Genomic DNA, 288,358 nt, shown 5'->3' with positions numbered 1-288,358 from the left:
GGGCAGCTGGTTCCAGAGGGTCGGGGCTGCCACAGAGAAGGCTTTTCCCCTGGGTCCCACCAGACAACATTGTTTAGTTGACGGGACCCGAAGAAGACCGACTCTGTGGGACCTAACCGGTCACTGGGATTCGTGCGGCAGAAGGCAGACCCGGATGTATTCTGGTCCGATGCCATGAAGGGCTTTATAGGTCATAACCAACACTTTGAATTGTGACCGGAAAATGATCGGCAACCAATGCAGACTGCGGAGTGTGTAACATGGGCATACCTGGGGAAGCCCATGATTGCTCTCACAGCTGCAAAGAGTCCTTGTAGAATCCTGATGTAAAGTACACATCTCTCTTTCACCAAACGGATAAACTTCCATGGCCAGATGCAAGAACGCTGGCAATTTAACAGCAGCCCCATTAGCCTAATTACCCCCAGCCACAGGTGACCTCCCTTATTTCCTATAGTATTTATGCAGTTGTCTTTCCGTGACATTGCCCTGCATCTGCGCACATCTATGAATGTCTCCCCTTCCGAATCCAATGATGATAATGATGACGAATCACTCACAGGGCAATTATCTAATGGGCTGCCTGTAATTACCTCCTCTGTGGATCCCACTTCACTTTCACTATCTTCTACAGACGCTTTGCTGTCGGAAGCAGTTGGGCAGCAAAACTGACCTCTGATAATGGGAGGATTCTCTCACATCAACCCCCACAGTCCTTGGAGCAGGAGCTGGCCCAGAGCCAACCACAACACAAATTGTATTTTATTTGCATGGAGAAATAAAAAATTCTCCATAATAGTTCATTGATTTCATAAATGAAATACATTATATAGTTTTTTAATACATAGCATAAAGATTTAAAAACAATATATGCAGTGTTATCTTCATTTTAGATGTCAAAATGTTTTGTGGCTCCCGGTGTTTTTTAACAATCAGTTCTTTGCCCTAATGAATGGCTGGGTAGTTGTGGCTAGGGGGCCATGTAACTGGGCGGGATTGAGTGACATGGAGTTGGCCACACCCACCCAGGTTTTGTGGTTCCTGATACAGTGTTACCTCGTCTTACAAATGCCTCGTCATACAAACTTTTTGAGATACAAACCCGGGGTTTAAGATTTTTTCCCCTTTTCTTACAAACTATTTTCACCTTACAAACCCACCGCCGCCTCTGAGATGCCCCGCCTTCAGACTTCCATTGCCAGCGAAGCACCCATTTTTTCACTGCTGGGATTCCTCTGAGGCTCCCCTCCATGGGAAACCCCATCTCTGGACTTCCGTGTTTTTGTGATGCTGCAGGGGAATCCCAGGAGGGGAATCCCAGCAGTGCAAAAACGGGTGCTTTGCTGGCAACAGAAGTCCAGAGCTGGGGTTTCCCAGTGAACGGAGCATCAGTAAAATCGCAGCATCGCAAAAACACCAAAGTCCTCAAAACCTCACCTCCGGACCTCTGTGTTTTTGCGATGCTGCAATCAGGGGAATCTCAGCAGCGCTTCGGCTGGCAAAAGGGGTGAATTTTGGGCTTGCACGCATTAATCGCTTTTCCATTGATTCCTATGGGAAACATTGTTTCATCTTACAAACTTTTCACCTTAAGAACCTCGTCCCGGAACCAATTAAGTTTGTAAGACAAGGTATCACTGTATTTTCTTCCAAATGGCTCTTTGAGTATTTAAGATTGGAGATCCCTGACCTAGACAAAATGTAAGACAATTGTCTTTGGAATGCAAATTCAGCAAGGGTGATTTTTTTTCCCTCTATGAAATCAGTGACAAAAACCAACATGACAGAAATGTTCAGAAACAGCATTTATCTTTAGTGGGGCACATTTATTACTCATTAGTCACAGCTGTTTATTAGTCATTAAGAAAAATGGATAGGGAAATACTATAAGTAAGTACATCCACCTAAACAAAATGCATGGGAAAATCAAATTGAGATGCCAACCCAAATGGGATTTCCCTATTCCCTAATATAGTTCATTCCCTAGAAAACCAATGACAAAAATCAATGTTACCGTAATGTTCAGAGTGTCTATTTATGATTAGTGGAACTTGTATATTTCTGTTATGATACTTATTATTCATTGGGAGAACGTATTTATTTATTTATCTATCTATCTATCTATCTATCTATCTATCTATCTATCTATCTATCTATCTATCTATCTATCTATCTATCTATCTATCCATCCATTCATTCATTCATTCATTCATTCATTCATTCATTTATTTATTTATTGGATTTGTATGCCGCCCCTCTCCATACAGTCGGGGCAGCTAACAACAGTGGTAAAAACAACATGCGACAATCCAATACTAAAACAGCTAAAAACCCTTATTTTAAAAACCAATCATACATTCAAACTTACCATACATAAATTGTAGAAGCCTAGGGGGAAAGAATATCTCAGTTCCCCCATGCCTGACGACAGAGGTGGGTTTTAAGGAGCTTGCGAAAGGCAAGAAAGGTGGGGGCTATTCTAATCTCTGGGGGGGGAGTTGGTTCCAGAGGGCCGGGGCCGCCACAGAGAAGGCTCTTTCCCTGGGTCCCGCTAAATGACATTGTTTAGTTGACGGGACCCAGAGAACTTGCTGGTATAATCCCATTGGCAAGCAAATCCACCTGGGAAATCAATGAAACCAGTCACGAAATTAGTGACAAAACTCAGTATGACCGAAATATTTGCAGAAGCTATTTATGTTTAGCAGGACGCAAAGAATTCTGTTTGCCTATTAACTAATTATTAGGAAAGATGCACAGGAAAATCACATCGGAATGAAAATCCACCTAGGATTATGGCGTGGCCCTCATAAAATTGGTGACAAAAGTCAATTTGGCAGAAATTTTTAGGGAGGCCATGTATGTTTGTGCGACTAATACATTTCCATTTGGCTGTTTATTGGTTTCGTCCAATAGCAAATATGTAGCCAGTCAGAAATTAATGAATCCCACTAATTGCAAATAGTTTAGCCTAACCTTTCTGCCACATTAATTTTTGTCACTGATTTCATGAGGGACTAATTCTAAAAACTATAGATGGATTTGCATTTTAATGGGATTTTCCGATGCATTTTGCCTAAAGACTAATATATTGCACAACAGAAATGTATATGTCCCACTAAACATCCAAACATTTCTGTTTAGTTGATTTTTCACTTATTATATTGGGGAATCTAACCCTAACTGAAGATTTGCATCCCAATGGGATTTCTCTATGCATTTTGTTTATTCATCTGTTTCTGCCACTGAGTACGTACAGCTTGTTAGAATACCATTAGAGCCCAGGTACATCAGTGGTTGTCCTAAGAGAGCTTTCGAAAGGCAACTGGACTTCCTTTGTTTTCCTTGGAGACATTTTGGTTCTCATCCAAGAAGCTCCTTGATCAATCTTCTTGGATGGGAACCAAAATGTCTTCAAGGAAAACAAAGTAAGCCCTGTTACCTTTTGAAAAAGCACTTTTGGATCTCCACCAGGAATGTTTTACATTTTTTAAAGCTAGCAAACCTCTGAAAGACTTCGTCCTGTTTGGAGGTTCAGAAATGAAAGAGAAAAGATGTAATTCTTGACTTACATCTTGTTACTTCTGAAGAATCCATTTATCTCAATAAAACTAAAGATTTCCCTGTCAATTATGTCTGATTTTGGGCACATTGCTCATCTCCATTTCTTGGCTGAGGGAACCAGCATTGTTTGAAAATGATTTATTTAGTCATGAGGACAGCACGACTATACAGTGGTACCTCTTCTTACAAACTTAATTTGTTCCGTGTCCAGGTTCGTAAGTAGAAAAGTTCATAAGAAGAAACAAATTTCCCCTTAGGAATCAATGTAAAAGCAAATAATGTGTGCAAACCCATTCGGAAAATCCAAAACTTTAAGGCTTAAAAAAAAAGTCGCGAGCTGAGGAAGCGGCGAGTGAGATGGGATTACCCCCATATCGCTGCCAAAATGTGTCCGTGGGAGCCATGGCCATCCATCCCCCGCTGCCCCTCCTGCCAGAAGCTCACGTGGGCCAAAGCTGGGTGTGGGGAAGGGCAGAACCTTTGGCTCCTGGAGAAGGCAGGAGAGCCCAGAGCCGCTGCCTTCCCACCCAGCTGCCTTGCCCGTCTCTCCCCCCCAACACCCTCGGCCAATTGTGCCCATCCCACCCGCTCCAAAAGCCATGCCAAGGCCGCCCAGGAGCCCCCACTCCAGGACAGATTGGCAGGGCGAGGCAGGAGTTCGAGCTGCTGCCAGGACAGGTTGGTGGGGTGGGGTACGGGTTTGAGCCACTGCCAGGACAGGTTGGGGGGCAGGGTGGGGTGGGGGTTCGAGCCACTGCCAGGATGGGTTGGCGGGGTGGGATGGGGGTTTGAGCCATTGCCAGGACGGGTTGTCAGGTGGGGTCTCAGCCTCCAGCTGCCTCCCCCATGCAGCCCGGGTCCTCCAGAGAGAGCTTTGCCTAGGCCGTTTCTTCCGAAGCTGGCCTGCTGTCTTCTTTCCTGGGTGCGAAGATGACGCCCCCCCCACCTCCTCCTCTGTGCTGGGCTCTCCTGGCTTTCCTCCCATCCAAACCCACCCTCATTCAAAGGAGATGAGGTGAGATTTGATGGAACGTCTGGCAGCTTTATTTCAATTCTTCCATCCCGGAAGATCCCAGGTGTTTCTTTCAAAAAGATTAAAAAGCTTTCTGGGTTTTGAGATAAAGTCCCCTATCAAAGGGGAACAGCGGCCAGGTGGAGGGAAAAAACCCTTTTGGCATTGCAGACTCGAAAGGAGTTTTTTGAACAAAGATAGACAGTCAAAAAAATAGAAAATTTTGGGAAGGGAAGGCCGTGTGTTGAAGGATGGAGTTTATTGCTGCATTTGACTTATAGTGAAGAGTCATATTAAACCACCATCCAGCAAGTTCGTGGCACTGAAACCTCAGGATCTGCAGCGGGGAAGAGCCCATTGAAGTTTGGGCTCCTCCCCTTTCCTTTTTCTCTTCCACCTCCTCTCCTTTCCTTCTTCTTCTTCTCCCCCTCCCCCTTCTTTCTCCTACTCATTCCCCTTTTTTCTATCCTGCATTTATCCCCTCTTCCTCCTCCTTCCTCCTCTCTTTCCTTCTCTCCTTCCTCTTCCTCCCTTCCCTTCTTTCCCTCCCCCTTCCCACTCCTCTTCTCTTTTTCTCCTCTTCCTTTCCTTCCTCTTCCCCCTTCTTTCTATCCTGCCTCTCTCTCCTCTTCCCTCTTTCTCCTCTTTCCTCCTCTTTCCTCCTCTTTCCTCTTTCTCCCTTCCCTTCTTCCTCCTCCCTTTCCACGCAAGAACACCCTCCCTCCCTGCTGAGGGCCAAGCTGGGGGTTGCCGGGCAATGCCTGGACCATGCTCTGCACTCATCGTGGCAAGAGGCTCAGATGGGTGGTGATGCAGTGAAAGAGCGGAGGGTCCGACAAGGGTCTGTTTCTTCAAATCTGTTCCCTCCTCTTGTCTCCTCTTCCCTCTTTCTCTTCCTCCTCCTCCTCCCTCCTCCTCCTCCTCTCTTTTTATCCTCTTTCTTTCTCCTTCTCCCTGTCTTCCTTCCTCTGAGTGGAGGAATCGGCGGGCGAGAGGGGAAACTCACACCGAGGTGGGGAGGCTGCAGAGAGCTCCTCGGACGCCACCTTCATGCTTTGCTGTGACAGTAGCAGAAGGGCTGGGAGGTAGAGACCCCCACACAGCAAAGCCTGGCTCCAGTTCCCTTGCGTATCTTAAAAAGTTTGTATGTAGAGGTGTTCGTAAGTAGAGGTAGCCCTGTACACAAAAGGTATACAGAACACTGTAAGTGGTGATAGGTACCACTTCAATGGGAAAGTAACAGAACACTGTTATTTTCCCACTGAAGTGGTACCTATTAAACTACTTACATTTGCATGCTTTCAAAGTGCTAGGTAGGCAGGAGCTGAAGCAAGTAATGGGAGGTCTCTCTGTTGTGTGGAGCTTGAATCCCGAACCGGGCTGTGAACTCTCCAGTAGACAAATCAGCATCTTTAACTGCTGAATCATCACTCTTCCAATTTACCTCAATGGGACCAGATTACCTCAGGGACCGCCTTCTGCTGCATGAATCCCAGCAGCCAGTTAGGTCCCACAGAGTGGGTCTTCTCCGGGTCCCATCAACTAAACAATGCCACTTGGTGGGACCCAGGGGAAGAGCCTTCTCTGTGGCGGCCCCGGCCCTCTGGAACCAACTCCCCCCAGAGATTAGAATTGCCCCCACCCTCCTTGCCTTTCGTAAGCTACTAAAACCCACCTCTGCCACCAGGCATGGGGGAATTAAGACTTCTTCTCCCCCTAGGCCGTTACAACTGTATGCATGGTATGTTTGTATGTATGTTTGGTTTTATATATTAAGGGGTTTTAATTTGCTTTTAGTATTGGATTTTATTGTATATTGTTCATGATTGTTGTTAGCCGCCCCGAGTTTTCGGAGAGGGGCGGCATATAAATACAATAAACTTGAAACTTGAAACTTGTTTAAAGGAAAATGAGTGACTAGACTAGATTTTTCCACAGCTTTTATCAACAGTTGGGCAAAACAACAATAATAAAAAGCAATGATCAAAAGATTTTGTTTGTTTTGCCTCATTCCCTCAGCATCCCCCAGCTAAGCAGGTTGGCTAATGTATTGCCTGGAGACACCAGCTTTTCAATGTCTATGGTCTTTCAGCCAGTCCTCCAATAAGAATGCATATCAAGTTAAAGTATAATGATCTGGTTTCCAAATACTTTCAGAAATTGTTTCATTTGGGATTCCTTCCCTTTGGGTTAGGAAAACCTGTGAGACATAATGCTTTAGTTTTACAAGATGGTTTAAATAACTGTATAGTATTATGTATAGATTAGCTAAAGTCTATAAATCTGCTGAAGTCACACTGCACTAAGTTAGATTTTCTTTAACCACGGTATGGTGAATAAATTGCCAGTGGCAGCATTTGCACAACATATTAAACCATAAAGCATGGATGACAAACCAACATGGCTGGCTTCATATAAGAGGCTAGGCTAAAAATAAAATTACATTTTGGCATACCATAAACTCAGCCAATTAAATGCTAAGTACGGAAAAAGATAGCTCTTTCTTCCCATTACACAGAACGCTATTAGACAAACATTGTTTGAAACCTGATTAGTCAGAATGGAAGAAAATAGATAATAGCTTTACTAAGGAAGATGAAAAATGTGATCTTATTTATATCAGTGTCTTGGAAAATATCCAATAACAAAGGCTCCAATATCTGACAGGAAGAAGTAGTAAAATATGCATGTTATACCAGCCCAATGATTTTAGTGCAGCAGTGAGTAAATATGCTCTTTGGGAGTAGTCTAACAGCATGGCTCCAAATGTTAATTTTAAAGGATGCCACTTCCTCGAATGCACAGACTGTCTTTTAGCATTTAGATGCTACAGAACAGATGCCTGCTCTGGGATTTAGAGGAAAGATACTGTACCTCTGTTGCAGTTGTAAGGTTCCAAGCAGTCGTATCGTCATTTCAATTGAGCAGGAATTTCCTAAATAAAAAAGGGTGCCTCCTTTCACTTGTTTGTCTTCTGTAATTTGTACATTTCAGCAAGGATCAGTATTCTACAACAATAAAGATTATTTGTATTTGTATTTGTATTATTTATTTTCTGCCTAGCTCACCATGGTGGCTTAAAACAATAAAATGAAAGAAATCAAGAGTGTAAACTATTCTGAGAAGAAAAATAATATATATAGTGTAAGCAGGAAGGGGTGCTGCTATTGCCACTACCAGTGCACTGTGTGTGCATGCATGTGCCTCCCAGTGACATTTTGTTTCTGCGCATGTGCAGGAAGAAAAATCTTGCGAGAGGATGCAGACAAGAGAAAGATTTCGCCAATTTTTTTGCTTCTGCACATGCGCAGAAGCAAAACAAATCGGTGAAATCTCACACACGCATGTGTCTCCTCATGAGATTTTGCTTTTTGCACATGCGCAGACTAAAGACTCAAAGCTGCACGCACAGCTCCAATTTTACTACCGATGAGGCGTCCTCATCTGTACCAGTAGAAACCTGCTACTGAATGTAAGAACTGGAAACGCCAGTATGTGTTGTGGTTAGCTATGGCCCAGCTCCTGCCCCAAGGACTGTGGATGTGGGGGAGACATCCACATGCTGCAGGCCTGTTTTGCCCCCCGGTGGAATCTGATGATGAAGTCTCCTCTGACCAAGAAGACATGAGTGACAGGGAGAAGGAGAGTGTGGCAGACAGCTCAGAAGGAGATCAATTATCTAGTTCCTCCTTGGATTCAGAACAAGAGTTAATGATACAGCCACGCATGCGGAGAGCGATGCATAGGCAACAAAAACCGAGAGATTATTATCAAAGAAAATGAGGCCACCTGTGGTTGGGTGGGGCTGTGGTAATCAGTGAGGCTGCTATAAATAGCAGCCTGTGGGTTTGGCCATTGTGGAGGATTATCTGATCGTTGTGTTTCATTATTGTGTTTATTATTTTACTGAAAGAGTAGTAGATCCTTGGAACAAACTTCCAGCAGATGTGGTAGATAAATCCACAGTAACTGAATTTAAACATGCCTGGGATAAACATATATCCATCCTAAGATAAAATACAGAAAATAGTATAAGGGCAGACTAGATGGACCATGAGGTCTTTTTCTGCCGTCAGACTTCTATGTTTCTATGTTTCTATGTTCATGACTGCTTTGCTGACTTTGATCTTTGGTGTGCTGATTTTCCCCCGCTTTGAAACTAAACCACGGCAAAGTGGGTTTCACTTTGTGAAAGAATAAGGACTGTGAATTGCCTCACAGCTGCAAGCTAAGTATCACAGAACTGATAAGGGACTTGTACAAATTACCAATTTGTTTGGAGATAAGTGCTCTTTGCTATACAAAAAGAGTGCTTCGTTTATTTGCATTTTTCTGTATAAAGAACATTGTTTTGAATTTTCAAACGTATGTGTGTCTGAAATTGTATCTGGGCATTTTTGGGAGGATTCTACCAGAGAGCTCGACAGAACAGTATGTAGAACAGACAAGCAGAAGATCAGTGGACACGTCTATTAACACCATCACCTCAGAAGACATAATGAAATTTCTCTAATCTCACAACACATGGACACACTCATGTACAGGTTCAACTGGGAAAGAGTAAGCAACCTAGACCAAGCGAAATCCAAAAACACTAGGGAATTTCTGGAAGTTTGGCAAATAGATAAATCAGACACATAAAAACAAGCCATATTAACACTAGGGATTAACACTAGACAAATAATTGAACAGAAAACAACCCCCTAACCAATGAATTACAAAGGAGAAAACCAGATCATAATCATTCACACCTACTGTACTTGAGCAATGAAACATCTATGAGCAAACAACCACCTCAGAAAGCATCCACAGATTAGTGTGCCTTTCGTCCTCTGTCCAATTATCTTTCCTTTATCTCATGTATTATATATATTTTCTTCATTTCATATAACATCTCCCCCTTGCCCATGTAGTTTCTGTGTATGATTCGACTGTGTGCTTGTTTTTTATATATTGGGGTTTCTTTTGGATTTTTTAACCTAAAACTGTAATTTAGATTGCTAAATATTAGATTTGTTACTATGTATTGTTTTTTACCATTGTTGTGAGCCGCCCGAGTTTACGGAGAGGGGCGGCATATAAATCCAATAAATCTAATCTAATCTAGTCTTCTATTTTCACTTTTATCCTTATATATATTACTTCATGTTTATTTTCTTCCTATGTATTTGTGTATTGGACAAATGAATAAATTAAATAAATAAATAAATACTTATAATTGAATATTGGAGAGTACGACCATGCAATAATTTTCAACGTCAAATAGATTAAAAAAACATCTTGTTTTAACTTCTTATGAGAATGTTAGACTTTCTAACATATAAAACTAAAATGTGACCATCTAAGATGCAATTCATACTAACTGCAATATCAGATGATAAAGTCTTCCTAAGTAGTATCATTTTAGATTGCAGTGATATCGACATAGGGAGATGTCAATGCATGAATATTCTCCATTTAATAATTAGGTCATTAGAAAGAAGAATGGAGCCTCATTTTATTCATGTGATGAGCTTTTTTTTATGAACAAAGGTCTTACCTTAGGCACAACCACTTGCCAAATTAGCTTTCAAACTCAATAGGTCATACATACCTAATCACATTTCTAATTGGAATGTTTGTCAATTGCCTCAAGGTTTTAAAATCTACGTGTGGTAAAAATGTTAAACATTGAGAGAAAGTGTGAGGACCAATGGAGAAAGTGCAGGTATTCCTTTAATATCCTTGCAAATTCTATAGCATTCTAAGCTCAGCTCATGAGTCTTTTTTTTGACAAACAGAAAAAATTACTGGAAAGTTTACTAGACCTTCTCATTGAATTAAACCGAATATTAGTCAAGGCAGTAGATTACAGTGGAATAGATTACAGTTCATTCTGTTGCTGTAATGTATTTAAACTAAAAGTAGAAAAAATATTTAGCTTAGACCTAATACAACCCGGTGGCTAAAGCAAGTAAAAACAATTCTCTACCTAAATAATTGGTTCAAATATTATTCACTGAATAAAAACCATCCAACAGGGACTAGTCCAACTTAAAACAAACATAACAGGTCCAACAAAAGCAATTATTTACTGGAAGACGGATATAATAAAAGCAATTTAGAGGCACAATATTATGAACTGAGACAATCTTTAACCTGATGGTGAGCCATAAAAAAGACGGACACAGAAGGAAGCCCTTATGAACTGAACATCTATCCTCTTATGCTATCAATTCTCTGGTTAATTATCTGGTAATCATCAGTTATGTTGGTCTGCAAAATGAATACCCCATGCAAATTTAAATCTGCATGTAAATAGAGTCAGAGTTAATTAACATAACAGTAAACCACTCAGCCATCTGAGTATTCCAGAGACTATACTCACCATTAACAAGAAGATTCCATTAGTATTCAGTACTCTCTGATTGAAATATCCTAGTCTAATGCATTTGTAGCAAATGGAAATTATCGCCACCATGAGCCCAGGAGTAAGTGGGTCAATTATCAAGTAACTCAGGCAAAAATATAGGTCTTCCATTAATGAAACGTGAGTATACTCTTATCTAAACATTTAAACACTTAATTTTAAAATAACTGCAGTTACCGCAGTCATATTTAAGGATATTCTTAAATGTTTCACAAATAATGCACTTTTAATGCACTTTGCTAAGGCAGTAAAAGTTTCTCCTTGCCCTGGTTTTCTTATGTGGGTCTCTATAGAATTGGAAGTTCTTAACTAAGAAATAGCAGCTGAAGGCTTCATGGCTAAACTTAGGTTTTCCCTAAAGAACATTAGCTGGCTTCAGATTGCCATTCAAAAGATGAAAGTTATCTTAGAGGCAAGGGAATCAATCAGTAAAAAAAAATATCTTAACATATCATATTTTGATAAATATAAAATTCCATAAGATACCATATTCTGCCTAAAATTGACCAAAGCTGTGAGGAATAAACAACATTCTTCTTAACTTTCCTCCATCAAAACCTTATCTTATACATTGTTGTTTTTTTATTGGGAAATGATTGGTTAAAAACTATTTTAGTGTTCTTTACCCAGAAATCATTAGAATCAGATTCTGGCAGCAAGAAAAGTTTCAGATTTGCTGTCTAAATCCATGAGATAAAAAAAATGAAACATTTTTTGCTTAATTGAATAGAGCAACAGTCAGAAAAGCTTTCACTTGTCCTTTTTTCTACAAAACTAATGGAAATGCTCTAGGAAAGAAATACAATCGCAGAAAGAAGGACCTGCCAAACAACTTCAGAAGACCATATGATCTTCTTTCAATCACCTTTTCAGCAATGAATTTGGAATGTGAAATGAAACCCAATTTTTTATTCATCCAGAAAAGAAATATCATATTTTCAGAGTATAAAATGCACCTATCCCCCCCCCTAAAATAGGCTAAAAGTTTGGATGTATCTTATACTCTGAATGTAGCTTTTGCAAAGCTTTTTTCACACCCCAACAAAAAGCTAATAATCTTCCCTGGCTTGCAGGATTTTTCATTCCTATTCCCTCGGAAGAAATTTTTTTCCAGCCCTAAGTCTTTGCAGGCTTGTTTTCATTGCTACTCCTTACGAAAAAGTTTTTTTCAGCCCTAACCAGTGTTCTGCCAGCATGTGCTAACCGCCCTTAATTACAGGTTAATTAGTCCAAGCAAACACACACACACGACAGAATGAAAATAAATGTTCTTTATCAACAGAAGAGAAGAAAAAACTCCCTTTTAAACTTCAAAGGGATTTCTTGTAGCAACAAGGCACAGTTGAAATACAATACACGAACGAAGTCCAATTATTAACTCAGTAACTGTGAAATTGGGTCACAGATACTGTTGTCCAAACAGTGATAAACACTCACAATGAAGTATTATCCAAAGTCCAGGAATCCAAACACAGTCTTGAATACTATCAGGAAACAATTCACCTTGACAAACTACGATCAGATAATCTTCCACAATGGCCAAGCCAGCTCGCTGCTATTTTTATCAGCAGCTCTAATTACTGGAGCCCCACCCAAACACAGGTGGCCTCGCTTATCTCCTGTAATATTTCTTAAGTTGTTCTCTCCTATGCATAACTCTGCGCATGCGTGGGTCTGTCATACATTCCTGATCTGAATCCAGCGAAGATAAAGATGATTGATCTCTTCCTGAGTTGTCTGCCAAACCCGCCTTTTAAATGTCACACACACTTCCTTCGTCAGAGGATAATTCGCTGGCAGACTCTGCTGGGAGCAAAACAGGCCTGTGGCCTGTGGATGTTTCCCCCACATCCACCTCCACATTCCTTGGGGCAGGAGCTGGGCCAGAGATAACCACAACAACCAGGGGATAAAATAATGTGCTGAAGCTGACCAGACAAAGGACACTAGCCAGATGAATACCTGGTAGATAGATTTTCCCCCCTATTTTTCTCCCCCAAAACTAAGTTGCATCTTTTTTTTCCAAAAAGTTTTTTATTTTTTCTTCACCATGAAAAACATGTTTACAATATCATATGCCTTCAATATAATTTAAACATCTATCTTCTTAAGTACAATTTTGATAATTAAAAAAAGGAATCAAATACCAATTTCATTACCTTTTAACCCACTGTATATATAGCTTAACTCCTCCTGTCAATATAATTGCATCATCTGCAAATAAGTTTAATTTCATGAAACTTAATAAAATATTTCTAACATCTTAAATATAAGCTGTAGTGCCTCTTTGACCTCCTTATTCCTTATTCTAATACACAGAAAACTATTATCCAATAGTGAATATACATTAACTTATATTTAATGTTCCAATTTTTAAATTCTTTGTATTTAATTTCTATTTAATAACTTATCTCAACACAAATTTCAAACTTTTCCCATCTTCATCTGAATTTCTCTCTTGATAGTACAATATGTGTTCACTAATTCTAGATTTAAATCCAAATCCAATTAATAATCATTCAAATTCCCTATATTCATAACCTTATAACCTTATGACATTTACTTTAATCATGATAATCAACTGTATTTAACAAGTTTAATTCTCATATTATTAAAAAACAATAACAAAAAAGAAAAAAGAAAAGGTTAATACATCTTATAACCATTACTTTAGTTAATATCAATGTTGGTAATCAAATTCCAGTCATCCTTGTTTTTTAAAATTCCATACATTTTCTTTAAAATGCTTATGTTACTTCGTAGGTTCATATATGTATTATCAAATTTAACAATTTCCATACCTCTAATACTATTAAAAAACAAATATGAAAAAGAAAAAAAATCATTATATAGTAAAAAAAAAAAAACCACTCTTATATCCTGTTCATATATTTCATTAATTTTTAAAAAAGGAAAAAAACTATTATGAAGTTATCAAATTCCGATCACCTATTTTCAAGCTCCCATTCTTCTTGACTAAACCCACCAGCTTTCTTTCTTGTTCTTTTGTACCATCATCCACATTCACCAACTTTCTTTCTTGTCTTTTTATACCATATTTTTATTTCATTTTCATTTTCTCCTTCTTCTCTTCAAATGACCTATATTTCCAAACCTCATCCCTCTGTATTTCTTAATTTTAATTTCTTTTTTAATTTGCCAAGTCCGGTGCCTCTACCCCCTCCTTCTCAATTTTTTATTATTAATCCCAATATAATCATAGCATAAAATGTGACCATTAGCCAGTCCATTTTCAACATCTTCTTTTGTTCTATCTCTGTAAATTTCCTATTCTTCCACATTACTACTTAATTCTGTAGAATCAGCATAATAAGTAGCGTGTCCATTAAATCTATCCATTAATCTACCCATCATTACTTTTATATCCATAATTCCCTATATTCTCCTCCATCTGTTCCTCTTGTTCTGCATCATCTTCATTTCCAATTCTTTGTTTAATATCTTTGTTACAATCGTTACTAACAGTTTCCTTTGCATCCGAAGCTCCTGGTGTTTTCCCTCTAATTCCAGCTAAAAATTCAATAAGGTCTCTTGTTACATCTTTACATTCCTTAAGATTTCTCCGAAGGTCATTATAGAGATACATCAACTCCTGAATATCCATCTCATTCTGTCTCTTCTCCATCTCCTCCATATCTGAAAAAACAACTTTTTATAATCAATCCATCTGTTTTAGAATATCTTCCCAACAGCCTAAGAAACATTACTTTCATCTGTTCCAGATGCAGAAGTAATTTTTAATATTTAGTGTAACTTCCTTTTTTGGGGGGGAGTTCAATTTAGGTTCAAACATCCAACAGATGGTCCTTTCTTTTTATCATGCTTGTAGCAGATAAAACCCTTTTTCAAAGTTTAACATTAACAACAATATAGTTGTTTCTTCTTTATTACATTTTGTGAGAAGAATCCTCAGCAGCCTGCTTAAACCAAATAAATTCTTGCTTCAAGGTCACAGCTGAACAAACAGACACTAGTAAACAATCCATATGCAATCTCACACCAACAAATCTTCCACCAGCAGATAGCACCACTCAACAATCCTAAAATTTCTTTTAAGTTTCTTTTAAATCTAGAAAATTAAAGCTTTAAGCTTTAAAGTTTCTCTTCAGTCAAAATTTAAAATCCCAAAAAAATTCCATTAACATGGATTTTAGTTATAGCTTTCCAAAACCTCAATTAAATGTAAATAGAACACTTCTGATCACTAAATAGCTGCTTCAGTGATGTCTCTCTGTATCTTTTCTTTGATAGGGTAAAAAGTAAAAATGTAGGGTTTTTTCTCCCCAGAAGAATAGCTCATCAAATTCATAGGCTATTTTTGCTCCAATCTCCAGCAGTTTGCTTAAGTTTCCTTCCTTCCTTTGAAATCCAATCATTGTTTAATGCAGTTGTTGTGACGAGGACAGCTAAAGAGCCGATTTCACACCGTTGCCAGTGGAGGCTCCAAGCCAACTCTCTGTGGGGTAAGTTGACCCCAAAACAGATTGCTGGTGATGTCCCCTTCTTCATCTCCCCTCCAGGGAAGATCCAGGAGGGAGGATCAGGTCTGATTCTGCTAGAATTAATAGTGATTCGGTGTTCCCCTGCGGAGTGTAGGGAACTTGGTGTCGCCGTAGCATTTGACCAGACCCTCCTTAACTAAGTTGCATCTTATATTCTGGTGAGTCTTATATTCCAAAAAAATATGGTAACTCGTTCAGCTAAGCTGAATTGATTTTAGTTGGAACTTGACAACCCATTATTGTTCAATTTCCTTCCCTAACCAGAGAAACAGAATGATTACAGGCAGATAGAAATTAAGTGAGAGCAGGACAGCTTCCAAATGGCTGTCAGCTTTCCTGTTAAGTTTCCCAGTGGAAATCTGTTAAGGAAGCATTGGAAATCCTTCCTTCATTCCTTCATTACTCACTCAGTCACTTCTTCTTATTTGTTTTGGAAGAAATAGCCATCTGATTCAGTTACAAGTGGGGGAGGGGCATTGGAAACATGGAGGCTGATTGGAAAGCTGGTTTATTGATGAACAAGACGACATAAGTTTGAGGTCCTGGGGTAGCGGACCACATAGAGTGGAGAGTAAGCCTTGCTCTTGGGCTTCCTGTTCCTGTGGCAAGAGCATGTATTCTATTGTTTGCTGTAGTCAGACTCCCATGTGGAAAGTTTGTCTGAATCAAGATTGAAGCCTGCTGGGTGATGCAATGAAGAGACCTCTGTTCTGAAAGGGTGTTGGGCCATTCATATTGTGTCTTAATGGCTTTCCTGATTTTGATCTTGAGTGAGGACATATTTTTACAATCCAACCTGCAGATGCCGCAAAGTCCCTGTGGGGAACAGGGTCTTCAGAGGGACTAAGGGCAACCCAGACGCGTGGGGTCACTCACGAAACCGAATCCTAGAAAGAAAACCTGGACACATTTCTTTCCGGGTGAAATGACACAGTATAGAGCTGTGCACGCCCTTTTATTGGGGGGAATATGCAAATTGGGTAAGGTTATATGTATATGTCAAGTGGTATACAAACATCCAATAACATAACTCTAAGATATGACACAACTTCTGAGCCTTTCCTATCTACATATGGCACGTAACTAGCTTCTACTGAACAAATGTCTCTTATGGCCAATTTCCTGGGGCCTTTGTTGTGAATAGGGTTATCTTCCTGTTTACCACAAAGCAAGGTCTTTTATTGCTGCTTTCGTCCGGTGTACCCCAGGAAATGTAAATATGCATCCTTTTATCACAGTTCTCATCCTGCTGACGCATTCTTGTTATTCGAGGAGAGCTGCCTTGAACTGCTTTATGGCCAGTCACTTCCAAGCAGATCTCACCAGAAATGCAGACTCACTTTGTGACCTACGTGCAGTCCTGTTCCTGGCTAATGGAATAAAAGTATATAAGACATTTATGTTAGAAGTCCAGATATTAAATACTATCCTAACATGATATGGCAGCCACACCAACCAATTGGGCATTTAGTGTGAGGGTGTCCCTCTGAACTTCATGATAGCAGTGTACCAATATTTGAGGGGCTCCTACAAAGATGAGAGGATCAAAATATTTTCCAAAGCACTAGAAGTCAAGACTAACCCAGAGGAGAACTAAGAACTAAGAACTAAAAAAAAATCCTAACAGTGGGAGCAATAAACCAATGGAACAGCTTTCCTCCAGAAATTGTGGGTGTTCCATCACTGAAGGTTTTTAAAAAGATAACTGGACAGGCATTTGTCTGAAATGTTATAGGGAAGTGATGGCGAAACCTTTTTCATTTGGGTGCCAAAGGATGCATGTGCATTCCATAGCCCATGTGCAAGTGCCCACACCCATAATGCATTGCCCTACCCCCACATATGTGCATACATCCCCTCCAGAATAAACTTGTTCTGGAGGGCAGCAAAAACCAGTTTATTTATTTATTTAATCAGATTTGTACACCGCCCCTCTCCGCAGACTCGGGGCGGCTCACAGCAATAATAATACAATGTAAACAAATCTAATATTTAAGTTAATTTTAAAAAAAACCCAGTTTAGAAACCAACCATACATACTAGCATACCATACATAAATTTTATAAGCCTAGGGGGAGGGAAAATGTCAATTCCCCCATGCCTGAGGACAGGCATGGGGGGCAACTCTGATATCTGGGGGGAGTTGGTTCCAAAGGGTCGGGGCCGCCACAGAGAAGGCTCTTCCCCTGGGTCCCGCCAAACGACATTGTTTAGTTGACGGGACCCGGAGAAGGCCAACTCTGTGGGACCTAACTGGTCGCTGGGATTCGTGCGGCAGAAGGCATATTTAGGAAAGCCCATGATAGCTGTCGCAGCTGCATTCTGCACAATCTGAAGTTTCCGAACACTTCCGAACACAGTTACCAGTCAAGAGACCACAAGGAGATTGAGTAACTCAGGTTTATTGATGCGTGCATCAGGTTCAGAAGCTATAAAAGCAATGTCTGAACATTGGCTGATAGCTAAACAAATAGTTTTAAACCTTTCATAAGGGTACGGGGGCAAGGCATGTCATTGCTTCATCCAATTATAGTTAATACAGAATATGTCCTTACAAGGAAAAAGGAGAAATTGATTCAGGGAAAACAGAAGTTTGATAATACATATTCCATCAGCTTGAGTAAATTGAATAATGCAGCTGTATTCATATCTTTATACCATCTGCATGTTTCAGTTCCCATATTCTTGTGCTTATGAATTTTTTCATAAGCAATATCTTTTCCACCAGCAAATAGATTATAGGAAAGAGGAAATTAAAAGTACAAAGTTTGCATAGTTTACAATCCGGAGCTAATGATTATATTTTTATATTACCATATTTTTCAGAGTATAAGATGCACCAGAGTATAAGACATACCTTAGTTTGGGGGGAGGAAAATAGGGAAAAGAATCTGCTTACCAGATATTCATCTGGCTAGTGTCCTTAGTCTGGTCACCTTAAGCACATTATTTTATCCCCAGATTAAGGCTTTAAAAAAAAACTTTATTTGGAGACAGTAACAATGAAAAAGCTTGCAAGCCAGTAAGAGCTAGGGACATAATTAGCACCTGTAAGGAAACATTTGTCACAAGTAGAGCAATGAAAAGAAAACCTGCAAAGATTTAGGATTTGGAAAACATTCTTTACAGAGAGTAACAATGAAAAAGCTTGCAAGCCAGTAAGAGCTGGGAACATCATTAGCACCTGGTTAGGGCTGAAAAGAAACATTTGGAGTAAGTTAGATCAATGGGGGGGGAAACTGGCAAAGAATTAGGACTTGAAAAACATTCTTTGCAGAGAGTAACAATGAAAGAGCTTGTAAGCCAGTAAGAGCTGTGAACTCCTGGTTAGAGCTGAGAAAAAACAGTTAGAGCAATGAAAAAACCCCCTGAAAAAAGGCCTAGGGCTTGGAAAACATTATTTGCAGAAGGAAACAATGAAAGAGCCTGCAAGGTAATAGCTAAGAAGATCAGTAGCAGCTAGTTAGGGCTGGAAAAAAAGAGCTACATTCAGAGTATGAGACACACCCAAATTATCACCCTCTTTTAGGGAGGAAAAGGGTGTGTCTTATATACCGAAAAATATGGAAACTTTTAAAACTCAAAGGGATATGAATAAAATCATTATAGAAGCATGTAAGGATTTAATAAGGTATATAGTAAAATTGCGGTGTCTCCCTCATTTAAAGTAAATGCAGCTGATATCACTTGTCCAAAATCAATAACTTAAAGAGTATAAAGAGTACAAATATTACTTAGGTCAATGATTAGAAACATTGAAACTGCATGGCTGGAAGTGAAAGTTAATTTTTTTCCAGTTCAGTACAACTTAAATCATAGTGCAAAAGTTCTATTTGGTTTGTAAAAGAAAGGAATTCAAGTTACACCACCTAAAGTTGTTTTTATTGTTATTCCTGGATGGAGAAATGAATTGTGACTTTCTCACATCTTGTTTCATCCTTATATATCATAAATTTCAGCTAAACTTACAGAGTAGACAAACTACTGCTCTAAATAATTTATTGATGCAAATATAAGAAGGGGGTAATTTTAGGAATTTATAGAGAACAATTGGTGGATAAGAAAGAGAGATGTTTATATTTTTGTTTAGGAGTGTGAAGAATGTTTCCGTTATCAAGGACATGCACAGAGGAAAAACGTGGGATTCCAGCAGATATCCAGGAGATATGAGTAATTATTCAGTCATTTAAAAACAGATACATTAAAGTTCAATTAGTGTTTACTTTAGAAATAGCACAGTCAAGTTACACAGTCCAGTCATACACATTCAAATCAATCAATATCTTTCAATACAATGATACCATTAAAGCTTCTTTTTGTCTTACATATCAGACATACATTACAGCTTACCAATACATCAAAATAACACAAATAACTACATCAGTCACAGTGAATCAGCAGAAAGAGCAGAGAGAGAGGATCATGCTTTCTGGCTCCCTCTTATAGCAATTTGTAACACTACTGTACCTCTTAAAATTATAGTATTTCAATACGTACAAACATTCATTGTTAGATTGTTTATATATTGCAAACCCAACTGTTTTGTACATAGTACTAACAATTTTACAGATAGTCCTCAATTTTCAACCAATTGCAAAGTGATTATTTGAAGTTATAACTGTATCCCTAAAAATTAATTTTAACCAGGTTTCAAAGTTTCAATGTCCAACCCATCTATGGTCACATGACTACATTTTGGGCTTTAAGCAATGGACCTACATTTACTGCACAGTCTCACGTGTGACTACAATTTACAATGTTTCTGCCAGTTTGCTTCTGGTTTCCAGAAAAAAAGCTCCATAGAAAATGGCTCCATTTAATGAACCACAACAGTCACTTAATGACTGCTGGGTTTCTTTTACAACTTCCACAAAAAAAGGCTCTAAAATAAGGTTCGGTCACACAATGACTTCACAACTCAACCCGGATAAGACGGAGTGGCTGTGGGTTTTGCCACCCAAGGACAATTCCACCTGTCCGTCCATCACCCTGGGGGGAGAATTATTGACCCCTTCAGAGAGGGTCTGCAACTTGGGCATCCTCCTCAATCCACAGCTCACATTAGAGAACCATCTTTCAGCTGTGGCGAGGGGGGCATTTGCCCAGGTTTGCCTGGTGCACCAGTTGCAGCCCTATCTGGACCGAGACTCACTGCTCACAGTCACTCATGCCCTCATCACCTCGAGGTTCAACTACTGTAACGCTCTCTACATGGGGCTACCTTTGAAAAGTGTTCGGAAACTTCAGATCGTGCAGAATGCAGCTGCGAGAGCAGTCATGGGCTTTCCCAAAAATGCCCATGTTACACAAACACTCCGCAGTCTGCATTGGTTGCCGATCAATTTCCGGTCACAATTCAAAGTGTTGGTTATGACCTATAAAACCCTTCATGGCATTGGACCAGAATATCTCCGAGACCGCCTTCTACTGCACGAATCCCAGCGACCAATTAAGTCCCACAGAGTCGGCCTTCTCCGGGTCCCATCAACTAAACAATGTCGGTTGGCCGGCCCCAGGGGATGAGCCTTCTCTGTGGCAGCCCCGACTCTCTGGAACCAGCTCCCCCCAGAGATTAGAACTGCCCCTACCCTCCTTGCCTTTCGTAAACTCCTCAAAACCCACCTTTGTCGTCAAGCATAGGGGAATTGAGATATCTCCCCCGGGCCTATATAATTTATGTATGGTATGTTTGTAGGTATGTCTGTTTAAAATGGGGTTTCTTAACTATTTTAAATTTTAAATTGTAAATTATTAGATTTGTCATGAACTGTTTTATTGTGTTGTGAGCCATCCTGAGTCTACGGAAAGGGGCGGCATACAAATCTAATAAATAAATAAATAAATAAATAAATAAATGAATGAATGAATGAATGAATGAATGAATGAATGAATGAATGAATAAATAATCTTATGACAGTAATTGCAGAGCTCAAGTAAAGTCATAACTCTAGGACTGCTTCTATAATGATTTCTCAGTCTTATTCAACAACTGTTTTGTAAATGGCTATTCCCTTATAGGTAATATCTACACCTCTTACATTAAATTACTGTTAGTTGCCATCTCGGTACTCCCCTAATATGTTTTGAGAACTTCTTTCGATGCTAATCTGCCATGAACTCTGGGGGTTCATTCAGGGGAATGAAAATTCACCATTCCTTTCCAAGCACAGACTCAAGGCTTGGGAACAGAAAACAGCTGAATTCCTCAGGAGACCATTGTAAAAACATCCATTTTAAATTTGATTTAACATAGGGAACCAACTTGGGGGGGGGGGGGGGGACACCATTAGATGGAAAAAGTTTCCCTTGAGATTTTGGCAAGCAAATTTCAGTTCTAGCTCTGCAATATTGGATTTCACTTGGCTTCTAGTATACTATACCTTTCTCAACCTAATGGTGTTAAGTAGAGGTCTCCAACTTTAAGATGTGGACTTTATTTTACCTACCTACGTACTTACCTACCTACCTATCTATCTAGTCAAGCATGTACAATATAGTAGGTAGTGGTATAAACATAAACATTAGCAAAGTAGGTACAGTAAATTAGGCAATAGGACAGTATGACAGGGATGATAGGCACAATGGTGCACTTATGCATGCCCCTTACAGACTTATTAAGAATGGGGTGAAGTTGACTGTAGATAGTCTAAGGTTAAAGTTTTTGGGGTTTGGAAAAGAAACCACAGAGTCAGGTAGTACATTCCACGCATCCTGGCTGAGAATTCTGGGCATTGAAGTCCACAAGTCTTAGTCTTAAAGCTATGCTAGCTGGAGAATTCTGATAGTTGAAATCCACAAGTCTTAAAGCTGCCAAGTTTGAAGACCTCTGGTGTTAAGGATCATTCTGACTTAGAAGCTCAACAAAGGCAGGACTGTCAATTGTTCTCTAATGATTTCTTTTTAAAGGTATTCCCTAGTTCCATCATTTTATAATCTAATATTCTGAAAAGAACTCCGTAATCTGCAATAACTGATTCTATGATATATTACCTGCTGTTTAAGGCAGAGATTGGTAATGATTGGCAAGAACGTGAAATAAATATTTTTAAAGGCCAGACAGTCTGGGAGTTCAGCAAATGCCCAGCCGGCAGTTTGTAAAGCTGCCGGCTGAAATTCCCTACAGGGCGGGGGGCGACGCTGAGCTAGCTCTTTTCAGAGCTCAGCACTTCCGGGTTCATTCGGAACCCGGAAGTTCGGCTTCTGGCAGCGCGCCAATGAGAGCGCGCTGCCGGCTTGCCCTGCCGGGTCCCAGATCGCCCTATTTAAAGGGCGATCTGGAAGGGACCCCCCATTGCCTTGCCAGCGAACAGCAGGAGAGCGTCCAGAGGCTGGCTGCTCGATCTTCGGACCACGTGGTGGGGGCCTATCGAGGCCTCCTTTTCAGGCTTGTCTGGGTTAGGGGCTTGCGGGCCTCTGACTCTTTTCTACTACTTATTTCTTTTACTTTGGGAACGAGAGGGTAGGGCAGCCTACTCTCTCGACGGGTGTGGGGGTGTAGATCGTAGCGGGGCCTAAGAGGCCTCGCCCGATAGGCGTTTTGGGGAGTCAGAGGCCTTTTGGCCTCTGATTCTTTAATTTATTCATTTATTGTGTAATTAATTTAATTTAAAAAATTTCATTGAGGAACGGGATTTTGTTTGCGTCAGGGGTTAGTAAGACAGCCCCCCCACGCGTTTAGGGGGAGTTTAACACCCCCCTCACTTTCCCAAAGGTATAGGGTATAGCGAGGCCCAAGGGGCTTCACCCAGTAGGCATTTTGTTGAGTTAATTATTTAATTAATCAATTAATTATTTAATTAATATTTAATTAATAATTGATATTTAATATTTAATATTAATATTAATTTGGGACATTTTGTGGAGTTAATTCTCAATTGATTAATTATTTAATTAATATTTAATTAATAATTAATATTTAATTAAGTCTTTAATTGATTAGCTCAGCTAAATTAAATTAGCTAAATTAGCTAAATTAGCTCAGCTAAATTAACCCCCCGTTCGGGTGTCTTGGCCTGGGTTGTTGGGGCATCCAGGTTTTTTCCCTGTTAACAGTGTCCCAGGGTTTCCTGAACCCCAATACCTCCCTTCCGGGTGGCTGGGGGTGAGCAGGCCTGGTTTGGGCCTACGATCTTAACTTTACCCCTGGGATTTTAGAGGGATTGTCTACATGGCTCCCAAGAGGCATGCCCCTACCCAGGGCCCCCTGGGTCCTCGCCCTTGGAGGGTGAGGGTCCCTTCATTACGGGCTAGGGAGGCGGGGGAGATAGTTCCTACCACTCGTGCGCAACCCTCTCCTGTCAGCCAAGCCACCCCAGGCCCCGAACCCATTATCTCGGCTTAATCTTTTTCCGCTTTACTAGATCGCCTGGACCGGATGGACGCCCGCTGGGAAGCCACCTTCGGGGCACACAGCGATCCAGGCCCTCGGCAGCATTGGGAGCCCCTCCTGTCAGCAGGGATGCGCAAGATCCAGCACCGGACCAGAGCGACCCGAGGGTACAGGATGCCAGTTCGGCGGCCGGGGCCCTCGGGGCCCCATTGGATGGCAGGGGTGAGTCAGTATCCATTGCACCCACACCGGTTGTATGGGGGTTATCCACCGTAACCCCCCTGGCGGGGCCAGCCGGCATGGCTTCCCCTTTGGGGTCCAGCACACCTACGGTATGCTCCCAAGTTTGGGGTGCGACCGTGCAACCGGCTTTAGTCCCGGCCGGAGCACCAATGGTAAACACGGGGTCCACCGCGGGGGGGAGCCAGGGTAGTATTTCTAATACACAGTGGCTCCAACCATTGCCCGGATCTTCGGGGCCAACCGTGTCATCGCTCAACATGATTGGCAGTGGAGGGCCCCAGGTAGCTCCTGTTGGGGTAGCTGGGTCGGTGACAGTGCCGGGTTTTTCTTCCCTTGCGGCGGCATTTTCTGTGGCAGGGGCGGCCAGTAATAGTGTGGCCACCTCGACCGACCCCATGGCTGCTGCCATGGGGGTGGTGCCTGTAGGCCTTCCATCAACCCCCTTGGGATATCATTTGCACCCCTCGATTAGGGATAAGATTTGGAGAGGAGAATATATCGACCTCTATACCCTGTTAAATAGGGAGGTTCCCAAGAAGGAGAGGGATGAGGAAGCTCGGACCGATCGGGCCAAAAAGGTCAAGGTCCCCAGAAGTTTCAGGTCTTGGCTGTACGCCTTTTTGACCTATGCCACCATTATAATACAAAAGGAACCGGGTAGGGCTACAGCGCTACTTAAATACATCGACCTCATTGCCATGGCATACTTCAAGGTCAAGGGGGATGCCTGGCAGAACTATGATGAGGCATTCCGGATGAGGGTGGCTTTTGACCCTTCTCTCCCCTGGGATCGGGAAGTGCCCGACCTATGGTTTCAGGCGACCCGTAAGAGCGGGTCGGGTCAGCGGACCGATAGCGGTCATCTAATGGAAGAGGAGCCGGCTGCACCCCGCGCTGCTGCGGGGCAGGGTGTTCGGACCACCCAGCTTTGTTTTGAGTACAGTGCCAAGGGCTCTTGTGCACACTCCTCTTGTAAGTTCCGGCATGCTTGCGGTAAGTGTGGGGGTTCCCATGCCACCCACATGTGCACACGTCCCGGTGGAAACAGGGACAAAAGTAAGGCAGCCGTTCCTGCGACGCAAGGGCCCCAGTCCGGTCAAGCTTGAGCGCTTGGCCGAACTCCTGTAAGGGTACCACCCGCCAGAGAGGGCGGCTGCTATCCTTTGGGGCTTTTGTGAAGGCTTTAGTATCCCTTATCGGGGTCCACATAAGGCCTTTATGTCAAAGAATTTGAAGTCAGTTTTGGGTAATGACGATTTAGTTAGAGCTAAGATTAAGAAAGAGGTAGACGAAGGCAGGGTCCTGGGCCCCTTCCCCCCCCATGCCTAATAGGAGGGTCCCCCCTTGGGTGGTGCCCAAGAAAGCCCTAGGGGAATATCGGCCTATTCACCCCATAAAAAGGTAACCCTCAAACAGCTTCAGGAGCTCACAGGGCTGCTTAACTTCGCATGCCGGGTAATTGCTCCCGGTAGGGCGTTTTTACGCAGACTGTATTCCTCCACGCAGGGATTAAGCTCACCCCATCATCGTGTGCAGCTCAATGCAGGGGCCAGAGAAGACTTGCGGGTATGGCAGACATTCCTGGACCGATTTAACAGGATTTCCTTCTGGCAGGAAAATAAGACTTCTCCAAGCAGACTTGCCATTGCACTCCGATGCCTCGGGTTTCCTTGGCTTTCGGGTGATGCTAGGAGGAAGGTGGCGCCATTCACCGTGGCCAGCCGAATGGGAGGCAGCAGGAATTTGTAAGGATCTTAGGGAGCCTGGCGGGGCTACAGTAACAGGGAGGCAGGAGACAGATTGGGCCATTAGACTGTCAATGGCTCCAAGCAACCGGGCTGCATACCGCAGGACAGGTAAGGAATTTGGGAGTTCAGGGCTAGCAAGGGTTACAGGCAGGCTTGGCCATACCAGTCGACCAGTTGTTGGAGCACTGGGTGCCATACGGTAGGCTTCCCCGATAGGGACCCGGGTATTGGCCGTTTTAATTGTTTGTTTTGTTTTTTCAGCCGTTGCTGTTTTCCGGCCCGTGGTTTGGCTTTTGGGCCAGCTGTTTTGCTGCGAGGTCTCCTGTCGGATCGCAGCTTTCCCTGGGCGCCAGGATGGACGTTGTCTGGATGGGCCGCAGGGGAATGCGCTGGGAGGGGCTCGGCCCCCTGTTTTTGTGAGCAGTGTCAGTCCGGGAGAGCCCCCGAGTTGCTGGTGATCCACCTCGGGCGCAATGACCTCGGTGTTTTGAGTAGCTTGGCGGCGAGCATCCAGGCTCGCGAAGATCTGCAGGCCATCACCACTGCATATCCAGGCACAGGCATAGTGTGGTCTGAGATTCTCCCCAGACTGGTCTGGCAGAATGCTATCTCACCTAAAGCTGTGAACAAGGCCAGGTTAAGGGTCAACCAGGCCATTGGAAGGGTGGTGGGGGAGTTGGGTGTGTGTGTGTGTAGTGAAGCATCCCCTGATAAAATTTGGAACCCCTGGCTCTACCGGGCCGACGGCGTTCACCTCTCAGATGAGGGGAATGCCATTTTCCTGTTGGACCTGGAGAGGCGCCTCCAGGAACTAGTTTAGGAGGCTGGGTGGGGGTTGGGGGGGCAAAATTGAGATCTGACCCCCCCCCTCCGTGGCAGGTTGGGGGCGGAAATGGGCAATTAGAAGCAACTGCGCATGCTCCTTTCGGGCATTCTTTAAGGGTGATGGACCGCCTCTCTCCAGGAACTAGAGGTTTGAGCAACGGCGGGGATTGGAGAGAGGATGTCCATGGGAATCACCGGATCCAATCTCCCCCGGGGATTGGAGGGTGAATTCCTCCCACACAACGAAGGGGCGTGGTTTGATCCAGGTGAAGGTGGTACCTCCACCTGGTTCAGCAAGGAGTTCTTGCCCAATGTTGCCAAGGAATGTTATGGTAGGAATTTCCGCCCCGTTAGTTTGTCTCTGCCGGTCCTTAGTCTGTTTTGGAATTAAATATTCAAAGTTACGTATTTAAATTTATTTAAAGTCATTTAAATTTATGATAATTAATAAATGACCCTTAATCCACAATATATGTCTCAGCGTCTTTACTCCGCCTCTGGGGGGCAAATACATGTAAGAGCATATGTGTGTGTATTCCCAGATTCATACATAAATGAGCACCCATAGTAGAATACTGCAGGCACGTTATACAACCTTACTACAAAGGAAAACATGAACACTTAGAAAAATTTCCCTCTTGCAGCAGCCTGAGGACTAACGGGGGACAGATCTTTCACCACTCCTCATTTTATTGAGATTTTAACTGATGCTCCATCTAGATAAATAAACCTTCTTATCAGTCTGGAACATCTGCTTTCTCAGCTAATATGAAGGCTGATGCAATCTCTCTAGCGTTGTTCCCATCTTTGCCCTTGCATCAACCCTCCTGCTATGCTGCTTATTCCTTCAGACCTTCGGTAATCCTCTCTCTCAATTCCTGCCTCTGGTAACATTATCTAACTCAATTGCATGCCCCACTTCATTAAGCCTGTAATCCAGTGGTTGGATGGTTTCTTACTTGTATCTGTTTGCAATTTAAAATAGGCACTCGCCTTAGATCAAAGCAGTGGCGGCAGCAGCGGGAGGAGAAATTAGAATCTCATGGCATTTCCATTTGATTTCATTGCCACTGCGTGTCTCATTTATTAGCAAGAGAAGGAAATCTCCTACATTCAGGCAGTCTCTGTCTTTTATCCTGTGGCCTCTGCACGACACATTTTTGCCATATTTAACACAGATTGGTCATGGCCCTTGTCTTCTAAATTGGACAAAACTCCCTATGCCAGTATTAAAGCTCCATCAGAAGGACACTGTGCAGCCCCCTCCCCAACTCGCCTCCCCCCCAGCACCTCTTTAGTGTCTTTCCATCTGACTGGGTGTTATTACCAGTTCATTCCCATGTGCTTTTAAACAAAATAACAACCCTTTTTTTCCGACTGAATTTTCATGCTCAACTGTCAGCCTTAGAGACCCTAGCTCTCGCTGTCTTCCTTTTATTCTTTTTATCTGCATAAATACAGCAGCGTATCTGTCAGCCGGCTTTGTTGTTCCGTCTTGCTGTTGACCTGCAGGAATCCCTTTTGAACAGAGGCAGACTGAATCGCTCACAGCATGCAGTCTGTTTCTTCGATCTAGCTCAGTGCAGCCAACATAAGAGACCTAATTTTATTGTGCTAGCCCTGGCATTAGGGGGAGCAAGACGATTACCCTCCAACAGTTTAAACTTGTAACGTGAAGAGATAGTAAATTGCTATTTGATAAATGATTATTATTGCAGAAGACCAAGGAAGTTATTTGCGATATAGCCTCCCATGTACCATAAATCAAATCTTTATTCTGCCGTAGACTAGCGTATCCCCGATAAATGACATGAAGAATAAATTCCAGATTAAAATTACAAAATAGAATCTGGCCTACTAATATAAAACTATCTGCAGGAAACTGAAAGAAATTTACAACTTTTTTTAAAAAATTATGCCTGGAGTATATTTGTCCTGAAAAATACATCTTTGTACAATATAACAGACATAACAAAATGAGTGCAGAAACTGCTTTGGTTGCGCTGATGGATGATCTCTGGAAGGCCCGGGACAGGGGGCACTCCTCTATCCTGGTGCTACTTGACTTTTCAACAGCTTTCAATACCATTGGCCATGGTATCCTTCTGTGATGACTGGAGGGGTTGGGAGTGGGAGGCACTGTTTTATGATGGTTCTCCTCCTACCTCTCTGGCAGATCGCAGTGGGTGTTAGTGGGAGGACAGAGGTCAACCCCTAGGCCCCTCCTTTGTGGGTGCCTCACGGGTCGGTCCTCTCTCCTCTCCTATTCAATATCAACATGAAACAACTGGTGAGATCATCCAACGACATGGGGTGAGTTACCAACAATACGCTGATGATACTCAGTTGTATTTCTCCACCCCATGTCAGTTCAGTGAAGTGGTGGAAGTGATGTGCCGGTGTCTTGAAGCTGTTAGAGTCTGAATGGAGATTACAGGTTAAAACTCAACCCTGACAAGACTGAGTGGCTGTGGGTCCTTCCTTCTAAAGATGCTTCTATCTTTCCATGTTTGGTCTTGGGGGGAGAAATAACTTGGGTGTCCTTCTAGACCCACAGCTGAGGCTAGAGCAACATATCAGCTGTGGCTAGGGGGGGCTTTCGCACAGGTTCGACTTGTGCGAAAGTTGTGGCCCTACCTTGACCAGGAGGTGCTCAAGTTTGAGATTCAATATTTCAGAAGTGTATATTTTTTGGAAGTTTTTCTTTTACATGGTAGTTGACAGCTGGATGAAGAAAATTGATTTTTTTTAATACATTATTTACAGCGAAAAACAATTTGCTTAGCAGCAGTGGGTTGCTCCCAGTTCAACTGGTAGCAGCAGCATGGAAGCAGTGATGGGCTAGTAAAATTTTTACTACCACACCGTGGACGTGGCTTATGCATTTTGTTTCAACATCTTTCAGTGCAAATTGGATGCTCAGGGGTGGAGCTCCAAATTTTGCTATCGGAACTGCATTCCTGACCATTCCCGTAGAAGCCTATCACTGCATGGGAGGCTCTGCCCACAACATAGAAACATAGAAACATAGAAGACTGACAGCAGAAAAAGACCTCATGGTCCATCTAGTCTGCCCTTATACTATTTCCTGTATTTTATCTTACAATGGATATATGTTTATCCCAGGCATGTTTAAATTCAGTTACTGTGGATTTACCAACCACATCTGCTGGAAGTTTGTTCCAAGGATCTACTACTCTTTCAGTAAAATAATATTTTCTCATGTTGCCTTTGATCTTTCCCCCAACTAGCTTCAGATTGTGTCCCCTTGTTCTTGTGTTCATTTTCCTATTAAAAACACTTCCCTCCTGAACCTTATTTAACCCTTTAACATATTTAAATGTTTCGATCATGTCCCCCCTTTTCCTTCTGTCCTCCAGACTATACAGATTGAGTTCATTAAGTCTTTCCTGATACGTTTTATGCTTAAGACCTTCCACCATTCTTGTAGCCTGTCTTTGGACCCGTTCAATTTTGTCAATATCTTTTTGTAGGTGAGGTCTCCAGAACTGAACACAGTATTCCAAATGTGGTCTCACCAGTGCTCTATATAAGGGGATCACAATCTCCCTCTTCCTGCTTGTTATACCTCTAGCTATGCAGCCAAGCATCCTACTTGCTTTTCCTACCACCCGACCACACTGCTCACCCATTTTGAGACTGTCAGAAATCACTACCCCTAAATCCTTCTCTTCTGAAGTTTTTGCTAACACAGAACTGCCAATGCAATACTCAGATTGAGGATTCCTTTTCCCCAACCCTGGGACTTTTCTGTGCATGCGCAGAAGTGTTGCACATGTGGATAAGCACAAATCTGTAGCATCAGGTTTTGGAACGCACTACTTTTGCTTAGTATTGAAAACTTAAACGCATGGATTGAATGATCCAGAGGGATACAGAACTGATCAGCACAGATTAGCTATGGGTGACTGAAATAAATTATGTTTTCCTTTCATGGAAATGTTTATTTTATATAATTTGGTATATTTTTCTTTTTTTAATTTAATAATCTTGGAAACAAAGAACATAAAACTACTACCAAGGAAGGAAAAATTTTGAAAGAATGGAAAATATAAAAGTTGAAGGATTCTCATTATAGGTGAAAATCACATACAAAATGGGGAAAAGAAACATTTTGTACAGGGTAAGCATTGCAGAAAGAAATCTGAGATGTGTCATAAACTCCACATAAGAGGCAACAAACAAAAGTACAATAAGGTAAAACAAAAATCATATAAATGGCTTCTTGCCCAAGGCTCTTGTAGGAATCTTCTTGATGGTTTGTGATGCAGCCAGTCAGATCTGGCTTCCTGACATTTCAAAGCCAATCAAGTTTTCTTACCTAGCCAGAATCAAAATCAATTCAGAATAAGTGGACATTTTTGTTCTATTTTTCAACATGCCCTTGATAAGCAATGATATTTTTCAGGAGATAATAGCTCAATAGGAACAGAGATGAAAATATCAAAGCTGTTGGTGATATATATATGTTCTGCCGGCGTGTTTCAACCACCCGTAATTACAGGGTAATTAGTCCAGGAAGACACACACCACGCGATAAAAGGAAAACCCAAAAGTTTTTATAAACAGGAAAACAGAAACAGCTCCCTTTTTAAATGTCAAAGGAATTTTCTGGTACACACAAGGCACAGCTTAAATGCAATCCAATTGCTCACCCAATAACAGGGAAATTGAGTCCAATTCTAAAGTCCAGAGAGTCCACACACAATCTTGAACAGCACAAAACCCACAATCTTGATGAAACAATGCATCAGATAAACTGCCATGAGGCTAAAACACCAGGTTGCACTTTTATCTGTAGCACTAATTACAGCAGCCCCACCCAACCACAGGTGGCCTCATTTTCTCTTGTAATAATCCTTCAGTTGTTGTCTCCTATGCATCACTCTACGCATGCGTGGATGTGTCATTAATTCTTGTTCAGAATCCAAGGATGATACAGATGATTGATCTCCTCCTGGGCTGTCTGCCAAACTCCCCTCTTCCCTGTCACTCACTCACGCTTCCTTGGTCAGAGGAGGCTCCTGTCGGCAGATTCCATCGGGAGCAAAACAGACCTGCGGCATGTGGATGTTTCCCCCACATCCACCTGCACATTCCTTGGGGCAGGAGCTTGGCCAGAGCTAACCACAACATATATATATATATAAATTGACAGAGGTGCTTATAATATTCCTGCAGATATTGCATTCTAGATATAACTATCAGAAAGCAGTTAGTTGATAAATTCAGTATCACCACACATAGCTTCATATAAAAACTTCTGAACAGGTCTAATTTTTCATGAAAATGATCCCTGCTGTTTTGATTTAACCTAGCTTACTGTTGACTGAGTAAATAATCATTAATAAGCCAGAAGGCAAAACGAAAATTAACAAATCTTGTAATTTAAGATACGTACATTTTAGGGTAAAAGTATCATTGCATTAAATGGGACTTCTACTTGTTTTGGTAGAAAAAAAGCAATTACTTTTTAAATGATGCAGAATTCAAGAGTTCAGTAATAAGTTGAACTTTTATATAGCATAAAAACTGCCAATGTGTTACTTTCATTGCCTGTTAGTGGGATTATGCATCCCACAGAAGAAAATAAAATTTGAAAAGTTTGAAATGTGTACAACATTGAATGGCCTCATTCATCAGTCCATTCCTTTAGATCAGGGCTTGTCAACCTGTGGCTCTGGAGCCACATGCTTTGGGCCGCCTGCCATGGCTCCCTTTCATCCTGACTGTTTGAAATTACAATGGCACTAAAAAAAGTGACTTATTCTTCAATGATGACATAGTCTATAAATTCTTACCTGTATTACATGCCAGGATTGTATGGGAAAATATCAAGTAAACACATCCATGTGACTGACAGGCAATGGGCAGTAGAAATCACTAAGCAGCTACATTAAGACAGAAAGGTGGAGGCACTGGGGTGCAAAAAGCAGAGGACCTCAGGGATAAGAGACCTGAGACATCCCCCTTCCATCATGAAACTACCCAACTTAGTCAACTACAAAAAGGTAGGAAAATCATCCATGTATTTCTTATGTGTTCTTTCCATTGGAACTTTTGAGATTGTTTCAAACTGACATTTCAAAAATTGCCTCAGCTCAACAATACTTTTTAATGATCTTTCACTTTTTATCTGAAGAAGTGCTAGCAGGATTTAAAAAGCAAATTCAACCAGGCCCTTTCCCCCCATTTAATCAATTTTGCCAAACATTTCCCCAACTGACAATAAAGTAGTGCTCACAACTTACAATAAAAAGCCAACCACAACACCTTAATACCTATTATAATGAAAATGTTTGCAATCCTGTCCTTCTTTCTGAAGGGAAGAGGTTAGCCGCTTCCATAGATGGGCCAATGATGGGTTTCCTGGGTGTTTCCCTGCCCTAATTTTGTCAGTTTATTCTGTCAGTGAATAAAATTGTGTATTCAAAGCTTGTGCCAGTTGCATTCCTGTGGCTGTTCTGCCTGATGGGGCTCATGTGGCAATTAAGGGTCCAGGAAAGAAGGTCAGACACACACGGTCAGTGATAAACAGCACAGTTGTATTAAACACAAAAGGAAAAACTAAACAAAATGTCCTTATTATTCAGGAGTAGAACACAGTTCTAAGCGAAAGTTCTGATAGATACAAAGTGCATGTGGAACGAAAAGACAACCAAATACAAAGTTCATGTAACAAGAAAGTTCCAGGAGTTCTCCAAATTCACGAGGCATGATAGAAGCAGTGATTCACAGGTTTCCCAATGCCCACTTGCCTGAAAATGCTGGGTTGAATCCAAAAGCACAGAGCGAAGATCTCAAAGCAGAGAATAGCAAAGCCACACAAACCACACAGATAAACGTCCACGGTTTGCCTCTGCCTCTGTTCCCTTTTGTAACTGTAGCCCTCATTATGGGGACCACACCCAGCCCTCATTCTGTGGACCACACCCAAACACAGGTGACACCATAATCACCATTGATAATCCCGTAATTGAGCCCTACGTTGCATTGCTCTATGGCTACGCATATTGATTATCTGTTCGGCATTCGAATCCAGAGAAGAGAGGCTATCGGATGGGCTGCCTGCCAAGTCCCCTGGGCTGTCTGCCAGTTCCTCTGGGCTGTCTGCCAACTCCTCTGAGCTATCTGCCAAATCCTCTGGGCTGTCGGCCAAGTTTTCCTGGCTGTCAGCCAGGCTTTCACAATTGCTCTGTGACGCATCTCTCACATACGTGGGAGCAGCAGCTGGCCCAGGCCCAAACACAACAGTGGCTTTGTTATCACAACTAAGTATTTGCCTGTTAAGTGGTTCTTGGCTATCGGTCCAGAGCTATTGACTAAAGGAAGAGAGAAGAGGGGAAAAAACCTCTCTTGCAATTTATTTTCAGCTGGTTCACTGAACTGCACAAAAACTTAGCTATGTGTTTTGGCTGAACTGGTGTGAACCATCTAAATCCCACCATTGCTTATGACCATTTTCCACACTTATGCATCCCCATGATTACATGATTTACATTTGGATGCTTGATAACTGATTCACATTTATGATGGTTGCATTGTCCAGGGGTCATGTGACCATCTTTTGCAAACATTTGACAAGCAAAGTCAATGGGGAAGCCAGATTCACTTACATCTAATCTAACAACTGTGGTGATTCACTTAACAAATGTGGCTCATAGAATGGGACAAAACCCATTTAATTTCTCACTTGGCAACATAGATTCTGGGCTCAATTGAGGTCATTAGCCAAGGACTACCTGTATTCACTGTACATAGGAAGAGAGTGAGAATATGTATTTTGAGATATAAATATAACCCATTCATTAAAATATAGGCCACTCTATTGTTCAAATTTGTTGCTGTTGTTTAGTTAGAACTTTCACAATGTCGTCTTCCATTCCTTGTTATATTATTGTAGATAGTCCAATAATTCCTGTCACTTTCCTGTCAGAAACTATAATGAAATGCGCCGATGACCTTGGGGAAGTACAAAAGAGATGCTGCCTTGGAAACAATCAGACAAAAGAGGCAGGAACCCCCAGTGGCTTAAAGGTGTGAGAAAGAAAATTAGGAAGGATCTACTGTAATAGATAAAGCAGTTAAAAGTGGCAGGTAGAAAGTTTACACTTTCAGATTTGCTAGATTCTGTTAATGTAACTTTACACCAAGTTCAACTTGTCATGTTTCCTGTCTGGTTTACCTGGGAGGGCTGACAGAAACTAGTAACTTATTCTCCTGCTTCAGTTTGCTTTCTGACATCACATAATTATATTTCTTCTTTCTTGTTTCCAATAGTAGCATTCCAGTCTCCAATTACATACAACATACTGTATCTTACTTGCATGTTCTGTCAATTAAAGATTGACTTTAATCATAACATTTGTCAATTTAACATTTGTCAATTTATATTGTAGCACAGCGGTGTCAAACTTGTGGTCCGTGGACTGGATGCGTTGTATGCTGCCCATGCCCACGCTTGGTTTAGCAAAGAGGGGAAAAGTCGAGATGTCACATGACGCCGCCATGGTGACACAGGTTTGGCACCCCTATTGTAGCATAAATTTGAATAGCTTTCTGTTCTGCTGGGCTCTCAGATAGGAGCCTCCCGAAAATTCAAGGGTACAAATTTCAGACACATACACGTTTGAAAATTCAAAACTATGTTCTTTATCACAAAATTCAAAATAAACAAAGCACTCTTTTTGTATTGCAAAGAGCACTCTTCCCAAAACAACCGGGTAGTCTGTACAATTTCCCTTAAGCAGTCATTAAGTACTTAGCTAGCAGCTGTGAAGAAACTTCATACCCCTTCTTCTTCCAACGAAGTGAGACACACACAATGCTCTGCTTTGGTTTCAAAGGTGTGAAAAAGCAACAAAGTCCAGCAACACAAGATTCCTGATGAACTCCGATCAGATATTCTTCCACAACGGCCAGATCCACATATTGCTATTTATAGCAGCAGCCCTAATTACTGGAGCCCCACCCAAACACAGGTGGCCTCCCTTATTTCCTGTAATATGTTCTTACTTGGTCTCTTCTGAGCATAGTTCTGCGCTTACGTGGGTCCAAAACATCATCATCTGAATCAAAGGAAGATAATGGAGATTGACTGCCTGGGCTGTGTGCCAAGCCCTCCTCTGCCGAGTCACTCCCACCTTCTTCTTCATCCGAAACTAAACTCTGAACTGATTCTGTCGGCAATAACACAGGCCTGTGACATGTTGAATTTCCCCCTGCATCCACCTCCCCATTCCCTGGGGGAGGAGCTGGGCCAGAGCCAACCAAAACATCTTTCATATTAAAGAGTTTCCTCTAAATTTTAATTGATATGATTAGCATTTGACTGCCTTATATCCAAATATATGCTTCCTGACTTTTAAAGCAATTGTTTATGTTTTATTTTCATGTCTTGAATAGGTCTATTTCAATTTTTTTGATATTCAGTTGCATTGCTTGCTCTAGACTGGAAAGAAGATGTGAACAAGTGAACATATTGTAACATCCGCATAAAAGTTCCTTCAAATATATCAAACCTCCTGTATATACAATTGGGGTGTGTGTATTTAGATGTATATGATTAGAATTATAGCCTTGATCTGACCAATTAACCAACTAATATATCAACATTTTTGTCAGGCCTTGTTTTCTTTTTTAAATTGCCTCATCTGCTTTTGGTTCACATTTTCTAACGAAACTCCCTTTCCTGGAGGGCGAAAGAGCATCTTTCACAGCACAGAAAAGTTTACCTTTGGGTTCAACTTTACTCCTATTGGAAAGTGCTGCAGGCAGCAGAGAAAAGGTCTGCTGCCCACAGCATTTTCCAGGTTAGGAGGACCCAAAGCAGAAACACCTGGCTGCCAGTATAAATTTTGCTGTGCACTTTCTCAGGGCTCTGAGGCCCACCCTCCCAGAGCACCACTGCCTCCACTTTAAAATTCTCCTTCCACTGCCGCCACCGTGGCTGGAGCTTGCCAAGTTTTCCTGAAGCCTGGAAACGGTGGAAAATGGCCCTATACTGTACTGTCTCCAGAGACAGAGATAGTTGGACTGTATTTAGGCATGTTTCTTTAAGATATTGCATTAGGGGAAATGTAGTGAAATTGCACTCTGGATAATGTAGTTTTACATGTGATCACATTTGTGTATTCCTATTGGCTCTGACTCGGGATGAGGGGTAATTGGAGAGAACATTCCAGAGGGTCTTTGTCTTCACTCTCTCACTAAACCAGCCAGCATGTAGATGCTACACCTAGAGGCTGGGTCAATTCAACTACTTTTTACCTGCACAATGGGAAAGATTATACTGCAGAAGAATCGCATCATAACTGTGAGTTATTGTGAGAATTCCTGTAATAAAATGATCTATGATACCTTATTGTGCTGAGTTATCTGACTGGGAAAAGTTGAGCTTATACCAGAACAGGCCCAATGGGACTACCAGAAGTCCAGAGGCTTCAGTGAGGCCTGTGAGACCTGTGTGCCTGCAAGTCAATGTCAAGTTGGCTTCCACCCAGCCACAGGACCTACACACACCTAGTCACATGACACCAAGCCACACCCACCAAGTCACAAGACCACCCAGCTACACCTCTGCATTCACATGACTATCTATCTATGCCATCCAGTTACGTGACCATCAAGCCACACGCATGCCAAGCCATGCCCACAGAACCAGTAGTAAAAAAATTGAATCCACCACTGCACTCAACCTGAAGTGCTCTGCACTCTGCCCGCCCATTCGGTCATCTCCTGGACACCCATGATGAGTTGTCCATGTGGTGAGTTAGCCATGTGGGGTTATTGTGTAGTGAACTGGTGGTAGTGAGTTCCCCCATTCTAAATGGCAAAGTTCCCTATCTCTACTATATTAATATAAAAGGGGTGTTTCCACCAATGTTTGAATGTTTAACAAATAACACTGGTTTTTGTTTTGCTGGTTATGAATATTTGGATGTGGCATTGTAATCTAAAGAATGTTTACAGCTCTCGATTATATTAAATTGCTTGTGAATCATTTGTAAAATGATTTATTTTGAGGTCTACCTGACAATTTGTGTATAACTTAATCCTGACAGTATTGAGGGAAGTAAAAAAAAACATAAATAAATATGATATACTTGGTGGAAAACTTCCTAGAAAAACATTCATATTTTTCTTCCACTCAGTCGTTTTAAAATCTCAAGCTGGGAGTGATTACAAATGAGGCCTTTGCAGAATAGCTTTCACAGGGAAAAAAAATGTCATACTTGCTCTCTAAGCAGTGAATAGAAACTAAAATAACTTCAGCAATCTTTGCAACAGGAATAAATTTTATCTAACTCTAGGCACATATAAAATTATATGTAAATTTACATTGTAGCCTATTTCTTTTTTTGCTAACCGTCTTATGTTTTAAATTTAATGATCTAAAATGCATTGATTCTTGTGGATTAACCAGACTTTTTTTGTAATGGTGATGAAGCTGACAGATTTAGAATGCCATGGATAGTTGGTGAGATATTTGATCGGCAATTGGTCAGATGTTTGGGAGTTGGGAGTTGTGATGGCCTGTAGCACCTCTAGGATCTGGACTGTTGGGTGGCTTGAAGGAGTTATTTTATTTGTTGATTTATTTATTATTTTATTTGTCAATCAAGTATAGGATAGTAGTTTATATAAACATAACATAGACAATTGTTGTGGTTCAACCTGAGCCAGATCAAAGACCAGCTGCATGTCTGCTGGCTCCATGCCCGGAGGAGGCTGAGAGCGGAGAGGAGAGTGGTTTACAGTCAGACAGTGCAGACAGCAGTCACGAATGTGACGCTGATGCAAGGCCTGGGAGCCCTGGGGAAGGGATCTCTCAAGCCAGTAGCTGTGAGTCTCTGGAGTCCCTGGATGACGACGCACAAGCTATCATTAGTATGCGGCAGAGACGCATAGCTCAAAGGAGATCTCAATTGCGTAGATATTATCAGCGGTGAATGAGGAACACCAGGGGGTTGGGTGTGGTCCTCATTAGCAGGGAAGGGTTTATAAGGCATGAGAACCATTCCGGCAGCATGGAGTGTTATCAAAGGGGAGTTGGTGTTATCTGCATTTTCTCTCAGTGTTTTTGTTCCTGGCTCGTGGCCCAGCAGCCTTGAAGACTGGTGGGAGGTGTGTGTCTGTTAGCTGAACAGCCTCGTCTGGCATCAAGGATCCTGTGTTTCTGTATGAGCAATTGCCTTCGTGTATCTATTTGGAGTTCCAGTGTTTTCCTGATTTGTAAGGACATTTTCTGTTGGCTTCTTTTCTCTTTACCATTATAAAACTGTGTTTGGATTCAACCGGTGTGTCTGGCTTATCTTTTTGGGTTGTTCATAGCTTCCGGAGTGACCCAGACAGAACAGACAATAGGACAGGAAAGGTAGGCACAGTGGCGCGTTTATGCACCAGACTTCCCTTACAGACCTCTTAGAAAAGGGGAAAGGTCAACTGTAGACAATCTAAGTTTCTGGGATTTGAAGAAACTGATAGAGGCAGGAAGGATACAGGAATAATTGGGGAAGCTGTGTTTGCAGCTACAATGCTTACCAGCTGTTTAGTAGTGTCTAGGCTCCATTGCTTATCTCTTGGAGTTTGTTTTGTTAGAAGGCAGCACTAACAGTGGATTTGGTACTTCTTCCCCAGATAGCAGCAGAGAAATTAACAGTTTGCTGGATGAGGATTGATTTGATTTTCTGGTGACCTTTGATATATGAGATTTAGCATAAGATGGCGGGGGGTGGGGGGAGTGTAGATTTACCATCTGAAGCTGGGATTTTGTCAGTTTCATCTATTCCCACGTTTTTTTTCTTTGAGTAAGAGACAGGTTGCAGGAATACAAAATAGATTATTTCTGCCATGTAGGTTGAGGTGGTTTCTAAGCTCATCCCAAGCAACAGTATAGCAATAGCACTTAGACTGATATACTGCTTCACAGTGCTTTACAGCCTCTCTAAGCAGTTTACAGAGTCAGCATATTGCCCCCAGCAATCTGGGTCCTCATTTTATCTACCTCGGAAGGATGGAAGGCTGAGTCAACCTTGAGCCTGGTGAGATTTGAATTGGTGAACTACAGCCAAACATAAGCAGAAGCAGCTTGCTGTACTGCTCTCTAACCACTGTGCCACCAAGGCTCATTATGAGTGTGTGTATGTATGTGTGTGTGATGTGGTGGTAAAGTGGATTAGTCTGGTTGATATGCTATTGGAATAATATGGAGCCACATTATACTGGTAGCCTAAGCCATGTTTAGTACCAGACAGAAGCATTTAAGCCATGATGGTAAAATCAAGGTAATTTGTTGGGGCACTTGCTTTAAGTGAGGAGCAGATAGGATTGGGGAAAACTGGGAAAGAAAGCAGGCACGACCATTGTTATAGTAATGAGTAGAAGGAGTGATGATGTGATAGACTGGGATAGGTGGGTGCATTTCGAGATAAACATTTAGTACCAATGCCTATAGAGATTTCTTAATCATCCAGGTCATAGTTGTCCCAAAGATGCTTTTTTCAAGAGGCAACTGGACTTTCTTGTTTTTCTTTGAAGATGATTCACTTCTCATCCAAGAAGCTTCTTCAGGTTCTTGGGATATTTAGAGCCAATGTCGTCTTCCAGCTCCCAGAACTGTGCTTGAAAACGTAATAACTAATGCTACTTATTTCTGACTGCTGTTATTTAATCTCTCTGTAATTAAGCTTACAACACCCATGACTTAATTGTGAATGAGAAACAGATTATTTCAGGGGTGGGTTCCACTTACCTTCATCACCGGTTTGCATCACAATGTTTTGCGTGCATGCGATCCAGAGGTGAGTTCCTCTTTCCTTCTTACTGGTGCACTGTGTACACATCACAATGTTTCACTTGTGCTCACATCCCCTAGCACGATTTTGCTTCCATGGAAGCGCGGAGGGATGTTTTTTACTTCTGCACATGGTCAGAAAGCTGAAAAATCACCCAAAATTAGAAGAAAAAATGGCGGCGCACACAGACCAGCAAAGACAGCACCAGAGCCATTGTGTCAAAATTGTGCAATCAGCGGGCTACTACCTTAGCAGTGCATTGGACTGCACCAGTAGGAATCCACCTCTGATGCGATCGCTGCTCTCGTGTGCATGTGTGTGTCTTCTCATGCAATTCTGCATCCGTGCATGCTCCGTAGCTTGAAACAGCCTGAAACACAGCTGAGATGCTGATCAGCTGTGCTTCAGGCAAAGAAATAAACATCAGTATAGGCCTGGGGATGGGTAGGAGGACCCTTTTACAAGCAGCAGAAAAGGGAAATACAGTGATACCTTGTCTTACAAACGCCTCATCATACAAACTTTTCGAGATACAAACCCGGGGTTTAAGATTTTTTTGCCTCTTCTTACAAACTATTTTCACTTTACAAACCCACCGCCACCGCTGGGATGCCCTGCCTCCAGACCTTCCATTGCCAGCGAAGCACCTGTTTTTGCGCTGCTGGGATTTCCCTGAGACTCTCCTCCATGGGAAACCCCACCTCCAGACTTCTGTGTTTTTGTGATGCTGCAGGGGAATCCCAGCAGGGGAATCCCAACAGCGCAAAAATGGGCACTTCGCTGGTAACGGAAGTCCGGAGGTGGGGTTTCCCAGCAAAGGGAGCCTCAGTGAAATCGCAGCATTACAAAAACACAGAGGTCTGGAGGTAGGGTTTCGAGGACTTCAGTGTTTTTGCAATTCTGCGATTTCACTGATGCTCCCTTCTCTGGGAAACCCCACCTCCGGACTTCCGTTGCCGGCAAAGCACTCGTTTTTGTGATGCTGGAATTTCCCTGCAGCATCACAAAAACACAGAAGTCCGGAGGTGAGGTTTCCCATGGAGGGGAGCCTCAGGGGAATCCCAGCAGTGCAAAAATGGGCGCTTCGGCTGGCAAAAGGGGTGAATTTTGGGCTTGCACACATTAATCACTTTTCCATTGATTCCTATGGGAAACATTGTTTCATCTTACAAACGTTTCACCTTAAGAACCTCGTCCCGGAACCAATTAAGTTTGTAAGACAAGGTATCACTGTACTTCAAAACAGTAAAATGATTTGTAAACTCAATTATCAGAGATTTGTACACATTCATGATTTAGCATGATGTGTGACCGGTTTAAACTAAACTATGACTTACGTCTTGTAGAAATACCCAAATATGTAAGCAGAGATCCTAGATCCTGGCTCTAATTTCCCTGGAGATTATTCCTGATTGAATTCTCAGAACCTGGAATAGCATTACCCAAATAATTCTTTAGTTGTTTAGAAGCCCTCCCCCTCTCCGCTAAATCCCCCCCCCCACAATTGCCTCTTTTAGGTTTTTTTAGTCATCTGATGTAAAGAAATGACAAAACTCGAAAAATTAAAAACCCACAAGTTAATGAACTGCATACAGTTGTCAAATTTCCCCTTTGTTTTGTACAAGACTTGCTGAAATACCCAAAGAAGCGAGCAGCTGTTCCATATTGCATGCACGGTCTGCCGGTGTACAGCTCTGCAAAACCCACTACCTACCCTCAGTAAAGCTAAAGTTATGGGATGAGTCACTTCAATACTGGTAACAGTTTTGTTCATTGCAGCCAGCTCTTTGTTTCTGCACCCACAGGGTCAGTTTTCAAAGTTGAGTGTAAAGAAGTATATTTACCAATGGGTTTTTTTTGTTAAAACGTTTCATGCAACATGTTTCCATGCAATCTCAAAATGCAATTGATACAAGGAAATATTTCTCATGATCATTTCTAATCTTAATATTCTGAAGAAGATATTATTGTATTCTTCCCATTTTCAGTATTGCATAGTAGAATTCATGTCGTCATCATCATCATCATTATTATTATTATTATTATTATTATTATTATTATTTTGTAAACTTAGGTCATTGTCATGCTGCCTCATTATTTATTAGATTTATTTTCTATTTATTAGATTTGTATGCCGCCCCTCTCCACAGACTTATGGTATTTAAAGTTACAAGTTGGCATAAATATGAAATTTCTAGATTTTTTTTACTCTTTTTACAAAGTTTTATTTATTTAATTAATTAATTAATTAGACTTGTATGCCGCCTCTCTCCAAAGACTCGGGGAAGCTCACAACAGCAACAGTTTTGGTATACAAGAATAAGTGCATTGAACCCAATATCTCAGGTACATAACTGTCCAGCATAAAAAGGTAGTGCTACGCCTATGGTACATGGTGCTCATATTGTGAGAATATTTTTATGGGTTTCAGTTTCTCATACATTGAACACAAATATTAGCACTGGATTGGGCTGACCCTTGTACTTTTTTACCTCCTTAGGAAGATACGGCTCAAAGCTCAGCCTTAGCTGCTGAGGTCTCCATTAAAGTTACCTAAAATCTTTTGCAAGTGTTTTATGATATATCTGGAATATAACTACTGGAAGTTAGCTTTGTATCCCATTTGTGATGCATTTCTTTTTATTATTTAGATTACTTTTCAATTAAGGGCTCAATTGGCACAGAGATGAGTATCAATAATAAGTCTTCGATATTGAATAAATATTGCTCTGAGTCTTCGGAGAGGGCAGCATACAAGTCTAATAAATTATTATTATTAATTAAATGAACAAGTGATTAAAATACATAAGTCGCCATGCATTTCTGTCAGAGATCTGCCAAAATGATGCACCAGACATTACCTTTGCAGAAGATCATTTGTTTTTTTATGAATGAATGAATTAATTAATTGTATCTCATTAAATCAGAGTTGTTCCCATGAAAATTATATCACAAACGTTTACCATCTACATGTTTATTGTAGTCTTTCATCTTGTTTATTTATTTTATCCATTGTCATTTTTATCTCCCTAAACCTTACCAAGATTTTTAACAGAACCATCCACTTACATCATATATCCAAACTATGTCATTTCCATTTGCTGACTATCACTTCAAGGAAATTATTTGGTTCAGGATGGGTTCTTTTTTCTTAATCAATAGTCTTCCTGTTATTTTCAGCAAGAATCTGTGCATTCATAGTTTGAAGATGAGTACTTCTATTGTTCTTTCTCAATGTCCTGTTTTCACAACCATGCATGCTTTTAAGTATTCAAAATAGTTGCCATTTTAAAAATATACATAGTCTTCAGGTTCTTATCTAAATTTATTACTAGCTTGCTTTCTAGAATTAATCTATTATCCTGAAAAGTAATGCTAGCTAGCATGCTTAAGTTCACTAAACTGCTGGTTAGGAGTACAGTGGAATCTCTACTTATGAACTTAATTCGTTCCGTGATCAGGTTCTTAAGTCGAAAAGTTTGTAAGAAGAAGCAATTTTTCCCATAGGAATTAATGTAAAAGCAAATAATGTGTGCGATTGGGGAAACCACAGGGGGGGTGGAGGCCCTGTTTCCTCCCAGAAGATTCCTAGAGAGGCCTCACAGAGGCTTCTCCCCATCTTTTCCGGCCCCGTTTCCTCCCAGGATATTCCTAGAGAGGCCCCATGGAGGCTTCTCCCTGCCTTTTCCGGTTACAGTTTTGGAGGCTCAGGTTTGTTAGTGGAAAATGATTCTTGAGAAGAGGCAAAAAAAATCTTGAACACCCGATTCTTATCTAGAAAAGATTGTAAATAGAGACACCTGTAGATAGAGGTACCACTGTACTTTTATTTTCTTAATATTTAACATTAACCAGGATTTTTCATTTTTACTTTCCTAATGAAGCCTTATTGTGGTTTTATCATCATGTCTTAAATTGTTAGTGTGCCCTATTTTGATTTCAGCCACAATGTATTCAAATCCTGCAGACTGATAATATATTGTTGTATACTTTATACAGGTAATTGAAAGAGAAAAGATTACCCAGAACACAATTTATGAGTGAAGACTATGCAATCTTCTTGAGCTGAAGTTTATTTGTAGCATTCAGACAAATCAATCATCATCAGGTAGCTAGAGATGAACAATATCTATATATCATTTGAACGAGACAATAAAAAACCCCAAAAGAAAACAAAAAACCCCAAACATCTCCTCACCACTCAACACTCAGATAAGCAGGGATTAACTTTAGGTTTAATACCAGATCCATAATCAAGCAGTGACAATATCCCAATCAAAGAACTACCAACTCAGGCAAACAATCAAACAACGAAGAAGTTACCTAGTTGGGTAATGAAGAGAAGAAGAAGAAGGATGAGAAGGAGAAGGAGAGGAAGAGGGAGAAGGAGGTCAGAAAATACCAAGGACTTCAAGTTTATTTAAACAGCGGTTCATTTTGTCCACTTAAGGATTATCTCTATATGTTTGTATGATAAATGCTAACAATAATGATGTTGAATGCCAATCATCTTGATATTTTGCAATATATTTTCTACTTATCGTGAGAATACTCTATTAACAAAATGGAGTTTGACAAGAGACAACTCTTGTGCTTAATTGCTACTAGTTCTCCATTAAAATAGAAGTGATAGATAATTTGTGAGCCCACATCTGAAATTACTTAAGGAGACTTCTTACATGTTCAGAGGTTTCCCGGAGTTCAAGCAACTCAGTAGTTTGGCCATCTTTATTCAAGAATCTGTTTTACACCTTCATAAACATGAATCTTTGTTTTACTTCCTTTCTAACTGCCAGTCATACAATTTTTTCAAATTGAACTTTTCATAAATTATTATTCATTTTTTAAAAAGAATGAGAGAATAATAAATTATTCTGGTGTGTTTGTTAACTTGTTTGTTAATAGATTCCACATTGGTATGATTTGCATAATTAAAGGCTTTTCTATAGCCAATAAAATAAAAATAATTTTCATTTTTTCACTTTCTTTCAATTATCTTTCATAAGTTGGCTGTGTGATCCCACTACATACGTCTGCATTTTCTGAAAGCTGCCTTCTGTGCAATTTTAAACAAAAATATGTTTGCATGAAAAATTAGAAATTAGTTTGATAAATATCTCTTTTTATCACCTTTTCTTCTCCCTATAGACACTTAATATTACGTTTGTCCTTTTTCAGTCTTTGTTTAAAGGTGTGTGGGTTTGTTTTCACTTAGCATATTTCTCAACACTTTGCTTAAGTGTATATACTTATTTTTTAATTTATATTTATATGTCAAAGTTTATGTGCGTATAAAAGTACGGGCACCCTGCAGAAATGGAAAGTTCCAACGAATACCTAAGTGAGCAAGCTGAAATCAAATGCAAGGCCTGCGGGCCAAATCTAGCCCATGATGTGGTTAGATCAGAGGGGCTACCCAGGAGATAGCAAAGGACTGGACCGCAGCACCTCGGCCACCCCAGGCTGGCCGGGCACTCATCTACAACCTAGTGGCAGCCATCCTTGCTGGAACACAGTTGGCCTTAGATCTGTGGGGTCACCCTGAAGCCAGCAAGGGGCTGCCCTCGCCCTTCCCCCTGGGTGTGCACAGAGGAGGAAGTGAGAGTGTGGGAGGTCTGGCATCCTTGAGAACTGTGTTCTAAGCACTTCCTTTTAATTATCTAGGACAGTGTTTCCCAACCTTGGCAACTTGAAGATATCTGGACTTCAACTCCCAGAATTCCCCAAACAGCATTCACTGGCTGGGGAATTCTGGGAGTTGAAGTCCAAATATCTTCAAGTTGCCAAGGTTGGGAAACACTGATCTAGGATGCCATTGCTCAACTCTCTTTTATCTACCACCAGGGAGCAGGGCTGAGGTGGGAAGGTGGTCTCTTGCTGGTTCCAGGGCGGCCACATGGGTCAAATCTAAGGCTGATCATGCTCTGGCCCAGATAGCCAGTAGATCAGCACTGCACCTGCACTAGAGCCTCCATGCCTTGCTTGCCAGCCTAGCCTCACAGTGCATGAGGCTCCCCTTTTACTGGGATACTACCCACCATGTTGGAAAGTCATGGCTGCTTCCATCAATGCCAGTCTCTCTTCTTCTCCTTGTCCCTTTCTGAGTGTGGAGGAAGGAAGGAAATGGGAAAGGGAGGGAAAGAGCGTGGGAGGGAGGGAGGGACAAAGGAGGAAGTTGAAGCTGGGCAACAGCAGAGCAACATCGGCCAGTTACTCTTCCAGCCACCATGTTCCAAGGGCTTGAGTCCCACGGGTGAGGCAGCAGCAGGGATAGTTTCTCTCCCTCTCAGGACTGGGTCAGCCTGCTGTTGGGAGGGGCTCCAAGTCCCAGCATACTCAGCCTTGAGACAAACTGACCTATGTGCCTCTGCCGGGCATGATGAGGAACACATAGAGGCCACCTGAAAGGATGAGGAGGTGACAGCTCTGCTCCATCCCCTGCTTGGCAAAACCCTCAGGTTGTGTTCACACAACACGTCAAAACCAGGCAGGGAGGATTATCTTCCTCCCATTTCTACACAAGCTACCCATGGACCAGATTTCATAGGCCACAGTTTGTCTCAGAATACCTGGTTGGTGTCTGGGGGTGAATCCCATCTCAGGTGTCACCAGGGATGTTATGAGGGGACGCTGCCTCCTTGATGCCAACAGCAGAGTGGCGATTTCTTCTTGTCTGCAGTCGATCAGCCAGCTAGGTCTCCGATCGTGTTGGTGGGATGGGATGAGATGGGGGAGTCTGTCCTTTGTGGTGATGCTCAAGAGAACCCAGACAGGGGTCATCTCCCTTCTTCCCAAAAAAGGAACCCTTGCCTGCCCTGCAACATGAGGGCTAAGTTGGCTGGCACGTATTGGGTCTTCCTTGCTCAGAGCCCCAAAATGTTGGGGTGATTATAATGCCATTGGTAAAACCACACTTGAAATATTGTATCTGTTTTGGTCGCCACAATATAAAAAAAGATGTTGAGAGTGCACACAATAGCAACAAAGAGGGTGAGGGAGTCTGGAGCATAAAACATATATAGAATGGCTGTTGGAATTGGGTTTTTCTAGTTTAGTGAGAAGAAGGACCAGGGGTAACATGTTAGCAGTATTCTAATATCTGAGGGGCTTCCCCAAAGAAGGGAGGGTCATCCTATTCTGCAAACCACCTGAAGGCAGGACAAGCAGAGTGGATGTAAACTAATCCAAGAGAGAACCAACCTAGCACTAAGGAGAAATTTCCGGACAGACAGTCAGATGGTGGGCAGGCAGCAGATGGACAGACTGAAGGAAGGAAGTTCTCCATCAATGTTGGATCCATTGAGATTCCCCCCAGCCCCACCTGAGCCACCCACCATAGGCATTCCTGGATGCAAGTGATGTTGAGCTGTCCACACTTACCCTATTCATGCTACTCCAGGTCAACCACAATTTATGGCCCTCAAGGAGATCAAGTTTGACACCCCTTGTTTAAATTGTGATATTCAGAAGTCGTGTGGGTGTGGGTCTGTGTGTGGGGGGGGGGGGTTCTTTCCTTATTATAAAGCCCATAATCCATTATTTTAGGATACCTGCTAATATTTTATTTTATGTCATCTGCTTTATTTTTTTCCTCCTTTTTTATTTCATTCATTTTATATTTTTATATGCCACACCAATCTCACAATTCTCAAATACCCAAAACTTCTGGTAATGACTTCACCTGCAGAACTGAAAAATTCTGAACAAATACATTTGCCCTATATAACAGAAAAGCTACTATCTATCAGTTCTGAGAAAAAACAGCATTTTATAAGTCAGCACAGCTTTGATTTATGTTTGATTGACCTTGAGACTTCACATTTGTACTGATGCCAGATGAATTGTTCTTGTATAATGATAAATTAACCTAGAAGTGTTTTCTATTTCAGAAATCTTACAGCTTTATATACCTTTGTCTATCAGTTCCACTTGACTTATCATAAGGATATGCTTGTCACTGCTTTGCTGCTGCACTGGAAGATTTTTCAGACTAGGTCTTGCTTCACTGTCATTTGGACAGACGAGGTCCAGTAATGATCAGTACCAACCACCACCCCATCATGATGGAGGAAAACCATACAGAAACATGGAGATTCTGGGCTAGCTTTTCTTTTCCATTCCGAGTTGACTGTTTGACAGCAGCGTTATCTGTAGAAATAAAAATGAATACGCATAGTGAACATACAAGATGAAGTGACTGAACCATGAAGCTGAATGAAGAAGTTGTCTCAGATCACAGGCAATTCTGCATCATGCTGGAATGTTATTAAATTGGACCTAAGTTGTTTTGTTTATGTGGTATTATTTTTTTCTCTCTCTGGTAGGTATGGGGAGAAGTATCTGTTGGTTTTCTCACTGTGGTACCCCAAGATAATGCAGATGATTTTAAGTTCCATGAAGCATGAGTTGTATCTTGAGGAACAACTATATTCTATTTTGCCTTAGGAAAATATATAACTATGTTTTTTAATCTAATGAGAAGACAATTACAAGCATCATCAGTATGGATGGGCTAAGAGAAATGAAAAAGATTAAAATCTTTGTGAAAAATTGATCCAACAAGATGAGTGTTTGTTCACTGTCACTAAAAGCATTATTCCCATGCCACCCTATCTTTTACCCTAATCCCTCCCAAAATTCCATTAAAATAATTATTCTAGTGCAAAGTGGGATTTAGTGGGATCCTCAGGTAAGGTGGGGCTGTAGCTCTCAAATTACTCATGCCATGCCTACTAAGACTCATAGGAATGAATTTAAGTATAACTGGGCAACTGATGAAGTTGTGTATATATGTATATATAGAGAGAGCCGGTTGCATTTATTGGTGAAGGTATCAGACTAGGAAGCAAGAAACCATGAATTCAAGTTCCACCTTGGCCATGAAAGTCAACTAGGTGACTTTGGGCCAGTCACTCTCAGTCTCTTTCAGTCCAACCCAGCTCACAGTGTTGTTGTGCTACATGGATGTCATAATTTTATTGCAGAAGTCAATTGGGAGAACTCATATTCCCACTACTACAGAATAAAATTATTTTTAAAAGATATTTGTTTTGGCTTGGTCTCCTTTTACCGTGGTGTAAAATTTGATCTAGAAGTCAGAAATATGTAGAAGCCATTGTATGGTTATGGATTTCATAACCATCATGGGTTGAAATTTGATATCATTTTCCCTTCTATAATATCACAGCAAAACTAACTAAAAGCAAAAGGAGGCAAGGCATTCTCTTCGCCTTTCCTTTCGCTTTTCCTTCCACTGCCTCAACAATAATAAATAATAAAATAAATTAATTAATAAAATAAACTTCTCTTTCACTCAGGATCACATGGAATATCTCAGCTCTAGCAAATTGAACAATGAAATAATAGTTAACAATGAAATATGCATTATTTTTCCATTATGTCAATCACTGCTTGAGTGATATGAATATGCTTCAGACATACCCATTCCCCAGTCTTTCTAAACTTTTTTAAAAAATCTGTTCTTTGAGAAAAACAATGAACTTTTAAGGTTTACCTTTCTTTAAGGTTTATTTTTCTGAATTTGATAGGACAGCACCAGAGAGCAATAAAATTTTTCAAATATGTTTATTACTTTTTAAGAAAAAAACCCAAATCAAATCCCACTGAGTAGCTGATCATGTAGAGCAGGAGTGTCAATCTCAAGGCCATGAGATGCTTAGATCAGGCCTGTGGGGCCAACTTATAAACAGTAAAGGACTGCCCTGAGGTGCCTCTGCCCATGAAAATGAAGCTCAAGAGGGCTACCAGTTTCCATTTTCACTGGCAGAGGCTTTCAGGAGTTTGTCACAGCTGAAAATGCAGGCCAGGAGCCCGTTTCACTGGCAGAGCACTTGAGCCACTACAGGCATCCCAACATGAGTGACTTCAAGCTTGCCACACATAGCCTGGCCAACTCCCAAGGTCAAACACAACCCCAATGTGGCCCTATTAACTGCTCCAAACTTGACTGTAAAAAATATAACTTTAACAATCGAGTTGTCGAAGCATGGAACTCATTGCCGGACTCAGTGGTGTCAGCCCCCAGCCCCCAACATTTCTCCCTAAGACTCTCCACGATTGACCTCTCCAGGTTCCTAAGAGGCCAGTAAGGGGCGTACATAAGTGCACTGATGTGTCGTCCCCTGTCCAATTGTCTTTCCTTATCTCATATATCATATATTTTCTCTCCTTTCCTTCTACTTCTCTTCTTTGTTACTTTTAATCTTTATATATATTACTTAAGGTCTATTCTCTTTCATATGTATTGTATATTGGACAAAGAATAAAATAAATAAATAAAAAATAAATATAGAGAGATCTGATGAATAGAATGTTAATTCATACCTAAGTTTTTAAAAATATGGTTATGGAAAACTCGGAACCATAAAATAAACTAACAATGTTTGTGGCACACATAAACAGTTGTCCCACAGTGTCTTTACCAGCTACTATATGTTGTTTATAAAATGCCACACACATGAGTTGAGAAGAGCTTACCAAGACGTTTAATGGTCAGTGATGTTGTATTTGTCTGTTTCCAGACAATATCTTCCCATTTTCCATCAGGGTCTTGAATCCACTCCACTGCTTCACAATACAATTTACCTTGATCTGAATATTTAAGTTTGGTGATGGAAAATTTATATTTCATATGGCCAATTTTCACTAGCCTGATGTCTCCTGTGTTGAACCGCTCAGTGTAGGAAGGGCCTGGAAGCAGAATGTTATCTTTGGACATGGAAATAATATTCTGGGCAATACTGTCCTTTCCTTCTGGTATTACTTTCCAATCAACAGAAATGTGAGTGTGTTGTGCTGTTGCTGTCGATACTTGACAAATGAGATCCAAAGAATCGCCTTCATTTCGCATGAGAATCTGCGACTTCATGGTGACAGAGAGTGTGTCTGGAATTACTAAACAAAAAGAAAAGACCAATTGCAGTTTTAAATTCTTCAGACAGAAATCTCTTTTTGTAGAGGGATTGTGGTGTAATAGCCAGAGTAAGATAACAATATACTGAATTTGAAGGGTTTGTGAACTTGGATTCAAACAATTAAGACTACAATGAATAATGATAAAATGCTAGCATGCTAATATCATTCATGATGCTTCTGGCCTTCATGTTTTCTGAAAGGACGCATGGAAAAACAACCAAGAGTTATTGTTTAATGAGAAAAGGAAGAAGAAGCAAAACAAACTTTATGAGGTATATGATTGGAAGTTTGTTTTTAAGTACAAGAGTGAATGGGGATAAAAACCCAAGTGACCATTCCATGCAACCTCTCATTGCCCAATTGTAGGGTGCAAATTTACATTTCAAACTCTGCCATTTGCCAGTACTGATTAAACTATGTTTTTCGAGCTCAGAAAATGGCTGCTGCTTTTACCTTGGAAGCTTTCTCTAAATTATATTTTTACCTCTTCCTTTTTGTAGTTTCCTTAGCCTCTGTTCTGTTTAAAAAATTTCAAATCTCTTTCAATTCTCTTACATTTCCCCAACTAATTCTAATTCAAGAGCACTAAAGGTAAAAACATATCCTTATATTTTTATTTCAGATTTCCAATAATGGGTCAGAATTTCTATCTCTAAACATAAACTCATGTGACTTAGCAACAGAAATCCCAGAAGTCCTCATTGGCATTGTTAATTGAATGACCCTGATCATTAGGAAGACATACGGAGAGGGGCGGCATAAAAATTTAATTAATTAATTAATTAATTATTATTAATAATAACAATAATAACAATAATAACAATAACAATAACAATAACATAATAATAATAATAATAATAATAATAATAATAATAATAATAATAATAATAATAATAATAATGTGAAAACCCACCCCTATCCAATACATTCCTTGCTTGATCACTCCCAGGCTTGAGCTTTGTTAAAGTAAGGAATTGCCTACTCTTGAACTATCCCACCCTGTTATCTCACTCCCATCTTTGTCCGTTTGGCTCCCTGAACATCAGCATTCTTCAACAGCAATGGCAATGGCACTGAGGCTAAAGTAGAGGGCCAGAGCCTTCAGCAGTTTTAGCTACCTGACTCTGTTTTAGCCCTAGCATTGCTGGCATCCCCACCATCACTGAGGAGTGCCGCCTCAAACTCCACTTTTCAGCTGTAGTACTGGGGCTGATATAGGGGCTGGGAGTCGTGGCAGCTACCTGAGATTTTATTTATTTATTTATTTATTTATTTTTATTTATTGGATTTGTATGCCGCCCCTCTCCGTAGACTTGGGGCGGCTAACAACAACGAAAAAAACAGCATGTAACAATCCAATACTAAAACAACTAAAAACCCTTGTTATAAAACCAAACATACATACAAATATACCATGCATAAATTGCAAAGGCCTAGAGGGAAAGAATATCTCAGTTCCCCCATGCCTGACAGCAGAGGTGGGTTTTCAGGAGCTTATGAAAAGCGAGGAGGGTGGGGACAATTCTAATCTCTGGGGGGAGCTGATTCCAGTAGGCCGGGGCTGCCACAGAGAAGGCTCTTCCCCTGGGTCCCACCAAATAACATTGTTTAGTTGACGGGACTCGGAGAAGGCCCACTCTGTGGGACCTAACTGGTCACTGGGATTTGTGCGGCAGAAGGCAGTCCCGGAGATAATCTGGTCCGGTGCCATGAAGGACTTTATAGATCATAACCAACACTTTGAATTGTGACCGAATCGGCAACCAATGCAGACTGTGGAGTGTTGGTGTAACATAGGCATATTTGGAAAAGCCCATGATTGCTCTTGCAGCTGCATTCTGCATGATCTGAACACTTTTCAAAGGCAGCCCCATGTAGAGAGCATTACAGTAGTCGAGCCTCGAGGTGATGAGGGCATGAGTGACTGTGAGCAGTGACTCCTGGTCCAGATAGGGCCGCAACTGGTGCACCAGGCGAACCTGGGCAAATGACCCCCCTCCCTCGCCACAGTTGAAAGATGGCTGAAAGACACGATTCTTTACTTTAGCTCCAGTGTCACAATGCTGCTACTGCCAAGAGTTCCACTATGCAGGATGGCCAAAGGGATAGAAATGGTGTCACATACACAGGTGATAGAACTGAACCGCTCCTGCGGTAATAAATGTAGACAGGATGCCAAAACTAAATTATTTATAACCCCCTTTTATTATTTTTAAACTAACTCAAGGCAGTGAACATATCCAACATACCTTCCTCCTATTTTCCTCATAACCACAACCCTGTGAATGTGGGTTGGACTGGCCCAAGGACACTCATCTGGCTTTCATGACTATGGGAGGATTTGAATTCACAGTCTTCTGCAGGAAGACTGCAAAGGCCATGATTTCAGGAACAAAATGTAACAACCTTTTGTCAGCATTGCTGTAACTAGGAATGGTCACTGTACAAATGGTTGTTCGGTGAGGTCAAGCAGGGGGTTGCTCCAGGTTCAGACCGATTCTTAGAGCTGGTAGCGGCAGTAGTGGGAGGCTCCACTCATCTGCCTGGGATGCTCCTGCGCATGCACAGAAGCGTAGCACGAGCAAGCGAATCAGTAGCAAATTAATTAAGAACTCACTACTGGTGAGAACTGCATCTACTATCACCAAAATATATAGTACAATATATTGCTTATGTATGCTGCAATTTTCAAATGCTATTTATCTTTGGGACATCTGCAAATGAAGCCGCTTTCATGAATTACTGAGCTCTTCTGATATTGTGTAGTTGCGATTATTTTTTTACCCTTCCATTCAATCATATTTGATTGGGGTTATGAATGGAATGACTGGTATGATTGCATGGGTGGGGGTGGGGGGGTTATGGTATGGATGAATTCATTGATAGTAGTGTGAACGAGAGGTTTGGCCCACCTGACGCTCGGGAGGCGGGAGAGGAAGGGGCACCGATCTCTGGGGGGGCAGGGGGTCGGAATATCCCTGTGTTGCTGGGGAGAGGCAGATATGGCGGGGGCCACAGAGTTAGCCGTTCCAGGGGAACGAGGGATCGTTGCTTAATAACGATCCCTTGTTCTGGCTCTGTGAGCCCAATCTTGGGTACTGGTGGTGAGTGTAACTCTGGCCCTGGGCTCAGGTTGTTGCTGCTGAATGCCAGGTCGGTGGTAAATAAAGCTCTCCTCATCCGGGATTTGATCCTGGATGAGGAGGCCGACCTGGCATGCATTACTGAAACCTGGCTGGGCCCAGAGGGAGGTGTTCCTCTCTCGGAAATTTGCCCAGCCGGGTTTCAGATATGGCATCAACCGCGACCCCAGGGAAGGGGGGGAGGAGTGGCCATTGTAGCCAGGGAGAGCCTTTGCCTGCGTAGACTCATTGCTCCGGAAATTGCGGGTTGCGAGTCTCTCTTGATGAAGTTGGACTTAGGGGTTCAGGTGGGCTTATTTCTCACGTACCTGCCTCCCAGCTGCGTGTCAAAAGCCCTGCCTGTGCTACTCGAGGAGGTAGCCGGGTTGGCGGTGGAGTTCCCCGGACTTATTGTCTTGGGGGACTTCAACCTGCCGTCACTCGGCGAAACCTCTGGGTTGGCACAGGAGTTCATGGCCACCATGACAGCCGTGGACCTGACTCAAGTAGTACAGGGTCCGACTCACGAGGGAGGGCACGCACCTGACATGGTATTCCTTTCCGAGCAACTGAGTAATGGTCTGAGACTAAGGGGCTTAGAAGCACTGCCTTTGTCATGGTCAGACCATTTTCTACTACGGCTTGACTTCCTGGCTCCAATCCTCCCCCGCAGGGAGGCGGAACCAATGAAGATGTTCCACCCCAGACGCCTGATGGACCCAGAGGGCTTTCAGACGGCGCTTGGGGTTATCCCAGAGGCACTCGTCCACAGTTCGGCGGAGTCTCTTGCGGAGGCCTGTAACACGGCTGCTGCGGAGGCTCTCGACCGGATTGTGCCTTTGCGACCTCTCCGAGGCGTTAGACCCCGTAGAGCCCCATGGTTCAACGAGGAGCTCCGGGAGTTGAAGCGCCAAAAGAGACGTCTAGAGAAGCGATGGAGGAAGAGTAGGTCTGAATCCGACCGAACACTTGTAAGAGCTTTTATTAAGACTTACAAAGTGGCGCTCAAGGCGGCAAGATGCGTGTACCATGCCGCCTTGATTGCATCAGCGGAATCCCGCCCGGCCGCTCTGTTTAGGGTGACCCGCTCCCTTCTTAAACAGGGGGGAGTTGGGGAGCCCTTGCAGAGTAGTGCCGAGGATTTTAACACGTTTTTCGCTGATAAAGTCGCTCGGATTCGGGCCGACCTCGACTCCAATTGTAAAACAGAGTCGACTGACAACGAGTCAGTCGAGGTGACTGTGGCACGTACTTGTCCACCTGTCTGGGAAGAGTTTGATCTGGTGACACCTGATGAAGTGGACAAGGCCATTGGAGCTGTGAGTTCCGCCACCTGTTTACTGGATCCGTGTCCCTCCTGGTTGGTTTCAGCCAGCAGGGAGGTGACACCGAGCTGGGCCCAGGAGATTACCAACGCTTCCTTGGGGAGGGGAGTTTTTCCATCACTCTATAAAGAAGCGCTTGTGCGCCCCCTCCTCAAGAAGCCCTCCCTGGACCCAGCTGTGCTTAATAACTATCGTCCAGTCTCCAACCTTCCCTTTATGGGGAAGGTTGTTGAGAAGGTGGTGGCACTCCAGCTCCAATGGTCCTTGGAAGAAGCCGATTATCTAGGTCCCCAGGAGTCGGGTTTCAGGCCCGGTTACAGCACGGAAACCGCTTTGGTCGCGTTGATGGATGATCTCTGGCGGGCCCGGGACAGGGGTTTATCCTCTGTCCTGGTGCTCCTTGACCTCTCAGCGGCTTTCGATACCATCGACCATGGTATCCTTCTGCACCGGCTGGAGGGGCTGGGGGTGGGAGGCACTGTTCTTCAGTGGTTCTCCTCCTACCTCTCTGGCCGGTTGCAGTCGGTGTTAGTGGGGGGACAGAGGTCGACTCCTAGGTTTCTCCCTTGTGGGGTGCCTCAGGGGTCGGTCCTCTCCCCCCTGCTATTTAACATCTACATGAAACCGCTGGGCGAGATCATCCAAGGACATGGGGTGAGGTATCATCAATATGCGGATGATACCCAGCTTTACATCTCCACCCCATGCCCAGTCAATGAAGCGGTGGAAGTGATGTGCCGGTGCCTGGAGGCTGTTGGGGCCTGGATGGGTGTCAACAGACTCAAGCTCAACCCGGATAAGACGGAGTGGCTGTGGGTTTTGCCTCCCAAGGACAATTCCATCTGTCTGTCCATTACCCTGGGGGGGGAATTATTGACCCCCTCAGAGAGGGTCCGCAACTTGGGCGTCCTCCTCGATCCACAGCTCACATTAGAACAACACCTTTCAGCTGTGGCGAGGGGGGCGTTTGCCCAGGTTCGCCTGGTGCACCAGTTGCGGCCCTATCTGGACCGGGACTCATTGCTCACAGTCACTCATGCCCTCATCACCTCGAGGTTCGACTACTGTAATGCTCTCTACATGGGGCTACCTTTGAAAAGTGTTCGGAAACTTCAGATCGTGCAAAATGCAGCTGCGAGAGCAGTCATGGGCCTACCTAGGTATGCCCATGTTTCACCATCACTCCGCAGTCTGCATTGGCTGCCGATCAATTTCCGGTCACAATTCAAGGTGTTGGTTATGACCTTTAAAGCCCTTCATGGCATCGGACCAGAATATCTCCGAGACCGCCTCCTGCCGCACGAATCCCAGCGACCGATTAGGTCCCACAGAGTGGGCCTTCTCCGGGTCCCGTCAACTAAACAATGTCGGCTGGCGGGCCCCAGGGGAAGAGCCTTCTCTGTGGCGGCACCGGCCCTCTGGAACCAACTCCCCCCGGAGATTAGAACTGCCCCTACTCTTCCTGCCTTCCGTAAACTCCTTAAAACCCACCTTTGCCGTCAGGCATGGGGGAACTGAACATCTCCCCCTGGGCACGTTTAATTTATGCATGGTATGTCTGTGTGTGTGTCTGCTAGCATATGGGGTTTTTAAATATTTAAATATTTTAAATTTGTCTGATTGCTTATGATTTGTTTTTACATGTTGTGAGCCGCCCCGAGTCTTCGGAGAGGGGCGGCATACAAATCTAAGTAATAAATAATAAATAAATTCTTGGAGACTACCTGGATAAGTCCTTGCAGTTTTCTTACCATGGTTTTTCAAAAGGGGTTGACCACTGCCTTTTTTTCTATGACCGAGACAAAATAGTGATTAGCCCAATCACCCAGTTGACTTTGTGCCCAAGGTGGCAATAAATCTCACAGTCTCCTGGTTTCTATTTTGATCCCTTAACCAAACAAACTATCTCTGGCAAAGGTATTAGGCCTGTATCAATAATAATAATAATAATAATAATAATAATAATAATAATAATAATAATCACATCCAAATTCCAATACAAATTCTAAATAAGCATGGAGGAAATTTTGGGATAACGCTTCCACCCTATGTGTGGCTATGGCTTCTTGGGAAAAGGGTAAGATTGAAGTCCTTGATAATTACTATGAAGCACAATCAATCATTCCAAATTTATAAACACACATTTTTTTTCTTTTCCCAAGTAAAGTTAAACCAGAATTAATTATTTTGTTGTGTCAGAAAGTTACAGGATCTAATTAAAGGCTGACTAAATTATTGTTATTGTGATTGTGATTGTTATTATTAGATTTGTAGGCCGCCCCTCTCCGTAGACTCGGGGCGGCTTACAGGAATGATAAAAACAATATATAAATGACAAATCTAATAGTTAGAATCTAAAATAACAATAATACATTTAAAAAGTCTAAAAAACAAAAAAACCCAATATATAAAAACATACATACAGTCATATCATACACAAAAAACTACATAGTGTTCTGTCTGGGTGCCCCCAGACTTCAACACCAACTGGAAAAAGCAGCCAGACACGCTGGTAAAAGCAAAAGCACTTTATAGTTTGAAAAATAAACACAGAGAAAAAAATGTTCTTCCCAACAGGCAGGCTATGAGGCTTCACAGCAGAGTCATGACGGCCAGACAATACAGCAGACTTCTTGCTGGCACACACACCACTGTAGAGAATAAGACCCATGCCTTTCCCCCCAAGGTTTCAGCCTTCAAGGCCACAAGCCAGAATCAGAGACGCCAAAGATCACAGCCAGGTCCCAGGACTCCCAAAGATAATACTCCACAATACAAGAAGGGTGGGTCTGCCTTTTCAGCCTTTCTGGGGAGAACCACACCCAAACCCAGCTGTTGCCTATTTAGGGCTGGAAATACCTGGCTAATTGTCCCCTTCGTTGTGCTGCTCTTCTCTGCCTGAGATCGATGATGGCTTGTGCATTTTCATCTAAGGACTCCAGGCTGCTTGCTGGGGAGAGCTCCACCCCGGGGGACTCAGGCTGTTCTCCCTCTCCCTCGGCCTGATATTCCTCCTCCCCGTCTGCCTGGGCCTCCTCCTCCTCCTCCTGTTCCTCATCCTCCCCCTCTGAGCATGGAGCCGGCAGAGGTTCAGCCGTTCCCTGAGGAGCCTCAGACGGAATCACAACACATAGGCAGGGGGAGATGTTTCAGTTCCCCCACGCTTGACGACAGAGGTGGGTTTTAAGGAGTTTACAAAAGGCAAGGAGGGTGGGGGCAGTTCTAATCTCTGGAGGGAGCTGATTCCAGAGGGTCGGAGCCACCACAGAGAAAGTTCTTCCCCTGGGTCCCACCAAATGACATTGTTTAGTTGACGGGACCCGGAGGAGACCAACTTTGTGGGACCTAACCGGTTGCTGGGATTTGTGCGGCAGAAGGCGGTCTCGTAGATACCCTGGTCCGGTGCCGTGAAGGGCTTTATAGGTGATGACCAACACTTTGAATTGTGACCGGAAACTGATCGGCAACCAATGCAGACTGCGGAGTGTTGGAGTAACATGGGCATATTTGGGAAAGCCCATGATTGCTCTCGCAGCTGCATTCTGCACGATCTGAATTTTCCGACTGTTGATCATTAAGAAGATTGTAATCTAGCCAGATAGCTATTGGATCTCACAAACAGTATTATAATGGATATAGAAATTATTAATAGTGCCCCACGTATAAAGTGGACACTGAAGTGGAATTAATTATTTAATTTGTTCTGAAAATTTACAATTAGTTATTGTTATGAAGTATGAACAACTTATGATCATTAAGTTGAACTTAGATAAGCAGACACAGACAGTGTCTCACAAGTAGTTTTGTACATTTCACTCTCCATGGCGAGTAGAAAAAAATCTAATAAAGTAAATCATACATCCAACATAAAAATTTGTATGGGCTTGGAAGTGAATAGGCAGCCCATATTTTATCATACCTGATATATTTGTTTTAGCATTGTAATTCCCAAGATAATCATATTCTGTGTTGGGTGTGTGGCATTCATATATACCAGCGTCTTTATCCTTGAGCTCTGTGATGTGCAGAAGAACCGAATCTTCCTTAATCTTTTCAATGTAGATTTCCCCACTTTTAATTCGCTCAGAGTATTTCCTATAAGAGAAATCGCTGCTTCCAGTGCTGATGACCTTCATCTCCTTCTGGGGATTTGATAGTAGATAAGCGTACCACTCAAAATTCTGCTCCCCCGATTTTGGGTAGCCACTGACATTACACTGGATAGTGATGTGTGACCCTGTAACTCGATAAAGAGGTCCTTTCTGAATAGACACCATTTGCTCTCCCACACAGGGGTCTATGAACAAATTATTAAAATATAGTAGAATCAGTCAAATTTATTACATTAAAATACTCAAAAAAGTCATTGCATTACATTACCACCATGCTCTGTGGTAGATGAGAGCAAGACAATTGAAACTTTGCAACAACTATTGTTAGACCGTGGTAATGTAATGCAAATTAGAACATTTGTGACATTCAAAAAACTTGCATTAGAATTCACAAACACTATAAATTCTGCTTTAGTTTTATTATTTTGATAAACCTATATTGAGTTTTAATTTTGTCTTTTTTTTCCTGTGCATCGTCAGGCAACATTTTAGCTTTTGAAATATGATGTTAATCATATTTATAACCAGTAGTAAGATACACTGAAATGATTTAAAAATTAATCTTTATAATAATTTAATAAAAGCTAATATATAAACTTTTAATTATTATGAAAGGCAACATGCATAGTTATCTTTCTATAATCCAGCCAAGTACTTCTCCACATTAATTGATTTTGTAAAAGATTCATTTTAATCAGAATAAAAGAAAGTGAATTAAAACAAAATAATGTGTATCATTTAGGAGAGTTATATATAATGTTGAATAAGAAATGTGACATTCTCATTAATATTGATGATAATGTTGGTGTTATTAAAAAAAATAAGAAGGAACAATTGGCTCATTTTCATAGGACCTGAAACTTATTAATTACCAAAAAAGTCAAAAGCTATTTTGCACACATATACACACGTGTGTGAGAGAAAGTATGTATGTACATGTGCATGCATGTATGTATAATTAACCAAAATTATGTTAATTGTTTCTGGCTTTTAATAGGATGAAAAGATGGAATTCTTTATCATGTTATATTGTTTAAACCAGAGCTCAAAACTGTTTCAAGATCAAGGGCTTAACTCTATAACATAGATGAACTTAATCATCAACGTTTGAGCATTTGATTTGTTTAATATTGAATCATGGCTATCACAATTGGCATTTTGAGATACGTTATGGAACCAGCTACACATCTTGTGTAGTCTGATATCTTGAGAACAACAGATGTTTTAACCTATGGAAAGTGATTCCTTTGGCAGCCAGAAGGTATGTAGATACAACAAAATACCATAGTATGTCCTGAGTGTTTGGACAATTCTTTATTTAGTCCCCTTCTATTATCAGTTTTTACAGGGAACTCAAAAGAGCCTTGTTACTCTGCTTTTGAATAATATTATAGGACTTACAACCCAACAATAAACACAGTTCCCATAATTTGATACCACAATTCAATTAGTGTGGTGGCATATAATAAGGCCCATAGTAACTAAAAGTAGCTGAAGCCACTTTCTTTTAATTCACTGTATAGGCTTTATTCTTTTATCTAGGTTGATTGACTAATTTTTTATTAGTCAATGGTTATTGTATTTTCACTTAAGCTTTTTAAAATGTATATTATTTCTTTTGACTTTCTCTCTTATTTAATATTTTTGGTTTTATATTTAGGATTATTGTTATGTTTGTTCTGTTGTCTTATTAAGCATTATTAAATCATCCGAGTAACTTGTATAAGTTCCTAGAAATGGCTCTCACATTATATAAATTCAATTTATCTCACTTTTTTAAATAATTGCAATAATACAATTTAATTTAAGTATTGGAAAAGTATATATCTTCTGTGAAATATTATAAATGATTTGAGCATCTGTAGGCCCTGAACCAGTGTATGCGTTTCAAGAATTTATTCTAATCGTGCCACTAAGTATACATGTGGTTTTTGTTTATATCAATGTAGAAAACATGAAAAACTATAGTCCTAAAGCCCTAAAGTAAAAGAACATCCTTCCTATCTTTAATAAAAAAAGTAAAAAACCCAGTTTGATCCCACCTTCATGTATTATGCCATTAATCCGATCACGAGGATCAGCATCTTCAAAACCTTGTTTGGTTAGTATTAATTTAAGAGATGACACAAGAGCAATATTCAGCAAAGAACAGAATTCATTAAATCTTTACAGCATGGACTCATCCTGTTAACATACATACTTAAGCCACTACAAATAGGATACGGAGATAATGAATAGTGGTGCCTGCAGTTTTCCTAAAATTGTGAAATAATTAAAAATAGCTCTTCAAATGATGTACAACTGGTCCTAAATTGAAGTACATTGCAATTCTTAGGATCATTAAATGGAATTTTTGTGGATAGATGTGATATTCCCCGAAAATAAGACACTGGAGATTTGGTAACATATAGGTGAACATCTATCCCATATCACATCTCAGACATCAACACCCTTGAAAATGTCCAAAGATATTTCACCAGAAGAGCCCTTCACTCCTCCACTCGAAACAGAATATCCTATGAAAATAGACTAACAATCCTGGGCCTTGAAAGCCTTGAACTACGGCGCCTAAAACACGATTTGAGTATTACCCACAAGATCATATGCTGCAACATCCTACCAGTCAATGACTACTTCAGCTTCAACCGCAATAATACAAGAGCACACAACAGATTCAAACTTAACACGAACCGCGCCAAACTTGACTGTAAAAAATATGATTTCAACAATCGAGTTATCGAAGCGTGGAACTCATTACCAGACTCAATTGTGTCAACCCCTAACCCCCAACACTTCTCCCTTAGACTCTCCACGATTGACCTCTCCAGGTTCCTAAGAGGCCAGTAAGGGGTGTATATAAGTTCACTAATGTGCCTTTCGTCCCCTGTCCAATTGTCTTTCCTTTCTTTCATCTATCTTATATATTCTCTTCCTTTCATATATCCTCTCCTCTAAGTTCACTTTCACCCTCTTTTATATTATCACTTGTCTATTTTCTTCCTATGTATTTATTTGTATATTGGACAAATGAATAAATAAAAAATAATAATCATCTAGTTGGCTAATACTGGAATATACTGACAAGAAATGGTAAACCTGAACTTAGATTTCTATAAAAAGAAACCACATTACATGAAACTCACCAAGCAGCAACAAAAGCACAGCTGACAAATACAGAAGGGGCCCCATTAATACTAAGGTCAGTCTTCCTTCTTCTACAAGAAACATAATGTGTATTTAATTGCTGAGACTTGGCAATGAGCTTTGCCTCATAGTGATGATGAAACTGACACTTCTTCTTTTTTGTGGTTTCTAAGTTTCACAGTGGAAAAAATTATGAAAAATTTCTCAGAAATTCTGAGGCCACAGATAACAACCTGCAGACAATACAATAGTGGTTTATTAAGTCAGCTCTGTTGAATCTCCATCTTCCTGTGTCCGCATTATCGCTGGTGGGATCTACCTCACACAAATACTTTTCATTTGATTGATATGTCTGGATCCATCCATCATTCCCACAGTGTGACTCATGTGCACTACCATAGTTATTACTCAAGGCTTTGCAAGCGTCAAATGTGAATATCACGGGGGCCAAAGTTCTATCAACCACAGGATGACAAGTGAGGTATTCCCTAAACTCATCAGATGGTCGTCCTACCCACAACGTGAAATTCAGACGTATTGGAGTACTAGGATCATAACATTTAATATTCCCTTTCTGCGTGCAAAGACTATACATTGTACCATTTGCGATACAATTCTGCCCTGTTGGGGCACATTCCTTAGGTCTTATAGTGTGGTATACTATAGTGTGAACAGTTCGGATCCCTACTTTAGCCTTCGTAATGCATGGCGTACATTCATCCAATGAAGGAGGGGTAATTGATCCTTGTGCTATATGGGCCGACCTACTCGTCACGGGGATGGGGGTATGAGTAGGAGTAGGTGGGCGCCTATAACACATAATACCCTGTGTACCATTACACCTGCTATATTCCTTTCCAGAATAATGACATGGAGTGAAGTCAAATTGTATACATGACGAGGGGATCCCAAGTGTTGACGTAAAGACATCCTGGTATACGAAACAACCTATGCAAGTACCCCGATTCCCCCCTTGTCGAAGGTCAACACTCCAAGACACCCTCCTATTCTTTTTACCCCTTTGTCTCTTGCGTGTATTTTGTCCCCGACGACGCCCAGACGCTACCGGCGGGAAATGTACGATACAAGTGCCTCTCCAGCCTGGTTTTAGCTGGTCCACCGCAGTAATTGTATCCCACCCCCAAAACATTGGGGGACCGCAATCCAGTGTTATATAATCACTAATACTCTGTGGCCCTATCGGTTGGGTGTCTGCACACATCCCTCTCCTCAAAATGTATCCTACATGATAACAAGCATCCGGATTGGTATGTTGCCTGACCAAGCATACTTCTGTCATTATTGTGTCAAAAGCCTGAGCATACTGACACGGGTGAGGCATAATACCAACCCAACAGCTGGGAGTTATCTTAATTGGAGGATACCCATCACATTCGCCAGACCCCACCGCATATGACCGGGTAATTCTAGGTTCCTCGCCAGGCAGACTCCATTGTCCTAAATTATGAATACATACATGATTAGCACGTGCAAAGCCCAAAAGCGTAATTAATATATGTACCCCAAAACCCCTTGACCTCTTCATCCTAGCTTCTCCCGTGCGTTGAAAACCAGCTTCCGGTGTGGTTTAGCAGGGGGTTGTTTCTTCACCACTGTGCGTTGAAGACCTATTGCCGGTAAGGTCTCTGCAGAGTGGCCTTCCCTTATCACGCAGCCTTTATTGGTTTGTAATATATATACTAAAAGCAAAGCTCGCAGCAATTAATATACCTAAAGCAAAGCAGAAGAGGATACTATTCAAGATCACTTTCGCCTAAGCTTCAATTTCATTGGATCAGCAGTCGGTTGTACTCTCCATTCCTCATCTGCCGCTTTCTTCACTCGAGACCAATGTATCCAAGATTTGGACTCGGCTATCTTAATAGCAAGGGGAGATGACATGATTACAGCATACGGCCCCTTCCATCTCCCCTGTAATGGTTCTTTCTTCCAATGCTTCACCCACACCCTGTCCCCCGGCTGAAAGGCATGGCACTTGGTTACAAGCCTTGGGGGGGATTGTTCTAATACATATTGTCTGAGTTTTTCAACTTGCTTATTTAATTCTTGTACCATTTCCATAGTCCACACTCCCCCCTTATGGCCCAATTCAGGCCATCCAGCCAGATTCCTCCGAAGAAGAGTGGGTGGACGCCCAAACATCAGCTCATAAGGTGAAAGTCGATGCTGCATCCTCGGAGCACTCCTTATGGAATAAAGGGCCAATGGCAAAGCGTCCGGCCACTTCAGATGCGATTCCGTACAAATCTTAGTAATCTTCTCCTTCAAAGTGCGATTCATCCTCTCAACAGGAGCCCCTGATTGAGGGTGAAATGCACTGTGGAATCGCCATCTGATACCCACCGCCTCCGCCAATTCTTGATTCACTTGATGAACAAATTCCGGCCCGTTATCGCTAGAGATAAATGAAGGACTCCCAAACCGCGGAATAATTTCCTTAAGTAAAATCCGAGCCACTTCCCTAGCCTTTTTGGTTTTTGTAGGAAAAGCCTCGGGCCACCCAGTGTATCTATCTACAACCACCAACATCGCCTTATAAAATCCACAACGCGGCATATCAGTGAAATCAATCATTACTGTGTCCATGGGAAAATAAGAAACCGGTATAGCCCCAGGCGGTAGGACCGGTCCCTGCCTAGGGTTAACCTTGGCACATGTGTCACACTGGCTCACCACTTTATTAGCTATTCCAGCCAACCTATCTATATAATAGTCCCGACTTAAAGCCGTTTCCAAAGCAGTCTTGCCCATGTGGGTGGCGTCATGTGAAAGTTGAACCAATTGCCAAGTCATTGACGCCGGTACATATATTCGACCATCCGGTAAAACATACCAACCATCCCTAACAACCGCCTTCAAATCATTTACCGCCCTCACACATTCAGTGATTGTGTAAGACGGAGTGAGAGTAGGCGGTATCACTCCCAAATCCTGGGCTATATGTATGGATAGGTCGGGTCTCGGGCCATCCCGGAGGGCAGCCGCCCGAGCCTCCGCATCTGCTGCCCGATTCCCAAGCACTACCAGATCATCTCCCCTTTGATGCCCTTTACAATGCATCACCGCCACCCTCTTAGGTCGTTGGACTGCTGCAATCAACCGCTGAATCAAAAATTTCCCAGCGGAATCCCGAAAACCTCACTCCTTATATACAGCTCCATGGGCATGCAATGTCAAAAATGCATATTTGCTATCCGTCCAAACATTCAATGTTTCACCTGCAGCTCTCTCTAAGGCACGGATTAGAGCCCATAATTCCGCCACTTGTGCACTATACCCCCCTCCCAGTAGTGCACTCTCGATGACGCGTTCATCATCCACAATTGCATAACCTGCCACACGATTTCCCTCATGCATATAACTAGAACCATCCGTATACCAATTACGATCTGCCATTTGTAAAGGGACATCAGATAGATCAGGCCGTGTGGAATATACTTTTTCCAGTACTTGCACACAATCATGCTCTATCCCTTCTTCAGTTTCCACCGGCAACAAAGTAGCTGGGTTCAAGGTATTTGATATCGTCAACCTCACATGAGGATTTTCAATCATCATTGCCTGATACTTCACCAACCTCTGACTACTTATCCACAAATGACCCTTTTGGTCCAGAATAGACTGCACAGCATGTGGGGTATGGACACAAATTGTACTGGAAAAGGTCAGCTTATTACAATCTTGTACCAATTCGGCAATAGCTGCCAAAACCTTCAAACAATGCGGCCACCCTTGTGCCACCCCATCAAGTTGTTTTGACAAATAAGCCACCGGTTGCTGCCAACTACCCAACTGTTGAGTCAAAACCCCCAAAGCTATATTCTTCCTAGTATCCACGTACAAGTTGAAAGGCTTATTCAAGTTAGGCAATGCCAATGCCGGAGCACTGGCTAACGCCTTTTTAATTTCCTCAAAGGCTTTTCTCTGTTCATCCCCCCAAACAAACGGGTCATTATTGCCCCCCTTTGTGGAGGTATAGAGAGGTGCAGCCATGAGGGCATAATTCGGGATCCAGATCCGACAAAAGCCTGCCAAACCCAAGAAGCCTCTCAACTGTCTCCGATTCAATGGGGGCACAATAGACAATACTGCTTGCTTCCTTTCTGGCCCTAGTGCCCTTTGCCCCTGCTCAATGTCATATCCAAGATACCTCACTTTTTCCTGCACTAATTGTGCCTTTTTGCGGGATACCCTATAACCACATTGCAACAATAATACAAGCAAAGCATTAGTGTTATCCCAACACAAATCCTCTGATTGTCCTGTAACCAAAACATCATCTACATATTGCAATATTGTATCCCCTTGCTGTCTAGGTACATAATATACCAAATCCTTAGCCAAAGCTGTCCCAAACAACGTCGGTGAATTTTTAAAACCTTGAGGTAAACGAGTCCATGCATACTGTCTCTTAGCCCCCATCGCTGGATTTTCCCATTCAAAAGCAAACAACGGCTGGCTAATTGGATGTATTGGAATCGTGAAGAACGCATCCTTCAAATCTATCACAGAAAACCACTTTGCCCTTGGTGGAATCAAGCTCAACAGTGTATAAGGGTTGGGCACTGCCGGGTGAATGGTAACTGTCATACTATTCACCACTCTCAAATCCTGCACGGGCCTATAAGATCCATCTGGTTTCCGTATTGGCAAAATCAGGGTATTCCACGGGGATTGAATAGGGACTAAAATTCCAGCCTTTAAATACTTTTGGATACAATCATAAATTGCTGCTATTGCTTCCCTAGAACAAGGGCGCTGCCTAATATTCACAGGAGTGGCAAGCGGTTTCACTTCCACTACAATGGGGGGGTGATGCGAGGCAAAGCCGGGGGGGTTATCTTCAGCCCACAGACCAGGCACCGCAAACCCCCTCCACTTTTCTGACACCGCTTGCTCCACTTCCTTATTCACCATTAATCTCCACATCGTCTCAGGGCGATGACTAAGCGTTAAAGATTGTCTTCCCTCATTGAACGAAATAGTAGCTCCTAATTTATTCAATAAATCCCTGCCCAACAATGGCACAGGGCATTCCGGAATATACACAAACTCATGACTGAGCTCGGAACCATTGAATTCACAGGTGACTGGATTCAAAACTTGTCGCCCGACTACCCGTCCAGACACCCCCTGAACTTGTATTTCATGGGGCCCGGGAGGGGCAATCTGCTTATTCACCACTGACCGACCAGCCCCTGTGTCCACCAAAAATGTAGTCTGATGACCCCCAATATTCATTGTAACCATAGGCTCAGGGGGGGTCTGCTCTAAGCCAGGTCCCCGTCACGCAGCCCATCCAGTGCCCGCCAAGCCAATTCCTTCAACCTGAGCGGCATTCTCTGGGGCTACCCCGGCTAATCCTGTAGCTCCCCCGCCTATGGGATTTCCTTGTGCATTTCCTCCTCTATAGGGGAACCGAGGGGGGCCTCCGCGGCCCATTCCTTGCCCTCGCCCCCCAAAAGGTCGTCCGAACGGCCGTCTCCACTCACTTTGTCCCCACCGTGCCCCCTGTGGGCATTCCCATTTCCAATGTCCTTCCAACTTGCATATCGCACATTGATTCGGTCCCAAACCTACCCTGCCTGGAAAACCAGCTCTGCCCTGAAACCCAGCCCTTCCTGTAAACCCTGCCCTTCCTTGTAACGCCACCGCCAACAACTCAGCCTTCTTATGCATCCGCGCATCCTTTTCCTTCTTTTCCACCTTATCCCTATTCACAAACACCTTACGTGCCACTTCTAACAACTCTGTAGTATTCTTTCCCAAAGCTCCTTCTAACTTTTGCAGCTTCTTCCTTATATCTTCATAGCTCTGAGCTATAAACCTCTCATTCAACATTCTTACATTATCCTCTGATCTTGGGTTCACTTGCGTATACATTTCATATGCTTCAATCAAACGCTGAAGGAAGCTTTCCGGGCTGTCCTCTGGCCCCTGCATCACCAGGGAGGGCTTAGACATATTCACTGGCGGCTTCCCTGCCTTCCTCAAAGCAATCACTGTCACATTCTGGTATTCCCTAAGAGCTGTTCTATGAGCCGGGTCAGTTGGGTCCCACCCCGGATTCTGTTCTGGTGCAAATTCCGCCATCCGTGGCCCTAGATCCTGCTCATTTGGAAACCTTTCCTTAATATGAGTCCGCACTGCAGCTCTCCATTTCTCCCTTTCCTCCGGGGTCAATAATGTACTTAACAACTGTTGTATATCCTGCCAATTAGGGTTATGAGTCTGCATAATAGCTTGAAACAAATCAGCCAACTCAGTTGGTTTAACCGACAACGGCCCATAGTGCTGCTTCCAATTGAGCAAATCAGTTGTCGAGAAGGGGACGTACTGAAAGCACGGTCTATATTCCAAATCCCCAGTCTGAGCATTCACCACTTGCTGATCCATTTGACGCAACGGGGCCATGAAATCTCTCTGCGTCTCCTCCAGTTTTGCCGCCTCCTCCCTGGCTGCCTCAGCCCTCGCAGTTACAGCCCTTGTTTGTATTCGATCAATCGCTCCAACGCCCCTCTCACGACCTGCCCCGTATGCCACTCCTTCGCCACCCCCTTCCCTTTTGGCTGGACCCGCAGCCTCTTCTTCCTCATCATCTGATGGTGCAGCAGCCGCTGCCATCTGTGCGTTATCTACCGGGGGTGACACTTGTGCATATGGCGGGGGCCTGATTATTTCCTCCTCAACCTGTCCCAACACCTTCTTCTTGGGGTCTGACACCTTCGGTTCTTGCCTTTTCACAATTACCTCCGCAGTCCCTCCTCTACTCAGCGTATTCTTAACCTTTCCCTTCCGTGGTCTAGCCACACACAAACGTACCATTTCCGCCTGACATTGCAAAAGCTCCCCTGGCTTTTCTGCCACCGCGTTTTCCCATGCCTCTATATATTGCAACTGATTGGGGTACTGCTCCTCATTTACAACTATCTTTCCCCACACATCATCTATTATTTGGTCTTGAAACGTTCCCTCCAGCGGCCACCCCACCCCCAAATGAGGCCATTGTTGTTGGCATAAAAAGCGCAACCTCTCCTTAGTTGCCCTAGGATGGGGGGGCGTATAATCAATATGATTGAAATAAGTATCAAAACCCTTCAGCATGCATTCCAGTGGGGTACTGGGAACGCTTCCTCCACCACCCATTCTACCCTAACCACACTACCTTCGGCCCACAGTGCTGGACTTTCCAACAGTCACTGAAGGGAACCGCGAAGGTTTAACCACCCACACAGCCTACACGGACTTCGTTAGGACAATCGCCCCGAGTCCAGGGGGGTGATCAGACCCCCTCTTCGATCTTCAAATGAGACCGGTACCACTTAAATTTACAAATACTCGCCTGCAGACGTCTTCCCAAACCTTCCTGGCCAGGATACCAATCCGTTCAGACCTCCTTTCCTTCCCTCAAGGGATCTTGGGCTCACCGTCAGCTCCGTCGGTCCCAGCGGGGTGTCACTGCAGTCTCCCGGAGGCTCGCTCCCCCGTGGCGCCTGGAGAATATTCAGCAGTGGCCTCCGGATGGGCCCGAGGGGTCAGGCTACCCTCAGCGAAATATCGCCTCGCTTACTGTCCCATCTGGGTCGCCAGAAAATGTTGTAGAATTGACGAGACAGAAGCCAGCACTTCAACGAAGGAAAGTTTTATTGCGCAGGTTCAAAGCACAAAATAACAGAATAAATGGCCTGAACCCCGAATGGGTGTCAGGATCTTCCTTATATACCCTTGGGCTACACATTATATTGGGGGAGCATAAGTTGCCATATATGGTTATAACAGTTTGTGGAAAATAACAGTTTTCGATATATATCATCAGTTGGCATGTGTACATGGGAACATCCTGTTTCTCCTAACATAAAAGAGGATCTAAAACTCTTACAATGGCACATTTCCAGTAAGCAAGCCCCCTACACAATTTCCCTACTTCCTTATCGTAGCTGCAGCTGCTGATTATACAGAAAGCAATAATAGCCAAGGTTACAGTGACCTGAGCCCAAAGCCTTGGGCCTTCATCCAAGTTAACTTTGGTTCACCCAGCCACTTTAATAGTGTCCGGATTTTTGTATGCTCACTATAGGAAGTCCTTGACGTACAACCAGAATTGAGCCCAAAATTTATGTTGCAAAGTGAGACATTTGTTAAGTGAATTTTGCTTCGTGTTATGACCCTTTTTGTCACAGTTGTTAAGTGAATCACCATATTTGTTAATTAATAACACAGTTGTTAAGTGACTGGCTTCCCCATTGATTTTGCTTCTCAAAAGACTGGGAAAAGTGATCACATGGCCCTGGGACTTGCAATTGTCATCAATATAAACTTCCTAGAAATATAAGTTCCTAGAAATGGCTCTCACATTATATATACTGTATTCAATTTATCCCACTTTTTTAATTAATTGCAATAATACAATTTAATTTAAGTATTGGAAAAGTATATATCTTCTGTGAAATATTATAAATGATTTGAGCATCTGTAGGCCCTGAACCAGAGTATGCGTTTCAAGAATTTATTCTAATCGTGACACTAAGTAAACGTGTTTTTTGCTTATATCAATTTAGAAAACATGAAAAACTATAGTCCTAAAGCCCTAAAGTAAAAGAACATCCTTCCTATCTTTAATAAAAAAGTAAAAAAAACCAGTTTGATCCCACCTTCCCCATTGATTTTGCTTCTCAAAAGACTGGGAAAAGTGATCACGTGGCCCTGGGACATTGCAATTGTCATCAATATAAACCAATTGCTAAGCATCTGAATTTTTGATAGTGACTGGGATGCTGCAATAGACTTCAATGTCAAAGTCAGTCTTAAGCAGGGGTGAGTTCTACTTACCTTACCTACCAGTTTGCATCACATCAAAAGTTCGTATTTTGCATCACAACGTGAAAATGATGTGCAGAAGGATGGTTCTTTGCCAGCCTCATTCTAAGACCGGCTACCAGAGAACTGGTTTGGGGCATGGCCAGTCAGACATCACTATCAGTTCAGGGAGCGGTGGCAAATTCCTGACACTGGAATGGGTGAACTGGTCCAAACTGGCAGCAACGCACCACTGGTCATAAGTCACTTTTTCCAATGCTGTTGTAACTTTAAATTGTCACTGAATGAACTGTTGTAAGTCGAAGACTACTTATAATCTTAAGATTTTTTTCCTCCACACAGTGTTGTATTATAATTGCTCATATAGGTGACATGAAAACTAAATATTAAAACTTCACAGGCAAATAGTTTTTCAGAATAGAAGCTGTTAAAAATGTTTGTGTTTATTTCTTATGATCAATAAGTCCAGGGAAATTACAAGTATGATCAAGACATCACCAGTTTTAATCCTGATTTAGTCAAGATTCTAGAACAATTTTTATAGACTAGGCAAATGATGGCGAACCTTTTTTAGCTTGCGTGCCAAAAGGGGGGTCATGCGGGGGACGTTGCACATGTGCATTCCACACTCATAATTCCATGTGGCCTCTGTGCATGCATGCATGACCCCTGACCCGGCATGCAATGGCACACCCATTTTTCACTCTCCCCAGACTTCAGAACCTTTCTAGGAACCCGGGGAAGGCTGAAAAGGCCTTTCCCAATCCATGGAGGCCCTGTGGAGCCAGAAATGGCCCATTTCAAGTTGGGAAATGGGCAATTTCTGGCTCCAGAAGACCTCCAAGGGGTCTTAGACCTCCTGGAAAGATTCTAGAACTTAGGAAGAACAAAACACAGGCCTTCGCCATCCTCTCCAGAGGCTGGAAACAGCCTGCTTCCCGATTCCAAGTGGGCCCAGAAAGCCCGAAAATCAGATGGCCAGCAAATGCGCTGGACCTGAGCTCACGTAGCCATTAATATGGTTCCAGATGCCACTTGTGACATGTGTGCCATAGGTTTGCCATCATGGGGCATAGGCTATTCCACTGTTCTTCTCCACCTACACAGAAACAAAACTACACAGAGAGTCCTTTAGTCAAGCTGTTGTAGAATTGACGAGACAGAAGCCAGCACTTTAGATGAAGGAAAGGTTTATTGCGCAGGTTCAAGCACAAGATAACAAAATAAATGGCCTGAACCCCGAATGGGTGTCAGAATCTTTCTTATATACCCTTGGAATACACAGTAGCTTGGGGGAGCATAAGTTGCCATATATGGTTATAACAGTTTGTGGAAAATAACAGTTTTCGATATATATCATCAGTTGGCATGTGTACATGGGAACATCCTGTTTCTCCTAACATAAAAAGAGGATCTTATACCAGCACAAAAGCACAAAAGCACATTTCCAGTAAACAAGTCCCCCCTACACATTTTCCCTACTTCCTTATCGTAGCTGCAGCTGCTGATTATACAGAAAGCAATAATAGCCAAGGTTATAGTGACCTGAACCAAAGCCTTGGGCCTTCATCCAAGTTAACTTTGGTTCACCCATTTACTTTAAAGCAAGGAGTCTTAACAGAGAAGCGGAGAGCCTCTGCTGTAGTATCTATTATCTCATTAGAATCCATGTTCCACAAATAGACTGTGTATTCAATTAACTTTTATGGCTATGCTACCTACATTTCTCAACTACTGGCCTCTTATTTGATAAGCTTTTGGGACTCTTGCTGAAATAACAGTAACATCAAAGGGTAGAATAGCATAAGGGGGTCCTTTGCATATATGTATGTGTGTGTGTGTATGTGTGTACATATATATACATATTTATATTCAGAATATACATACATATTTATATTCAGAATACAGTGATACTTTGTCTTACAAACTTAATTGGTTCCGGGACGAGGTTCTTAAGGTGAAAAGTTTGTAAGACGAAACAATGTTTCCCATAGGAATCAATGGAAAAGCGATTAATGCGTGCAAGCCCAAAATTCACCCCTTTTGCCAGCCGAAGCACCCGTTTTTGCACTGCTGGGATTCCCCTGAGGCTCCCCTCCATGGGAAACCCCACCTCTGAACTTCCGTTGCCAGTGAAGTGCCCGTTTTTGCGCTGCTGGGATTCTCCTGCTGAGATTCCCTTGCAGCATCACAAAAACACAGAAGTCCGGAGGTGGGGTTTCCCATGGAGGGGAGCCTCAGGGGAATCCCAGTGGCGCAAAAATGGGTGCTTTGCTGGCAACGGAAGTCCGGAGGTGGGCCATCCCAGCGGCGGCGGTGGGTTTGTAAGGTGAAAATAGTTTGTAAGAAGAGGCAAAAAAAATCTTAAACCCCGGGTTTGTATCTCGAAAAGTTTGTATGACGAGGCATTTGTAAGACGAGGTATCACTCTATATATGTACATATACATACATATTTATATTCAGAATATATATATTCTGCATGTTGAACTTCTATACATATAAGATTGAGGAAAATAATCACTCCTTTCTATGTTCTATGGGGCATACAGTGGTAATCAGTGGAGCTGAAATTGCAACAATGAACAGTCATATTATGACTTTCTGGGAACTGAATGCTGCTTTTGTGTTAGTTTAACAAGCAAATATAGAATGCAACATTTTCCCTTACCTCTCTCTGTAGTAATTTCCTGTCTCTCTGAATTGCTTCTAGTTACTAGTCATGCATACTGGTCCAAAAAACCATATCAAAACAAAACTGAATGGCATCAAATGGGCTGTTTAACCCTGGGAACTATTATGCTACTTCTTTTCAGCCCAACAACTCTGTGATTAACACTCACAATGTGCTTTGAATTAGATGGATTAATGAAAACAATGTATTAAATGGCAATGATCAACCCCCACAACCCCAAAAAGGCCTGCTTGACCTGCATAAATCTACAGTGTTACAAATCTTCTAGCTAGGAAAGGAAATCATTTAAATAACTTAAAACTGGAACACAGCTTGTAAGTGAAGCCTAGATGCTGAATTTCATCCAAAAAAAAAAAAAGATGCATCAAAGTACAAATACAAGTATTTGTAGAGGTTTTAAAACTGAACTTGCCAGACCTTTTATGGTTTAAAAATGAAAATGCGGGTTAGGGAAGAAATTGGAATTAACATGTGCCTTTAGCTAAGATGCTGACAATGCTATAGATGGATAACACTGAAAGTGGAAATTAAAAAAAATTAAGTCCTTCCAGAAAATTCTACTCAAAGCCTACAATAATAGATTTATTTATTTATTTATTTATTTATTTATTTATTTATTTATTTATTTATTCATTCATTCATTCATTCATTCATTTATTTATTTATTTATCAGATTTGTATGCCGCCCCTCTCCATAGACTCGGGGTGGCTAACAACAACAATAATACAATGTAAACAAATCTAATGTTTCAGTTAATTTAAAAACCCCAATTTAAGAAACCAATCATACATACAGACATACCATGCATAAATTTTATAAGCCTAGGGGGAAGGGAAAGTCTCAATTCCCCCATGCCTGACAACAGAGGTGGGTTTTAAGGAGCTTACGAAAGGCAAGGAGGGTGGGGGCAACTCTGATATCTGGGGGGAGTTGGTTCCAAAGGGTCAGGGCCGCCACAGAGAAGGCTCTTCCCCTGGGTCCCACCAAACGACATTGTTTAGTTGATGGGACCCAGAGAAGGCCAACTCTGTGAGACCTAACTGGTTGCTGGGATTCCTGCGGCAGAAGGCGGTCCCAGAGATATTCTGGTCCGATGCCATGAAGAGCTTTGTAGGTCATAACCAACACTTTGAATTGTGACCGGAAACTGATCAGCAACCAATGCAGACTGCGGAGTGTTGGTGTAACATGGGCATATTTAGGATGTATAGCAAGAATGTATTTAACTGTAATATGATCCTGGAAAAAATGAAGACAGAGCAGTTTATTGTTTTCTTTGTTGTTAATATTAGAGACATCTATTGAAGCTGAATGTGAAACTAAGAAAAATGTTATTCATTATATGAGGTAAGGTGTTTGGTGCTTTCTGATGTAATGCTAACATTGGCTACTGATTTAGAATTAATAGAAAGCAAGACTGTCAGTGATTCCTAACTCTGATTTTATTTAGTCTGTATTCAAGGCAGCATATTTTAAGTACCAGTTGCTAAATAGCACCAGGGGAAGGGAAATATGAACTTGTGACTTTCCTGCATGTATCTGATCATCCATGAAGATGTGATAGAGAGTGCTGGAATATCTGGGACTTTTATCTGATATGGAAAAATTTTCACTGACAGTATATTCCTAGTTGGTTTCTTAATTTCTACAATTCTCATAGCTGTATGTATTTAGATATGGAGGCATGAAGTTGAATGAACTTTAATATTCTCTTGTTAGTCTGTCACAAACTTGACAAAGATCTGCTTGACGATTCCAAGTTCTTCCTTGGAAATATTAGTAATAACATTTATTAAAAGTTAAACCTTTTTATTCTCCAATAAAAGGTTTTGAATGACCATTTGTTGAAATTTTACTCCAAGATTTTCCATTTATGTAATAGAAAATATATACCGGTAACTAATATTTTTTATGACCCAAATATATATTTGTAGGCAGGGGTGGTCTGCTGCCTGGACCGGGGGGTGGGGGGGTGGAGTAGTGAAAATGGAGCTCCACCCCAAAGCACCCAATTTTCACTGAAAGATGTTGAAAGAAAATGCAGGGCATCCTGCATAACGCACGCCCACAGTGTGGTAATAAAAACTTTGGTAGCCTTTCACTGTTTGTAGGGCACTTCAGGGGACACAAGCAAATTGTTGTGAGCCGCCCCGAGTCTGCGGAGAGGGGCGGCATACAAACAAACAAACAACAAACAAACAAACAAACAAACAAACAAACAAACAAACAAACAAACAAACAAACAAACAAATAAATAAATAAATAAATAAATGTTTTTTTCTTGATGATATTCAATTTGTGCACTTATTTATATCCATTGAATTTCTTATTATTATTAGTCTTATTGATGTTTAAAGCCATTTTAAAAGATTCACCGTCAGATTTCTGCTATTCCTTTTTCTGATGTTCCACTGTGGACACTCTTAACCTTAAAAATCTAAGTTATGGTCCATTTTCTAATAAAAATAATTACCGGTATATGACTGTCCTTTACCTTCTCCATATGAAACAATATACACTGCTCAAAAAAAATAAAGGGAACACTTAAACAACACAATATAAGTCCAAGTAAATCAAACTTCTGTGAAATCAAATTGTCTACTTAGGAAGCAACACTGATTGACAATCAATGTTACATGCTGTGGTGCACATTCAACTTTGTACAGAACAGAGTATTCAATGAGAATACTTCATTCATTCAGATCTAGGATGTTTTATTTGAGTGTTCCCTTTGTTTTTTTGAGCAGTATATATTCATATCCAGGTGACTTATTCCTGGTCATTCAGAGACCTTGCTTTCTATTTGCTTCTGGAGCTTAGCTTAGTGTTTTGCAAAGGTGCATAAGTTCCTGTTTTATCAAATGTTACTTATTGCTCCACAGAAAGTTAAAACCTATACTTCTTGTGGTTTTGCTTCTGTTTTTTTTCCTGACTACTTTTTTACAGACATGTAGTTAAACTATAGGGAAGTTTAACTGCATTTTCTCTTGTGGCTGACAGCATATACACTTAATGTTAAAGTTATTAGTCTATTGTACTGAAGTTATTATAGTGAATAGAAATAATGACAACACTAGCAGAAATATATTTATATATAGCATAATTATAATATAGTGAGAAAAGAGCATACATATATTGTGGCAATTTCAATTAACAGAGCCAAAATGAAAGAAATTGAATGAAAATATTAAATAAAAATAATTTAAAAGATAAATATGTGTATGATATCCATTTAGTAATAATATAGGTTTAATCATACTAATCTTATCTAGACCATTCATTGACATGTTGTCTCAGCTTTATAAATATTTTTTTAAATTTGATAATTCTGATAATTCTGAAGTTTTTATGACATCATTTCCGCCCTGGAAGTATTTCCATTGACCTCTGCGGGTCCATGTTAGGTTGAATTAAATTAATTTTAATTTAATTAATAAAAATGACCCAGTTTTAAATCCAGCTCTGTGTCCGTGTTGTCATTCCACCTCTGCTGCAATAAGTTTTAGTATTTCTGTGTAGCTGATTTCCTGATCTTGTCTACCTACTGGCACTTTATTATCCAAAATGGCCATGAATTATATTCACAGCCTTAATATCTTTAGACTGCTCAATAAAAAAGATAAGAGTTCAAAACCAAATTAAAGACTAAAAGAGGGACATTCTTGATGAGTGCCAAATAATATAATTTAAAGAAGAAATAAATCCATTTGTCATGTATCCCATACTTCCTAATGTCTTTTTAGAACATACTTCCAAATTTCAAACTGGACCATATCAAAGATGTTTTCACATCCAATTGAACCCATTGTTTCTAATTCATCTGCCATGAAGTCCAAAATATCAGACGCCAGGTTGAACCTATGTGAAGCTTATGTATTTTTTTTAATAAATCCAGACTGAGATGGGTGAATTATTAGTAACAATTTGAGGTGTTGTCAATCTAAATGGAATGTAAATTGTAGCACTGGAAAGAAGTGTGATAAATTCCTAGCTGTTAGCATGGCAGAAGAGTGTCCGTTCATCGGATAAATTCATCTCAAAGTTAGTGTCCTAATCTCTTAGATAAAGAACCAGAAGGCAGAGGTGACACCAAATAAATATTTTAGTTTTATCAGCATCCTACTGTCCTATTGAGATAATCTGACACCCAATAAATTTAAATAAATAAATGAATGAATGAATGAATGAATAAATAAATAAATAAATAAATAAATAAATAAATAAAAATAAACAAACAAATAAACAAACAAACAAACAAACTAGTTTGGTGATTTTTCAGTGGCATTGGATTTTTACCTCCAGCTGAAAGGGACATCCTTGGGAGATAGGCTACAATCTTTCCAGCAGGCAGGCTGGGGTGTCATATTATTCATCCCAACCAGTAACAGTTAATCAGATATATCTTGGGGGTGGGGGGGAGTCCATCAATTAAGTTTTAAAATTCTTTCTCTCTCCCCCTTTCCCTCTCTCTTTAACACATGAATTACTGTGGTAAAATCTCCTCTCTAAAAAAAGCAAGTTTAATTGTAATGTGTGTATCAAGTTGTCTTCTGGTCTCAGTACTATATGATTCTGTAAATTTAAGTATGAAACAGCAGAACGAATATTATCTTTAAAAATAAAAAAAATCAAAGAATCCCAGTTCTCGTCTACCATTTTATGGCCATTTGAGGGAGCCATATTTCATAGTCATAGAAATAAGAAATAGATCAGGAATTGAGCAATCATACAAAAACATGAGGCACATTATTAAATTACCTCTCAAGATTATGTAATTTTTAAAAAAGAACAGAAAACCCAAACAAACAAACATACCAGCCTTCTCCCAACTGCAGGCAACTTCAGGTAGGTACAGTACTGCTAAGTTACAAGCATTACTCTAGCACCCTCTAGGGGTATGAATCTTAATGGAAGACTGTTTCATTTAAAATGAAACCTTTCAATACAACAACTGATTTCAGATTTTTAAAATGAGAGAAATTTTATTAAAATATTTGGAAATTCTTGCCCCTGAGAAAAAGAATGAATTTTTGAGTGCTCTACACATTTAAGGGCACTTCTATTAACAAATATTTAGCTTTTTCTTGCATAGATTATACATAGTTTTGATTATAATGTAAATATTGGATGTGAGTCTGATAATGGGGCAAAAGATCCAAATAGATCCAGGGCATTTTGAGGAGCAGGTGGCAGTTGTGGCCTGGAGGCCCTTGTGACAATGTGTGTATCAGTTACATCCTTTCCTGGACCAACAATCTCTGCTCACAGTCCCTCACAACCTAGTTATCTTTCCTCTTGACTATTTAAAAACACTCTACATGGACTGTGCTTAAAAAGCATCTGGATAATTTGATATGCTGTTGTAAGACCCTAAAGACTTGGTTCTGCCAAGAGGCCTGTGCAGTGATGGGCTCCTACGGGTATGGTCAGGTACATAGAACCGATAGAAAAAAATTGGTCAGGTACGTAGAACAGGTACCTTTTTCCCCTTCTGGGCTGTGTGTATGTTTTTCCTATCACAGTAAATGAGGTTGAATGTGTATAATTTTGGAAGATCTATGCATGCGTGCGTGCGTGTGTGTGTGTGTATCACTCATGCCCTCATCACTTCGAGGCTCGACTACTGTAACGCTCTCTACATGGGGCTACCTTTGAAAAGTGTTTGGAAACTTCAGATCGTACAGAATTCAGCTGCGAGAGCAATCATGGGCTTCCCCAAATATGCCCACGTTACACCAACACTCCGCAGTCTGCATTGGTTGCCGATCAGTTTCCGGTCACAATTCAAAGTATTGGTTATGACCTATAAAGCCCTTCATGGCACTGGACCAGATTATCTCCGGGACCACCTTCTGCCGCACGAATCCCAGCGACCAGTTAGGTCCCACAGAGTGGGCCTTCTCTGAGTCCCGTCAACTAAACAATGTCGTTTGGCGGGACCCAGGGTGAAGAGCCTTCTCTGTGGCGACCCCGGACCGCTGGAACCAGCTCCCCCCAGAGATTAGAATTGTCCCCACTCTCCTCGCCTCTGCCATCAGGCATAGGGGAACTGAGATATTCTTTCCCCCTAGGTCTTACAATTTATGCATGGTATGTTTGCGTGTATGTTTGGTTTTATAATAAGGGTGTTTTAGTTGTTTTAGTATTGGATTGTTACATGTTGTTTTATTCATTGTTGTTAGTTGCCCCGAGTCTACGGAGAGGGGCGGCATACAAATCCAATAAATAATAATAATAATAATAATAGTAATAGTAATAATCATAATAAACGCATACATTTTATATAGCAGATAATGTATATTTTGGGGTGCATGTGTGTAATATGTCTGTACACATGGCATATATATATAGAATTAAATAATATATTTTGGATGTTCAGTAATAGTAAATAGATAGGGAAATTGTATCTCTTTGAGGTGTGGAGAGGCCAGGCACCCTAACCCTAACCAGTGTTCCCTCTAATTTTTTGGGGGGGTGGGCGGAAAAGTATAGTGTCTGAGCGGCAGTCCCTTCGGGACTGGGCGGCACAGAAATAATAAATAAATAAATAAATAAATAAATAAATAAATAAATAAATACATACATACATACATACACAAACAAACAAACAAACAAACAAATAAAAAACCCACCCTGTTTTGCCTCAGAGAATTTCAAAATAAAATACTGTACCGTGTGTCTATAACAGTGAGCTCATAATAGGGCAACTCTATCAATATCAAAATGCCACTTAAATAGTTGAGCTAGTTTCAAACTAGATTTTGATTTTCTTTCTCTCTTCCTTACTCCCATTCTTTCCCCCCCTCTTTTCCTTCCTCTCTTTTTTCTATCTGTTTCTCTCTCTTCCTCTCTCTCTCCTTCCCTCTCACTCTTTCCCTCTCGGCTTCTGGGCAGGTTTGGAAAACTCTGAGTTGATGATGATTTTTAAGTGAGCGATTGCTCACTGCTCAGCTTAGAGGGAACTATGACCCTAACCCAAAACCTTGATGTGAGTGATGTCAAATTGGCCACCTTTAAGCCAGTCACATGACCTTTAAGCCACCCCCCCTAGTCATCACTCCCCTGGTCACATCCCCCTCAGAAGTGGATCATCAAGCCACTCCCACCTGGTCACATGGCCGGCAAGCCATACCCACAAAATAAGCCATGCACACAGTATGGTAGTAAAAAGTTTTGCAACCCTTCACTGGACCTGTAATCACCAGGGATGTGGAAGAAAGTTTTTTTAATTATTCTTTCATAATGGTGGTGGTGGGGGTGTATTTTGAAAAGTTTAGTTGCCATTTGGTCTGGAGGGGGGGGGCAATGTCACAAGTAACTTTTCATCTTTCCTCAACCTTTTGGTATCATTATGCCTATTTTTTTTCTTTCATTTGATATGAAAAGAAAAATAATAAACATCATCTAAAAATATAATTCTAGTGTTGTTATGGAAAATATTAAATATTATAGAAAGAAGATGACTTTTAATAACAAATTATTACTGCATGAATTTATGTAGGTACTACATTTCAAACCTAAATAGAAGTTTGGATTACAATAGAAGGTTTCTAGAAGATGATTGCAGGGGAGACTAATGATTACTGAAGGGAGAAAAGGTAATACAGTGAACCCTCGAGTTTCGCGTCCTCAAGGATCGCGAAAGGGCTATTTCGCTAGTTTTCAACCCGGAAGTAAACTCCACCATCTGCGCATGCGTGCCCTTCCACGCATGCGTAGATGGTGGAGTTTCCCCGCCGGGCAGAGGCTTCCCTGGGTCTTCCCCCTCTTGCCCCGGTAAGACCCCAGCGGCGGTGGGCTGGAGCGCGAGCTTGGGGCACCCTAGCTCCGCTTCCCAGCTGAGCGGATCTGGGGTTTCCCCAAGCGCGCGCGCGTTGCTGGGGCCGCTCCCCAGCTGGGGAGCGAAGCCGGGGGTTCTCCAAGCGTGCGCGCGTTGCTGGGGCTGCTCCCCAGCTGGGAAGTGGCCCCAGCAACGCGCGCGCTTGGGGAAACCCCAGATCCGCTCCCCAGCTGGGGAGCGGCCCCAGCAACGCGCGCGCGCTTGGAGAACCCCCGGCTTCGCTCCCCAGCTGGGAAGCGGCCCCAGCAACGCGCGCGCGCTTGGGGAAACCCCAGATCCGCTCCCCAGCTGGGGAGCGGCCCCAGCAACCGCGCGCGCGCTTGGAGAACCCCCGGCTTCGCTCCCCAGCTGGGGAGCGGCCCCAGCAACGCGCGCGCGCTTGGGGAAACCCCCGGCTTCGCTCCCCAGCTGGGGAGCGGCCCCAGCAACGCGCGCGCGCTTGGGGAAACCCCAGATCCGCTCCCCAGCTGGGGAGCGGCCCCCGCGCGCGCGCTTGGAGAACCCCCGGCTTCGCTCCCCAGGAAACCCCAGGCGCGAGCAACGGGGTGGGCGGGCGAAGGGCGGGCGGCGGTGGAAGTAAAAACACCATCTGCACATGCGCAGATGGTGTTTTTACTTCCGCACCGCTACTTCGCGAAAAATCGATCATCGCTTGGGGTCCTGGAACGGAACCCTCGCGATGATCGAGGGTTCACTGTATATACATTTATAAATCCTTAAACATTTATTATGAAGAATAGCAGCTTCTCCCTTTTGCAAATCGACTGAAATGTTATGAGTTTCCACAAATGACTCACTATAGGTCTGTGCACACATACAAAATTTCTAGGAATTTGAAGACAGTTTAGGAAGCCATGGAAGAAATATTCCCTTTAATTTACTCCGCTTGGCAAAGAGCACAATGTTCTATTAACCCTAGAGATGTCGTTCTCAAAAGTTGAGTTATTCATGAGTTTGAAATAGAATGGATAGTGGGTTTTAGAGATTCATACAGTCTATCTACACAGAGGTCTATTTGTGTAGGGACAATCACATGTCGTGTTTAGAATGCCAAATTGGTCTGTGAGATTTTATGGATATAAATTATTTTTGCCATCCTAACTATTAAAGTGAATAACATAAGTTTTACCTTCCAAAACAAGACAGCACCATCTAGAGAGGTGGTGGTCTCAGGCTAATTTTTTAATGCAATTTATTAATGCAAAATACACTACAAGCTGGTTAGATATTAATGCATTTTCTTCATCATTTGCACAATATATTGACCTTAAATAAGCTGGGTGAGGGACTTAGATGTTAAGACCCTTCCATTTCCACAAATTAACCAAAGTGAACATTATTAAGCATAAAATATTTGTTGTAATTAGGAATTAGTTAACTGTCAAATTATTTACTAAGTCTGCACTACTATTACTACTAGTTTTTTCTCATTATTCCTATCATTCATTTCCTCTTACTTATAACTGTGACAATATTTTATTAATATTGTTTCCTCATTTCTTTTTTGACCCCTATGACAATAATTAAGTGTTGTACCTCATGAATTCTTGACAAATGTATCTTTTTCTTTTATGTACACTGAGAGTATATGCACCAAAGACAAATTCCTTGTGTGTCCAATCGCACTTGGCCAATAAAGAATTCTATTCAGGAGTGGGCTACTGCCTGGATGGGGAAGAACGCAGTGGGGTAGCAAAAATGGAGCTCCACCCCAGAGCACTCAATTTGCACTGAAAGATTTTGAAAGAAAATGCAGGGCGTCCTGCATAAGCCACACCCACAGTGTGGTAGTAAAACTTTTGGTATTCCTTCACTGATTCTATTCTATTCTACTTAATACTTTTGGACTTCAACTCCCAGAATTATCCAGCCAGCATGGCTAAATAAACTTTGTACCGATGCTTGCCTATCCTGAATATGCCGAGAATAAACATCTCTGCATCATTTGGGCTGGAAATGAAACCCACCCAATGTCTTTATCCACTGGAGTTGTCTTGCTTTCCCTGTTTCCTTCCCTGATTCCTCCTGTTGCCCCCCCCCCTTCAGTAGAGTTTTGCTTTTTACAGCCACAAATAACTCACAAGGGAAAGAACTGTTGGGTTTTCTTTTGAAATTCAGCATTGCTGCTACAAAAGTGGGAGGTTTTCTCTTGCCAGTCCCTTCCCTTCCTTTCCTGTTAGGAGAGCCTCTTGCAAAAAGGGCCAGTTATTCTGATTTTTCATTGATTTTTTTGTCGTGCAGGAATTTTGGAAGCAACTGGGGGAAAGCAGAAAGTCAGCTACAGAGGGTAAAGGGATTGGGGAGGGGGAGTTTCAAGCTCAAATGATTCGGGGTAATGTTTATCTTTGTACCATACACTCAATACGTCTGTTCTCAATCAGAAGCTATTCGTTGTATTTTTTCCTCTGACATCCCCTTTCCCCGCCAAAGTCCCCCTCCTAGGAATATACAATAGCTCTTCTCCTTGTAAATAAGCTTCTTTCTCCATTTGTTTTCTTCTTTCAACCAACCACACCGTAAGATGACTGGCTAACTGGCAATCTCTGGTAATGTTTTGCAGCCCTCCCCCCGCCCCAAATTGTGCCCCATTGCGTGAGAGGCGCATCTTACCAGACACTTGGAGCTCTGGATGTTGCAGCTTTTTTAGGGTTTTCTTTAAAAAACAAAACGCCTTTCCAGACAAGCTGGAAAATTTCTGAGAGGGAGGGAGTAGTTGGGCAGTGTTTTCCCCTCACCTCCCTGGGTGCCTGCAACTTTGTAGCCTGCAGCAACTTGTGTTCTCGTGAGTGTGAGGCCATTAACTTTGGTCTCTTTGATAGCCACTTTGTACCTTGTTTGGGGTGATATTTGTAGTGCCAAAAGTTCGCAAATAATTCCTTCTCCAAAAAGCCCATATTTGGGGCTTTTTGGAGATGTTGATATGGTGGCAAAATGCACGTGTTGGAAGTTCAGCTTCTGCATATATGCAGAAGAGAAAAACCGAAGAAAAAATCCCCCCACCAAATGGTTTTTTTTTTAAAAAAGATGGCGGCACTGACAGACTGGCAGAACCAGTTTGGTGACATCACCAGCGGGTCGCTACTAGTTTGGGTGAACTGGTCTGAACATCTCCTCCCTGCCCCATAGATAAAGGAACCAGAGTAGGGTGTTTTCTTGCCTTATAAATTCTGAATCCTGAAAGCATTCTGCCGAATAAACAAACTGACCAAGGGGGAGGGAGAGCTGCTCCCACACAAGGTTATAAGACCATGATAGTGAACGTACGACATGCGTGCCAGAGGTGGCACGCAGAGCCCTCTCTGCTGGCCTCAGGTCAGATCTCTGTGATGTTTCCTTTGTGAGCTTTTGTTTCCCTGCAAATAACGAAACAGAAGCTCATGAAAGAAAAAGATCTTAACTTTTGCCATGCTGCCACCTGCCAGCCAGATGGTCTTCAGTTCTCTGCTGCACATGTGCATGTCTGACCATATGCATGTGCATATCTTCATGCACATATTCACACACATATGCCCACCTTTAGTTGGGAATATGCACACATGCACGGTTTGGGCACTAGGTGTCTAAAAGATTCGCCATTACTGATGTAGGAATACTCCATAGATAAGGTGGACAGAGACAGAGACCTTTAAAGGTCATGTTGGTAATGAACCTTTGTTTAATACTCTGACCATTCATGCAGGGGTGTGGCTATACCTTACATGCATTTTGTTTCTATGTTTTGGATATAGTTTTGTTACCCAGCTTTTGCTTTGGACATAAATAAAAGCTGATATTTTTGAAAGCTGTGTCTCGAGTCTCTCGCTTTTTGGTATCTTGGTGGCTCAGGGAAACCTCTGGGACCTTACACTATACTGGCTACCTGTTACTTTGGGTTAGATTCCTAACCCTTTGACCCCTTTTGCTCAGATTCCTAACCCTTTGATAAAGACAGCCTGGATCCAAAGGAAATCCTCAACCGCAGTGGCTCTTTTGTTTTGAGGTCATGTTTCATGCAATATTCAAACAAAGCTTGAAACAGAGTTTCAGTATACAGTGTTCCCTCGATTTTCGCAGGGGATGCGTTCCGAGATCGCCCGCGAAAGTCGAATTTCCGTGAAGTAGAGATGCGGAAGTAAATACACCATTTTTGGCTATGGAGAGTATCACAAGCCATCCCTTAACACTTTAAACCCCTAAATTACCATTTCCCATTCCCTTAACAACAATTTACTCACCATTATTACTGGTATTCACCATTGAATAAGACACTTAGTAATCCTGATATTTATAAACATAATTATTTATTAACAATAATTATTTTTTTTGTTATTTATTTGCAAAAATTATTAGTTTGACGATGATGTATGATGTCATTGGGCGGGGAAAATGTGGTATAAAAAAACAAAGTATTTTTTAATTAAATTTTTTGAAAAACCGTGGTATAGGCTATTCGCGAAGTTCGAACCCGCGAAAATCGAGGGAACACTGTATACACTGCTCAAAAATAAATAAATAAAGGGAAACAACACAATATAACTCCAAGTAAATCAAACTTCTGTGAAATCAAACTGTCCACTTAGGAAGCAACACTGATTGACAATCAATTTCACATGCTATTGTGCACATTCAACTTTGCACAGAACAAAGTATTCAATGAGAATATTTCATTCATTCAGATCTAGGATGTGTTATTTGAGTGTTCCCTTTATTTTTTTTGAGCAGTATATATTGATTCCTTTTCATTATCAGCAAAAATATGTTGCATACATACATACATACATACATGCATACATACATGCATACATTACATATATAATAGCTTTTTTGTTACCTTAGTGAAGCTAAATTTCACTGGAAAAGATGATTTCAGGCCCTCCTAAAAGTTGGGAATGACATACTAAGAGTCAAAAGTTTAGTGGACAGAAGTTCCTTTGTTTCACTTCCACCCCCAATCCTGCTTGGCATCCAACTAAGCCATATTTTTAATAGTGTCAATATTTCATACTGAAAGGGGGCTCTAAAAATATCAGAACTCTGAAGAAATCCTACCCTGCAAATATCTTAAAAAATTATGTAGCCACATGCGATCAGACATAAATATTAGCTTCCATGTAATCTTGCAGTGCACATTTAGCTACAGTAAGCATTTGTATTGTATGGTGTACTGAACACTTTAATAATGTGGGATAGACGAATAGGTCAGTCCCACCCAATTATCCATCAAATATGTAGCCTTTACAGGTTTAGTTTCCTTATCCATGAGAGCAGACAAAGTCTACAATTGGACTTCAAGATCTTTCCATCTTAGGAACTCATAATTTACCCAATATTTATTTATGAAGATAATTTATTTCAATTCAACTTAAGAAACAAGCTTTTATGTCAGTTTATTAGTGCCAGGATCAATTTATAAAACTTACTAGCATAAGAGATTGCTCTGCACAAACATTATCTTGAAGTGTGAAGGAATTTAGTTCTAGACTGCACTTATAAAGATTATTCCTTCTAAGGAAATACCATTGCAGCATTATCAACATAATTAATAGAGGGTGAGGGGGTCTCAATATATTTTCAGCCCAATACTAAGCCCTGCACAGGGGAGACCACACTTCAGTTGCAAACAATGTTCCCTCTAATTTTGTGTGTGGAAAAGTATAGTGAGTGGCAGATTTTCATGCCTGAGCACCTGAATGTTTTTCACAGATGTCGCCCAAGACAACAGTGTTATTTGAAACTCAAAGTTTGCATTTTGTGGTTGATAAACAAAAGAATAATAAAATACTACGAAAAAAATACAATGCCTTCATTAATATTGAGGCAGAGGCAAACTTTAACAATACAATATTGTTCAATAAAGTATGTTAACAATAAAATCAGTTTGGTGTAGAGGTTTAAAGCACCAGGCTAAAAACTGGAATGTGCAAAGAGGTCTTATTTTCTGTGGGCTATGATGGCTCTTCACTGTTTTTCCGTTTGTCCACATGAACATAACAAGATAAAGTCCTTGTAGAACTGGATCAAAATCTGACCTACAGTAGTATAAGGGCATAAGGAATGTGGGAAAAGGCAGATTTAATGCCTTTTTTAGAGCACAAATTCCAATTTCACCTGGAATTTACAAATTTGGCTTGCCTATGTTAATAAATGAAATGTTAAATAGGCTTTCAGGTTTTAATATTGTTTGTGACAGTCTGCCATAGCGAAATTAAAAAATGAACAAAAGAATCTAGTAAAGCCATGAAGCACCTCGTATTTATGTGTATTATTCCAATCCCACTCCTAAATGATAACTCTACTTTGCAAGATTATTGACATTATTATTTTAAAAGTAGCATTGCATTCCAGCAGACAGAAGTTCATTTGTTAAAATTCTGTATCAGGGATGGGAAACAATGGTCCTCCAGAAATGCTTAATAATTCCCAACAGCTACATTCAGCATGATTATAGTATCTTCTAATATTAGCACAGCTGAATTTCTCGATATATTATAGTCTGTTCGGAAAGATCCTATTTTAATGGGATCTTTTATGAAAAGATTAGCACTATCTCCTGCAGTTTGTGCAAAAAAATCTGTTATCACTGAGTTATTTGCAGTTGCAAAGCTGGGTGTTTGTGGTAGGGAGGAGAGAGACACTGGGGAGACTGGAGTAAGGAAGGAAGGGGGCAGTTCAGGTTGAATGGAAAGGGAAAGGAGGGGGTGGTCACCCGCACTGTTCCCTCTAACCTGCGCTATGCGCTATAGCGGCTAGGGGAAGAACGTTCTCTGTGGCAGCCATGGCCCCATGGAACAAACTCCCTCCGGAGATTCGCGCTGCCCCCACTCTCTCCATCTTCCGTAAGGCATTAAAAACCCACCTTCGCCAACAGGCCTGGGGCCACTGAGTTTCTAAAATCTAGCTCCGGCCAAGGAATGAGTGTATGGTGCACGATGGGATGCAACAGAAAAGAATTCATTCATTGAAAAAAATGTATCTGGATTCCTGTGCCTAAAGCAAAAATAACCTGTAGTTCAATACAATAACCACAAAACATAGATTTTATAAAAAAGACCATTTATTTTTCATATAAAAACACACACATTACACAGAATCATTATAACTGTTCAATTCTTATCCTCCAAAGCTATTCTGGAAATATTTTAAAAAACACCCAGAATTGCACTTGAATCTCCCCTCTTAAAATGAACAAAAGATATTCCATTTCCTTTATTCAAGATACTTCTGAAAACAAGTTCATTTCACATTCCAAGTGTCCTCAGTTTCTTTAAGTTGAAAATGCCAAAAATGATAAACCAGATCAACAGAAGCCCTTAGGATATTTGAATGTTGAACCCATGACTGAAGCTTTAACAAATATACTGAGAATCTGAGTCTTAAATAAGAAACAGAGTGCTAGGAGTAAAAAAAAAAATATTATGGAAATAAAATAAAATCTATTTGAGGAATGACATAATTATTTCAGGTGTAGTTCAGAATAGGGCATGAAGCATCACCTCAAATCCAAAGGGAAGAACTTCCCTTCTCTTCCTGGTTCAAAGAATGGGGAAAACTGGAGAGAAAGGGAATCCTTAATGAATAATAAGAAATTCCTGAATCAAACCTGAGTTTTTTTTCCACAAAGAGACAATGTCAATGTGCAACAAGTGCTTGAGAAATATTCAAGCACTCTCCTGGGCTCATCTATTCCATAATTATTGCATTTAAGTATGTTTTTGTTTCTTCCTCAAACTGTGAGAACAAAAAGACATACAGAATGAAAATAGACATGAAAAAATATCATTTGTGCTTCACAATAATTTCCTTATCACAGTTTTAGTGTAGAAATAAGATGTTTTAATGAATGGGAAAAATAATATTAAAAAATCACTCATACTATGAGACGATAAACACAAATGTTGTGGTCTGTCAATTTAAATAACTTCTGGGGTCATGCCATAAATGTTAAGTGTGAAACAGTTTGTTATGAACAAAAGATGATTGGTCATACAGCCAATCTCCCTAAATAGCATCAAACGCAAACCATGTCAGTGCTATAAACTTTCCCAGTCACAGATCTGAAGAGAGATCTAAACTCTCAAGAAGCAAATCCTTCCAGGGGCATCCATTTGAATATCCTAAAATTACAATTGCAATCTTATGATCACTTGATTAGAATAAGCAGTACAAATCAGGAATATAACACAGCAAAGAGGAACCAAATCAATTTTGAGCTGATATTATGCAGCTAAAATTTGAAAGTCCTCTAACAATACTCCTTGGAATGTCCATGAAAGATGTTTCCAATGAGGCTTGGCCTGAAGCTCAAATACCTGTTTAAAACTATGCGGGTATTAAAAATATATAAATATGCAAGTTGAATGGGTATTTATGTACAACGAGTGATCTGCACATACTCTTCCATTTCTTATAATATACAAAAATGACAGCAATAATCATTATTAAATCTGTATGAATGTCTGCAATCTGTGTACAATGTACATTCAACTCATATTACACCAGTATATTTGGAAGATCAACATTTTCTGTTCAGTCTGAAGCATTTTGAAAAAAAACACTATTCATAGGCTTCTACTTCAGTATAATCTCTTAGCTTGATTCAAATCGTATTACGTTTAAAGCATAATGATTTCATTATACTTTTATTCAGACTTTTTATTGCTTAAAAATACTAGCTGTGCTTGAAGATGGACTGTCCTAAATCACAGGACATCCTCGTGGCTGTGGGATAAAGTATGTGGAAGACAAGAGCCAAGTCTCTCTGTATAACAGCACCAAAAAGGAACCCGCTGTGGGGAAAAAAGGAAAAATATATGTGGGAAAATTATTACCTTCCTAATGGGTACATATAGTAAATGGTACATTGAAGGGCACAGCCCTTTGGCATTGTGTCATGCACAAAGAAACATCTGGGAATAGGCATTTTCCCTTACTCCTATATCCAATCCTTTTCATCCATCTTTCACACCCTTATCCTGCATTGTCAAAGTCTAATTGAAGTGGCAAGCTGGGAATCAGATCATTTGTTTGCTAACCAAAAAAGATCCATGGCAATGTGTACTTGACTTTATTACAGTTCATTCCACATTGCTATTATGATTAGTCAGGGTCTGCCTCCCTCTCCCAAATTAGCCATGTGTGGATAAAGAGGATTCCTAGACATTTGGCCACTGAATTAATAATGTAGTTTTCATTGGAACATTTAGCAGGCTCCATCCAGTTTCTGAAATGTTAATTAATGACATAAAATCCACTAGCTTGAAAAGAAGAAGCAGGAAACCTGATGCTACTTCTCTAAAGACTTAAGTCTCAAGCATATCTAACTGAAAAACAATTGTGCTTCTCAACAATAAATCAGAATGGAGTGGGCCTGTAAGAGCAAGTTTGTACAAAGTACATTTTTTAAAATCAGTTTGCAAGGCTGCTAAAGCATCATCATTTATTTTTTTTTTTAAAATAATCATAATTAATTTGAATCTCACCTAAAACACAAGAGGGATTTTCCATATTGTTTAGAAACATACTGTATCTAAAGCACAGAAACATTTCCTTCCTTCTCTAGAGATGTTATCTAGAGGTCACTTGGTTATAAGGCAGACTTTTTAATTGTATGCAAACAATTTCAATTCCACCCTGCTATTAAACAAGAAAAGGGTTTTGATTTTGTTTATAAATGGCAACTTTTGGTAGTGAATCTTATTTAAAAATCTGTGCAACAGTTTTCCTTTGAAATATCCCAATAAAAAGTGCCATTGGAAAAAGAGCTAAATGCTGACAAACACACTATGTGTTCTCAATGTGAAACATTGGTAGGAAAAACAGCTCCAGATCCAGAACAAGATCAGATGGTTCTGTTGTCAGGGCATTTTGGTTCACCATGCTCAAATCTGAGTAAATCTGGCCCTTCCAAAATCCCTCTGTCCCAGAAAATAAGGCCATCCATTTCTCTTCTTCAGTCCATTTCCATAGACATAAGACGCCGGCGTTCTCGCCTAGTTTCTTGAACTTCCTTCTTGCAACACCAACGGGAGCTACAATAGCCAATCAGGCAGGATAAAAGTCCGATAATTGAAGATAGGCCAATGCCAATCAACAGTGGAAACTTAAAAGCATTCAGCACTGAAAATGAAAGAAGGAGAAAAAAACCTAACATTATACACAAATCACATGGAGCAACAATTTTTTAACATGAAAAAAATAGTATTTCTAATCTAAGAAAAGAACTGGATTTTGTTTAAACAACCTCCTTTTATTCTTTTATTCTTTGAATTTGACCTGGACTAATACCTAAATATTTCATATTCATCTGTAGAACAGCTGTTTACTGGAAACTAATTATGATACTGATTATCAAGAAACAGATGTACAATGGCATATTTGTAAGAAGGGCTAGCTACCACCAAGAATGAAAACTGTGTATCACCATATCATCAACTCTATCTAAACTGTAGAAATCTTTATTTGTCTCTCAACTAGAGAGTTTTTGAATTCATTTTTGTAGCATTTTTATTTTATTATTGCAAGATACCACCAAAGGTACTGATATTGCTGCTGCTGTTATTGATCTATTGGTTCAAAAATAATTGATGATAATAATAATTATTATTATCAATATTAATAAAAATTGATAATTACAGTTGAAATTGCATATTGCCTTGGAACTTTATTGAATTATGAGAAATCAGAGAGGCTAGTGGACAGATGTTTGAACAAGGAAAGGCACATATAGTTTTTCTACCTTGCAATTAACTAAAAGTTGAGTATAGGGAATGCTTAGGGAAAAAGGTAAGGATTCTGCCCCTCATCTAATCAAATCCAATCATTTTTTCTTCTTATCCAAATTGCAATAAACAATAAAACAAAAACATAGAGGAAATATTTTACACAGCCTTTTACTAGAACCTGTTTGTTGCTGCTACGTGAAATAGAAAATCCCAACTTTGTGAAGTTAACCTCAAGAATGGTAGCTGAATACAAGCGTCCTTTCTTGCCTGAGGACTAAGTCAAAGAGGGGAAATGGAGACAGGAGGACAAAGATATAAATTGTCAGACTCAGTCCTCATTGGCTGAAGGCATGGTGTCATCCCATTCTTGGAGGTTAGCTCCATCCACTATGGAGAAAATTAAGGATAAATTTTCAATGAGGGCACTTACCATCCATCTTCACAGTTACAAGAATTGCTTTAGATTTTATTTCCTTTTCCTGTTGCCAAACACCAGTGGGTGACCTCATCCAAGGATTTACCAAACAGAAATGGTTGCCAAAATCATGGTCTTCACAGCCATGAACTCTAAGCCGGTACTCCATAGGGGAAATTCTCTCTAAGCTGAGATCACTGCTCCCATTTCTTCTTGCCTGGGTCACTATCCCTTTCCGATCTAGTGAAGCTAGGAAAACAGGTTCTTTGTCCATTGAAAAAGAGCGTGTGGCAAACCAGGAGACATCAAATGCCATGTCATCTGGAATTGAAAAATACAATAATAAACTCCAAAATAAGAGCAAGAACATAAGAACATAAGAAAAGCCATGGATAAATAAAATGACACAGGAGAAGATTAAAAAATATCCTGAATTCTTCCTATTGGGCATTTCAAATATAAAGTATAAAAAAGAAATTTATTATTTAATAATACATATATTCATTGCGGCACGAATTACATTTGCGCAGAAATGGAAAGGAAATACCAAAAGATGTAGAGGTATTTTAAAAAATCATAGAATGTGCAGAACTAGACATGATGACAAAACGTTTGAACAATCAAGCGGAAACAGAATTTTATAAAATATGGGATAAAGTATATTTATGGTGGAATTTTAAAAATAGTGTTAAAAATTAAATAAGTAAGAATTTATAACTATTTGAAGATTTATAAGATAGAGTGAAATAGTTTTAAAAAATATAAATGTAGAATTTTTGTTCTTTTTTCCTATAGTATAATAAAGTTAGAAGTGTTATTTTTTTATATTTCTTATATTTTATTTTTTGAATAAGTATATGATATTTTATAGATAATGAAATTTAATTAGCATAAAGAATATAGAGTTAAACTTAACAAGAATGTAACGTGCATGTGTGACATTTCTGTATTGATCTGACTAGTTAGGGTTTTTTTTTCTGTATTAGTTAGACTTCTATGACAAGCGGAGCAATGGTAGCTCCTTAAATGTTTAATGTTGTTTGTTTTTGTCTGTCTTTTTTTGAAAAACAATAAAAAATACTTTTTTTAAAAAAAAGAAAAGCCATGCTGAATCAGACCAAAGCCCATCGAGTCCAGCATTCTGTGTCACACAGTGGCCCACCAATTGTACATGGGGATCTTGAGAGAAGGCAAAACTCTCCCTTTCCCTTGACCCCCAAGAAATGGTACTCAAGGGAATCCTGCCTGCCTCAACTAACATAGAGGCAGCACATGGACATCCGTTTCAATAACCACCGATACACTTGGCTCTGCCTTCGACAACCATTGGCTTTACATTGCTTCTGATCTTTCCCCCAACTAACCTCAGATTGTGCCCATACTGGTATGTCTGCCCAATCCCAGTGACTCTGGGTGGTTTACAACATAAAAACTACAACATAAAACTATGCCTCACCAATGCTAGCAACAACACACTCAGGTCAACTACATTGGTTCCATCTCTATTCAAGGTCCCCAGACGAACTGACAAAAATCATGTCTTAAGGGCCTTTTGGAAATGCAACAAGGCGAGGGGGAATTGTATTCCTGAGGCAATGATGTTCCATAAAGAAGGGGCCACCTCTGAGAAGGCCCTTTTCCAGGGATGCATAGAAACATAGAAGATTGATGGCAGAAAAAGACCTCATGGTCCATCTAGTCTGCCGTTATATTATTTCCTGTATTTTATCTTAGAATGGATATACGTTTATCCCAGGCATGTTTAAATTCAGTTACTGGTTTACTCTCTGTAAACCACTTAGAAGGGGTGTAAAGCACCGTGAAGCTGTATATAAATCTAAATGCTTTTGCTATCAATATGGCTCTGCACTACAGCCTGGTCAGCTTCAGCATATTAGTTCTCTGGTTGTGAGCGTGTGCGTTGGGGTTGCTAAACAGCTTCAAAAGCACAGCTGATCATTGGAGGGAGATCGCTTCACTCACATGTGCTGCATTGGAGCTGCTAAGCAGCTTCAAAAGCACGGCTGATTGTCGGAGGGACCTTCAGTGAGTAAAGCTGGTGAAGCACAGAAACAGTAAAACAAGGCAGTAGCTCTTCCAGGCTGCCTCATGTTTTCAGCCTCCAAATGCTCCAATTGAGAGCCATTGAAAACTGTGGTGATCTGAATGCATTGCCACCGAATGCAGCCTGAAATTGCAATGTGATAGAGACCAAAAAGGGGCATGTGGAGGTTTAAAACATGATGCACGGAGCCCGAATGATGCGCTGAGGTGGTAATCAGCAGTGATGTGCTTTGGCAATTCCTGCAGCCATAAACAGCTCTCAAGCAGAGCATTTGGAGGCCGAAAACGTGAGGAAAGCCCAAAAATGCAAGCCATTGTCTGTGGCAATCTCTGCAGCCAGGAAGAGGATGCATGCATGCCGAAGGATGGGGACCGGTGGATGGGCGGGGCTACATTCAGAGTATAAGACGCACCAAAATTTTCAGCCTCTTTTGGGGGGGGGGGAAGTGCATCTTATATTCTGAAAATACGGTATATGCACTGACCCAAGCATAGAAACATAGAAGACTGATGAAAGAAAAAGACCTCATGATCCATCTAGTCTGCCCTTATACTATTTTTGTATTTTATCTTAGGATGGATATATGTTTATCCCAGGCATGTTTAAATTCAGTTACTGTGGATTTACCAACCACGTCTGCTGGAAGTTTGCTCCAAGGATCTACTACTCTTTCAGTAAAATAATATTTTCTCATGTTGCTTTTGATCTTTACCCCAACTAACTTCAGATTGTGTCCCCTTTAAGGAATGGCTCATATAGGAAAAAAACCCCATTTGTTTCAGTGCAGTAACATTTTTATCTAAATGTTCTATTATGCACTTTCATTATATTAAGGATTAAGAAAGAATAGACAGATTCTCCAAAATGTTTTCTCAACAAACTGCAAAACAAACCTAATTTATGTAAGACAGCTAAAGCCATATTAGTATGCTGAACACCTACTAGAACTAGACAATTTATTCAAAGAAATATCATCTAAAGTATGCTGAATTTTGCATGACCACAAATATGATGATTAAAGATGACCTTTAAAATTTAAACCATTTAGACCCTTATAAAATAAAATAAAATATAGGTTTTCCTGAATACCTGGGCAATTTCAGATGTTCTATTCCAGTGTTTTTCAACCTGTGTGCCGCGGCACACTGGTGTGCCGCGAGACATCATCAGGTGTGCCGCGAAGCTCAGCTTCTGAGACCGGAAGCTGAGCTTTATTCTTCGCGCCCAGCTGGAGCTTCCCAGTGGAGGCAGCAACAAGTGTCCTTTCGGACCCGGCGGGAGGGCAATGGCAGCAGGAACGGGAGGCTGCCGGCTGCAGTGGCCCCGGGCAGATGCTGGGGGATGGCAGCGGCGAGCAAGAGCTCCAGGGCAGAGCCACCGACAGCACCCCGCCCAGCTGGAGCTTTCCTGGTGGGGGTGGCAACAATTGTCCTTTGGGGCCCGGCGGGAGGGCAATGGCAGCGGAAACAGGAGGCTGCCGGGTGCAGCGGCCCCCGGGCACTGTTCCCTGTAGGCTGGGCACGCCTGCGCCAGCGCACCCCAAAATGCCCCCTCCACGCACCCTTTTCCAGGGGCGCGCAGGGAGCCGCGGCCACCCGCCCGCCTGCCCGATTTCCCTCCGCGCGGCTGGGGACGCGGATCCACCGCCCTCGCCAGCCCGATCTCCCTCCACCCGGCTGGGGAGGTGGATTCGCTGCCCCTGCCAGCCCGATTTTCCTCCGCCCGGCTGGGGAGGTGGATTCGCCGCCCCCGCCAGCCCGATTTCCCTCCAGTGGCTGGGGACGCAGATCTACCGCCCTCGCCAGCCTGATCTCCCTCCGTGTGAGGGGGGGGCGACGAACCGACGACCGGGGGCTGTCCGTCCGTGTTGGGTGGTGCAGGGCAGGCACAGGCAGCCCCAGGGGAGAACAAGGGACGGAGAGAAAGGAAAGAGAGAGAAAGGGAGGGAGAGAAAATTGAATGAAGGAGGGAGAGAAAGAAAGAGTAAGAGGTAGAAATGATAGAGAAAAAGGAAGAGAAAGGGAGGGGGAGAAAGGAAAGAGGGAGGAAGGGGGGAGAGAAAGAAGATATGAAGGAGGGAGAAAAAGAAAGAGATAGAAAGGAAAGAGGGAGAGAAAGGAATGAGAGAGAAAGGGAGGGAGAGAAAGGGAATGAAAGAGGGAGAAGGGGTGAGAGATAGAAAGGATAGACAGAAAGGGAGAGAAAGGAAAGAGAGAAAGGGAGGGAGAGGAAGGAAAGAGAGATGAGAGAGGAAAGAGGAGACAGAAAGAGAGGAAGGAAGGGAGAAAGAAAGAGGGATGGAGAGAGAAAGGAAGGAAGAGAGAGAAAGAGGGAGGGAGAGAGAAATAGAGCGAAAGGGAGGAAGAGAGATTTTTTTGTCCAAACTTTTTTAGCCCCCCCCCCTCAATGTTCCCCAGGATTTTGAAAATATGAAAAATGTGCCGCAGCTCCAAAAAGGTTGGGAAACACTGTTCTATTCAACTTGATAAAATATTCAAAATTCACTGAATATGCTAAGAAAAAAATTTTCAACTGGTACTTTTCTGGTACACAGAAAAGTAAAATCCAACTTTCTGATTTAGTATAAATCTGGTATATCACCTAATACCAATGTTCCCTCTAATTTTTTTTCGTTGTGGGCGGAAAAGTATAGTGTCTGAGCGGCAGTCCCTTTGGGACTGGGCGGCATAGAAGTATAAATAAATGAATGAATGAATGAATGAATGAATGAATGAATGAATGAATGAATGAATAAATAAATAAATAGAAAAATTTTTCCTTCTTTTTTATTAAAAGAAATTAACAATAAAACAAAACCAAAATCTATTACTATTATTACTATTTTCTCCTCTTTTTCCATCCCTGTCTCCTCCCCCCTTGTGTGTGTGTGTGTGTGTGTGAACTCACCTGTTATTTCCAATAACAGGTGAGCTATTGGAAATGGTTCAAAAGTTCACACACACACACACACACACACAAATGGCTGGGGTTTTTTTTCTTTGTTATTATTTGGGTGTTTTTTACCATATGCTTTAAATCAAGAGTCATTTCTCTCTCTTTCTCATTCTCTCTCCCCCTCTTGCTCTCTCTCTCTTTTTCTCACTTTCTCTGTCCCTCTCTTTCTATCTCTCCCCCTCTTTCTCTCTCTTTCTGTTTTCTTTCTCTCTATTGCTTTCTTTCTCTCTCTCTTTCTATCTCTCTTGCTTTCTTTCTCTTCTCTCTCTTGCTATTTCTCTCCCCCCTTCTTTCTCTCTCTCTCTCTCTCTCACTTCTCCCGCTGAAAGAGAGAGAGGGAGAAGGAGATTTCTCTCTCCATCTCCCTCTCTCTCTTTCAGCGAGGGGGCTGCGAGAGCGCTTTCTCCGAGTTCTTCGGGAACGCCTGCCCTGCCTCTACTGCAGCCCCCTTGCTGAAAGCTCGGGAGGAAAGCGCTCCCAGCGAAGGGGCTGCGAGAGGGGTGGGGCGGGCATTCCCGAAGCGCGCGGAGAAAACTCTCTCTCGCAGCCCCCTGGCTGGGAGCGCAGGAGGCGGAGGAGAGGGGGTGGATCGGGTGGGCGGGGGGTGGGGAGGCAGGGGCGACCGCGGCTCCCTTTCCTTTTACTGCCGGCACCTCCCCGCCCCCCGCGGGCTGGCAGGGGGATGGGGAGAGCGCGCCCGTGGAAAAGGGCGCGCTCGGGGGTATTTGGGGGTGTGAGCCTGCTCACGGGCGCAGCTTACGGGGAACGGTGCCTAACACTACTGGGTCTTTGCACAAAATTTTCTGAGGATAGTCCAGATATTTGGCTGTGGGTATGTAGGCTATAAAATATTCCATAAAATTTCCTTGATGAAGAAATAAACTACTGAAAAATGGAAAACATATTCAAATCATACCTGGATCAAGTACTGTTGTTTCAATGATAATGATGCAAAGCAAGTTTACCAGATCACCCCGATAAATGGTTGGGCTATCTGAATGCACTGAGACATTAAAAACAGGCCCTAGGAAGAAAGAAAAACAAGTGGTTATCCTATGTTGCTGCAAAAATTTTATTGTGCTGTATATCTATGCAAACCTGCGTAGTCAAATATGTGCATACATTTTTGATCTATGATCAAAACCTCACAGAAACAGTTCTTCATGCTTAATAATAAAGTATATTTTATGATGATGATAAACAAGCACTGCCTAAAAGATTTCTGAGCCTTTAAACAGAAATAGCTGCAGGTTTTTAGACACTAAACAAATGAAGTTATCTTTCTATAACACATATTTCAACCTGCGAGCGGTATGGAAACCAAAGGGGCATAAAAAAGATACTTTGGACCAGAAATCTCCCAGAAAGAAGATATATGTAGCCAAAAGTTGTTAGCTCAGGAACAAGAGGAGGGAGGAAGGCTAACTAATAAATTAGGCACAGTGCTTTGGCTCACCCAAATTTGTTGCTGTTTTTTAAAAAAGGAGTAGAAACTACTTATTTTCATCCACTTTAATTTTAAAAAAACAGGCACAAAATGCACAAACCCTGAACATCAAATCAATGAACTTGTCAGTGAATATGTGACTACAGTATTGAAAAAAATGAAATATAATTTTAATATTATTCTTTTTATGGAAGAAGTGGCTAGGATTCATATATGTTATAATATAATCCCTGTGAGGTGGAGAATGGAAGGATATATATGGAAATTTTTGCATTAGCTTTAAAACTTTAAAAAGACTGCTTGTTGTGCGAAGTAAATCCCATGGACAAAGACATATAGCATACGGATTTAAGTGAATGCAAGATTCTATAGGATTGACTCAAATCTGGGACCGGACAAGAAACTAATGTTAAGATTTAAGAGTATTAGGAAGTCAGAGTGAATATATAATGTTGAATAAAGGCTTCTAGACAATGATGCAGGACCAAATGTAAAACTGGAAAGTTATCGAAAATAATGTATCAGTAATCAAAGATTTATAGTAAATATTTTTGTTGAGAAGAGATATACTGTATATATATAACTGAAGTTTTCTATACAGAAAATCATCTTGCGATAAACCAAAATTGGAAGGAAAGGAAAATAAGGCAAAGAAAAAGAACATGCCATCAGGGAAAATAAAACTTAAGCGGAAAAGTAAAGTGTGTGATCTTAATAAATAATAGATATGGACTCTGACAAGCAACAAAACACCATAAAGTCAAGATTTTATGCAAAATTACAGATGGGCATGCTGGGCACTGATCACCTTGATTCCATAAATTTTCATTATAGAATTATTGTGTTTGACATAAAAAATTGATACCAATCAGACTCAGCTCATCTTTTAAAAGAAATCTGTTTCATTGGTTAACATTTTAATAGGAACATAGAAACATAGAAGACTGACGGCAGAAAAAGACCTCATGGTCCATCTAGTCTGCCCTTATACTATTTCCTGTATTTTATCTTACAATGGATATATGTTTATCCCAGGTATGTTTAAATTCAGTTACTGTGGATTTACCAACCACGTCTGCTGGAAGTTTGTTCCAAGGATCTACTACTCTTTCAGTAAAATAATATTTTCTCATGTTGCCTTTGATCTTTCCCCCAACTAACTTCAGATTGTGTCCCCTTGTTCTTGTGTTCACTTTCCTATTAAAAACACTTCCCTCCTGAACCTTATTTAACCCTTTAACATATTTAAATGTTTCGATCATGTCCCCCCTTTTCCTTCTGTCCTCCAGACTATACAGATTGAGTTCATTAAGTCTTTCCTGATACGTTTTATACTTAAGACCTTCCACCAGTCTTGTAGCCCGTCTTTGGACCCGTTCAATTTTGTCAATATCTTTTTGTAGGTGAGGTCTCCAGAATTGAACACAGTACTCCAAATGTGGTCTCACAAGCGCAACATGTGGAAAACAGCCTTAAAGATTATTGTGTATCATTTCCCACATGGAGCTGGAAATAAATATGAAACATGATTTGACAACTTAAAAAATTGAATAGAAGCGTTAAAAAATATGAAGAAATCTAACCCACTTGGAACTACAGTACATTATTCTTACAATTTACAATCACCAGTAGGCATTGGTTAAGGAAAGGAAAATGAGACAAGAACTTTTTCTGTTTTCAAAAAGTACCCTTTATTTTGGTGATGTCTTTATGCCAACATTTGCCTTCCTGCCTTTCTCCAGATATGACTGGTAGGAACTCCGCACTGTCTGGGGAATTGCAGAAATTGAAGTCTAAAATATTGGAAGGACAACTGCTGCTCTAAGCTTATTCATGCTACACTAGTTGGGTTTCTGTTATAGCCGAATCAAGTCAGTAATCTCAGAGGACACATTTAGGAACACAAGAAGTTTCTATTAAGAATATTATTGGTTTGAAAACTACATTACTTTTTTTTGCCAATGCTGAATCAGCTGTAATAATCAAACCTACGTATTACAAAGTGAAGTGTAGTTGTGTTTTTGTTTTTTGTTTAAAAAGAAAAGAAAAGAAAACAAGGAAAAATTAATGCAGCTACAAAGACTTTGTGCAGTCTTGTGACTAATGTTACTATAATGGAAAGAATTACTGCCATACCAAATAATTCCCAGTTATTTAAAATTAACATTTATTATTTTTTCTCTTAACTGCATATTTATAAAATAAAAGTATGAGACTTTGTAAGAAACCAGGGTAAGACATAAAGAGGATACAAACAAAGGAACAATAAAATTACTTTATTCTTTGCTTTTATAAAATAAAATCACAAAATGAACAGAAGATGCTACAAATATAGATAATCAAAGTTATTTCACTTTCATATCAGCATTAGATGTGGTCATTTTTTTCTTTTAGTGAAGCTGAAATATCTTTACTGATACAGCAACTCATGCACAAAGTACGATAAATATTTATATGTATTAAAACTGTTCTATGTAATTTCCAGTTCTACTTAAATTAATCCTGTATCAAATTCAGAGGGAATTATTGTATTTTTCAATACCTTACTAAACTAAAACTGGAGATGAGAAAGCCAAATGTAAGGTCCTGATAAGAGTATTTCCGCAGCGGTTGCTGGAAATATTTAAAACAAAATTCATGGAATATGTCTTTCCTATTCAGTATCGCTTGTACTTAGAATGTCTTAAACATAAACCTCTTAGTTCTCAAAATGTACAAATAGAAGAAAGTAGAAAATATAATGAACGATAACTATTACAAAAATATTTTTGAAAACAAAAAAACCCCCTATATGTCTATAAGTTTAATGGCATTTGCTACAAATGCATGGTCCTCAACTACAGACCACCTGCTATCTTCTGAATTAACAAACATTATTTGTCTATTTAATTATTGGTTAGATACATTTTACAAAGATTATTTGGATAGTTCTCCAGGATTTCACTTTGGACAGATAATTTTGGAGTTAGATGCTGGTTCAAGTACCAAAGTAGATAGTTTCTCTTCCCATTACTATTAAATCCTCCTCATAGCAATCTGTCCAGCATCTTTAAAAAGGTAGATTTTCTAACCAAATCTCTCCTATTCATCTCACTCTATATAATCCTCCTCCCCCCTTCCTTCCAACAAGTGATTCATGAGAAAATAAAGGTTGTCTTTTCCCAAACTAGGGGAAGACAAATGGACGAAGAACTGTGAAGTTTAATAGGGGGGGAAGGTCAGCAGCCCCTATGGGGAAGAGCCTTCTCTGTGGCAGCTCCAACCCTGTGGAATGAGCTTCCCCCGGAGATTCGCACTGGCCCTACTCTCCTGGCCTTTTGGAAGGTTTTAAAAATGCACTTTTGCCAGCAGGCCTGGGATCGTTGAGCTTGACACTCTGTTCTGGCTTATGGTAAGACTGTGTTGTTGCGAATGTGAACTATGTTGTAAAGATTTGGCATTTTTAAATTGGTTAATTGTGTTTAAATTTGGACTTAGGATGTTTCTATTGTTTTTTTTACATGTTGTAAGCTGTCCCAAGTCTTTGGAAAGGGGCGGCATATAAGTCCAAATAATTTAGAATAATAATAAATAAATAAATAAATAAATAAATAAATAATAGCACTCCTTGGTTTGTGTGTTCTAGTATGACTCTGGAATGCCTGGGCCGCTAAAATGGAAAGGAATGAATTATATCTATACTGTCAAATCACAGTACTTTTGACAGTAATACTGTGCATTTTGGATTCAAGTTCTGTTAAGATACAGCCTGTTGCGCCTTAAAATGGCTTCCACTGTACAGCACAGTGGAGTTGCCATGGTAACGGCTTCACTGTACTCCACAAAGGGGCTCCCTTTGGTAAGGGGGATTGGTTCTTTAAAAAAAAACCCAAACAAACAAACAACCTAGGCCAGGAGTAGGCAAAGTTGGCTCTTCTATGATTTGTGGACTTCAGTTCCCAGAATTCCTGAGCTAGCATAATTGGCTCAGGAATTCTGGGAGTTGAAGTCCACAACTCATAGAAGAGCCACCTTTGCCTACCACTGACCTAGGCCCCCAAGCCAAGAGAGCAATTGTTGGGCGGAGGGGGGGGGGAGGTGCCTAATCACTTCAAAGGCTGTTCCCTGTTGTCTAATACAGGATTAGGGTAAATAAATACCTCAGTAACACCGGGTTATCCGCTAGTTGTAAATAAATATTACCTAAAAGCCAGCCTTACAAATTCTTTAGGAAATAAAGTAGCAGTATAAACCAAGTAAGGGAAATATGCCTGTGATATCTATTTATTTTGCATTACAGTAAAATTTAGCAAAGATAAGTCATTTGATTTTCATCTGACTGAGTACAAGGCCTAAATCATCTTCACTGTCACCTGCACACTTTGAAATCTCTACAGAAGATGGAAATGGACACCCATGTTTAGTCCAAGATATGGGATCTCAAAACAAGTTCAAAATTAAGAAATAAATATTGGTTACTGTGGGACATACATAAGTGCACTGACAATTTGTTGGTGAAGATACTTCAGTTGATATTTATCTGAACATACCTGTTCTCAAGAATATAACTTTTAATGCTTTGCTCAATGAACTGTGTGACCTAACACTTGTTTTTTCTCTATATGCCTTTCCCATCCCTCTATCTTATTTATATATATATATATATATATATATATATATATATATATATATATATATATATATATATATTTTAGATTTTAGAATTTTATATTTGGAAATCAGCCTTAAAAACTTCATAAAATCTCCATGTCATTCCTTCTAATAACTATGATTACACCAACCAATCAGATCACTGAAGCATAGTCACCCAATCTATTTGCTACATTCAAAGCAAATCTCCACCCCCACACTATATACTAGGAAGAAATGTCAGTTGCTAATATTCCATTTACAACAACACAAAGATTCTTGATATCAGACTTTTAAGTTTAAAAATTGAATTAGCATCTTGTCATTTAATATACACAAAGTCCTCTTTTAAAAAACACGATTCCATGAATAATTAGCTATTTTTTCTGCATGCACAATTTTTATTAAAATTTAATTACCCCACCAAATATTAGAAAAATGTCTATTCTTTAATTGTGGGCATCAACTGACAGAGGGCCATAATATCTGATGAACATTTCCACCTTAGGGTAGAAAACAGAAATTGTTTTTTACCATTTTTCAGGAAAATAGTGAAAGAATAGGTATCTATGAACATAATTCCAAGGATATTGAGTTCAGGAAAGGCTTGCCTATGTAGTTCAGCAACATCTACTTTGCTAAGAGGATATACAGATGGAAAAGGACTAAAACATGGTTACAAACTTCTCTCTCAACAACTACTAATCAGAACATATTATGCTCTAAATCTATGATGGTGAACCTATGGCATGTGTGCCATAGGTGGCATGCGGAGCAATATCGGAGGGCACGTGAAGCATTGCCCTATGCCAGCTCCAGAGTGCATGCTTGTGCTAGCCAGCTGATTTTCGGCCTTGGAAAAGGCCGTTTCGCACTCTGGAGGCTTCAGGAAGCTTCCCTGTAGATCTGGAGTGTGAAAGCAGAACAACGGGTAAACCGGAAGTCCGTTTTACCGAACTTCCAGTTTGCCCATTTTTTCACCGTACCAGGCTTCAGTGTGATCTGTGCGCATGCATAGGGATGGGGATCGATTGTGCAGTAGCAATGTATGTGGGTACACATGTGTGTGTGGGGAGGGTATGGGTGTGAGCATGTACATGTGTGCTAGCACATACACACATACCCTTTTGGCACATGAATCAAAAACAGTTCACCATCACTGCGCTATATTATAGGGCCTATACCAGTGACGGCTAACATTTTTTTTCTTGAGCACCGAAAGAGTGTTCACGTGCGCTATTGCATGAGTGCCCACACCCATAATTCAATGCCAGGGGAAGGGGAAAACAGCTTGCATTGGCTGCTGATCAGTTTCCGGTAACAATTCAAAGTGTTGGTCATGACCTTTAAAGCCCTAAATGGCTTTGGACCAGACTACCTCCGGAACCACCTGCTACCGCATGAATCCCAGCAACCGATAAGGTCCCACAGAGTTGGCCTTCTCTGGGTCCCGTCGACTAAACAATGTCATTTGGCGGGCCCCAGGGGAAGAGCCTTCTCTGTGGTGGCCCCGGCCCTCTGGAACCAACTCCCCCGAGAGATTAGAATTGCCCCCACCCTCCCTGTCTTTCGTAAACTACTCAAGATTCATTTATATCGCCAGGCATGGGGGAGTTGAGATATTCCTTCCCCCTAGGCCATTACAAGTTATGCATGGTATGTTTGGTTTTATAATAAGGGTTTTTAGTTGTTTTTATTATTGGATTGTCACATGCTGTTTTTATCATTGTTGTTAGCCGTCCCGAGTCTACGGAGAGGGGCGATATACAAATCCAATAAATTATTATTATTATTCTCCCACCACCACCCCCGGAGGCCCTCTGGAGACTGAAAATGGCCTGTTTCCCAACTTCTGATGAGCTCAGTAGGCTCGCATTTTGCCCTCCCCAGGCTCCAACGGCTTCCCTGGTGCTGGGGAAAAGTAAACACGCTCTCCCCTATGACCCTAGATGGTCTATGGAAGCCAAAAACGCCCTCCCAGAGCATCTGTGTGAGCCCAAAATTAGCTACCTGGCACACACATGCATGTTAGAGCTGAGCTAGCAAAACAGCTCATGTGCCAGCAGATATGACTCTGAATGCCACCTGTGGCACCCATACCATAGGTTCGCCATCACTGGCCTATACCATGTCACACTAAATTGCTGTCCAATATCTTTTTGAAAACTTCCAATGTTGGAGCACCCACAACTTCTGGAGGCAATTTTGCGATATGAACCAGCAGGGAAGGTAAGTGGAAGCCACTCCTCCTCTACCTAGGATCAAAATCACAGCCTCTTGATTGTGAGGTGAGACCTCCACAAGTAGGCCACTGCACCACTCTTTGCAATAGCAATAGCACTTAAACCTATACACCGATTCACAGTGTTTACAGCCCTTACAAAGTCATCATCTCGGCCCCAACAATTTGGGTCCTCATTTTACCCATCCCAGAAGGATGGAAGGCTGAGTCAACCTTGAGCTTACAACTTCCTCTTGTAAGATAGCATAAATGTTCCAGGCAGGATCATCAACATCACCACTCAATGTTTGAACATTAAAATCAGAAGGATGGAAAGGGCATCGGAGATTCACTACCAGTCTGTGGCCTATTTGCAACCGGCTACGCAAGTGGTGGGCTGGCCCACATGTGTGATCACAGGCTGATTTACATGAGTGGTGACTCAGCAGGCATGCTCATACATGCCCATTTTAACTTGCGCAAATCGAACTGCACATACATCTGCTTCCTTTCCAGCCTGCCACTCACATAGGTTTAGCTGCATTGTCACATGTGTGTCAGCCACACCTTGTTACTCCTGGTTCCCCTATCTCCCCCTGCCAGGCATACCTCCAAGCTACAAAAATTGGGGACTGCTGTTTTCTAGTCCTTGCCCCATGTCCAAGCGGAAGATCCTATAGCCGTGACGGGGAACCTGTCAAGCCGGTGCAGAACTTGGTGATAAATCAATGACGTGCCACACTATCTGTAGAAGGCCTTAGAAGCGGGTGATTTTCATGAGGGAACAGATGCAGCCACAAAGCATTCTTTCAAGAAGTTCAAGGCCATCCTATGTCCACCACCTGGGTGGAAGCGGAAGGAGGAATTGCCATGCTAGCACAACCTGAATGGAAAACTACGGAGTCTACAGAGAGGGGCGGCATACAAATCAAAGAAATAAATAAATAAAACATGACAGGTTTGTGGGTGGGGGTAAGGCATGTGAACTGGGTGGAAAGCTCAGATTTGGGTTTCCCAGTGTAGGTGCCAGTATGGAAATAAATTGGAACAGGGGGAGGGTGAAAAATGGGCCTACCAGGCCCACTGGAAGTAGGCAAACAGGGGAGTCGGTGGGGGTGTGCACGCATGCACAGGGGAGATAGGTGGGGAGCATTGAATTATGGGTGTGGGCATATATGTTCATGCAAAAGCATGAAAAAAGGAAAAAAAGGTTTGCCACCTGGTAAAATGAGGACCCAGATTGTTGGGGGCAATATGCCAACTCTGTAAATTGCTTAGAGGGGGCTGTAAAGCACCATGAAACAGTATATAAGTCTAAGTGCTATTGGTATTTTACATATAGAGGTATGTTTTTAACAACTTGCCCATCTCCAGTCATCCATTTTACTCGTGTATGTGTAGGCTTATGCAACTCATATATTACCTTAGGGTGTTATGACCCACAAAGTCTTAAACCTCTTGGCTTAAGCATCATATAATCCTAGCAATATGCATCATTTAATAGCCTAGCTAAGATTTTTCTGCCATCCACCAGAAAAAAACCAGTAACAATTAAATCAGAATAATGGCTCACTGTTGCCTAATCTGACAGGCTTGAAAAATGCCAAGTTTAATATTCTTGCAATAATTGTACAAATGTGCTTCTCTCTTCCTGATTAGGGACCACTCCAAGATTTCATACAAAATCTCTCAGTACAACTTAAATATAGAACAAACTGTACCTTGGTCACTGAGAAAATGCCTTTTGACCAATAACTCCATTCTGTCTGGATTAATGCATTATATCAAGAATGAGCCACTTCGGGTCATGAGACTATATGAAAAAAATAGAAAGGCAATGATACTCAAAAAGTTAATATGTCTTCTAACTGAAAAGTAGTTATATCTATTAGAATTGGACATACAGAAATATTGTTATAAAAGTATATGTACCTACCATAGATGCATATTATATAAAGGAGATAGTGAACATGATGTTTAAGATATCTGTTATATATGTCAAATGCAGTATTAGAAAGTATACAGTACATGGACATGGAAATCTGAAATAAATATTTGGACCAGATTAGAGTGATCAAATATCTCTTCCTTTTTGTCTTTATGCCTCTGTAGACAAAGCCTTAAAATAAAATATTGTCTTACTTTTGGAATATCTAAAAAGCTACCTGAGTAACTTTTTTCTGCAATGCCATAATAATACTGACCTCAAGTTAACAAATTCAACAAATTGATTAGATCGGCTTGCAGTATCATCTGAAACTGACAAGACCTTAATCAGTTATTCACAGACGTCTTTGGCTTTATAAATGGCTCTAACACATTCTTGTAATTAAAAAAAACAATCCTTTTGAGGTAGGAAAAAATAATTTCATGTACATGTGGACATTAGTACTTTTTTGTTGTAACTTTTACTGCAGATGTCAGGGCATTTAAACAATTAGAGTGCACTCAAGGGTGGGCTACTGCCCGGATGGGGGTGTGGGGTAGCAAAAATGGAGCTCCACCCCAGAGCACCAAATTTGTACTGAAAGATGTTGAAAGAAAATGCAGGGTGTCCTGCATAAGCCACGCCCAGAGTGTGGTAGTAAAAATTTTGGTAGCCCTTCACTGAGTGTATTCCCAATTATCTGTGTTCTTCTTTGCCTGTTCAGCTATCTGCTAATCCTAGACTAGATAAAAAGCAGGAGATAGGCTAAGCAAATTTTGAGAAACCAGTAAGATCTGACTTGGAGAAAACATACTTAAATATAATGCAAGTAAGATTGCATACAAGAAAATCTGAAAAGCTACTGGAAAAGATAAAAGACACTGTAAAAACCCAACATTTCCAACTGATCCAAATGACTTTCATAACAGGATATCGTAATGATAGCCAAGGCAAAGCAAAGCATGAAAAGCCTTAAGCAGCAACAAGGATGCACAATTGAACACATACTTTAAATGTCAAGCAAGAAAGGACAAGATATTGCAGACAAGATGTCAATGAATTCATAAAAACGAAAAGAAATTGAAAAGGAGAGATATTTTTAAAAGATCAAAGAAATCATAAGAAACTTCACAGCAAAAGTAGAATAGTGAATCAGATCTAGTAGAGGCAAATGAAGTTTAAGGAAGATGTAAATGTTGTACTATTTGAAATCTTTTACAACTGATTTAGAGCAGCGATGGGTTGCTTCAGGCTCTGCCCACCCGCCTGGGACATGGGCATGCCCAGAAGCATCATGCGTGGACCAGTAGCAAAGTGTTTTAGAACTCACTACTGGATTAGAGAATGATAGAAACATCTATTGATAGAGAATAAATTCAGGAACCAAGTTCATTAGAGATTGAAATTTAACAATCAATAGACGAACTGATAAATAGAAAAGTCACAAATACAAATGAAAAGTTGAACAATTTAAAACTGCAAGAGAAGAGCCAGTGCCAATAGTTCCATGTTAACAAATATGGAACAAGATATATGGTATATATATATACAGTATATTAAAAAATTAGCGCGAACACACACTTTCCTTTAACTGAATAACTGATATGATTCAGAAAGATAGAAGAATATAAGATTAGATGTTTTCATATAATATTAATTTAAAGGATTTTTGTTGTCGTTTATTGACCAAAGTAAAGATTACAATGGACATAGAAGACTGATGGCAGAAAAAGACCTCATGGTCCATCTAGTCTGCCCTTATACTATTTCCTGTATTTTATCTTACAATGGATATATGTTTATCCCAGGCATGTTTAAATTCAGTTACTGTGGATTTACCAACCACGTCTGCTGGAAGTTTGTTCCAAGGATCCACTACTCTTTCAGTGAAATAATATTTTCTCACGTTGCTTTTGATCTTTCCCCCAACTAACTTCAGATTGTGTCCCCTTGTTCTTGTGTTCACTTTCCTATTAAAAACACTTCCCTCCTGAACCTTATTTAACCCTTTAACATATTTAAATGTTTCGATCATGTCCCCCCTTTTCCTTGTCCTCCAGACTATACAGATTGAGTTCATTAAGTCTTTCCTGATACGTTTTATGCTTAAGACCTTCCACCATTCTTGTAGCCCGTCTTTGGACCCGTTCAATTTTGTCAATATCTTTTTGTAGGTGAGGTCTCCAGAACTGAACACATTATTCGAAATGTGGTCTCACCAGCGCTCTATATAAGGGGATCACAATCTCCCTCTTCCTGCTTGTTATACCTCTAGCTATGCAGTCAAGCATCCTACTTGCTTTTCCTACTGCCCGACCACACTGCTCACCCATTTTGAGATTGTCAGAAATCACTACCCCTAAATCCTTCTCTTCTGAAGTTTTTGCTAACTTTTATGGTAGACAATTCAGTTTTAAGTCAGTGCAGCCGTAAGTTGAGGGGACTAGTCCTGATTTTGGGGGGAGGATAATTTGTTACAGCAGTTATTAAGTGAATCGTGGGATCATAAATCTGAATCATGTGATTGTTAAGTGAAATTCAGTCATTAAGCCAAATCACTTCCCAAATAGGCATTTTTTTTTTTAAAAAAGGAAACTGGCAAAAACATCACAAATTGCTGTTACATGACTGCAGATGCTGCAGCTGGTAATAGATGTAAGCTGGTTGTCAAACTTCTGAAATGGGGTCATATGACTAAAGGATGCTTAGCACAATATTTTATGACAACCAGACGTGCTTTATGTGACATAAAGCACCCTTGTGGATGCAATAGTAACTTCAAATGGTTATTAAATAACTGGCCATATGTCACAAACTACTTGTAGTTTGGAGATGTACCATTACTATAAACTCATTGAAAATTGTAGATGATATAATTTTGTAAAACTTGAATAATATTATAAAAAAAGAGTGTAAAATCATGAAGATTCTGATCTGACCTAATTGCATCTAATTATCTTCACTGAGTAATACTACAACTTACAAAGAGAAGGGAAAAAAGGAACTACAGACAGTTCGTTTTGATTATACATTTGTAAAGATGAAAACTCTTCTTGAAATATAAACATTCAGGAAAACGGATATCTTAAAACAACTGCAGGAAATACAACTTTAGCAACCGAGTAGTTAATGCATGAAACTCACTACCTAACTCTGTAGTATCATCACCTAACCCCCAAAACTTTACCCTTAGACTATCCACTGCTGACCTCACCTGATTCCTAAGAGGTTAGTAAGGGGCGTGCATAAGTGTACCAGCGTGCCTACCATCCCCTGTCCTAATGTTTTTCCTCTTACTAGTATCATGTATATAAACATTGTTATATCTTGGTATACTACCAATACATAATTGACAAAATAAATAAATAAAATAATTAAATAAAAATAACTTTGGAAGGTACCAAAAAGTCCTTCCAACTTCAAATAAAAATCAATGTAAAAACACAAAACCTATGCTAAATCTATGAAATCTATTTATTTGAAATATTAGACATCTTTTAAATATTCCAAAATTTACTTCATTCCTAAATTGTAGACTATTGTCTGAGTTGGCAGCACTTCATAATGCAAATTACAGCTCCATCAATCTAGTATAGTTTTAAATGATACTAAAACAAAATATAAATATATTGGAGAAATAAAATCAATTCAGTTTTGTGAAACAATATTCTAAGCCAGGAATAGGAAATATGCTAGAGCTACTTTACAATTTATTACAAATTGTGTTTATTGAAGGAAGACCCAATGTTAAAGCATCATTTCCAAACCGTAAGGATCTGCAGTTTTCTGCCAGTTCTTGATTTATCTATTTTCTTCATGCTCTCCATGTTTATTGCTACTAAAGTCTAAATACCATGGTGTTGTGAGATACAATAGATAGCTTTTACTTGCCTCCAGGCCTACAGTGACCCACACATCTGAGAGAAGGTAAAACAGCAGGCATGGAAGCTGCTTCATTAAACAAAGGAGAATGTCATAGACTGGAAGTATTAAAGTAAGGGAAAAATGGAAACATTTTTGTAGTCTTATTTTCACTGCTGAAATTTTATGGCTCTGGACTTCCAATACTTACTTAATTCTGCTGCAATTAAGAAATTGCTTGCTATTTTGCTACTCAATGGGAAATTGACATTTTCCTCCCTTAAATATTTCACAATATACTTTCTCCCACACATATTTAATAATTTTGAAGATATGATCAATGCTTATTTTCCCTTACATAATATACAGTATAACCTATGTTTGCATGTGATCTTTTTCTTTCCATAGGCAAAATGCAATTATTAAAAGTATCACCATTATCAGATCCTTATACAAGAGGGATGTGTGGTCCGGAATGGGAAGTGTATGCCGCCCCGAGTCTGCGGAGAGGGGCGGCATACAAATCCAATCAATCAATCAATCAATCAATCAATCAATCAATCAAATAAATAAATAAATAAATAAGTGGTACAGGGGAGATAAATGATAAGTAATGCTTAGTACCTCTTAACACTACTCAGGGGGGTTCTTCTATTCGGACCAGTTTCTTGAACCGATAACAACTCGCTGGTGATGTCAAGATGATATCATGGAATCGGTTCATTCAGTGGCGGTCCATGGATGCCACCATCTTTATTTTTGAAATTTTCCCAATTTTTTTCCTGATTATGTGCAGAAGCCAAGAGTCTCACACTGCACATGCACCACCATCTTGTTTTTGGCTTTTTTGGACTTTTAAATTTTTTTTATAATTTTTTTTTAAATAATTTGGGGGGGCATGTCATTTGGTGCAGCCACATGGTGCGGCCATACGGCATGGGAAGAAGCGAACCGGCAGCGAGATAAGTTAGAACCCACCCCTGCTACTAATAAAAAAGGAAGTTAGCAAAGTTAGATACTAAATGTTGTAAAATCATAGCTATGTGTATCTTTACTTCATTCTGATTAACCTTTTCAGCAGTTGGGTACATGCTGATAGCTACCACTGCAAGAATATTGTAGATACTATGTAAAGAGTAGGGAATATCGCTCCCATTAGGTATTTCTGATGGAAGAAGAAATAACAACATCACAGCAAACTGGGTATATTCTTGCCTTACATTTTTGCAAATTGCTCCAGGATGCAAGTAACATATAACAATGTTCAGGGGCTAAACTATTACCAAAGTTCTGAGTTAGAGTTCTTCTAGAGTTCTCCATTTTATCATTAGTAGTACTAAAACAAAAACTGGCAAAATTCTGTTACTAATTTGATAAACACAAATACAGGAGTATTTTCCAAACTGTTCACCAGACTAGCGTTTGCACTGACCTGAGGTCTGGAAGTCTATCTGGATAGGATTGGAGAAACCATCAACTGCCTTCCGCCATCTGCCTCCACCCCCTGGTGACCATGCAGTCACTTCACAGCGATAAAGCCCGGCATCAGAAATCTGAGTCTGGTACATCCTATACCGGAACTCATTTTCTTGGATCTTTTCCAAGACTACACCATCCACCCGTTCCTGGTCTGTCCAGTCTTCCCGTCTAACTACTGAATCTTGATTGAGAGAAATGATACGAGTAGTGCCGTTTGTTCTCGTCCGATCACTAAGAGACTTCATTGCTGTAATTAGGACTGAATAACGAGGAGTCTTGATGTTCTGGGATGACACCTTGCAGGTCATTTCAAATGTGTGCCCTGCCATAAAGAATGGTTTCAGCTTCACAGCCTCTACAGTCAGTGCGTAATCTGAGAAGAAGAAAGGAATCACAGACATAAGCAACAAATGATGGATAAATGTTATAGTAAGTAAGCAAGAGGTTATGCTGCTAATATCCTACAGACTATTTCAAGTTAAAAGAAATAAAGAAATGAAGGGCTTCACCATAGTTGGTTAGATATAGACATACAAAGCATCACAGGACAGTATACACCTCTGCAGTTTCCCTGTACTCAATGATGCTTATTACCAAACATATACAAAGCTTTAGTGCAAATTAACAGCAGGTTTTGACAATGCATGAAAACACAAACAGTAGGAAAGCACACAGAATAATTACATACTGATAATTTCAACATGTTCTTGAGTGAAGTCCTAACTGAGTTTTAATAAGAAATTAGAGCTTTGGTTAAAAAAAAAGAAAGTACAAATGAGCACATGAACAGCATCAGAAAAAATGAACTTTTCTAAACTGGTAACACTTCCTATTATAATTGGTTTAGGGAATAATCTTGTCAAATATGAGAATAATTCACGACATGATGATTACTCATCCTTAAAACATATCTCAAAATAATAAAACACTGGAAATTTAGAATTTCTCACCTTTGCAATTTTATTGTAAATTGTCTTTTACTTGAATTGCTTTTGCATTCCTAACAGAACATAAACCATATAATAACAGAGCTGGAAGGAACCTTCAAGATCTTCTAGTGCAACTCCTTGCTTAAGTAGGAGAGCCTATACCAGGGGTATAAAACTCAAGGCTTGTAGGCAGAGATCTGGCCCGCGGGGTGCTTACATCAGGCTGGGGGCTATCCTTGAAACAGTGAAGACTGGCCTACGTTGCCTCTGCCTCTCTGTTTTCAGCTATGATGGCCTCTTGCAATCCTCTGCCAGCAAAAATATATGCGGCCCTCCTGAACTGTTTTCGCTGTTAGAGTGCTCAGGCTACCACAGGCGCTCCTGACATGAGTGATGTCGAGGTGGGCATGCCCATCTTAGTCATGTCCGCCTACACCCTGAGGTCAAACACAACCTTGACGCAGCCCTCAATGTAATCATGTCTGACACCCCTGCCCTATACCGTTTCAGTCAAATGGCTGCCCAATCTCTACTTGCTACAACAGGATAGATTTAATTACATCTATTCTTACTTTTTAACAAACCTGAAATCAATTTAGCAGACATCAAAAATATCACTTCTTTATATAATTTCTTCTGTTTGCAAGGCAATCTTATTTGTAAGACAGGCTGGAAGTGTCCCATACAAACAAAAAAAAATACTGCTCAATAGTGTACAACAGTTAATATGTCACTATATGGAGAATAAAATGATCTTGAAGACACAACCAACAGTGTTGTCTTCTTAATGGGGGGCTGGGCTGGGGAGCCCTTGCAGAGTAGAGCCGAGGAATTTAACTCATTTTTCACTGATAAAGTCGCTCAGATCTGGACGGACCTTGACTCTGATTGGACTGCAGTGTCGGCTGACAAAAAGTCAGTCGAGGTGACTGGGGCCCGTCCTTGTCTATCTGTTTGGGAGGAGTTTGACCTGGTGACACCTGATGAAGTGGACAAGGCCATTGGAGCTGTGAGTTCCACTACCTGTTTGCTGGATCCGTGTCCCTCTTGGCTGGTCTCGGCCAGTAGAGAGGTGACATGGAGCTGGGTCCAGGAGATTGTCAACGCTTCTCTGAGGGGGGGTCCTTCCGGCTCCCTACAAGTAGGCACTTGTGCGCCCCCTCCTCAAGAAGCCTTCCCTGGACCCAGCCGTATTCAACAACTATCGTCCAGTCTCCAAACTTCCCTTTATGGGGAAGGTTGTTGACAAGGGGGTGTTGCTCCAGCGGTCCTTGGAAGAAGCCGATTATCTAGGCCTTCAACAGTCAGGGTTCAGGCCCGGCTATAACATGGAAACTGCTTTGGTCGCGCTGATTGATGAACTCTGGCGGGTCTGGGACAGGGGCCTGTCCTCTGTCCTGTTGCTTCTTAACCTCTCAGCGGCTTTCAATACCATCGACCATGGTATCCTTCTGCGCCGGCTGGAGAGGTTGAGAGTGAGAGACACTGTCCTTCAGTGGTTCTCTTCCTACCTCTGTGGCCGGCCGGAGTCAGTGTTAGTGGGGGGGCCACAGGTCGACCTCTAGGTCTCTCCCTTGTGGGGTGCCTCAGGGGTCGGTCCTCTTTCCCCTGCTATTTAATATCTACATGAAACCGCTGGGTGAAATTATCCAAGGGAATGGAGTGAGGTATCATCAGTATGCTGATGACAGTCAGCTTTACATCTCCACCCCATGTCCAGTCAGCGAAGCAGTGGAAGTGATGTGCTGGTGGCTGTTAGGGTCTGGATGGGTGTCAACAAGCTCAAATTCAACCCTGACAAGACGGAGCGGCTGTGTGTTTTGCCTCCCAAAGGCAATTCCATCTGTCCGTCCATTACCCTGGGGGGGGGGGAATTACTAACCCCCTTGGAGAGGGTCCGCAACTTGGGCGTCTTCCTCGATCCACAGCTAATGTTAGAGCACCATCTTTCAGCTGTGGCAAGGAAGGCATTTGCCCAGGTTCGCCTAGTGCACCAGTTGCAACCCTATTTGGACAGGGAGTCACTACTCACAGTCACTCATGCCCTCATCACCTCGAAGTTCGACTACTTTAACGCTCTCTACATGGAGCTACCTTTGAAAAGTGTTCGGAAACTTTAGATCGTGCAGAATGCAGCTGCGAGAGCAATCATGGGCTTTCCTAGATATGCCCATGTCTCGTCAACACTCTGCGGCTTGTACTGGCTGCTTATCACTTTCCGGTCACAATTCAAAGTATTAGTTATGACCAACAAAGCCCTACATAGCATTGGACTAGAATACCTTTGGGACCGTCTTCTGCCACACGAATCCCAGCGACTGATCAGGTCCCACAGAGTTGGCCTTTTCCGGGTCCCATCAACTAAACAATGCCGTCTGGCAGGAGCTAGGGGAAGAGCCTTCTCTGTAGCGGCCCCGGCCTTCTGGAATCAACTCCCCCCGAGGTTAGGACTGCCCCCACCCTCCTTGCCTTTTGAAAGCTCCTGAAGACCCACTTATGTCGCCATGCATGGGGATACTGATATATCCCTAGCTACTATGGTTTTATGTATGGTCCGTTATGTTGTGTGATTGTTTTTATAATAAGGGTTTTAAATTGTTCTTTTAACATTAGATTTGCACACTGTGTATTGCTGTTGTGAGCCGCTCCAAGTCTTCGGAGAGGAGCAGCATACAAATCTAATAAATTATTATTATTATTATTATTATTATTATTATTATTATTAGAAGCTTAATTTTTTTACCCATAAATATTTTTTAAAAAATGTAATTCCAGGATTATCAAAGTACCCTAAAAATATAATATTGTAGGTAGCTGCTTTGTTCCTGTAATAATCTTCTTTTTAGGTTGATCTTAAATTGCTTCCTGTTGAGAAACACTGTTCAGCTACTTTCCCTATCACATCATTGGGCAAGTTTTTTAATAGCTATACAGTACACCACTGGAAATTTTTATAGTGCAAGAAGAAATTTATAATGTAAGAATTTCCTTTTAAAATATAAATGTATATTCCATTACAACAAATTTATATCAAATAAGCTGCATAATTTTCCTCCACATTTCAGAAAATTGATACAAATCTCAGATATCATAAAGCAATAATCATAGTGACCTAACATCTGCATTTGGAAGTAAATGGATAGAATTGAATTTTCTTGTTTGAACTTATAGAGGTTTTATCCAAATTTAATTATTCAGTCAGTGTTGTATAGGATACATGCAATGTTTTCCAGAAAATAAGACCTACCCATAAAATAAAACATAGCCTGATTTTTAAGCATGTGTCTAATGTAAACTCTAGTGCAGATCGTCATCAGACTGGAAGTGGCCTGAGCGTGGGGACCAACTGTGTCCAGAGTAGCCACAGCCAGCACACGTGAGTTACCTGTCCAAGCAGCAGGCACAGCAGAACCGGCAGCAGATTGAAACAGAGGCACACGAGGAAGGCAGTTGATCCCAATGCTCTGCGCATTCGCATTGTGTGACTCCCCCCTACAGCCATCTTCTGCTGGTGCCATCCCATGAAGACGAGCCGCTCGCAGCCACCTGCCAACTCCAGGCCATCAACTCTCGATTTTCCTGCAGCCCACATGTTCTACTGCTTGGATCATTGATCATCCTGAAATTGTGTTTCCTTGAAAATAAGCCCTAGTGTAATATCACACTACTAACTGTTGTGTTTGGGCCTGGGCCAGCCATTGCTCTCACAGATGGGAGAGACGCGGCACACGCTGAATGCGAAAGCCTGGCTGACAGCCAGGAAGATGTGGCAGACAGCCAGGAGGACGAGGCCACTGGTACGCAGGAGTCAGCAGACAGCCCAGGGGATTTGACATACAGTCCCTCAGACAGTCTTTCGTCTCTGGATTCTTCTGCAGATCAATATATTGATCTGCGTAGCCAAAGAGCTATGCAAAGAAGGGATCGCTTTAAGGAGTATTACAAGTCATTATAGGGGCACCTGGGCTGTGTGTGGTTCTTATACTGAGGGCTGGGTGTGGTTCCCTTAATGAGGGCTAAAGGTATAAAAGGGAACAACGGCCCAAGGCAAACTGTGGCTGTTTATCTGTGTTATTTTGTGGTTCCTGCTCTGAAGTTTCTGTTCCGTGCCGTTGGAGTTTTCAACCCAGTTTTTTCAGATAAGTGAGAGGTGAAAACTCTGGGACTTGCTGTTTGCTTCAAAGATTCAAAAAGACTCCTGAAACGTCTTTGTTCATTCCAGGTTGTCTTTGTTTGTTTTTTCCTGTGTTTTTGTATGCGGCTGAAGTAAGCCTTGCACTATCATTGTTTTTGGACACTAAGAACTGTTTTGAGTAACCCTTTTTTGTTTATTTAATACAAGTTTGCTGATTAGCAGAGCACGTGTGTGTTTCATTTCTTTTCCTTGGACTATTACGCATTGCCTGAGCCAGTCAGGCAGAACACTAACCATAGCATACAAAACTTTTGCCAGACCAATCTTTGAATACAGCTCATCTGTCTGGAACTCACACCACATTTTGGACATAAATACATTAGAAAGTGTGTAGAGATACTTTAAAAGAAGAGACCTCTACTCCTCTATTCGCAACAGAATATCTTATGCAACCAGACTTGAAATTCTAGGCTTAGAAAGATTGGAACTACGTCGCCTTCGAGATGACCTAAGCATAGCTTATAAAATCATCTGCTACAACATCCTGTCAGCGACTACTTCAGTATCAACCACAACAATACATGAGCACATAACAGATACAAACGCAGAATAAACCACCCCAAACTTGACTGTAGTAAATACGACTTCAATACTGAGTAGGTAATGCCTGGAACTCACTATTTGACCTAGTTTCGTCACCAAACCCCCAAAACTTTACCTTTAGTCTACCCACTGTTGACCTCATCCAATTCCTAAGAAGCCAGTAAGGGGTGTGAATAAGTGCACCAGCGTGCTTACCATTCCTGTCCTAATATTTTCCTCTTATTAGTACCCATCTCATGTATATAAACACCTCTGTATCTATGTATGTACTTTGCAAAATCAAATAAATAAATAAAAATAAACATTTCATCACTGGGGAATAGATAATTACGTACAGTGTTCCCTCGATTTTCATGGGGGATGCGTTCCGAGACCGCCCACGAAAGTTGAATTTCCGCGAAGTAGAGATGCGGAAGTAAATACACTATTTTTGGCTATGAACAGTATCAAGAGCCTTCCCTTAACACTTAAAACCCCTAAACTGCAATTTTTCATTCCCTTAGCAACCATTTAGATTATTACTCACCATGTTTATTTATTAAAGTTTATTAAAAAAATATTTATTAAAGGCGGACGAAAGTTTGGCGATGACGTACGACATCATCGGGCGGGAAAAACCGTGGTATAGGGTGAAAACCGCAAAGTATTTTTTAATTAATATTTTTCAAAAACCGTGGTATAGCCGTATAGAGATATTGACTCTGTCATTATCTTAGTTGCTTGAAATTTCTGCAAGATGCCATCCCTTTAAAACATTTATAACCTGTTCTTCTACCTGTAAAGATTTGGAATTAAATAAATATATATACATTTCTGGTATTTGCCAGTGTTTCTTACTTCCCCTTAATCTGTTCTCTGTTTCTACAATCACATGTTTTGGATTTACAGCACAAAAACGGCTGGTCATGTACCGCTGAGGCAGAATTCTTATTACAGAAGTGAAGTAGCTTGGCATTTAGAACTGTTTATACAACAATGCATTACCCTCCAATAAAAAAATACCCTGCATATCAAACACAGGTGAATCTTTTATAAGGCAATGGGGAAATAAGTTATTCCAAGCTCACAATATACTTCACAAATAAAAACTACACACTACAGATACCCACCCTCAAGAGGTAGTTGTTATGATTACATTTTGTTCTATTCAAGCAGCAGTTGATTCAAGTGAACACTAGAAGATGATAACACTGACAACTATATGAGCACCAAACAAAAGAAGGCTAAGTTCTCATTTTGAGCATTAACCAAGTTTCAAAGATGGCAAAATTAGTTTTAAAATGAAGCAGAAAAGTATGTTTCTTATATGAACATTCCACTTGTTAACTATTAAGTTCTTACTTAATTTCTAAACTATTTATAAACTATGCAGTTCTTAGTCAATTAGTATGCTCTATATTATTAATTCTCAAAAAAGGATGTAATTAACATTTATGCACGATTTAAGCACACAGAGGCAGCATTAGGCAAAATTAGAAAAGGTGAAATGTCTCCACTGAGTGACTGAAGAAATGGAAGCATGTTTGAAAACAACTTATGAGCAGTGGAAGTGATGTGCCGGTGCCTGGAGGCTGTTGGGGCCTGGATGTGTGTCAATAAACTCAAACTCAACCCAGACAAGATGGAGTGGCTGTGGGTCTTGCCTCCCAAGGACAATTCCATCTGTCCGTCCATTACCCTGGGGGGAGAATCATTGACCCCCTCAGAGAGGGTTCGCAACTTGGGCGTCCTCCTCGATCCACAGCTCACATTAGAGAAACATCTTTCAGCTGTGGCGATGGGGGCATTCGCCCAGGTTCGCCTGGTACACCAGTTGCGACCCTATTTGGACCAGGAGTCACTGCTCACAGTCACTCATGCCCTCATCACCTCGAGGCTCGACTACTGTAACGCTCTCTACATGGGGCTACCTTTGAAAAATGTTCGGAAACTTCAGATCGTGCAGAATGCAGCTGCGAGAGCAATCATGGGCTTTCCCAAATATGCCCATGTTACACCAACACTCCGCAGTCTGCATTGGTTGCCGATCAGTTTCCGGTCACAATTCAAAGTGTTGGTTATGACCTATAAAGGCCTTCATGGCACCGGACCAGATTATCTCAGGGACCGCCTTCTGCTGCACGAATCCCAGCGACCAGTTAGGTCCCACAGAATGGGTCTTCTCCGGGTCCCGTCAACTAAACAATGCCGCTTGGCGGGAAGAGCCTTCTCTGTGGCGGCCCCGGCCCTCTGGAACCAACTCCCCCCAGAGATTAGAATTGCCCCCACCGTCCTTGCCTTTCGTAAGCTACTTATAACCCACCTCTGCCACCAGGCATGGGGGAATTGAGATTCCCTTTCCCCCTAGGTCTTTACAATTTTATGCATGGTATGTCTTTATGTATGTTTGGTTTTTTATATTAATGGGTTTTTAATCATTTTTAGTATTGGATTATTATTGTACGCTGTTTTATGATTGCTGTTAGCCGCCCCGAGTCTTTGGAGAGGGGCGGCATATAAAACCAATCAATCAATCTATCAATCAATATCCTTTTTTAAAGGACAGATTAAATGTGATGTGGAAGATCTATAAATACAAACTCTTTTCACATTCATACACATTCTGAAGAGTTCAAAGATAAACAGTCAGAAATGGATACATTAAATTATTAGTTCATGCTAAATTTGGATATATTCTTAACCCATGCACCTGCGTTCCCCCCCAACAATTCCAGCAGGGACTAAAAAGGAAGGAGAAAGAAATAGACAGAGAAAGGAAAAGGAAGAGCAGAAGAAGAAAGAAAGAGCAGAAAAGATAGAAATGGTAAGATGAAGGGAAGGGAAGGAAATAGAAATAAAGCACAACAGGATAGAGATGAATTACGGGAAGAGAAACTGAACAAGAAAAAAAAGAATAAAATCTTATTTAAGTACAGTGATAACTTGTCTTACGAACTTAATTGGTTCCGGGACGAGGTTCTTAAGGTGAAAAGTTTGTAAGACGAAACAATGTTTTTCATAGGAATCAATGGAAAAGCAATTAATGCGTGCAAGCCCAAAATTCACCCCTTTTGCCAGCCAAAGCGCCTGTTTTTGCACTGCTGGGATTCCCCTGAGGCTCCCCTCCATGGGAAACTCCACCTCCAGACTTCTGTGTTTTTGCGATGCTGCAGGGGAATCCCAGCACCGCAAAAACGAGTGCTTCGCTGGCAACGGAAGGGAGCATCAGTGAAATCGCAGCATTGCAAAAACACTGAAGTCCTCGAAACCCCACCTCCGTGTTTTTGCGATGCTGCAATTTCACTGAGGCTCCCCTTGTTGGGAAACCCCACCTCCGGACTTCTGTTGCCAGTAAACCACCCGTTTTTGTGCTGCTGGATTCCCCTGCTAGGATTCTCCTGCAGCATCACAGAAATACAGAAGTCCGGAGGTGGGGTTTCCCATGGAGGGGAGCCTCAGGGGAATCCCAGCAGTGCAAAAACAGGTGCTTCGCTGGCAACGGAAGTCCGGAAGAGGGGCATCCCAGGGGCGGCAGCGGGTTTGTAAGGTAAAAATAGTTTGTAAGAAGAGGCAAAAAAATCTTAAACCCCGGGTTTGTATCTCGAAAAGTTTGTATGGCGAGGCGTTTGTAAGACAAGGTATCACTGTATTACAAAAAGAATTAAAATTCATCAAGCTAGCAGCTCTTCAGAAGTGACAAGTCATTTCCAGTCCAGGTCTCCTGCATTGAATTTTTGCAGCTTATTGCACCTCTTATCTATCTTGTTTGTATTTGACAGCACATCCTCAGAGAACCTTCTAAATCCCTGAGTAAATTCTTGGGAGGGTAATCCACAGCATGGATTAAATGCATGTGATTAGGTGATTAATGGAAGTGTCATGACTTAATACATTTGAATGAGATGTCATTTGCATGTTGCATGTGTCATAATTTTGTTTGTTATAGGGTACTAATTCATAGGTATTTGTGAAGAACCCACATATTATTGGGTAAATGTAGTCTATTGCAAAATTTGAAGAAATCTGAAGTAACTGTCATATTTCTTAAATTGCCTGCACAAAATTCTTGTGGATTTTCAGTATCATACCTAGGTTGTTGTAACAGTAAAGGCTGAGATATGCTGAAAGTAGACTCTTGTTGCCAAACATCTAATGATTTAATGCACCCCCATGTGCCCCCCTGCGCAAGTGTGTGCATCCCCCACGCTGTCCCACCCCCATGAATGCACATGCAATATCCTTACAGATATCATCTTTTTCTCATAGAAGGAAATTGATATTATTATATAAAAACATAAGAACATAAGGACATCAGAAGAGCCAAAGCCCATTGAGTCCAGCATTCTGTGTCACACAGTGGGCCACCGACTGCTGTTGGGGATCTTGAGCAGAAAGAGAAGGCAAGACCTTCCCATGGCCCCCAACAAATGGTACTCAAAGAAATCCTTCCTGCCTCAACCAACATAGAAGCGGCACATGGACATCCGTTTCAATAACCAAATACACTTGGCATCCATGAATTTGTCTAATCCTGCCTTGAAGCCATCAAGGCTGACAGGAGTCACGACCTCTTCTGGAAGTAAATTCCATAAACCAACGACCCTCTGGGTGAAGAAATATTTCCCTTGATTTGTCCTCACTTTCTTTCTTATGAGCTTTAGGCAGTGCCCCCTTGTCCTAGTATTGTGATAGAGAAAATATTTTTTCTCTATCCACCTTTTCTATCCCATGCATGATTTTATACACTTCGATTAAGTCACCCCTTAAACGCCATCTTTCAAGGCTGAAGAGACCAAGGTGTTGCAACCTGGTATCATAAGGGAGGTGCTCCATTTCTTTGATCATACTTGTTGCCCTTTTTTGCACCTTTTCCAGTTCCATTATATCCTTCGTGAGGTGCGGTGACCAGAACTGTACATAGTGCTACAAGTGTGGTCTCACCATTGATTTGTACAGAGGCAATACAACACAATACAACATAAGAAATGTTGATTATGAAGTGGAAAAAGTAAGAAGAATTGAAGTTACAAGATATACAAACACTTTTACTCGAATTGTGCTGCATCAGTTTTGCTAACAGACCTCCTAGTAGACCTCCCTATAGCCTACAGAGACTGGAAATAACCCATTTCCAGATTTTCAGTAGGCCCAGAGGCTTTGTGGGAGCCAGGGTAGGGTGAAAACGGCTTCCCCCGTCCTCCTGGAGATCCTCCAGAGGCTGGAAACAGCTTGTTTCCTGACTTGGCCTGGTTTGTCTGTTTTTTGCACTTCCGAGGCTCCAGAGACTTTCTTGGAGCTTGGGAAGGGTGAAAAGCTCTCCATGCCCCCCACCCCCAGGCTGGAAACGGCCTATTTCCTGACTTCCGCTGCCCCCGGTTGGCCAGTTTTTTGCCCTCCCAGCCTCCAGAAGCTTTCTTAGAACCTGGGGAGGGTGAAAACAGCCTCCCTGTCTCCATGGAGGCTCCCCAAAAGCTGAAAATACCTTCCCAGAGTCTCCTATACTTACCTGGCATCCAGAACAGGCCTAATGGAGACTCCTGACAGAGAAGGGGTGGCCTGGATGGGGCCAGATGAAAATCAGCTGGACGGCGTGCACAGGTGCGTTGGAGCTTAGCTAAGGCAACAGCTCACATGCCTGCAGATATGGCTCTGTGTGCCACCTGTGGCATGCTGCCATAGGTTCATCTTTGCAGGCACATGCAATATATAATATAATATATTAAATTAAGATAAAACCATAATAAAATAGCCATAATATGCATCCATAGAATTGCAATGAGATAGATGTTATAATTCAAATGGCTTAATTAGATCTATAGCCACAAAACCTATGCAGTAATACATGTACTTGCATTTAAAGCTACGTGACTATTGGTTTTCTGATCAAAAAAGGAAACTATTTCATTTCTCCAGACTTTTTTACCATTAATATCAATAAGGACTAGTTAAGTCCACACAGTGGTCTCGTTGCTCCACTGGCCCAAGTCTGATTCGATCAAGCACCAAATGCTGCTCGAAAGTCCAAATGCTGCTCGAAAGTCCAAAAATCCAGGAGGAAGGAGTTAACACTCCCAGGCCACTGCTACACCACTAAATAGCTTGGAGCCAAAGAGCCCTGAATCACAATAAACAAGTGCCTTGTAAGTCCTGTCGAGCGCAAAGCTTGAGTTGCAGACTGGGCCGCAGCCCCGCTGCCGAACTTCCCTGCTCCTCTACGATGTATCCTGGGGTTTCAGTAAAGCAATTCACATTTGTCCAAAACAAATAGGTCAGTTAGTAACAGGTGGAACTAGCAAAATAGAAAGCAGCCAATATTAGCCAAGTCTGTCCAGTCTGAGGACCGAGTCGAAGTTGGGCTGTAGTAGCAAGGCAGATCCTGTCAAAATTGTCAGACTCGCTCATTCTGAGTGGACGAGGAAAACCCATCCTGATTGTTATCTACACTCACAATGGAGAAACTGATATAAGCATTTTACTCATGAACTTTAAAAATATGTCTTAAGCTAATCAACCCTATTATGACAAACTCCAGGGAATTCCTGTCTAGAACGAATTACTGTTATTCACCAACTGAGAAGAGATTATACTAGTGGAAATATATGAGGAAGAAAAAGGAGGGACAGATGAAAATTATTATTTCCCATTTTGTCCTCTTTTACTTAGCCAGAGGCTTTCAAAAGATATCTAATTAAAATATAATATGTTTACATTTTTTTCTAGGAATATTTTATGACCACTGGAATTATAATAAGTAGTACAGAAACAACTGAAGTAAAACATATACAGTGGTCCCCCGATTATTGCGAGGGTTCCGTTCCAGGACCCCTCGCAATGATCGGTTTTTCGCGAAGTAGAGGTGCGGAAGTAAAAACACCATCTGCGCATGCGCAGATGGTGTTTTTACTTCCGCCGCAGCAGCGAGGAGACGAAGATTGGGGTTTCCCCACCGCCCACGCAAACTCCTCGCTGCCGCTCGCCCGCCCTTCGCCCGCCCACGCCGTTCGCTCGCGCCGCTTCCCAGCTGAGTCCTGAAGCCAATTCGCTTCAGGACTCAGCTGGGAAGCGGCGCGAGCGAACAGCGTGGGCGGGCGAAGGGCGGGCGAGCGGGCAGGCAGGCGGCAGACAAGCCGTTCGCTCGCGCCGCTTGCTCGTGCCGCTGCCCAGCTGAGTCCTGAAGCCAATTCGCTTCAGGACTCAGCTGGGAAGCGGCACGAGCGAACGGCGTGGGCGGGCGAAGGGCGGGCGCGCGGGCAGGCAGGCGGCGGACAAGCTGTTCGCTCGCACCGCTTCCCAGCTGAGTCCTGAAGCCAATTCGCTTCAGGACTCAGCTGGGAAGCGGCGCGAGCGAACGGCGTGGGCGGGCGAAGGGTGGGCGAGCGGCAGCGAGGAGTTTGCGTGGGCGGTGGGGAAACTCCTCGCTGATGCCCGCCGCTCGCCCTCCCGCCAGCAAGAGGGGGAAGACCCAGGGAAGCCGCCCAGCAGCTGATCTGCCCGGCGCCATCTACGCATGCGTGGCCATAGAAAAAAAGGGCGCGCATGCGCAGATGGTGTTTTGACTTCCGGGTTGAAAAATCACCATATAGCCGTTCGCAATGATCGGGATCGCGATACCCGGGGGATCACTGTATTTCAAAATACAGTGGTACCTCTACTTAAGAATTCCTCTACTTAAGAACTTTTCTAGATAAGAACCGGGTGTTCAAGATTTTTTTGCCTCCTCTTAAAAACCATTTTCTACTTAAGAACTCAAGCCTGGAAAAATTTCCCAGGAAATTTGAGAGGGGCACGAAGGCCCAGCCAGTTTCCTACCATTCCCCCTTTAATTCTGGCCATCTCTGGCTTTTCTGGGCTTTTCGGTGGCGCTCCCCCTCTCGCCCTCCTGACACAGTGTATGGAAGGCAGCCTCGTGCTGGGTGTATGGGAGGCACGTGCTCCTCCTCACCGCCCGAGAATCCCCCCCTTTTTTTTAAGCATTAAAGTTTTGGATTTTTTTTATTCCCCTCACCTCACCTTCTTCCTTCAGCAGCGACTGTTCTCCTCCTTCTCTTCCTCCTCCTCCTCCCACCCAAATTCCAAGCTTTTATTTTTATAATGTCACTGGGACAAATTCTTTGTACAAGATATATATCCTGCAAACTTTCCAGCAGGACTTATGATGGAAAGGCATTGAACTATACTTTTGCAAAAGCAATATAGTACATACTAGACTTAAAATTGTTAAAAGTGATAACAGAAGCTTAAATGAACTGAAGAATAGGGAAAGTTAGCTCTACTAAAGTTGCAAGACTTTAAGATGTATTTGATTGTAGGTCCTATCACTCCCAGCATGATACAAATGCCACATTGGCTGGAATAGTAAAAATTGTAATTCCCTCTTTTTGGATTAATATCAAGCCAGGAAAAGATTATTCTTTTTCTTTGATTAAATGAGTCAATTACACCAAATAAAGACTTATATATTATCTGCATTGTTTTAGCAATCACTACATCTTTTAGTTTAAGTAACCATTAAATTTGCTGTTCTCTCTGCTGTTCTGAGACTTCTGTCCTCATTTTTTGTTGTTATAGTTATTTTCCTTATGCTGGTGTTTCTGTCTTTCTAAAAAATAAAAAATAAAAAGTTACAAACGTGCATGTCTTAGAAGCCCCAAACTTTCTTAAAACATTGTTATTACAAGCACATTTCTTATTTCAATATTCTGAGTACTCATTTAAGTAGGAATATTCTTTCACATGCTTTCTATATGAAATGTCCTTGTCTTTTTTTATAATAAAAACAAATAGACTTAACAAAACTGCAGGCAATTTAAGCTATTAAACTCTTTAGCAGGCTCTAAGCTGTTTGCACAGCTTTTACTTGCTCAGTGTTGATTTTATATATCCAATTATACATTAGCAAGGCAAAAAGCTGAAAAATATCCCATAAACTAACATTAAGAAGTGTTGATAGTTAAATGAAAAGTATTTTATTGTACTTAGACTTAATAGCATAGATTTACAATTATGTATAATAATGAGAAACCTATTAAGGATAGTTCCTAAATATCATTATCATTATAATTAAATTCTGCAATGAAACAACATTGTGAAGTTACTTGTAAAGGTTGTTGCAAGAGTTTCCGGTTTCATGAAAAAATAAAATATATGTAGACAGAATGTGATTTTTTTCAGGCTCTTTTCATTCTGAGATTTCACTGGAAAGTGGAAAGGAAAAGTATACTATGTTATGTTGGGTGTATCAACAACAGATCAGGTTAGTATGCAAAAGCTGTATTACTTGCCAATAGGATCCTGGGCCCTATTCAAGACAGAGATGATTGGGCCCTTGAGGACATCTTCAAACAGATTTTGTCTGGCCTAGATTTGTAGACTTTTCTAAGTTTTTGCTCTCTTTCTCTCTATGTAGGATAAAAATATTTATACTACTATGTATTTAAGTGATTTTTTTTCCACTTTACTTGGGTTGTTATGTAAGCTACCTAAAATTGCTTGAGAAGGTAACATAAATTATTTATTATTATTTATTACATTTGTATGCCGCCCCTCTCCGCAGATTATTGATTAACATATGTTTTAATTTCTTCTACCCTTTAATGGCATTTTACTTTAAGATATTATTTATTAGATGTGTTTAACTATTTAATTTAATACTGTCATTCTATTTTATATGCAATTGGCTATTTAAATTGTATATAAATTGTACATAAAAATACGTATCAACAAACACCATGTTAATTTCCTGCTACGGTGAGAGATGTAAATGTTTAAGATCAGTATTATCTTTATAAGCACATTTGTGATACATAGAACCAATATGAAGTATCCATTAAATGGCTTAATTATACTAAAGAGATTAAGAAATGAAGATTTCTTTTTGCATAATGCTTACATTTCTGAATGTTTAAATAGTCTGAATGTAATTGGTATATGTTTTCAAGTCTGAAAATCCTAAGTAAGTTATTACTAGGAGAAGTGAGAGCATTTTTGACTGTAGCACTTTAGCCAATGCTAAATATTAAATATTGCACTGAAATATACTGTATATTGGAAAAACTAACTTCTTCCATGTAAATGTCTTCAGAGTTCATTTTTAGTGTAGATTTGTCATATGATATCAATCTTCTCATCAATAAGTTTCATGGCTGTAAATGAGTATAATTACAAATAGTTTTCAATTTAAAATTGTTTAACAATAATCTGGAATTACAATAATCAGAGAATGGATGCTTTATAGCCCATAATGCATTTCAGGCCATTGCAAAATATCACACCCTAGTGTTACATATCATGATCTGGGTGCTTGGCAAACCAACCCATTTACACTTACAACTGATTGCAAAAGACCTCCACAATCATGCAATCACGTCTTGCAATATTGTCTGTTGGCTTCCCCAGAAAGTCAATGTGGAAGCTGGCATAGAAGATTGCAAGCTGCTTACACCTGACACGCAACTGAGATTCCCTCCCAGCAGACAGTTTTTGATAAATGAAATGGCTACTTGCTGGGAGGATATTAAATATGCAGTGACTCAGAGGGTTTTAAAGATGAATATACCATTGATACCAGAGGTTTTTCTTGGTGGAGTGATTGATACACACACACAATCACTTATATGTATATATATATTCATTTATATATAGATTATACAGTATATATACTTGTATTACATATACAGTGGTGCCTCTATAGAACGCCTCTACTTAAGAACTTTTCTAGATAAGAACTGTGTGTTCAATATTTTTTTGGCTCTACTTAAGAACCATTTTCTACTTAAGAACCCGAGCCTGGAAAAAATTTCCCAGGAAATTTGAGAGCGGCACAAGGCCCGGCAGGTTTCCTGCCATTCCCCCTTTAATCTTGGCCATCTGGGCTGCCAGAGGAATCTTTTGATGGAGCTTTGGCAGTCCAGAAAAAATGAAGTATTTTCCTTTCTCTGGGCGCTTGGACAGGGAATAAACCTCTGCAAGCGTCCAGAGAAAAGAAACGCTCCCTTCACTCTGGGCAGCCGAGGAGTCACCAGAGCAAAGGAAAGGCGCCAGCTACAAAGCAAGCGAGCGAGAGGAGAGGGGAACCCTTCAGTATGAAAAGGAAGAGGCAGCAGGTAGCAGCAGCAGCATCCAGTGCAGAACGCGGCCGCGAGAGCCATCGTGGGTCTTCCAAGATCTGCCCACATTTCACCAACACTCCGCGGCCTACACTGGCTGCCGATCAGTTTCCGGTCACAATTCAAAGTGTTGGTTATGACCTATAAAGCCCTACATGGCATTGGACCAGAATATCTCCGAGACCACCTCCTGCCACACAAATCCCAGCGGCCGATTAGGTTGCACAGAGTGGGCCTTCTCCGGGTCCCATCGACCAAACAATGTCGGCTGGCGGGACCCAGGGGAAGAGCCTTCTCTGTGGCGGCCCCGGCCCTCTGGAATCAACTCCCTCCAGAGATTCGAATAGCCCCCACCCTCCTCGCCTTCCGTAAAATGCTCAAGACCCACTTTTGTCACCAGGCGTGGGGATAATTACCATCTTTCCCCCTTTTTATTATATTTTTGGCCTTACTGCATGATAGATTAGGTTGAATGTGTGTGACTGCATAGCTAGGGGTTTTATTATGTTATTAATGTCTTTTAAATGGATCTAATTTTTTATTGTTAGATTTGTAATGTATTCTATTACTGCTATGCTGTGAGCCGCCCCAAGTCTTCGGAGAGGGGCGGCATACAAATCTAATAAACTATAAACTATGGGAGGCAGCCTCACGCCGGGTATATTGGAGGCGCGTGCTCCTCCTCGTCGTCTCAGAGTGCCTCTTTTTGTTTTAAGCCTTAAAGTTTTAGATTTTTTTGATTCCCCTCACCTCACTTTCCTTCAGCAGCGACTGTTCTCCTCCTCCATTTCCTCCTCCTCCTCCCACTCAAATTCCGAGTTTTTATTTCTTTCCTAATGGGTTTGCACACATTATTTGCTTTTACATTGATTCCTATGGGAAAAATTGCTTCTACTTAAGAACATTTCTATTTAAGAACCATGTCACGGAACGAATTAAGTTCTTAAGTAGAGGTACCACTGTATGTATGTGTATATGTGTGTGTGTGTGTATGTGTCACATGTTTTTGGTGAATTTGAAAATTAAGGGAGACTAGGATAGATCTATTTCATCCTTATTTTGGCCTCATCAGCTAGCCATACCCTCACTGGGACTTGAACTTGCAACCTTGGCCTTGTAAGGTAGAGAATTAACCTCTAGGCTACAGTAACCAATCCCTTCATATATATGTATGTATATTTATATACATATATACATATGTTTTTTTATGTCGGATCACCCTGGTATATTGAAGGAACGTCACAGCTCCTTTTTGCTTCTAGGCCCAACCCAGGACCATTTCAAGGCAGTTAATTTATTCATAGCCGACAACTATATTCTGTATGTATCAAATGTATATATGTATCACATATTTTTGCTGAATATTTAAAATTAAGGGAGACTAGGATAGCACTATTTCAGCCTTGTATATGTATATATGTACATATATATATATACAACCCATCTATCTATCTATCTATCTATCTATCTATCTATCTATCTATCTATCTATCTATCTATCTATCTATCTATCCATCCATCCTTCCATCCATCCATCCATATCTATATATCTATATCCCAAAGTATGACCTACTCAGAAAGTAAGTCCTAGCTTGATTTTTACACATGCTCCACAAAATAAGCCCTAATTAAGACCCCCGCCCACTCCAAAGTGCATGGGTTAAAATTAAGGGTGGGGATGGAGGGGTGGAGCTGCCCTACTATTTACCTTCAGATAGTTGCAGCCAGACCTCGCACACCTTGGGCCATTTCTCTTGTGAAAGTAAAATTGATCTGGAGCTCTGTTATCAGCTATAGAGACCTTCAGTAAAGCCTTGTTGGCTGCAGAAGAAATGGGACAAGGTGTATGAGGCCTAGCTTCAACTACCCGAATCTGAAGAAATTCCTGAAGGCCTCTGACAGTCAAAAAGAGAAGACACACGTAAGTGACGTAAATCAGTGGATGACATCTCTTCCCTAAAATAAGACTGGTTCCTATTTTTGGTGGCAAAAAAAATATAAGACAAGGTCCTCTTTTCAGGGAAACACACAGTGTGTATGTGCCCATTATTCTCACATTTCAGCTATATAAAAGCTTTATCCCTTAGCTCAGTGGTCCCCAACGTTTTTTCCACCAGGGACCAGTTTCAGCAAGACAATTTTTCTATGGCCCAGTGGGGGCGGAAAGGGGCGTGGTTGGGGGCGGGATTAAGCATGGGGGTGCTGGTCCTCCCCGCCCCTCTTTCCTGCCATCGTCCTGTGGCCGGCAGAACCTGCCTCCCAAGCCCTCTTGCCCAGCGGGAGCTAAGCGCTGGAGAGAGGGGGTCAGGCTGGCCCTCCTGCCTCCCCCCAGCCAAAAACGCAAAAGCGCCCCGCGGCAGAAGCCAAAAGAGGCTTGAGCCTCTCGGTCCTTCCCGCCCCTCTGTCCCATCCATCGTCCTGTGGCCGGCAGAACCTGCCTCCCGAGGCCTCTTGCCCGGCGGGAGGCGAAGCGCTGGAGGGAGGGGGTGGCGGCATGAGGGCCGGCAGCTGCTGACTCCACGGACCGGTGCAACATGCCCCGCGGCCCGGTACTGGTCCGCAGCCCGGTGGTTGGGGACCCCTGCCTTAGCTGATTTAGTTAAGAGAAAAATAAGAGCTGATAGCTGTGAAGAAAAATGTTGTAAGAATGTAAAATTAAGAAAAAACAAAAATTAACCTGCCTAAGTGGAATCTAATATAGCATAAACGTCTGAAGTTCTTCATTTCATATCTGGGAAACAATTAAAAAAAAGATGGCAGCACTTGAATAAATTGACAGACTGGTAAACACATTAGTGCTAAACTAAATAGATTTTTAAAAACCAGCTCTATGACTACAACTGGAAATTTACTGGTTAATAAAAATAAAGTCTTTTCCTTTAAAAAAAGATTTTATTTTTTATTAACGAATTCTTATGGGAAAAAAACAAACTTTTTCTTTGTGGGAGATCAAGTTGGCTAATAAGATAATAACATGTTTAAATAAAAATTCAGTTTTTCCTAAAGAATAAAGAAGAAAAGAAAACTACCAGATCACACCGAAAAGAAGCTTATAGCGGTGCCTCGTTGTTCATATCATCTTGACATCTTGACTCATTCATTATTCTGAAAACACAGCAGAGCTTAAAGCTTGCAAGACTGATAAGAATTTGAATAATGCTTTGAAGTTCTTTAAAGGAGGTCAGACCCAAAATTCTCAATTGATTAGATTACAGAGCTGCTCACAGGACATGCAAATATGTGCAAATATTCTTCATGTGGAGTTTTATTCTAACACATGAGGATATTCGTAAATTTGGCTAAACTAAATTTGGCCAAAAAGAGCTTTCAATCCTAAAATCATAAAACTTTTTCACCCGCAAGGCAGGTCAGTGTCTCAGGATCCTTTGCTTCTGCCAATGATCATTGTCCATCAAGTTGGTGCTGTACTAACTTAGTTATTCAGGTCTTCCAACTGTGTACCCATCAAGATTGCTTATTTGTATTTGGACTATCATTAAGTGTTTATTTATTTGTTTATTTATTTATTATTTATTAATTGGATTTGTATGCCGCCCCTCTCCGAGGACTCGAGACGGCTCACAACATATTAAAGAAAACATAACAATACATCTGGATCCAATTAATGTAATTAAAAACCCTAAAAGTTCTAATATAATTAAAAACATCCATTACCATTCACTCTGTGAAACACACTAAAACACTCGTTGGTCAGAGGGGAAGATCTAATGACCCCAAGCCTGGCAGGTCTTTAAACTTTTTCGGAAGGCAAGGAGGGTGGGGCAGTGCAACTCTCCAGGGGGAGCTGATTCAAGAGGGCCGGGCCCCCCACAGAGAAGGCTCTTTCCCTAGGTTCCAACAACCGACATTGTCTGGCTAATGGGACCCTAAGGAGGCAAACTCTGTGGGACCTGACCGGATGCTGGGATTTGTGTGGCAGAAGGCGGTCTCGGAGGTAATCTGGTCATGACCAACACTTTGAATTGCGTCCGAAAACTAATCGGCAGCCAATGCAGTCCACGGAGTGATGGTGAAATATGGGTATGCCTTGGAAGGCCCATAACTGCTCACATGGCTGCATTTTGGACGATTTGAAGTTTCCGAGCACTCTTCAAAGGTAACCCCAAGTGTTATACCTTATGATTCTTGATGAACTTTTCTTTTATGTACACTGAGAGCATATGCAGCAAGACAAATTCCTTGTATGTCCAATCACACTTGGCCAATAAAATTCTATTCTATTCTGTTCTACTATAGCTGAATCCATCTTACCTCCTACTGATTATGCTTTTTCTCTTTCCTTTAATCATTGCTTATTATTTATGTAATCAGCTTTAACTTAACCAAATAGCTCTACTATTCTTTATCCTACCCTATCTTTAATAATAGTATGGATGGATGGATATATTTTATATCTCTCCACTTAGACGTCACACAAGAATAAAACATAATTATCACATCCATAGGACAACAAGAAAAAAAGTTCATTCTTTGCAAATTCTATAATTGTCACTTAATCTCAATACCTGGTGTGTTTGTATGTTTCTTTTAGCTTCCTCAGTTTTAATATATTTCTCAGGTTTAATACAGCTCCAAGTTTACTCCAAGATTTTCCCTAGTTTCTTCTCCTTCTTATACCTCTTAGCAGACCTTACTATTTATTTTATTCATTAGATTTGTATGCCGCCTCTCTCCGTAGACTTCGGGGCAGCTAACAACAATAATAAAAACAGCATATAACAAATCTAATATTTAAATTACTATCTTAGAGGACCATCTGTTAAGACTGGAAGAAAATGGAAATGGTTCTCTTTTCTGACTGGCAATACTAGGTCAGTAACAGAGAGGTTAAGTCTTGGGTAATCTATTGCAGTGTTTTTCAACCAGTGTGCCGCGGCACACTAGTGTGCCGCGAGACATAGTCAGGTGTGCCGCGAAGCTCAGAGAGAAAGAAAGCAAGAGAGAGAGAAAGCAAGAGAGAGAAAGAAAGAAAGAGAGAGAAAGAGCGAGAGAGAAAGAGAAAAAGAGAAAGAAAGGGAGAAAGAGAAAGAGAGAAAGAGAGACAAAGAAAGAAAGAGAGGGAGGGAAGGAGAGAGAGAGAAAGACATAGAGGGAGGGAGGGAGGGAGAGATTAAGAGAACAAGAAAGAGAGGAAGGAAGAGAAAGAAAGAGGGATGGAGAGAGAGAAAGAAAGAGGAAGGAAGGGAGAGAAAGAGAGAGGGAGAAAGAAATAGAGCAAAGGAGAGGAAGAGAGAGAGAGAGAATTTTTTTGTCCAAACTTTTTTTAGCCCCCCCCCCCCCGCTCAATGTGCCCCAGGGTTTCGTAAATTTAAAAAATGTGCCGCAGCTCAAAAAAGGTTGAAAATCACTGATCTATTGTACAATGTTAGAGAACTCAGCTTTTTCTCTTGCTCACTGTTCAATATCTACATGGAGTCAAGTGAATTCAGAAAGATTTTTTTTTCTTTTAACAGTGGATTTACCAGTTTACAGTGTCATCTTGAGCTGATCAGGATATATGATCAAAGTTCTGTTAGGTGTGGATGGAGTGACACAAGTTTAGGCTAGGTTGTTGCAAAATAGATTGAGAATCCCAGAATTTCAGATTAAGCCCTCTTAACTCTAAATAGGATTGTCCTCTCCATAAACAGTATGAAAACCATAAGGAGAATGGACTTGATGGAAGAACAGGCTGAATTTATGTCCAAACGTTTTTGCATAGCCTAATGGGTTACCAGGGCAGCCTTTATTTGAACAAGAAGCTTACTGATATCCAGTGATGATATTTCAGTTCCCATTTAGATTTCTGCAGCATGTTCTACATCAAGTTTCAGAATTCTGGTCACTGCATGGGTTTTAGTAATATTCTGGGAACAGGTCCAGACACTAATGACATTACATGTAAAGTTCTACATAACTTAGATCCTTAGATATTTTTTTTTTGTTTCTTTCTTGTCCCCAATTTTTCCTCATAATAAGTTCTGAGGAATTCAAAAGCTTGCACATTATGATTTTGGTCATCCTTTTATAGTCATTCTGAATACAACCAGACCAATATCCCCATGCAATGTCTCAAAAATTCAACTACCATTACTAATGTGTTTAAAAGCCTGCACTGAAGCATAAAATCAGATAAGTGTCAGAATTATTTCATTCAAGATGCAAATCTTCAGATTAAATGGGAACAGTTTAGTCAAGATTTGCATTTTAACTAGCTGCCTTTACGTTTTTTAAACATGAAGACCCACTCTTTCAGTTTCTCCAGGATTCTCAATATATTCTCTGAAAACACAGATAATGTAACTGGTTCAGATTAGATTGCCTGTAATCACTTTAAAACATGACATATTGAGGAATCGCTACTGAAACATACAAATTTATAAAAGACAATGTTAAGCAAAGCAGAGAACCTTAGAACAGATAAGTACTTTTACATAACTTCAAATGTGTTAATTTTGTTACCCCTGTTTGGGCACTCTGTACCTTTCTCACATTGTACAACATGTGGGTACAACATGTTGTCCTTTTCTAGCAACATCAGCCAGGTGCTGAAGAATTTTCTTCAAATATTTAGCTCCTGGATATAAAGAAGTGTTACATGTTCTTAGAGATGGAAAAAAAACCTCACTGAGATCAAGTCTCTCGCTTTGTGTCACAAACTTTGAGGTTTTGTATTATCATCTATACCATAAGCCAGACCCATCCTCGAATACAGCTCATCTGTTTGGAACCCATATCGCATCTCAGACATTAACACCCTTGAAAATGTCCAAAGATACTTCACCAGAAGAGCCCTTCATTTCTCCACTCGAAATAGAATACCCTATGAGACTAGACTTTCAATCCTGGGCCTAGAAAGTTTAGAACTAAGATGCCTTAAACATGATCTAAGTATTGCTCACAAGATCATATGCTGCAACGTCCTGCCTGTCGGCGACTACTTCAGATTCAACCACAACAACATAAGAGCACACAACAGATTTAAACTTAATATGAACCGCTCCAAACTTGACTGTAAAAAATATGACTTCAGTAACCGAGTTGTCGAAGCGTGGAACTCATTACCGGACACCATAGTGTCATCCCCAAATCCCCAACACTTTACCTTTAGATTATTTACAGTTGACCTATCCAGATTCCTAAGAGGTCAGTAAGGGGCGAGTACAAGTGCACTAGAGTGCCTTCCGTCCCCTGTCCTATTGCTCTCCTATAGCTTCTATCTCTTCTTCTATTCTTTCATTGATATGTTCTATTACTATATATTCTTTTCTATTATTTATTAGATATATTTTACTATGAATATCTCCTCTATAACCTTCATCATGTATTTTACTATGTGTATATAGATATATACCCACTAAAACCCTCATTGTGTATTGGACAAAATAAATAAATAAAATAAATAAGTGCACAGTGATTTCTACAGTGAAGTATTCTAGTAAGCACCTAAAATTTAAAAATTTAAATTATATATAGAAATCATCCAGCATTTGACACCTTAGGTTTCAGAAATAAAACTACCATACACTAGTATACATGAATATCAACAGAAGACAAGAGAAGATGGCAATGTTTGTCCGGTAGATATTTAGATAGTGAATCAAACTTTAGCTCTGTGGCAAAAAAAATATATTTAAAGAATTATAATAGGGTGTGGCATACTTCAGCTTATTAGTTCCACCCCTACAATTCAGAGAAATTCCTTCAAATCTTGGAATATTCAGGGAGATTCAGGGTATTCCAATTTAATTACTTTAGTACCTTTTATCAATGGAAAAAACAATGTGTATATCACTCTGTTAAACAGTACTTTTGTTAATTGGAAAAAGTGTAATGTAGTAAAAGCAGTATAGGTAGTCCTCATTTAACAACTATTCAATGACCATTCAAAATTACAACAGCAGTGAACAAAAGAACTTTTGTTCTTTTGAAGGGGGTGCAGTGTCCCTGGTGTCTCTTTTCTCCAGCCGCCCGGCTTCTTTTGGAAGCCGGGCAACTGGGGGAAACGCAGGCAGGCAGAGGGGGGTGCAGTGTCCCTGGAAACGCAGGCAGGCGGGGGGGGGGGGACATGCAGGCAAGGCAGGGGTCTCTCGTTGCCCCCTCCTCTCCTTTCCCAAGCTCCAAGAAAGAAAATAAACACAGCCTCCCTCACTCAAAAAGCCCAGATGCTTGGGGAGAGAGAGAGGAAAGGAGGAATAAATGAAGGGTGGCGTTTTTAACCGACTGAAAGAAAAGAAAAAATTGCTAAGAAGAAGAAGCGATCCCAGCGGCGGTGAAAACAAATCCGGAGGAACCTTTTCCCACTAAGACACAAGCCACCTTGGCATTCCGCCCCTGGGCATTGTCTAGCCCTCCCTCCTGTCCAGAAGGGACTTTCTCCTTCCATCTTCACCCGCAGGGATGTCATTGCCTCCTTTCCTTGCAAGGTGATTTCAGGACTGGGAAGACGGGCGAACGAGCTCCTCGGGAGTCAGGACATCGAGCCTTGCTTGCCGCCGAGGGAATCTGACTGCGACAGGCAAAAAAACCACCAAGGCAGAAGGGATTTTGGACTGCGGTCTTGGGAAGGCAGAGCGCGGCAGCAGCACATTTCCTGCCGTAGCCCCAGTTTCTCACCATGGACTGGCAAAAACTCCACGGAGGGTCGTTCGGTCCAAGTCCCTCTCCCCAGAAGGGAGCAACCGTCCTCAGCTTTCAGTAGCCAAAATTTGGGGACCTCCGTGACGGAGCCCTCCCAAAAAGACTGTGGCAACTCTGACGCTTGCTTTGCAGCCTGGCCTTCGGGAGCAAGGCTGGGGATAAACCCTGCCTTACGCCCTCCTCCACCTCTGTCTGGCTCTCCCCACCCAACCCCACGGGCGTCCTTCTAGTTGCTCATGCGGGTCCTTCTGCTCTCTTCTTCTTCCTCGGCGGTTGGCAGGGAGATGTCGGGAAGGATCCGCGGGGATGGAAGGTAGGAGGAATTAAAGCCTACTGCTTTGGGCACCTTGAAGGGACTCCCTTGGAGGAAGTGAGTGCCAGACACGGAGTGAGAGCCAGGGAGTCTTGTCTGAGGATGAAGCACTGGTCCTGGCTACAGTCGGGATTCCCCGCTTCCAGACTGCTGCCGCAAGCAAATGTGAAATCCCAGGCGCTTCGGCTGGCAACAGTCAGTGTTGGCAGTCCAGAGGCGGGGAATCCCTGCTGTGCGGCAGTCACAAGGAAGGGGAATCCCTGAGGCAGTAAGGGAGCGCACCCGCAGTAAGAGAGCGCACGCACCCGGGCTCAGGTTTGTAAAGTGAAAATGGTTCTTAAGAAGAGGCAAACAAATCTTAAACACCTTTCATATCTCGAAAAGTTCATATGAAGAGATGTTTGTAAGAAGAGGTACCACTGTACATCCAAAAATAGTTTGTGATGCACAGCTTTATCCCAATTTACTATTTTTGGGTAATGGGTAATTACTAAAAACTGGAAATATACTTATAAACTGTGGTTTTTAAGAGGTCAGAGCAGATGATATTTAGAGGAATTTGACATTCCTTTCCAAATAAAATTTAAACACTATTTGTTATTCTTATTTCATTTTTTTAGGAAAAAAATACTCTCAAAATACATTGTAAGAGCAATAATAATGCAAACCCTTGCCTCAGGCTTACTCTTAAGATGTGATACACAATCCAAAGTGATATGATGGAGAAAATAAAAAGACATATTTTATTGAAAGACTGCATTTCAAAATTGGGACAACCTATTCTTTTGAAAGTTGAAGTAAAACTCAAAAGAGCGAAATGACAAACTGGGACATGTATCATGCTTGCGTGAGTGCCCATAGCCATAATTCAATGCCTGGGGTGGGCGAAAACAGCTTCCTCCCCCCCCTGGAGGCCCTCTGGAGGGCAGGAATGGGCTGTTTTCTCAACTTCTGGTGGGACCAGTAGGCTTGTATTTTGCCCTCCCCGGGCTCCAAAGGCTTCCCTGGAGCTGGGGGAGAGTAAAAATGCCTTCCCCCATCTCCGTGCATGCTCTCCGGAAGCCAAAAATGTGCTCCCAGAACCTCTGTGTGAGCTAAAAATCAGCTGGCTAGCACACACATGCACATTGGAGCTGAGCTAGGGCAATGGGTCGCGTGCCAGCAGATATGGCTCTGCGTGCCACCTGTGCAACCCGCGCCATAGATTTGCCATCACTTGCCTATGCCATAGGTGGCACGCAGAACCATATCTGCTGGCAACAAAATCCAGTATAAAATCTCCACTTTTTATGAACCATTGTTGGTCAGGAATTAAATAGGAATTAACCACTAGTTATTGATCTATTCCTGCCCAACCTTGGTTTAAAAACAAAGGCAGATGGAAAGCATAGCTGGACACAATTGGGAAAAATAGAGATGATTTTCAGAAGACTACAGTTTATCAACAAAACTGTTTAATAAATACCCCAGAAGGTAGAAATTAAAAATACAGAGACTAGATGGAATAGACATTCTTGGACTTAAATTTTAAATGCATTTTCCTGTGCCTTTTTAAAAGACTATGATTAGTAGATTCTGGTAAATTTGAACAGCTGGCCGATTTACTGGCTGACCAAAAGTTGCATTGGGACTGGAAAAATGCGGCCCCAGTACACGCACCGGTTTCCTGGATGGCTATCTTGTGAGAGGCAGCGAGATCGCCCAACAGGCCCTGCGCTTGATGGAGGGCTATTTGGGAACTGGGGGCAGGCCGGGAGAGCCCTATAAATAGGGCTGTGCTCCGGGCCTTCCTCCTTTTGCCCCGAGCCTTCATCCGAGCAAACACCCACCGGCCCTCCTCTTTCTTGCAGTGTGCCTAAGGGGTCATTTTTTTACCTACTCCACACTGGAGGGTTAGGATGGACTGGTTAGGATGTCCAGCACAGATTAGTTTAATTTGGTTACAATTGGCATATCCCTTTGGTCACTGGGGTTTGGCAGGTAGGGGCGGAAATGGGCAGCAGTAGCAAATGCATGTTCTCCTTTAGGGCATCTTTTAGAAGATGATGGGCTGCCCCTCACCAGGAACTCCAGGCAGCAACGGCCTGAGCAATTGGAAGGGGATGCCCCTGGGACTCACCTACCCCAATACCCGGACAGGGATTAGAGGTAAGACACCCCCCCCCCCCCCCCCGCTTTTAGGATGTGGCCTGGAACAAGGTGAAGGTATGGTCCATTCACCTTGATCAGCACAGAGCTAAACCCACAGTTGCCCAGGAAGGTTGTAAGCCGCCCCGAGTCTACGGAGAGGGGCGGCATACAAATCTAATAAATAAATAATAAATAAGGTTTACTGATAGGAATTTCTTTTGGCCTCTGCAGGTCCTGGTTATTTTGTAGATAATCAGTTAAAGTTGATTTATCAGTTAATAAAGTGACCCATTAATCCCAGCTCTTTGGTGTCCGTGTTCTTATTTCCGCATCCGATGCAAATCAAAGTACAGTAGACTGTTAAACAGCTAAAATCAGTCATGGTGTTCTAGAATGCTATATTTTAAACATTCATGATTTATTAGAGAGAGAGAAAAATCCCTTCCACAAAGGCAGCCTTAGCATCTTCCACTGCTAAAAACCAACTAAAATATGAGGTAAGGCTGTTTTTAACTATGAAATGCAATCTGTTCCTCATAAGGATCCTGTGAATGAAGCTCCCCCAGCACACATATAACCAAATTCCATGGAAAAGAGAAAAAATGAAAGGACTATAATATTTCTTGCACTTTTCTAGTTATTCGGTTACTAATTTTATTTCCTGTCCGAAGAATACAAATTGGGACATCTAGAAGCTTTGAAAGTTATATATAACCCCTCAAAACAATTACTGTTAACAATTAATGACCAACAAGCGCTTAAGTTTATTTATGTACATCTAAAATTGGATGTAGTACATGAAATGGATAATATTCGATTTCTCATATTAGTCCCTCTCCATACCATCACTACTTTCACTCCCCAAATCTCCAGAAGTACTTATTCAAATTGATTAGACAGAGATTCTCACTATCACTGATTATCAAAGTAGGAATAAGGAGTAAAACATCTCAATCACTGCTCTAGGTTATACTTTAAAAAGATTCCCCGGGATCAATCTACCAAAGACATGTAAATTGCTGGCACTAGATATGCTATTAATTCATGCTTGTGAAATGTACTTGTATGTGTTTTCTGATTGCATGGCAACGCAGCTACTGAACTGAAAAATGATCATGCTTTATTCTATGTTAAGGAAAATAAAAAGCCATTGCAATGGACAATACTAGTTTCTCTATGAAGTTTCAACTACACTACAGATGACAATAAAATATATCTGCTCAGCTTTTTAACATTAGGCTTAGAGGGAAGGAATAGTGGACTGACGGCATCTCCACAAACGTGGAACCAAGAATTACAGCAAAAACAAGGAATTGATGGATCAGGGACCTCTAGAATATTTTCAAATCAATACATGTAGAACTATCCATTATGAATAAAGAAATATCCACATATTCTTTTCAGTTGCTATCTATCCAAATGCATTAAAATGTGAGCTGCTTTAAATTGTATTATTATATTGTTTAATTTAGGGTCAACTCTCTTCAAGTCTTATTCTTATGTTATTCACATAGATGATTACAAATGGCGATGAGAAACTATTGAATAGTCTTGATTTTTTTTAATGAGAAGACTGTAACTAATCTGAAGGAAAAAACGGCTTGTAAATTGTATATTCAACAAGATATATATAAGCAAGACTATCTGGAAGAGCTTTTTTCAGTTAACTCGGTTGACATTTTGTCAGATTAGCCAAAATAAGGCCAATTACATAATAGTGGCTAAATTATAATTTTGGTGCTAGGCAAAGGAATTTTACTTTTCAAATCTTTTCAAGAGTGTGCAATCAAATTAAATTGGTTCTAGTTCTTAAATTTAAACCTTCACTTTCAGATTTTTCACAATTTAAACAATCAAATTTAATGTTTGAAAAGTTGAAGGTAAACATCCGTATTAGTTTTTTGAAGCAAAATAATTGAGTCTTGAGAGATTTCAGAGAATCACAACTGAATATATATATAACATATATACAGTGATACCTCGTCTTACAAACGCCTCGTCATGCAAACTTTTCGAGATACAAACCCGGGGTTTAAGATTTTTTTGCCTCTTCTTACAAACTATTTTCACCTTACAAACCCACCACCGCCGTTGGGATGCCCCCCCTCCAGACTTCCGTTGCCAGCGAAGCACACGTTTTTGTGCTGCTGGGGTTCCCCTGAGGCTCCGCTCCATGGGAAACACCACCTACGTACTTTGAGCACTTTGCTGGCAACGGAAGTCTGGAGGTGGGGTTTTCCATGGAGGAGAGCCTCAGGGGAATCCCAGCAGCGCAAAAACGGGCGCTTCGGCTGGCAAAAGGGGTGAATTTTGGGCTTGCACGTATTAATCGCTTTTCCATTGATTCCTATGGGAAACATTGTTTCGTCTTACAAACTTTTCACCTTAAGAACCTCGTCCTGGAACCAATTAAGTTTGTAAGACAAGGTATCACTGTATATATATAATATATTTGAACTGTTATTACTACAGTATTTTGTCTGTGTTTTAAAAGCTACAAAGCTTCATCCTATGCATGCAGTCTGCTGAATGAGTGATGCCTTTTGATATCTAAACACAACGTGCTTTTATTGTCTTGCCCCATTCTTTGTAACACTAAGGACACAAGATATATCTCAAGGCCATTATATCTACATTCTTAGATATACTTCAGGCTGCTTCCTGGTAAGATATTTAAAGAAACAAGGTTTTCAATACATATATCTCCTCTCCTAATAAAAGCATTTTAACCTTACGCTGATAGATATTTATTATTCTTATTAAATGTCATATTGCTGGTCATTTGTATGTTTGGCTATTCTGTTTTCATTTCAAAGTTGGCTGTAGGAAATGCATGTACAACTTATCAAAAAACTTTTTTTTTTCAATTTGCATCAACCCTAACCCACATATTTAAATTCAGAATGGAGAAATCCTACCTTGTGTAGACCATAAAATGCTTACAGGCATAGAAGCCACATCCTTGATCTTTACCCAGCTGTTGTTGCGCTGTCTGCTCCATGATGAAATTACACAATAATATTCTCCTCTGTCTGTTTCAGAAGTCCATTGGATTCGTAAGCGGAAGGTGTCTACCTTTGGTTTAGAGAAAATAACTTCTCCATTCTGACCACGCTGTTTGCTTTTCTCTCCAAGTACTAGTGTCCAGTCTGCATCCATAGTTGCCAAAAGTTCATATTCTACCACTTCATCACTGCGTGTGGGCATCCTATAGTACCAGGACACAGTGAAATGAATATTTGTCTCGGTGTTCTGTAACTCCATGATCCTACATTCAAGTTCTGTGGGATCCTCAGCAAATAGGGGTGTTTTAGAAGCATTCAAAAACACGTAGTAATTTGGTTCTATGTAGGTTTTGGGAAAACAAAAAGAAAGCCAAAGTAACAATTAAAGGTATGAAAAAGAACCAACACAGAATATACAGAATATCATAGATGTGAGTATATCTCCTCACATTCAACGAAGCAGTGGAAGTGATGTGCCGGTGCCTGGAGGCTGTTAGGGTCTGGATGGGTGTCAACAGACTCAGACCGCCTTCTGTCGCATGAATCCCAGTGACCGATTAGGTCCCACAGAGTTGGCCTTCTCCGGGTCCCGTTGACTAAACAATGTTGCTTGACGGGACCCAGGGGAAGAGCCTTCTCTGTGGCGGCCCCGACCCTCTGGAACCAGCTCCCCCCAGAGATTAGAATTGCCCCCACCCTCCTTGCCTTTCATAAACTCCTAAAAACCTACCTCTGCCGTCAGGCATGGGGAATTGAGACATCTCCCCCGGGCCTATACAGTTTATGCATGGTATGTTTGTGGGTATGTTTTTGCTTTTTAATAAGGGGGTTTTAGTGACTTTTAAATTATTAGATTTGTTATACATTGTTTTATTGTTGTTGTGAGCCGCCCCGAGCCTACGGAGAGGGGCGGCATACAAATCTAAATAAATAAATAAGTAAGTAAGTTAGTAACTCAGTTGTTAATTGCATCTGGCTTCCCCATTGACTTTACTAGTAAAAAGGTTGCAAAAGTTGATCCCGTGACCTTGGGACACAGCAATGGTAATAAGTATGAACCAGTGGCCAAGCATCTAAATTTCGATCACATCATATCCCCACATTTGGGGATACTGCAAATGTTGTAACTGTGAAAAATGGTCATGCCACTTTTTTCAGTGCTGTTGTAACTTTGAACTAAATGAACTACTGTAAGACAAGGACTACCTGTATTTGCTAGGCAAAGAACAAAAGGCAATAGTGTAGAATAATTTTGTTAAACTGGTTATTTGGTAAAATAATCACACACTAATACATAAAACATCATTTCATGTTAGTCAAGAGAAGGTAAAAATAAAACATTTATTTATTAAACCACCTGTGCATATACTGTACTGTATATTTTAGTTTTCAATTAATTAAAGAATGATTAGGAGGTTTGTTACAGAAGTTTAAATTTAAACACTATTTTATAAACCCTCAATTGACTTAATAAAAATATGATTCAATGTATGCTAAGACTCTTTCTAAAATTGAATTTCAAACTCAGAAACTTGTTTGATTGTGCACTTTATGTGTATGGCATGTAATCAACATTAGTCGGTTGCAAAGAGCAGCATAGAAGTCTAATAAATAAATAATAAATTCTGGATAATTATACCCAACTATAACAAACTTTTGCACAGTTTTAATTGTATATTTTATTGTATATTTTTTATTGTATATTTTCATGATTGTTGTTAGCCGCCCTGAGTTTTCGGAGAGGGACGGCATATAAATCCAATAAAACTTGAAACTTAATTGTTATCATTTACTTTCAATGTCATATTAAAAGAGGAAAATAGCAACCAAATAAATAAATGTTGCACAGTCACTTTGACTTACTCTTGAAGCTAAATAGCTCTGAAGTAGCATCAAGTTCCACTAAGTCAGGATATGTCAAACTCAATTTTATTGAGGACCACATCTGGATTGTGTTTGACCTTGGAGGCCAGGGTGGCCATGGCCAGAATAGGTGTGGCCAACTCAACATCAATTGTGTCGGGAGTGCCTGTATTATAACTTTATTATGCCTGTAGTGGCCTGAGCACTTTGACAGCAAAAATGAGCTCCTGAGTTCCATTTCTGGCCGTAACAGCCTCCTGCATCCCTCTGCCAGTAAAAACGGAGCCCTTCAGAGCTCCATTTTCACTGGCACAGGCAGCATGGGCCAGTCCTTTGCTGTTTCCAGGGTGGCCCACGGGCCACACCTAAGCACCCTGCAGGTTGGATATGCCCCCCTTGCCTTAAGTTTGACACCCCTGTACTAAATGAATCTGACAACTTTTAAAGTTAAATTATGTCTGTTGATATCATGATCATATTAAAGTGAATAAATATGTATGTGACTCTAGTATAAATCCCTAGAGTTGTTGTAGACAAGTTGTTGCTAGAGTTACTAAATCACATAGCTTCCGACATGGAAATATGAAGAAATGCTTTCTGCTCCACTAGGAATGAGAATAAAGTTGTAGGGAAATTAAGTTTTAGTGAACTCCACAAATATTTGCAAGGTCTATAGAAGTAGATTGCTCGGTAAAATTTTGACTTTGAGAAAAGTGTTCTAGCTATGCTCTTGACACTGACTCTCTGACTGAGGATTTAGAAAGAAGGAATAAAAGCTTGCTGGATAAGCCTCATTCCTGCACTCTGTCAACTGTCAAAGAACAGCCTTGCTGAAAGTTCAATGAATTAATACCCTGCCAAGCTCTCAAACTTCTATCAAGGAAGAGCAGGAGGCTGCTGATGAAATTTGGATACAATTTATGTATCTCTGATGGTGAGAATTCCTCTCCCACTTTACTCCCCCAGGCAATACAAGGTTATTAAAAATAGCTTTATCCTTTACCTTCACCTAAACCTAAGTAATAATTGTAATATAAAGAAGCAGGAGCTCCCACTGACTATGGACAACTTTTCAAAAGCAGAATAGAAGTCTCTTGTTTAAGCTAACTTGAGAGTAGGGGGACTACAAGATAATATCAGAAACAGTGTTCCCTCTAATTTTTTTTGGGGGGTGGGCGGAAAAGTATAGTGTCTGAGCAGCAGTCCCTTCGGGACTGGGCGGCACAGAAATAATAAATAAATAAGTAAATAAGTAAATAAGTAAATAAATAAATAAATGAACAAACGAACAAACAAACAAACAAACAAACAAAAAAACCCCATCCTGTTTTGCCTCAGAGAATTTCAAAATACTGTACTGTGTGTCTATAACAGTGAGCTCATAATTGGGCAACTCTGTCAATATCAAAATGTTCACTTAAATAGTTGAGCTAGTTTCAAACTAGATTTTGATTTTCTTTCTCTCTTCCTTACTCCCATTCTTTTTCTTGTTCTTTTCCTTCCTCTCTTTTTTCTATCTGATTCTCTCTCTTCCTCTCTTCCTCTCTTCCTCTCTCTCTCCTTCCCTCTCACTCTTTCCCTCTCGGCTTCTGGGCAGGTTTGGAAAACTCTGAGTTGATGATGATTTTTAAGTGAGCGATTGCTCACTGCTCAGCTTAGAGGGAACTATGATCAGAAATCGAACTTTATTGGGAAATAGTAGTTCTTCCTTCTTTAAATCTGCCCAGCCTAGCATGCAGGATTAGCCAGCAGCAAATATGAAATGGTTCATCTTTCCTCTGTGCTGCACAGCAGAAGCCAGGAGACCTTCAAAGAAAGTTGTTCTTTTTCTGTGCGCTACTAAAATGCAGATAATTGCTGCCTGAAACGCCCTATTTCTCCAACTATCAGCAAGAAAGTGATCTCTCTCTACTTTAAAAATTTACAGTCTTCATATTACAACCTCTAAGTTATCTTGTATTTAGTTGTGAAATATGTCTTATGAGAAAACTAATTTGTTCTCTTCCATTTATATAAAAAAGGAAGGAATTGAGTCATTTTCATTTCTGGATCTTTTTCAATTTTTTAAAATAATTTTAATTTCAAAGTCACCGGCTATATAGTGATTCTGGGGAGCTTACAATTAAAAAGGTGTAAGAAAACATTTTTTAAGGAAAGAAAAAAGGACAAAAATAAAATTAGATGATAGTAGTTTAACTCATTTTTGTTTTACTAATCTTAAAGCTATTAGATATATTATAAAACATTATTGTATTATAATGTTAGTTTATTTGGCATTTTTATTTGCATTCTGCCTGCCTTTCAGTAATGGAGAATACAGTATAACACTCCATTTGTACAATACTCCATCAAACAATTTTCCCACTAGCTTAAATCTGTGCGACTCACTCCTAGTCCATGCAACATAAGGATGTTGGTCATCACTGGTGGTCCGCGAGAAAATTTGGTGTTCCGTGGAGGAATCTTGTCTATGACCAGATATGGCCAAAAGCAATTAATTAAGTCCACTCGCGGAATCACAAGGCTGCACCACCCAACATCACCCTGCCCACTTGCCTGCCCCCACTCTTAAGGCTGAGTGCAAACCTCACCTTGAATATAGTGGTGTGAGCCACATGAGCTGGAACAGGAAAGTAAGACCAAGAACTAGCCATGCTCAGCCGAATGGCTGCTGTGGATTGGGAGGTAAAGCTGCCTTTCGGGGCTACATATCTCATTCTCTGGATGTGAGACCCGAGAGAAAGCTCCTGCTAGATTCTGTCTGGCTGCTTCTATCTGCTGTAGTGCGACATCAGCATTTGCATGGCATCAGCCTTCTGCGTCGGTATATTTGTACCAGCTGGTGATGCAAGACAGCCCTCGTCTCCTGTCACTTGGGACTTGGAGCGGTAAATGCCATCCAGTCTGGGGAGCAACTGGAGTGTGCTGCCTATTGCAGATGCTCGCTCGGCCCCTGCAAACTCTCATTTCTTGAATAGCCTGGCCAAAGTTTCCTGTGCTGCTTCAGAAACTCAAACTCAAGCTCAAGAAACGAGACCTTGCAGGGGGCCAAGCGAACATCTGCAATGGACAGCAAACTCTGGCTTCTCCCCAGACCAGATGCCGTTTACCTCTCTGAGTCCCAAGTTTCAGGAGACCTGGGCTGCCTTGCACCATCGGCTGGCAGAAATATATTGATGGAGAATGCTAATGCTGTGCAAATGCAAGTAGTGCTTTGCTCTTGCAGTTCCCAGCCATCACAACCCCCACTTTGGTCCACTTGCCCCCCTCCCTCTTTCCCACTGCAACAGCACCATTATTTTCTTCTGGTTGGGGAGGGCTGCATTTCTTTTTGCACATTTTACCCCCTGAAAATTTGCACTTTGTACATGCTACTCATATGACAGAGATTTCTAGCCCCAGGCAGAGATTTCTAGCCCCAGCAGGAGTCGGTCCCATATTCCAGAGCTGTGGTAGTCACAGGATTGGCCCTTTGGTCATCTCCGAGCACTTCTCCACCCAAGTCCAAGAAAAGGGAAAGGGAAAGGAAAAGAAAGGAAAGGAGAGGAGGGGAAGGAAAGTAAAGGAAAGTAAAGGAAAGGAAAGGAAGGATGGGATAGAGCTACAGCTCTGTAATATGGGGCTGACTTTCCCAACAACATCAGCAAGCCACTGTCAAATAAGCTTCAATTATTTTACATTAATTACACTAACTTTAATAAGTTTGTTAAAATTAAACATCCTTTAAAGAGTTTGTAATGATTAAATAAGCATTTATGGCTGTGTAATAATTAAATAATTAATTAATTAATTAACAATTATAAATAATTATAATTATATAAATAATTATAAAATTATAAATAATTAATTTATAATTTTCTTACATTAAATAGATGTATCTCCTATTAATAAAATAGAAGTTCTCTGATCATTATTTTACAAATATATTTAACTTTTTAAAAAAACCATAAGTCTACGGGACTTAAAATTATGAATTAGGGCCTGTGGGATTTAAAATGATGAATTTGGTGGTCCGCAGGATTTAAAATTATGACCTTGGTGGTCCCTGAAGTCCAAAAGGTTGGATACCCCTGCCATGGATGATTTCATCACATGCCAGCTAAATCAGACTCAACAATATTACAATTTAGCATCCCAAAATTCAGTGAACTTAAATTAGATGTTGTAACGTAAATATAATCAGTTACACAAATACTATTGGATTGCACTTAAATACAACAACCACTTCAGCTTTGACGCTTTACTGTTTCAAAACCTATGCAGAATTATCTGGATTCCAACTGAACAGTAAAACATTAAGAAACTTGATTTTTTTAAGTATTCTAAAAATATACTGGTATATTAACAAAAACTTTATAGAACCACATGATTTTACTAACATGTGCTTTAATTTTCTGTAACGCTTATGCGTAAATGTGAAATGTTAATTTTTAGTATATTTGCAGAAAAGAAGGGTCTCATCATCTTAAGAGTCTAGTTCAGAAAGTAGAATACAAATTATCAACAACCAAATGTTAATATAGTTACAGAAAAATACTGAAATTATAGAAGTTTTTTCTCTATACAAGTCTGATATTCACCCAGTTCTCTTTTTACATTGTGTGATACCACTTTGCATTTCTGTTTCACTCTATACAGAAACAAATTTCAATAATTATTTGAATATCTGCATTCAAATGTTGCAATTTCTTTTCAAGATGAAAACTTTAATTGAAGCATACATTTGAAAAATAATCTGTCTCTTTTTACACTATGTTCAATTATCCAAGAGAAAATAAGCAAGTTAGAAGGTAAATTTCAAGGCAAGCAACTGACTAAACCAGTTGCGATCTGATCTGTGAAATTATAAAAATGTAATTTAGATGTTTGTATGTTCTGCTTTCTATATCATAGTGTGGCTTAAGTGAACATGAACTGATAGGAAAATTCAGTACAGTGTTCCCTCGCTTTTCGCGGGGGATGCGTTCCGAGACTGCCCGCGAAAGTCGAATTTCCGCAAAGTAGAGAAGCAGAAGTAAATACACTATTTTTGGCTATGAACAGTATCACAAACCTTCCCTTAACACTTTAAACCCCTAAATTGCAATTTTCCATTCCCTTAGCAACCATTTAGATTATTACTCACCATGTTTATTTATTAAAGTTTATTAAAAAAATATTTATTAAAAGCATATGATGTCATCGGGTGGGAAAAACCGTGGTATAGGGAAAAAACCCGCGAAGTATTTTTTAATTAATATTTTTGAAAAACCATGGTATAGACTTTTCGCGAAGTTCGAACCTGTGATAATCGAGGGAACACTGTAGTTTAAAACAGAGGTATCCAACCTTGGCAGCTTTATGAGGTGTGGAGGAATTCTGGGAATTGAAGTCCATACCTCATAAAGTTCCCAAGGTTGGACACCTCTGGTTTAAAACATTATTACAATTGATTATCGTTAAATCTCCCATCTAAAATCTCCCAACTGACATCTCTTTGAAGTTCTCAAGTTCAAAATATAAAACCAAAATGCACCAAAACCCATAATTGTAATAACGCTCATTAAAAAAAATCCAACACCAACTTAAAATAAGATATAATCAATCAGACACAAGCAAAACAAAGGTATTTATCTCCAAATATTTGTCAAAATATCAGTATTTTTAATATGAACAACTTTTTTTCAGTCTAAACCTTAAGAAAAATATTGTAACCACTGAATGGCCTCTTTTTTTAAAAAAAACTGTGAAACATAAAAAAGAAATTACCATTATTGTGTGGTTGGCCCGCTGATGCCTTCAAATGTTTCATGCTTATCAAAATCAAATAATATACCGATCATAACCAGTGTTCCCTCTAATCTTTTTTTGGGGTGGGCGGAAAAGTATAGTGTCTGAGCGGCAGTCCCTTCCGGACTGGGCGGCACAGAAATAATAAATAAATAAATAAATAAATAAATAAATAAATAAATAAATAAATAAATAAATAAATAAATAAATAATAAATAAATACTGTGTGTCTATAACAGTGAGCTCATAATAGGGCAACTCTATCAATATCAAAATGCCACTTAAATAGTTGAGCTAGTTTCAAACTAGATTTTGATTTTCTTTCTCTCTTCCTTACTCCCATTCTTTTTCTTTCTCTTTTCCTTCCTCTCTTTTTTCTATCTGTTTCTCTCTCTTCCTCTCTTCCTCTCTCTCCTTCCCTATCACTCTTTCCCTCTCGGCTTCTGGGCAGGTTTGGAAAACTCTGAGTTGATGATGATTTTTAAGTGAGCGATTGCTCACTGCTCAGCTTAGAGGGAACTATGGTCATAACTGTCCACAGGAGTTGCAAATGGCAACAAAATCCACAGAAGTGCCCACATAATCACCAGTAGCTAAGCTTAACTCAAAAGTTTGTTTAGTTTCATTACTCACCCAGTGCCACTACTTCCACAGTGACTGGTACTGATATCTTCTCTGCTACCTTGTGCCAGCTGCCATTGTGTTGTGGCACCCACAGAGCTGCTTGACAGTAGTAGTAACCAGAGTTTTCAGTGCCTACATCCCGCATCAACAGGTTGTAGTTACTTCGATCTACATGGCTGGGGCTGATAAAGGTGGAGTCACTAATTACCAAATCACGGTCAGCATTCAGCAGAACCTGAGCCTCTGCCATGGTGCCATCTGGCGATTCATTGAAGTACCATGTGATTTCTGTTTGGAAAATACCATTTCTGTCTGTTGTGATGTTGCAGGTAAGTTCAAGGGATTCTCGTTCCATCACAGATATATTGCTCCTGGTGATGAACGCATCTAAAGCTGCAGAATTGGGAGCAGGAGATGAAGGAAACAAGATCAAGGATTATTGCTAACTTCCAAGTGTTACTTGACTTGTAGTTCACCAGCTATGTCCCTGTCAACTTGTACAAGTGCATATAATTAGCTGCATATACATTAGTATTCATTGGTAAACATGTGTATTGCAGAGTAACACAGTTAAAGCACTAACCTATCAAGTTCAACTGGTTTCTACTTGTATAATAAGTGTATGCAAATATACATTACAGCTTCCGTTTTCTTGCATTTAATGCCACTATTTTTCTATTATGTTCTGATTTTCAGACATGTTTTTCAGCTAAAATATAAAAGTAACGTACCTTAAAGATACTTTAAATGTAAACTACTCTTCAGATACCTTTTCAACAGATAACGTTATTAAGTTAATATACTGTAAATTCAGTCATTTTTTTCACAAGTCTCCTTTGATGTTTGACATGCACAATCCAATATGGTGCTTGAAAACTGAAAAAAAATCTCTTCTCGAACTTCTCAAAAACTGGCCAGATCAACAAAATAGAAAATACATGTCACTGCAAATAGGTTGCCGAAAAGGTTGGCTGACACTGGATATATGACCACATTACAGCCTGGCTTATACAATGATAATCCACAAAGAAGAAATATCAGAAGGAAATCTTTTTAAACTCAAAATATCATTGACTAACAAAACAATTCCAACACTGACCAGAAACTGATTCCGACAACATATCTCTTTTTATCTGTTTTTTAAACCTAATCAAAATAATGATTTCTACTATACTTTCATAACGTAATTATCTATTTAGGGTACATCAATTAGGGTATACCTTTCTCTCTTTTATCATTTATTATTTAGATACAACTATATATATTTTTTAATATATTATTTATATACCCACTAATATATTAACATACCTTGTCGTATCTCCTGAAAATTTCTGCTATGTAGGCAGACTTTCCCCTTCCATCCTCCCTTATTTATTTAACCCCTTCACTATTTATACTTCTTCTTTCCCTAATTACTTTATACAACTTTAACGTTACAGTACTTCATCTACTTTCCTTTTTACAACTACTCCTTTTATTCTATTTACTATCATTTATTATCTTCATAGGTTTCAATTTATATGATAAGAAATACAAGTGGAATAACAATATATATATTATTATTAATAGTAATAAAATACAAATACTAATGATCAAAACAGTGAATTTTTTTTACAACGTAAGATATACAACTTTGAAATGTAATATCATATAAGAAATAGCCCTACCCTTTTGATTTTATGTACCCCCTCTTTCCCCCCCATCTACCCCCTGTTATTTAATAAACTTTATTTTTTTTTAAAGATACTTTAAATGTAAACTACTCTTCAGATATCTTTTCAGCAGATAACTTTATTAAGTTAATATACTGTAAATTCAGTAATTTTTTCCACAACTCTCTGATATTTGACATGCACAATCCAATATGGTGCTTGAAAACTGAAAAAAAAAATCTCTTCTTGAACTTCTCCAAAACTGGCCAGATCAACAAAATGGAAAATACAAGTCACTGCAAATAGGTTGCCGAAAAGGTTGGATATATGACCACAGTACAGCCTGGTTTATACAACGATAATCCACAAAGAAGGAATATCAGAAGGAAATCTTTCCTCTAGTTTCCTAATAAAAGTAATTTGTCTAGTGTATATAATTTTCAATGAGCCTGAAACAGCCTGATAAAACAAAAATTAATCAGTTTGCCCTAACCACAACAAATTCATATGGGGGGAAAGGATAAAATACTAAAGATCCATGTTGCCATGTAAACCATGAGAGCTTGGCTAAGCAGTTTATGAAATATTGTGCAGATAGAAATGGCTCAACTGATTCAATTAAATACCAATGTATCTTTGAACTTGAGATTCCTCAATCAATTAAAAAAATGAATACCAAAAAGTATTTCCTTGTTTTAAAACAATCAAAAATCAACCACAAAACTACTTACAGAAAATAAAGGATAGTCTGCAGATGTGACAATTATTGAAAATCTGAAGAGAGATTCAAACACAGTGTGCATGCAATTGTTATTTCTACAAAGATGTTCAGGCTTTTACACCTGTTATATATTTTGTTTTGGTTTTAACCTGTAAAAATTGCATACAAATACTAATCATGCATACCAAGTTGCATAAAAAAATATTGTGTTTGTATTTGTACCACATAGAAGCTGTATCGGTTTCTATTTATTTAATGATTCAAGAAACATTTAATTATATCAGGATATCTAAAAACTTTTTCAGGCACCTGAAAAAGCTCAAAAAAGGCAATGCAAATTTTGCAAACATTATTAAACCAAACCTATACTTTAGGTGATATATTATAAATGTTCTGTTATATTTAACATATAACAATAGTTTTCTGTGCATATGTCTAAATATGTCATAATCTGACTTGTCAAGAAACCAACTTGCTCATTGGTCATCTCAAAATTATACTTGCCTGTTATTCTATGAGTTGCTATATGAATAACAGAAGACTGTATTCATTGAAGCAGTAATAATACTAGATAGATTACTAATACTAGATATACTAATCTCCTGATCAAAAACAATGGTTTATTTATTCATTTATTTATTTATTCATTCATTCATTCATTCATTCATTCATTCATTCATTCATTCGTTAGATTTGTATGCCGCCCCTTTCCGTAGACTCGGGGTGGCTAACAACAGTAATAAACAGCATGTAACAAATCTAATGTTTAAAATAATTAAAAAACCCTTATTAAAACCAAACATACACACAAACATACCATTCATAAATTGTATAGGCCTAGGGGGAAAAGGGTAGTTCAGTTTCCCCAAATTAAGTATAAAATCTAAAGTTATAACCATAAAATGAAAAGATATCACTAAAAATATCATCATAGAAAACATCACCCCAATTAATTGAAAGTCCACCAAAGCAGTCAAATCAGTTAATCATAAAATATCTGTTTAGATAAAATACTTCTTTCATCAGTGAAATATAACATAAAAACAGGCAACCTAAACTCAATTGAAGTTTTAGGTAGCTTATTTTGATAAAACTAGAATAAAATTCAAACACAGCATTTTGAAGTTCTGCCATACAAATTCAAAGAATTTTATAAACCTAGAGTTGGAAGAGGATATCAGAGATCTGCCAGTCTAGCCCTTGCCCAAGCAGGAATCCTCAGCCCAATTCCTTGTCCAACTTTTATTTTAAACCTCTCAACGATAGAGCATCCATACTATTCCACTATTTAATAGCAATTACAATCCGTAATTTTTTCCTTATAACCTTTTCTTATATATTCCTCTTTAGGAAAAATATATCTGATTTAGCATCCAATAGGACAAAAAATGTGGTCATAAGTTAAATGTGTGTGCCTGTGTGCCTGTATGTATGCATATGAATCAGTGATAGCTATATCTTAATCAAGTCAATTTCTCATTACACATCATACAGTATCTATGGTATTACTGCAGCAGAAATGAACATTGCATACTCACACGTCGGCTTCACCACCAAATTTACTATATCAGCAGTCTTCTCTTGGATCTTTTGCCATGAGCCATCTGCCCCTTTAACCCATTCACTCACTCGACACCTATAAGAGCCTTCATCTGTTGGAAGAGCCTGGGACAGAAACAGGCTGTAAATGTCATTAGCCATAGCATTCAGGCGCACATCCCCACTGATATAGCGGTCACTGTATTCTGAGCCAGTCCGGAACTTGCCCTCGTGCGTCAGGGAAAGGATCTCTTGCCAAACATGGTTACTCTTGAACTCCCAAGACACTTGCAGATGGGTGTGTTCAGTGGAATTGGTAGAAGCTGAGCAACGTAATTGAAATGTATCTCCTTCTGATACGTTCCAAGTTGAGGAGGAGTAGAAGTTTGATCCAGTAACAGTTAAGCCATCCGCAATCACTATTTAGAAAAAGAGAATTGTCAAGCACACAATTATAATGAACGGTTTCCCACGCCTACTATCTCTTCTCTTGTTTGTTTTAGTTTTGAAGACTGAAGAGGCATAAGATAAAAGAGGCATAAGATACGGAGAGGGGCAGCATATAAATCTAATAATAATAAATAAAATGAAAATTAGTGAGTAAAGATTAAAAAAGAAACTTATACGTTAAGGCATTCTGTCAACTGACTTGGTGTTGGTTCCTTTAAAGAGAATTGAAATATGGTAGTAATCAACAATTTATAAGAAATTTAAAAGAAAGATGGGGAAAATAGAATTTCTGTCATAAAACTGAATGTCTTGCCTAGAATGTTTTTGCTTCAGACAATACTTGTTTTGACGACTGATGTACCATTTTAAACCAGACCGGGGCATTTTACAGTCTGCAGGCTACATCCAGTCCATGGGCTGCCCCTGTTTGGCCCACAGCAATGTCAGGATGGGTGCCTATTACAATTTCGACTATACAGAAGTGATGGCGAACCTATGGCACTTGTGCCACAGGTGACATGCAGAGCCCTCTCTGTGGGCATGCCAGTTGTCATCCCAGCTCAGCTCCACTGGAGGTCAGGCGTATGCGGGAGACTCGCATGCATGCACAGGGGTCATTTGCACATGCGGGGGTCATGCACATGCAGGGGTCACACATGCATGAATGGGGGTGTGTGGGATAGGGAGACATCTGCATGGGCAGGTTGTGCGCAGGGGTTGTGTGAGCATGCACAGGGGTATAGTGTGGGTTGGGGCAGTGTCATGCATGCATTGCATTATGGGTGCATGCGTTTTCGGCACGCAATTTCAGTATTGCTACTGCGGAGAGGGGCGGCATACAAATTTGATTTACAAAATAAATAAATAAATAAATATTCTACTATTATTCAGTATTCTTTAGATGGGAACAATGGGAAAATGTATACTATGTTATAATCTTACATATTTTTTAAATTAAATGATATATCATTGGTATTAGTCACTAGACAGATTGCATAGAAACATAGAAGACTGATGGCAGAAAAAGACCTCATGATCCATCTAGTCTGCCCTTATACTATTTTCTGTATTTTATCTTAGGATGGATATATGCTTATCCCAGGCATGTTTAAATTAAGTTACTGTGGATTTATCAACCACGTCTGCTGGAAGTTTGTTCCAAGGATCTACTACTCTTTCAGTAAAATAATATTTTCTCATGTTGCTTTTGATCTTTCCCCCAACTAACTTCAGATTGTGCCCCCTTGTTCTTGTGTTCACTTTCCTATTAAAAACACTTCCCTCCTGGACCTTATTTAACCCTTTAACATATTTAAATGTTTCAATCATGTCCCCCCCCTTTTTCTTCTGTCCTCCAGACTATACAGATTGAGTTCATTAAGTCTTTCCTGATATGTTTTATGCTTAAGACCTTCCACCATTCTTGTAGCCCGTCTTTGGACCCGTTCAATTTTGTCAATATCTTTTTGTAGGTGAGGTCTCCAGAACTGAACACAGTATTCCAAATGTGGACTCACCAGCACTCTATATAGCGGGATCATAATCTCCCTCTTCCTGCTTGTTACACCTCTAGCTATGCAGCCAAGCATCCAACTTGCTTTCCCTACCACCTGACTGCACTGTTCACCCATTTTGAGACTGTCAGAAATCACTACCCCTAAATCCTTTAGAATGTATAAAAGCACTTCAAATTTATATTGTAAACGTGAACAAGAGAGATTTTAGTACATGTGGTGGATGTGTTAAAAAACTAGAAAATTTTAGGTTTGGTGAATAAGAGGAGACTAGGGTTTTTTGTGGGGATTGGGATAAACAGTTGTAACTTATTTTTAGGTATGATTACAGTAGTGAGATTGTTGTATACAGAAAAATGGAAAGATTTAGCTCTACCAGCAATGGGGAATTAGTAAAGATGGAACTGATGTATTTGATCAGAGAAAAGGTAATGTATTTATTACTGACTATGTTGTATCGATAGAGTAAAAGGGAAATTTATAATTGTACTCATAATTGCAAATAAGATTAGACTTCTTTATATCTATTTTTTATATTTTTATTTTTCCTTCTTGGCACTTCTATCTTACCAATTTCTTTTTTTCTTTTATTTCCCTCACTTTATATTAGTTTGCCTAAGTTTTTATTTTTTTAAACACAAAATTTTAATAAAATTATATTTAAAAAACCGTCTGTAACATTTGAAGATTTCTTAAGATTTCTTAAGCTAAACATGTACCGTAACTTTACAGTGATGAGGATATTGTTACACAAATCAAAATTGCAGTCCACAATAAGAAACTGTCAAACATTGAAACGGTAATGTTATGGTCTGCGCAAGCTTTCCTGTCTTGAGACCTGAATATATCTCCATCACTAAAGGAAGAAAAAAATTCTGATATTGTTTCAGGCAAATGTTGCCTAAATGTATACGCAGTACTAACTATGCATTCAAATTTTCAAAAAGATGTCCTGTATAATTTTGGACCAGGTTGTTAACCTCAGTATTTCTTGAAAAATTTAATTTGATCAGAAATGCCTAAACGTTTGCCTAAAACTATATCAGTAAGACCCACATGTTAACATTCAATGCAAAAATTGAAAAGAAGTAAATACTTTTTCCATAGAATTGTACATTCAATTATTCAATTTGCTTAGAAACATACTGTAGTTATTGATAAAATGTATAAGAAAATACTTGAAAAACTTTGGTTTAAGTCTAAATCCCTTCAAGTGGCTTATTCCTTCAGAAAAAAAGGTGCACTGGTTCAACTATGGCCATATCATGTACCTTAATTCAGAATACAATGTCCACTTGCTGATATTCTGGTCCACACAAAATGACATGTACATATCTACATTTAACATACCTATAGTACATTTAAAATAGACCATTTATACTTTCTATTCAAGACATTCCACATAATATATTTTAAATTACACTAAACTACTACCAATTTTAAATACCCCTCACCCTGTTGAAGTACCTTTAACTTCAACTACATCATTGTAGTTTCCCTGGACAACGCTGTCTGTGCTGGGTGTAGTACATCGGTATATCCCTTGATCAGTAAGACGAATATTTCCAATCACGAATTCCACAGTACTGTTGCTTTTTCGCCTTAATATGATGTCTCCCCTATTAACCCGATCTTGATATTCCGGAGACATAAACCATGGGTCCCACGTACTCAATATGTGTACAAACTTAGAATCCTGACCAAGATTTGCCGAAAACTCCCAATCAAAGTTCTGCTCACTAGGTCCACCGTACTGACTAACATTACATGGAATCACCACTTTGGTTCCCTCAACTCGTATTAATGGTCCTTCAGGCACCTTCACAATACGACCATAGCAGGAAACTGAAAGAGAAGAAAACCATCCGTGAATTTAAAACATAAAATTATCAAATGCAGCAGAAAAAGTTATCCTGAAGGATGGAATCCTTCATTGTGGTAATTTAAGTTACATTTTAAGGCTTTCAAGTCTATAAATGGACAGTTACATTAGACATCTACAGCTGCAGCATTAATTAAAGCAGAACAGCATAGAGATATATAGACTGCAAAATTATTAAGCACTGAAACCAAGTTAAAGCTAAACACATTTATGACTCATTCCAGGTACTTTCATCTTAAACTGGTAGAAACCTGTCTTTTGAAATGAATTTAGAATTGCATTTAGGGCAACAATCCAGAATTTATTATATAAAATCTCTTTTTCTCCAATGCTCAAGGGTTATCCTTTTATATTTATTCCATGTCAAAAACTATCAAACAATGGAAGACTTATTTGTCACAGAACTGCAGGGAATGTGCATAACTTTTATTGCCTTTGCTAGACACCAAAATATTTTTTAAATATCTACTTCTAATTAGGATATTCTAAACTCAGTCTCTGCCATAGTCTGCTTTTCCTAAAGACTAGGTATCTTGAAATGCTGAAAGAATCATTTTTTAATCACGATTTTAGGAGTAAAATAATACTAACAGTATGCAGTATTCACTGCCCTCTCTCCTTAAACCTTAATTCAAGCAGGCCAAATTAAGTATACACCCTTGTCTTAGTCCAGAAAAATAATATAAGGAAAATATGGTAGGACAATATAACAACACATTATCTTCAGCCTCATGAATTGAAAAGATAACTCTGTTCACTGAGTGTTCTGTCGAGCTCTCTGGTAGAATCCTCCCGAAAATGCAGATACAATTTCAGACACACACACGTTTGAAAATTCAAAACAATGTTTTTTATATCGAAAATGCAAATAAACGAAACACTCTTTTTGTATAGCAAAGAGCACTTGTCTCCAAACAAATTGGTAATTTGTACAAGTCCCTTATCAGTTCTGTGATACTTAGCTTGCAGCTGTGAGGCAATTCACAGTCCTTATTCTTTCACAAAGTGAAACACACTTTGCTCTGATTTAGTTTCAAAGCCGGGGAAAATCAGCACACAAAGGTCAAAGTCAGCAAAGCAGGCACGAAACACAACTATCAGATAATCCTCCACAATGGCCAAACCCACAGGCTGCTATTATAGCAGCCTCACTAATTACCACAGCCCCACCCAACCACAGGTGGCCTCATTTTCTTTGATAATAATCTCTCAGTTGTTGCTGCCTATGCATCACTCTCCGCATGTGTGGCTGTATCATTAACTCTTGTTCTGAATTCAAGGAGGAGCTAGATAATTGATCTCCTTCTGAGCTGTCTGCCACACTCTCCTCCTCCCTGTCACTCATGTCTTCTTGGTCAGAGGAGCCTTCATCAGCATATTCCACCGTGGCAAAACAGGCCTGCAGCATGTGGATGTCTCCCCCACATCCACAGTCCTTGGGCAGGAGCTGGGCTAGAGCTAACCACAACACTAGAAGAAAAAGAACCTATATTGAAGAAATACAGCCATCCTCCACTTAAAACCACTCATTTGCTGACCATTTGAAGTTAAAACGGCACTGAAAAAAGTGACTTATGACCATTGTTTTTCACACTAAATGACTGTTGTAGCATCCTCATGGTCACATGATCAAAATTTGATCACTTGGCAACTGGCATGTATTTAGGACAGTTGCAGTGTCCTGAGATCGTGTGATCACTTTCTGCAAGCAAAATCAATGGGGAAGCCAGATTCATTTAACAATCATATTACTAACTTGACAATTGCAGTGATTAACCTAGCAACTGTGGCAAGGAAATTCATAAAATGGAGCAAAACTCACTTTAACAATTGTCTTGCTTAGCAAGGGAATTTTTGGGTTCAGTTGGGTTCAATTGTAGTCAAAAGCTACCTGTACCTTTCTTCAAGCCAACTGAATGTTTACAAAATAATTTCAAGCATTCACATTCCAATAATAGACTCAACATTCAACGATAGACTCAATATTGACCTGAAAGGGATAAATTCTCTCCTCCTCCCCCCCTCCAATCCCCCCCCCCCAACTCTGCCCTTCTCAATTTTTACAATTTTGCATTATGGAAAGAATCAGTTTAGTAGTTAAATAAAAGCAAGCTGGATGATTTTGATCCAACTAGTCTCCCAATCCACATTACAGTGTTGTTGTAGGACAAATAGGAGGTGAGAGCATTATACATATTTCTTTGGGTTTGGTTTAATTAATTAATTAATTTTTATGCTGCCTATCTTAAGATAACTCTAATAGTTTACGCAAAGGCAAATCAAAAGATAATTAAAATATTAAAATTATGCAAATTAAAATGTAAAACTATTTTTAAAAATCAGGACTAAGATACGGAAGGCACAAGGATGAAGTCTTCTTACCCCATCGAACACTCTAGCGATATCTGTCCCTCTATCAGTGGAACAAACATACTTTATTTCTGTGTCAGTGCTTCCTGCTACTTCACTACACTTCACACAATAGAAGCATTTAAAGTTGACATATTGAATTGCATTTCTAGCCAAGTCTATCCAGATCTTCTGTAATATGAACCGTACGATATTTTGGCCTGCATCTTACATCAGTCCATTGCCTCAGCACCATGGCGGCAGTTGTCCAAAAAGTACAGAGCGGATAACCAGTCAAGTGCAATACAGTGATCCCCCGCTCGTTGCGAGGGTTCCGTTCCAGGACCCCCCGCAACGAGCGGGTTTTCGCGAAGTAGCACTGCGGAAGTAAAAACACCATCTGCGCATGTGCAGATGATGTTTTTAACTTCCGCAGCGCTAGCGAGGAGCCGAAGATTGGGGGCGGCGGGGCTGTTTTAAAACGTCGCCGCCGACATGGGGGGCTCGCTAGCACCCCCCGAACCCCCAACCCAGGTTTGGGGGGGTGCTAGCGAGCCCCCCATGTCGGCGGGGACCTTTTAAAACACCCGCGCGGCTTTCCAATGAGTCCCGAAGACACGTCTTCGGGACTCATTGGAAAGCTCCGATCGTTTTAAAACAGTTGCGCCGTTCTCCGCTGACTCCTAAAGCGGGGTGCGAAATGACTTGGAGGAATGGGAAGCTGAAACCGGCCGATTTGGACTTCCCATTCCTCCAAGTCACTTCGCCGCTCGTGTCCTGGCTAAACCGGGCAGCAGGAGACAGGCTTTGAGTTTTGGCTGCGGGGCGAGGGAGTTAGGAAAGTCCTACTTCTCCCCCCGCAGCCAAAAACTCAAAGCCTGTCTCCTGCTGCCCGGTTTAGCCAGGACACGAGCGGCGAAATGACTTGGAGGAATGTGAAGCTGAAACCGGCCGGTTTCAGCTTCCCATTCCTCCAAGTCATTTCGCACCCCGCTTTAGGGCGACAGGCGGTGGGCTGGGAGCCGCAGGCGAAAGGAGCTCGGGCATTGTTCTCCGGACCCCGCCCGCTCAGCCCCGCGGCGGTCCTTTCCCTCTCCAGGCTGCGGGCGGGGTCCGGAGAACAATGCCCGAGCTCCTTTCGCCTGCGGCTCCCAGCCCACCGCCTGTCGCCCGGTTTAGCCAGGACACGAGCGGCGAAATGACTTGGAGGAATGTGAAGCTGAAACCGGCCGGTTTCAGCTTCCCATTCCTCCAAGTCATTTCGCACCCCGCTTTAGGGCGACAGGCGGTGGGCTGTGAGCCGCAGGCGAAAGGAGCTCGGGCATTGTTCTCCGGACCCCGCCCGCTCAGCCCCGCGGCGGCCCTTTCCCCCTCCAGGCTGCGGGCGGGGTCCGGAGAACAATGCCCGAGCTCCTTTCGCCTGCGGCTCACAGCCCACCGCCTGTCGCCCGGTTTAGCCAGGACACGAGCGGCGAAATGACTTGGAGGAATGTGAAGCTGAAACCGGCCGGTTTCAGCTTCACATTCCTCCAAGTCATTTCGCCGCTCGTGTCCTGGCTAAACCGGGCAGCAGGAGACAGGCGGTGGTCCGGGGGGCGCTGGCTCTCGGCGCTTTCGAGCTGAGTCCGGGAGCGAATTCGCTCCCGGACTCAGCTCGAAAGCGCCGAGAACGAACGGCAAGGAACGGCTTGTCTACGCCGTTCATTCTCGGCGCTTTCGAGCTGAGTCCGGGAGCGAACTCGCTCCCGGACTCGGCTCGAAAGCGCCGAGAGACAGCGTGGACAGGCCCGTTCCTTGGCGCTGTCTCTCGGCGCTTTCGAGCTGAGTCCGGGAGCGAACTCGCTCCCGGACTCGGCTCGAAAGCGCCGAGAGACAGCGTGGACAGGCCCGTTCCTTGGCGCTGTCTCTCGGCGCTTTCGAGCTGAGTCCGGGAGCGAACTCGCTCCCGGACTCGGCTCGAAAGCGCCGAGAGACAGCGTGGACGCTTTCGAGCTGAGTCCGGGAGCGAATTCGCTTCAGGACTCGGCTCGAAAGCGGCGAGAATGAACGGCGTGGGCGGGCGAAGGGCGGGCGGCAGCGAGGAGTTTGCGTGGGCGGTGGGGAAACTCCTCGCTGACGCCAGCAAGAGGGGGAAGACCCAGGAAAGCCACCCAGCAGCTGATCTCCCGGTTGCCATCTACGCATGCGTGCCCATAGAAAAAACGCACGCATGCGTAGATGGTATTTTGACTTCCGGGTTGAAAAATCGCGAAGTACCCTGTTCGCAATGGTTGGGGACGCAATAAACGGGGGATCACTGTACTACCAAATGCTATCATTCTTTTTAGTCAGGAACTCTGAGTCAGGAAGGTTTAGCATTTCTTTATGGCTGTCTCCTGTGGGGAACTATTGAACTGAATGTTGCAGTATCTACTGAGCCATCTTAATACTCCAATTCTCCTTACACAGGCCAGTCTTTGGATTAGTCTATCAGGAAGGACTATAAATGCACTTCAAACTGAAGTCATGCCTTCCTAAAGAAGAAAATTATCCTGAGCAAGTCCAAAATCCTGGTTTATTCCCATGACTTATCCTTTTTCTTCTCAGACTGACATGAAAGCATGGGAATAGCTTTGATAACAAATATTCTTTGAATCACAAATGCCAGCAATTGATCACAAGACATTCTTTTTTTATATATATAAATGTTTTTATTAAATATATACATTAAAAACAGGGTACAGAAAGGCAAAGGGAATATATATAATGTACATTCTGATATTTATAATTTTCTTATAGAGTATAAGTAGATGGGGAAGGAGAAAAAAGAAAAGGGAGGGGGTTGGGGAAGAAGGGAAAGAGATGTAAAGGGAAGGGGGATAGGAAATTGGAACAGAAGAGGAGTAGTAAGAAGAGTGTATAGGGCCAGCGTTAGAGCTGGGGCTTTCATGCTTTGCGGCCTTTGTTTTAAGCACATGGGTGGTGTAGATTTCCCTAAAGTTTTTATCTATATGTTTTTGATGTAATTGTTAGTGCCAACACGTATCAGTAGTTTAAGGGTTTGTTCATTCAGTTTCTTTGTAATTTAAAGTTCGTGTCAATCGATGTTTACAATTTGTCGTTTCAGTTTGATATTATGATTTGTGACGTAGATTGCTAGTTTTACAAATTGTTTTTGTTGGATATTTTTCTTGATGAAGAATTTTTAATTAATTTCTTTTTTTTAACCAATGGTACCATTTGTCCCATGCTTTATAGAAATCTGTCTCATCCTTGTCACAAGACATTCAAATATGCACAGCATATCTTCATTACTAAGCTAAAGTACAATACTCTTGCAAATAGTATTTGACAATGACAACTGTTTCCATTCTGTAACTCATTAACTGCATCATCCATGGATATCTGTTACAGCTTTAATTTCTGACTTGACATTTATAGCAATAATAATGCAATTCATGTATGATTGTTTCCATTTGCATTGCCAACAGCAAAATATACTGAAATAATAATTGTTTTCTAACAATATTGAAAAAACAAAAGCGAGAGATTTCTGTAACTAATAAAACAGATTGCTACATCATCTTCATGATTGTATTTTTGCAATTTTCTTTCCCAAGGGCACATCCAGCCAATAACGAAAACTACATTTCACAAGGATAAAAAATAGTGATCTGCACTTGTGGGAAAATGCTATGAAAAAAAGAATTTATATGTTACTTGTATCCGTGCAAAGCTCTCTAACTGAATAAAAATTTGAAAAATTATTTGAAAGTTTGCTGAAAGATCTTAAACAAGGATTCTCTTAAGAAACAAATGAAGAATAAAGCTGCTTTCCAGAAAAGAGGTTCAACTAAAGTGACAGTTTAATGGTTTAAAAATTTTAATCACTTTCATATTACTAAGGGTTATGATTGTTGATGAAGTAATGTCCAGTCAACGAAGCAGTGGAAGTGATGTGCTGGTGTCTGGAGGCTGTTGGGGCCTGGATGGGTGTCAACAGACTCAAACTCAACCCCGATAAGACGGAGTGGCTGTGGGTTTTGCCTCCCAAGGATAATTTCATCTGTCCATCCATCACCCTGGGGGGGGGAATTATTGACCCCCTCGGAGAGGGTCCGCAACTTGGGCGTCCTCCTCGATCCACAGCTCACATTAGAGAAACATCTTTCAACTGTGGTGAGGGGGGCATTTGCCCAGGTTCACCTGGTGCACCAGTTGCGGCCCTATTTGGACCGGGGGTCACTGCTCACAGTCACTCATGCCCTCATCACCTCGAGGTTCGACTACTGTAATGCTCTCTACATGGGGCTACCTTTGAAAAGTGTTCGGAAACTTCAGATCGTACAGAATGCAGCTACGAGAGCAATCATGGGCTTTCCCAAAAATGCCCATGTAACACCAACACGCCGCAGTCTGCATTGGTTGCCGATCAATTTCCGGTCACAATTCAAAGTGTTGGTCATCACCTATAAAGCCCTTCATGGCACCGGACCAGGGTATCTACAAGACTGCCTTCTGCTGCACAAATCCCAGCGACCGGTTAGGTCCCACAGAGTGGGCCTTCTCCAGGTCCTGTCAACAAAACAATGTCGTTTGGCGGGCCCCAGGGGAAGAGCCTTCTCTGTGGCGGCCCCGGCCCTCTGGAACCAACTTCCCCCGGAGATTAGAATTGCCCCCACCCTCCTCGCCTTTCGTAAGCTCCTTAAAACCCACCTCTGTCGTCAGGCATGGGGGAACTGAGATATTCTTTCCCCCTAGGCTTTTACAATTTATGCATGGTATGTTTGTTTGTATGTATGTTTGGTTTTATAAATAAGGGTTTTTTAATTGTTTTAGTATTAGTTTTAGTATTGGATTTACATGATGTTTTGTACTATTGTTGTTAGCCGCCCCGAGTCTACGGAGAGGGGCGGCATACAAATCCAATTTAAAAAAATAAAAATATAATAATAATAATAATAATAATAATAATAATAATAATAATAATAAATAATAATAATAATAATGTTGTATATGTAATTTTTAAAATGAATGTTTCCAAAATTAACCGTTGTCTCTCTTTACCTGAACAGTAATTCTCAGAAGGTGGAGATAGCGGTCAGCGTGGGTTGACTCTATCCATCAACCAATCAGGACTGAGCCCACCAAAAAATCTACAGAACTGATAGTTGACTTCAGAAGGAAGAAAGATGTACACTTACCATTGCACATAAATGGCAAGGAGGTGGAGAGGTTTGTAGTTTAAAATTTGTGGGTACTTATATCTCAGAGGTCCTCTCATGGACTATGAATGTCAGCATGCTTGTGAAGAAGACACAAGCTGTACTTCCTGAGAATGCTCAGGAAGATAAATCTATCTCAGCATCTGTAGTCTTCCTACTATCGCAGCACTATTGAGGGTGTCTTGACATACGGAATTCTTGCATAGCATGGGAGCAGCTCTGTAGCGGATTTAAAAAGCTTTACAGAGCATTATTAAAACTGTCCAGAATATCATTGGGCTCCAGCTACCTGCCCTGGATGATATCTTCGCATCTCGCTGTTCTAGGAAGGTGCACAACATTTCCAGAGACTCTTCTCATCCTGCTTACAATCTTTTTGAACTGTTGCCTTCTGGCAGAAGATACAGAACAATTAAAACTCAGACAACATGTTTTCTGAATAGTTTTTATCCCAAAGTAGCACTTAACAGTGAGCTGTTGGAGAGTATTACTTGGTCTGTTGTGTAGATGTTTGGGTGGTTCAGGGCGGGTAATTTGTAATGGTGGGGCATGTTATTTTGGATTGTTATGTGTGTTGGGACTAATCTTTAGGCGTCATGTGAATTTCGTTGCATGGGTATACTGTGTATATACATATAATGTATTTTATTCATTTATTAAAATATATATTTTATTTATAAATAATACTTACCGTATATACTCGAGTATAAGCCGAGTTTTTTAGCCCAAAAAATGGGCTGAAAAACACAGCCTCGGCTTATACTCGGGTCATTGACAAAGTCACCACACGAGGGCGCCATTGCTTGAGCCAGAGCGAGGAGGCACCAGCTTTTGTCCCCTCTGGCACGCCGTAGTTCCTCTCCCTGCCTCAAGCAAATGAGGCAGCCATTTGCTCCACCGAGAGAGGGAAAAAGCAATGGTGAGTAACTATTCTTTGCTCTATCTGCATTACCCTTAGTCGGATTAAAAAGGCCCCCTGCTGTCAGATTCTCCTCCCCCTCCTTTGAAAGGATTTAAACTGTTTAAAAAATGGTATTTTGTGGTAGTTGCTGTCCTTGCTTGGATAGGATCTAATAATGTGTTATGAGGCAGAGCTAGACAGGAATTCTTTTTCTATCTGTCTATTTTTCTATCTATCTATTTTTCTATCTATCTATTTTTCTATCTATCTATCTATCTATCTGTATCTATTTCTATCTATCTATCTATCTATCTATCTATCTATCTATCTATCTATCTATTTTTCTATCTGTCTGTCTGTCTGTCTGTCTGTCTGTCTATCTATCTTTCTATCTATATCTATCTGTCTATCTATCTATCATCTATCTATCTATCTGTATCTATTTCTATCTATCTATTTTTCTATCTTTCTATCTATCTATTTTTCTATCTATCTATTTTTCTTTCTATCTATCTATCTATCTATCTATCTGTATCTATTTCTATCTATCTATCTATCTATTTTTCTATCTGTCTGTGTGTCTGTCTATCTGTCTATCTATCTTTCTATCTATATCTATCTATCTATCTGTATCTATTTCTATCTATCTATCTATCTATCTATCTATCTATCTATCTATCTATCTATTTTTCTGTCTGTCTGTCTGTCTATCTATCTATCTTTCTATCTCTATCTATCTATCTATCTATCTATCTATCTATCTATCTATCTATCTATCTATCTATCTATCTATCTATCTATCTGGTTTTCTATGCTGATAACCTCACAGCAGCTAATGCTGAAGCTCTTCTTTGGATACACTTATTTATTTGTTTGTTTGTTTGTTTGTTTATTTAATTGGATTTGTATGCAATCCCTCTCCAAGGACTCAGGGTGGCTCACAGCATATATAAAAACAGAACAATAATGTAAATCCAATTAATGATGAGAAGGAATCCAGTTTTGAAGGATTTTAACTGTTGGGTTTTAGCTTTGTTCCTGATCGAGCTACTTTTTTTACTTTTTAATTTATTGTTAATATTGTTAATTTGTTTACCCTCTTTTAAATTTACAGAGCTAGTTTACTGGTTTTCTTTAAAATAAATATTCTAAAACATGTCTCAATTAATGTAATTTTATTGTTTTCCATTTTTATAAGTTACCAGTAGCCACTGCATTTTCTAACCTCGGCTTATACTCGGGTCAATACGTTTTCCCAGTTTTTGTGGCAAAAATTGGTGCCTCGGCTTATACTCGGGTCGGCTTATACTCGAGTATATACGGTACATTCAATAATCCTCAAGAAAGAGGTGTAATCTCTCTTCCATAGACTGTATCTGTATTATAAATTAGTGCAATTATGTGAATTGCTAAATAGCAATGGAGGAAATTTCCACCTTTTTTTAATCATACAGTGAACGCATGGGAGGATTTAAAAGGACCTTGGAGATCATTTAATCCAACTCCATCACAGCACTACTATTTACTACAAGATTCCTATCCCAGCTGGTTATCTAGAGTCTGCTTGAACATCTTCCAGCAAAGGCAAATCCATCATCTCACAAGACAATCTTTTCTATTGCTGATCTTATTGTTGAAATTATTGTTCCTCGTATCTAGCCAACATATATTTCCCTGTAACTTAAGCCCATTGTTTCATGCCCTGTCTTGTAGAACAACTTGAACATTCTGCCCTGACCTCTGGCTCACAGTCATTCAGATAATTGAACAGTTATCACATCTACACATAATATTTTATACTCCAGGCTAAACATTCCAACCGTCCTTTGGGAGTCTTATCATCTTGTTCTGAGCACTGAAATTTAATAATATTATTCTTAATATTATGGTGGCCAGAACTGGACACAATATCATGTCAGACTGTATAGAACTTTCCTTAATGTTAGCACAACATATCAAGCATAGTGATACACTCTTTCAAAGAAAATTTGGATTAGAAGGTGTCATTTAACTGGAAAGGGCGAAGAGAACAGGGCAGTGTGTTATAATAATCTGTTGTGAATTTTGTACTTTACTTTTTATTATTGTATCATTTATTGTAAGCAGGCAGGATATGTACAGTAGGCAGCACATAGATACGCCCCGAGTCTATGGACAGGGGTGGCATACAAATCTAATAAGTAAGTAAGTAAGTAAGTAAGTAAGTAAGTAAGTAAGTAAGTAAGTAAGTAAATAAATAAATGAATGAATGAATAAATGAAGAAATAAATAAATAAATACCGGTATATTAAAGAAATAAAATGCTGCAGCACAATGCTGATTTATATTTAGCTTGTAATTCATTAAACACTCAGATGCCTTTTTTTGTAAGATTGCTATAAATTTTGTAAATTTAATGAATTTTCCTTAAACTAACACTCATGCCTTTGGTGTATGTATGTATGTATGTATGTATGTATGTATGTATGTATGTGTGTATATATGTATATATGCATATATGTATATATATGTATATATGTATGTATGTATGTATATGTATATGTATGTATGTGTGTATATATATATATATATATATATATATATATATATATATGTTTTCGTAAATATATATATATATTTCGTATATATATATATATATATATATATATATATATATATATATATATATATATATGTAGATTGTTCTGAGTTCGGGTTTTGCCCTGTGTAATGTTTTGCATGTCTATGCGACGTTTCGGTGAAATCACATTCACCATCATCAGGCTGAGTTCCAATCTTTGTGTTTTTGCAAATGAATATTAGCAACTGACATTTCTTCTTAGCATGTAGTGTGGGGGTGGAGATTTGCTTTGAATGTAGCAAATAGATTGGGTGACTATGCTTCCGTGATCTGATTGGTTGGTGTAATCATGGTTATAGAAGGAATGGCATGAAGATTATGAAGTGTTTTGTTTAAGTCTGATTTCCAAATATAAAATTCTAAATCATAATAATTAAAGGATTGACATATTGATTATAATGAGGTGTTTATTTTGTTTAAGGCTGGTTTCCAAATCTCTGGCAGGCGCGAGGTATCATCCCTTTTATTTAAACAAAAAGATCTTTTTTCAATTTCAATAGCTTCTAGAGAGATTCTTTTATACAAATTCTCTGTTTTGTGGAGTAATTTAGTTTTTTCAAAGTCAATTTCGTGCCCTGTTTTTTTAATGTGCTGGACAAGGGAGGAGGTCTTCTCCTGTTTCTTGACTGCATTCATATGTTCTGCCATGCGCTGGCTCACTCTTCGGTTAGTTTGTCCAATGTATGTGGCTGCACATGTTTTGCAAGGGATTTCATAGATACCTTGGTATTCTAATTGGATTTTATCTTTGGGCTCCTTAGGATATTAGATATTTTTTGGTTAGTGCAAAATGAGGTTTTGATGTTATGTTTTTGTAGAATTTTACTAATTTTATCCGTGGTGCCTTTGATGTAAGGAAGGATGGTGGTGCCATTGTCCTGTTCTTGATCTTGTTTTTTGGGGGGTGTCTCTTTATTGATTAGGTTTGTTATTGTTTTCTCTTTGAATCCATTAGAAATTAGTACATCTTTGAGTTTGTTCAATTCAGTTTTTAAGTGCTCATGGTCAGCTAAGCGTTTGGTTCTGGTGATGAAAGTTTTGGCCACTGAGGTGATTTGTGCGGGGTGGTGGTGTGAGTGTGCATTTAGATTGGGTTTTTTATAGACCAGTACATCTAGAAAGGGAAGTTGATCATTGATTTCTGTTTCCATAGTAAACTGTATTTTGGGGTGTAGGCTGTTGAGATGAGTGAGGAAATTGTCTAGTTTTTGTTTACCATGTGGCCAAATTACAAAGGTATCATCAACATATCTCAGCCAAAGTTTGGGTTTGTATTTGGCTTGCTCTAAAGCATTATTTTCGAAATATTCCATATAGAGGTTGGCTATGACAGGTGATAGAGGTGATCCCATGGGGGCTCCCTCTATTTGTTTATATCTTTGTTCATTATAGATGAAGTATGTATTGGTCAGGCAGTGGTTGGTAAGGTCTAGGATATATTTGGGGGGTTTGTGTTTGTCTTGGATAGCTGTCAAGGCTTCTGTAATAGGTATTTGTGTGAACAGGGACACGACATCGAAACTTACAAGTAGGTCATCGGGTTGTAGGTTTTGTTTTTTAATTATTTGTATAAAGTGGGATGAATTTTGAACATATGAGGTAATAGTTTCTGTATATGGTTGAAGGTATTTGGCTAAAAATTTGGCAAGGTTTTGTAGAGGGGAGCCTATAGAACTGACTATTGGCCTGAGAGGTATTCCTTCTTTGTGTATTTTCTATAAAAAACCCAATGGCAGCCTAGGACATACTATCTACCAAAAGAAAACCCATACCAACCGTTATCTAAATGCACACTCACACCACCACCCCGCACAAATCACCTCAGTGGCCAAAACTCTCATCACCAGAACCAAACGCTTAGCTGACCATGAGCACTTAAAAACTGAATTGAACAAACTCAAAGATGTACTAATTTCTAATGGATTCAAAGAGAAAACAATAACAAACCTAATCAATAAAGAGACACCCCCCAAAAAACAAGATCAAGAACAGGACAATGGCACCACCATCCTTCCTTACATCAAAGGCACCACGGATAAAATTAGTAAAATTCTACAAAAACATAACATCAAAACCTCATTTTGCACTAACCAAAAAATATCTAATATCCTAAGGAGCCCCAAAGATAAAATCCAATTAGAATACCAAGGTATCTATGAAATAGGCGTTGATTGCTTACCTGAACGCCTCTTCTCGTACGGTGAGTGGGTACAGCAGTCACATGGGTTGCTCCTGTCCAATCCGTTGGAACTGAGCCTAGTATTAAAAAAGACTGCTGGATCCGCCCCTTCCCCAGAATTCGCGAATCCGTAGACTAGGCTCAGTAGTGAAGCTCTTTAATGTTCAACTCTCATGTGTTATAAGAAATTAGAATAGAAGGTAAAGAAGACCACACAAGGGAGGGAAGTGACTGCTGTACCCACTCACCGTACGAGAAGAGGCGTTCAGGTAAGCAATCAACGCCTATTCTCCGTACTGAAGGAGTGGGTCCAGCAGTCACATGGGACATACCCAAGAGATAGGTCCCTAGGGTGGGAGTACATTGCTATCGTGAGAGATAACGGATTGGAGTACTCTTCTTCCGAAGGCAGCGTCTGCTGATGCGTACGAATCAATCTTGTAGTGTTTTATAAAGGAATTTGGCGAGGCCCAAGTGGCTGCTTTGCAGACTTCTTCCAACGGAGCCTGAGTCGCCCAAGCGGCAGATGTGGCAGCACTTCTGGTGGAATGCGCTGTAATATTCCTTGGAATGGAGAGGGAAGCTGTCTCGTAGGCCTTTGAGATGGCCCCTCTGATCCAACGACCTATTACTGTGGAAGACACTCTGGATCCCAAGGATCTGGGATGGTAGGCTATGAAGAGTGCTTCAGATCTCCGGATGGATCTTGTGCGTTGGATATAAATCTTTAGCGCTCTAGTGAGATCTAGAGTGTGCCATCTAATCGCCAGGGGATGCTCTCGTTGGAGACAGAAAGAGGGTAAAACGATATCCTGAGATCTGTGGAACATGGAACTGACCTTGGGTAGAAAGGTGGGGTCCAGCCGCAGAACCACCTTATCCTGATGAAACTGACAGAGGTCCTGTCTGATAGAAAGGGCTGCCAACTCAGATATGCGTCGGGCGGAAGTAATCGCCACCAGGAATGCTACCTTGAAGGATAGGTACCTGAGGGACGCAGAGTTCAGGGGTTCGTAAGGTGCTTGAGTAAGAGAGTGGAGAACCCGTGGCAAGTCCCAGGTTGGATATCTGTGGATTTTAGAAGGCCTGAGATTGGCCACTCCTCTTAGAAATTCTTGGATTTCTGGAAGGGAGCGTAGGGGCTGCCTGCGAGGCCCCGCCAAGACGGAAGAGATAGCGGCCAGATGGCGGCGGATGGTGCTGGTAGAGAGACCTTGGTGAAAACCTTTCATAAGGAAGGCGATTATCCTGTGTATGGGAAGACACAGGGGGGATAAGCCCTCCTGCGAGCACCACTGATGAAATTTGGACCAAGTATGGTCGTAGATCCGATTGGTAGACCCCCTTCTAGATTTCAGAATGATTTCCACTGTGTCTGGGTCATACCCTCGCAGGTCTAAGTCCCTCCGGATAACAGCCAGGCGGTGAGGTGGAACCACTCTGGATCCGGATGGAAGGAGGCCCCCTGCCGCAACATATCCTCCGAAGCGGGGAGTCGCCAGGGGTCCTGGACGGACAGTTGTTGAAGGTCCGCGAACCAGGGTCTGCGAGGCCAGTGAGGGGCAATCAGGATTACACGTGCTTTCTCCAGGAGGATTTTGTTGATCACGTCTGGCAGAATTGGAATTGGAGGGAAGGCATACAGTAGGCCTGGAGGCCAAGGACTCCTGAGGGCATTGACTGCCTCCGCTCCCGGAGACGGGAACCTGGAGATGAAGCGGGGAAGCTGGGTATTGTCTCTGGTCGCGAATAGATCCAACACTGGATGGCCGAACCTGAGGCAGATTTGGTGGAACAGTGACTGATGGAGATTCCACTCGCCTGGATCTATGGTGGCTCGTGAGAGCCAGTCCGCTTGGACGTTGAGGCTCCCCGAGATGTGATCGGCTAGAAGCGATTGGAGATTTTTCTCTGCCCAAAGACCCAACTTCAGGGCCTCCCTCATGAGGGCCTTGGATCTTGTGCCTCCCTGTCTGCAAATATGGCTTTTGGTGGCTATATTGTCGGTGAGAATCAGCACATGTTGGTTGGATATGTGAGGTTGGAATTGCTTTAGAGCTAGAGACACGGCTCTTAATTCTAGCCAATTGATGGGCTTGGAAGCCTCCTCCGGTGACCATGTGCCCTGAGCTAAAAGACCTTGGGCGTGGGCTCCCCAGCCCGAGAGGCTGGCATCTGTGGTGACTACAAACTGGTCGGGACACCGGAAGGGGGATCCCTTGTCTAGGGCTGGAGAAGTCCACCACTTGAGGGATCTGCGAACCGTCGGTGGGATGGTGATGCGTCGGTTCGAGTTGCTGTGGCCTGATCTCTGAAATGGTAATAGTAGCCATTGAAGTTCCCTGGCGTGAAGGCGGGCCCAGGGAACAATACCAATACATGACACCATCTTACCCAAAAGGGAGGATAGGGTGACAATGGAGGCCGATTGCTGGGGCAGGATGCGAGCAATGAGATCCAAAATGCTGCGTTTTCTCTCATTGGAGAGAAAAACCTGGGATATTTCGGAATTAATGATAGTCCCCAGATGCAGGATGGAAGTGGATGGATCAAGATGACTCTTGTTAAGGTTTATGGAAAAACCATGGTTCTGTAGAACCGACATGGTAGAGGAGAGGTCTGCAGCTACACCAGCTCTGGAATTACCATGAATTAAAATGTCATCTAAATAACATAAAATATGAATGGGAGAGGCCCGGATATGAGCCGCCAAGGATCCCAAGAGTTTAGTGAAAACCCTGGGAGCTGAGGAGAGCCCAAAAGGCATAGCCCTATACTGAAAATGCCTGCCTTGAAAGGCAAAGCGCAGAAATCTCCTATGGACCTTGGCAATGGGGATATGGAGGTAGGCCTCAGTGAGATCTAGAGACACCATAAAGTCTCCTCGATGAAGAGCTGATAAAATGGAAGATAGGGAGTGCATTTTGAATTTTCTATATTTAATGAAGCGGTTTAATTTCTTTAGGTCCAAGATGGCTCTCCAGCCTCCAGAAGTCTTAGGGACCATGAAGAGGATGGAATAGAAGCCTAAACCTCTCTGGAGAGAGGGGACCGGTTGAATAGCTCTAATAGTCAACAAATGAGAAATAGCCTCCTCCATTCGAATACGAGATGGAGAGGAACTGGGAGAGGGACAAGAAATAAAACGGTTAGGGGGAGAAGAAATAAACTCTAACCTTAGGCCCCTTTCCACTGTGTCAATGACCCAGGGGTCCTTACAAGAGCGGTGCCAGGCGGAAGAGAACCAGGCTAGGCGACCGCCTATAGGCAGGTGAGAAAACTTACCATCTGGTTCTTTTGGAAGTTCTGGTAGTAGAGGATCCTCTCTGATAGCGGGACCCTCTGCCCCTGGTGGTTCTAGCTTGGGATCGAAAGCGAGGGGAATACTGACCTGGGCTCTTGTGAAATGCGAAGCTTTGATCCTGCTGACGCCCGGTGCGCCGAAAGGACTGCGGTTTCGGGGCCTTCTTGGTGGTAGGTCCCAAGACCTTTTTCTTGTCTGCGTTTTCCGTAAGGAGAGGGTCCAGAAGATCTCCGAAGAGGAGGTTACGTTTCAGTGGACCCATAGCTAACTGCCATTTCTGTCTTACCCCCGCCTGCCAAGGGCGGAGCCATAGAAGCCTTCTGGCCGTTGTGGAGGCTGCTACTGATCTGGCTGCAAATCTGGAAGATTGGAGAGTAGCATCTGCTATATATTGGGCAGCTGCGAAAATTTTGTTGAAATCCTGTTGGCCCCGTAAGTCATCTGGAGGCAGGTGTAGTTGGAGCTGACGAAGCCATAAGAGCATAGCTCTGGAAAAGAAGGATGCCGCTGCAGCACTCTTAATGGCCCATGAGTCTGCAAGGAGACTTCTTTTGAGCATTTGTTCAAGTCGTTTGTCCTCTGGCCGGAGGACCTCCTCTGCCTCGCCAGGCATGGCAGCCGTTGAGTGGAGCGTCTTCACTGGTTCATCTGGCCTGGGACATGTTAGGAGTTCCTCATAGGAGGGGGAGAGCTTGTAGAGCTTCTTGTCCTTGGGAGTGGGAGTGAAGCCTATGGTTGGGTGGTCCCACTGTTTAAGCAAGGCATCCTTAAACAACTTGGGCATAGGAATTACCTCATTGTCTTCCTGTTCCTCCATGAAGTAAGGAAGATTTTCCTCTGGGGGGTCTGTGGAAGGAGTAGCTTGCTTCTCTTGCCCGGCTAGCCCCGTGGATACTCTAGCTTTTAGCAGGAGAGATTTGAAAAGCTGCGAAGGGAAAATAGCAGCTGGGGCTGGAATCTTAATCTGAGATTCCTCATCCTCCGACAGACGCTGAAAGGGGTCATCATCCTCTTCTGCATCCACGTCCTCATCCTCTTCCTGAGAGGAGTCAGAGACCTCCATGACTGGGGCTCTGTAGGAAGGAGAAGAACTCACGGGACGGGAGGAGCGAGGGGGAGGATGAGACAGAGGAGGTACATTTAAAGATGAGAGTCTAGCATCAATAGTGTTAGTCAGAATAGACAAGATAGACTGAAACTCCGGTGGCAAGGAAGAAATATCAGCCGGAAAAGCCTGAGGATCCCTGAGGCCCTGAACAGGTTCTGGCTGGGGGAAATCCTCGGTAATATCTGGCTCCTCTGGACCTAAACCCCATAGGTTAGGTTGGGGTGGATTTAGGTTTGGCTCATCCAGGGATAGCACAGGTACCCCAGAGGGAGGCAGGTTAGAGGCCTCCGGGGGGGTAGGGTTGATATGCACTTGGGCCTGCACCTTAAAACGTTTGGCTGATTTATCATGTATTTTTTGTAGGGCTAGGTCCCTTCTCTTCTCAGCCCTAGTGGGCTTGGCTAAAGACTGAGAGCCTGAGGAAGAGGAGGAAGAGGCCTGGGGAAGCTCAGAAGGATTACCAGTAGGCCTAACCTCTTTGGAACCTTTGGTAGTGCCTCTCTTGGGAAGGGAAGCCATAGTCTGAGCAATTACAGAAGACAAGGCTTGAGCCAAAAAATAGGGGAGAGAAGAATTATTTTGTGGAATTCCCAAGAGGATAGGTGACCCTGCTCCTAGGCCCAGGAGCAGCTGCGCCTTAAGAGGCAATCCTGGGCGATACCAAGAGTTCTTGTCCTTAAGTGCAGCGTGGCAGGCCTCACTAACTTAACTTTAAGAAAAACCAAGGCACACTGGTTGGAGGCCACTTCCGTGGAGAATAGGCCCGAGGGAACTCAAAGCGACGACTCCAGGGTCAGGCGGCGGGCTGTAGGCACTAATGGCCGACCCCTTAGGGCAGAACCGAAAGTGCAACTTACTGGGCGTCAGAGCCTTGGCGCCAAAATAACTGCTCCGTTATTTGCAATAGGAGCGACTAAGCCCGGGAGACAAAACAAGTCCCACACCGCGGGAGGTAAATAGCCCTTAATTAGTTGAAAAAAATAAAGCTTGCTCACGGCAGGACCTCCAAGGCCGGAATTAACAAACCGGCCGCGGCTACAGCACGAAGGGAAAAACCGCAAATGGCTGAGCCGCTAACTTCTCCCCCAACTCAAAGCCCTGTAGGGCTGAGAAAAAAAACTGCCGGCAAGCTGAGTAATGGAAAAATCTTACTTGCTATTGAAGAGAGATCGAAGGGAAGGTGTTTTATCGAGAGGAACGAGCATTCACACACATCCGAGGATGCGAACTGAGCGAATTCTGGGGAAGGGGCGGATCCAGCAGTCTTTTTTAATACTAGGCTCAGTTCCAACGGATTGGACAGGAGCAACCCATGTGACTGCTGGACCCACTCCTTCAGTACGGAGAATCCCTTGCAAAACATGTGCAGCCACATACATTGGACAAACTAACCGAAGAGTGAGCCAGCGCATGGCAGAACATATGAATGCAGTCAAGAAACAGGAGAAGACCTCCTCCCTTGTCCAGCACATTAAAAAAACAGGGCACGAAATTGACTTTGAAAAAACTAAATTACTCCACAAAACAGAGAATTTATATAAAAGAATCTCTCTAGAAGCTATTGAAATTGAAAAAAGATCTTTTTGTTTAAATAAAAGGGATGATACCTCGCGCCTGCCAGAGATTTGGAAACCAGCCTTAAACAAAATAAACACCTCATTATAATCAATATGTCAATCCTTTAATTATTATGATTTTAGAATTTTATATTTGGAAATCAGACTTAAACAAAACACTTCATAATCTTCATGCCATTCCTTCTATAACCATGATTACACCAACCAATCAGATCACGGAAGCATAGTCACCCAATCTATTTGCTACATTCAAAGCAAATCTCCACCCCCACACTACATGCTAAGAAGAAATGTCAGTTGCTAATATTCATTTGCAAAAACACAAAGATTGGAACTCCAGCCTGATGATGGTGAATGTGATTTCACCGAAACGTCGCATAGACATGCAAAACATTACACAGGGCAAAACCCGAACTCAGAACAATCTACATACATATACCCGTGAAAATTTACGAAAACATATATATATATATATATATATAGACACACACACACACACACACATATATTCTTACCTAAATGTAAGGCTTCAAGTTTCTTCTTGTTGAACTACTTCTTGCGGGTATATACTTCAATGTATCCCAAGACTTCAATTTATCAAGATCTTCATCAATCTTGATATTGTCCTCTAATTGCTACATTTCCTTCCAGTTTGATTTGGAGTTATTAATATCCACATGTTTTTCCCAGTTGCAATGTATGGCTGTGAAAGTTAAAACCATGAAGTAGGCTGAGCGCCAAAGAATTGACGTCTTTAAACTATGGTACTGGAGAAAACTCCTGTGAGTCCCTTGGACTGCAAGGCAATCAAACCAGTGGTGAAATCCAATTATTTTTACTATTAGAAACATAGAAACATATATGTTTGACAGCAAAAAAAGACCTCATGGTCCATCTAGTCTGCCCTTATACTATTTCGTGTATTTCATTTTAGGATGGATATATGTTTCTCCCAGGCATGTTTAAATTCAGTTACTGTGGATTTACCAACTACGTCTGCTGGAAGTTTGTTCCAAGCATCTACTATTCTTTCAGTAAAATAATATTTTCTCACGTTGGTTCTGATCTTTCCCCCAACTAACCTTAGATTGTGCCCCCTTGTTCTTGTGTTCACTTTCCTATTAAAAACACTTCCATCCTGAACTTTATTTAAGCCTTTAACATATTTAAATGTTTCGATCATGTTCCCCCTTTTCCTTCTGTCCTCCAGACTATACAGATTGAGTTCATTAAGTCTTTCCTGATAAGTTTTATCTTAAGACCTTCCACCATTTTTGTAGCCCGTCTTTGGACCCGTTCAATTGTATCAATATCTTTTTGTAGTTGAATTCTCCAGAACTGAACACAGTATTCCAAATGTGGTCTCACCAGCGCTCTATACAGTGGGATCACAATCTCCCTTTTCCTGCTTATTATATCTCTAGCTATGCAACCAATCATCCTACTTGCTTTCCCTACCGCCTGACTGCACTGTTCACCCATTTTGAGACTGTCAGAAATCACTACCCCTAAATCCTTTTCTTCTGAAGTATTTGCTAACACAGAACTGCCGATACAATAGTCAGATTGAGGATTCCTTTTCCCCAAGTGCATTATTTTACATTTGGAAACATTAAACTGCAGTTTCCATTGCTTTGACCATTTATCTAGTAAAGCTAAATCATTGACCAGGGATATCAACCCTATTGCACACTTTAGAGTCATCGGCAGGGATATCAACCCTATTGCACACTTTAGAGTCATCGGCAAATAGGCAAACCTTCCCTACCAAACCTTCCCTTATGTCCCTCACAAACATATTAAAAAGAATAGGACCCAGAACAGGCCCTTGTGGCACACCGCTTGTAACCAGGCTCTGCTCAGAATACTCGCCATTAACAACAACCCTCTGATATCTACGCTTCAGCCAGTTGCAAATCCACTGAACTATCCAGGAATTAAGTCCAATCTTCACTACTGATTCTGTGGGCATGGCTTGGTAGGTGTGGTGTGAATTGGTGGGGAAAAGATACAGCAAAATCTCCATTCCCACCCCACTCCAGGGGAAGGATACTTCAAAATTCCCATTTCCTCCCAACTTCTGGGGGGGAAGGATACTGCAAAATCCCCATTCTCTCCTCGTTCCTGGTAGAAGGATATTGCAAGATCTCCATACCCACCAACTCTGGAGGCAGCCAGAGATGGCACTTGCCTGTTCTCCAAACTACTTGAAATTTCTCTACCAGTTCTCCAGAACCTATCAGAACCTGCTGGATTTCACCCCGGATCAAAACAGTCAGTCTTAGAAGAAATCAAATTTGACTGCTCTTTAGAAGGGCAGCTCCTGAAGATAAAACTCAAATACTTTGGCCACCTAATGAGAAGGAAGGACTCACAGAGAAAAGCCTAATGCTGGGAACAATTGAGGACAAAAAAAGAACGGGACGACAGAGAACAAGGTGGCTGGATGGAGTCACTGTAGCAATCAGTGTGAACTGAAATTAATTAATTAATTAATTAATTAATTAATTTGATTTGATTTGTATGCCACCCCTCTCCGTAGACTCGGGGCGGCTCACAATACAATAAAAACAGTTCCTGACAAATCTAATAATTTACAATTTAAAATTTAAAATAGTTAAAAAAAACCATTTTTAAGCAGACATACCTACAAACATACCATACATAAATTATATAGGCCCGGGGGAGATATCTCAGTCCCCCCATGCCTGACGACAAAGGTGGGTTTTAAGGAGTTTGCAAAAGGCAAGGAGGATAGGGGCAGTTCTAATCTCTGGGGGGAGCTGGTTCCAGAGAGTCGGGGCCGCCACAGAAAAGGGTCTTCCCCTGGGGCCCGCCAACCGACATTGAAATAGTCTCCGGAGGATGGTAGAGGGCAGGAAGGCCTGAGGAACATTGTCCATTGGATTTCAATGGGTCGGACACAACTTTGCAAATAACAACAAATATGCACATGTGGAATTTGCAGCAGATTTTTTTTTTGTTTGAGCCCTAAGAGAAAAGTACCGTATTTTCCGGCGTATAAGACGACTGGGCGTATAAGACGACCCCCTAACTTTTCCAGTTAAAATATAGAATTTGAGATATACTCGCCGTATAAGACTACCCCTCTTCTGTACATCATAGACCTGACTGAGTCTAGGTCTATGATGTACTTGCATTGAGAAAAAAATCATTTCTGAACATGATAACACAATATTTTAATTACTAATGATGAAGATCTTATTGTTAAAATTAAGAATGAATTATTTAGAGAGAGAGAGCCAAGTGGGAGCACTCTTCTGTCTATCTCTCCATATGTCTCTGTCTATCTGTCTTGTCTGCCTCTCATATTTCTCCTCACCACAATTAAGTTTATTATTATAACTCATCATAATTTGTCAACACAAAAAGGTGAACCTGGCTATTTTTCTTTCTCCTACCATCTATTCTGCAGGTATCTTTCAGTCTAACATGCAGCATGCTGACACCTATGTGAGAATCTATTATGGAATGAGAATCTGTATGTGATATCATGATATGGCAATCCAAACAGCCCATCCATTTTTTCCTCTTTCTGCACTTTCTGTCTTTATCCTCTTGCAATGTCACTTAAACAGATTTTAACTTGTCGGGTTTAATTAGTGACCCTGCCAATTTTCAGTACTGTGCAGTGTGCTATGATACAGAGCAGGGTGAATAATATGACCTCAGCTTTTAAAGTTATTTTAAAATGTTGCCTAAGAAATATGGAAAGATGATTCTTTTTGGAGGAAAAGTACATTTTCAATGGTTAAACATAAGAACAAATACAAACAGGCAGAAATAAATGCATCCAGTTTAACATTCAATTTTGCAACCACTAATAATGTTGGTCAAGTAGGTACAAAAATACCTGGGGAAATTATCAAAGTCTGGGAAATGGGTCCCTTGTCAGTTAAAAGGAGTGCTGATTTACCACCTGCTAGAGCAGTGATTTTCAACCTTTTTTGAGCCGCGGCACATTTTTTACATTTACAAAATCCTGGGGCACACCACCAACCAAAATTACACAAATCTAATAAATAAATAAATAAATAAATAAATAAATACACACACACACACACACACACACACACATAAATAACCCCCTCATATATACAATCCCATGTAACATCCCCTTATAAATACAGTCAATCATCCCTCCTCAAATTTATACCACTGTCTCATTTCTGGGTTCTTCTCCTGTCTTTCCCCCTTTTCTCTCTCATGTTTCTCATTTCTCTCTCTTCCTCCCTTTTTCCCTCATTCCTTCTCCCTCTCACTTCTCCTCTTTTTCCATCCCTGTCTCTCCCCCCCCTTACGTGTGTGTGTGTATATATATACACACTCGAACCATTTCCAAAACCAGTTGAGGGCTGGGTTTTTTTTCTCTTTTATTCTTTTCAAACACAGGTGAGGGCTGGGGGGGGGTGTTTCTTATTATTTGGGTGCTTTTTACCATATGCTTCAAGAATCACCTCTCTCCCTCTCTCTTGTTCTCTCTCTCTCTCTTGTTCTCTCTTATTTTCTTTCTGAGGCTCCTCCCACAACGGTGGCTACAGCGGCGCTGGCGATCCGGCCGCTAGCCGCTCCGAGCGGTGTGGGAACGGCCACCCCTCTCACAGTCCAGTCCCGGGCTGACAGTAAAGGGGCTGCTTCCCATCCTCCTTCTCAGAAGGTTTCCTTCTGAGCAAGCTGGCAGGAGGATGGGAAGCAGCCCCTTTACTGTCAGCCCGGGACCGGACTGTGAGAGGGGTGGCCGTTCCAACACCGCTCGGAGCAGCTAGCGGCCGCATCGCCAGTGCCGTTGCAGCCACCGCTAATGTAAAGGGGCTGCTTCCCGGCGGCAGGAACTGCGGGGGGTAGCCGGCGTACGCTCCGGCTAACGAGCCCTTGCCACAGCTATCCGCCGCTTCTTTCTTCTCCGCCTCGCCTCCGCTACTCCCGCCGCCGCCTTTGCTCTCCCCGCCGGGCAAGAGGCAAAGGCGGCGGCAGGAGTAGCGGAGGCAAGGCGGAGAAGAAAGAAGCGGCGGATAGCTGTGGCAAGGGCTCGTTACGCCGGCTACCCCCCGCAGTTCCTGCCGCCGGGAGTGGTTGGCGCTCGCCCGACGCCTTGTTTTTTTATTTCCCCCTTTGGTTTCTCTTCACAGGCGGGAGTTCAGGAGGCAAGGGAGCGCTCGAGGAGACAGCGTCTTGCGGCATCGCCTCCTGTCGGGTTTACGACGAAGGGACGCTCAGCAACTTCTTTTTCCTTTCGGCGCCATAGCCACCCGCAGTCCCCGGAGCTGGCGGGTTGAGGCAAAGGGCTGCGTTTCCCTTCCCTCCCTCCTGCCCCCGTCCTGAATGGAAGCCCCGCTCGGCCAAGCAGCCCGGGATCTCCGCCGCTTGCAAACCGGGCGGGCGGAGCGGACCCGCGCTCACTTTCGGCTCCGGGGACTGCGGATGGCTATGGCGCCGAAAGGAAAAAGAAGTTGCTGAGCGATGCCGCAAGACGCTGTCTCCTCGAAGCGCTCCCTTGCCTCCCGAACTCCCGCCTGTGAAGAGAAACCAAAAGGGGAAATAAAAAAACAAGGCGTCGGGCGAGCGCCAACCGATTCCGGAGCTCCCTCGCCGGCTTCATCAACGCGCTGCTGTTGCTGCTGTCACTGCCGCCTGAGGCGGCGGCACTCGAATCTGGCGTGGTGGAAAATCTTTGCCTGCCTCCAGATTTTCCACCACGCCAGATTCGAGTGCCGCCGCCTCAGGCGGCAGCGACAGCAGCAACAGCAGCGCTTTTTCCTTTCGGCGCCATAGCCACCCGCAGTCCCCGGAGCCGAAAGTGAGCGCGGGTCCGCTCCCCCCCCCTCAATCCCGCTCCCGGCCTCCTCCCGCCCACGGCTGTGGAATGGGCGCAGTATCCGGCCTATAAGACGACCCCCCACTTTGGAAAAGATTTTCAGGGGTTAAAAAGTCGTCTTATACGCCGGAAAATACGGTATCTACTGCTACCTAAAGTTGAACTTTCAACCCTTTAAATGGAAGATAAGCATCTTCACCACTAGGCCACCACACCACTCTTGCCTATATATAATTTATATCCTGATCTAATCCAATCTATATTTTGTCATCTTCCTTAGCAAATCTTATGGACAACTTTGGTTGAAAGATTTTTTTGATTGCAAGGAATATTATGTCCACCACATTCATTGGTCGACAACAATTGTCACTTTATCAAAATTGGATATCAGATTAGTTTGGCATGATATATTCTCCATAACCAATGCTGTCTCTTGCCAAGCAATGCCTGACTGCTTAATAATTGGTTGCACAATTTGGTGAATATCCACATCAAACTGACTAATCTGTAATTTACTTTAACTCTTTTAATATTTTTGTCCTTTTGTGGAACAGGAATTAATATTGTCCTTCACTATGGTAGTTTCCACTAAAAAGCCTGTACTCAAGGATCTTATAAACTTCACAAAAACAGAAGTGAAATGACATCTGCAACTTACTTCAAGTCTATGTTAATGCAATCAATTTGGCCTCAGATATTTCAAGTTCTTTATGATAGCTTATTCCTAACAGTGTTTTTACTAGGGTTGCTATTCTCTCCATTTGTCAAATGTTTTACTTAAGTGCCTTTGAAAAGAGTACTAGAAATTGATTAGCTCTTTCTTCTGTTCATCCTCTAATGTCATTTTATAATTCTTTTTTAACAGCAGCCTCACCATTACCTTTTTACAGTATGGCATTTAGATTCCCTTTCAAAGTTTGCTTTGTGCTTCAGTTTTTCTAAGCTTCTTTCTTCAGATATTAGGTATTTGTACTTTAGTTATAGGAAAAAAACATACAACTCTGAAGGTATCTGTTAAGATATTCATGAACTGGTAGAGTCAATGGTAACGAGGTCAACCAGTGAATAGGCATAGCAACTAATGGGAGCTAAAAACATAGGAGTCTGTGCAGAGAATCAAAACTGAAACTAGGAAGGTTGGGCATGGCTCAGTTTGTCCACTTTGAACTCTGAACTAGAAGCTGCTTATATTTTACTTGTAACTGTTGCTACATTGAAGAACTATGATAATAGTAATGTAAATTCACCTGTTATTATGTTTATATAGGAAGTTAATGAATACAGCTTAATCAGTTATCTGTGTGTGAGTCCAGGCCTGGGCAGAATCCAGTTAGTGTTTACATCAGAACCAACGGCCGCAGGTATAGGGCGTAGTGGGCATAGACAGACCTTGCAGTCTTCTGTCCTGCTGGAATGCCCTGCAGAATACCCCCCCCCCCCGCCCCGTGTCACCTTTCCCTGCTGAAATGGCAGCCCTGACTGTCAGGCGCACCAGGGCTGACAACTACTTCTGCACAAAGATCCAGTCAAAATCTTTATTAAAAATTAAGAGAAAATAGATTCTTGGAAAACGTTAGAATTTTCAGATTTCAGACATTTCAAACTATCACCCCCACCTTTATTATTACAATGTTCATCCAACATTTTTTTCCTAAAATAACTCAAAATAACTGATATAATTGGATAGTTATTAACATATTAGTTTACCCCAAATCTTGCTAATTGGTATACCCTAATTCATGCATCTGCAGAAAACAAAACAATCTGAGATATAAAATTGCAAACACACAAGCCCTACAAGAGATTAGCTGCTGACTTTAAACATTTACTATTTCTGTATGTATTGAATGATTCACATTAGCATTATTACCCTTTGATATATAATGAAGCCTACCTACCATATTTTTAGAGTATAAGATGCACCTCCCCGCCCCCCAAAAAAGAAAATTTGTGTGTTTCTTATACTCTGAATGTAGTTTTTATTAAGATTTTTAAAAGCCCTAACGAGCTAATGCGATCTTCCCTATTGTGATCTTCCCTTTGCCTGCTTTTTTCATTTCTGTTCCCCCACACAATCAGCTGAGCCTTTTTTCAGCTCAAACAAGGTGCTAATGAATGAAGCGATTTTCTATGCTTTGATAGCAAAGCGATCTTCCCTTTGCCTGCTTTTCTCATTGTTTCTTTCTCTGAAGAGAAAGATAAAGTATTTTAGAAGCGGTTTTTTATTCTCAACCAGGGGATAAAAAGCAAGCATGTGTTTTCAAAACCAGCAAACTAATGTGTTGAAACTAACCAGACTAAGGACTAGCCACATGAATACTTGATAGGCAGATTATTTTTTTTACCCATTTTCCTCTCCCAAAACTAAGGTGCGTCTTATATAGCGAAAAAATACAGTATGAAGTGTTGTATAATTTTCTTTTTTTAAAAAATGTTTTTGTGTTAGGAGACCATGGGACAATTTCTGAGAATAAATGGATTTATAACAATTTTCAACATATAATTGATTAATTTATTAAGGATAAAATAATATAGTAATTCTTGATAATAATGAAGTAAGAAAAGCCTTAAGTCTTTGACTTTTTTCAGGAAAAAAGATATATTGAATATTGTTCTGAATAACCATAAATTGGACTGAAATAATACATGTAGTACCTACATCTCTAATACTCTCCAGGATACTTGACAGTAGTTATTGACAGTGTCTTGCTGAGAATTTCCAAGCAATTTGCATGGATAAACAGACAGAGGGTTGGATTATGGAGGGGAGGGACTTACTTTGAGTTATTGAAAGTCATAATTATTTCTTTAGAATCATTTATGAGAAGAATCATGAGGCTTGAGTGGAATTTTAGATTGTCAAATTCTGCTTAGTTATTTCAAATATAAAAACTAAAACAGATCCTCAGCTACTTATGCATACAATTTCTATTTCTCTGCTTTTAAATTTTAATATTGACCCCTTTGGCAGGCAATTGTATCATGCATTAGAGTACCCATTATTTAAATATGCCAGCTTTTTCCAGCAATTTAATTGCCTTGTCCTGTCACTATTTCCAAATAAATATGATGTGCCCCTATACAAAATCCCAAATTATATTCTTTATGGCTAAACTATAAGGACTTTAAAAAGGTGTTGTATTAACTTCTATCATATTGCGAATCATTCACTTAAAATACTGTTTTCTAGCTGATTCAGTTATGCTTTGTGGCTGATATGAATAATCATCGTACAATAATTAAAAAGGGACAAATTGTCCACTACTGTATTCTCCAGCAAGAGAGAGGTTATTTCAAAGGATAATGCAAAGCACCTGTGAAAGAGAATTAACCTGAGAATAATTACTTAAAATCTATTTTTCTATCAGCTTGAAATAACATCAATTGCATCTTAAACACAATCTCAGGAAAATGATCATAGATGAATAGTAATGGATTGAAGCTGTGTTTGGATTAGAGCAATTAAGGAATAACAGATAAGGAGATTCACTCTCTCATCTGTGCTAACAAAACCATTCTGACTACTTTGATACATGGCTAAATTAGTATTTGATATTATTCTCTTAACTCCCATACTTGAATAAAAGAAATTACTATCAGGCTATTTACATGGCTGTTATATGACTTGGTGATATCGAGGACAAAATGTTTTGGCAAGTATCAATTAGAGTGTCAAGAGGGAATGAAATAAATAGATTATTGCCATTTTTAAAAAACCAAATCTAATCCCTCTTATTTAGAAGTTCAGTTCATTCAAATTCTAACTCCCTTTGTATACTCCCTGTATATACTTATGCACATTCATGCTAACTTGTCAAGTCATATTATTTCAGTCATTTTTGTGCAGATGCAATGACAGTATTACAAGTTGCATTAGCTGCAAGGTTACTGTAGTGGTTGGATATTACACTCCATGACATCTGTGCATAAGAAGATAACAAACTGCAGCTGTTTCATTCCATTGAAACCCCATCACCTTCTGAGAATAATCTATGGGTATTAACAAAGTGGTTAACAAAAGAGTGCACACTAGAATCTGTATGTTTTTCATGTTAATAGTTTTAGATAAATAATTCTTTAAATCACCAAGGCAAGCAAACACATAAATTATTGTAAACCAGCTTCTTCATCATTATCTTACAAAAGGAAAGTGCTTATATTGGCACAGGTTCTAGTCAGTGGCCAAACAATACACAACTTAACTTCTAAATATAATACCACTTTAGCGTGGAGATGTAACTGAACTTTGTAATCCATTATGTCACCATCCAGAGTTTCATGTATCTGAGATTGATAAAGGTCAAACATCAATACTACACATATAAAGGCTTTACTATATTCTCTATTTCAGCCCTGCTTTTTATTATATTATGCATGAATTGAATGATAAATGGGATTTTGGCTACATATTTTAGTCTTTATGAGTTATGGTCATGTTGTTTATTCAGTGAAAATTCTTTGGGCCATCTGGGTCAGTCTAAGTATGAAGCTCTCCAAAACCTCCTTGTAGCAATTTGGCTTCTTCAGAGTGACCTACCTGTTAGCAATGAAGGAATTTACCCTAGTCACAGCATGTAATTCAGGTTGGCTTCCACTCTGTGTGGCCTTTCGCAATCTCAAGTTTAGGCACTCAAGCTATTTAGAAATCACTGAATAATGTTGTAATAATAATGTTGTAAGAACAAGGTGACACTCCTCCTCCCTTCCTGCATCATGAGCTGAGGTCCAAAGAAGAAGGCTAGTTCCTGAGAAAGCACATGAAGTTAGCAACCACATTGACCTAGCAATCTCTCAGAATCTATCGAGGAGCAACATAAAGTGCAAATGACAACTATAGGAGGAAGAACTATGACGTGGTTATACAGTACATAGAAGAAAATGACCACATTTACAATTTACACTACTACCCCTTCCCTATAGATTCAAGATTTAATTTTTAATAATTTTATCATCTGTACGTTTTATCCTGCAATATATTATGAAGATTATCTGCGTATGACAGATTTAGAAAAGTATTTTACTTTAAAATTGTCATCTAGAATTTACTCCTACATATAATAATAACAACACTTAGACGTATATACCCTCACATTGCTTTACAGCCTTCTCAAAACAGTTTACAGTGTTAGCATTTTGCCCCCAATAATCTGGGTCCTCATTTTACCAATCTCGGAAAAATGAAAGGAAGGGTCAATCTTGAGCCTATCAAGATCGAACTTCTGGAAGTGAGCAGTGAATTAGCCTGCAATACTGCATTCTAACCACTGTGCCACATCAGACATATGATGTCCGCACCACATCAGACATGTAATTTCTGCTAATAATCTTTTTACGTGTTGTCATGGTTTAGAGGTTCAGTGGGCTAGTTTTAAAATCTGTAATATTCTATACAACCACCACAGCTTCTTTTTCCTCTTCTTTTATAAAATTGTGTTGTAAACATACAGTCATTCCCCAAGCTGATAAAAAGTATTGATATAGAAAAGTGAAATACATCTACTTCTGTCTCCAAAGAATCGGGATGATCATTTGTTTCATATAAATTTTTTTCAGAGAAAACTCCTGCCTTATAACAAATCAATATAAATGTATAACGTTTATCCAGCAATAGATATATTATTAAAAAGTTAACCAATTATAATACCTGCTCAAACAAAACTCTCTGTATTTAAAATATTTACAGTATATGATTTAGTTCTCTTCTTGGTATATGACATATAGAGTAAAACCATTGGCAGGAAGTTTTTATTAATGAGCTACTGTATATAAGAAAATACTCACACATATCAGCAAGAGCACCAGATAGTTTAAGGTTCATGATATATGGCCAATTCACAGAATGAAGGATTTATAAACCAAAAGGGTAGACATGTGTATAGCATCGGCATGAAGGCTGCTTAAACTATAACAACTTTCAGAAAGATTTGATGTTTTCATGGGAAAAGTCATGTAATATATAGACATTTCCTTAAAATTTAGAATGTATGTAAGCTTAATCTTATAATACTTGGATTCTTGAGAGAGGAAAAAATAAAATTGGACTAAAACAGATTTACCAAATTTGATCGATTAAAGAATTATAATCCTGATGGACATAACAAGTAGCCAGTCATTCTTCTTCCTATCTTTTAGACTAGCCTCAAAGATTGCCAATGCCAGCATAATGGCCTTGAAATGAAACAATATAAACAGTACAAATGTTCACTATTTTGACACAATAAACAGGAAAATATGCAGCTCTAAGTTGTTGAGACACAATCAGAATTATTTATCATATCTAAACTTCAATTGCCCTGTATTAAAAATCCACATAAAATCACTATTTCTTTTTAATTTTCAATACACCACTTGCCGAAAACTAAAAAAAATAATTTGTATCATAATACATAATTAAGTAAATAATAATTCTAACACTTCTTATGAACTGGGGCTACTTTTTCCTTTTTTAGTCTCGAATACCCAATTTCTGAATAGTGTTGTAGAGCATTATTTCTTGGATAACAGATGGCTAGACTTTGACAGTCGCTCATATGTCTCATCTCAATGTGAAATTACCATGTCACTTTCCATAGCTGAGCTCCAGTGGAAAGTTTAAGTGATCCCTCGATCATCGCGAGGGTTACGTTCCAAGACCTCTCGCGATAATCGATTTTCCGCAGTATAGTGGTGCGGAAGTAAAAACACCATCTGCGCATGCGCGCCCTTTTTCCATGGCCGCGCATGCGCAGATGGAGGAGCCGGGGAGCGATGAAAGTGTGGAAGCCGACAAAGATTGCTTTGAATGTCGGCTGCCCCCGCCCCCCCAGCACGTCCGGCGCCCTCGCCGCTACCGCCCGCCCGCCCGATCCACCCCTCACACCGGCTTTCGGACACGGGTCCTCCTGCAGCAGCGCTGCCGAGCAGATCAGCTGCTGGGCGGCCAAAGAAACCTTCCCTGGGTCTTCCCCGCCGCCCACGCAAAGGGGAAACCCCGATCTTCGGCTCCTCACTGCTGCCCGCCCGCCGCTCGCCCGCCCGCCCGCCGCTCGAGAGCAAGAGGGGGAGAGATAGAGAAAGAGAGAGAAGGAAAGAAAGAGATGAGAGAGGGAGGAAGAGAGTGTGAGAGAGGAAGAAGCAAGATAGAGAAAGAGAGAGAGAAAGAAAGATGAGAAAGGAAGGAAGAGAGTGACGTCATCAGGTGGGAAAAACCGCGGTATAGCAAAAAAAACGCGGACGTTTTTAATTTATTATTTTTTGAAAAACCGTGGTGTAGCGTTTCACGAAGATCGAGATCGCGAAAATCGAGGGATCACTGTATTAAAAAAAATTATAGTTAATTTATTTGAAATGAGAAACCTAAACAAATCTCAGAAGAGCAAAACTCAAGACTGTATACTAACAAAAGTCACACTTTGTGTGTGTGTGTGTGTGCGCGCACGCACGCGCATGTGTGTGTATGTGTATTTCATTCGTATAAGGGTTCAGACTGGTACAGGTAGTAGCCCACTGGTGATATCATGATGATATCACTTAAGCGTACTGGTTGGTGCCAGTCCATGTGCGCCGCCATCATTTGTTTTTTTTAAATCATTTAAAATCAAAATTGAATGGGTCCAAAGACGGGCTACAAGAATGGTGGAAGGTCTTAAGCATAAAACGTATCAGGAAAGACTTAATGAACTCAATCTGTATAGTCTGGAGGACAGAAGGAAAAGGGGGGAAATGATCGAAACATTTACCGTATTTTTCGCTCTATAAGACGCACCTGCTGATAAGACGCACCTAGATTTTAGAGGAGGAAAATAGAACAAAAATATTTTGAGCCAAAAAGTAGCTATCACACATGAGCAAGTTCTTGCATCCATAATTCTATCCTTTCTATGTCTTCCTCCCTCTTTCCTCCCTCCCACTTTCCTTTCTATCTCTCCCTCCCTCTTTTCTTTCTATCTTTCCCTCCCTCTTTCCTTTCTATCTCTCCCTCCCTGTTTCCTTTCTATCTCTCCCTCCCTCTTTCCTCCCTCCCTTTTTCCTTTCTATCTCTCCCTCCCTCTTTCCTTTCTATCTTTCTTTCCCCCTGCCTTTCTCCAAGCCCTTCCTTTTCCCTCTCCCTAACTACCCCCTTCTCCCTCCTTTCTATCTCTCCCTCCCCCTTTCTCTCTCCCTTCCTTCATCTTTCATTCCCTCTCTCTCCATCCCTCTTCCTTTCTCTCTTCCTTCCTCCCTCTTTTTTGTTCTTTCTCTCTCCCTCCTTCCCTCCCTCTATGTCTTTCCCTCCCCCTTCTTCCCCCCTCTCTTTCTCTTTCTCTTGCTTTCTTTCCCTGTCTTTCTCTCTTGCTTTCTTTCTCGCTTTCTTTCTCATTCTTTCTCCCCTCCTTTCTTTCTCTCTCTCTTTCTCTCTTGTTCACCACGCCGGCAACAGAGAGAAAAAGAGAGAGAGAGAGAGGGAGAGAGAGTGGAGGGCGCCGTTGTCTTCACCTCTGCCTGGCAGCTCTGCAGCGAAGAGGAAACAGTCGCGCACCGCCTCCCGGGAGCACGGCCGACTTTTGGAGCCGTTTTGTTTTCGGCCGGGCGGAGGCGGCGCGCGGAGGCGAAGACATGGTGCCCGGCCACGCTCCGCCTCCCGGGAGCCCAGCTGAAAACAAAACAGCTCCAAAAATCGGCTGGGCTCCCAGGAGGCGGAGCGTGGCCGGGCACCGTGTCTTCGCCTCCGTGTGGCTCTGCAGCGAAGAGGAAACAGTCGCGCACCGCCTCCCGGGAGCCCGGCCGACTTTTGGAGCCGTTTTGTTTTCAGCCGGGCGGAGGCAGCGCGCGGAGGCGAAGACACGGTGAACGGTGCTTCGAGACCTCCCCGCCTCCTGAAGCGATTCCCGTAGCCTTCCCAAAGGCTCGGAACCGCCAACGCTCCTCCGGTGCCGCTCCGCCTCCTAAACCTGCGCGGTGGAGGCGTCCCCCGGCCCAGCACTTCCGGAGGCCGAAAGGCGCGGCTCTCTTCGGGGTTGGGAAGAGGAGAGGCGGCGACAGAGGCGGCGGTCTCCAGATGAGTATATCGCCACCCCCCATTCTGCTCCAGCGCCTCCCCCCCCTCCCTGCCTGCATCTTCGCTCCATAAGACGTGGCTGATTTTTCATCCTACTTTGGGAGGAAAAAAACTGCGTCTTATGGAGCGAAAAATACGGTAAATATGTTAAGGGGTTAAATAAGGTTCAGGAGGGAAGTGTTTTTAATAGGAAAGTGAACACAAGAACAAGGGGACACAATCTGAAGTTAGTTGGGGGAAAGATCAAAAGCAACATGAGAAAATATTATTTTACTGAAAGAGTAGTAGATCCTTGGAACAAACTTCCAGCAGACGTGGTAGATAAATCCACAGTAACTGAATTTAAACATGCCTGGGATAAACATATATCCATTGTAAGATAAAATACAGGCAATAGTATAAGGGCAGACTAGATGGACCATGAGGTCTTCTTCTGCCGTCAGTCTTCTATATTTCTATGTACTTTATTTTATTTTTTAATTATTTCTTCTGTGCATGCACAGAAGCAGAGTTTCTGGCACTGTGTATGTGGTCAACATTTTGTTTTCAATTTTTTTTAAAATATTAAGGGTTTTTTGTACTGTGCATGTGTGTGCATGCAAAGCACCCACGAGGCATAGGAGGAAGCAAACTGGCAGCAAGGTAAGTTGGAAACCAGTCCCGATTCCTACCCAACTCCACTTAATTTTTCAGTTTAAGCAGACATGATCTCCTTGGGACATAAGGGAATGTTTCTCATTTTTAGACTGGCCAAATTCAGCACTCAAAGCTTTTTCATTGATATAAATCAACCTCTGTTTCAGACACAGCAGATAATAATGTTAAATTATTCATAAAAAGTTTATAGAAAATGTCTACAACCAAGGAAATTAAAAAAAACAAAAGCACAAAAGCACAATGAAGTCTTAAGATCTGCAAGGGTTTTGGATTGCTAATGCTTAACATAAAGCAAAAGAAAAGAATACCTTGTGCTAATCTGGTGCTAATTTGTAATCTTTTGACTTCAATGACATATACAGTGTTCCCTTGCTTTTCGCGGGGATGCGTTCCTAGAGTGCCCGCGAAAGTCAAATTTCCGCGAAGTAGAGATGCGGAAGTAAATACACTATTTTTGGCTATGAACAGTATCACAAACCTTCCCTTAACACTTTAAACCCCTAAATTGCAATTTTCCATTCCCTTAGCAACCATTTATATTATTACTCATCATGTTTATTTATTAAAGTTTATTAAAAAATATATTTATTAAAAGCAGACGAAAGTTTGGCGATGACATATGACATCATCGGGTGGGGAAAACCGTGGTATAGGGAAAAAACCTGTGAAGTATTTTTTAATTAATATTTTTGAAAAACCGTGGTATAGACTTTTCACGAAGTTCAAACCCGCGAAAATCGAGGGAACACTGTATTTAAATCAGTCCCTTTTCTTCAGAGACATTTCAAGTATTTTGCTTAGACTACAAGATAAGGACAAGACAAACACCTGAGTATGACAAATCACAATGTTGTAACCTTATTGGTTAGGCATGACTCCTAACATTACTGCCAAGATCCCTGGAACAGGGCTTCCAGTGAATATGGTCAACTGACCAATCCTGAAAGCTCCTTCTGGACCAAAAAGTATTTCAATTTACAAATCAAGGAATTGAGTTCCACAAGTTTACATTATATGAGAGAGAGTCCCAAAATCATCCCCAGCATCCTCCCCAGTGGGGTTTAAAAAGAAACTGCGGCAGTACTCCAATATAGATGGATAAGTCATCTATAAATGCAACTGCACGAGAAGCCACAAACACTCGCATATTTCTCCAACGCTCTGTGGTCTCCATTAGTTGCCAAGTGGTTTCTGGACCCAATTCAAAGTGTTGGTTATGACCTATAAAGCACTACATGGCATAGGACCAGAATAGCTCCGAGATCGCCTTCTGCCTTATGAATCCCAGTGACCGGCCAGGTCCCACAGAGTCTTCCTCCTCCAGGTTCCGTCAACCAGACAATGTCGTTTGGCAAGGCCCATGGGGAGAGCCTTCTCTGTGGAGGCCCTGGCCCTCTGGAATCAGCTCCTCCTGGAAATTCGTACAGCCCCCACCCTCCTTGCCTTCCGTAAGAGTCTGAAGACTCACTTATGCCACCAGGCTTGGGGCCATTAGATCTTTGACCCCCGCCCAATGAATGTGTTGAGAGAATGCGGAGTGAATGGAATGATTGTTTTTTATGGTTTCTGGAGGGGTTTTTTAGATTTTTAATTAGTTAATTGGATTAAGATATTGTGTATTGTATATTTTATATGTCGTGAACCACCCTGAGTCCTCAGCGAGGAGCGGCATAGAAATCTAATAAATAAGTAAATAAACTGGATAGTGGGTTGCAAATGTTTCATTGCTGAAAAAACAATGATTTTGGAATTTATTTTTCAAACAGACAATAACCTGTACCTTTCACTTCTTAAAATACTTTATTTGATTATTATGTTTACTAAGAGACTTTTGAAAATATGCACCATTTGGGAGAAATTATTGTTGTTGAATGAAGAGAGTTGCCGGAGATGAACTAAAATAAGGAAGTATTATTATTATTATTATTATTATTATTATTATTATTATTATGTCAGTACAACACAGCAAACGAGATCACTATGCTGGATTTCATATTTCAACACCAGTCGGGCGCTTCCCAAGCACCTAGGCTGCGTGATGTAGCGGCGAATTATGTTTGCTGATCCCAGTAAAGCGGCCTTTTGCAATTGACAGATGGAGATTTTGTCAATTCCGATGGTTTTCAAATGGTATTATTATTATTATTAGTAGTAGTAGTTGTAGTAGTAGTAGTATTAGTATTTTATTTTATTTTGATAGAGTAACATAACAGTTCCTCATTTTTTATGAATTTGTCACATTTAGATTGTTGTGGGAAGCTTCAATCTTCCAATTTTAATGTATTGGCCAGGAGATACCAGCTGATCTACAAAAATCCATTTTTAAAAAAAAGTTTTATTTTTTGGCCATAAGAGGGAGCTAAAGAACAGAAGATATTGCAACATGGAAGGCATTTAAACTAGATAGAGATTACAAATATTATCTTGCAAGAGTATTTAAACAAAACAATTCACTTCATAAAATCAACTACGTTCCAAAAACATTATGAAAGTGCAGCAAGAGAAACAAATCACTTAACTAATTGGAAGGAAGATGAGTAATTAAGAGATAAAACCAAGTGTATAAAATTATCAAACCACTGAAGCTAGGGCACAAGTATATGACAATGCAAAGGCCAACTGTAATTTTAGAATATAAATTTGACACCAACAGCAACAGTGCCTATTATGAGGATGGTTTAATTACAAAGCAATTCAAAGAAGTGTTGCAATTGGCAAGAGAATTAGGGAGTTGGGAAGCATAAAAATTGAATATATAAATAAATAAACAAGTTTGAGACATTCAAAATTGAAATGGAAATTGACAATGCTGACATATTTATTTCAAAAATCATATTGAAGATTTTTTTGGGGAAAAAAGTATATTTATTCAATATATATTCTGATGAAGAAAAATATATTTTTTTTATGAGGAAGCTGGAGGAAATGATTTAAAAATTAAGTTAACTGGAGTTTGGATGAATTTTCTAATGATTTGATATATGTAATTAAAAGAAAGTTCAAATGGACTGTTTTGTACTTATGAAGTAAATTTGAAAATAGGTCAGGTTCTTTCTTTCTTTCTCTTTCTTTCTCTTTCTCTCTCTGTCTCTCTCTCTTCTTTCTTTCTTTCCTTCCTTCCTTCCTTCCTTCCTTCCTTCCACTTGAGTAATTCCTAAGGCTTGCAAAGTATTATTGAAAGTGAATGAATCTGTCTGTAATAAGGAAGTTTTAAAAATGCATTAAAATTTATTTTAGTTATAAAGATGGAAATTTAAAAAAATGTTTAGAATCTTTAAAGGAATATAAGAGATTTAAAGAACTTGATAGAGAATTGTATTGTGGTTAATATAAATTATGATAATTTAGAAAGGATAATGAATGTAAATAGAAATATACATCACTTCTCATAACAGGAGTAAAAAAGAAAAAATAGATGTGATTAAGATGGCAATATAAACTATTTTTTTAAAAAGAGATTTTATTTAGTCTTGTTTCTATTGGGATATTGCTTCTGGATTTTATGCTCAAAATAGAAAAAAAATGAAATATATAATTTTATTGATCTAAGTTTTCAAAAAAAAAAATTGCAATCATCGCAGTTGACCTTGTACTTTTCTGAATCATTTTTTTGTTCTGATTTCAAAAATGTATATTGTTTTTCTGTAGCAGGTATAGTTTCCATGGAGCAGTATCATTATTATAAGGTATAGTAAATATACTGGCGACATTAAGAAAACTGTAATCTACATATCAGAAAAAAATGTTTCACCTTTAAAAAGTTTTTATTGAATCAAAATAATAGAACCGCATTCTAAATAGAAACCAAAATACTGTATGAGAAAAAATTAAAAGTGCTTGACATTAGACTGCTGATTCGATTTTTCAGGGTTGTCCCTATATAACATTGATGGCGAATCTATGGCACGGGTGCCACTGGTGGCATACGGAGCCATATCTGCTGGCACATAAGCCATTGCCCTAGTTCAGCTCCAATGTGCATGTGTGTGCCGGCCAGTTGATTTCTGGCTCGCACAGAGGCTCTGGAATGGTGTTTTTGGCTTCCAGTGAGCATCCGGGGAGATGGGAGAAGGCGTTTTTGCCCTTCCTCGGCTCTAAGGGAAGCCTTGGAAGCCTAGGGAGGGTGAAACGTGAGCCTACTGGGTCCACCAGAAGTTGGGAAACAGGCCGTTTCCAGCCTCCAGAGGGCCTCCAGGGGGGCGGGGGAAGCTGGTTCTCTCTCCACAGGTATTGAATTATGGGTGTGAGCACTCGTGCATGTGCGATAACACACGCACACACACTTTCGGCACCCAAGGAAAAAAAAGGTTTGCCATCATTGCTATATAACATCCAACAGTAATTTGCCATAGTTTCTAAATGTATTTATATTCACTTAGTGTGAAACCTGGGCCTGTTTCGATGAACACAAAAGGGATATCCTGGCAGGAATGGTAGTTTGGGGACCCATGTTAAATTTCCCCACGGCACACCTGACCATGTCTCATGGCACACTAGTGTGCCCGCGGCACACTGGTTGAAAAACACTGCTCTACTGTACTTCTACAGTCCTATAAACACAAAAAAGCAATAATATTTTGAGGAAAATATTTATCCTTGCATTCCCATTAGAAGATCAATCACTTTCAAATCTCCACTGATATTCCATTGATGATCCTTATAGTGTATAGCATCCAAACAACTGACAGGTTCTCATAACTTTTCTTTAGATGATTGAGTGAACAATAGGGAGTGATGGTTTCATATTTCCATTGTGAAGCAGGATTGCTTTCAAACTTCTTTGGGATGAGTCAATAAACAATCACCAATTTGCAACAAAATACCTTTGATACAATTCTTCAAAGAGGCCATTCACATTGTTACATTACACCATTGGTCCATCAACTGTAAAAAATTGTTTCTGTTTCGGTAATAACATACTTTGACATCATGAAGAAGATTTCACCATTTTTTTCTGACTAACTCAAATCTTACTTTTAAACTGTTAAGACTTTCTGAGAAGCAGTCATTGGCTGACTGAACTGTCAATACTCCTTACCATAAAACTCACTAAAAACTTTACTGATTTTGTTCCTGTAAGAAAATTCACAATTAAGTACGACAAGCAAAGAAATGGGAATAACATAGAAAAACCACATATCTTGAAAATGTAGAAATCACATAATAACAAAAATGCTTCTATATCAAAAACTTTATGTGATAGAGCAAAATTAAACATATTTTTGGAATCAGCACATCAAACTCCATAAAACAGACATATTACCCTTGCTGATGTTTTTTTGTGTTGACCATTGTAATATAAAAAGTTGAGGTCATAAATGTATTAAACGTTTTACTGTATTGGAAAGAATCAAAGATCAACACTTATTTTCTTGTCTCCTTTTCTTTATCTTGCACTTTTCCTTTTTAAAAAATATTTTATTTCATTGTATTTTATGCTATTATAAAGCTAAATAAAACTTTAAAACAGAAAGACAAAATACTAGAAAAAATGATTTATATACATAATATATACAATTCTATATATATTTGATTAATGGCAACAGTATTCAAATATATATTTCTAATGCATTTATATATTTTTATGTATTCAATATAAGAGACCCATATTTCATTATACTTATCTGCACAAAGTCAATGTTATCTATACAAATGTCTATAGGCAACCTGCTTCTAAGTAGCAAGTACAATCAAGTATTCAATTCACTGAACAAATTGAATAATTTATCTTTCTAAGGCTTAAAATCAGTCTGAGAGCTATAATAAGCTCATGAAAAATCCATTTATGTTGTCCAATTATCAAGTATAATTCAAAATAATATTATCCTCTGAAAAAATTAGCTTTTGTCATACAATCATATTTATGTGTCTTTTCAATTGTTGCTGTTAAAATGGGCTCGATTATATAAATACTGTAACCACATCACACCCAGGGAGAAAATTATCACTATGAAGTAACATTTTTTCACCAAACTATAGGAGGTTTTTTAATTTGTTTTTATATTTCTTCACTTTATAACTTAATTATTTCTTAAGGGAGCACAATGGCTCAGCAGTTATAGATGTTGATCTTATCAGCAGGAAAACTGAGGTCCTGGGTTCAAGGCTCAACCACTGCATGACGGGATGAACTCCCATTACTTATCCCAGCTAGTGCCAACTTAGTACAGTGGTACCTCATGATATGAACTTAATTGGTTCCAGGAGGAGGTTCATAAGGTGAAAAGTTTGTAAGACGAAACAATGTTTCTCATAGGAATCAATGTAAAAGCAAATAATGCGTGCAAATCCTTCAGGAAAATCCCAAACTTTAGAAGGGAGGCGAGCAGAGGGCAGGGCGGAACAGCTAAAGGGGGCGGGTGGAAGAAGCAAGGCTAGGCTAAAGGGCGAGTGGGAAGGAAGGAAGGCAAGCAAGGGGGGCGCCCCTCCCTTTTCTTTCTTCAAAAGACACCCTTTCAGTGCCTGTGCAAGCACGCTGTTCTCCTACTTTTTTAAATGCAAACTCTTTTCCCCTCCAAGCCGCCCCTCCCTTTTCTTTCTTCAAAAAAGGGGGAAAAAAAGAAACCCCTTCATCCCGGCAGCAGCGGCTTGGGTTCGTAAGGTGAAAATAGTTCGGGAGAAGAGGCAAAAAAATCTTAAACACCGGGTTCATATCTTGAAAAGTTCATTAGAAGAGGCGTTCGTAAGATGAGGTACCACTGCAGTTTGAAAGTACAGTGATCCCCCGCTCGTTGCGAGGGTTCCGTTCCAGGACCCCCCACAACGAGCGGGTTTTCGCGAAGTAGCGCTGCGGAAGTAAAAACACCATCTGCGCATGTGCAGATGGTGTTTTTACTACCGCAGCGCTAGCGAGGAGCCGAAGATTGGGGGCGGCGCGGCTGTTTTAAAACGTCGCCGCCGACATGGGGGGCTCGCTAGCACCTCCCTAACCCGGGTTGGGGGTTCGGGGGGGTGCTAGCGAGCCCCCCATGTAGGCGGCGACGTTTTAAAACACCCGCGCGGCTTTCCAATGAGTCCCGAAGACAAACGTCAAACTTCAACGTTTGTCTTCAGGACTCATTGGAAAGCCGCGCGGGTGTTTTAAAACGTCCCCGTCGACATGAGGGGCTCGCTAGCACCCCCCAAACCCCCAACCCGGGTTTGGGGGTGTGCTAGCGAGCCCCCCATGTCGGCGGGGACGTTTTAAAACACCCGCGCGCCTTCCCAACTGAGCCCTCAAGCCAAGCGCCAAAGGCGAACTTCTGCGCTTGGCTTGAGGGCTCAGTTGGGAAGGCGTGCGGGTGTTTTAAAACGTCCCCGCCGACATGGGGGGCTCGCTAGCACCCCCCGAACCCCCAATCCGGGTTTGGGGGTGTGCTAGCGAGCCCCCCATGTCGGCGGGGACGTTTTAAAACACCCGCGCGCCTTCCCAACTGAGCCCTCAAGCCAAGCGCCAAAGGCGAACTTCTGTGCTTGGCTTGAGGGCTCAGTTGGGAAGGCGTGCGGGTGTTTTAAAACGTCCCCGCCGACATGGGGGGCTCGCTAGCACCCCCCCGAACCCCCAACCCGGGTTTGGGGGTGTGCTAGCGAGCCCCCCATGTCGGCGGGGACTTTTTAAAACACCCGCGCGCCTTCCCAACTGAGCCCTCAAGCCAAGCGCCAAAGGCGAACTTCTGCGCTTGGCTTGAGGGCTCAGTTGGGAAGGCGCACGGGTGTTTTAAAACGTCCCCGCCGACATGGGGGGCTCGCTAGCACCCCCCCGAACCCCCAACCCGGGTTTGGGGGTATGCTAGCGAACCCCCCATGTCGGCGGGGACGTTTTAAAACACCCGCGCGCCTTCCCAACTGAGCCCTCAAGCCAAGCGCCAAAGGCGAACTTCTGCGCTTGGCTTGAGGGCTCAGTTGGGAAGCGGCCCGAGCGAACGGCGTGGGCGGGAGAAGGGCGCGCGAGCCGCGGGCGTGCGGGCAGGCAGGCTGCGGACAAGCCGTTCGCTCGGGGCGCTTCCCAGCTGAGTACTCAGCTGGGAAGCGGCCCGAGCGAAGCGGCAGCAGCGAGGAGTTTGCGTGGGCGGTGGTGGGGAAACTCCTCGCTGATGCCGGCCAAGAGGGGGAAGACCTAGGGAAGCCGCCCAGTAGCTGATCTGCCCGGCGCCATCTACGCATGCGTGCCCATAGAAAAAAAGGGCACGCATGCGCAGATGGTGTTCTGACTTCCGGGTTCAAAAATCGCAAATTACCCTGTTCGCAATGGTCGGGGACGCAATAACCGGGGGATCACTGTATGCAAAAGTAAGTGAATAGGTACCACTTCAATGGTAACAGTGTTCCATGTGCCAAGTGTATAGTCATGCTGGTCATATAACCACAACTGAACAATGTTGGCTCTTTCAGCTAAGAAGTGGAGAAGATGCATTGGTCTTACCTGATATGGCACTTCTTGTAGGGTGGAGCTAATCTCAAAGAATGGGATGACACCATCCCTTTAGCCAATGAATACTGAGTTTGTCAAATTTATTTTCTTCATCATCCTGACTTAATTCCGCTCTTTGACGAAGGATGATGGACAGACTCAGCGTATAGCTCCTAGGTCAAACAATATAGGAGAAAACAATTTGATGTCCTGAAGGCCAGAGCAGACTAACTTTGGGCAGACATGGAGATTAGCTCCACCCTACAAGAAGAGGCATATCAGGTAAGACCAACACCCCTTCTACATAGTGGATAGAGCTAACCTCCAAGAATGGACATACCAAAGCGGTCTGTCTATTGGGAGGGCTAAGTCTGGCTGGTGTTCCTAGTCTGTGACACCACATGTTGCAGCCAAAGGGGAATACCTCATCTATGAGCACCGGGAACAAAACAATTATTATTATCATTTATTATTTATTGGATTTGTATGCCGCCCCTCATCGCAGACTTGGGGCGGCTAACAACAATGATAAAAAACAACATATAACAATCCAATTTAATAAAACAACTAAAAACCCTTATTATAAGAACCAGACATACACACAAACATACCATACATAACTTGTAATGGCCTAGGGGAAGGAATATCCTAACTCCCTCATGCCTGGCGACAAATGTGGGTCTTGAGTAATTTGCGAAAGACAAGGAGGCTGGGGGCCATTATAATCTCTGGGGGGAGTTGATTCCAGAGGGCCTCTTGGAGGCCTGGAGAATCCGAATGGCACTGTCCAGGACATTACAGAGGCTTAGAGAGCCCCATTCAAGTGCCAAGCAGTCAGTTGGTACCACCATGGGTTCAGGAGTACCCTGACCCCTGGCATAGAGACGACTCTGTCCATGGGATTCTCCATGGCTGGCAGACTGACAAAGCTTTGAGGCCCACAAACCAGGTTCTCCTGTGCCAATAAGGAGAAAGGAGTAGTACTTTGGCCCTCTCTTTCAAGATCTTTCAGATGACTTTGTGGAGGAAGGCGGTGGGGAGGGGACATATCCCAGGTGAAACAAAATGGGTGTCACATCTCCATATGGCTACTGCTATATCCAAACGACCACATTGCTGTCAAAATAGCCACCACTCCAGCAGTGAAAGGTTGGCCACCTCACTACTGAGTGTCCAAATGACAAAAACAGCCATTGCGGTCCGAATTGGGCCAATCAAATACATGCTAGGAAGACAGACAGAATCCAGGAGGTTCATTAGGTTGGCAGTAGTGAAAGGCAACTGCAAAATAACAGGTGGCCAAAGCAGTAGGTGGCAATAACAGCCTGTGGGATAAAAACCTCTATGCTGGAGAGGCAGCTGCGGTGAAAAGCTAGTTGTGCTTTCAACCCCCTGGCTGAGAGGCAAGAGTGCACAAAAGGCCTTCTGGCCATTTGTCACGTGAGCGCAACAGCTCCAGTCACAGCAGATAAATGGAGACAGCTAGCGATGACAATGTTGTTTGGACCAGACTGCAATGCTTCAATCTGAGCCAGACAAAGGAAAGCGGAGCAAAGTTCCCAACGCCGAAATGAAGGGAAATCCCTCCACGAATTCAATGGCCCTCGGCTTGAGGTTTGGCAGGTGGAGAGAGCAGGAAACCCTCACCGCACTCAACCCAAACCAGTCAGCTGGGAAGAACTCACAGTGTAAAACTCAATAAGCAATGGAAGGAAACATCTGAAGAATGGAAGCAACAGAAACATGTTTCCTATTCAAGCCAAGAATTGAGTCAAAAAGAAGGAATTAAGGCAGGAGGATGAAGAAACACAATTTGACAGACTCAGTCCTCATTGGCTGAAGGGACAGTGTCATCTCATTCTTGGAGGTTAGCTCCACCCACTATGGAGAACAGCAGTGCCTCCTAGAGTCAGACACAACTGGACAGGGGAAACCTTTACCTTTAAGTATTCCCTAGTTTATCAATGCCATGATTAGGCACCAGCACTACCACTATATCTACTGCCATTATTCATTGGAATAATTCATTTTAGAATAATGGCCTTTAGCAATAGTGATAGCATTTAGACTTATACACTGCTTGGTGCTTTACAACCATCTCTAACCAGTTTACAGAATTAGCATATTGCCCCCAATAATCTCGGTTCTCATTTTACCAACCTTGGAAGAATGAAAGGCTGGATCAACCTTTAGCTGGTGAAAATCGAACTACTGGCAGTCAGCTGACAGTTGGCAGAATTAGCCTGCAATACTAAATTCCAACCACTTCTCTATCATAGCTCTTTATTTTTTTAATCATTTATTGAAACATATTCTTTTAAAATCTGCTTCTACGGTCATCCCAGTATATAAAAATTGACATTGCTGTAAATGGACTACAGAACCTGGTTTTCAACACGCAAGTTGGCATTCTGTTTGATTATATATCCCTTGGGGTCAATTCACCAAAACAAAGGCTATTTTGTTTTACACGAGCAAACCAAATTGTTCTTAGTAAATACCTATATGAACAATACTAGTCTGACAATGCATTCATATAGCTGCTCTAGATATTGAGATAAGATTATTTTCTGTATCTGATCCACCAGTTCTCATATTGCACTTCAGCTTACATTCAAATTGTCAGAATTGGCCCTGCTCACATGTAAAGAACCTGGTTTTAATTGAGTCAACTCTCAGGAGCATGATTCTCAAAGCACTTAACAATCCTTTATACAGATGTCAGGAATGTCACCACAGCAAAGAATTTCATAAGGGAAGGAAGTGATTCTAAGCAATACAGTACATAAAAACATTTAGAAGAAAAGAAAAATAAATCTCTCTTGATGGCACAAAATTTTCATTGTTTACTGTAAGGTATTTATTCCTATCAGAAACCTCATTATTTCTGACAGGTACTCAACAAATGTGAGGAATTCTGGCTATTTTTTAAAATTCAGCTTTTTTCTTCATTGTGCCTTTTATCTCAGAAATATAATGAAGTTGAAGTAATCTGTTTTCCAAACTCTTATTACACCACTTGCTTTCCAAAACCAAGAATATCCTTGCTATAGTAAACTTTTAAAAAAATCAAAGATAATGATTTGAGATATTTTAGATATTGGTGAGAAAAATTACCAGAATTCGTAAGTGAAGAATTCTAGAGTAGAAGTGGCTCTTCTCCCAATTTATGGAGAAGCCTTGGCGTCCCAATGGATGGTCACACGTAAGTCCTCTCTAGGTATCTTTGCGGAGTCCGATTGCATTACGTCATCTAAGTAGTACTGGACACGTACTGAAATAGCTCTGAGGGCTGCTGCTATTACTACTAATATTTTGATAAGTACCGGAAGCACTGAGGACAACCCAAAGGGCCTGGCCTGATATTGATAATATGTTCCTGTGAAATGGAACAGGAACTGTCTATGGTTAGGAGATATTGCAACGTGTAAGTACGCCTCCATCAAATCAATTGAAGGAGATCGCCCTCTTGAACGCCTTCCAGGATTGTGGTTAAGAGTGAATTTTGAACCATTTGTATATATCGGTTCAATCTTTTGAGATCTAGAACAGCTCTCCATCCCACCCCCACCTCCAAAGCCTTTGGGACTATAAATAGTATTGAATAGAAACCCTGTCCCCATTTTTCCATTGGGACTACTTCAGTGGCGTGGATATCTAGCAAATGCTGAATAGCCTTCACTATGAGCAGCCTTCTAGATGGAATGCGAGAGACCTAACAGCAAAGGAAGAACCTCAGTAGGGTGGAGAGGAATCCTAGAGAGTGACCTGATTTTATAGTCTCTCGAACACAAGCATCCATAGTGGACTCTTCCCATTGGCCTGAAAAATGGGTTAGGTGACTCCCAATGAAATGCTAAGGTGAGCACTTATTGCAGGCACCAAGGTCAATGACCTCATCCTAAAAAGAGGTGTCTAGCTCTAAAGGGGTGACACCTCTCTGGTTTATCTGGTTGTGGCTTGAATCATTTACTATAGTACTCCTGAGATTGCTGGACGAAAGCACCTGCGTGGTACGGTTGTCATCTGGAATATGGGATCGGGCGGTAGTCAGTTTGTCTGGAGAACACTGGGAGGATCTTTCTTTGGTCTCTCGTCTCCATGAGTAGCCCTCATAACTTCTGGAAGGAAGGATTCCCCTCTTAAAATGCTCTAGGTAAGAGTGCTGCAGGCCGTTTACCCTTAGGAGTTTGTTTCACTCCTGATTTATTTATTATTTATTTATTTAATTGGATTTGTATGTTGCCCCTCTCCGAGGACGCGGGGCGGCTCACAACATATATAAAGAGGCAATAGTAAAATCAATCCAATTAATACATAAAAACAATCCTTAAAAATCTACTTTAAAAACTTCCACTACCACTCATTCAACAATCGTACTAAAAACATTCGTTGGTCAGGGGGAAGATCTAGTAACCCCAGGCCTAGCGACAAAGATGAGTTTTTAGGCTCTTTCGGAAGGCAAGGAGGGTAGGGGCAGTGCAAATCTCCGGGGGGGGAGCTGATTCCAGAGGGCTGGGCCCCCCACAGAGAAGGCTCTTCCCCTAGGTCCTGCCAGCTGACATTGTTTGGTCGACACAACCCTGAGGAGATTTGGGTGTTATCACCTCTTTCAGAGGTAAGAAATCTGCCCCAGAGCCCCACAATTCGGAATCTGAGCTAGGGACTATAGATTCTAAACCGGCACAGTCTGATATCTCTGATTTAATGGAGGAGGCCTTGTTTTTACGCTTTATTTCAACTAAGTTGATAATGTTTATTGTCAACTCTATTCTGAATACTAAGGGAACCCTCTGAAAACTAGCCCCGATAGTCTGTATATTATTACTGTAGCTATTTAACTGTTGGCAAAATCCAAATTGGTGGGCATGACTTTCCCACTCGCTGAAAAAGGGGCTGTTGCCATATTTCTCTCTCAGGTTAAATAGAGCGATATTAGGGCCAATTTATATGCATTACTGAGACTCCGAGAGTTCCCAAGGTCTGATTAAGGAGAGGGGAATAAAGCAAAGGATTTGTTGTTGCAAAGGCCCCCCTACACTCGCGGGCCACAAGCAGCTGCTCGCACTCCAGTAATCTCACCAGGATTTGCAACTGGAACAAACTCACCTAGGGAAGAATCATTCACTCGAAATCTTTCCCTCTTTCAGCAATGTTTTCAAAGTATACTTGAACTAAGAGGAGCTTTAGCACAACTGTCCTAGCTGAGCGACTGAGAAAAAGAACTGGAACCAGGAAGTATGTCAGCAACATAAACAGAAGCTTTGGCAGGCTCAATCCAATCACCGAGCAGACAGGATTAACTATGGCTGCTATATCCACCATGAAGGAGAACAGACAAACCACTCAGTTTATCTAGCAATATAACTTGATGCTTGTTTATTAAACATTTCCAAAAATGAAAAACAACCAGCAAAAACAAGAAAAGGAGACATATGAATAAGAGGCAAAAATTTGCATTATCTATATATCTGTATCAGGACAGAATTTTCAGTTGTCAGAACATTTATATTAGAAGGACTAAAGGGACTAAAAGGAGTGACCTTTAGTTATTCCATCTTTCATTCGTTTACATATAAAGCATCCAAAGAACAGAGATGGAAAATAATACACCAGATAATCCTATTAGAGTTTGTTGCAGAAAAAAATCAATTTCCAGATGCACACACAGATGACCGATTCAGCTGGATTCATTAACTTTTTATACAAGAATACAGATAAAGTAAATTTTGCAATACCAATATAGATTCTTCTTCAAGCAGTTACAGGTAGCAGAGAATGATATAGCCCGCTCTCCATCTCATCAGCTCTGTGCAGGAAATTGTGTGTTGCAATTGTTTGCACCATGTGTATCATTTAGTGCTTTTTTGAGCCTAAAGAAGCAGTCTATATGTGAAAGCAGTCTATTAGTGGAAACATTTGCCACTATATTATCTGAGGATGCTACATCACTTATATTTTTGTACGTCCACATATTGCAGGTCAACATGTCCATTTCATAATAGGTATGTATTACAGTTTTCATAGAACCTGTATTGTGTAAAGTGGTTGGACCTGCTTCTTTTCTTCTGAAATCATGCAGCCATACAAAATCCCTCTAAGTTTGTTTGTTCTATAGCACAGTCTTCAGCTTCTGCAGATAATAGGGTTACAAGGCTTTGTTTCGTATTGTACAAAGTGATATATATATACAAAATAATATGTATCTTGTATTTTATGTACACTGAGAGCATATGCACCAAAGACAAATTCTTTGTGTGTCCAATCACACTTGGCCAATAAATAATTCAATTCAATTAAAATACCTTCTATTATTTCTATCCCATTCTATTCCTGTGGTTCATTTCTTATCAATTTTATCTTTATCTGAATCTGAAACTCTATACAGTAGTACCTCTAGATACGAGCTGCTCCACATGCGAGTATTTCAAGATACGAGCCACGAGGGGAGAGAAATTTCTGTTCCAGTCCCGAGCTCAAATTCGGGATACGAGCCGAGCGTCCACTAGGTGGCGCAGAAATCCTTGCTTTTGATTATCTCGGAGGGGAAAAACAAAGTCTAAAGTTATTTGTTCCAGATACGAGGTGCTCGACATACAAGCTCCCTTCTGGAACGAATTATGCTCGTATCTAGGGGTACTACTGTACCAGTGATGGTGAATCTTTTTTCCTTCGGGTACCAAAAGCGTATGTGCATAATTCAATGCCTGGGGATTGCAAAAAAGGGCTCTCCCCTCCGGAGGCCCTCTGGAGGCCTAAAACATCCCATTTCCCAACTTCTGGTGGGCCCCCATTTTTCGCCCTCTCCAGGCTCCAGAGGCAAAAATGCTCTCTCTCATCCCCCAGAGATTCTCCGAAAGCCGAAAATGCCATCCCAGAGCTCCGGGCAAGCAAAAAATCAGCTGGCCAGCACACACATGCATCTTAGAGCTGAACTAGGACAACAGCTCGCGTGCCAGATGTGGCTCCGTGTGCCACCTGTGGCACCCGTGCCATAGGTTTGCCATCACTGCTCTATACAGTACCCAATAGGTTTGGATTATTAGATATAGGAAATTTTAAAGTCTACAGTTGCTTCTAAGTATCAGATGACTCTTTTGACGTTCTCCATTCTTCTACAATTGGCTCACTTACCTTACTACTGAATCAAAAAACATTGGCCATGTTGTATTGTTCACGTATGCAGTGTATACAAGTTTCCCACAGCTGCTGTTTATTACTTGCCAATTTGTTTTGGTTTCTTCCTTTGTTCCAAGTATCCAATTTTCATGGATGTGCTTGACTCCTTTGCCTCAATAACTTGATTTGGTCCATTCTTTCATGTTTGATTGAGCAAGTACTTTCCACGTTTCAGTTCCAAGACAGTGACCAATTATCTCTAAGATATGTCATTTCCAGTTGATGATTATGAATCATCATTTCAAACTTCTAGTGATGATAAAGATTTTTATCAATAGCAATTTATCCTTAACCTGGTTTCTTCTACTTTCTATCAACTTATCTCTACTATTACTTTAAAATTGTTCACTATCTCCAAGCTGCCTCTTTTGTCTTTACACACACAATTAGATCATCAGCATAACAATGAATGTAAAATCATTCTTTAAAGTCTTGCAAATAAGTGTGGAATGGCATTTTATTTTCAAAACCAATACAGTGATCCCCCGATCATTGCGAGGGTTCCGTTCCAAGACCCCTAGCAATGATCGGGTTTTCGCGAAGTAACGCTGCGGAAGTAAAAACACCATCTGCGCATGCGCAGATGGTGTTTTTACTTCCGCAGCGCTAGCGAGGAGCCGAAGATTGGGGTTCCTGGGAAGGGGACTCAGCTGGGAAGCGGCGCTGGGGTTTCCCCACCGTCCACGCAAACTCCTCGCTGCCACTCGCCCGCCCTTCGCCCGCCCACGCCGCTCGCGCCGCTTCCCAGCTGAGTCCTGAAGCCAATTCGCTTCAGGACTCAGCTGGGAAGCGGCGCGAGCGAACGGCGTGGGCGGGCGAAAGGCGGGCGAGCCGCGGGCAGGCAGGCGGCGGACAAGCCGTTCGCTCGCGCCGCTCGCCGCCGCTTCCCAGCTGAGTCCTGAAGCCAATTCGCTTCAGGACTCAGCTGGGAAGCGGCGCGAGCGAACGGCGTGGGCGGGCGAGCGGCAGCGAGGAGTTTGCGTGGGCAGTGGGGAAACTCCTCGCTGATGCCCGCCGCTCGCCCTCCCGCCAGCAAGAGGGGGAAAACCCAGGGAAGCCGCCCAGCAGCTGATCTGCCCGGCGCCATCTACGCATGCGTGCCCATAGAAAAAAAGGGCGCGCATGCGCAGATGGTGTTTTACTTCCGGGTTGAAAAATCACGATTTAGCCCGTTCGCAATAATCGGGATCGGGATACCCGGGGGATCACTGTATTTCACAACATTAATGTAGTTTATTGTACCATACTTTAGCTGTTTGCTTTAGTCCATATATGGATTTTTACAATTTGTAGATGAGGTTTCTTTCTGTGGTTCTTAAAAAATCTATTGGCTGATACCTGCAAATTTTCTCTTTTAATATAAGTACACCAGATGCAATTTTCTAAGTGCTGCTACACTATACAGTGGTACCTCATGATACTAACCCCTCATGATACGAACCCCTCCTGATACGAACCCGGGGTTCAGAAAATTTTTGCCTCTTCTTACGAACTTTTTTTGGCTTACAAACCCACCACAGATCACAAAATGGCGCTCCGCTGGGCGCCGCCACCCAGCTGTCACCTTTTAAAACAGCCGGGGTGGCTTCTCAGCGGCTCCCGAACCTGAACATCCGGGTTCGGCATTCAGGAGAACGCTGAGAAGCCCCCTGGCTGTTTCAGAAGGTGACAGCTGGGCGGCGGCGCTTCTCGGCGGCCTCCCGAACCCGAAAAGTTCGGGTTCGGAAGAACGCCGAGAAGCCCCCCGGCTGTTTTATCAGGTGACAGCCAGGCAGCGGCGCCCAGCGGAGCGCCATTTTTCAATTTTTTTTTCTGTTTGCACAGATTAATCTCTTTTACATTGTTTCCTACGGGAAACAATGTTTCGTCTTACGAACATTTCGCCTTACGAACCTTCTTCCGGAACCAATTAGGTTCGTAAGACAAGGTATTACTGTATTTGCATGTTTATAGTACAAACATTTCACCACAACCCTCAACATCCACTTCACTATATAATGCAAGTAGTCCTCAATTTATGAAAATTGGGACCAGAATTTCAGTTGCTAACCAAGGCAGTTGTTAGGTGGGTTGCACCCAGTTTTACAACTTTTTCTGCCATGGTTATGATAATCAGTGCAGTTATTAAGGGAATCTGGCTTCTACCATTGACTTTGCTTTTTGGAAGCTGGTTAAGAAGGTTGTGAATGGTCTGAGATGCTGCAACCATCATAAATACATGCCAAATGACAAGCACCTGAATTTTGATCACGACCATGGCATACTCTCATGCCTGTAACTAGTAACTTTTTTCAACATCCATTGTACAAATAGTTTTAAGTTGAAGACTACTTGTATTCTATATTTCCATGAGCATCATGCTTTATTTTGAAAACTTAATTACATTTTTCTTGATATTTGGTAGTTCTATTAGAATTCGTTATCTATTTTTGTGCAAGAATTCCAATTCTATGCCTGAGTTTTAACAACCCAGGACAGATAGTATTTATTTAATTCTGCAATTGTACAGCCATCTTCTCCACTGATTCTGCTTGCCAGAAGCTAGCTGTGAAGTATATAAATTATGATCACATGACCATGAAACATTTTTAAATAAGCACTTATATGCTAACACGTCTATTTCTTTGTCTGCACCTAATTGATTCTGAAATCCCTATGCAGCCTTGATTCTCTTTTAGGACAGCTGATCTCATTATGTCTCCTCTTCTACGGGTTTAAGCTCTGTGATTTTTAAAAAATATAGTATATTTTTTATTACAGCAATGAGAGACAACACTTATTTCCTTTATCTTGTTTAGAGAGTTATACTGATAAGTTAAAATCTAGCTGGTGTAACTCCAATTTGGCAGTTACATTTTAAATGAAATTGTATAATGAAATGTGATTATCATAAATTATTAGTTTTCTGTTGAGGGCTTTAATAACAGTTCCTTAAGTTATCAGAAAGATTCACACTATTTTATTTTATTTTTTGAATAGAGAAATACACTGACACCTGTTCCATTTCACTTCCATTGCTTAACCATATTTACATATCTTTAAAACACTAAACTATACTATTCATTTATGAGTGTGCAAAAATCTCATCTCAGACTGCTTTTCTGAAGAAAAAAATGAATTTACAGTTTGTCAAAGATCAGTATTATGTCAGTTATAACTAATGTATTAATTTTTATCCTATGGTTTGATTGGGGATTTTTGACATGGCTTCCCCTAGACTTCTGAGGTACAGCTTTTCAAATAATGCCTTCATATTTGTACTCCAGACTGTATTCTTTCCCATCTGCACAAAAGACAAATTCCTTTTGCATCCAATCACAGTTGGCCAATAAAAAATTCTATTCTACTTTGAAGCATGAAATTTCCCAAGCCCAATGTCACCTCTATGTTAAAAAAAAAATTAGCTTTTAGTGAACCAAAACTTAAAAATCACAAAAAGGTTGGGCTGTTTGGGACTGCTGCTTTAAGTTATTAATCTTGAATTTGTGAATTTAATGCCCAGAATCCCTGAGAGTTGAGTGTCATACAAGTACAATAAGTGATTATTCCAAAATAACTCTGTAACTGAGCCAACATATCTATTATACATTTGCAGAATCTTTATTGAAAATTTACCATTACAGCCAATGTGTTGCATTGTTCTATACTTAACTGATTTTTTTCCCCTATCCTACAGAGTAGAAAAAATGTCTAAACAAGTTATCTCTTCCTGAGCTGCCTTTGTCTGCAACAGAGCTTGCATGCTAACAAGCTCTATTCTGAAACTTTAACAAGCAGAATCATAAAGGCTGCCTGAAACTGACAAGACTCTAATCAGCTTCCCACTTTGGCTTTTCTTTCTCTCTTATGTAGCTTAGGGCTACAAGCTTGGAGCATAATAGGTGAACAGCTAGCAATACCAAATGCCTTTCTTTTTATGTGCCTGCTTACTATCTTAAATCCCTTCTCCTCTTCAATACAATACAATACAAAAATTCAAAATGTTGGTTATGACCTATCAAAACCTACATGGCATCGGACCAGATTACTTGCGGGACCGTCTCCTGCTGCATGAGTCCCAGTGACCGGTTAGGTCCCACAGAGTTGGCCTTCTCCAGGTCCCGTCAACTAGACAATGTCGTTTGGCAGGACCTAGGGGAAGAGCCTTCTCTGTGGGGGCTCCAGCCCTCTGGAATCAGCTCCCACCAGATTCGCACTGCCCCCACCCTCTTCACCTTCAGATGAGTCTGAAGACTCATTTATGCTGCCAGGCTTAAGGCCATTAGACTCTACCCCCCTGGCCGAGAAATGTGTAATGTATGTCAGTTGTGTGAATTGGAATGATTGATTTTTAATGTTGCTAGGGTTTAGATTCACTGGTTTAAATTAATTGGATTAGGATGTTTACACTGTTTCTTTTATATGTTGTAAACCGCCCCAAGTCTTTGGAGAAGGGCGGCCTGTAAATCCAACTAATAAATACATAAATAATAAATACATTAATTTCTGTCTTACTAATTATTTCAATGCCAGGGTTAATATTCCAAAGGACAGGGCTGGCAGGTAAGAAGAACTATAACCTTTGCCTTTTTATTTGACTTTCTTGTGAGCTGAGTTCCAGAAATCTTTCCTAATGTTTGAGGTTTGACAGTATAAAACAAAGAAAAGCTAAAGTAAAATTATAACCATAGTTATGGTCACATGATTGTCAGTTAGCACAAGTGCCTCATTTAAATTGCAACCCATTACAGTGATCCCCCGGGTATCGCGACCCCGATCATTGCGAAACGGCTATATCGCGAGTTTTCAACCCGGAAGTAACACCATCTGCACGCATGCGTAGATGGTGGAGTTTGCGTTCCGGCAGATCAGCTGCTGGGCGGCCGAAGGAACGTTCCCTGGGTCTTCCCGCCGGCATGGGGGGCTTCCTAGCACCCCCCAAACCCGGGTTGGGGGCTGGGGGGGGTGCTAGGAAGCTCCCCATGATGGCGGAGACCTGTTAAAACACTCGCGCGGCTTCCAAACTGAGTCCTGAAGCCAAGCGCAGAAGTTCGCCTTTGGCGCTTGGCTTCAGGACTCAGTTTGGAAGCCGCGCGAGTGTTTTAAAAGGTCTCCGCCAACAATGGGAGCTTCCTAGCACCCCCCAAACCCGGGTTGGGGGCTCGGGGGGGGGGGTGCTAGGAAGCTCCCCATGATGGCGGAGACCTGTTAAAACACTCGCGCGGCTTCCAAACCGAGTCCTGAAGCCAAGCGCAGAAGTTCGCCTTTGGCGCTTGGCTTCAGGACTCAGTTTGGAAGCCACGCGAGTGTTTTAAAAGGTCTCCGCCAACAATGGGAGCTTCCTAGCACCCCCCAAACCCGGGTTGGGGGCTCGGGGGGGGTGCTAGGAAGCTCCCATTGTTGGCGGAGACCTGTTAAAACACTCGCGCGGCTTCCAAACCGAGTCCTGAAGCCAAGCGCAGAAGTTCGCCTTTGGCGCTTGGCTTCAGGACTCGTTTTGGAAGCCGCGCGAGTGTTTTAAAAGGTCTCTGCCAACAATGGGATCTTCCTAGCACCCCCCAAACCCGGGTTGGGGGCTCGGGGGGGGTGCTAGGAAGCTCCCCATGATGGCGGAGACCTGTTAAAACACTCGCGCGGCTTCCAAACCGAGTCCTGAAGCCAAGCGCCAAAGGCGAACTTCTGCACTTGGCTTCAGGACTCGGTTTGGAAGCCGCGCGAGTGTTTTAACAGGTCTCCGCCATCATGGGGAGCTTCCTAGCACCCCCCCCCCCGAGCCCCCAACCCGGGTTTGGGGGGTGCTAGGAAGATCCCATTGTTGGCGGAGACCTTTTAAAACACTCGCGCGGCTTCCAAACTGAGTCCTGAAGCCAAGCGCCAAAGGCGAACTTCTGCGCTTGGCTTCAGGACTCGGTTTGGAAGCCGCGCGAGTGTTTTAACAGGTCTCCGCCATCATGGGGAGCTTCCTAGCACCCCCCCCCGAGCCCCCAACCCGGGTTTGGGGGGTGCTAGGAAGCTCCCATTGTTGGCGGAGACCTTTTAAAACACTCGCGCGGCTTCCAAACTGAGTCCTGAAGCCAAGCGCAGAAGTTCGCCTTTGGCGCTTGGCTTCAGGACTCAGTTTGGAAGCCGCGCGAGTGTTTTAAAAGGTCTCCGCCAACAATGGGAGCTTCCTAGCACCCCCCAAACCCGGGTTGGGGGCTCGGGGGGGTGCTAGGAAGCTCCCCATGATGGCGGAGACCTGTTAAAACACTCGCGCGGCTTCCAAACCGAGTCCTGAAGCCAAGCGCAGAAGTTCGCCTTTGGCGCTTGGCTTTAGGGCTCAGTTTGTAAGCCGCGCGGGTGTTTTAAAACCCCAATCTTCGGCTCCTCGCTGCTGCGGCGGAAGTAAAAACACCATCTGCGCATGCGCAGATGGTGTTTTTACTTCCGCAGCGCTACTTCGCGAAAACCCGATCATTGCGAGGGGTCCTGGAACGGAACCCTCGCAATGATCGGGGGATCACTGTAAACTGAAGAAATAATTTATTTTGTGCGTGCATACAAAATACATTGCATACAGCAGGGGCAGGCAAAGTTGGCTCTTCTATGACTTATGAACTTCAACTCCGAGCTCAGGAATTCTGGGAGTTGACATCCACACGCCATAGAATAGCCAATTTTGCCTACCCCGGAATGGGGTACCTTCAGAGTCTGCATTAATTGCATTGAATATTCCAGCGGCAGAGGCGCGATGCCTTTTTGAAAAGAGCAATCAGCAGTTCTACAAAGCAGAAGGGTGCCCGCACCTTGCTGTTATTGACAGGCATATGCACACTTGCCTGTGTGTGTGTTGCAGAAAAGTTGTGTGTGTCCCCCTCCTTTCTGTGTGCCTAGATGGGCTTGTCTGGTCCGCAGTGCTCATGAGCTTTAGCAGCGGTAGACAGGCTGGCAGAAGTGTCTCTAGGCAGCAGTGGTCAACAGAACCCCGTGGGCTTTGTAAGCCGCCTCCTCTTCCCTCTTCCTTTCTCCTCCCACTGCCACTGCCTGCGAGCCGGAAGAGTCAAGCAAGGTAGCAGAATTGAGCAGATATAAGAGCAAAGTGGTCAGTGTTTGGCAGGTTTTTAACATTACCATATTTATACTGGGAATATACTGGTCCCACAGAGTGGGCCTTCTCCGGGTCCCGTCAACTAAACAATGTCGGTTGGCGGGCCCCAGGGGAAGAGCCTTCTCTGTGGCGCCCCGACCCTCTGGAACCAGCTCCCCCCAGAGATTAGAACTGCCCCTACCCTCCTCACCTTTCGCAAACTCCTTAAAACCCACCTTTGTCGTCAGGCATGGGGAAACTGAGATATCTCCCCCGGGCCTATACAATTTATGTATGGTATGCTTGTGTGTATGTCTGTTTAATAATGGGTTTTTTTAATATTTTAAATTGTAAATTATTAGATTTGCTATAAACTGTTTTTATTGTGTTGTGAGCCGCCCCAAGTCTACGGAAAGGGGCGGCATACAAATCTAATTAATAATAATAATAATAATTATTATTATTATTATTATTATTATTATTATTATTATTGAAAACCGATCTCGGGTGCTCCTCCATTGAATATATGACAGCCAGAGTAACAGCTGCTGCCGCTTTTTTGCTGCAGGAACATTGCCGAATCCCAGGCCGGGGTGGGGGAACTTGCTGCTGTGTGGTGGTGGGAAATGCGACTGGCTAGAAAGCTCATTTGTGGGGGAAATGAAGGGACTAATCACAACTACATGGCACTTGGAAAGTGCTGCGCGGAAGTCTGGTTTTGTGTGCACAGCCACACAGCCATGCAACTTAGAGGGAACAGTACATGATTTTTAAAAAAAAACCCGCACAAATGGGGCATTACTGCACATTCCCAAATAATTTCACAATATGAAACTATAACAAATTACATAGGATCAGTCTAGTTCAAATTTATACACCATGAAAACAATAAAGAGACAACAATGTCTCTTGTGAGGCATTAAAATGAGAAGATTTCCCATAGCATTGCCAAATACTAACAGATGTGATCTGCACGGGCATTTTAATCATGCAAAGAAAAGTTACAATATCTCTTCAAAGATTCTCAGATGCTTCCATTGTAAGCATGGCCACAAAGACTGCAGGCTAAATGCAACTTGCTTTGAGTAAATAATGCAGCTGTATGAATTCCTAAGTGAACAAAAGCTGACACAACCTCTACATGGTACAAACGAAACATACCATCTTTGTGCAAATTTGAATTGATGTGCAGCTGTTGACAAATTCAGGATAAGAAAAAGTGAATACGATAGGTATAAAAATGAGTGCCCCCTTAAATGGGTACATGTAACAGCTCCTTTGTAGAAGCACTATCTGAGCTTGAAGAGTTTTGCAAGGAACAATGGGGTAAAATTCAAAAGCAAGGATAGAAAAGGCATTTAGCTTTTTACAGGAAGTGTTTGAAAGCTATTTCTCCAGAGAAGGAAATATAAAGTCTGGCTGTAGGTTTTTCATATTTCTGAACCTTTCATGTTTTTGTATCATAATGCAGGTTTGGACCCCTGTTCACTTAATGATTTGTTAAAACACAGATGTTGACTAGAGTTGTCTAAACATGTATCTAGTTGCACCTAATTGTATATAATCTCAATTTTTAGCAGTAAATATATAGTTTCCAGAAGGTCACACAAACTCCTGAATTCATTGAATTATAAAACAAAAGCAGCTTTACAAAGTGGTGCAAACAAGCATCCTGGTCCTGAGGCTAAGCCACTCTCACTTTACTTCCTGGCATCAGTCCTCTTAGCACAGCTGTTTCATGAGTATAGTTTGAAGAGGGGATGTGACTTCCAAATGCTAAACTATCCATCCACAAAGCCCAGCAAATGCCCATTTTATAAAATGGAAATTGCTGATGCTCAGAAAAACATGCACAAGCAAACACATGCATGCTATATAAGAACAACTATTTTTCAAAATCCTCCTTAATACCATGAGATTTAAGACAAACAAAAACAACTCCACTGCGTCACCTCAGACAATCTTCCTTGGGTGCATACTTAACAAACATTAAACATACGATAGCTTTGTAGACAAACTTGACTTTGTATTATACAGTATTTGGGAAACCAGTCTAGTATTGGGAGAGAAAAGGAAACCAAACCAGAACTTGGCTAAACAAATGTGGTTGTTGTATAAAGTACATCCTTTCATTGGCCTTAGATTCCCCCACATTTAGCTTCAATGAATGACCCAGAATTCTATTACAAAAGAAGAAACAAAAACTTGTAATGTTTTCAATACATGTGCACATTTTCTATACCTCTACCAGGTTTCCCAATGCATACCTCCATTCTCATTCTAAAATCCTAAAACATTGTAATAATATCTTACAGCAGAATTTTTTCTCAACTTAGAATCATTTTGGTTACATTCAGTTCTCTTTTTGTACTTGCTGAACCCAAAAATGTCGGCTTGCAAAGTAGTTTATTTCTTTAGTCCAATTCGTGTAGATTTCCAGCAGAACCGAAGCAAGCAAAACCCAGACATATTCTTTTCCTTGCCATTTGTTAAAACAGGGTTTCCCGAGATTTATTTTGGCATATTTTTTTTATTTATCTGCTAAATAGGATATCTAATGAACAAACCTCTTTATGCTCTCATTTTTGCTGTCTAGCTATAATTGCATTGTAAAGGACATTGCTTCATGAGGTTCATGATTACAAGCAGACAAGCAACTAATTACTGGAAGCCTTTAATGGCAGGATTTGAATTAAACCTTGATTCAAATTACTAACTGTTGTAGCATCAAAGAAATCAAACAGCTGGAAATGCAAGCAATGGCAAAGAACAATGAACATGGAATGAAGCCTCTGAAAGATTCCCTAATGCTAGCCAAAAATTGAAGATTAGACAGAAAAAAAGGGCCTCTGGAGCATGGAAGAGGAATATTGATTACCTGGAGATTTTACAAGTTTACTGTGAGTTTTCCTACAGAGGTATAACATGACTCACCTCCTTCCCTCAAGCTTTTCCCACCAAAGAAAGCAGCAGGTTTTTAAATTAAATTATCTTATTTATCTTAATTAGAACCGAAGAGCTTGACATTTGCTCAGGTTACAGACTGATCACAAACAGCTTGCAGAAACTTTCTATGTCGCTATTAAACTGTGAAGGATAGTGAAGCATTTACCTATGGGGTTTACACCATATGTGCAGTCACAGAAAGTGATTTCTTAAGGCAAGTGAACGGGTCCAAAGACGGGGCTACAAGAATGGTGGAAGGTCTTAAGCATAAAACGTATCAGGAAAGACTTCATGAACTCAATCTGTATAGTCTGGAGGACAGAAGGAAAAGGGGGGACATGATCGAAGCATTTAAATATGTTAAAGGGTTAAATAAGGTCCAGGAGGGAAGTGTTTTTAATAGGAAAGTGAACACAAGGACAAGGGGACACAATCTGAAGTTATTTGGGGGAAAGATCAAAGGCAACATGAGAAAATATTATTTTACTGAAAGAGTAGTAGATCCTTGGAACAAACTTCCAGCAGACGTGGTAGATAAATCCACAGTAACTGAATTTAAACATGCCCGGGATAAACATACAGTATATCCATCCTAAGATAAAATACAGAAAATAGTATAAGGGCAGACTAGATGGACCATGAGGTCTTTTTCTGCCGTCAGACTTCTATGTTTCTACGTTTCTCTATTTCTTTTACTCTAAAAGAGTATCATACTTTCTGGTGTGGTTGGTAAATATATAACGGGTACATTTCTAATCACATAACACCTCTCAGTGCACACAATGCCTTTCTATATGGTATAAATTAGTCAAATATTTCATTGAATTTCCTTACTTGTTTTTTATAGATACAAATTATAATTACATGTAACACTTTTGTCCCTTTAAGAACACAACCCTCAACATATATGGGAAGCAATTGTCAAACTCTTTATTGATTTGCTTTTTCTAAGAATTATATTTTGACATTTAAAGATGGAAATATGAGCAAAATGTAAAAATAAGCCTGCTTACAATACAGTGTTCCCTTGATTTCCACGGGGGAATGCATTCCGAGACCACCCGCGAAAGTCGAATTTCCGCGTAGTAGAGATGCGGAAGTAAATACACCATTTTTGGCTACGGACAGTATCACAAGCCATCCCTTAACACTTTAAACCCCTAAATTACCATTTACCATTCCCTTAACAACCATTTACTCACCATTATTACCGGTATTCACTATTGAATAAGACACTTAGTGATCCTGATATTTATAAACATAATTATTTATTAACAATAATTATTTTTTGTTATTTATTTGCAAAAATTATTAGTTTGGCGATGACATATGACATCATTGGGTAGGAAAAACCATGGTATAGGGGGAAAAAACCGTGAAGTATTTTTTAATTAATATTTTTTGAAAAACCGTGGTATAGGCTATTCGCGAAGTTCGAACCCGCGAAAATTGAGGGAACACTGTATATGGTTTAAGGCACTAAGCAAGAATCTAGGAGGGCATTATGTTGAGTTCCGCCTTAGGCATGAATACACGTGGGCCAGTCACTTTCTTTCATCTCTAAGGAGACAGTGACAAGATATTCTTGAAGACCTTGCCAAAAAGATTGCAGGGACTAGTTCAGGTACCTACCATGAGTCAACTCAGATGGAAAACATTTATCCCAGACAAACAAAACAAAGAACATTTTTAAGAAAGCATCATCCTCAAGCATCTGCAGAAAATCAAGTTATATCAAACTAAAGGCACAGATGATGATGTCATTATGCAAAGCCTACTAGTATGTATTTACATTCCAATATCTGTGACAAACATAGAAATATTTTTCCATCTTGACATACATTTTGTCGCTTGTTCTTTTCCTTCTTCCATCACCTAATTTTCCATGTGTGCAACTTCTACGCAATATTGTTACAGTAGTGTTGTAACTTTTTTCAGACTTCAATCATTATGGTGGCAATGCACCATTTTGTTTATAGACAATTTAAGAATAAGTATTGTAGTACTATAATTTTTTGGAACACAATACATTTTTTCATAACTTGCTGGTTATCTGTTCCTCCCCCCTTTCTAATATTGGAAACAAGCCAGAGAACCAATTAATTGGGCAACATTCCCCAGGTATGCCCATGTCACACCAACACTCCGCAGTCTGCATTGGTTGCCGATCAGTTTCCGGTCACAATTCAAAGTGTTGGTTATGACCTATAAAGCCCTTCATGGCATCGGACCAGAATATCTCCGGGACCGCCTTCTGCCGCACCAATCCCAGTGACCAATTAGGTCCCACAGAGTTGGCCTTCTCCGGGTCCCATCGACTAAACAATGTTGTTTGGCGGGTCCCAGGGGAAGAGCCTTCTCTGTGGTGGCCCCGACTCTCTGGAACCAGCTCCCCCCGGAGATTAGAACTGCCCCCACCCTTCTTGCCTTCCGTAAACTCCTTAAAACCCACCTTTGCCGCCAGGCATGGGGGAATTGAAATATCTCCCCCGGGCCTATACAATTTATGTATGGTATGTTTGTATGTATGTCTGATTAATAATGGGTTTTTTAAATGTTTTTAAATTATTAGATTTGTTATGAATTGTTCTATTGCTGTTGTGAGCCACCCTGAGTCTACGGAGAGGGGCAGCATACAAATCTAATCTAATAAATAAATAAATGAATGAATGAATGAATAAATAAACAAACAAACAAACAAACAAACAAACATTGCCAACAATTAATCCTGAAAGATAAATAAATGGGACTTCTAAAACTGGACTTTTGCCTCTTCAGTTCAAGGCTAACATAAAAATTGTAATCTAAATTTGTTCTTGCATATAGTTCAGGGAAGGAATGCTACTGAAGGGCAGTAACTCCTGATCTTGTGCTTAATGATCATTATCTATGGGCTTCACTACATATCTCTATGGATTTAAATTAATCACCTCCAAAATAAATGAACTGAAGGAACATGAAATATGACAGTTCCTGTAATCCAGTATCTTATAAATGAAAATAATTTGGTTAAGAATTGATGAAAATTAGAGTCTACTAACACTTCAGTTTAATGAACCACATGGAGAGAAGGAATGCTACTAAATCTCTACGTCCATGAAATCCAAGTTTATATAAATTACATAAAATATATTCAGTGCTGTAATAACTTACATTTAAATTAATGCAAATCATCTAGACTGATTCACCATGCAATGAACCTTTATGTTCTTTAAGAGTAAAGTCCAAAGTCTTTATTCAGATATCTGATGTTTTTTGAATGGATCCTTCAAATCGAGGCTTATTGTACACCAAAGTTAATGATATGATAATATTTAATAAAATCTATCCTTCCTTTAGCTCCAGGCATAAATTCCAATTAGGTTTAACCCAATAAAATTCTTCTGAACTCTGTAGGTTTAAAAATGAACTGACATTATTGGTTAATGACAGAAGTTCTGAAAAAATTATCCAGATGTTACAAAGCACCAATTTCAAAATTCCTTTGTACATATTTTAAATCTAGGTTTCTTCGGTCTTTTATACATATTTCTAATTTTAAACTGTACTAAAGCCCAAAACACAAGTACAAAACACACCTTTTCTTGTCTAGCACTGGAATCCACACCAAGCCAGCTCTTCCCAGGGCACATAACTTTAGAGGTGCCATTCATTAATTAGAACATAGCAGAGAAAACACAAATTAACAAGCCTAAAATTAGCGTTGGAGCACCTCTGATGCTAGAATTCTAGCATGATACACAAAATGCAAATAAGTTCACTGCTCCCTAAGTGAACTCTGACATCATCATAAAATGAACTATGAAGTGATTGCTGGAGGGAGACACTACCCAAAACACAGCATGAACAAAAAATATAACATTTCCCTCCACCTCCCCTAAAACAATCTTTCAATTGGAAAGTTCTCAATAATTACAATGCATTAACCTCTTGAAGGAGCCGTTTTGCCCTTTTACTGAAATGTGAAACCCCAAGGTAGATATTTTTAATTCATTGCTAAGAATGGGAGGGGAAAGGGGAAATTAGGGGTAATAAACTATCTGAAGAATTCTATACATCATCTACCTCTCCCACAGTTGGGAAATACAGCTTAAGAAAACAAAGGTCTCTCTTTCAACACACAGACACACACACACACACACACACACACACACACACAAATCAAAAGATCTAAACCCGATTTTTAAATTCAGAGCAAGAAAAGAATGATAATGGCACTTAGCACAAATATTTTTCCCCTTAAGGATTTCCTACATGGTTAGAAAAACCATGTGCCCGTAATTACACGAGTCTTAAGGTGTGTAGAGGCGATTCCTATTTTTTTTTTTAAAAAGAAACTGTGCGATTATTAAAAAGGAAAAGAAGGAAAAAGGGGGTTTTGAGCGTAAAGTGTGATTTGCCTAGAACGAAGTCATGACTTATCTGGTCCCAGTAGGGATTAAAGAGAGGAAAGAGTCCTATCAAAGACAATATGGCTCGCCTCAGAGACCCATACTCATTCTTCTCACCCCCATTTCCCTCCCCATTTTTTTGTGTGGGGGGAACCGCACACGTCTCCTCACAATACCTGTACCGGCTTAATGAGCGCAGAGAAATTAGTTTATTTAGGGCTCCACACCATCGCCCTCTTATCTCGCAAAAAGCATGATCTCACACCCACTAAAATCCCTCCCTCCCGCCTCAATGCATTTTTACCGGCGTTATATCCCTTTCCGCAGCCACTTTTCCCCCCTTCTGCCTCTTCCCCGAGACTCACCCGCCAACAGGAAGAGGAGCAGGGAAAGAGGCGCCTTCTCCGCCCGGCGGTGCCCCATCCCGCCGCGTCCAAGATTTGGGAGCGAAGCCCGAGGAAGCGCGCCCGAAAGCCAGCCGGAACCCCCCAAAGCGGCCGGTTAATGAGCTTCCCCGCTTCAGTCAAGTGAAAAGCCTCTGCAAGGAGTGGGGAAGAAGGGAGGGGGGACACACACAATCTAATCCAATCCGAGTGGCAGCCAAACAGCCGTCGCTCGCTCGTTTCCCGCTGGCTCTGGATTGTCCTGGGAACTGGCAGGCGCGAGCGAGAGAGAGGGGCGGGAGACGCCCGCTTTTTTTTTCCTCCCCCGCCGCAGCCTAAGTCCGGCCGCGCAGCCAACCACAGACCCAAACTTTCCCTGCCTCCGCCCCGCTCCCCCTCCCACAGGTGCCGAGAGGAGGCCAGCCCGGCCCCCACCCCTTAAAGGGGAGGAGGAGGAAGGTGAAGCGCTGACACTCCTCCAGGCAGCCACCGCTCCGACCACGCGTTCTTATACAGAGTCCGCGCGTCGCCACTCCCGGCCTGAGGAAAAGCCACCGATTAAAGGCTCGGGTTACAAGGAAACCTCGCTACCTTAGCCGGTCACGCCCTCCACCCGAGGCTCGGCGCGCCAGCCAATGCCGTGGAGCGGACCCCGCCCTCGCCTCTCTCTTTTCGGCGCGGAAAAGGGAACCCCAGCGCCTCCACAACTCCGCGGCGGGAAAGTGATAGTCGAGCGAAGAGAAACACACACACATCCCGCAGCCCGAGTCTTCGCCTCCGCCTGTACCCCGCCCAGTTCCGAGCGGGAAGGAAAAAGATTTCCCCGCCGCCTACCGAATGACTTTTCCAAGTCGAAGAAAGCGGGAAGTGAATCGAAAGAACGCGGCTGCCGACAGCTCCGGCCGCACGTGGGCTTTTCCCCGCGCTTTCGAAAACCGCGGTGAGTTGTAGGAATCTCTCCAGGACAAACGCGCTCGACCCCTCAGAGATCGTAAGCTTTGCAAGACACTCCGAGTCTTTGGAGAGGGGCGGCATACAAATTTAAATAATAATAATAATAATAATAATAATAATAATAATAATAATAATAATAATATGGGACTGCATATGTTTACTCCAGGGAGGAAAAGGGATTCCCTTTGCTTCCACCGGGTTAAGTCTCAGGTATGGGAAGGGATCTACTTTAGTCCAAACAGAATAGAATAGTATAGAATTCTTTATTGGCCAAGTGTGATTGGACACACAAGGGATTTGTCATTGGTGCATATGCTCTCAGTGTACATAAAAGAAAATATACATTTGTCAAAATCATGAGATACAGCACTTAATGATTGTCATCGGGTCCAATAAACAATGAGGAAACAGTAAATATTACAGTAATTTTAAAAATCTTAAGGATGCAAGCAACAAGTTACAGTCATACAGCCATAAGTGGAAGGAAATGGGTGATAGGAATGGTGAGAAAGAACTAGTAGAAATAGTAGTGCAGACTTAGTAAATAGTTTGTTGAGGGAATTATTTGTTTAGCAGAGTGATAGAATTTTGAGGAAAAACTCTTGTGTCTAGTTGTCTTGGAGTGCAGTACAGTACTCAGTAGCGACGTTTTGAGGGTAAGAGTCGAAACAGTTTAAGTCCAGGATGCGAGGGGTCAGTAAATATTTTCACAGCCATCTGTTTGACTTGTGCAGTGCGGTGAGATTCTCACTAAGACATGGCTGTGTTTTCCGATCTGCCCATGTTCTGAGCCACAGTGTAGCCCTTTCATTGATCATTTATAAGTAAATATGGACATTGAGTTGTTTCTTCTCCAGTAAGGAAGAGTTCCTCTTGAACTCAAGGAGCTTTTTAATTGACGTTGGCTTACATGGATATGTAAACTGTGGGGTGAGATTCTCACTAAGACATTGCTTAATTAGTTTTAATTTAGAGATCCTGTGTTAGCCCGGTATTTGAAGATAACATTTATAATTTATGAGGTATGAATTTTTCTCCCCTTCACAGAAAGGATTTTTTTAAGGAAGGTGACTCTGGAGAAAGAAAATTAATTCAAAGGGGAAAAAAATATTGCTTTAGGAATCAAGAGTTGACACCCTGAATCATAGGGATGAGAATAATGAAATAAATGATCAGTATTTTTGTTCTTAGTTCTATAATACAGGTGGTAAAACAAAACGATGTGGAGGTGTTTATTCCCACATTTTCTTTAAACTATTTTAAAGTAAACTAAACTAAAAGTATTTAAGCTTGCATGTCACTTGTCTGATTATAATTAGCTTACATTTCCAGTATACACTGAAAAGAGTTAAAACAACAAACGGAATACAGTGTTCCCTCGATTTCCGCGGGGGATGCATTCCGAGACCGCCCGCGAAAGTCGAATTTCCACGAAGTAGAGGTGCGGAAGTAAATACACCATTTTTGGATATGGACAGTATCACAAACCTTCCCTTAACACTTTAAACCCCTAAATTACCATTTCCCATTCCCTTAACAACCATTTACTCACCATTATTACTGGTACCCACCATTGAATAAGACACTTAGTGATCCTGATATTTATAAACATAATTATTTATTAACAATAATTATTTTTTTTTGTTATTTATTTGCAAAAATTACTGGTTTGGTGATGACATATGATGTCATTGGGTGGGAAAAACCATGGTATAGGAAAAAAAACGCGAAGTATTTTTTAATTAATATTTTTTGAAAAACCGTGGTATAGGCTATTCGCGAAGTTCAAACCTGCAAAAATCGAGGGAACACTGTAATATCATTATCTCCTACCATATTGTGCAAGGAAACAACAAAGAACAAGTTGATACCTCACTGCTGGAACAATTTCAACTCTTATCAGCCCCAAAGGTATTCTGTCTTCAGAGCTTTCCTAAATCTTAACAGTGTTGGTTCTAGTCTGACTTTGGAAACAGTGCTATTTGGAAAGGAGAGACAGCACTTAGAAATACCTTCCTGATATCTAATGGCAACACTCCTTCAGAGTAAGGACCCAAAAGGAGTTCTTTCCATATTCTACAGATATTACTGTGAGTGACATCCAGTGATAACCAGGGCTTGAGCCATGTAAGGCTTTAAAATATGTCAACCTTGGTCTGCACATACATATTATCAGTTACCAGTTCAGCTCTTGCAATAGCTTCACAAGTATGAAGAGACAACTTCTGCATTTTGGAGCAGCTGTAGCTTTTAGACATTTTTAATTAATATTATTAAGGAGACACCCTGCAAAGCAGGTCATGTAAATCCGAGATCCCCAGATTACCTACCAGTTACAACATGTTTGGCCATATGGACTTCTGAAGCAGAGAAAACTTGAACTGTGTGGCAGCTTCCAGCCACAGGTTGTTTTTTGAATATACTGTACATGTTCTGCTCTTACTCCATACTTCTCTTCCACTGATTCCTTGACTCCCAGCTTAACAGCAATGCTTTATTTCCAATATCCATTCCACGGCTTTCACTAAGTTTCAAATTCTTTTCACTTCTTTTTTCCTGCACAGGCGTTACTATTTCAATGCCATTCTGGAAAATAAAAAATAAAATATTTTTACTGACTTGCTGTTTTTTATTTTAATCTGTTTGTGGAATGGTTTTAAATAATTATAAAGTATAAAGTATATGTAATAGATAAATGGAGACAGAGTTATAGCTTAGTTTTTAGCTTACTTTATTGTCATTGCACCTCGAACAACGAAATTAAATGCATCATACATAAGAAAACTATAAAAATAAAACAAAAACACACATTCTATACAAAATCCACAAATGGTAATAAATTGGTTAATGTTTAATAGGTCTCTTTTTCATATATTTTCTTTTATATGAAAGTAGCTTTGTGGCTATGATTGATCTGCGTGACCAGCTTGCCCTAGTACAAGCATGGGCCACTGACCATTGCTTGAAGCAGGAACACTTGACATTATCCTCCACATTCTCCCCGCCCTCTGGGAAGGCAACCTCCAACAACCTTTCTGTGCTCCACTTCAGAAGTAATGATTTCTGACTCAAGATCAAGTGGTGCTGTCCAGCGTACAGCACGCTTCATTTCATTGTATGCAAACACCACCTCTCAAATTGGTTGCTGTGCACTGTGGCAGGGTTTTCTCCACCCCATTCTTTTGGTCACTGGTTCCAAGATCACCAATGAAACAGTGAAAGGTGGACTTTTAAAATTTACAATATAACTAATGAAACCATTGTGAATCTGTCTGCTTTTGGGGGGGGGGAGTCCACATTTATTGGTGAAACAGTGAAAAGGTCTATCTGTTGTTTTAACAAAATCAGATATGAAATATTGGAAGAGTAAAGTAATGGGTTTGGTTCTGTTTATAAGAAAGTGTAATTCACAAGAGTTTTGCCACTTCCTCTTCTACTCCATTTTTTCTTTCTCTTTAACAAGTCCAGAAGGAAAACCTATCAATCGGAAAAACATGAGTGAGGTAGAATATCTATCTGTACTGTGGCCAAAGTGGAAGAGAAGATGAAAATACAGAAATGATTTTATTTATTTATTTTATTTATTGGATTTGTATGCCGACCCTCACCGTAGACTCGGGGCGGCTAACAACAGTGGTAAAAACAAAATTTATTTATTTATTTATTTATTTATTTATTTAGGTTTGTATGCCTCCCCTCTCCGCAGACTCGGGGCGGCTCACAACAGAATACAACAATTCATGACAAATCTAAATTATAGTTTAAAATATTTTTAAAAACCCATTTACTAAGCAAACATACACACAAACATACCATGCATAAATTGTATATGCCCAGGGGAGATGTCTCAGTTCCCCCATGCGTGATGACAGATGTGGATTTTAAGGAGCTTACGAAAGGCAAGGAGAATAGGGGCAGTTCTAATCTCTGGGGGGAGTTGGTTCCAGAGAGTCGGGGCCACCACAGAGAAAGCTCTTCCCCTGGGGCCCGCCAACTGACATTGTTTAGTTGACGGGACCCGGAGAAGGCCCACTCTGTGGGACCTAACTGGTCGCTGGGATTCGTGCGGCAGAAGGTGGTCTCGGAGATAATCTGGCCCAGTGCCATGAAGGGCTTTATAGGTCATAACCAACACTTTGAATTGTGACCGGAAACTGATTGGCAATCAATGCAGACTGCGGAGTGTTGGTATAACATGGGCATATTTGGGGAATGATTGCTCTCGCAGCTGCATTCTGCATGATCTGAAGTTTCCGAACACTTTTCAAAGGTAGCCCTATGTAGAGAGCATTGCAGTAGTCGAGCCTCGAGGTGATGAGGGCATGAGTGACTGTGAGCAGTGACTCCCGATCCAGATAGGGCCGCAACTGGTGCACCAGGCGAACCTGGGCAAACGCCCCCCTCGCCACAGCTGAAAGATGTTTCTCTAATGTGAGCTGTGGATCATTTTCTTAACTCACTTTCATTTGCATTTAAGGCTACAAAACAAAAAAATGCAAAATTTGTTTTTTGTGTTTCTTACAAGGTTGACATTAAAATACATTGAGATAGAAACTTTTAATATATAATCTGCATATATTGGATTACATAAATCTAACTGGTTAAAGTGGTATAAAAGTATTCATAAGATGTCAATAATTTCCAATTGTGTGCTGTAAAGCAAATGTTCAACCTCATCCATGGGATTTTACAGACAATTGAAATATTTCACAATTACATCTCCAAGGCAAAGCTTTCTTGATTTCAAGTCAATTTATTTTGGTAAATTCAGACTATACATCTTCCAAGTAGTATCCATTGGTTTATCTCACAGCTTGGGATTATAAAAAAGGAGAAAGGAAGGAAAATGATGAGCACTGTTCTTGTATACCTCATTTACTATGTCCATTGCAAATGCAAGATGTAATTGCAAAAAATGTGCTCCTCTCCATTTTTTTTTTTACTAGAATTGAAGATATCTATTGTTAAAGTTTCTTTACCTCGTTGCAAAATTTACTGAGATAGATGTTCCCCACCAAAGAAGAGGATGAAACTCCTTTGGATGGTTTTTAATTACATTTTCCCCATCTTTCAGCTTTTCACAAATAAAACAGGAAGCCAACACAGAAAACACTGTCATTTGTTCAGGAATATTAGCTCTCAATATGGAACTGCCACAAATATTTTTGGTCATTTGAACACAAAAATATCTTCATAATACAGTGAAGATAAGTAAATAGACATTTTATTGCAATTTTTTAAAAATAGGGTTTATTTACCTTGTCTTTTACAAGAACATCCTTCTGTTTCAAGACTAATGTTTTTAATTATTGTAGATTAAATGCCCTAGCTGTTATAATCCCAATGGGAAATTATTCAAATACAGAACTTCATAAGAGTTAAGCAACCAGAATCAGACTGACTTTAGTGATCCTATTTGTTTTCCATCAAAGAGAGGTAATTGGTTGCGCACATCTACTATTGAATTGCCATTGTTCTATGCCAATCCTCTCTCCTGTATTATGCATGCCTTAAAACTTACCTTTCTGTTAGAAATTACACATGGGGAGGAGAAAGACAGACTCATTTTTATTGATGCCTAATGGCTTAGACAATTACTTTTCAAACGGGATGGAAAGGATTGAGATATGCAGAAATAGAAAGTGGGAAAAAGAAGAGGTTTAAAAAGGAAGTTGTAACTGAGGAAAAATACCTGTAACTTACATCTGCTTATATTTCACATCAGTTCACTATCCACCAGTAGTTTGAGTTTTCCCATCCTTGTTATCAGCTATCAAGTTTATGTAATCACTAGAAACCTATTTAGGCATTTGATAAATAAGGAGTGCTAAGAAAAATAAAAGAGAAAGGTTTATGTCCTTAGGTTATGTTTCCAATTTCCAGTCTCTTCAAATACATAAGCCCTAATTTTTATTATATATGAAATAAATAGAAGGCTAGCAAAATGACTGATTCCGCAAATTGTTCCACTTGCACTCAAGACGATGATAGTAGAAGCTTAAGGCCTACTTCTCCATTCAACTTAGAAATATTGGAACAAAACAATAAATACAAGCATATTGATAGCAAGGGATAGCAAGAGCCGGGATGGCACAACAGGTAGAGTGCTGTACTGCAGGTCACTGAAACTGACTGTAGATCTGAAGGTCAGCAGTTTAAATCTCATCACCGGCTCAAGGTTGACTCAGTCTTCCATCCTTCCGAGGTGGGTAAAATGACCCGGATTGTGGGGGCAATAGTGCTATTGCTAACATGTTGTAAGCCGCCCTGAGTCTAAGGAGAAGGGTGGCATAAAAAAATTGAATAAATAAATAATATGCACATGGACTAACATGATTAATCTTATTCAAGTGAGAGATATGCGTAACTCACAATCTATGTGTCACAGAGATATGCTGTTAATTTCCTACATCAGATAAGTAAGTCAAGAATAGTAATGGATCCTCTATCTTAAGGAATTATCTCTTGAGATACCTACAGTATGACACCAGTTGCAGTGCTTTTTGGACTTTTTATTCCTAAGTTTTTTTCTGACTTTTAATGGAAATTGCTCTTTTAACATTTTATTAGAAATCTCTTAATTTAGAACAGTTAATATTTAATATATTTTGTAGCATTTAAATTACAAATATTATTTATCTAACACATGTTAAACTATCAGCTATGAAATAGCAATTAAACGAATCTAAATTTTCTCAGAGCAAGTCCTTGGTTTCAGCAATTCTTGAAATATTAATCACAGTGAATATAGTTTCTACACTATTTTAAATCTTATAGATGAGTACAATCATACCGGTAAAAAATTTAGTTGAAAATAGGGTCAAAGCTAAAAGTTTTCAATTGATCCCAGGTTATGATTATGTCATGGATCCTCAAACTACGACACATGGGCCAAATGCAGCCCACCAATACTATTAATCCAGCCCACATAGGACACAAGGCTGTCCCACCCATATCGCCTTCCCCATGAGCTGAGAATGCGCTCAGCTTCGGCTGAATGCAGGATTTAACTTTGCAAGCCCCACAGCTGGAACTGAAAGGTAAGGCCAACAATTTTGGTCCGCGGAGACATTCTGGAAGTGAGGGAGGTAAAACATGCAGATGCCTCAGAAGGCCAAAACCAGACCATTTTTGCCTCATTTTGGCCTGCAGAATGCTTTTGGAGGCGGGAAAAGTGAAAAATGGAGCAGAGATGCCCCAGGAGACCAAAAATTGGGTTAAAACAGACTGATTTTCACCTTCCCTGCCTCCAGAAGATAGATAGTGATTGGTAGACAGAAGCAGGGAGGGAGGGAGACACGCAGACAGAACAGAGAGATTTCTCAAGCTTCTTTAGCTGAGAAGAATTGCTGCAAAACTGAGTTTTCTGAAGTAGACCACTAGACTCCCAAACAACTGAAAAAAATGATCTAGTAAAAAGAAAAGTCAACCTAAAGAGCAACATGCAAACAAAAGCAAATTAAACACCCCAGGAGCAAAACAAAGTTTAATTTGTGTGTGTTGTTTAATGGACTGTTAAATTGGCCATGCCAATTTAGTCACATAGTCACATGACCTAGCCATGGCCACCCACCCGGTCTGGGCCCCCAACAGTCAGAGGTACTGTGAATTAATCTCCTGTTTAAAAAGTTTGAGGACTCCTGATTTATGTTTTTATTCTCTATTTTTTAAATTAATCTCTTCACAAAATATTTGATATGACTAACTGTTGAGTTCTTCCCTCTTATTTTTGTTGAAATGTGGGCCAAAAGCATCAAATGTCATTCAATTGTAGATAAGTTGTTTGCTTTATAGATTAGAATATAGGTGTTAATTTTATTATAGGTGGAGTTGTTTTTCATTTGGATTCCTTTTTTAATTCTCAAATTCTGAAGTTATGCTGTATTTATTTAGTACTGTGTTATTTGGAAAAGAGTTATATAATTCAGTGTTACCTCTACCTAAGAACGCCTCTACTTAAGAAATATTTTAGATAAGAACCAGATATTCAAGATTTTTTTGCCTCTTCTTAAGAACCATTTTCTACTTAAGAACCCAAGGCCAGAAAAAATTCCCAGGAAATTTGAGAGCAGCACGAAAGCCCGGCAAGTTTTCTGCCATATTATTATTATTATTATTATTATTATTATTATTATTAATAATAATAATAATAATGATAACAATAATAATAATATATTTTTTATTACTGCTGTGCGTCTGCGGAGAGGGGCGGCATACAAATCTAATTAATAATAATAATAATAATTATTATTATTATTATTATTATTTATTATATTTGTATGCCGCCACTCTCTGATGACTCGGAGCGGCATATAATGCAGAAACATTCTGCCGCACGAATCCCAGCAACTGGTTAGGTCCCACAGAGTTGGCCTTATCCGGGTCCTGTTGACAAAACAATGTCGTCTGGCGGGACCCAGGGAAAGAGCCTTCTCTGTGGTGGCCCCGACCCTCTGGAATCAACTCCCCCGGAGTTTAGGATTGTCCCCACCCTCCTTGCCTTTCGCAAACTCCTTAAAACCCACCTCTGTCATTAGGCATGGGGAAATTGATTCCCCTGGGCCGTTTCCGCTTTACGTATGGTTTGTATGAGACGTATGATTGTTTTTTATATTGAGGGTTTTAAATTGTTTTAACCATTGGATTTGTTCTGTTTTGTTGTTGTGAGCAGCTCCGAGTCTCCGGAGAGGGGCGGCATACAAATCTAATTAATAATAATAATAAAAACATCACTTCATGAGCACATGCCTATCCCTGCATTCCACATTTCTAGTACTAAACTAAAGCAGAGAGTAGTAAAGGTTTTTTTAAAAATAAAAAATAAAAAATGTAATTAAAAACAATTTATATTAAACATTACTACATGAATAGTTTCAGTTTTGCAGCCAGATAAAAACAAACAAGAATGTAATTTAGCCTTTCTTGGCAGAATACTCCAATCTTCTTTTAAAAGTTATTAATATTCCTACTTCTCTGTAACCTCTACTTAAAAATTAAAATAACAAGCTAAATTGAATCAAAATTATAATATTAAAAAGAAACAAAGCTTTTAGTGGTACCAAAGAATAGTCAAGTCTGGATTGGCCTTGAATTCTAATTTTTAAATGATTAAACATACTACAATGTCTTATACAAATATGAGACTGGAAAATAAAATACATCCAACCTATTAGAATCCTGCATGAATGTTTGCTCAAATTCTTGTGCAATTGTTTGTTCAATCTTGCTAATGATTATTTTCTTCTAGCCACTTCCTGATACCTTTTTAAAACCAGATATCTATATTGTTCTAGACCTGAATTGCACACCTGTCTTCTTTCATTAAAAGAAACAGCTGAAGGTGGACAAATACATTCTTATATAGCTGTTGCTACCAATTTCAGAAGAAATTAATAAATCTTTCAATGTTTTCTAAGTTTCTAATTTTCCAATTTTAATTTGTTTGTTTTTCATCATCAGTTTTCAATATGTTTTTAAATCTACACAAACATTTGCAGCATTTTAGAGGCACAAATGTCTTATGGTACACTTTCCTGAATGCAATATATTTTTTCTCTATTATAGAATAGAATAGAATAGAATTTTATTGGCCAAGTGTGATTGGACACACAAGGAATTTGTCTTGGTGCATATGCTCTCAACGTACATAAAATAAAATATACATTTGTCAAGAATCATGTGGTACAACACTTAATGATTGTCATAGGGGTCAAATAAGCAATGAAGAAGCAATATTAATAAAAATCTTAGGATATACGCAACAAGTTACAGTCATACAGTCAACATGGGAGGAAACGGGTGATAGGAATGATGAGAAAAACTAGTAGAATAGAAGTGCAGATTTAGTAGAAAGTCTGACAGTGTTGAGGGAATTATTTGTTTAGGAGAGTGATGGCGTTCGGGGGGAAAACTGTTCTTGTGTCTAGTTGTCTTGGTGTGCAGTGCTCTGTAGCGACATTTTGAGGGTAAGAGTTGAAACAATTTGTGTCCAGGATGTGAGGGGTCAGTAAATATTTTCCCGCCCTCTTTTTGACTCGTGCAGTATACATTATTGTAAGTAAGTTTCCTCTACATAATGCATTTTTAGATTATTTACAATAATATGTACGCTTTACAGGCACTTTTAGACTCTGGAATCACATCACAAAATTTGTAAAAGAAATGTCCAAGGATAGATTCATTTTGGTTTCCTTATTAGTTTAAGAAATATAATTCAAATTAAGTTTATATTAAAATGAAAATAAAAGAAATGTTATCTTTTCTTTAAGAGAAAAGGAAACAGTTTATCTATCTATCTATCATATATCTATCATCTATCTATCTATCCATCTATTTATTCGATTTCTATGCCGCCCTTTTCCTGAGTTCCTTCTTTGTACACTGCCATGCTTTGAAAAATTATATTTAGTGTATTTTTTAAGAGCAAAGTTTGAAAAGGAACTCTGAAATAGTACTGGTGATGCATTGACAGTTTTGTAGTCAGTTCATAAAAGAGTTAATGATATGTGCTGAGCAGTGAAAAATCAAGCTTATTCCCACCACCACGAAACACACACACACTTTATTTAAAGGGAGATGCTCAAATCAGCAGCTGCTTCACAGATCATGCAGATAACTAGTGAAGAGGCTGTTTCTTTGTACCAATTGTTCTTATTTATATGCTTAGATCCTCCATTTACATATTGTTTACTGTATTCTTACTTTAACTTTGATGGACTGATACAACAGTTGACTTAGGCATCTCTTCTTACAATTTCCATTTTATAGCAATTTAGGCTTTTATCCAAGATGTCAGATTAATGTCAAAGGGGCTTCTTCTGATGCCTTAAAGTAATCAAATTTTCCTATTTTTTTAAAAAGACTATATATTTATTTATGAGGTACAGAATGCATATGCAATACTGTAAATGGTTTGCTTCAATGGGAAAAATCCAATCTGACTTTCCTGTACAATAGCTGGAATTATCTTGTTTTGTTACATTTCTTCTAACTTCTCTCTATATTAGCTGGTTCATAGAAATATTTCACTTTTTACACTAGTATAAACAGTTGTGTCCAGTGAAGGGCTACCAAAATTTTTACTACCACATTGTGGGCGTGGCTTATGTAGGACGCCCTGCATTTTATTTTCAACATCTTTCAGTGCAAATTGGGTGCTCTGGGGTGGAGCTCCATTTTCGCTACCCCACTGCGTTCCCCCTCATCCAGGCAGCAACCCACCCCTGGTTGTGTCATATCTATATCTATATATTGCCTTCAACCTTGACAGGTGGATACGAGCCACGATTGCAAAAGTGTACTATCTTTCTGCTCAGCAGTGTCTGGATCATAATGTTGGCTGGCGGGACCCAGGGGAAGAGCCTTCTCTGTGGCGGCCCCGACCCTATGGAACCAGCTCCCCCCGGAGATTAGGATTGCCCCCACTCTCCTTGCCTTTCGTAAACTCCTTAAAACCCACCTCTGCCGTCAGGCTTGGGGGAACTGAGATATCTCCCCTTGCCTATGTAGTTTTATGTATGGTATGTTTGTGTATATTCTTTTTAAATAATGGGTTTTTTAGATTTTAAATATTAGATTTGTTATTTTAGACTTTATATTAGATTTGTTACTGTATATTGTTTTATTACTGCTGTGAGCCGCCCCGAGTCTGCAGAGAGGGGCGGCATACAAATCTAAATAATAATAATAATAATAATAATAATAATAATAATAATAATAATAATAATAATAATAATAATAATATCACAGCACATTCTACATGCAGTGCAGTGGCAGCAGTGGCCTGGACTACTCCGGCATCTTTGTAGGAGGTGTGTCTGGTGGCTACCTGGGTGTCACCGACATAATTTATTAGACACTACAAAATTTATTCTTTTGCATCAGCGGAGGCAGCCTTTGGATACAGAGTTTTGCAGAAGGTTCACAAAGAGCCTAGATAGGGGGACCAGGTTTTTCCCCACCTATGGGATGTTTAGCTTTGGTATGTGGCATCCTGAATGCTAGCTCCACCTTCCATAGAGAAGGGGTGTTTGTCTTACCTGATACGTTTCTTCTCGTGAGGTGGAGCTGCATTCAGTCCCACTCAGTATTTTTCTGGTCCGGCTGCTATAGTGACAACCACCATTGTAACTGTTGTCCATTAGGGTTTGGGACAGTATTTGATAGTATTTGACAAATCCAATTAAATAAATAGTGTTAGATGTCTAGCCACGTCGGGTCCGTTACTTCTGCTTTGTCAAAGCTGAGGAAGATGGTGGACGGAGCTTCACAAAAGAAGATTGACAGACTCAGTTCTCAGTCTGATTGGATGAAGACAACTTATCCTGAATGCTAGCTCCATCCCATGAGAAGAGATGTATCAGTTAAGACCATCGCCACTTTTCACTTGCATTTTATTTGTTGTCTTATCTATAAAATGAAATGTAAGCTAAGGATCTGAATTCCCTCTTTGAATGAGAGGAATTCCTTTTATCCGAATATTCTAATAAATTTTAATTAAATGATCTTCCTTCTCAGTCTGTCTCATTGGAAATTGAGGCTTATTTGGCCTTCAGGACCTTGAAATGTCTTGTAGGCAGGAAGATATCTCCTCCCTATAGAGTTTAATTATGCAAATCCTTTTGACTGGGAAGATTGATGTCAGGCCCCAAGAGTCAAGTACGACATCTGGAGCTACATCTGAATAGCTTCTTTATTGTTGTTCACTTACAGACAGAAACTTGCCAACCTAAAGGAACTACAGTATTTTTCAGACTATAGGACACACCTTCTTTCTCCCCTAAAAGAAGGCTAAAACTTGGATGTGTCTTATACACTGAATGCAGCCCCGCCCAGCCACCCCACACTTTGGCTTCTGCCTCCCAGCAATTTTCCCCCTTGCAGCAAATGGAGCCTGATTTCACTGATTGCCAGTCTCCCAACCATCAGCTGATTCAGACTGCAGGAAGGCAGCAATAGGCTATGAAAATCCCTGCAGCTTGATCCCTGCAATAACTGTACTTACAGAAAGCCACATCAATTTTAACAGCATCTATACAAATACAAATGGGCGGAGCTTTGACGTCACGAAGACGTCCTTCCTGGAGGTCACGTTTCGGCCGACCAGGAAGGACGTCTTCATGACGTCAAAGCTCCGCCCATGGAATTCCCTATTGGGATTCCCCACCTCCTTTCCAGCCTCCAGATCGGCCGAAAACGCCACCGTCGATCGCAAAAATGGCGCTCCGCTGAGCGCCGCCACCCGGCTGTAACCTTCTGAAACAGCCGGGCGCTTCTCGGCAGCCTCCGGAACCAGAACCCGAACCCGAACTTTCGGGTTCGGGAGAACACCGAGAAGCCCTCCTGCTGTTTAAGAAGGTGACAGGCGGGCAGCGGCGCTTCTTGGCGGCCTCCCGAACCCAAACCTGAAAAGTTCGGGTTCGGGTTTGGGAGAATGCCGAGAAGCCCCCCGGCTGTTTTAAAAGGTGACAGCCGGGCGGCAGCGCCCAGCGGAGCACCATTTTGGGATTTTTTCCCCCATTGCACGCATTAATCGCTTTTACATTGTTTCCAATGGGAAACATTGTTTCGTGTTATGAACTTTTCGCCTTACGAACGTCCTTCCGGAACCAATTAGGTTCGTAAGACGAGGTATTACTGTATTTCATATAAGGTCTTTTTTTAAAAAAATCAGAAAAAAACTAACCCTAATTCAAAAAGGGTAAAATCATTTTTAAGGATTTGAAATACAGGTAGTCCTTGGCGTACAACAGTTTGTTTAGTGCCCAACAATAATTATGGCACTGAAGAAAGCGACTTAAGACCATTTTTACATTTGTGACCATTTCAGCATTTTTCATGGCCACATGCTGAAAATTGGGACACTTGGCAACTGACTGAGATTTATGATGGTTGCAATGATCCCAGCGTTCCATTTGATCGATCACCTTCCATGATCTCCTGACATGCAAAATCAATGGGGTAGCCACAGTCACTTAACCACCTTGTTATTACCTTAACAGCTACAGTCATTCACTTAACTGTGACAAGAAAGGTCGTAAAATGGGGGGAAAACCTCACTTAATAAATGTCTCACTTAGCAGCAAAAACTTTGAGCTCAATTGTCAAGGACTACTTGTAAATACATAGGTAACCATAGTATCTGCTGTCTGTATTTTCCTTCTTGTATTTTTTTCCCCCTGGTATAAAAAAGATGGGTAAAATACCTGTAAATTTCTATGAGTGAGACAGGGTTTATACAGCACATTCAAAAACTTCATCTGGGAACTCCATTTTCTCTCAGCTGCCCAGAGGTCAGAGCTAAAGGTAATAGACTTCAGTTACAAAATGCTCCATTTCAGTTGAGTGCTAAACAAACTTATTGTTGATAAAAGCACTTTAACAATAGAGCCAATTATCATGCTCCCTTCTTTGCATCACGGGAAAACTAATGGGGTCATCTGTTAGAAATGTTCTACATGGTTTTCTACATGGATCAGGAAGTTGTATCAGATGAATTATGAATGGCCTCTCCCTTTCAACATTATAATTTTGAATTTATCACTTTTCATTTCCTCTTACTTTTGTGTGTAGGTGTGTGGGTGTGGGTGGTTGCCACATCTCTGTTTTATTCTGTGTCACTGATTGCTACAAGTCTTTAATGAGTAAGAATTCTTTGACAGAATTTGAGACTATTTATATTTATTTATTTATTTATTTATTTATTTAATTTTTATGCCGCCCTTCTCTTTAGACTTAGGGCGGCTTACAACATGTTAGCAATAGCACTTTTTAACAGAGCTAGGCTATTGCCCCCACAATCCGGGTCCTCATTTTACCCACCTCGGAAGGATGGAAGGCTGAGTCAACCTTGAGCCGGTGATGAGATTTGAACCGCTGACCTTCAGATCTATAGTCAGCTTCAGTGGCCTGCAGTACAGCACTCTACCTGCTGCGCCACCCCGGCTCATACTAGCTTCTTATATATTTCTTAAATATATACTTATATTTTATATTCTAGAAATAATTTTATTGTTTACATAAAACTTTTTCTCTGACTTAAGTAATCATAGAAAAAAAGCATATCAGGTACCATATATATATATGGAGAGAGGCCGGGATAAAAACTTTATTTATTCGACTTCTTTGCCTCCCAATCCCGAAGGACTCAAGTATTTGGCTTTTACACAAGAAATATTCAAACATACTTCGCTGAGCTATTCAGGAGAAAGCTGTGTTGGCATTGATTTAAAAGAATGAGATTTTCTAGGATTTGCTTTGTCTGGAATTGGCTGACTATGAAAACTTTGCATCTTGTAGATGTGTTTATCTGATCAATGGACTCAAGTAATTGTACCCAACCACTGTATTATTGAGAAACTAGAAAGATAGATTACATTATGAAATAAAAATGCATATACCTGATAAGTTAGCTGAATTTTGTCGGGTACACAGAAACTCAGATAGCAAGAAATAAAAACATTATGTAGTAAAACGTAGCATGCTAAGAAAGGCTACTTTATGTACAGTGGCAGGGTACTATTCATATTGTATATTTATTTATTTATTTATTTATTTATTTATTTATTTATCATATAAATATAGTATTGTATTGTAGTATGTAGAATACCTTATTCCACCAGACTTGAAATTTTGAGCTTAGAAAACCTAGAGCTACGTTGCCTTTGATCTAATATCAATGTAGTTAATAAAATTATCTACCACAATGTCCTACCAGTAAATGAATACTTCAGTTTCAACTGCAACAACACATGTGCACAAAATAAATTCAAAATCAATGTAAACTGCTCGAAACGTGACTGTAGAAAATATGACTTGAGCAACAGAGTGGTCAATGCAAGAAATGCATTACCTAACTCTGTGGTTTCTTCCCCAGATCCCAAAAACTTTAATCTTATACTGCCTACAGTTGATCTCATCTCATTCCTAAGAGCTCTGTAAGGGGACTGCATAAGCGCACCATTGTGCCTACTTTCCCTGCCCTACTGTCCTATTGTCCATATTTACCTATACCTACTTTGCTTTTATTTATGTTTATACGATACCTATTATCTTGTATACTCAGAGTCCTTGGAGAAGGGCAGCCTACAAGTCTAAATAATAATAATAATAATAATAATAATAATAATAATAATAATAATAATAATAATGAGAATAATAATAAGAAGAAGAAGGATAACAATAATAAGAATAACAATAAGAATAACAATAACAAAACAACAATAATAATAATAATAATAATATATTTTGACAAATAAAAATAAATAAAACAAAACAAATCTCCCCTCTGCTCAAACCTCCTAAATCCCTACTCATGGAAATTTGAGTCCATTATTTTTCTTGCTTTCTTGAAAGCATGGAAAACTTCAGAAAGACATGTTATTACTGTAGTGCAATGCATGTTTTTGCCTTTAAAAGGAATTAAAATGGAACTAAATGTAGACATCTGATAAGTAAATAATTTCTTGATTTTGGTGTGGTACAACAGTAACTCAGTGAAGCAGTGGAAGTAATGTGCCAGTGTCTGGAGACTGTTGGGTCTGTATCTTGCCTTCCCTCTGGCAGCCCCGGCCCTATGGAGTGAGATCCCCCTAGAAATCCGCACTGCTCCTACTCTCCCTGCCTTCTGTAAAGTTTTAAAGACCCACTTCTGCTGGCAGGCTTGGGGCCACTGAAATTTTAATATCTTGCCCCAGCCAAGGAATGTATGATGTATGAATGTGTTTGTCTAACTTATAGCTATGAGGATTTTTAAATAGTAATTTGATATAGATTTCTGATATGAATTCAGAATGCAGCTGCAAGAGCAATCATGGGCTTCCCAAGGTATGCCCATGTTACACCAACACTCTGCAGTTTGCATTGGTTGCCGATCAATTTCTGGTCACAATTCAAAGTGTTGGTTATGACCTATAAAGCTCTTCATGGCATCGGACCAGAATATCTCCGGGACCGCCTTCTGCCGCACGAATCCCAGCGACCGGTTAGGTCCCACAGAGTTGGCCTTCTCCGGGTCCCGTCGACTAAGCAATGTCATTTGGCGGGCCCAGGAGAAGAGCCTTCTCTGTGGCGGCCCTGACCCTCTGGAACCAGCTCCCCCCAGATATCAGAGTTGCCCCCACCCTCCTTGCCTTTCGCGAGCTCCTTAAAACCCACCTCTGTCGTCAGGCATGAGGGAATTGAAATTTCTCTTCCCCCTAGGCTTATAGAATTTATACATGGTATGCTTGTACGTATAAATGGTTTTTTAAATTGGGGTTTTTTAGATTGTTTTTTAATATTAGATTTGTTTACATTGTCTTTTTATATTGTTGTTAGCCGCCCCGAGTCTTCGGAGAGGGGTGGCATACAAATCTAATAAATAATAATAATAATAATAATAATAATAATAATAATAATATGTTTATATTACTTGTTGTATGCTGCCCTGAATCCCAAGAAAAGGCGATATAGAAATAAAATAAATAAATAAATAAATACTTTTATAAGTTGATATAATGAGAGGTCTGAAGCCTTTCTATCCCCTTTTATGTACAGTATTTGCCTTACTGAAATGCCTTTTAATTAAAGTAGCTGTGCCCCTTCATCTTGAATGAAAGATGTTTTGGTTTATTGTGCTGGATAATATTTGATAACTTGTTGATGTTGTCCTCAAAGCCAAATAGGAGGGACTGAGGAAAACAGACAAATAGCCTACTGGACTACCAGAGTCCATAGGTCTCAGAAGGCTATTAGGCCCTAAAAAGCTACATGAATCAAAGTTTTAGTCAGAAAGATTTAAAAGTATATCAGAACTATTTGTAATTTTCCTGAGCTGTTGCTGTGAAATGTGATTTTGTAAAATATGTAGTTTTGAAACATATTTGGAATTAGAACGTTGAAATTTTGAGAAATAGGGAACCGAAAAAGTAGCCGATAAAGGATAGAGGTTTATACAGTAGTATCTCTACTTATGAACTTAATTTGTTCGTGACCAGGTTCTTAAGGAGAAAAGTTTGTAAGAAGCAATTTTTCCCATAGGAATCAATGTAAAAGCAAATAATGCATGCGATTGGGGAAACCACAGGGAGGGTGGGGCCCCTATTTCCTCCCAGGAGATTCCTCGAGAGGCCCTACGGAGACTTCTCCCTGTCTTTTCTGGCCCTGTTTCCTCCCAGGAGATTCCTAGAGAGGCCCCACGGATGCTTCTCCCTGCCTTTTCTGGTTACAGTTTTGGAGGTTCTAGTTTGTAAGTGAAAAATGATTCTTGAGAAGAGGCAAAAAAATCTTGAATACCTGGTTCTTATCTAGAAATGTTCGTAAGTAGAGGCGTTCTTAGGTAGAGGTACCACTTTATGTGGAAACTGTCTGCCACTAAGACAGAACAAGGATGTAAGTTGTGAAATGTACGCAGAAAAGTATAAAAAGAGTGTCTTGGGATGAGTTGAGTTCCCCTGGCTGTAGCTAATCCTTACTGACTCAGCTATGTCAATGGACCTCATTGCAATGGGTTTTTGATATAAGTTGTGTTATTATGGCTGTTCATGTTCCAAATGTTCATGAAAATAAACTTCTGAATCTTAAAGTAAGGTTTATTGTGTGTGGTTTGTCTATGACCCTTTTTATTGGAATATGTTTATCACAATGTTTATTGACAAAGGAGTTCCTATAAAACATTCTAGTGCTATGGACTGATACAATCCTTTCTTTGCACCTGTGACATGTCACTTGTGCTATTTCTGAACCAAAATGTGCTAAACATGTATCCCAAAATACCTTGTTTGATCCTTTAAGAGGACTGATGCAGAATGAAATGGAAGGTCATAATAATATGAATAAATTTTGTTCTTCTGTATTGTTGCAATGGGTGACCAAGGAGTACAGTTTTGACTTGGTGGCTGATGGTACCTGGAAATAATGGAAACAGAAAACCAGCTCTTACAAGGGATTCATATAACAGCAACAGTTAAAATGTGGGGTCCTTAATGCTGGGGAATCCAGAGCATGATAGCATGGTCTTTCAAGACTGAAGGATGCCAATGTAATGTAATGCTTTCTGAGTTTGATTGTTTTTCTCTAGAGGTTTCATTATGAAACATCATCATCATTCATAACATCTTCAGTGCTAGTAGGAGTGGGTTGCTCTTATTTTATATTCCCTTGTCATTCTTTCTTTCTTTTTGGTGATCATTTACTTTTGTATTTGATGTTAATTTATTCACCATCCATTCTTTATTTTAGCTTTATTTTTTTTGCACAAGTCATTTTCATTTAATTCAATTTACTTTTACCTTTTGTTTTAAAATTCTAACTCAGTTTCCTATAACAAAGTAATTAAAGACTCACCCCTCATATGCAGTCATTTTGCTTCTCTCATTAAAAATCAGTTTTACAACAAAACATATCCTACTTCCTTTTGTTGTTATGCATTTGCATCCATTTTCCAGTGTTTGGTTAATATTCTACCAAGGAATATTAATTCACCACTTTCTCTTACATTTAAAAAAAAACTTTTGGCATAACTTGCATTTTCCTTATCAAATACAACTGTTTTGTTATTCGGTACATTTTTTCAGATCCATCCTTTTTATAGTAGACAATCCATCTAATATTTGATGCATGGGTGTGTGTGTGTTAGGTTCTCACTCACAACACATTTCTGTCCCAAACCAGCACATCTCATATTCCATAACCATCTCTTATCCGTATCATCATAAATATCTTAAACAAGAGGACATCACAAGGATTTGACTTACTTTGTACACAAAATTGAGTCATTTGCTAAGCAATAATTTATTCTACTTCATTCTTTCTTCTATAATGTATTGTTTTACTGAATTAAGCAACATAATTACACAATTTTTTCCTCTTATTTGTACATTTTGCTGAAGAGCAAAAATTTGCTCAGCATAAAGCATCTATTTTTACTTAATGTTAAATCAAGTCCCGTCTTCTTTGATGTGTTGTCATGATTTTAATAATTTGACAGAGATATAGATGTGTTCTGAATAGAAAACTGCTGAGTATAACCCTCTAGTTCAGTGTTTCCCAACCTTGGCAACTTGAAGATATTTGGACTTCAACTCCCAGAATTCCCCAGCCAGCAAATGCTGGCTGGGGAATTCTGGGAGTTGAAGTCCAGATATATTCAAGTTGCCAAGGTTGGGAAACACTGCTCTAGTTGCATATTGACACTTACCAATAAACCTTGTTCAATTTTTCTTTGAAATCATACAAGAAAATAAAAAATTTGGAAAGGAAGGGAAAAAAATCAGTTATATATGTTTTCAATATCTACTTATAAAGATACTGATAGCCATTATAACTGACTCTAATATTTTCATTGCTAGGGAAAGAAAAGCTGGAGTGTGCAGGTGATGGGAGGGAGGGAAGGAAAGAGAAAACTAACAATGTGATGTACGTGTGTCAGATACTGCAAGCTGTGTCATATACTTCCCTGTCTCTCTAGATAAATACAACCTTGAACATGAATTTGGCCAACCCGTTCCTAATTAAATTCCAAATTATCTTATTCAGCTTGGAAGGTAAGTTTAAAAATGCAAAATAATTCAATTCTTTGCAAATGCAAATAACTCTGTTATGTAGTAACAAGGCTGTTACAGTTTAGTATTTTTAAATTTTGTTGAAAGTGAAAGAGTATTCAAGGGCTAAGATATTGGACTTGGAAGTGTCAGTGAAAAGTTAGGGAATCCTTAGGTTAGTCTTTGAGACATTGGACTTAGAGAAAAAGATTGGACCAAAATTTCCCACTTGGTTGCTGTGACTGAGAGTGGACTAAAACCCGCCCCAACAGCATAATTGCACTCCAGAGGGCAAAATGGCCTTCAAGGCTGAAAATCAGCTGGCTAGTACTGAAGGTGATATAGGGCAATACCTAGCGTATTCTCCAATATGGCTCTGCGTGCCACCTATGGCACATGTGCCACAGGTTAACCATTACGGCTCTATACCTTTTTGGACAAATAGATACCAATCTCTTCTTAAAAATAGTTCTGTGTTAGCAAAAACTTCAGAAGAGAAGGATTTAGGGGTAGTGATTTCTGACAGTCTCAAAATGGGTGACCAGTGTGGTCGGGCAGTAGGAAAAGCAAGTAGGATGCTTGGCTGCATAGCTAGAGGTATAACAAGCAGGAAGAGGGAGATTGTGATCCCCTTACATAGAGCGCTGGTGAGACCACATTTGGAGTACTGTGTGCAGTTCTGGAGACCTCACCTACAAAACGATATTGACAAAATTGAACGGGTCCAAAGACGGGCTACAAAAATGGTGGAAGGTCTTAAGCATAAAACTTATCAGGAAAGACTTAATGAACTCAATCTGTATAGTCTGGAGGACAGAAGGAACATCGAAACATTTAAATATGTCAAAGGGTTAAATAAGGTTCAGGAGGGAAGTGTTTTTAATAGGAAAGTGAACACAAGAACAAGGGGACACAATCTGAAGTTAGTTGGAGGAAAGATCAAAAGCAACATGAGAAAATATTATTTCACTGAAAGAGTAGTAGATCCTTGGAACAAACTTCCAGCAGACGTGCTTGGTAAATCCACAGTAACTGAATTTAAACATGCCTGGGATAAACATATATCCATTGTAAGATAAAATACAGGAAATAGTATAAGGGCAGACTAGATGGACCATGAGGTCTTTTTCTGCCGTCAGTCTTCTATGTTTCTATGTTTCTATGTAAAAGCCAGCAATGATGGAGCACCCACAAAGTTTGGAGGCAAGCTGTTCTACTAATTAATTATTCTAACTGTCAAGAAATTTATTCTTACTTCTAGGTTGAACTTTCTTTAATCATCTTATACTCGTTACTTCTTACTCTGCCTTCAGATACCTTGGAGAATAGGCAGAGGTGGGCTGCTAAGGTGGAACGGTGATGCGCGCATGGAAGCAAAAAAACGCACCTGCATCTCCGTGCACGATTTTGCCACTTACACAGGTGCAGTAGTAAACTTACGCTGGACTCTGCTACCCTTCAGAGCACACTTTACATTTCCACTTTAACCTGTGAGAATAGGTTGACTCTGTCGCGGTTTGTAGAATGATTAAAGTCTGTTAGGACCTTAACCCCGCGGAGTCGATGGATAGAAGCCTTATTCATTAGTTCAAAGCAAGATATTTTTATTATAAAAACAGAAATAAAACATGTCTCGAGGGACAACTCAAAAATACGTCTTTACATGATGGAGGATAAAAAGAGAAGAGGTGAGGAGAAGGAAGAAGAAGGAAGTGAGCTGGCAGGATATTACATCATAATAGGAGGATCTTAGTAAGGCACACATAGTTAACTCTTTCATTACTGAATGTCTCTGAGGGGCTGGCAAATATTCAGCGTGGCAAACTCCCTCTTCTCTGTAACAGCCCCTCGAATATTGAAACACTGCTAGCATGACACCCATAGTCCTTCTTTTAGTTAGATCAGATATGCCTGATTTTTGCAATCATTCATCATATACATTTGCTTATACCTAGTTTTTCCAATACCTTGCTTCTTTTTTATGTTGAGCCTGCAATCCATTCATTGTAGTAATTTGCAACTAAAGTCATAGCTATTGCGAAAAATACCTATGGCATATTTCTGGTTGCATGTAATTGGTTGCATCTTCTTACTGATGCAGCTGGACAGGAAAACATATTAGTATTGATGAAGAAGAAGATACCAAGCCAATTTTTAAAGTTTTCTGTGAGAAAAAAGGTTCATGTATGTTGGAAATGATGGTAGAGTGAATACCAAAGGCTAATCTGTATGATATACAGCTATAACAATTATTCCCAATGAACCAACAGGTCACCTATGATTCCCAAATATTATATACTTTAAAGATAAAAATATTTTTTTCTCCTGTAAAATATTTTACATAATAAAGCCTATACATTTCTATCGGCATCCCACAGATATTTGAAGAAACTTGATCTATGATGAGAGAACAATGACACCTCAGTATTTTTGGAATTTAGCAAGTTGCAGTCTCAAGGCCACCTGTATGAAGGATTAAATAAATACAGATTGATGGTATGCATTTCATACATCGTAAGTTTCATTTCTACAACTTGATAGCCATGCTAGCTTCTGCTTTTAAACACATTCATCTTGAAACTTTTGTTTTCAGTTCTATATACTTTATAGAAATTTAGAAAAAGTGTGCCAAATAGAATACAGTGATCCCTCGATTTTCGCGATCTCGATCTTCGCGAAACGCTATATCGCGATTTTTCAGAAAATATTAATTAAAAAGTACTCCACTCTTCTCTCTCTCTCTTTCTTCCTCTCTCTCACTCTCTTCCTTTCTCATCTCTTTCTTTCTTTCCTTCTCTCTCTTTCTCTATCTCTCCCCCTCTTGCTCTCCCTCTTTTTCTCACTTTCCCTCTCTCGTGCACCCAGCGGCGGGCAGGCAGGCGCCGGACAAGTGGCGGCCGGACAAGCGGCGGCCGGACAAGCGGCGGCCGGACAAGCGGCGGCCGGACAAGCGGCGGCCGGACAAGCGGCGGCCGGACAAGCGGCGGCCGGACAAGCGGCGGCCGGACAAGCGGCGGCCGGACAAGCGGCGGCCGGACAAGCGGTGGACAAGCGGTGGCCGGACAAGCAGCGGGCGCGGCAGCAGCGAGGAGCCGAAGATCGGGGTTTCCCCTTTGCGTGGGCGGCGGGAAAACCCGGATCTTCGGCTCCTCGCTGCTGCGGCGCTGCCGAGCAGATCAGCTGCTGGGCGGTGGAAGGAACCTTCCCTGGGCCAGGTGCGGAAGTAAAAACACCATCTGCGCATGCGCGGCCATGGAAAAAGGGCACGCATGCGCAGATGGTGTTTTTACTTCCGCACCACTATATTGCGAAAAATCGAGTATCGCGAGGGGTCTTGGAACGTAACCCTTGCGATACTCGAGGGATCACTGTAATTATAAAAGAGAGGTAGAAATAATAACAAGGAAACCAAAATTGTAATTCTCTCTAGATTGGCTATCAAATATGATAGTGTACTGCAGATATAATTTGCAATCTGTAAAAATATTTGTGATTGATAAAGTCAATCAGACCATTTTGGATTCGAGAGAAGGGAAGTGGCCATTGTGGCGGTGCTACGGAGTTTCCCGCACTCTGCTAGGGAACCCTGCTATCCGTGCTGCCAGGAGACCCGATTTGGTTAGAACCGTGTCAGAACCACCATGTAGGGGTGGGGAAAAAGAGAGGCACCTTCTAGTAAGCTTGGGGGGGTGGCAAATTCCCAGGGTCCCATCTTTGTCCTCTCAGCCTCCAGCAAACGGAAGATGACGCTAAGTGTCCTCCTAGCTATGGTGGTCACAAATGGCAGGATTAAATCAGAAAGATTGGAGTCAATTGGGAAGAGGATTCTAAAGCTAAGTGCTGGAGAATATAAACAAAACTGATAACTACAGCAATAAAAGAGAAAAAGATATAAAACAATGAAGGGGTTGATTACTACATTGAGATTAATAATGACCAAATAATATATTTAAGAAGGAGCAAAAGAGTTGATGGAAAGAACAGATATCGATATGAAAGTAAAAAGAAAAAAGAAAAGTTAAGGAAATGGGGATGGAGAAAATACATATATAAAAGGGAAAGAATCAAGAAACTAAAAGGAAATGGAGGATGAGTATTGGAATATTACAGAATTGCTCTTTTTTCTTTTTATTATAATTATTAAATTAGACTTAACGGTAATAAGAATATGAATCATCTAGAATTTTATATACATAATTAATAAAATTACTGAGTCAAGAGTCTTCTATTTCTTTTGTATAACACAACATTGTATACTAGAGGGATGAATAGATAATAATATTAGAGTAATTTTTTGATTTAATAAATACTGAGATAGAAGCTATCTTTATATAAGATATTTGTTTAAAGGAAAATTTGAATATTTATCATGTGAAAGTCTAAATAATTAATTTATTTGAAATAATACAATGAATCTTGATGATAACTACTTGATATATATAATTAATATAAATACTTTAAGAGTTTTGTTCCTTTTGTATAACTTAATACTGTCTATTAGAGGAAGGAATAGCCGCCCCGAGTCCACGGAGAGAGGCAGCATACTACTACTACTACTACTACTAATAATAATAATAATAATAATAATAATAGTAATAATAATAATAAGGAGGAGGAGGAGGATGCTAGATTATTTTTTATTCAATATCTACAGAGGGAGAAATTACCCTTATATATGAGATCTGTTATGTGAAAGTCTGAACAATTAATTGATTTGAAATAATCTATGAATTTTGATTATTAATAAGAAGAGTTGAAATGCAAATTTATCCTTGTTTTGTTTTTTGCTTTGTGTGTGTGTGTGTGTGTGTGTGTGTATGTGCGTGTGGTGTTGTTTCTTCTTTTTCTGTTCTGTATTTGTCTTGTCTTCTTTTAAATGTTAATAATTAATAAATATTATTTTTAAAAAATAAAAATAAAATAATAATAAAAAATAAAAAAGAAGAGTTGAAATGCATAATTAATATAAGTATGAGATACTGATAAATTATAAGTCAAAATGTTTTAAAGAGGCATTTAGTTATGACAAAATGGGGGACAAGAAAAACTAACGACAAGGAAAGAGATCAAGCAAGAGGAGGAAGCAATAGGCCTAAAATTAAGAGGAACAAGAAATAACAATTATCTTGGAAAGTTAAGCCAACAGCAGTTAAAACGGAGTTAAAAATTTTAAATCAATTGATGGAGAACCCAGAAGACAAAATTAGGTTTTCTTTTTGGATGTAGCTTTTTTTTTTACCAGCAACATATACCTAGAATAAAGAGTCTTGTATAAGTAAATGTCACAATGGTAAGAATTTTTGGAAAAGCCACTGTTAGTTTAAAATTTGAGAATATACCACCAGTCTGCTAATTATGAGGTAAGTTAGGATAAAAAAACAAGGTAATGAGGGTAGAAGAGGAAGTAGAAGGGGGAAGGAGAGAAGGACTAGAAAGAGGTAGAGGCGGATTGAAGGAGTAAGAAGGTAGGAGGAGGAGGTAGAGGGGGAGTGCAAGGGGGAGAAGCGGCAGACTGATGATTGTTGATGTAAGGGCAGAATAAGATACTGGCTTTTGAATGATTGATAAAAAATGTATTTTATTTTAATATTTTAAGGAATGTACATATTAATTTGTGATGTTGAGAAAATGTTTTTTAATAAATGGAATAGATCAGTTTGGATTCAGTATTGAGACAATTTTCCTTTCAGATGCTTATTTTAGATGCATTAAAAGCGGTGTTCCCCAAGGTAGTGTACTGGGACCAATGCTCTTCATTCTCTACATCAATGACCTTTGCGATTACATCACAAGCAACTGTGTCCTCTTCACCGACGATGTAAAACTCTTCAACACCACCAATAACACAACTACTCTCCAAAAAGACCTTGACGCTGTTTCTGAGTGGTCTAACACATGGCAACTCCAAATCTCAACGAGCAAAGGCTCTGTCCTACACATTGGGAAGAAGAATCTGAACTCCAGATACGAACTGAATAATCAAATTATTACAGATAATCCCCACTTGGTTAAAGACCTTGGTATACTAATAACAAAAGATTTAAGTGCCAAAGCCCACTGCAACAATATAGCCAAGATGGCTTCAAGAGTTGTAAACCTAATCCTACGTAGCTTCTGCTCTGGCAATCTCACACTACTTACCAGAGCTTACAAAACTTTTGCCAGACCCATCCTCGAATACAGCTCATCTGTTTGGAACCCATATCGCATCTCAGACATTAACACCCTTGAAAATGTCCAAAGATACTTCACCAGAAGAGCCCTTCACTCCTCCACTTGAAATAGAATACCCTATGAGACTAGACTTTCAATCCTGGGCCTAGAAAGTTTAGAACTAAGACGCCTTAAACAAGATCTAAGTATTGCCCACAAGATCATATGCTGCAACGTCCTGCCTGTCGGTGACTACTTCAGCTTCAACTACAACAACACAAGAGCACACAACAGATTTAAACTTAATATTAACCGCTCCAAACTTGACTGTAAAAAATATGACTTCAGTAACCAAGTTGTCGAAGCGTGGAACTCATTACCGGACTCCATAGTGTCATCCCCAAACCCCCAACACTAACACTAACTCTAACCCTTAGATTATCTATGGTTGACCTATCCAGATTCCTAAGAGGTCAGTAAGGGGCGAGTACAAGTGCACTAGAGTGCCTTCCGTCCCCTGTCCCATTGCTCTCCTATATCTCCTATACCTTTCTTCTATTCCTATATCTCTTCTTCTATTCATTCATTGATATATTCTATTACTACATCTTCTTTTCTTTTCTTTCTTAGATATATTTTACTATGAGTATCTCCTCTATAACCTTCATCATGTAATTTACTACGTGTATATAGATATATACCCACTACCCTCTTTGTGTATTGGACAAAATAAATAAATAAATATTTCAGAAGGTAGCTTTTGAGACTAAATGAATTTTCTGGAGAGGTGAAGGCACCACATGGTTAATTCCACTCCTTGATACAGGTAATCCTGGACTTTCAACTAGTTGCCTAGCAACCATTAGAAATTACAAAGGACCCACAAAAGAGGTACTTATGACCAGGATTCAAAGTTCCAGCAGCTGGACTTATCCTGCAGTCACTTGATTGCCTTTCATCTACTAGCTCACATTTAGAGTCATTTGCAGCATTCTGCAATCTTATAACCACAATTTTACAACTTTTTTTTTTCCAGAAACTGGAATTTATTTCAGGTTTCTGGCAAAAACTTCCCATTGTGGACAAATGGTTTGCTGAACAACCAACAATCATTCCTCCTCTCAAATTACTTGCAGCTGTTAGCATTAACTACTATAGCAGTGATGGCAAACATTTTTTGTTCACATGCCAAAAGGCGTGTGTGTGTGTGTGTGTGTGTGCATGTGTGCGCTAGGACAAGTGCATGTGCTCACACCCATTCCCTCCCTCCATACATACATGAACACACACTCACACTGCCCCTGCGTAGGTGCACAATTTTCCCCATGCGTGTGCACAGGCTTCACTGAAGCCTGTGACAATGAAAAAATGGGCAAACCGGAAGTTCAGGAAAACGGACTTCTGGTTTGTCTGTTGTGCTGTTTTTCGCACTCTGGAGCAATCAGGGAAACATCCCTGAAGCCCCAGAGAGAAAAACAGCACAACAGGAAAACTTGAAATCAGCTTTTCTGAACTTCCAGTTTGCCTCTTGGACCTTTTTTTGCACTCCTGGGCTTCAGCGAACTTTCCCTGAAGCCTCCGGAGGGCAAAACAGCTTTCCTCAAGGAGCTGACATAGGGCAATGTCCTGCATGCTCTCCAATATAGCTCCATATGTTCACCATCACAGACATAGAGAGAAATGGAGAGAGCACGGGGCCTTTGTGCAGGCCCTATGCTAATTGTACAAGTATCTGATGTGATTCTGCTTAGCTTCACCTGCTACTTCCTGTCTGTTAGGAAGCTTATAGAATAGAATAGAATAGAATAGAATAGAATTTTTATTGGCCAAGTGTGATTGGACACACAAGGAATTTGTCTTGGTGCATATGCTCTCAGCGTACATAAAATAAAATATACATTTGTCAAGAATCATGTGGTACCACACTTAATGATTGTCATAGGGGTCAAATAAGCAATGAAGAAGCAATATTAATAAAAATCTTAGGATATAAGCAACAAGTTACAGTCATACAGTCAACATGGGAGGAAGTGGATTAAAGGAATGATGAGAAAAACTAGTAGAATAGAAGTGCAGATTTAGTAGAAAGTCTGACAGTGTTGAGGGAATTATTTGTTCAGTAGATGGCGTTCGGAAAAAAACCTGTTCTTGTGTCTAGTCTTGGTGTGCAATACTCTGTAGCGATGTTTTGAGGGTAGGAGTTGAAACAATTTGTGTCCAGGATGTGAGGGATCAGTAAATATTTTCCCCGCCCTCTTTTTGACTTGTGCAGTATACAGGTCCTCAATGGAAGGCAGGTTGGCAGCAATTGTTTTTTCTGCAGTTCTGATTATCCTCTGAAGTCTGTGTCAGTCCTGTTGGGTTGCAGCACCAAACCAGACAGTTATAGAGGTGCAGATGACAGACTCAATGATTCCTCTGTAGAACTGTATCAGCAGCTCCTTGGGCAGTTTGAGCTTCCTGAGCTGGCGCAGAAAGAACATTCTTTGTTGTGCTTTTTTGATGATGTTTTTGATGTTAGGTGACTATTTTAGGTCTTGAGATATGATAGAACCTAGAAATTTGAAGGTCTCTACTGTTGATACTGTGTTGTCTAGTATTGTGAGAGGTGAAAGGGTGAAAGGGTTTCTCTTAAAGTCTACCACCATTTCTACGGTTTTGAGTGTGTTCAGTTCTAGATTGTTCTGGTCACACCACAAGGATAGTTGTTCAACTTCCCTTCTGTATGCGGATTCATCATTGTCTTGAATGAGTGCGATCACTGTTGTATCATCTGCAAATTTCAGTAGTTTAACAGATGGATCATTTGAGATGCAGTCATTGGTGTATAATCAAATGATGGTCATTTGAATCTTTTGGACTCTGGGGAGTCACTGAGGCCACTCAGAAATTGCTCTGTGTCCTCAGGGTCACCTGAGTAATGCAAAGGAGTATGGAACCTTCTTGGAACTACTGAAAGGACTACGTTTTGCAGCTGGGCCTTCTGCAGGATGGTTTCTGCTCTGTGTGGAAAGTCGAAGTTGTCTGAGAGAGACCGTCGGACTCTAAAGCAAATTGTTAGAGCGGATCGCAAGACTACAGCTCCTAAAATCACTGCAGAGCTCAATAAACATGTACAGAACCCAGTTTCCACAAAAACTGTTCGAAGGGAGCTTCATACATCTGGATTCCACGGAAGAGCTGCAACGTGTTTCCATTTCTTTGTCCACCCCTGAATATGGGGCTGCTCAGAAGTTTTGATTAATAGAACATTCAGCAACCTATTAACCTAGATATCTGTGAACATATCAGTCCCAGTGTCCCAATACTGGTTTTCAATTAGCTTCTGGGTGCAGTTCAAAGTTTTGATTTTAATCTATAAAGCTGCTTAATGATTGGTACTTAGGTTCCTTCAAAAACACATTTTCCAACTGGAATCGAATTGTATCTTGGGAAAAAGTGCTGTTGGTTAGTAGCATCCATATAATGAGGGTGCTAAAATACAAAATGTTTTGGGGGTTTTTTTAGTGGAAGGACCGAATTGATAGAACAACTTCGCTTTAGAGATTTAACTTACACCTACAATTACTTTTCCAAAAACTTAAAAACTTTTGTAAAGAGCAAATGGTGAATGAGAGATGCTAGTTATTTTAACTATTATCAGTCATGAATTTATGTTGATAATATGTCACAGAAATGCTTATTTAATTTTCATCAATTTTTACTGTGGATATTTAAATTTAGATGTTTCTAATTCGTATTTCATGCTTTGTTGCAAACTGCTGAGAGTCAGACTGTAGTGCTCTAGAAATGTAAGGTATATATGTATACACAAAGAGACATTCTATTATTTGCTTAATTAAAAAGATTTATACTGATCAGAATGGATGTTAATTCCCAAATAAATTGTTATGTCTGGGGGAAGAATATTTGAACTTCGAGCTATTTTAACTGCCTATTTTTATTTTTTTCTTGAATTTTGTAGACACTCTACAGGAGCTTGTCAGCTGCAGGAACGCCACTTTCCAGATTAGCAAACTAATGGGGACTTTTTAAAATATCTATATAAAGCATGTTATCCATCTCACGAAGAAGAGTTTGAAGTAATACTGATTCTGAATTTTGTAGCAAGAAGTGAAGTTCAAACAGAATATTTCCTTCTCTTGGTCCCTTGATCAGTTTGAATCAATCCCAGTCTCCTAGAAGGTTGAGATTTCAAAAGGACTTTGCTTCATTGAAGACAAAACAACTTCCCCAAATTTTATCACCAAGTGACCTACATATTTGCCATGTGTTAATAATTAGATGGACACGCTGTATGATGTTGGTGTTTCGGAGATCCTATTTGCTTAGTCAAAAAATATTGCCCAGAAATTTGGTCTTTCCTGACATTTTATTGCATTTCTGTTAAGCAATTATTTAGGATCAGAGGAAAGAACCCTAATAGCGTGAGAAAGGAGAGTGAAATAACACTATAGACAATTTCATTGTTTTCAAGAGTCTTATTTTAATATTTTTTTAAAAAAACTAGCACTCTTCCAGTTGATTCTGGGAGAAATATAGAATAGTTAAGGCTCTGATTTGAGGCCCACATAATTTTTTGCAGGCATTACAGTACAGTAGTATTTGGGAGATACATTTATCCCTTAAGTGAACTTCTTTTCAATAGAGAAAACAATTTCTGCTCCATCTTTTTGATTGTTTCTTCATTGCTTATTTGACCCCTATGACAATCATTAAGTGTTGTACTACATGATTCTTGACAAATGTATCTTTTTCTTTTTGGCGGGACCCAGGGAAAGAGCCTTCTCTGTGGCGGCCCCGGCCTTCTGGAACCAACTCCCTCCAGAGATCAGAATTGCCCCCACCCTCTTTGCCTTTCGTAAGCTCCTTAAAACCCACCTCTGCCATCAGGCATGGGGGAACTGAGATATTATTTCTCCCTGGGCCTCTACAGTTTATGCATGGTATGTCAGTATGTATGTCTGGTTTTTATAATAAGGGTTTTTAGTTGTTTTATTATTGGATTGCTACATATTGTTTTATTACTGTTGTTAGCCGCCCCGAGTCCACGGAGAGGGGCGGCATACAAATCCAATAAATAATAATAATAATGTTCGCTGAGAGCATATGCACCAAGACAAATTCCTTGTGTGTCCAATCACATTTGGCCAATAAAATTATATTCTATTCTTAACATCCAGCAAATTTCTCTCTTAATATGAGTAGCATATTTTATCTTCTTATCAGTTATGATCAAAATGTAGGTGCATACATTATGAGCCCAACAAATGTATCAGTATAGCACACATTATAATTTACCCATTTGAATGAGTTTGCTATATCACAACAATGCAAATGCTCTCCTTCTGCACAATCTACTTCATTGTGACACAAACCTGAAATATCACTACTATTTTGAAACAAATGTGTCAGGAATCATTCATCCTAGCACAGCAGGAGATTCAGGCAAAGACTCTCAAGCTGATATTATGACTGGTTCGCACATCTCCCTGAACAATAATGTCTTTGGTTTGGATTAAATTTAGCATGTTCTGTATATCTAGCCATTAGAGTCTGTAATAATAATATGTTTATGGTTTAGCACTGTGAGTAAATCCCACATTGCAGCCAATTAAAATATTGCAATGTATGAATTCAGAAACTCTGTCTTCATGGAGAACTAGACCCAAAGTGTCTCATTTTTAGAATTTTACATATGGGAAATTAGAATTGCACTTTTTTGCGTCCCTGCTATTTAAACTTTGATTATCTAAATAACAAAAAATGGCTGATGAGCTATAAGAGTCTACATGCACATCACCAAAGCATGTACAATAAGAACCTATTTTAGATTCTATTGAACGTTTATTTTGCTTGAGCCTTAACTAATAGACATCTTTAAGTCATCTGGTAGTGAAAGTACAGTGGCATTCCACTGTATAAGCATTGCAGTGAAATTTTTAAAAATAATGTATTGCATTGAGAAATCTTTTTAAAGACTTTTGTGCGATAATAATGCATAGTCTAATTATGTGTGACATTATGTCCACAATGTCTTTGCTTTGATAAAGCATTAATTCTTAACTATTGTCATTAGACTAATGAATTTTCAAAGGTCCTTAGAAGAAGAAGCTAGAAATCCTTGGGTATTTAATTTTCAGTTTCAGATTCAAAAGTTAAAACCACAATCTTTTACTTTTAGGTAGGACTTGCTAGGAAATAATTCAACTCATCTGCAGCTTGTAGAGGGCATAGATTCCCATCCTTGACATGGCAAATACACCTAAGGAGCACACACGGAACTGCTATTTTTTTTTTAAAAAAAATTACTGTATAAAAAGGGTACTAAAGAGGGCTTAGAATAAAGTATTCCCTCAATTTTCATGGGGGATGCGTTCCGAGACCATCCATGAAAGTCGAATTTCCGCGAAATAGAGATGCGGAAGTAAATACACTATTTTTGGCTATGTACAGTATCACAAGCCTTCCCTTAACACTTTAAACCCCTAAATTACAATTTCCCATTTCCTTAACAACCATTTAGATTATTACTCACCATGTTTATTTATTAAAGTTTATTTAAAAAAAATATTTATTAAAGGCGGATGAAAATTTGGCGATGACATATGACGTCATCGGGCGGGAAAAACTGTGGTATGGGGAAAAAACCGCGAAGTATTTTTTAATTAATATTTTTGAAAAACCGTGGTATGGACTTTCCGCAAAGTTCGAACCCGCGAAAATCGAGGGAACACTGTATATGCTGTGCATAAACTCCTTTCATTTTTTAATTTTTAGAAAGGTGAATATTATATGTATGGTCCTAAAAATATATGTGATGATTTGAGTTATTAAATGATACAAATTTGAAATATGTACCATAATTAGATTCAAACATACATAGATATAAAAATTGTATACCACATTGATGCTAGTTAGATTCAAAATGTAATAATAATAAAAAATCCTTGAGAATTTTATTCAAAGCAAATACATAATCTAAATTTATTTTACTATATCAGGTGTGAGGTTTTTCTGCATATTTTGTATTTTTGACAATTTTCCAGTTGTTATCTAAACAATTGACAATATAATTTATGCAAATATATGAATATTTTAGAGTGCAGTGTGTTCTATGCCACCGCAAGCTTTTTCCCCACTATTTTTTGTTTATCGTTTATTTATTTGGTTTATATAATCACCTATCCCACATATGTAACTGGGAATTTACAATAAGATAAAAACACATAGCATCCAAGCTTTATAAAATAACCATCAGGCAAGTCAGGAGACATTATCACATTTCTGAGGCCCTAGGACAGTGATGGTGAACCTATAGCACACGTGCCACAGGTGGCACATGGAGCGATATCTGAGGACACACAAGGTGTTGCGCTATGTCAGTTCCAACATGCATGCGTGCACTGGCCAGCTGATTTTCAGTCTTCTTTTCAGCCATTTTCGCTCTCCTTTATAGGAGGCAGTGGTGCATCCCCTCCTCAAGAAGCCTTCCCTGTCTCCAAGCTTCCCTTTTTAAGGAAGGTTGTTGAGAAGTTGGTGGTGCTCCAGCTCCGGTCCTTGGATGAAGCTGATTATCTTGACCTTTGTCAGACTGGTTTTAGGCCTGGCTACAGCACCGAAACTGCTTTGGTTGCACTGATGCATGAACTCTGATGGACCCAGGGTAGTGGTTATTCCTCTATCCTGGTGCTCCTTGACCTGTCAGCAGCTTTTGATGCCATCGACCATGGTATCCTTTGGCACTGACTGGAGGGGTTGGGAGTTGGAAGCACCATATTACAGTGGTTCTCCTCCTACTGCTCTGGTCAGTTGCAGTCAGGGCTGGCAGGGGGTTAGATGTTGGCTACTAGGTCCCTCCTTTGTGGGGTACCTCAGGGGTTGGTTCTCTGCCCCCTGCTATTTAACATCTAAATGAAACCACTGACTGAGATCATCTGATGATATGGGATAAGTTACCAACAGTACGCGGATGACATCCAGCTGTTCATTTGTACCCCATGTCGATTCAGTGAAGCAGTGGAGGTCAATGTTCCCTGTAAGCTGCACATGCACACAGCCATTAAGACCCCCCCTGCACAGAAACTTTTGAAGTGGCGCAAAGCCACGCAGTCCCGGTTTGCTCGCTTCTCCAGCCAGCAAAGCCGGCTGCCCGGCTTTGCTGCCCGGCGCAGGAAAGTGTCACGTTTGAAAAGCGCACATTTAAAAAGTGCAGCCGGCTTTGCTCGCTGGAGAAGCGAGTGATCCGGGACTATGGTGCCGTGGTGGCCTTCAAGCACGGCCCTTTGCGGCACCCCACCACCTGTTCCTGTAGGTAGAGGTTGGGCACGTTACCGGGAGGCTGCACAGGGCCAGGCGCTGGGCACCGGGGACACCGGGGAGGGCGAAGGGGTGGACGTGGCTGCTGCCTCTTAGCTGGAGAGCCGGACGGGGGTGGAGGCGTCCTCCGCTCTCTCTCCACTCTCTTTCTCTCTCTCTGTTGCCGGCGTGCTGTACGAGAGAGAAAGAGAGAGAGAGAGAGAAAGGAGGGGAGAGAGAAAGAGAGAAAGAAAGCAAGAGAGAGAGAAAGAGAGTGTGAGAGAAAGAAAGCAAGAGAGAAGAGAAAAGGAGAAGAGAGAGAGAGAACAAAGGAGGAGAGAGAAAGAGAGAACAATAGTGAGATAGAGAAAGCAAGAGAGACTCAGAGCAAGAGAGAAAGAGAGAGGGAGAGATAAAGAGTAAGAAAAAGAGAGAGAAGGAGAAAGAGGGGGGAGAGAGAAAAAGAGAGTGGGTGAGAGAAATAAAATGAGAGAGAGAGAGAGAAAGGAATGAAAGCCAAAAGGGGACAAAAATGAGGAATATTTGTTGATTGATTGATTGACTTCTGTGCCGCCCAGTCCCAAAGGGACTGTCGCTCAGACATTATACTTTTCCGCCCACACCAAAAAAAAATTAGAGGGAACATTGGTGGAAGTTATGTGCTGGTGCCTGGAGGCTGTGAGGGTCTGGATGGGTATTAACAGGCTCAATCTCAACCCCGATTAGATGGAGTGGCTGTGGGTTTTGCCTTCCAGGGACAATTCCATCCGTCCTTCCATCATCCTGGGGGCATTCTGGTAGGGCTGGGAATGGTAGCCCACCACTGATTGTGAAGCACTTTAAAGGTAACTACCAGAGGCTAACAATGAAATTGGTGGGCATATTTCTTTTCTTTATAGAATTCCACACTTTTATCTAACTTTGATAATATGCATTTTTATTTTGTGTGTGAACTATAAATATCTATGAAGTCCATTAGCTAGGTCAGCTCCTTTCAGTATTGAAATTCTACTGTTCAAAAAAAAATTCAACTCTGTTATTACACGAAGCTATTTGCTTTATGAGAGAGTGGGGCCATCTCAGGCCTTTGAATCTTATAATTATTTAAATTTAACTTTGGGAGTTTTTACCATTTTCATGTACATTTGCTGATAATTTCTTGCCATTCTTCTAAAATCGTTTTTGAAATTGTAATTGCAATTGCCATTTGGAACAAAATTAATCTTGGGTAACATATTCATTTTAATAATGACAATTGACCCTAACCAAGATTACTTTAAATTCTTCCTCCTTTGAAGATTTCTTTTGAATTCTTGCCATAAGTTAACATAATTATTTTGACATAGTTCTTGATTGTTACTTACTAAGTATAGGTCTTTTTCCACTATTAAGTTGAAGTGCTACCTACTCATCCTTGAATCAGTAGAAAAATTTCCAGCATGAAATTGGATGTTTCCCTTGCTGACCCATATAATGCCTGTATTTGTACCTAGTCACTTCCACTCTCCAGACTGCCTTCCAAGATAATGGATTACAATTTCTAATAGATTTTGCACACCTGGCCAGCTGCCTTTGGGCAGTGTTGGGATAATGGGACAAAGGCTACTTTAACACTGGAACAGCTCAAGATAATTTCATTCATTCTTACTCATGGGGCAAGAGAAACCCCTCCCTACAAAAAAATAATAATATGTTGCTGGCATGTTTGTCTGTGTGAGTTTAAAAACAAGCTCAGACTATATGCTGGGTTTTGTTCTTGTCGGTTACAAACACATCCTTGACATAGGGGAGAAACTACTAATCCTTCAGCTGAAATCATATTTTGATAAATTCAAAATTATTTAGCCAGTTCTGTTTTTACCTTTCATAACCTGAAATATGAATTTTTTGAGAAATATGTTAATTGTGGCGATCGTTGTTAATTTCAATATTTTTCTCTTTTCTAAATTTTAAGCTTCTGACAACATCAATGAAATATTTTCTTTACAACTCAAATATTATCCTGGAATGTTCATAAGGGAATTGGGAAAGGTCATTCTTTATAACATTTGTCAGTGTCGGATATTCAAATAACAGAATTTTTGCCACTGTCATGATCACCATCATCATTTGTTTTTAAAATTAGTAACTTTATTATATAAGAGACACTTTATGATTTGCAATGATAATATTTCTATATTTGGTCTATTGATCTAAATTGTTATAATGGGATTCCTCTTCAAAAATAATCCTTTTTGGATTGGTAATAATGGTAATAAAAACAGATTAGCTTAATCTATGAAAAGAAAAAATAATAAAGCTCATGAGTAAGGGAAAAACAGCAAAATAAATATTTCCAGTGTGAGAAATCAGGTGAATTCTTTTACGAACTTAAAACACATAGCAAGATCTTTGATTTTGTAAATGGCATTTTCCAACTCTGTTTATATTACATATTCTGTATTTATGATTTATTCAAATGTCTTATAACCAGCAAGGTCCAATGAAATCTGGGAAGGTATGAAATTAAAAAATATATAGAAACAGACAAAATGTAAACCTGCAACAGAGCTGCAACAACTCTGGCATAAGCCAGTGAAAGTGGTCCCAGTGGTACTTGGCACGCTGGGCGCAGTGCCAAAGGATCTCAGCGGACATTTGAAAACCATCAGAATTGACAAAATCTCCATCTGTCAATTGCAAAAGGCCACTTTACTGGGATCGGCAAACATAATTTGCCGCTACATCACGCAGTCCTAGGTGCTTGGGAAGCGCCCGATTGGTGATGAAATACGAAATCCAGCATAGTGATCTCGTTTGCTGTGTTGCATTGACATAATAATAATAATGATGATAAGAACTTGTGCTGGAACTACCATTTACCAGTGGCAAAGAACTGGTGGGATCATAAGCCCAAAAAAAGTGGTTGAAAAGGCCACTTTACTGGGATCGGCAAACATAATTTGCCGCTACATCACGCAGTCCTAGGTGCTTGGGAAGCGCCTGACTGGTGATGAAATATGAAATCCAGCATAATGATCTTGTTTGATGTGTTGTATTGAAATAATAATAATAATAATAATAATAATAATAATAATAATAATAATACATGAACTGGGAGCAAAATCAAGTTTTCAAAGCTTTCCATACTGCTAGGAGAGAAATTGGCCTTATTTCTGAAAAGGGTGCTTTTCAGAGGGCTTAACAGAGAAGACATGCTTCCTTAGTCCCAGCAAGACACTTTAGTAGTAGGAATCCATAACATATCCACTATGCAAATATATAAAAGTAAAACCAATTGGAGATAACTCAAATATGCCATTGAGAAATCTTATTACCTTTAATATGAGACAGCTTTTTCCCTATACATTTTGCTCCAGCTTCCTTCAGACATTTTCCTGTTTCCTACCTTCATAACAGCCCTGTAAATTATTTCAGTTTGAGACCCTATACTGCTGAGTTAAAGCTAAACATCTAACCTTGAATGAATAAAAAACTATACCAGTCCTGTTATTTCCAGTTCTTATCCTGTATCATAATGGAATAGTGTAACCCATTCATGAGTCTGAAACATACAATTGTTTGAATCTGCCAACTGACTGTCCTTCAAGATATCACCAGGCATTGAGAAGAACAAGTCAAAGCAACTTCAATGCAAATGAGGTACATCTGACACTAGGACTCTGCTGGGAATCTCTAGGTTGCTCTTAGCCCCAAGTTCTAAAAATATTAAAAGGAATAAGAATCATGAATGGGAACAGTATGGGGATGAGTTATTTTCAACATAGCATCCTTGCTTTCCATCACTGTAATGTCTAGAAAATAACAAGGAATATCAAACTAGGTCTTTTTTCACTTTCAGCCATCTGGCTTAATTTTCCATCTTTACCACAGAAATATTTACAGGGTCAGATAACATTCGTGTTTCATGCTTTCCCCCCACTTTTTGCTATACAGTGGTACCTTGTGATACGAACCCCCCGTGATACGAACATTTCGAGATACGAACCCAGGGTTCGGAATTTTTTTGCCTCTTCATATGAACTTTTTTCGACTTACGAACCCACCGCAGATCGCAAAATGGCACTCCACTGGGCACCGCTGCCTGGCTGTCACCTTTTGAAACAGCCGGGGGGCTTCTCGGCGTTCTCCCGAACCCAAACCCGAACTTTTGCTGAACTTTTCAGGTCCGGGAGGCTGCCGAGAAGTGCCGCCGCCCACCTGTCACCTTCTGAAACAGCCGGGGGGCTTCTCGGCGTTCTCCTGAATGCCGAACCCAAAAGTTCAGCAAAAGTTCGGGTTTGGGTTCCGGAGGCTGCTGAGAAGTGCCCAGCTGTTTCAGAAGGTTACAGCTGGGTGGCGCCGCCCGGCGGAGCACTGTTTTTACAATCAGCGGCAGCGTTTTCGGCTGATCTGGAGGCCACGTTTCGGCCGACCAGGAAGGACGTCTTCGTGACGTCAAAGCTCCGCCCATGGAATTCCCTATTGGGATTCCCCACCTCCGTTTCAGCCTCCAGATCGGCCTCCGGAATCCGAACCCGAACTTTTGCAGAACTTCCGGGTTCAGAAGGTAACAGGCGGGTGGCGGCGCTTCTCGGCGGCCTCCCGAAACTGAACCCGAAAAGTTCGGCAAAAGTTCAGGTTTGGGAGAATGCCGAGAAGCCCCCCCGGCTGTTTTAAAAGGTGACAGCCAGGCAGCGGTGCCCAGCGGAGCGCCATTTTGCGATTTTTCCCCCCCTTGCACGCATTAATCGTTTTTACATTGTTTCCTATGGAAAACATTGTTTCATGTTACGAACATTTTGCCTTACGAACCTCCTTCCGGAACCAATTAGGTTCGTAAGACGAGGTATTACTGTATTAGGAAGTTGATTTCAAAAGCTTTTTAAACAAACAAAAATCACAGATGCCTCATCCATCCAAGTTACGAAATGGTTACTAAACCAACCTTAGAAAAATACAATGTGAGTGCTGGCTGGATATTAATCATCTGCTGTACTTGACTTCATGTTTAGAAAAGGAATCCATCCCACAGTCAAGATAGCAATAATTTATCTCTTCCCCATACCAAACAAAGTGAAATCTATTATTCCAGTACTTTAGCAATAAAAGTAATGTCCAATTAATCCTCTTAACCTTTGTGAGTGCCAATCTAAAAGATTTGACTAAGGGCTGTGAGAGATTATATTTCAGCAATCAGTTATAATTCTAGTTTCTTCTGTTGCATAATTCTAAATAAAACAGATTTAATTCATGGAAACAATTGCTATCAAATGTTTACCCAGGTGCACCACATTCTTTTAATGTACACCACAATGCTGCTACTTCACTAGACAACCCGATTTAGCCAGCAACTATTTCTGCATGTATTGAACTAGACAATAGGATAACAGGAAAGGAGCTTTTTCCAGGTTAACAAACAATATAAGTGCTATTTTTTTCAAGGGGAAATTTTGTTATTTTGCTTTTTTTAAATTTCCTGCTACTTTGCGCAATCTTGGAGTTTTGTTCACTATATATTCAGTACAAGAGAGTAAATAAAAGTCTATATTCCTGTAGGTACAATTGGCAATCATTCTTGCTTTTCTGATAGGATGGGACTGTCATTTGAACTTGCTACCAGGAATACTGGGGAAAGTAAGTAAGACATAGCTTTTAGAATAACATGAATAAAATAAAATTAAGACAATATACAGTATTTATCAGCACTTTACAAAAAAGGTTGCAACATGCTAAAGCCAATTAGAGTAATCTTGCAGCAAGATGGCCAACAAAGAAAGTAAATCAATCAATCAATCAATCCTTCAAACTCTGGAGATTTGAATACTTCCTCAGGCAGTACATTAGAGTTGTGGTGACGCAGTGGTTACAATGCAATACTCCCTGCTCACTCCAGGAGTTTCATTCTGAGCAGCTCGAGGTTGACTCAGCCTTCCATCCTCCTGAAGTCAATAAAACGAGGACCCATATTGTTGGGGACAATATGCTGACTCTCTAAACCAGAGGTCCCCAACCTTTTTTGCACCAGGGACCGGCTTTAAGCTAGACCAATTTTCCACGGCCCGGGGGGCGGGGCTTTGGTCATATGGGGGTGGGGTTATGGAGGGGTGGAGTTTAGTGACGCAGCCCTCCACACTTCTCCACAGGACGGGGAGAATCAGGAGGCTCCTTTGGCGGCTGGGGGCTGCCTGGCTTTGTGATTTTGGCTGGGGGGGGGACTTAGGAAGGTCCTACTTCTCCACCCCCCAGCCAAAAATTCAAAGCCTATCTGCTGGATACGGGCGATGAGTGGGACAGAGCGGCGCGGAAGCCTCTTGCAGCAGCTGCTACAGCCACCGGCTTCCGCGCCGCTCGTCCCACGCATCGTGCTGGGGTGGGGGGTGTCCCAGCAGGAGGCGAAGCACTGGGGTGGGGGGGCTGTCGGGACACCCCCCACCCCAGCACTTTGAATCCCGCCGGCCAAGAGCACTCAGGCAGCAGCTTCTGCTGGATACGGGCGATGGGTGGGACGAGCGGCGCGGAAGCCGGTGGCTGTAGCAGCTGCTGCAAGAGGCTTCCGCGCCGCTCTGTCCCACTCATCGCCCGTATCCAGCAGATAGTCTTTGAGTTTTTGGCTGGGGGGGGAAGTAGGACCTTCCTAAGTCCCCCCCCAGCCAAAAACTCAAAGCCTATCTGCTGGATACGGGCGATGAGTGGGACAGAGCGGCGCGGAAGCCTCTTGCAGCAGCTGCCACAGCCACCGGCTTCGGCGTCGCTCATCCCGCTCATTCCCCGTGTCTGGCAGAAGCTGCTGCCCGAGTGCTCTTGGCTGGCGGGATTCAAAGTGATGGGGTGGGGGGTGTCCTGACAGCCCCCCCACCCCAGTGCTTCGCCTCCCGCTGGGACACCCCCCACCCCAGCACTTTGAATCCCGCCGGCCAAGAGCACTCGGGCAGCAGCTTCTGCCAGACACGGACAATTAGCGGGACGAGCGGCGCCGAAGCCAGTGGCTGTGGCAGCTGCTGCAAGAGGCTTCCGCGCCGCTCGTCCCACCCATTGCCCGTATCCAGCAGAAGCTGCTGCCCGAGTGCTCTTGGCCGGCGGGATTCAAAGTGCTGGGGTGGGGGGTGTCCTGACAACCCCCCCACCCCAGTGCTTCGCCTCCCGCTGGGACACCCCCCACCCCAGCACTTTGAATCCCGCCGGCCAAGAGCACTCGGGCAGCAGCTTCTGCCAGACACGGACAATTAGCGGGACAAGCGGCGCCGAAGCCAGTGGCTGTGGCAGCTGCTGCAAGAGGCTTCCGCGCCGCTCGTCCCACCCATTGCCCGTATCCAGCAGAAGCTGCTGCCCGAGTGCTCTTGGCCGGCGGGATTCAAAGTGCTGGGGTGGGGGGTGTCCTGACAGCCCCCCCACCCCAGTGCTTCGCCTCCCGCTGGGACACCCCCCACCCCAGCACTTTGAATCCCACCGGCCAAGAGCACTCGGGCAGCAGCTTCTGCTGGATACGGGCAACGGGTGGGACGAGCGGCGCGGAAGCCTCTTGCAGCAGCTGCCACAGCCACTGGCTTCGGCGCCGCTCGTCCCGCTAATTGTCCGTGTCTGGCAGAAGCTGCTGCCCGAGTGCTCTTGGCCGGCGGGATTCAAAGTGCTGGGGTGGGGGGTGTCCCAGCGGGAGGCGAAGCACTGGGGTGGGGGGGCTGTCAGGACACCCCCCACCCCAGCACTTTGAATCCCGCCAGCCAAGAGCACTCGGGCAGCAGCTTCTGCCAGACACGGGGAATGAGCGGGATGAGCGACGCCAAAGCCGGTGGCTGTGGCAGCTGCTGCAAGAGGCTTCCGCGCCGCTCTGTCCCACTCATCGCCCGTATCCAGCAGATAGTCTTTGAGTTTTTGGCTGGGGGGGGAAGTAGGACCTTCCTAAGTCCCCCCCCAGCCAAAAACTCAAAGCCTATCTGCTGGATACGGGCGATGAGTGGGACAGAGCGGCGCGGAAGCCTCTTGCAGCAGCTGCCACAGCCACCGGCTTCGGCGTCGCTCATCCCGCTCATTCCCCGTGTCTGGCAGAAGCTGCTGCCCGAGTGCTCTTGGCTGGCGGGATTCAAAGTGATGGGGTGGGGGGTGTCCTGACAGCCCCCCCACCCCAGTGTTTCGCCTCCCGCTGGGACACCCCCCACCCCAGCACTTTGAATCCCGCCGGCCAAGAGCACTCGGGCAGCAGCTTCTGCCAGACACGGACAATTAGCGGGACGAGCGGCGCCGAAGCCAGTGGCTGTGGCAGCTGCTGCAAGAGGCTTCCGCGCCGCTCGTCCCACCCATTGCCCGTATCCAGCAGAAGCTGCTGCCCGAGTGCTCTTGGCCGGCGGGATTCAAAGTGCTGGGGTGGGGGGTGTCCTGACAGCCCCCCCACCCCAGTGCTTCGCCTCCCGCTGGGACACCCCCCACCCCAGCACTTTGAATCCCACCGGCCAAGAGCACTCGGGCAGCAGCTTCTGCTGGATACGGGCAATGGGTGGGACGAGCGGCGCGGAAGCCTCTTGCAGCAGCTGCCACAGCCACTGGCTTCGGCGCCGCTCGTCCCGCTAATTGTCCGTGTCTGGCAGAAGCTGCTGCCCGAGTGCTCTTGGCCGGCGGGATTCAAAGTGCTGGGGTGGGGGGTGTCCCAGCGGGAGGCGAAGCACTGGGGTGGGGGGGCTGTCAGGACACCCCCCACCCCAGCACTTTGAATCCCGCCAGCCAAGAGCACTCGGGCAGCAGCTTCTGCCAGACACGGGGAATGAGCGGGATGAGCGACGCCGAAGCCGGTGGCTGTGGCAGCTGCTGCAAGAGGCTTCCGCGCCGCTCTGTCCCACTCATCGCCCGTATCCAGCAGATAGGCTTTGAGTTTTTGGCTGGGGGGGGACTTAGGAAGGTCCTACTTCCCCCCCCAGCCAAAAACTCAAAGACTATCTGCTGGATACGGGCGATGAGTGGGACAGAGCGGCGCGGAAGCCTCTTGCAGCAGCTGCTACAGCCACCGGCTTCCGCGCCGCTCGTCCCACCCATTGCCCGTATCCAGCAGATAGGCTTTGAGTTTTTGGCTGGGGGGGGGGAAGTAGGACCTTCCTAAGTCCCCCCCCCAGCCAAAAACTCAAAGCCTATCTGCTGGATACGGGCGATGAGTGGGACAGAGCGGCGCGGAAGCCTCTTGCAGCAGCTGCCACCGGCTTCGGCGCCGCTCGTCCCGCTCATCGCCCGTATCCAGCAGATAGGCTTTGAGTTTTTGGCTGGGGGGGGGGGAAGTAGGACCTTCCTAAGTCCCCCCCCAGCCAAAAACTCAAAGCCTATCTGCTGGATACGGGCGATGAGTGGGACAGAGCGGCGCGGAAGCCTCTTGCAGCAGCTGCCACCGGCTTCGGCGCCGCTCGTCCCGCTCATCGCCCTTATCCAGCAGATAGGCTTTGAGTTTTTGGCTGGGGGGGGGGAAGTAGGACCTTCCTAAGTCCCCCCCCAGCCAAAAACTCAAAGCCTATCTGCTGGATACGGGCGATGAGTGGGACAGAGCCGGTGGCTGTGGCTGTGGCAGCTGCTGCAAGAGGCTTCCGCGCCGCTCTGTCCCACTCATCGCCCGTATCCAGCAGATAGGCTTTGAGTTTTTGGCTGGGGGGGGGGAAGTAGGACCTTCCTAAGTCCCCCCCCAGCCAAAAACTCAAAGCCTATCTGCTGGATACGGGCGATGAGTGGGACAGAGCGGCGCGGAAGCCTCTTGCAGCAGCTGCCACCGGCTTCGGCGCCGCTCGTCCCGCTCATCGCCCGTATCCAGCAGATAGGCTTTGAGTTTTTGGCTGGGGGGGGGAGAAGTAGGACCTTCCTAACTCCCCCCCAGCCAAAATCACAAAGCCAGGCAGCCCCCAGCCGCCAAAGGAGCCTCCTGATTCTCCCCGCCCTGCCCGACGCCCCACCCTGTCCTGCATAATGTCCTCTGCCGGGAGGGCAACGGCGCCGCGGACCGGCTGGAAAACCCCAACGGCCCGGTCCCGGTCCGCGGACCGGCGGTTGGGGACCTCTGCTCTAAACTGTTTAGAGAGTGTTGTAAAGCACTTTGAAGTAGTATATAAATCTAAGTGCTATTGCTATTGCTGTTAGAACAGACAGAAAACTTGACAGAATTAGTCTCAATGTGAAACAATAAGTACTGTATTTAACATTACGGTAAGGCAGTAAAGAATGCACTTTCATTAGATTTAAACTTTTTTGATACTAAGGAACAGAATATTAAAAATTGAGCATTTGCAGGACCTACATATTTTGAAAGTAAAATGAGTGCACCAATTCATTTTGATTCCTTGGGTGTCCAATTATACTTGGCCAATAAAATTCTATTCTATTACACACACACACACACACACACATACTGCATATATATATATAATATATACACATACACACACAGGGGTGGGCTGCTGCCCTGATAGGGGGGCAACATAGTGGGGTAGCAAAAATAGAGCTCCGCCCAATTTGCACTGAAAGATGTTGAAAGTAAATGCAGGGCATCCTGCATAAGCCACACCCACAGTGTTTGTCAATATATATGTCTCAAAAAAATAAAGGGAACACTCAAATAACACATCCTAGATGTGAATGAATGAAATATTCTCATTGAATACTTTGTTCTGTACAAAGTTGAACGTACACAACAGCATGTGAAATTGATTGTCAATCAGTGTTGCTTCCTAAGTGGACAGTTTGATTTCACAGAAGTTTGATTTACTTGGAGTTATATTGTGTTGTTTAAGTGTTCCCTTTATTTTTTTGAGCAGTGTGTGTTTATATGTGTGTATGTGTGTATGTATGTGTGTATGTATACATACATATATATATATATATATATGAAGGTCTTGGCATATTCGGGGGTTTTCCCATGTAAGTTTCAGAGATTTCTGGTGACGTTTTGACAAGATCCCACTCGTCATCTTCAGGCTGGTGCTTTTGTCCTTGTGCTAGGGCAAACACAGCGAGACCTGACCTGCCTTCCCTCTATAAATACTGGTGGGTAGGTGTGGAATGCTGGCTCAGCAGCTGCAAGCTGTGTTGAAACTTTCTGGTGAGTCATTGGGGTAACAGCTGGCGTCATTGATGTAATTGATGTACTGCTGATTAGTTGATGTTTGTGGATTGGGGGTGATATCCTGAGTAGTTGGAGTTTGCAGAATACTTAGCTATTTCGTAATGTGTGTCTGGGGTGTAACAATTTTGGTTTGGCTGCAATTTTGTGGTCTGGTCATATGTTTATGGTGTTTGCTTTGTGTGCATGTCAGAGGGGGGTGCAAGAGTTGGGGGCGCTGCTGTAGTTTGGCTTCTGGGTGGTGTTTGTATTTGGTCTGTAGGGTGGGTGGGGGTTTGGCACACCAAATGGTACCAAATACCTGTACCCATGAAAATCTATGAAAACACACACACACACACACATATACACATATACCCATATATATACATATGTATGTGTGTGTGTGTCACGTTTTTGCTGAATTTGAAAATTAAGGGAGACTAGGATAGATCTATTTCGGCCTTATTTTGGCCTCATCAGCTAGCCATACCCTCACTGGGACTTGAACTTGCAACCTTGGCCTTGTGAGGCAGAATTAACCTCTAGGCTACCTCTAGTATCCAATCCCTTCAGCTCTGTACCAGGGAAGGGCTACATGATATTTTTGGGTCGAATCACCCTGGTATATTGATGGAATATCACAGCTCCTTTTTTTGCCTCTTGGCCCAACCCAGGGCCATTTCCAAGGCAGTTAATTTATTCATAGCCGACAAACTATATTCTATATGTGTCACACGTTTTTGCTGAATTTGAAAATTAAGGGAGACTAGGATAGATCTATTTCAGCCTTATTTTGGTCTCATCAGCTAGCCATACCTAAATAGATCTATCTTAGTCTCCCTTAATTTTCAAATTCAGCAAAAAAACATGTGTGACACACACACACACACACACACACATATATATATATATGTCACATGGGTTTTTTTGCTGAATTTGAAAATTAAGGGAGACTAGGATAGATCTATTTCGGCCTTATTTTGGCCTCATCAGCTAGCCATAACCACTGGGACTTGAACCTGCAACCTTTGCCTTGTAAGGCAGAGAATTATCCTCTAGGCTACAGTATCCAATCCCTTCAGCTCTGCACCAGTGAAGGGTTACATATTTTTGTGTCGAATCACCCTGGTGTATTGAAGGAACATCACAGCTCCTTATTTGCCTCTCGGCCCAACCCAGGGCCATTTCCAAGGCAGTTAATTTTATTGATAGCCGACAATTCTATCTGTATGTGTCACATGTTTTTTGCTGAATTTGAAAATTAAGGGAGACTAGGATAGATCTATTTCGGCCTTATTTTGGCCTCATCGGCTAGCCATACCCACTGGGACTTGAACCTGCAACCTTTGCCTTGTAAGGCAGAGAATTATCCTCTAGGCTACAGTATCCAATCCCTTCAGCTCTGCACCAGGAAAGGGTTAAATATTTTTGTGTCGAAAACTACATATAGTTTTGCATCAAAATTGAAATATAATTTTCTAAACCAATTTTAATATACTGTACTACTCTGATTAATTGTGATGACAGATAGTTTTTCAGAAGAGATGCCTATTTATTTTTTCTTAGACTGAAAAGTAAGGAGTGTAGAAGGATGTTCACATTAACATTCTACTTCTAAGCCTCTCTATATCTCAAAGGAGCCAGAGTAAGACCTGGAGAATCGCTTGGTATTTTTTTCTAGTTGAAAATCTAAGGAAAAAGAAATACAAATAATTAGCGATAAATGGGAATGTTTTGTATGTTCCATTGCACTCATATACCAAATAAACAGCATTTATTTTATAGAATCATTTTGTAAACACACACACACACACACACACACGTGTGTGTGTGTGCTTAAAGTGAATACAGTATGAAAGGGAGCTTTCATAGTAATCACCAAATAGTTATCCATACTCTATTCCCTTGCATATCAATAACTTTTCCCACAGTTCCTCCTTGGTCTGCATTATCAGTCATAGAATCGTGGATCTGGAAAGTCCCATTTATATTCCTGAGTCCAAGCTTGTTTTCCATAAAATTCTGGATAAAGGCATCTCTAGTTTCTTCCAGTCTGGAGGAGGAGGAAAAACCTAGTAATTAAATTGTTATTACTATTAGGAAATGTTTCCTAGCATTCAATTGGGGCCTCACCTTTGCTTCAGAAGTTCAACATAATATACCCAAAATCCTTTTTATTCAGTTAGACCACTCTGATGGTCTGTCTGTCTGAAACCCCCTTTCTACACAAGTCTGAGATACTATTAACTATCTTTTCGACTGAAGCTACATGACTCTTTCAGAGAATATATTAATTATATTCAAATTATATTATTAAAATACTAATCTGAATGATTTATTACACATCTATTTGCTGCTGATCTATTTCCATGCCTTTCAAGCTCTTAGAGCAGATCTCAAAACTCTCATTTGATGGAATTACCTCAAAAATAAGAAATCATTATACCAAAAAGAAGGAAGAGAGTGTGTGTAAGTTTGTGGTACTCAGTTTTTTTAAGAGATGCTATAATTAGTGCCTCAAATGTCTTTGTATGTAATACCTGATAGTAGCTTAACTGTTCTATAACTTTATATAATTTTAATAAATAAATCAACAAATAGATAGTTAGCTTTTTTACTTTATTTGCTATTTACCTAGGCTTGAAATTGATTGAAAGAAACAGATCAACACATAAACATATCTATCAATCTTATCAATCTTAAATTTAAGGTGATTAATACATTGAACTTTCTGAGCATGGGCATCTCAAGACCTAAAATGGTCACCTAACATCAAAACATCATCAAAAAAGCACAACAAAGAATGTTCTTTCTGCGCCAACTCAGCAAGCTCAAACTGCCCATGGAGCTGCTGATATAGTTCTACAGAGGAATCATTGAGTCTGTCATCTGCACCTCTATAACTGTATGGTTTGGTGCTGCAACCCAACAAGACCAACACAGACTTCAGAGGATAATCAGAACTGCAGAAAAAACAATTGCTGCCAACCTGCCTTCCATTGAGGACCTGTATACTGCATGAATCAAAAAGAGGGCTGGGAAAATATTTACTGACCCCTCGCATCCTGGACACAAACTGTTTCAACTCCTACCCTCAAAACGTCGCTACAGAGCACTGCACACCAAGACAACTAGACACAAGGACAGTTTTTTCCCGAACGCCATCACTCTACTAAACAAATAATTCCCTCAAAACTGTCAGACTTTTTACCAAATCTGCACTTCTATTTCTACTAGTTTTTCTCATCATTCCTATCATCCTTTTCCTCCCGCTTAGGACTGTATGACTGTAACTTGTTGCTTGTATACTAAGATTTTTATTAATATTGATAGTTTCTTCATTGCTTATTTGACCCTTATGACAATCGTTAAGTGTTGTACCACACGATTCTTGACAAATATATCTTTTTCTTTTATCTATGGTGAGAGCATATGCACCAAGACAAATTCCTTGTGTGTCCAATCACACTTGGCCAATAAAATTCTATTCTATTTATAATATTTTCTTCTGGAAATAAACTGTTTCTGTGGTGAAAGACTCAAGTGTGTTTGCTTCTCAAAAATATACTCATAGGAATGTGAACTAAGCTTTCTAGGCATAATCATATGAATGAAAGTATAAACTTTAGTTCATTCTTTCATTAAAATAAGAATGAAGAAATTGCATGAATTACGTATATAGATGCACAATCCAAGTTCTAATCCTAGGAGTTAATTCTAAAGAAGAAACAAAAAAGATGTTTGTAGACTTAACTGTACATAGAATTGTGCCAACATATTATCATACAATAAAGGTATAGTCAACTAAATAAAATTTTCCTGTCTTTATACATTCTAACATTACTCTTTGATTTTAATACTGGGGAAGCAAGATGATCTCTCAACAGAGAAGAAATTGTGGCAGAAGACAGTCAACATTCATCAAAATACAGGAAGCCTGAGAAAGTAGCAACCATGTAATAATTTATTGTTAAACAATAGCAAATTCAACATCAACAGCAAATGCTGTGCCAGTTTATTCATTTTTGTTGGTATCTAGACCAACTAAATAGTGTTTAGTTTCAGTTTGGGCAGGCATTGTAGAATAATGCAAATACTGTACTGATTTTACAATAACAAATTCTTACTGTTTTTTATGCAGGCAACAAGCTTAAGCATTTTAAAATTATTTCTGGCCCTGGTTCATACATATTTTTACACACGAACATACAGAAAAATCTTGATACTGGAAATTCCCAGTATTTATAATACAAAGATAATTTATCAAATTATTTTTCCCTACCTGTATCCCCATCATCTTATATAACCCAATATGCAAGTCCTTACTGATGTGTTTATATAATTCTCTGGTGATTTAGTTCTTGTTGTGTTCAAAAACACATATTCAGCATTCCAAAAGTAAAAAGAATATAACATTTTCATATAATGTTGTGTTTTAATGTTGCAATTTGCCCAGAATCACTTCAAGGTGAGATGGACAGCAAAGAAATTTAATTAATAAATAATGTCAGGAAGAATCTCAAATTGGGTTTCTAATAGTCAGCTTGCATCCCTTTCAAATTTCTTATGGAGTATAATTAGTCAGCCAGATTTCTCATAAGGCAATAGCAATTTATCACCTGCAGATGAACATAGTTCATTTAAGATCCTAGGCATAGTCAGTTTACCTTGTAGTCCAATTGAAAGTAGCAGTCCCCTAAGAACATTCATTCATTCTTTACTGGTATGGTAACTGGACAATTTGTTCCATTTGTTAAGATCACATGGATTGTCTGTCACTGAACAATTTGCAAATTTTTCTGGGTTGATCGGTGACAAATTGTCTATATTACTAATTTATTTCAAGACATAAAGTGATTTCAGGATTGTTTTTTCACTAAATAACCCCCTGTATGTGTTAAAGTGTGTGATCATATTTAATGTGTACCTGGAAAGAAACTACAGTTTAGTTTTAAGTTTTTTCCTGAGAAGCCATGGAGTGTTCCTTAATAATGGAAGAAAATAATCTGAAAGATTATACTGCAGCTGTTACTAATGTAGCTTATCCTTTTTATAAGCTACTGAACACTTTATGTGATTCTCTAGCTCAGTTTTCTTTGACTGACTGTTGCATTTCATCTTATCACATGGAAGTTCTTTTACTTAGCAGTTTATTTCCTCAATGCTAAAAAGTAAGCAAGGAGACCATCTTGTATTTCCTATTTTATATTTCCTACCGTGCATTTTTGGGGCCACCTTGCTGCCAGGAACCTCCATTTCAGGATCTGATTGTCAAATGCAGCTTGGACCTTGTTAATATGGAAAAAAGATAAAAGACTTTCTTCATGTATTTAAAAAAAAAAACATACATCCAACAGAACAACAACAAAAAGAAAAAATGTGTACATAAAAGGAAAATTAAAAAATGACTCAAACATACATATAAAAAAATCTACTTTGGCTGGAGGCTGAAAAGAATAATTTAAAAATCTTATAAATTCTCCTCCCTCTACATAATGGGTCTGTATCTTATGTAAGATAAAAGACTTTTCTAATTTCCCTGCATTCATTTTATAGGTGCTTCCAGCATGTTGCCATCATGCCAGTCCCTCCCTGCCAAAAGTATACAATCGTAGCATTAATAGGACTAGCACTGATGATGTTGCCTAGTTAGGTAATATAACGTCTGCAAGAAAACAAGCAAGCTCAGAAAGCACCAAGAACCTCTCATTTCAATCCTAAACTACAAATATACTCCTTTATTAGTATACAATCCATTTGATTCATAGTTGATGAAATTGATATGCGGGGAAAAGACATTTGGGGTTTGAAAATGGAAAAGGTAATATGACAGGTTTTACAGTGTATAGTAATTCTTTACATTTACTTTAATTCTTTACATGAATTAAAAATAAGCATGAGCACATTTAGGAATTTTTTTCAAGATTGGAAATCTTTTCAGAGATTAGTTTGGAAACTGATTTTTCCCAACTTGTCAAATAATGAACATCTCTTAAGTGAAGATATTTCCAATAAATAATAATAATAATAATAATAATAATAATAATAATAATAATAATAATAATAATCAGTGTAATCAGAATTGAGAAATGTAGGTATTCAACAAAATATTTAATAATTATTACTTGTAATGAGTAATAATTGTTAATACTACCCATCAAATTAATTTAAAACTTGCATTTCAATTTCCCTACAAAATTAACTCACAAATACCTTTAATATTTCTTTTTGTGACTTCTCTATAAAGGTCAGATCAGGATTGTAGAAATCCATTCAGACTCTAGATGACAGCAAAGAGATACAGAAACTTATAACCTGTTGCTACTGCCATCTCTAGCTCAGGGGTCTCCAACCTTGGCAACTTTTAGACTTGTGGACTTCAACTCCCAAAGTTGAGTTATGACTACAATGGATCCTGCCCATTACGTCAAGACAGAAAATTAAAATAACTAAAGTAACAACCAATCATCCCTTCTGTTCCCCATGCAACTATTAAAGGAACTTGTGGATCATTAAGTGGAGCATAGGGTGACTCAAAGGTGGGGGACATCCTGAGAGGCCTAGTACAGGCACAAGCCTACCTGCCTTGGACCCCTCCAGCCCCTGAGATAGCCCATGTGCTGATTCCTACCTTTTGGGGTCCCACATGCTCCTCCCTACCAATTGCTGCCTTAACCTTTAATGTAATATTGAAAGCTCCATTGCATTGGGAATGAGAGCAAGTTCTCTGGCCTTAGTGTCTTTAGACCACATGACTGCAGCCTGAAAGAAAACGTGAGATTCCAGCAGATATCCAGGAGATATAAGTAATTATTCAGTCATACAAGATAGATATATTAAAGTGTACGAAATAGTATTTACTTTAGAAATAGCATAGTCATGTTAAACAGTCTGCTCATACACATTCAAATCAGCCAATATCTCTCAATACAATAATAATATTACAAGCCTGTCTTTGTCTTACATATCAGACATACATTACAGCTTACAAATCCATCAAACTATCATCAAATACACAGATATTACTACATCCATCACAGTGAATCAGCAGAAAAAACAGAGCAGAGAGGGAATAATGCTTTGTGGCTCCCTCTTATGGCAATTTGCAACACTATCTCTTAAAGCTGCAGTACTTCAATACATACAAGCATTCATTGTTAGCTTGTTTATATATTTCAAATCCAACTGTCTTGTACATAGTATTAACAACCTTTATTGTCTATTAGCTAGAACTAATGCAAACTTCTGGCAGGCTGCAGGGAAGCCACTTTTAAGGGATTCCCTGAAGCATGCTAGCTACTGACAGGAGTTTATTTCTCCCCCCCCCCCCCCGCTAGATTAGCCAATCAGTGGCGGCTATGCAAATTTTCTTGGCTTTTGCTAAGGTCCTTTCCTACAAAGAAAGCATCCAGACAGAAACCTTTCCTAATACCTAGCCCTTGCTTAAATCCTCTCCCTTTCCCCATGAAACAACATTTCTTAAATAAAGAAAACAATAATAAAAAACAGGGCTGACTTCCCAAAGCCTAGGCCGAGCTGCAACAAAGTTTGCAATCTCCTGATGGCCAGCTGATCTGAGTAGAAAACTCCAAAAATAGACACCACAAGAAATTATCAGAATGTTGAAAATAATGGCTGTTTCCAGGAAACATGGGGAGCAGGCCCGAGTGCTGAAGGGTCTTCGCAGGATGGAGTGGAAGGAGAGAGGCAGGGGGCACTACCGCATCCCTATGCTCAGTTGTAAGATTGAATGACCTTGGGGTGCTGCAGCCATTATAACTTTGAAACCTTCTGCCGCACGAATCCCAGTGACCAGTTAGGTCCCACAGAGTTGGCCTTCTCCGGGTCCCATCAACTAAACAAGGTCGTTTGGCGGGACCCAGGGGAAGAGCATTCTCTGTGGCGGCCCCGACCCTTTGGAACCAACTCCCCCCAGATATCAGAGTTGCCCCCACCCTCCTAGCCTTTCGTAAGCTCCTTAAAACCCACCTCTGTCGTCAGGCATGGGGGAATTGATACTTTCCCTCCCCCTAGGCTTATAAAATTTATGCATGGTATGCTAGTAAGTATGATTGGTTTCTAAATTGGGGTTTTAAATTAACTTAAATATTAGATTTGTTTACATTGTATTATTATTGCTGTGAGCCGCCCCAAGTCTGCAGAGAGGGGCGGCATACAAATCTGATTAATAAATAAATAAACAAACAAACAAACAAACAAACAAATAAATATGTAATTTGGGTGAATCTGTCACAATTTTGAATTAGCATTAAGTGACCTATCATATTTCAGAGATTGCTTTTCTGGATTTGTCTTACTTCAATTTTAAATACTTCCTTTACTGAGCATCCCAAACACCCTGTAAAGTTATTTAGGTTTAGTGTTCATTTCTTACAAAGCTTATAACATGTTATTCTAACTTTGGTCTTCATTTCTTTTTCACATTGACATGTGTCCCACATTTTTACATTCTCAAAGTAATTTTCACTATTTTATTAATGAACAAAAATCATAACCTCATAACGTCTCACAACCTGCCTCTTTTCTCATCTACAGCTTTTTTTCATAGTCGAGTCACAAAAAATATATTATTTAAGTGTCATTGATTTATGCAAAATTATAGAAAATAATGCTGTGTAGGAAAAGCCTTCACCAGTAAGATCTGGCCTTGAATTGAACAGCTCCATTTACTCCGTTATAGCATGTTTTTTTGTCCTGGGAATATGTAGCTTGTAGGTATCAAATTAGATAAATGAACACATGTCGTATGTTGTTCCCAGGTGACTAAACATGACATAGATTTTCTTTAAAAGTATAATGTTACTACAGTCTTTCTCAGTCTGGGCATATTTGAGTACACTGTATGCGTATAATAGTACACACACAAACATATAAATGCTCATATATACTGTATAATACCGATGAAGACATTTTAATTATGTACCAAATTTGAAAATAATGCACTCAAGCTTTGCATAAATAACTAACAAATGTTGACAAGCAGCAAAAGAAATGACTCCCAAAATGCCACCTTAATTTTATACTTAAGGATAATTTGCCTTCTATAACTTTATTATAACTTCCTGTGTCTTTTTTACAATGCCAAGCAGAACACTGGATATGCTCTTAGTGTCTTTGAGTACCACAATTCCACAATGATGCACATAAGGGGAGGAGAGGAAAGGGGAGGGGAGAGCAGGAGGAAGAGGAGGAGAAAGAGAGGAAAAGAGGAGGGGCAGGGGAGGGGAGGAGGGAGGAGGAGGAGGGGATAAGAGGAGAGAAGGAGGGTGGAGAAAGGGAGGAGAGGAGAGGAGGGGTTAAATGAATGTGAGCTTCTAGAAAAAGATTAGACATTCCACATGCATTTCTCTATCCATGCAGTTTTATTTTAACATGATTTTTTTCTCTCTGCTTATAAACTATTAGCGGTTTGGAAAGACTGATTAATAAGCAGAGTTTAATGCTCTATTTAGAAACTGACTATTTTTCATATGCATCATTTTCTCTTTGTTCTCTGTCCTTCCTTCCTCTTTCTTTTATTTTCTTTTTTTATACACAGTAAAGCAAGTTAAAATTTAAAAGTTGTATTATCTTTGGTGCTTTTCAAAATAGGTTGATTTTTATTTATGGTTATTTGTTTAAATATTTGTTTCAAATATTTCTCCTGTATTTTGAACTATGTAATTGAACAATACATAGAAGTTTCAGAGACACAGTTACCTTTCAAGCTCCTTCAAGTTACCCATCCAGTTTTTCCCTTTCTCTAAACTACATATATATAAAACAACTTTTTTATCTCAATTCCTTTTTTATGTTTATATCATATCTTTTAAACTGTGAGGTTACAGGCCCAGTTTTTTCACATTGTCTCCACGTATGCTGTTTAATTAACACATTTTGTTATTTTTGGAGAATACAAATGACAGAACAAATAAACACTAACAAATTAAATAATACATTTCTCTTTTGAGCTATTGGTATTTATCAAAAGCTTACAACTTCTACAACAGGGATGTAGAAGTTGTAAGCAATATCGATTTCATTGAGGGCCGCATCATGATTGTGTTTGACTTTGGGGGGCCAGGTGGGGATATGCACGAATCCCAGCGACCAGTTAGGTCCCACAGAGTGGGCCTTCTCCGGGTCCCGTCAACTAAACAATGCCGTTTGGCGGGACCCAGGGGAAGAGCCTTCTCTGTGGTGGCCCTGACCCTTTGGAAGCAACTCCCCCCAGAGATTAGAATTGCCCCCACCCTCCTCGCCTTTCGTAAACTTCTTAAAACCCACCTCTGCCATCAGACATGGGGGAACTGAGATATTCAGCTGGGTATGTGTGGCCAGCTCGACATCACTGTTGTGGGCATCTGTGGAGGCTCAAGCACTCTACCAGCGAAAACAGGCATCCAAAGTTCATTTTTGGCTGCAACAGCTTCCTGCAACCCTCTGCCAGCGAAAATGGAGTTTGGGAAGCGGCCCTCACAAGCTCCATTTTCACTGGCAGTGACACTGCAGGTCAGTCCTTTACTGTTTCCAGGGAGGCCCTGCAAGCCAGATCTAAGCACTGTATGGGCTGAATTTGGGCCCAGGCCCTTAAGTTTGATACCCCTACTCCACAAATTGACTGTGTGTAGTAACATTTCCCATGGATTAAATTACCCAAAGATTTTTAACAACAAAGAGGAAAGCCTAGTCTATGTATGAACAGTTTATTCAGAAATTGTCATAAATTTCACAATGTCAGATAATTTAATTATAAAATACTTCTATGAATGAGTGATAGCAACTTTGATGTTCTTTACATCATATTTGAATCATCTCTGTCATCTGCAGTACTGTGCAAATATCTCATGGTAGGGTGGGGTATAGGAGAATTATGGATTTATAATAGCTAGATTGCCCAAGTATAGGATAGTCTATTTGCAAGTGACTTTCACATGTACATCACAATGTGAATAAACAGTGATTGCTCTTCATTAAAATAACAGATTATATTTGCAGAGCTGGTACGCCCCGAGTCTACGGAGAGGGGCAGCATACAAATCTAATAAATAATAATAATAATACATACTAGTTACTGTCTAGATATTAGTTTAAACTACGAATCAATCAAGATTCCTTCCCATATTTGCACAAATATATATTAAAATTCTAATGTAATACAGTGGTACCTCTACCTAAGAACACCCCTACTTAAGAACTTTTCTAGATAAGAACTGATTTTTTTGCCTCTTCTTAAGAACCATTTTCTACTTAAGAACCACAGTGAAGGAAAGGCGCCAGCTACAAAGCAAGTGAGTGAGAAGACAGGGAAGCCCTTCAGCATGGGAAGGAAGAGGAAGCAGGTAGCAGCAGCAATAGCAACCACCTTTCAATCAAAGGAGTGGGAGTTTCCCCCCTCTCACCCACCTGGGTTTCTCTCTCTGGCACAGTGAATGGGAGGCAGCCTCACGCCGGGTGTATGGGAGGCGCATGCTCCTCCTTGTCGCCTCAGAGTCCCTCTTTTTTTTTTTAAGCCTTAAAGTTTTGGATTTTTTTGATTCATCTCACCTCACCTTCTCCCTTCGGAAACAACTATCCTCCTCCTTCTCTTTTTCCTCCTCCTCCCACCCAAATTCCGAGCTTTTATTTCTTTCCTAATGGGTTTACATGCATTATTTGCTTTTACATTGATTCCTATGGGAAAAATGCTTCTACTTACAAACTTTTCTACTTAAGAACCTGGTCATGGAACGAACTAAGTTCTTAAGTAGAGGTACCACTGTATATATAAACATACTATACATACAGTTCTCCCATTTCTTCCTTTACCATTCAGAATATAAATACATATAGTAGAAGCCAAGTGATGACAGTTTCATATCCACAGGCACCGAGACAATTAAGGCTGGGTAATTCATCACAAGGGTTTCTCAAAGGCATTGATGCTTCCTGGGTTTTGAACACTGTTGTGAAAGGTTTATATACTTTTTGAAAAGAAAAAGAAAATGAACTAAAAGTTGGTTTGGATTCTAGATGTAATGCATTAGGTCATAATGTAATTATGTAGTTTCATTTGTAGTATGAGACCACCTATTAGGTACATGTTGGATGAATCTGATGATGGGTTTTAATTAGGGTTTTATAGTTTTAGACTGTATATTTGATTTCTTATTGTATTTGTAATTTTATATTGTTGTAAGCCGCCCTGAGTCCTTTGGGATGGGTGGCATAGAAGTTGAATTAAACAAACAAACAAACAAACAAATAAATGATTGGATAGTGATGAAACAAGCTAAAAATTCCCTCTGATCGCTTAAGAAAGCAACCTCAACCTCAATTGGACAACATTTTTCTAGTTTCCAGCTTCCTGTTTTGGGAAAGTTGTAGAAAATGTGGTTGCACTGCAGTTCCTGAGGATTTTGGAAGAAGCAGATTATGTGGCCCACTATCAGTCATAGTTCCAGTGTGGGTACAAGACCAAAACAGCATTAACCACTCTTAGATGACCTGTCCTAAGGTTTTGTCTACTACCACAACAGCAGGGTTGAGTTGGTGAATCCATCTTCCAATTTCTTGATTTTTCAGAAAATTTTGATATCGTCAATCATAGTAATTCTCTGGATCAACTTTAGGAGTTGGGGATAGATAGCAATATCTTGTATGGCTTTTCTTTTTTACTCTGGAATTGTTTCCAAACACTGTGATTGATGGGATGGGGAGAGAGGTCCAACTTTGGTGCTCTCTTCTTCTGTGCACTGAAATAATCCGAGGTTTCGGTGTAGGGTATTATTTCATATTATGTTCACCCAGGGTAATCTGACTGATATTGTGGAGTTGTGTCTCATTGACTGGAAGGTGGGAGACCTGGAGGAAACAGGTTTAAGTTCAACCAAAACAAATCAAAGTGTCTTTGGGTGTTTTAACATTGTGGCTGTAGAGATTTTATATCTTTAGTTCCGAATGATGGGGTATTTTCTCATTCAGAAGTGATGTAATGGTATGTGGAAATGATTTTGGGAGATGGGTGGAAAGCCACAGCCAGAAAAATGACCAGACTAGAGGTATCTTAGTCCTCAAAAAGTGGATGTGGCAGATGCCTCAAAAAGGATGTTCTGTAGTTTGGCGGCCTGTAAAGACAAAGGGAGAGAAATGGACTTTCAGATTTGCAAGATTCTTCTAATGTAACATTAACATCTAATTGTTCTTCTTGTCTGTACTGCCTCAACATCCTGACGCATAATCTGGTGGTCCTCCTGGACTTGCAGCTCCTTGTAGACCGGAATGACCTTTGCAGTTTCAGGTTAGGTATCAAGGGCCTTGCTCACATCAATCAGGGACTTATGGCCTCCAGGAATATACATGAAGTTTTCCTTGAAGAACATTCAGAAGCTTCAGTTGGTGTAGAATGTGATGCTCTAAACAAATAATGGAGCCAACTCTCGGCACACTTAATACCATTGCTCTGCATACAACATAACATTCCCAATAGGCTCCCAGGTACAGTTAGTCACATTTAAAACTTTTAATGGCTTGGTTAGTCAGGTTATTTATGGGACTGTCTTCTCCCAGTTGTTTCTATTCAATCTATCTGACCCAGATACCATAGGCTAACAAGAGTTACTGGTCCCCCAAAAGGAGAGCCTGGCATCTGCTTCTGGAACAACATCCTGACAGAGATCACATTGACCTGCTTGCCTCAAAGTCCTACTTCGGTGATGGAGAACCTTTTTTTCCCTTGGATGCCAAAAAAGCATGCACATGCGCTATTGCGCCTGTGCAAGTGCCTATACCCATAATTCAATGCCTGGGGAGAACGAAAACAGCTTCTGCTGCCTCCCGGAGGCTCTCTGTAGCTGGAAATGGACCACTAGCCTTGTGTTTTGCCCTCCCCCGGCTCCAAAGGCTTTCCTGGAGCCGGAGGAGGGTAAAAATGCCCTTCCCCTGGAGGCACTCTGGAATCAAAAAACTGCCCTCCCTAAGTCTCTGTGTGAGCCAAAAATTAGCTGGCCGGCACACACATGCACGTTTGAGCTGAGCTAGGGAAACGGCTCACGTGCCAGCAGATATGACTCTGCATGCCAGCTGTGGCACCCATGCCATAGGTTCACCATCACTGTCCTAATTCTTTGGACAAGTCTGAGTCATGTTTTTGGCAGAGTGGTTACATAAATAAATGGAGTAAAGGTTAGATCATTATACATAGAGAAGACACACTGCAATCAGAAACAGCTGAACATATAAGTTTAAGACATTACAATCTAGCCATGATTAAATATTCAATTCAATTCAATTTAATTCAATTTATTAGATTTGTATGCCGCCCCTCTCCGAAGACTCGGGGCGGCTCACAACAATAATAAAAACAGTATAACAATGGAACAAATCTAATAATAAAATTACATTAAAAAACCCCAACAATTTAAAAACCATACAACACATACATACCAAACATAAAATATAAGAAAGCCTGGGGGAGATGTCTTAATTCCCCCATGCCTGGCGATATAGGTGGGTCTTGAGTAACTTGCAAAAGACAAGGAGGGTGGGGGCCGTTCTAATCTCCACGGGGAGTTGATTCCAGCGGGCCGAGGCAGCCATAGAGAAGGCTCTTCCCCTGGGGCCCGCCAAATGACATTGTTTGGTCGACGGGACCCGGAGAAGGCCAACTCTGTGGGACCTTATTGGCCACTGGGATTCGTGCGGTAGAAGGCGGTCCCGGAGGTATTCTGGTCCAATGCCATGAAGGGCTTTAAAGGTCATTACCAACACTTTGAATTGTGACCTTTAATGGCTTGGTTATATTTACATTGAATTGTAAATATAAAAAGATATCAATAGCAAATTGTATCAAAACTGAATTAGTTTGTTTCCCGATGCTTTTTGGGGTTTAATGCTTAATAAAGTCGGGAAGGATTCTCAAAGCCTTTTAAACTTTTAGTGATTCGTCCCTTTACCCAAAAATCTAAAATGCACTCCCTTGCAATGAGTTCTAAAATTAGAAAAACCGCACTGTTTTGTTACTTTTTTTCATTAATATTATTAATTAAAGGATGCATCTATTCTTTAATAGTTGATCTGTTTTCATTTGGTTTGTTTCCACTTATATTAACACTGTAGCTTAAATGTTCAATTAGATCTGTGTACCTAAGCTCTATTAAATTCAAATGGACCCTTAAGTGCATAACAACAATATTAGTTCCAGAGTAATTTTGTGAGAATGTGAAGGTTTTGGGAGAGGGTTAGGCGAGATGTTTTTAGTACTGACCATGAAAATATCTATTATATATTTCACCA

The 288,358-nt window shown here is 40.9% G+C and overlaps 2 protein-coding genes and 1 long non-coding RNA gene across 3 annotated transcripts; 1 reads left to right on the top strand and 2 right to left on the bottom strand.

Moving 5' to 3' along the window:
* Window positions 1-44,503: 44,503 nt before the first annotated feature.
* On the bottom strand, window positions 44,504-63,192 carry CD101 (CD101 molecule). Its single transcript, XM_070751748.1, has 4 exons — window positions 63,108-63,192; window positions 59,772-60,149; window positions 50,968-51,384; window positions 44,504-48,618 (listed from the first exon to the last, which is right to left on the bottom strand). The coding sequence occupies exons 1-4, from the start codon at window positions 63,190-63,192 to the stop codon at window positions 48,479-48,481; spliced, it is 1,020 nt and encodes a 339-aa protein (XP_070607849.1). The 3' UTR covers window positions 44,504-48,478.
* A 26,304-nt stretch (window positions 63,193-89,496) lies between these two features.
* PTGFRN (prostaglandin F2 receptor inhibitor) lies at window positions 89,497-226,616 on the bottom strand. Its single transcript, XM_070750197.1, has 9 exons — window positions 226,100-226,616; window positions 160,619-160,996; window positions 157,187-157,606; window positions 153,285-153,668; window positions 144,933-145,358; window positions 114,134-114,553; window positions 99,533-99,640; window positions 93,612-93,917; window positions 89,497-92,576 (listed from the first exon to the last, which is right to left on the bottom strand). Exons 1-9 carry the CDS (start codon window positions 226,155-226,157, stop codon window positions 92,410-92,412), a joined length of 2,667 nt encoding a protein of 888 aa, XP_070606298.1. The 5' UTR covers window positions 226,158-226,616; the 3' UTR covers window positions 89,497-92,409.
* A 22,303-nt stretch (window positions 226,617-248,919) lies between these two features.
* Window positions 248,920-250,098, top strand: LOC139166530 (uncharacterized). Its single transcript, XR_011558970.1, has 2 exons — window positions 248,920-249,012; window positions 249,969-250,098. It is a non-coding gene; the product is annotated as an uncharacterized lncRNA (long non-coding RNA).
* Window positions 250,099-288,358: the final 38,260 nt, after the last annotated feature.

Source organism: Erythrolamprus reginae, chromosome 4, assembly GCF_031021105.1.
Source record: "Erythrolamprus reginae isolate rEryReg1 chromosome 4, rEryReg1.hap1, whole genome shotgun sequence".
Taxonomy (NCBI): domain Eukaryota; kingdom Metazoa; phylum Chordata; class Lepidosauria; order Squamata; family Dipsadidae; genus Erythrolamprus; species Erythrolamprus reginae.
The sequence above is the reverse complement of the archived record's forward strand: the minus strand, read 5'-3'. Positions and strand labels throughout refer to the sequence as shown.

Coding starts and splice junctions, on each gene's coding strand:
- PTGFRN (XM_070750197.1), bottom strand. CDS start 226,157: ATGGGGCACCGCCGGGCGGAGAAGGCGCCTCTTTCCCTGCTCCTCTTC. Junction 157,607..160,618: donor TGATGTAGTTGAAGTTAAAG/GTACTTCAACAG, acceptor TTTTCTAAATAG/TGATTGCGGATGGCTTAACT. Junction 153,669..157,186: donor TTTGGTGGTGAAGCCGACGT/GTGAGTATGCAA, acceptor CCAATTCTGCAG/CTTTAGATGCGTTCATCACC.
- CD101 (XM_070751748.1), bottom strand. CDS start 63,192: ATGTTTCTTGTAGAAGAAGGAAGACTGACCTTAGTATTAATGGGGCCC. Junction 60,150..63,107: donor TGTGCTTTTGTTGCTGCTTG/GTGAGTTTCATG, acceptor ATTTGTTCATAG/ACCCCTGTGTGGGAGAGCAA. Junction 51,385..59,771: donor TGCTAAAACAAATATATCAG/GTATGATAAAAT, acceptor CTTTTTGTTTAG/TAATTCCAGACACACTCTCT.